Source organism: Dermacentor andersoni, chromosome 5 (assembly GCF_023375885.2).
Source record: "Dermacentor andersoni chromosome 5, qqDerAnde1_hic_scaffold, whole genome shotgun sequence".
In the NCBI taxonomy this organism is placed as follows: Eukaryota; Metazoa; Arthropoda; class Arachnida; order Ixodida; family Ixodidae; genus Dermacentor; species Dermacentor andersoni.
This window is the reverse complement of record NC_092818.1, coordinates 53,189,573-53,465,880: the sequence shown is the minus strand read 5'-3', so window position 1 is coordinate 53,465,880 and position 276,308 is coordinate 53,189,573. Positions and strand designations below refer to the sequence as shown.

Here is a 276,308-nt window from a genome sequence, read left to right as displayed (position 1 = left end):
CCTCAGGCACACGCCTACGCCCGAGCGCATGCCTACCCGGAGCCGCGAGAGGGTCACGCCGAGCAGTTCCACCCCGAGCCCATGCCATTAATCTACACGCACACCCTGCAACACTATCTCCTTTCACGAAAAACACTACCGCCGCCTCATAATTCTCTGACGTGGGACGAAACCGTCATAGGCGAATATACCGGGGGGCACTGCCCCCACTTTTGAAAGCCAGCACTTTCCGCCGCACGCCGGAAAGTCCAACAAAACTGCAGCTCAAGCCAAATTTCCGTTATACAGTGTCCAAGTGAGGGAAAACACGGGGAAGGGGGGAGATGGAAATTCAAGACGACGAGGGAATCGAGAACAAGGTTAAAACGGGAGCCAGCGTTACGACAAGGGGACTTGTGTTTTTCAAGGCCTTGAAAAAGACAAGTCCACTTGAGGTAACGTTGGCTCCCGCTGTCTCGTTTTGCTCAGTGCACGTCCAGGTAAGTAATCATTTTTCTCTACTACGCATTCCTTGCTTGGGCAGCGAGGATCGCCTTTGTTCTTCTTCGGGACGCGCTGTAGCGGACGACGTTCGGGACTCGTCATACACACTCGCACTGCGGAGAAGGCGTGGCGCTGGGGCAGTTCCCGCCCTAACAAATTTCCGCTTGCGCTCCTTCATCGTGCCCAGTTATTCTTTTTTTTTTTTTAGACCACCTAGCTGTATTTGAAAACACAAGCACCTTGCTGTTTTAATCTGCGGGCGAGGGGAGAAGTCCACATGAAGTACATTATAATCAGCCGCGCCCAAATATCGGGGGGCCTTATACGACATGAAGTCGTTCGATTATCAAACGCTAGATCTATTTAATCCCTGTCCACAGACAGCCTACATAGCGTCGCAGTCTCAGTATCTTATCGCCATCAGAAATCCAATTAAACCTCTTAGAGGTACAACTGTCGAAATTCATCGTGTAATCACGGCTTATCGTAGATATGCTCGTGAAAATGACCTTGGTCGAACGTGCAGAGCCATTTCAGTACCAAAAGAACACCGAATTGAATTTTTTCTAAAGGGATGTGTCACTTCTGACTTCGACAATTTCATTTTCAGGCTCTTGCTAAATAAGAGCTGCACTATTGTTTCTCGGCAGGAAAAAAAATTCGGCAGATGTTTCGTATTTGTGTGCTCTTAGAACAGTTACCCAATAGCCGCTTTCTCCCAATTTTTATGCGTTATGCACGACATTTAGTTGTTTTCTCCCGGTGCCTTTGGTAAAATATACGGGGCACAGTGTTTATTTCAACTACGAAGCAATGTTCTGAGTGACGAGCGATAAACGTTTATTCTGTGTAGGTTCATCAGAGTCTTTATAAAAAGTTGCTAATTGAAGCATTCCAGGGTGTCATACTGCTGCTAGTCGGAATGTTTCGCAGACTCCTAAAACAGCTGCATGATATACAGACTTGAAATTCAATGATTGTAGGAAAATTTATTAGCGCAATGCGTTGCGAAACTTTCTCTTTCCTGCTTTAAATGCGAGTGTTGTAGATAATTACTGAATTATTTTTCCGTGTGTCTTCGTGCGTCATACAATGTGCGTACTTTGTGTCCCCGGTGTCCTCGGTGAGTCAAACTGGACATCTTGTTTATATCTGGGGGATATTAGGGCATGGTATGGGCGCGACATGTGGGCAATGTTCCAAATGAGTGGGCGAAATGGGCTTTTTCCCATAGAATGCGCATGCAAGTGCATGGTCAAGAGCGTTATTAGTCCCACTTACGAGTGCTGTAAAACTTGGACGGCTGCGCTGGCACAATTAGAGTTACAATTGAGGTCAAATTTTGCGAACATAGGGGCAACAATACGCCAAGTTTATGTGCGATGGTAAATGCGTGTTGATCATAAATACATGGCAGCGTTAAAAAGGAACTGTAAGCAAGTGTTCGAAGGTATCACGCTGCTGCTATTAGCTAGGTCTCCCAATGTGAAAACTCTGCATTTCAGGTATTTTATACCTTGAAGGAGTTTAAGGAATTGAAGCAATTTTTAGTGGAATGTGTCGAGAAATTTTAATGCTTCTAATTCTTTAGAAGCGTTATCAATAATTATTCAACTTCATTTTGTTTTCATTTTTATTTTTTCCTGCGATATATATTAGGTTACCCTGGTGTCCTCACTGAACTAAAGGAGGCAGCTGCTCTACGTTTGGAGACTCTAAGGACCAGGTAGTGGGTGATGTGTATATAGGTAAAGTGCAAAATACATGAGCCATTGGGGCTTTCGCAAAAAAATTATGCATGCAAGCAGTCTGTAGTGTTATGAACCTGTCTAAGGAGCGGCGAGGAATAAAACCCACTTACCTGGCCGAACTATAAACGCCACCAAGACCAAATTTAGCGAACATTGGTGGTACGCTATGGAAACTTTCTGTGCGAATAAGTGCGGTTGGATCAAACACAGTCATCGTAAAAAAAAAAACATTTTTATTGAAGCTTTGGAGCTTGTGATATGACCGCTTTTAGCTATGCTTCCGAGTGTCCCAACATAGCTGTTGGTTACAGCAGGTTTATATTTCGTGGAAAATGGGGGGGGGGGGGGGGTCACTGCAAGTGCAATGCCCAACAAAATTTTTACGTTCCCAGTCCAGCTAGAAGCGTTCCAAATAGTTAGTGAGCTGCATAGGCTGCATAGGCGCGCGCTCACGCCACGCGAGCAAGCAATCAAAGCCGTTTCGCTTCCGTCGGGGAGAGAAAGGGCAGGAAAGGGTCCAGCGCGCCGCCGCCGGCTTGGTTTTTGTTCAGTTCAGTCTCGGGAAACGCATGGAACGGCCACGCGTTCCCTGCTGCGTTCCATCCTGCGTTCCATCATGCGTTCCCCTGAGAAAAGGGCAGCCTTCGACGAGCGGCGGCGAGAACTCACCCGTGAAAGGGCTCACCGCCGGCGCACCGATCCAGCCGTTAGAGCCGCTCGAGCCCCGGCAATCCGACAGCAACGAGAAGAAGATCTGGAGCTGAGGGAGCGGGACGCCGAAGCAATCCGGTACCGTCACCTGTGGGCTACTTAAGCGTGACGAAGGTCAGGTGCGCCAAGGACAAGCTTCGCTTACTCCCATTTTTCGGTAAGGGAAGGGTTGGCCATTTTTTTTTATACTGATTGTACAACCGGAAATACGGCCGATCATGCACACCGAACCGAAAGAATCATTAACGAAGTGTTTCTCGAAATAATCTCTAGCTCAGCAGTTAAGGTTGGTTGCTGACGTTTCGCTTCGGGGCATTGAGTGGTGCGCGGTCTCCCGTCGTCCAGACGTTGCTGCAGTTACGCACTCCTTCTGAAAGGACAATGTAGTCGAGTCTTTTCGGCACGGAGACCCCGTCACTGTGATAACTTTTCTTCAGCGAGGATCCATTTTTGTGGCGTTCTTAGCGTCCCCTTGCACGCCGCAGCGACCTTGAAGAAGTCAACTCAAGTGAAGCAAGGGGAAGCGGACCAATCGCAGACGCCGGCGCAAACCCTTCTCTCCCAGTGGTCCATTAATACCCTTATCACTTGTGCGCGCTCTACTCAGCTGTTGAGATGAGCAAAAGGGTGTCAAAGCAGACAATATTATACATGGACCCAGTGGCGTAGCAACAGGGGGGGCCGGGGGGCCGTGGGCCCCGGGTGCAAGGGACCAGTCGGGGGGGGGGGGGGGGGTGTCATACGCCTGAAGACACCCGTCTTTCTGCCGGCTTGACTGGGCACAAATGGCAAAGAATGCTCCAGTATCCAGTAGCCCGAGCTCATGTACCCGACGCGTTGAGCCGCAGAATTGTCAGCTGCAGGTCTATCAACACCCCACGAAATAATTCCACGAATGTGCGGGCTAAAAAATTTAATTCGCAAAATGGTCGCTAAACTATTAGCCTTATCGGAACGTTTCATGTGTGGTGCGCTCGTGCCGTGCGTTCATGCTGGGAGCAGGCGTCGCTAAACATACAGTGAGGCGTTATAAGGCGTTGAGGCTCTTGGGTCCCTCTTCCGTTCAGAACGCGCAGCGAAGACGAAGAAGGGCAGTAGAAAGAGGGCGTTCAACCAGCGCGCCCGGCGCTCGCGTTTACGTCGAAGCGTTCCTTCAGAGCGACGTTGCATATGTGCGGTCGTCAAAAGTCGCGAATGGGATTCTCTGCATCGTCTTCAAACTCGGTGCGGCCGAAGAGTTTGGCGGCGTATGACTGGACAGGCCGTATATAGTCGCGGGCGCCGCGATGTTCAACTTGCCTTTTACTTCCCCTCTCGCGCTCGCTCCGAGAAGCCGCTGCGAAACCTGCCGTTATCTTTCACGCTTTCCTTCCTACCCTCGAAAGTTTTAGAAAACTGTTGTTGTTGTTTGACTTCATGTCACAAGTACAGTGTCTGTGTCAGCTGCACAGAATTTTACAAAAATAAAAACGTGGATTTTGTAAGGGTATTTCCCGATACTCCAACAAGTAATATGTGTCTTTGTGATTACTAGGAACTCGGTAGCGCGAAAAATATGGCAGATAGGTAATAACCATAACCTTAATAATTCCTTAATTAGTACTTTTAGAGAAAGCACTTCAATTCCCAGAATTGAGGACTCAAAGTCATATTATTAACTCAACAAAAATTTCTTAAACATAGTCGTTTTGGGTGCTACGACCTACAGTACTTTGGCACGGCGGGTGGCGCCCAGTATGGCATTAGCGAAAGAAATATGAAATAGTGGACCAGTGGCGTTGATCCCTCAACCCTCTCCATTGCGAGTGCAGACGAACAGGTTTCGCTGGCCCGGGCGTCATGGTGACGCCAAGAATCGACGCGAAGCGTGCTCTATTCGTTTCCCAATCTTTTGGTGGTACCGCAGCTCGGATAATCACGTTTGTATGCATAGCAGCAAATAAAAACAAGGCTTTATTGATCCGAATAAAGAGAACTCGTAATTGTCATAGCATTGGCGCCCGCGCAGCAGGGAGGCAGGTGGCGTTTTCCATTTTTGTAATATGGTGGGGAGATCAGCGTCACTGAGACACAATTTAATTTTCGTTTTCGTTCAGGGCTTCCCACAGCCAGAATACTGCGGGCCATAGTACCTACGACGATTTTTGTGAAGTTTTTGCTGGGCAAGATATGAATGTCGGCCTTCAATTTTGCAAATGCATTGTTGCCGCTAAAACTGGTAATTAAAACTTCATAAAAATATTTCTTTATTTGTGACGTGAGCCGTATTTGCCACGATGCCGCATTTGTATTGGTTGCCAAGCCTTACAGTCTGACAGAATATGTGCACATGTGCTTATCACAAGTTATCAGTGCAGCACCCTATGTTATTTGGCGCAGAAAAAACAGCGTGCACTGGCCTCGAGCTGCACCACTGGAAAAGCTGGCGCCACCGTCGGCGTGACGTGCTATTAGGGATCACGTGGACTTGCGGCCGCGTCGGCTGCTTCGGGAGCGCCGAAGCGCGAGCCGGAAACGAGAGCTTAAGATCCCTCGTATGCTGCAGCCCTCATTTAGTGGCGAGATTTTCCCGCTTCGAGTGTCTCCTTTACAACGATAGAAAGCACTACAATATGTAGTGGCTGCCTTTGAAGGAGTGCAACATGGTAGGCTACTGCTCGGTGCCGGACGTACGCAACGGAGCCCAGTGTCAGCCTTATTCATACGTAGCCGCAGGACAAGAAGCTGCGTGAAGCTTGGCTCGCGAAACATAAAACCGGCAAACAGTCATCGGCTACAACTCGGGTATGCAGCAAGTACAGACGCGAGGAAGATTTCTGGGACGACACCGGGTCTGCGATGTTCGAAACACGCGCCCTGAGACGCTCTCCCGAGTCCGCTGCCCGACTAACGTCATGAAGGTTTGGTCTATGAACTTATCGATGCTATAGATACTGGCAAGTTTGCTGGAGTGGAAAGGGAGCGACATAAAAAAAAAGCATGACATATGGTCGTGTTTGTGTTATGAAATAATGCACTGGATTACAAAAAAAAGCAGCACCGGGAAATCGCACGCTGAGAACACCGATAAACATATAGTGCGATGCAACTCGAGAAATAATATTGAAACGTCCAAGAATTTAGAAAAAATAAAGATTGAATCGTCGCGACGGCACATCACAGTCCCCGTAGGCGTCGAAGTCTCTACAATGAAATAATTTTTGAACAGCTCTGATAGTGCCGACGCAACAATGCTTGCTTGTATACTGTCAAATGCTCATATTCTGCGGCCTAGAGCTCATGGCAGGGTGCGAAAACGCTCACGCGGAGAAAGCGAAACAGTGCGCGGACAAGCATGCAGACGCGCAGTCGGTCACTGCGAAGCTGTGCGATCGCTGCATTGAGGCTTCATTCTATTATGCTCAATTTAGTTGTACAAACACTATAAGAACATATTTCACATAGTTTGCTCTCAGCGTTTGCCTACCTTTCACGCAAGAAGCCGGTTCGGGAGACTCCATCGCGGCGACCGCGCACAGTGGCGTTCACTGTACGTATTCGGTAAAGAGATAGCGTCTGTAAACAATTCGGTGCTTTCAGTTAGCCCAAGATTATAATTTAGACAGTAAAAACCTTCTCTCGCTTCGAAAGTACTTACAGAAATGTCCGGGAGAGCTCGCGCGTGGTGTTTTCAGTGAGCGCTGAAAGCAAAACCTATAGGAAGCGCGCCGCGTGATCCTTCATACTACGCCAGCGAGGCGCTTCCGAGAGATGGCGACTGCCTAACTCCTCGCCGCCAATACCTGCTGCATTCGCGATCTCTGGGAAAGAAAGCGAAGGAGAGGGGGATCCAGGGGACTTGCGCGGTATCAAAGGCGGCTGTACTGGTGCTGAAACCCGGAAATTGTCGATATCCTCGCCTTCCTCGACTACAGCTGGGGCGGGGGGGGGGGGGGGGTGACAGAAGACCTATGGGCCCCGGGTGCCAGACAACCTAGCTACGCCACTGCTTGTGCTACCCTCTTTTGGAGCATGAATAAAACACACTCTGTGCGATGAAAGGCGCGATTTTGAATGACCCACTGAACGGTTCCCAGATCAATCGATGCTGAAAGATGACTCGAACCTGTACGGACTCCCAGCACAGCAGGGGAGCACGTGTCTCTGAGTAAAGAAGGGAGAAAAGAAGGCTTGCTCCTTGCTGCCACGTTAATGGCCCCGCTTACTTACCTTCTACTCTCTGAAGGGGCAAAATTGGAGGTGGGGAGGAAGCACTTAGCTCGCTTCCACAAAGCAGGCGGTTGCCTCACGTTTCGGAAAATCGCTGTAAAGAGAGGCGGAAGGAGGGGCGGGGGCATTCGTTGCTTTGGGAGTCGCTACGGCGTCGCACTGCTCAGGTCGCGGGTTCGACCCCGACCGCGGCGGTCACATTTTGATGGGGATGAAACGGAAAATCGCACGTGTACATATATATTTAGTTGTACGTTAAAAAAAACCTAGGTGGTTAAAATTATTCTGGAGTCCCCACTGCATCTGATATCCTATTGTGGTTCCGGCAAAAAAAAAACACAAACAAACCAGTAATTAAATTTTAATTAGTTAACCATTACCCTCTTCATTACGCGAAGTAGAACAATAAGAAATTCGAACCCTTGTACGTAAAGGACGTCTCATCGAAGCAAAGTCTTCTACTAACAAAGATTCCAAATCCTTAAAATGTAAGAGTACAAAAACTAAATGTGTAACATTTGCACTCCTAATCTCGTTAGAGCAAAATGCAATGAAATGTTCACACTGTGAGAAAACATATTTTGGGCCCGCTATTGGTGATATAAATTGTGGGAAGCATGAACACCGGATCGCATTGTATTGCTTTCAAACACAGCTACTTGAGAAATTTAAAAAAAAAAAAACGTGGTGGAAGTGGGTTACGCCAATTCCACAAGTATATGCAGTGCTTAAAGTCAGCGGGAGGGGGGGGGGGGGGAGGGGTCCCCCTCCTACATTAAGGAGAGGCTCGGCCCCTCCTCGGTAGGTCAACTGTAGCACTGTGACACCCATTTGACAAGCTCTTGAAGCGATTTTATTACCAGTTGTGTCAATTGTGCGAGACAATATTTATTGTTTTTCCTATATATATATATATATATATATATATATATATATATATATATGAACGAGAAGAAAAGGAACCCAGGGGCCTGATTTTTATTCAGCATATCATAAGCCAACCACAAAAAGACACCAAGGACAACATAGGGAAAATTGCTTGTACTTACTAATTGAATTAACGAAACCACACACACACACACACACACACACACACACACACACACACACATATATATATATATATATATATATATATATATATATATATATATAATGCGAGAAGAAGGGTAACCGGGGGGCTCTGTATTACAACAAAGCTGTTAGCCTCTAATCGGTCGGGATTTTTTTCGAGGCGCGTCCACACACACAAAAAAAGAGCCCTTCAGCGATAAAAAAAAAGAAATACCTTCAACGATTGAAGTGAGAAGTGCATATATTTCTTCGTAATCCCACATAAAACATACAGCGCATCGTTCGCTTTAATAAAGAACAGGCTCAAAACAAGCATCCAAGCCCCGTCATCGATGATAAGGCGCTCCTGACAACAATGCGAATCACGCAGCGCTCCGCAAAACGTTTCCCGGTAAATACTACTCTCGCGCAAGCTGCCTCGGCGACGGCAGCTTGCGCGACAGCACCCCTCCTCGACAGTTCCAGCAGTGGTTTTCAGCGGCTTCGTTGGACATCCACTTTCGCGGGGCCGGCCCGGAGGGCGAGTCAATTCTTTTTCTTTTTTTCCCCCGTTAATCACGACCATATATAAAGCCAACAGACAATGAAGCCAAAGAAAGCATCGGGAAAATCAGAGCTGTGCTTTAAATGGAAATGTAGAAAATAATAAAGAAGCGGGAAATGAAGGTGGACGGAAAGATAACCTGTCGCCGGTGGGAGCCGAACGCACCGCCTTCGCATTACGTGTGCGTTCAACTACAAAATGTGCTACGGCGACCGCTGTCAATCCGTCCACTAACTTGGGTATTTATGTTTACTAGGTCAAGCCCGGGGAATGTTAGCCAGCACCACTCAAAGCTATGGTAGGCGAATGTGGAACATCCTTGTTTTTTAGCATCAGATATGTTCCATATCAGACAGATATGAAACATCCATCGCACCGTGGCTTTGAGTGGTATGGTTCTTCGCGAAAACTACCGTGAAGTACCAGAAGTTGGTTGGAAGCAAATTTTTTTAGTCGGATGTGAAACTAAGTACGATGGCAGATTTTATATTAGAATAGTCTATTGCCGTGGCTCTTTTATGTGGCGTAATAGGTGAGCCCATTTATCAGTTTTCTGCGTTTTATTGGCTCAGTAAAAGAAAAAAGAAGAAAAAAGCGTGTGTTTTCAGAAATGTCATGCATAAAGGTCGTTAGCGTTTAAGCCACACCGTTTTCAGCTCTATTTTTTCCCGTTGTTATAATTTACGCTAAAAATAATTTACTTCCGAATTCGGCAAAACGTCAGTTTTCGGCGATGTTCATTCATAAATTAAGCATTGGCTTGCCAGATCAAAATACGTGAAATAGTTCATTATACGCACCATTCTTTCATCTCTTGATCTAGAAATATCAATTTAAGTAAATTTTGTTTCACGTGAGTAATATAGTATTGGAAGTCGACAACCAATCTCACTGGAAGGTTGTACCTTTAGTGCTAAACTCGCGCGGGCGGCAATTCAATTATTTCCGCGCTTATGAACTCTTTACGCATAAAATATGGGCGCATGCATTTTTTATGCCCAGTAGACGGCAGTAAAGTATCCGTCTACACTGAATGTTGATGCCTCCGCAGCTAAGCTTTACAATAATACACTTGTGATAAGAGCAAACCATGACTGCTTCGAGGTCCTCGTCTGCACCGGTTAGTTATACCGGTCACGAGATATTGTACACGGCGCTGATTCACTGCTTCGAAAGTACTGCAGGTCAGCAGATTACGATTTGGGCAAGAAGAACCTGAGTCATCGGCATTCCACCCCAACCGTGGCATAGAAGACATTTCAAGCTTGCAGGCTATCGTCTGCTGTGAGTGTCCGTGGGCCTGGTCAGGCGCCGGGGTTATTCCGCTGAGAAGGAGCAAAAAAGTGACCGTGTGATTATTCTGCCTCCGCGTAGGAAAGAATAAGACTAAGTTAGCCACTATCCGTTACCAAAATATTCCGCGTTTGCCAACCGACCGCCCCGAGCCCCCAAATTTAGACGGGGTGAACAGACGGACGTACGCAGTTTGCAATGTATTTATATATACTAATGTCGAGTGACACAGGATGCGGTCGTTTGGCAAATGGCCCTAATGCATATGCGTGCAAGAAATGTAGTCGGCGGCGCATACAGGTTTTGCAGTGAAGACACAGTTTGGGAATGTCTACCAGTGAAATCGGTAATGTAATCCGAACATTTTTCTCGACTCGAACAGTAAAATTTACTCGAAATAATATTTCTAGATGAAAAGGTTGGCGCGTATGATGGTCTATTTCAAGGATGTTTATATGGAGGGCCCTAATGCTTGCTTTAGGTCTGAACATATATATCGTAAAGAAAAATATGACTTTTTGCCAAATTCGGAAGTAATTTCCCGCAAAGATACTTCATTTCGTAGTCAAACATTTTCTTTAGCATAAGTTATATCAACTGAGAAAAATAGTAAAAAAGTTTTCTTGGTGAAACGCTAACAATGATTATTTTAAAAAATTCTGAAAACGCAAATTTTTGTTGCTTTTTAACTGAGCCAATTAAACGCACAAAATTAATAAATGAGCTCACCCATTACGTCACATGAAAGAACAACGGCCGTAGAATATTATAAAGTAAGCCATTGTACCCAGTTTCACACTTGATTAAAAATTACCCGAAACCAATTTTTGATTGTTCGCGGAAACTTCAAAGAGCGCTGAGGTCACCGCAATACTTTCTATGTGAAAAATACTTCGGTGAAACCTCATGCACACGATCGCCAACATGCCCCATTCTTTTTTTTTTTCGACAGAATCAGTGATGGCCACTTTTCGGGTCGAGGACGTTTCTAGCGTAATGGCACACTGCCGAATGAACTATCGCGTGGATTGCGAGTCCCTGTTCACAGGGTGAGACCTGTGCTGCTTCAATGGCTAGAGACGTACGAATCAGACGACGAGCTCATGCAAGTCGTGGTCGGTAACATGGAAAAGCAACACTCAGATACTGCCGCCTTAACATTCCGGACGTAAACCCGTGAGCAAAAGTACACGGACCAGGGATTGCCCGCTAACGCTGATTCTTACCTCTGCCTGTGAGTGCAACTTCAAATTGATTGTGAATGCAACTTGAATTGAGCACTGCAGTCCTAACTTGGCATTGCGAACTTTCCAGTGTACTCGTAAATTTAAGTTTATGCATGTTAATTACAAAGAAATTTAGTTTTTTCGGTGACCCTGTGGTCCGTATACTTTTGCTCACGGGTGTACAACACAAGCGCCTGTTCTGCAATGAAACATTTCGTGTGGGATAACACAGGTAGACCAAGCAGCCCATCTGCATCAGCCCAAACATGGCCCAATGCGGGCCGAATACGGCACCAGCACTGGAGCGACGTTGGCGCCTTGGTGATGAGCTGCCCACTTCTGTGCTGGCCCATTGCTAAAACCAGAATTGGGCGAACAGCGTGCCACTGTATCGGTCAAGATGTTGCGGTCGCAGGGCCAGTGCTGGGCCATATTGTTGCTATGGTCAATACCAGCGCTGCGCCAATGCCTGCTGTATGAAGCATACTGTAAATCCACTGGCTGGAGAGTGCGCAGCCATTACTACCCCGAACCTTTTGCCGTCACCATGTTTGATAGGAATCTTCTCCGATACTGTTACATCAGTTAATAGCTAAGAAAACGGGACCGGAATACATTCGCGCAGGAAGCAAAAGTACTGCATACATGCAAATGAAAACTCATAAGAATACTGAACGATATTTTATAACAATTTATTTACAGACATCTTCAGTGGATTCAGATGGATGACGGTGTGTTAGCCAGAGTTCCGAGAATAGGAATTGGGTAAAGTGCCGCGGGCGACAGGCTGGCCAGGGCCCTGATGACGGCGGGATGGTTAGAGCCCTGGAGGCAGAGAAGAAACAGAGAGCTGACAGTGGGGCTGGCCATAACTCCGAGGGCAAGCATCAATGGGCTGTCCGGCTGAAAAGGCTGGCGTGAAGCGTCTCTTCCTGACACCTTCCCGGCCAATAGACCCTGGCAGCTATCTTATTGTGAAATATTGAGCTCAAGTTATGTCGACACCTTTTTGTTCGCAGATGACATCTGTAAAGAATACCAAGGACACAATTTAGTCGAACTTGCGTTGCAGTAAAGCATCTGCACAGGACTACAACAGTGCAAAATGTGGACTAAGTTAGCTGTGGCTACCGAGCGTATGACTTTAAGTTTACGAATGCCCTTTCACCCTTCCTGCCGCGGAGGCTTACCTGACGAGGCTTTGGCTGCAGAGGCTGTGTTCTCGTTTTCCGCGCTGTGCTGGTTTTTGTCATCTCGCGTGAGAGCGCCCCGGTATTGAAGCTACTCTGGGATTCTACCATGAAAGTATGTCGATTTACGAACACTAGGCCTCAGGCTCACCGCAAAGCAATCTTACTCGGCTGTTGAAGTACCTGTGGGACTTTGACAATAAATGAGGCCATTTCTCACCGACATTACAGTTCTGCTCTTTTCTTAAGGCAATGTCTTCTCTCGCAATTACGCTTACTTTTCCGTATCGGGTATGTGTGCCCCTTTTGTGGGCCGATCCAGGAAATCGTGCAATCTTAAATCGTTACGGTGGTCCCGAAGATAGATCTGGTACCGGTTGTACCGGTGCTCCAGCTGATATCGGTACCAGTGGTACCGTGGTTATAAGGGGAGCATTTTCGAATTCCTCCCTCGTGAGAGCTAGCATTTTCAGGCGCCCGGCGCTGCTGCGCCTGTGGTCGAAGGCGCAGACGCTGCATGCCGTTTGAAACGCGGTGAGCCTCTCGGGCTAAATCATGCAGTCCGCGCAGCCTATTTTCACCCGCAACTCGCTCTCAGGAAGGCATTGCGCCTCATCGACGTCAACTAGAGGTTGCATCGCGTTTCAACGTTTTCGTTATTGTTCCTTTTCCCAAACAGATAAGTGCGCCACCGAACTTTGTAAAAGCTTTTCGTTTTATCGCATTTGTTGCATCAATGCTGTCGGCTGCCCTTCCTTAAAGCTAACGTTTCTCGACTTCCCTCTGTGACTCTGCGGGTACTTGCTGCCAACTGCCGCTGTAATGCCGAGTAAACAACTCGGGTTACCGGGTATATGTGACCACCGGGCATGTGCCCATTCTTGGCTATATCTCCGAAATGTGGATGTACCACTGTGACACCAGAAGCATAGATGTCCCGAAAGTATTCATATATGTGCCGTATCTATCTGTACATAGACCTCACATCAACGTTCTATTAGTGGAAAAGTGTCATACATCGCCTGGGCTCTTGCGACGTCGACAGTTAGAAGCTACAAGGGACGTCAAGGCTGCGCTCGTGTTCATCCTCTACTGCTGCTACCTTGCTAACTCAACCAAGCTTTGCGTCAATTAAATTCCGGGAATGCGTTGGACCCGCGCGGTTTCTAGGCGCACAATAGAAGAAGAAGAAGAAGATCCGGTGTTCGTTTCACGAGCTCGAGCGTGTCGCGAGGCCCTGCACCGAGAAGACGTGAGCTCCCGTTCATGGTGCGGCGGGGTTCGATCGAAGCTCTGCGCCATGTAAGTTTCCTGGCCCTAGCTCCCTTCCAGCTACTGTTGATCGCTTTCATTCCGTAGTCTGTCGTCAGTGGCCCACAGCAGGAGCTCCTGCTAAGAGCCAGCATCCCATTAGCTCTTTTATGGCGGACTAACAATGCTGATCACCAATCGCCAGTGCGTACCCTGACGCAAGGCAAACTTTTCTTTACATCGAGACTGATGAGAGCTAGATTTTTTCAACCAAGTGAGCGCATAACTTTCAAGCTGGCAGAAATGAACAGCCCGGACAAAACATTGTCAGAACTTTGTCTTATACCCTTACGGATGTCACTTCGCTCTAGGCAAATTAACCATCCGCCTTTCGAGGAGTAAAAACAAAACTTCCAAAGGGCAGCACCGCGACTTGTCTCCGCGCATACTGCAACCGATTCTCAAATTCATCGCGCGTTTTTTTTGCGTAAATTAGCGACGCCATATTTAGCCGCTTGACACTTGCCTTTTCGAGTGGGTGTGGTGGATATGAAATAAGGTCCTTCGATGGCGCCTCAACGTATTCGGCTGGTCCCACCCCTCCTATACCCCCTTCCTTTCACAAAGACACATAGCCCTTTCCTACAAAACCAGCATCCCAGCATTTCAGTGCCTGGAAAGTTGGTTCTTCGTGTTGATTTTATGGCTTCATCGTAACGATTTGTCTTTCGAGAGGCCTTTCAGATGCTTTAGTTACGCCGGCAATCTATATTGTATGGCATCTCTTAGTTGCCGGCAGGTTTCTGTCCGGTCGAGTAACTCTATTCTAATACGGCGTTGGCCAATATATGACCAAGTGAATGACAAAATTTATTAGGATATAATCGCCTACTACTTTTTTAAAAAAAGTTACGAATTAGACAAGGTTTTTAGCAACCTAAGCTCACGTAACCTTAAGAAAAAACTTCTTTGAATATGCCTACGCATCCATAAATTTACCCACAGGGATGAACTCTTGGACGAAGTTTCGGAGCCAATCATCGAATATTACTCAAAAGATTCCGGAGAAGAGTGAGTCATCGTTTCAAATTTCATTACTTCGACTTGGGCTTCGAAGATACGTTCACTTTCTGGTACCTATATGCTTGTTAATTGTTCTTCGCATTTCTCTTGCAGTGAGGAACACGACTACAGAACGGACTACCTGAAGTTCACAGTGTTCCTTATCATGGCATGTAAGTGGAAGTGATTGATCTAATCATTGTTCTACATATCGCCAGATAGGGTAGTCGGCCCGCAACCTTGAAATTCGTCTCAGCTTGAGGCAAATAAAACCTCTAAATCACCGATATTCCAAGAACAGTGACGTGCTGTAGCCGAGTGCAGCTCACGTAGTGCGGCTGCTCCTCACGCCCCCCGGCAACTAACTACAGATTCACTAAGGGCGTACAGACTTGAGCACCCCGTAGCATGCCACCTATGCTTACATGCTGTAGCTCTGTGCCAGGTCGAGTTGCATAGGTCGTTAAAAATGGCGTGAAAACTCGTCAACCGTGATCTTTGTGTATGTATGTGTGTTTTGTGTCGAATGTTTTGAAGGTAAATGTTTAGGACACAACAGCGAGAAGGGACCGTTCGACGATAATGCGCTAAATTTACGGAGCGCATTTTGCTTAGAGCAATGTTTTGTTCTACACTCTGAGCATGCGCAATTGATACTGCCTTTTTTTTAAAAAAAGCAAATATTAGAGCAATAGCTTTCTTTGGCTCTCTTGGCCGTGGTAGGTCGATGGTGCGACGGTAGGTCGGACATGGGCGAGGGAAGTCTAGGAAAGGCGCCAGGGGAGAGGACACGTGCCCTCGGGCGACACTTTCTAGATGGCATGTCTGTGCACTCTGCTTGCCTCGGGTACCCCCTTCTAGTACACTGAATCTCGGCACAAACGAGTTGCGAAGAGGGGCGAGGAGGGGAAGTGGAGGGGAGGGGGGACAACCTGTTCTTGATGGTGGGGGGGGACGCACTGCCGTTCGTTCGTCGCAGGAAGGCGACAGAGAGGGCGCGTACCCTTGGGCAAGCGAGTGGCTGCAATTTGAGGCGAATGCAGAGAGGTGCAATTCTTGAACTCTCTCATTAACGTACACATGCACACACGCATCCAGGATATATGGGGGGTGTTCTTGTGTGGATGCCTGTGTGTGTGTGTGAATGCGAGAGCGCAGAAAGTTCACCGACGATTAGGATGGCGGAAATAAGCGCCATCTGGTGGTGCTCCAAGGTGGTTTCCTCTGCTTTCCCTCCTCGCGCTCTCCTCACTACCTTCTTTCATCCCCTGCTGTGCTTTGCGTTCGCCCTTTCATTGTTCCCTGTGCTCGATCGTTCGGTTACGCCGAGGGACGCCGACCCTCAACGCAGGAGCGGACGCCTAAAGGCCCCTTTACGTGCGCGTCCGGCAGCGTCGGCGGAGGCTGGCGACGCCAGGTTCGTCACGTTACGGTGGCGCGAAAACCGACCCTCAATCGTTAAGTCCAGTGAGGGGCTTTATAGTACGCCGCGTGCGCCGTGCCGCGTAGATGCGCATGCGCGTTTTATGCGAAGCTACGAGTTTCAGGATCATGGGAAACGGCGAGCTCGCGCTGCAATGCGCAGGGGAACGTGCCGCCGCCAGCGGCGAGACGCGGGCGCGCTGCATTCTGGGCCCGGACAAAGCCTGCGCGGAACGCAGCATGTCGCATCTTGCGCAGGCTGCAGCTGGGCTACAGCCTTGCCGTGGGTGCAGCTGCGTTAACGCTACGTCGGACTACAAAGTAGCCTTAAGAGGCAAGTTCAGCTCGGTTGCTCCTATATAATGCACGTAAAAGGAGAATTCGTTTTTCTCGACAACTACTGCATCAAATTTGACAAGGTTTCTAGCATTAAAAAAAAAAACGTAAAATCTAGGGACTGCTGACTTCAAATTTTTCATTTAGGTCGTAAATGTTTTATTAAAATTGCCAAAATTGCAAAGTTTCAGTAAACAAAACTATCAGGTTTACAACTCTAACTCACCAACGAAAAATGATTCCTCAATTGTGTGAATTGCATCTAATAGTACACCTGAAGCGGACAAAATTGATATGCTGCACATGAATCTCAAAAAAATTTTGTAATATTGAGATGCAGCTTTTGCAGAAATCTTGTGCACAACGTAATCAATTGAGATAAGATATAAATTGACATATAGAACTTGCCCGCTTTGAATGGTCTGATGGATGCCGTTTACAACACCACGATATCTGGTCTCGATGCAGAGCTATTGTCAACTTCGTGCTTCTATTTTCTTTTTCGAACTTCCTAATTTTTGAAATTTTTTTAAACAAAATTCAGGCCCCAAATGGAAATTATGCTTCAACAGTCACTAGAATTTAACTTTCTCACTCAAATGCAAGAAATTTCATTGAAATTAGCCCGAGGGTTATCTCACAAAAGCGTTTCTGGGTTTTGCATGGATTTGAACAGGCCGCGTCATAGTTGGGCCCGAGCTCAAGCTTCCTCTTAAGAGCTGCGCTCTAATAGACAGTTTTAGTTACACGTACGTAGAGGCTTTGCGTACGTAGAGCTTCTACGTGTCAGCAGTGCGCATGCGTACAACGTAGCGGGCGCGCGCGCGTCTCACGGACGTACGTGAGATTCGATTCTTTGCGTGCGTTTCTTGCGCACGTAGACAGATTCGCGCGGGAGTTCCGCGAGATCACGAACAAGCGATAGCGGGCCGCGCGCGCGCAGACGGCTTCCATCGAAACACGGCGACAGGATTGAATTGGCTACCGCCGTGTTCACAATTCTCGATAGATGTAGCTACGGGGTCCCTCTTGGCGTGCGTAGCGTTCGTGTAGCTAAAAGCGTGTCAGATGGCGTGCACGTAAGGCACGTAGGCTTTTCACGTTTGCATACGTGAAGCCTCTACGTACGTGTGACTAAAACTGTCTAATATTTCGCGTAACTACTTCAATAGGAGTGGCGGGGAGGAACCGGACAGAGGAGGGGAGGCTGTCGCGGTGCTTGTTCATCGCACGTCTCGCTGGCCGCCCGGCGGTGACTGGCCGATAGTGGATGGTGCGACGGACGAGATACACCCCGGGCGACGGCTAGCGTTCCGCCTAATAGTGACGGCGATGACCCCGGCGAACCTTCACGGCGGTCACGAAGGAACTACGCGAAAGCGCCGAGGGAAAGCTGATGATGATACAAACTTTCATTACAATAGAGGAAATATCCGAAGACGGGTGGGACCCTTAGTCCAGGGCTTCAGTGCTGACCACTGCTGCCTTGGCCCACGCAACCAGTCGACGTTGGTTGCGTCGGTGCGTCGCTTCACAGTTCTCTGGAGAAGGGGAGGAAACTGGGGGCGGGGGGGGGGGGTGGTATGGGTGAGGTGCACAGACCCACGTGACATGGTATAGGAAGGGGTATTCAAAGCAATGTGGGCAGTTAGCCGGATTCATAGTGGGATAGAACTTGAGGAGGAAGGCGAGGTCTTTATAAGTGCGTGATTGTAGCTAGCGTGCGATTACGGTCTTTTCCCGCGTTAGGCTCTGGTTTGGATAGGGGAATCTATATCTCTGACCTCGTCGATGAGTGAGGATTTCTCAGTATTGATTATGTACGCGAAAAAATTTGGGAGGGCTGGTCTGATCTGTTTTTTTTTTTTTGAGGTACGGGGTTTGTGCAGGCTCGGGCTACGGCATGGGTTTGCAGGTCTACAGCTGCAGATTCATGGCCAACGACCGAGATGGGCTTCCTTTGTGGGAGCAGGGTCCGGAGACCTGTTAAGATGCGTAGAGCGCATGGTGAGATGTCGCCGGCGCGGAATCCTCGCAGGGCAACCGACGGGAAGGGCGTATCCCCTCAGGCAACCAAGTTCAGGGTGTGAGCGGCAAGGAGGGAGGAAGATGTGCGACGTTCACGTGCAACGATTTCCTTCATGACTAACGTTTGGCATACAAGCCAGGACATGCTTTTAGAACACGGTGTTATGAGATAAAGCTTGATCTGAAGCGGCCTCTGTGTGGGGGGTCCCGACAGAGCATCAGTGAAATACCTCGTTTTGAACTGGGACATAATGGTACGTACAGTCACCGTCGAACTTAATCCGAACGCCCGTTAGAAGTATTTCGTTTTTTTTTTCCTGTGTAGGGTGCTGGAGATTTCTGGTTGGAGTGCCTTGCACAGTGCTAGCTTAATACCTCTTTCTTCCAAAACCCACAGCTCCTTACAGAACGTGTTTGTTAAAGCTAAACCGCCATACACCGTCAGAGCCAACCCCAGCTTTGAAGACACACGTCTTCAAAGCTGGGGTTGGCTCTGACGGTGGCTTGTACCACGGCATCGCACGGACGACGTTTCTGGCGCAGGTTTCTTCAAGGCGTTCCAGAAGCAGCTGCGCGTGCCCTACATGAGCTGGGTGTTCCTGCTGACCACGGTCCTGCTGTGCCTGATGTCGATGACGGGCCCTCTGCGGCGAAGCAGCGGCCTGGTCACTGGGATAGGCGTGCAGGCCATCCGCGCTTTCCTGCCGGCATTCGTGGTGCACACGACGCAGGGCATCAACAACTACATCTTCCGCCGGTGCCACGTCGAGATCATGGTCTTCTCCGTCGGAGCATTCAGTACGTTTTACACTGGGGTAAGGGCCGCGATTTCGCAGGCGGCTCAGCGAAGACTGTCTTCATATAGACAGAGCCACCTTCGTAACTGTATTAGGCATTCGCAAGGCGACGGGCTTACACTGTTTCACAGCAAAGCTGTATGCCTCTACCCCCGAATGCATCTGTCGTGTCTGTGGGCAAAAATGGGGACCGATCCCGGAAGTGGTGCAATATCGGGCCGACCTACGGCGGAGGTGAAGCAGGCGGCAAGCAGTTCGCTCCTCATAATGATAGAAATAAATAACAAATGAAATAAATCTATCAGGACTCATTGCTTCAATTAGATGGGCGTACTGGAATCGTTTGTAAACAGCACACGGACTTACGAGTAGAAGGCATTGTCATACACGCAAAGGACAAAATGTACGTACAACTATACACCGTTGCCTCGTAAGAGCACAATGCTAACGACTGTTGGGATGTGTGTGCCGTACAAACGAAAGACAGAATATGTATACACTGTCTATATGTATCCAGTTACACCAGAGTGATATCGAGAAGTTCATGACCACGCACTTTGCATAGGTTAGCCGTGATGGCAGTATGCCCATGTGATCATCGTTGGAGACTTCAATCTGGGCATTTAGAAACCATTCAAGAAATTGTTTACTCAGTTTGTGCTGGAAGAGTTCAGTTTGAAGTGCCACACTAATCCAAGTCACTCAACGGTTGGGTATATATTTAACTTTGGCGAAGATTATGTCTAAGGTTGTAACCGAACCAATCGGCGGATATCACGGCAATCACAAAGCTAACGTCACTACCACTACAAAATTATGAAAATAATGAGCTTCGCTGGTACTGCGCGGATTCCAACCTTAACAGATTGGAATGGCTTCTCAGTTTCTTTTACAGCGAAGGTATTAGGCTCTAATTGGTGGGAATTTCTTGTGTCCGCATCCGTTAGCAAAAATTTGGGCCCATCCCGGTGACAGTGCAGGACCAAGAACAGTCTCGCGCCCCCGTAATGAAGAGGCTTCAAGAACTCTGCAATGTGAAGCGAAAAGTGCATACATTCTTTGGAATCACGCATACAACATACAGAACAGCATACGTTTCATTAAAGGACAAGCTCAAAACAAGCACCCGAACCACACAATTGATGATAAGCTGCTCCTGATAACAATGCGAAGCACGCAGTGCCCCCAGCATACGTTTTCCGGTAAAGATTACTCTTGCTCAAGCTGCCTGGGCGACGGCAGCTTGCGACGTGGGGAGTGACATTCCTAGCCTTCCGTATACAAGATAACCAGCCTAGCAACTGATTTCAATCTTGTTGCAGCACTGTTATGGGTGGCGGCGTGCTGTCAAACTTACCAATACTCCTATTACTACCTTTACTCTAAAGCAATAAAGCATTGCATGCTCCCTTAAGCAGTTGTGCTGGTGGTTTTCAAAAGCTTCGCTGGACATCCACTTTCCCAGGGCCGGGATGGCGGGTCAACATTTTAACCCTTTCAGATGCCACTTTATACCATTGATTGAAAAGTTGCTTCTTTCACCATATCTCTTGCCTCTTCAGAATCGTAGAAAGTGTACAGCGCTGCAGAAAATATAAAGAATTTTCAATTCTTTAGCGAATTTTGTCGAGTTTACAAAAGTTTGACTCCATGCGAAAACTCACTACAGGAACACAAAATATGAGAACATGTGCTAGTTCGTGTTTTGAAAAGCTTGAAAAGCACTTATCCAGCCACTTGAAAATTATGCCTGGTGCATGACATTGTAAAAAAAACAACGAAAGAAGTGAACCCGCTACATACAACATACTGACACAGAGTAAAAACACCCAGCCGTCTACCTTCCCACTCACTTTGCTAAAACATTCTGCACGTTATTCAAAATTGCAGCACATTTCCAATAATAAGTGTTTCAAGATGTATGGAACACATTTTAAATACCATTACTTTCATCAGTGCTTTTGCTATTGATGCACTCTCCTGCTGTGAACAATTGTGTAGACAGCATCTCAAAGGGTTAAACCAGTCCCATCATTTTGGCCAAGTAAATACGGTGTTGTACAAGGGCTAGAGGTTCGCGCAGTTATCTTAGGAATCAAGGTGCGCAGATGGAAAAATCATGCCAAATAACACCGGGGAGTTATTTTAATAAACAAGGAGAGTACACTGCAAAATAATTTACACCATTAAAAGTGAATCAGGAGCTAATTATTTTGCTGTGTGGATGACATAATGTCAAGTAACACTGCACCTCACCGCTCTATCGGTTTTAACCTGGTCTGTTTTCGTGACGCGTAAGCTCTGAAGGGCACAGCACCTAAACACGTGTGACGTGGCATTTTCTTAACACAGGAATTCATGTTATTTTCTGGTCTGCACTTGTTAATATTTTAATAAGTGTGGCGTGAAAATCTTACGGTATATAGTGGCCTTCACTCTTACCGTCCCAATTAGAGATTGCGCACTCGTTTTGATAATTCAAATATATAAGAAAGCTTTTTCGCACAAGTGCTGTCTTCTACCTGTGTCAAAAGACAAAATGCGGATATGTACAAGCGGTCAGGTAACATGCCCGTTAACTTGCGCATTTAGCGTCCTTGAGAATAGTAAGATACAATCTTCATGCAGAAGATCGCACATTATACACTCGGGGCTTCGCAGTATTCCAGAGGGGCAGCGGCACATTGCAAGAGTAGTGTCAGTAATTATAAAAAACGCGATCATGAATAATTCATTAAACAAAGCAGACCATATCTGTGCCTTGTACACATGCATCCAGTTTTGAATTGAGGGTGGTGACCGCTATGTAACGCTGGTATTCCGGACCGAAAAGGTTACTTAGGTAAGTTTTGACATTGCACAAATCAGTGAGACCGAAATACGAACACGGAAGGTCTTTCTGCGGTGACAAACAACAAAGGATCTGCACGGCGTCCAGACGGCATGCGAATTGTGGTGGCTATAGTGAGTGGGAACGAGGGTCGCGATTACGATATTGCTCCCTGTGCTCGTGAATACACGTCTCGTGAATACACGTTAAATCGAGAACATAAAAAAATGCATACTCATTCACTATACTTTGAAGACAACTCGCACAGATCGGACATGTTCGGGTGAGAAGTGTCGCATTTCCCCAACTTCAAATTCCGGTTGCGCAGCCATCACCATCGTGATGGCTTCGGTGTACGCGCTCCACAAGGTGTCTGACGGAACGTGGAGCATCAGGGACTGCGTCTTCTTCGGCCTCTTCATGTGCTCTGTCGAGCGGGTACCCTTGAGCAGCGTCATCTTCGACGAAGGTGGGTGTCACGAAGTCGAAGAAAACTTGACTTTGCAAACGCGGCTTCGTCACGAGGTGCATGGGCGATGAGATGGTGCATAGGACTGATCAGCACTAAAAAAGAAAAAAAAAAGAAAAGAAACCGAGGAGTGCCAATTTCACAGTGTTGTACTTGACGCTACCACGAAACAGCTTTCGCGTAGGCACACTGACATTTTTCAGTTTAATGAAACGCCCGAACTTTGAATGTACCTTCTAAATTTAAGATTGTTTGGGTCACCATTAGTCTTGTGCCAACTGAGAGGCAAAGGTAGCTTTAGAGTAACAGAAAACCTTCGCTGCCATTTGGATGGAGTGACAGCGGAGGGCGGCTGAAACGTCAGACGTGCAGATTATATCGAAACTGTCGTGGCGCCCATGGCATGCTCCGGCATGAGAAAAGGAAAGTTGAATACGCGAGGAATAGCTTAATTCTGAAAACAATAGCAATTTAAGATTAACGAGCAACTGTCAGGATCTCGATGATACACCTCGTAATCACACACACACACATATCTCGGGTTCACATTCCTTTAAAAATAGATCCAAATCGTGAAGATGCGTTTCACTGCATCTCCTACTCAGGTGCTGGTTATTTAAAAGAAAACGTAATCCATTGATGGGAAGCGATTTTGCCGCAACTTTGCAGCCCTCTTGGTTATTGTTTATACTAGCTCATAATATAGCAAGCATAACGAAAACCTGTTCATCGCAAGATTCTTTTTTTTTTTCTTAGGTCGCTACCCTGTAATCGCCACAATGATTCAGTCCGAGGCCCTGTTCAATACTGGCATGGCGTGGTGCGTCTTCGGCTTTCTTGGAGGAAACGTAAATCGTAAGTTAGATTTCGTCTCGTCACTTTGTCGAAGATGTGACCAACACTGGGACAACGCTGTATTTACCTCAGCCGGCAGCCAGTGTTTTTCATGAGTGGACCCATCTTCAAGCAGGCAACGACCATATTGCCCTTGCCACGGTACGTTGGCTGTGGACAGCAGTTTCGCATCGTGCAGAATGAAGCGCCTTTCCTTTCTTTAGATCACTATCAGCAGTTTCGCGCTTGGTTACCGCTGATCAGCTCGAATCCGTTACCGTGACCCAGATTTTTTCAGCGCGCAGAAATCACGAACGCAAACGAAATGACGACCACCAGTGCGACCCCCCTCCCCCCCACCCTGTCTCGCGTGAATTTTCGTTAAGTTTAACCTCAACGATTTGAACGTGCATAGGCGTTGTTTTTTAGACGCTACGAAAAAACACCACAACGACGTTTGAAGGAATAAGCGCCAGGGCAAAGTGAATTTCTGTGGGCGCAGTTATTTTACGGGCGCTGGAATTATCTGTTAATAGAGTGACGGAATGCGTTCACAGAAAGCGGCAAGTATGCAGGCACTGTTTTATGGAACCACTAAAAGTATCCGTTGAACGAGACGCATCAGATGTGCCTGGAGGTATTGCGCTACGCGGTCTTCGAAAGAGTTAGCCTCTCATTGAAGATTTGCTATTACAATTAAGCAAACGAACGCGTCCGCCGGCTTGGCTCCTAAAGCAATCTTTTCGAGGACTGAATGGTACTTCAGAAGCGATGTTTGAATAGATGGGGTGCCCCTGCCAACTTTAGCCAAGCTGCTAAAGCAAAAATTTGTCAGCCCTTCCACTCTGTGAAGAAGGACGAGCAGCGAAGTATTATTATTATTATTATTATTATTATTATTATTATTATTATTATGTCGTCTAGGTGACTGTGACGTAACCACAACACACAACGCCCACTGGTGGTAACAGTGCGTATAAGACGCAGGTGGGCATTCAACCGAGCCTCGACGTGAGCGACGATACGCGTTGACCGGGGCGCCGTCCAAATGGGTGCTCGAAACAGAATGTTTGTTTGTAATTTGCGATTAAGCGTGCTTTCTAGTTACTTAGCTGAATGAAACTTGGAAGGACTAGAGCTCTATTCTAGCGGACAAACACGGGGCTCTCTCTCTGTTTCCGTGCGGTTATACAAGCCCGTGTGTTCAGAGCAAACGGGAATTCCACAATATTCACAACTTCACTGTGAACTGCGTAGTTGCGACAAGTACATGAAACTTGGCGTTATGTTAAAGTCGTCTTAGCGGCAAATTATCATATAACTTGCTTTGGGATAGTTTCGATAAAACAATAGTTGCAGCAGTTTTCTGCAAACATACGCCCTCCGTAGACGGTCATGTTGTGACAGCATGACGGGAGTTCTGAAACGTTTACGACTTCACTGTGAACTAATTATGACGACTAAATGAAACTCGGCCTAACGATAGAGTCGCATTATCTGCCCAATTTCAGTTATTTTTTTCCGATATACCTGCGTTAGATGGAGATCTGCAGAGCATTCGCGAGAAACTTCCTTTTTCGAGAAATTCTTTTTTCGTGTCTACGCGACGCGTAGACGGACGGACATCGACCACCGCCCGCAGGATAGCTATGTACAGCTTCGCTGTAAAACATCCCACGATATACGATTATGAGACCTATGGCATTCGGTCATAGCTCCTCTTCCGAAAGAATTTTGTGTGCAAACGAACAGCAAATAATGATAATTCAGTGGGCAATTCACTACTGACTGATGAAAAAGAAAATCAAGGTGTCTTAGGACGACGAGCTGTGGCACAAGATATTCAGGTGAAGGCTATTCATGCTTATATAGCGTGTCTGAAAGCGGCAGAACTCGTTGAGCATTACTGTTCTTGTACGACGTCGTGGCGTATATATATATAGCAAAACCTGTGCAGATACTCGGACGAGATGCAGGAAAGGGGAATGGTATACAGGCGTTATAACCGAACATTTACTCGTTTTAAGAAGGTAGTTAACACTAGCATTAAGCAAGTCAGCTGTTTGGGCGCAGAAAATGCAAACGTGTGTGACCAACACAGCCTAGAACGAGAAAAAAGGGGGTTAACCGAGGGGCCCATTTTTATTAATCGTATCCTGAGAAGGCAACAAACAAAGACGCCAAGGAAAACACAGGGGGAATTACTTGTGCTTAGTGATTGAATTAAAGAAATGATAAATTAATGGCAATGAAAGTGGATAAAAAAAAAACTTGCCGCAGCTGGGGAAGAGAGAGAGAGAGTAAAAAAAGAACAACACATGCGCGAAGGTATTTGAACACAAGAGAAACATGTTTAAACGTGTATGCATATTGTCGGTAATCTCCAAGCGCACATCGTTTACTTTGCGCTTCTATCATGTCCACTCCCTGTGCCCCATTCAAACGTTTCTGCTGTTCTTTTTTTTTTTTTCAACGTTGTCGACAAACCAACTCGCCCAGCTTCCCTCCTTGCGTTCCCAACGTGTTCAAGCCGCGGTTTCGCACGCCCGCCTCCGGTTCTCGCAGAGTACTACGACGTGCTGCTCTTCCCGGTTCAGAACCAGCTGGTGGCAGTCGTCGTGGGATGCGCTCTTGGCGCGGCCACCATGAGCGTGCTGAAGATGATGACCTACGGCGACGACTCGGTCGTCGTGGTGGTGATGGGCGGCACCTACCTCACTTTCTTCCTGCTCGAGTCGGTCAACAGCTCGGGCGTCACCGGCGTCATCGCGTACACCATGGTGGTCTCGTCGGATCGACTCATCTCCTGTTCGGAGCTTGAAGGCACGCTCGGGTCGTGAGTGTCCGTTACGTGTTTGCTCGCGTATTAAAACAAAAAGAAAGTCGTTGTTTTTCCCGAAAAGCAAAGCGTCGATTGCGATTGCAAATTATTAAACAGCTATAGGAAGTAAGGCTAGTTCTATGTGGCGCGTAAACCGCTCCAAGCATTCGCTTATTAACTAAACTAACAAACGCGCTGTCACGCGCGCACAGGCAAGCACGAACATATCTTAAACGATGACTGTGGGTGTGAGAACGCTAGCGTGAAGGAATAGCGGTAGCAGCAGCGAGCGAATTGTGCTGCCTCTCGCTTCAGTGCGAACTAGACGCGCGTGAACACAGTGCACACGAAGCCATCCGCTATTTCGTGTCACGTAGGCTTCGAACCCATCGCAGATTGTCTCCAGGATAGGGCGAGGGAGCTGGAGCAGAGATGTGCGCCGCTGTTTAATTGAAAAAAAAAAAGACATTGAAAATTTCAGAAAGAAGTTTTTTGCTTTTTTCAACCAGGATAAATGTGGAAAAAAAGGAGAAAGAGAAACAGAGCTTCCCCACAGAATTATTTTGCGACAATGTGACTCCTTTCGACATATCTAAAAGTTTGGTCAAAAGAAAGAGTTTGGGAGTCTGCGAAGCACCTGGATATATCCGCGTGGTGGCCGTTGAGCCCCCTCGCCTGTCACGTACTGCAGATTCCCCCTTCTTCTTCGGCATGTGAGAGATACTGGTCCGAGTTTGGAATTGCGCACACCAAGGTACGCAACAGGCTCACAGGGGATCGCCTGCAAAAACTTGTGTAAGCGCACTCAAACCTAAATATCCGGAAGGCTTCGTCCACTGCACAACGAAATGTTGACGCGTCAAGCGGAAATGAATTGGACACAGATTGATACATATGTCCGTCCTGAAGCTTTGATGTGAAATTATAGTGCCTTGACGTGAAATAGTGCCTACCTGGAAGCACTGCTTGGACTTTTGTGATGCAAGAATGTAACAAATATATCCTTTTCAGTGTTAGATAAATGTATCCGGTTTGTCGTAGGCCCGTGTGCAATTGGCTTTTTCCCCCATGTTTCGGAATTTCAGAACAAAAGAAAACATGAAAGAAACGAGTCGTTTCCACGTCCCTCAAATTTCATGAAACATTTTATTTCTAAGAAGGAGTAGACTAGGAGATGCGCACTAACCTGCCCTCTCTCTACCCCCTTGCGTGCCTGAGAAGACCGCCCACCCTCCCGCCTTCCTCCCTTCCGCGCGCGAGAAGGCGCCGTCACATTAAGCCGCCATCATTCTTGGTTCACCCTCGCAGCCTTTCCCTCGCACCCTACAGCATACGGCGCGTGGCCGCGATATTATCGCACTTGTACTTTATACGGAACCTCACGGCGACGCCGACGCCGCCGCCGACAGAAATTCGCCTCGAGTGTGCATATAAATTGCTATCTCAATAATAAGAGGGACAGCGTTGTCATACGCCACCCTTTTTGCCAGTATTCCTATTCGCTAGACTATCAGCGCATCAAGCTAACTTTCGGCGCAGGACACGACCCCATATTCGAAATTTCACGAGCATTGGTCAACTTATTAGCCGGTAAGACGTCATCACTTACGTCGCGTTGGGGACACCATGTTGCAGAGCGAACGCGGTGATCATTTCGATCTGCTTACTTCCCGTTAGTAGTACAGCAAGAACTATATGAATAGGACAACCAAGTGGGGCCGGCCCGTGACGTCACGGGAATACTGCTTGTAACTAAATTGACGTCATATTTACTGCGCTTCGCGAGTAGTGCGGCATTTTGGAATGGCCCGCAAGCACCTGTGATTATTTTGGAATGTGCGGTGATGCGTGCACAACTAGCGGGACAAACTTCATCTGCGAGCTTAAATTCTGCGACCGACGACTGTGCTCGTTTCATTTCGAATGTTGCTCGTTCTTCTCGGCACAAGTTCACTGAATTAAGAGCTAGATTCGTATGCGGAAATTTTGGCACTGTTATGGCCTTACCGTCACTACAAACAGAAACTATAATGCTGTTTTTTGTCGATGGAAGTTGTTCAAATCATAGTAGAGGCGTGCTGTCTAGAAGGGATACTTATAGCTATAATGTCACTGTTGCGCGCTACATTCTATAAACATTGCAACTTTCCCAAAGGTACATATTTTCATTCTTATATATAGGTAAACCGTAGCTACTACTTATTCTAACCGTAAATAACGATAATAGCTGCGTGGACCTGAATTCTATGGTAAATGTTTCGCTAACTTGGTTATTTAAGTATGTCCGGGCAGTGTACCAACTTCAGCCACATGCACGTATTGTTATGCACTCCGTAACAAGACGCGTGGCGCCACAGTTATTGTCCGTCCTAGGAAAAAATTGTCTGATTTAAGTGATTAGTCTGACCAATTTAGGCATCGTATTAGACTTTCCGGGCCAATTACCCAATATTTATGGCACATTTCTATTATTTAAGCCTAAATTACGGAATTACCTTTAAAAGCGCGAAAAAGTGCGCTTTGATGAATGTTTCCGTGGTTTAGAGTGTAGGCAAACGACAGGACGATGCTTCACTGCAGCGACATTTCGGCACGGGAGTGGTGAGCTTGCTTGACTTGTTCAGCCCACGCATATGCTTGCGTGTGGGCTGCACTGTCAATGCAAAACAGATGAGTGCAGAGTACGCGCGAATCCTTTCCTCTTGCAGATGTATACGTTCGCATCGACTTTACAGCAGACAGCTTGCGGCTTGCAGCACTTACACATCTTTATGCGCCCCTATGATTTTAACACATTGATATAGCTTCAGTCAGCAGTTTCAGCTACAGCTATAGCGAAGCCAGAGCCGTACATTTTTTATGGGGGTTTTAGGCGCCAAAACCACTTTCTGATTATGAGGCACGCCGTAGTGGAGGACTCCGGAAACTTTGACCACCTGGGCTTCTTTAACATGCACCTAAATCTAAGTACACGGGTGTTTTCGCATTTTGCCCCCATCGATATATGCGGCTTGATTGTTGCGTTCATATAGGAGGTTGTGGCCAAGTACTGCACCAGGGTGGCCAATCCTGCTCTGGTGAGGGAGTGTGTTACCGGTTCTGGTCAACGGGATCAGGCCACACTCCAGGTCTGTTTATGCAATTTTATCAACACGCGGAATTTTTTTTAAAATCCGGTGGAAAATTGCGCGGCACCGGGATTCGAACCACGGACCTCTTGCACGCGAGGCGGGTGTTCTACCTCTACGCCACCGCTGCACCCGCTGCGCCCGCTGCATAGTACATGACCGCGGTTGTTGAAGTATGGGAGAGGCCTTTGCCGTGAAGTGGGCGTAACCAGGCTGATGATGATGATGATATATGCGGCCGCCGTGGCCGGGATTCGATCCTGCGACAGCCGTATATTTGTTTTCTCTTTAACATTTAGTAAAGTAATGAATGGGGCTAGTTGGTGGACATTCGTGATTATATTGCGCTTAGTGATACACTGACGAACCTACGTCCGCGTCCTGTCCTTTACGTTCGTGAGTGTATTACTAAGCGCAATATAATCAGAAATTATATTTAACAGTAGACTGCACAGTCTTCAGGTGCTGGCTATTTGATAAATATTGTGCCAGTATCGCGTTCACTCTCGCTCCCCGACCATTTTATTTAGCGGTACATTTTTGTAGAGCTTAGTGTGGTACTCCAGTTTGTAGCGATGTTTCGCTGCCAGATTTCGTCTCAACGCCCGCAGGACTGAAGCCAATATCAGAGCGATGACCCACGGGTGACCCCCGCTGCGCCATTGCGCAGGTGCTGGTCGGTGATGTTGGACTGGACCGGAACGCTGTCCACCTTCATCTGCGCCACGTTCACGGCCTACATGCTTGTCTACTACCTACGCACGTACAACTGGCAGGACATAATGCTTTGCTACATCGCCAAGATGAGCATGCGGTCAGTGCCCGCTTCAGCAACCCACATTTTTTCCACGTGCCTTATATTGCAGTCATGCGAATGTTGGCTGCGGCAGAAGGCAATGAACATGTTACCGAAAAAATGAAGAATGCACAATTGCTCTATGGGATGTTGGAGAAGTGCACTCTCATTTTCTGAAAGTTCTGAGCGTTGCAATTTAACTTTTCACCATTACTGTAGTTGGTGACAACGTAAAAGCTCAGTGAGAACACCACTGCCAAATTCAAAGATAGTATGTAAAGATGCGCCGGTCAATCACGCGAATCACCAATCGCTTGCAATGAATTCTTAGGCTGTTGCCGAATATAGGTGGTATGGATTGCAATCTGCGACAAGGTGAAGGGCTTCGAAGTCATAGAGGCGGGTTCATTGACCGTGCTACATGCCTGCGCGCAGCTCAAGACAAAGTCCTAGGGAATGCGCATCAAAATAATCTGCCGTGCGATGTCGTACTACAGTTTCGCGCGCCTTTCACCCATTTGTAACGCAGGTGCCTCGCGGTGTTGATGATATACCCGTTCATCGGCCACTTCGGCTACCGCATCACGGCCAAGCAGGCGATCGTGCTGGCCGGCATGGGCCTCAAGGGCACCTACATCGTCTCCCTCGCCACGCTCTACCACATCACGTACCAGGACATCCACGACGAAGACCTAAGGTCAGGATTCCGTTGGTGGTCACATCTTAGACGCACGTCTGCGATATATAGTCGCAGGAAAAAATCTCTGGGTGTTCGGCCTATATATGAAATGCGAGATTTTCCCCCGATTGGTATAATTGTATTGCAAGAAGGCACTTCCATCGGGATTGCCTAAATCCTTTGGGTTCATGTTCATTTTGACGGCCCGAACGCTTCATTTACGACCTCCCCGGTTTTGCGAAGATCGAAACGATAGCGTATCCGCGCAACTTGGTTTAACGACGCGGCATCACAAAAGATGGAATTGACAACACGAACGCTGCGTATATACTACACTTCCCGCCGCCTGCGTAGCGTGCTTCAGCGCCTGCTATAAACTATAATGAATCATTATGAACTTGCTCCCAGTTTTCTATAAGATATATCAAACTGTTCACCTTCGCGGCTTGCTTCGGCACTTATAGAGCTTCTGTTTTAAAAGGCCTCACTGTCTAGTGGTTAACGTTTTCAAACCGTTCCCTGGTAGCGACGTCAAAAACGACCATCCTTTCCGTTTGCAGTCGTTCATGTACGTCACTTCGGACATGGTCCTCACGCAGTTCATAAACGCCTCCCTCGTTCCGTTCCTGCTCAAGATGCTCGGTAAGCTAACGCAGTGCACCCACCAAGACGCGGAGTCGACTTCGACCTTGTCTGCATAGTGCCATGATTCGCTGTGCTTCGAGCGACTGCGCATCACGAGCATGTGCTCCCGGTGCGTTCACAGGCATCCTCGACGTGTCCGAGGTGGAGTGGAACACGATGAAGGACGCCGTGGCGTACCTGCAGGAAGCGGTGGACGTGGCGGTGCATATGAGCCGCCACAACCCGTACTTCCTGGCCGCCGACAAGACCTGGGTCCTGCGCAACACTCGCTTCCGGAACCCGCTCGACGTCGTGCCGCGATACAAGGCAAGGCTCCCACCGGTCTGGCTTTGCCACCTCTTGACGCCTACTACTTAACTACATCCCGGCCGCGACGTATAGAGAACGTTGTGGGAAGCGCGCTTCTGACCGGGTTCAAGCGCTGCGGTAATTGCTTTAGGGACCCTCGCCACCATGGACGTAAGGCCGAATCAAGATGTTATGAACTCGCGCCCTTTTCCTCGGGCCCGGACCGCAGGCCACAATTCGGTCAGCGTGCAGCGTCCGTCAAGAAGGAGGAAGTTGGCTTCCGGCCGCGCAGCGCGTGCGCAGTGCGAAAAAGAAAGATATATATATATATATATGTATATATATATATATATATATATATATGTAGAGAGAGAGAGAGAACAGTTCAAAACCCAACACTGCCGGGGGTGCTGGGTCTTCCTCGCATTGGCTCCGACATTAGCTTTGCGAGGTCAGTTTTGACGTGGATTGTGCCTTTTCCATTGGAGGAAAAACCAAAGGAGGATAGTTTGAAACAAGGTAGAAAAATGTGAGCTAATTTATTTTTGTGGGTGTGCACATCGCTCTCCAAGCGCTCAGTGGCACACGGTAGTTCTCTGTGACCACCATGAACGAGTGGAATAAAAATCGCACAACTATGCAGTTGGGAAAGTAAACGAATCGGAGAAAAAAAGCAGTGTGCGATGGGGCCCCCGTTTTCCGTTTGTGAGTACAGCAGTCAAGGTGCTATCCTGAGTAAAGCATCGCGATAAGCCTCGTTTGTCGTTTAGTTAACCGAAATATATTATGCGTTCTGAAATCCCCCTGCATGAGTAGTGCATGTCATCGTAGATGCTCAGACATGAAGATGCTATTACTGACAATAAAAGAGTGATAATGTTGCTAAAAAAATAGCTTTCGCCGACAGCATTTCTTGTCTGCCAGAACAGACTTCATCCGTCGTGCTTCAAATGACCACGTGTATTCTTACATCGTCGTCTTCAGAGCCAATTTCTTATCGCAAATGCGTTGCGTAGCAACACTTCTATCTACGCTAATATCTAGATGAACAATCACTTAGAAGAAAAAATAATCATTCAGAACATAAAAAAATATCACGCCATTGAGGGCTACTTATGACGTTATAATTAGTAGCCCTCAACCTTGCGCGAATGCCTTTTTATACTCCTTATACTAAGAATAAAAAAAATGTTTAAGGCGTTCTCAAGACTGTCCAGTGTTCGAATAAAACAATAATGTAGTTTTCGTGACACGCAAGCTTGTGTCGTAGTTTGTTTAACCACTGAAAACCGTAAAAGGTAATATGAATTATTTGTGATAGCAAAATTGGCAGCATCGCAACCCAACACTTAGCAAAACTCTTGAGTGGCAACTAGCACCAGATTTCTTCCGCGAATTCCTTTGAACACTAGGCAATCCTTGCAAGGCCAAAAAAAGGGAGAGGGGGAGGCCTCCTAATCGCGATCGACTCTAACTGCGTCTGTAGATTAAATGTAGTGACGTCTTGCAGCCACGGTGCACAGAAAGTGCCGTTATTTTCCACGTCTAATAAATATCCTCGTCGAATGCAAAGTACGAGGAAATAAACAATGCGTGGCCTCGATAACCTTGCAGGAACATGCGTTATAAACAAAAAAAAAAGAGAAAGAAAAGGCCGCGATGATTTGCGTGTCACTGTTTTACTATTAAACACGGATCAACAACGTTCAATCGTGCTATGCGTTTTATTCATACAACATCCTCCTTTTCCTCTGGTTCTTTTTTTTTTCGGCAGAGGAAGGAGAAGGCCCGCTGGCGCAGCTCCCGCAGAAGACACCACGCCGAGATTCTCGCGGTAGAGAACGTCCTCCGCATCGAATCGGTGAGTGTAGTGTTACACCAGTGCAGGCATCGTGCACGCGTCTGTTTAGTGCGCACCAAGTGCAAAGTGCATTGCATCTAGTTCGTTGCCACCCCAGTTATAGACACGATTCTGGCACTAATGCCCCCTTCAGAAGGTCGTCTTAGAGATCTCTAGACCGCTTTTGCGAGTAGCGTGGTCTTCAGCTGGCCTGAAAGAGAGCGAACGCCGTTAGTTCGCCTGGTTCTTTTCGATTCCTAGGTCTATGAAGTCCTTAGGAAAAACAAGTATCTGCGGACCAGCATGTCGTGCTTGCTTGTGGCACGCTACTCGGACGTTCTTGCATTTCGCCCCCATCGAAATGCGGTCGTCGTGGCCAGGATGCAAAAAAAAAAAATGAAATTAGTTTCCTTTGCTTTAATTTAACAAGGAGCAGTACTGCGTGGTTGTCCAACCGCAATAGATTAGAACGTTCCAAACTCCTCATAAAACTACCGCGCTAGAAAGTAAGACCGGAAGAATATTTCAAAACACCGTCCCTCGAGCGCACGCAGCGTCGCATATATGGCCTGTTAAAACTGTCGAGCGCCTCTGAAAATTAACGCGCCATTCATTTTCCGCAGGTACTTGAAAACGAGACACAGCCGCCTAACCGGTCTACAAATAAATCAGCTGTTGCGATGCCGTTCCGACCATCTTGTAATATCGTAGGGCACGGGCGCGGACTCGTTAGCTTGTCTTTTCGGGCCTCGTTGAACGTCCCGACGTTCACCCTAAGCCGCAGCCACAACATATCGTTAAAGCTTGTGTATGCTTTTCTGATCGATGTCGACGATTGACATTTTGCTTACCGATGCCGCTCCCAGAAGAAGACTTCGGCTCCAACAAAGTGCGCGATACAAACATTTAATTGGCGCCGTCACATGCTTGCCGATCGGGAGCTCAAGCACCCACTACTTTTTAGACATGCGCGTCCGTCGGAAAGGAATGAGACTTAAGGAATGAACGACTTATTTCATCCTTCGCCGCTCGATTGGTGCACTGAGACATGCAGGATATCCTGTTGCTTTTCAATTGTTTTATTTTCATGGCGTAAGTGCAAGCTGTCAAAACACCAGAAACGCGCCCGCACAAACAGAGCCATACGGAGACACTGCGGATAATCCTTGAAGCATTTTCGTTACTGGCCACGCCGCGGCGCGACCGTTTGTGTACTACTATTAGTAGTAGTACACAACTACTTGTTGTTCTACAATGAAGTCCCAGAGGGTAGAGTCCTCAGACCAGGGCCCCATTTGCTGCTGGCCCGGTCAATCGGGTATCGCTGGACGTCCAAGGCCGTGCTGGAAAGAGTGGCTTCCCACTGGGATGGGGAGGCGTTGGGTACTCTCTAGGAAGGCTGGGTGGTTTGGAGCATTCCCACGTAGAATGGTAGAGGTTGGGTTGTCCTCCACAGAACGGACATTTCTCGGGTCACTGGACAGGGTAGAAAGTGTGGCGGAAAGCAAGGCTGGGGGACGTATTAGTTTCGAGCTGGCGCCAAGCGGCTGCATCTGCGCGGTCTAGTTTCACGTGTGGCGCCGAGAATGTTCTACGGGATAATCTGTAGTGTTGTAGCATATGTGTGTATGTAAGTGGTATCTTTTGCACCTTGTCTGGGTTGGACCGTTTGTGTGCATTGAGAATAGACGTGCCCTAGACGTTTTCTAGACGTCCCTTTCCTTTTACATTTGAACTGCTGCCCGAAGAATTTCGACATCCTAAGCTCTCTGGGCCTTGTAATTTTACGAAGGAGACGCAGTGCCGTCAGGACAATGGAACACACATTATACCTGGTGCATGGCTACAACATTGCGCATCTTCCCACAGGTGAGCTACTGTCGGCAGCACAGGCAAGGAGTGGTCCAAAAGCAGACATTGATGGCCCTGCTTGCAGCGCTTCAGTACCCATACGACAAGAAAATGTGAGTCCTTAACCACGCCAGTCATCTTTTATTCGGCGTGGTTGTCAAGTGCGCACATGTTTTCTCCAACACAGTATAACATGTTTAATATTAGCGGGGTACACCTGGAAGGCAATTTAAGATCCGTTAGATTTGAGTAATAATGGCAAAACTTTGTCTTCGCCAGATACCTGGACATCGACATCATCAGCTCACTTGTCGATGTTCCACAATGGATTCTCTGGGTGGTAAGTGACTGCATTAAATCTACGTACATGTGAGTAAAAAAAAAATCAGTACGTCACAAAGCCTGTAGTGGGGATTGAGTTATCGCCTATATATCTTAGTGCTCTTTTTCTCAATGCCTCAACATATATAACAGGAGAACGATAGGATGAAAAGTCATGTGCTGGGCTTTATCGCAGGGAATTTTTGGCGTAGCTGGTAAGTCCAGAATAGCCATAGGAAATGAGCTGATCACGTTCGTTCGTTCGCAATCATGCAGCTGTTGTGGAGCATACATGCCGTATATAGTAGATGCACGTTGAGAATGGCTATTAGGAGAGTGTATATATTCCCCCGTTCCCTGACTCGTAACGCTACTGACGTGGAAGGATAAGAATCTTACTTGATCGTTCATTCTTTTTTAACATGCCATGGATATGTGCCGCCCTTCAGTTAAAAAAAAAAACATTTAATGTTTCTCCGGTGCTGGGTGAGATCGAACATGCGTGATATAAATTCAGACAATCTTGTGTGAATATACATAGATGCGCGCCTCGCGCACACTTCGTGGCGGCAACATTAGATGGCGCAACGTGTCGAGAAAGAAATGCGAGAGAGGAAACCGGCTGCATACGCACCTCACACAAGACGCGTCTCTGCGGTGACAGTGGGGTGTGCCGCTAGATTGTTTCAAGGCTAATCGTACTAACGTCGATGTTCACCGTGAGATGAATTCTGTTTGAATTATTTTTTTGCGCCTGAAATTTACCCACATATGACATGATGACTGTCCTTGTTAATGCTATGGAGACGTGGCTGGACTAACAGCTGGGACAGTGCACACGCGGCTGGAGCATTCAATGACATTTACGTTTATTTTACAACGTTCACATCGTTCTCTAAGGGACATCTCCACATTGTCATTTCGCGATTGATTTTAGGAATGGTCAAGTGCATAGCAGTACCCACCAGTAACTACTGCCAACGCTTTCAGTTTCTTTTTACTTGCCGTGAAAGTAGAAACAGCAGCATTGGGTAGGCATCTCAATGAATGAAAATAATGTTTTGTTGCCCGATTGCGGCTCCTTCTGAGTGGCCAGTTTAAGGAGATCTAAAGCACACGCTGCGAGGAAGCGGATCGGTTGCGGTTTAGGGTCGCTATGCCTAACTTTTTTACCCCATACCAACATCCTAAAAATCGTCACGAGCGAAGTCGTCGTTTTGCGCCGTGCTTGCGGTCTCGTATTTTTTATCTTTCGTCCCGTGTTCGCCTCGGAAAATTGCTTTTATACATCCCGGGCGAGAGGACCTGTCAACTATACAGGAAAGAATGTTTGAAAATATGCTATTTGACGACGCTCGCGCATGCACTCGTACATCTCGTACTCGTACCAGCGTTTTTATCCTAACAACTTCGAAATACTGCGCGCACGTAGACACGTTACGAGTGATAGCGTTCACAAACGGTCACTGAATGCGGGTGGCGCGGCCCTGCGGCGTGCTCTCAGAAGGACCGGCTGGGCGAACCGCTCCACGAGGAGACCGAGCTGGACGACGAGTCGGTGTCGCTGTCCGAGAAGGTGGCCAAGCCGCTCAACGAGCGCCTCATGGACCTGTTCGAGCACGAGTGCTACGAGGTGATCATCACCAACACCACGCTGGCCTTCGTGCTGCTCTTGGTGGGTCTGCTGCGCGCCGCCATCTACAGCAACGAGCGGTACTTCACGATCGTCATGCTCGTGGAGTTTCTGTACCAGACGGCGTTCTTCGTCGAGGTCGCCACCATGGTCAGTACCCCTGCCGCTTCGCTCACAAAACGTTATAGCGTTAACAAGCTTCAAAAGCAAATATAGCTTGCGACCTTTCCTGCGGAAAGAAAGAGCAACTGTTCAATCAAATAAGTATGCTGTCGAAACAAGAACACGTGGATGTGGGCGTTTAGCCATCCAGTTTTTTTCAAGCACAGCACCTCGTAAGCACTGACGTATCTGTCACAAGCGGAACTTTTATGAGCAGGCACGAAAATTAGCCAGCGAGTGTAAATACAAACATTGTCGCGGCAATAACCGCTATAGAGCAAGTATTGGATGTATGGTTAATACTACCGCCGCTCAGGTTAGGAATCAATTCGCACACAAATTATGTGTATAGTTAGATCAAGAGCTCAAAAAAGCTCCTCTGATTTTACTTGTAGCGCCCGCAACTGCTACGCTCATAGGTGGCGCCCACGTCTAGAACAACGAAGGAAATAAATATGTTAGCGGGGCGTGTCGGTCTTTCTTTCGCGCTAGGCAGTCGTGACGCGGACGTGATACTGAGGAGCGCGAAAGAACGAACAACCGACGCACAAGCTGAAGAATTGATCACTGCAGCCTACGCCCCGCTAACCTCTATTTATCCTTCGTTGTTCTAAGGTCACTAAATAAAAGTTTTCAAGGTAGCGTCACTCCGCCTTTCCTGCTGGTTTCCTCCTCCCCGAACTAAAGCCATTCAATAAAAAAACGAAAGTAGCGCCATCCTTTGAATATTGCCGCCGTAATTCACGCTTGTTACTTTCTTTCCACTCCGACAGCAAGAAATAGGAAATCAACCATCGCTTAGCCTCGCATCATGCTGAGGGAAGAAAATTAGGTATGATTTGTTGTTATTGAGATCAGCGCTTTGTTTTGACGCCGTTAGGCCTACACAGATGATGCCGAGGTATAAACGAGGTTTGAATTTAGCCTAGCAGATGACACCACAGCCTTGGCGCTGAGGATGCACTGACGATGCGGAACGCTTTTAACGCCTGATGGTTCATTGCATTATTATTTTCTACTCCGCTCGTGTACGGCACGCGATGCTGGCAAGGAGCAAATGCCAACTAAACGCCGAGCAGACGACACGGCGTGGGTGAGCATATTAAGAAGGACGTTTATCACTTTTATTGGCTAAGCAAACATGATTGAACTGATGACAAAAAGTGTACTGTAAATCAAACGAAGCGCGAGCATTCAAGTAAACGCGGCCTATGGTTACACCGCCGAAACATTTATTGTTGTGATGCATCATCGACGCCGGCATCGGGCTTCGTGTTCGCACCGACAACCTAGCAGCTTCGGGGTTCCAACGCGGGCCGCCGTTTCCCTCTAAAAAAATTGAGCGCCCTTCCACTTCTGTGAAGAGGGATGCAAGCGAAGCTCGAAATCCACTTCTCTTGGTTGTCGTAACGCCTCTGCTTCGCGCTCTCCCCGGTGAGGTCGGCACGTCGACGATGAGCCCTTTCTCAAGCGAGTTCCAGGTGGCGTGGTACATCAAACGCCGCCAGTTCTTCGATCGAACTCGCGATGCGCGGCCGACCCATCGCAGCTCCGATAGTGTTCTGAGGCGAGAAACACTCGTTTCTCTCACGTTACCTAGACGCACGACTCCTATTGGCGAAAAGAATGACGTCAGTAGCGTGGCGGCGCAGCAGGATTCTCCGTACAACGGGTCCATTGCTTGTTTTTTTTTTGTATAGCAATCCGTGGACGTGTGCAGTTCTGAGAGCAGCTGTTTTCTTAGCGTTACATCGCCGGCGCAGGCTAGCGTATACAAGTTTCGCAGGAAAAAAGAAAGTATTCACAGAAGTGTACTCTGTCTCATAAGCAGCGTTTAGCAGAGCCGAAAGGCTGCTCGGCATGGAGACACAGGTGCTTGCACATCATCATCATCATCATAATCATAATCCTGGTTACGCCCACTGCAGGACAAAGGCCTCTCCCATACTTCTCCAACTACCCCAGTCATGTACTAATTGTGGCCATGTTGTCCTTGCAAACTTCTTAATCTCATCCGCCCACCTAACTTTCTGCCGCCCCTTGCTACGCTTCCCTTCCCTTGGAATCCAGTCCGTAACCCTTAATGACCATCGCTTATCTTCCCTCCTCATTACATGTCCTGCCCATGCCCATTTTCTTTTCTTGATTTCAACTAAGATGTCATTAACTCGCGTTTGTTCCCTCACCGAATATGCTCTTTTCTTATCCCTTAACGTTACACCCATCATTCTTCTTTCCATAGCTCGGGGCATCGTCCTCAATTTAAGTAGAACCTCTTTCCTAAGCCTCCAGGTTACTGCCCCGTACGTGAGTACTGGTAAGACACAGCTGTTATACACTTTTCTTTTGAGGGATAATGGCAACCGGCTGTCATGATCTGAGAATGCCTGCCAAACGTTCCCCAGCCCATTCTTATTCTTCTGGTTATTTCAGTCTCATGATCCGGATCCGCGGTCACTACCTGGCCTAAGTAGATGTATTCTCTTACCACTTCCAGTGCCTGGCTACCTATCGTAAACTGCTGTTCTCTTCCGAGACTGTTAAACATTAGTTTTCTGCAGCTTAATTTTTAGACCCATTCTTCTGCTTTGGTTCTCCAGGTCAGTGAGCATGCATTGCAATTGGTCCCCCGAGTTACTAATCAATGCAATATCATCAGCGAATCGCAAGTTACTAAGGTATTCTCCATTAACTCTTATCCCCAATTCTTCCCAATCCAGGTCTCTGAATACCTCCTGTAAACACGTTGTGAATAGCATTGGAGAGATTGTATCTCCCTGCCTGACGCCTTTCTTTATTGGAATTTTGTTGCTTTCTTTATGGAGGACTACAGTGGCTGTGGAGCCCCTATAAATATCTTTCAGTATTTTTACATACGGCTCGTCTACACCCTGATTCGATAATGCCTCCATGACTGCTGATGTTTCGACTGAATCAAACGCTATCTCGTAATCAATGAAAGCTATATATAAGGTTTGGTTATGTTCCGCACATTTCTCTATCACCTGACTGATAGTGTGAATATGGTCTATTGTTGAGTAGCCTTTACGGAATCCTCCCTGGTCCTTTGGTTGACAGAAGTCTAAGGTGTTCTTGATTCTATTTGCGATTACCTTAGTAAATACTTTGTAGGCAACGGACAGTAAGCTGATCGGTCCATAATTTTTCAAGTCTTTGGCGTCCCCTTTCCTATGGATTAGGATTATGTTAGCGTTATTCCAAGATTCCGGTACGCTCGAGGTCATGAGGCATTGCATATACAGGGTGGCCAGTTTTTCTAGAACAATCTCCCCACCATCCTTCAACAAATCTACTGTTATCTGATCCTCTCCAGCTGCCTTCCCCCTTTGCCCCTTTGCATAGCTCCCAAGGCTTTCTTTACTTCTTCCGGCGTTACTTGTGGGATTTCAAATTCCTCTAAGCTATTCTCTCTTCCTTTATCTTCATGGGTGCCACTGGTACTGTATATATCTCTATAGAACTCCTCAGCCACTTCAACTATCTCATCGATATTATTAATGGTATTGCCGGCTTTGTCTCTTAACGCATACATCTGATTCTTGCCTATTCATAGTTTCTTCTTCACTGTTTTAGGCTTCCTCCGTTCCTGAGAGCACGTTCAATTCTATCCATATTATACTTCCTTATGTCAGCTGTCTTAAGCTTGTGGATTAACTTGGAAAGTTCTACCAGTTCTATTCTAGCTGTGCTTGCACAAGGTGAATATAATTCATATTTCAGCTATCACGCCCCATTTGCGTATTGTCACGCAGCGATGGACGATGCGGACACTACATGGCGTCGGTTGCAGGCGACAAAACGTGGACGAAAACACTTTGGTGATGTGTTCGCCTTTCTCGTTGTCCGAGGTGTCAGTAGCTTTGACAGAGCTGGGAGGAGCTTCTCATGCGGATTATTACTAGCGCATGCGCACTAGTTTGCAATATGTTAAATGTCACCTCTAGCCATTTAGCACATCAAGTGCAGGCAGTGCACCAATCACAGACTCGATTGAAGTAGAAAATAGAGTCAGCGCGAGAGTGAGGAAGACGGCGCAAAGAACGACGAGTGTCGCCACCTTGTAAACTTCGTTCATCTAGGGACCTTACGTTGTTCTATATGTGGGCGCCAGCTGGCGTCGTAGCAGACGCGGGTGCTACGGACTATCACGAAACAACTAGCCCAGTAGGAAGCCTTGATGAGTTCTGTATTTCGTCTCAGGCGCTGGCGGGTGTTCGTTTGCTTCTGCGAAACTGCTTTCCTTAAAGAGCGCGCTTAATGAGTCGATTCGATAATGAGGCATTTGCTTCATCACTGTAATATTGAGTACTGTTGCTCGCACTACGCGAACTGTAATTGGAAGAAACACCGTGTCTTCACATTCATGTGCCATTCTCGAGTCTCGTCTCGTTTGCGCTGCATCAGTATTCCGAGACAGCATGCAAACAAGCCTGCATTGCAGCCTTCGTGGCACGCCAAGTGGTTTTTATATTATTAGCGCAGGGGTGGCTGGCAGATGAATATAGTTTAGTAACACAAAGCTTTATAAGTTCGACCCCTGGTAAGGTTGGTTTGAACAAAACATAAATTGACGAAAAAAGAACGACCATAAAAAAGGACGCATATTTGACAATGACTAGATAGCACACTTGACTACACTTAGCATTCCCGTTTTTCGTTGATTTGTAACACGTGTATAAATTCAGCGTGGCTAGAACACAAAGCCTGAAAAGACTGACGTTGCCTGTATCCTTCCTTGCCTATATTGTCAGAGTTGAGTTTTTTTGTGACGCTTTAAGGGCTCCGTGTCGCAGAATATCCGGTGTCGGCGTTGGCGGCGTTGTCAGTATGAGAAAAATCATCCGGAATCACACAGGCCTCCTGCGTGGCGCATAGGCGTTACTGAAATAATTGAATATCTCTAAGTAAAATGCGTCAGCAAATTACTAAACTACGACTTACACACGACATATAGAAATGATAGCGTCGTAGTGTAATTTGAATATACGAGAAAACCTGATTCTGCTCCGCGGAAACTAAACACCAACCCCTTTTCCAGCTGCCGGTTGCGGTCTGTCTTTGTAGGAGCGGTGCGCCCCGCTCGGTTCCTTGCAACGCCTTCCAGATGGCGCTCGCGTCCGCGCAACCGCGGCAGTGGTGGCGCCTGCCGGGTGGGGGGGGGGGAGGGGGGAGGAGAGCAATAAAAAACCCAGAAAAGTCGCCTTCGTGCATAGCGTTCGCTGCCAACTTTCCAGCAGAACATCACCGTTACACAAGCGTGAAAAGCAGCTGCTAGTCGGAGATCCTTGAATGCTATCACGTTCCACTCTTAAAGGCGAAGCTTAAAGGGACCCTGAAACGACTTTGACGATTTTCTACAAACGTACTGAGTCGTTACAGTAGGTCCTTCTGAACAAAAATTGACGCATCTAAGTGTTCCGCGTAAAGCGCGTAATTTATTATAAGCTTCTAAAAATGTACATCACTGTCGATCGCGGCGCACTGCTTGGCGGAATTTTAAGCCGCCCCTACCCATATGAAGTAAATCGCCCATTTGACGTCAAGTGGGCGAGCTATCCGATTGGCTGCCCAGGGTGCGTCATCCATAATTTTTCCACCTTTATGGTGAACAAATGATGTTCGTAATAGTTGGAATGTTAGTTAATTTGTTTCTATAAAGAGAAAGTAACAGAAAGAGAATCCGGAAGAAAATTTCTCACTACTCTTAAGCACATCCGGCACACAGCGAGTGTCGTCTGCTTGTGTTACAACGTGTTCCACTTTGACGAGAGGTCCGCGGTCGGAGTAGGTCTCAGTCTTTTCGCGAGCACTATGATTCAACTTTGTTGCGTTGTGGACTGCAAACGTAGCGAGTGGCAATACGTCAAGGTGCGACATCGTGTCCCTCTGCAAGACAGCAGACGAGCGGACTGGCTGCAGCGCATCGAACTGCCGCTAACCGATCGGCGACAGGCCATCACTTTACACCGGAAGATTATAATGTAATAGCGTTTCGCGAGTGCGGTATTAGGGCAAACGCAAGTGCAAGGGGACAGGGCCTGGCGCAAACGTGAAGGGTCTGCACGGTGCAGCCACATGGTGGCACAGAGCTCAACCACACACAGTAGCAGTAACGAAATGTATTCTTCTTTGCTGCTGGCGTAAATTTTACGCAGGAGTGTAACCCTTAAGACGTTGTTTTTGTAAATGTTTAAAATGTTTTACAATTGGTTAGAGCAATATTAGCTCTTTGTTTGGCTGGTTAAAAACGTTTTACACCTGGTTAGAGCAATATTAGCTCTTTGTTTGGATGGTTAAGCTCTGCGCCAACGGGTGGCTGGGCCGTGGAGACCGATCAGGCAGCTCACGTACGCCTACGATAAGGTTCCTTCATGAGCTTGAGTTTATGTATTCACCGTTCCGTCGAAACGTTCTGCTAGTGTGTGATTACCGGAATACACGTTCGGCACTACGACAGAATGCTCGCAACGCACGCTGCTTCGATAGCTCTCGTTTGGGGTCGACTGCCAAGCAGCTAGCGGAGAGTTTGGAGAGGCTTCGCGCGCTCGCTCCTAGAGAACCGGAAGTCGACGACACGACGTGCCATCATGACGCAGAGCCAGTGAATGCGGAGCTAAGCCCCGATCACTCGGCGAACGAGTTGAGAAGAAAATGCATGACTATGGAGGAGGGTAACTTGTAATCGTCTGTAGCTCTCTTAATATGAGACGTTTCACACAAATTGTGGTGCGAATGATTAACTTTAGCTGCACCCTACGCGTCTACAAAGTTTGTCCGAACCATCTCAGGGGGCCTTTAAGCCTCCTCCAATTTTCTTCTTGCTGCAAGTGACCTGGTAAAAGTCTCATCACGGCAGCGATAACATGTGCTTAGGCGAACGTCGTTATATTTACCCAAAAAATCTGCCCGTGGCGTTTCGCAGCTGTCGGCGTACGGCCAGAAGGTCGTCAACTTGGATAACTACAACAAGCTGGACCTGATTCTAATGGCGTCGTGCATGGCGGTGCTCTTTGTGCATGTGCTCGTGCATGTGGTCGGTCTGGGCGTGAGGCACGAGCAGATGCTCTGCATCCTCTTCATCGTGGTCATCTCCGCCCGCTTCACACACGCCATCAAATACGTCGAGGTACGTGTGCACGGACGGAACATGGCCTCAGAGACACGCGCCACAACAACACATTGCCACATTCGGACAGGTTGCCGAGTGTGGTGGGGTTGTAATTTTGAACTACGAGGGCGAATCAGAAATTATTTGCCGCTATTTCTTTTAGCCAAATTACGGCTGTAAATGCGAAGTTAGCGTATCGATTCCCAGCGGTGGACCTTTCTTGGACCGGCCCGGCCTTATCTGTGGGTAGCTCCGCGGCACGGCTCTGCTATCCGTTGTTGAAGATGGCACTTGTGCTTGCCGCGTCCACCGCGTACAAGCAACGAAGTGTGATTCGTTTTCTGTGGAGCAAGGGACGATCGAAATTCACAGGGAAATGCAGCCCACGTATGAGGAAAGGTGTCTCGCTTTGAAAGTGTGAGGGTGGCGTTGTGAGTTCGCAAAAGGCCGAGAATACTGACGGTGGTTCCGCAGTCAGCCAGACGAATCCTACCACAGGGGCATCACAAACTTAGTGCTGCGATGGGTCAAATGTTTGAACCGGTGCAATGACTTTGTGGAAAAATGGAGTAAGGTGCGTAGAATAGTACGTATGTTTGTGTGTGCCTGTATATGCCATATTTTGGCTAATAAAGAAATAGGGCCATAGACTTTCTGATTCACCCTCGTACTTCACCACTGAAGCACGCAGTTGAAATAGCGGTCAGACACGCTTCTATACCTTGAAGCTAGAAATACACGGCGTTTTATAAGCAACAAAAAGTTATGACAAATAAAACGATTCGTTACATTGATTTCAATACCTTTAAGCTCTCTACATGGAGGTTCATATCTGCAAGTGCACGCCACACAGAGACAAGAACATGTGCGGAGCGTTTCCGTTTGCGCATTACCAGTTCTCCTAATTGATATAAAAGAAATGCCCTACAGCAACGAAATGTAAATATTGCCCGAATTGTGATTGGTAGTTCTCCTTCAAGGAACAGCGCAGAAGCTACACCATCGCATCAACTGTTCACGCTGAAAGCATCGTGGATGATTGGCGTGGCAAAAATAAAGAAAAGATAAACATAAAATTTTCCTACAATATATTGGCGGACTGTTTCTCCATAGGCTGCCAAAATAAAATAATTTCAATGTTCAGTGCACTGAACATTGAAGGATCTGCACTGAGCACCCTTTTTGAGTATGCCGCTCTTACCAGCGCAAGAACAGCTAGAGTTTCGACGATAAACCGTATTATTACCGCACATTGGTTGCTTAACCATGCACCCAAACTTAATACCCACCTACGAAGCCACTCTGAGAATTTTGGCATACGCACCCGTTGAAGCCCGTGCGTACACACACACACACACACACACGCCCACACACACAGAGAGAGAGAGAGAGAGACAGAGAGAGAGAGAGAGATTATGGGATTACAGTTACAGGTCCGTGCAGACGGCGACAAAATTTATGACGTGCTGACGAGCTGTTTCGGAAATTTCAAGGCCACCCGTCTTTCTTTTCTTTTGTTTCATCTTTTCTGGCTTACCTAGCAGCGTCTCGCTGCAAAGACGGCTTATTATTTTTTCTTTTGTATTGTAGAAGGGTAACTTATACTAACGCAGCTTAAGTAATTTTTCGTTTTAGTGTCCCATCAAAGCAAAGTGTGCTTGCAAATGCGTCGCAGCTGCTTCTGGTCCAGTGTGCGGAGCTGATCCACAGGGCGCTGGACACTGTCATCTACTCGGCGTACGAAGCGGGCCACGCCATCGTCATCGGCGAGGAGGAGGTCCAGAGGAACGTCTGGAAGTTCGTCGAGTCGGCCGACATTGCCATGGAGATCCGCGGCCGCGCCACTCTCAACCGGCTGCTCGTCCTCCAGAAGCTCGCGGAGGTGCAGGTGGGCTGTGTTACTCGCTCACAACCTGGAGCAGGGGCCGCACAAGGGCGACACTCGTGTGACGCAATTAAGGAGCACACCCGAGCAACCTAATTGCACCCCGAGGACATTTTCGCGATGTACAGCGATCAGCGATTCGAACGCAACATCCTGTGCGCGTGGCTGCCGGGATTGTTCGCACCACTGGGGGACGCTAAGGCTCACAGAACTGATGTTCCATTGTAGTATAAAGAACAGCATACGTCGCTACCAGGCTGAGCCTGCCCTTGTTAACCGACATTTGAATGAGTTGCATGAAAGTTCTCATCAGTGAAGAAGAGGCACCCGCCGTGGTTGCGGGATCGAATCCTGGCCACGGCGGCCGCATTCCGAGGGAGGCGGAATGCGAAAACACCCGTGTACTTAGATTTAGGTGTACGTTAAAGAACTCCAGGTGTTCCAAATTTCCGGAGTCCCCCGCTACGGCGTGCCTCATAATCAGAAAGTAGTTTTGGCACGTAACACCCCATACTTTTTTTTTAAGGAGAAGAGGATCCGAGGGTCTCGATTTTGTAAGTCGATCACAATCATAGATTCACTCGTTTTTTTTAATTTGTTTTCTTTTATTCCAGTGTAGAAATGTTAAGCTAAAAGGAAGTGAAAGTAAACGAAAAGGCATGCCCAAGTGGGAGCTGAACTCGCAACATTCCCATTACGCGTGCGTTGCTCCACCATTTGAGCTACGGCGGTGGTTGTTACAGCGTCTGACCCTTGGAGTGCCTTGGAGTCTTATCAGCGACACGCGTGTTCACACGAGATTCGGTTTAAACTCCTCCTGCAGTCTCGCTTCCCGGGAATAATGGTTTCGTTCCGGAGTCGCCAGGCCAGCGCCACGATCCTGAACGACCTGACCAAGCAGATCAACGAGATGCAGTGCGACGGCGTTGTCGATTCCGAAGACTACAAGCGGCTGCGCTTGGTAAGGTGACCAACGGAATCGTGTGGTTGACGCTAGCTCCCCGTGTCAAGCAACTTTCGACTAACGTGACTCGTGAGCACGGGTTTACAAAACCTTGCACCTTCTGGGAAGAGCGACAATGCTCCTGCAAGAGGCTCCCTTGGCAGCTCAATGCACTTAGTACCACACTTCCTAGTACACTCAGTGCACATACACATGCACTTAGCGCTGGAGATGTTAAGGACACACAAATAATTTAATCAAATGACTATATTCCTGCGCAAAACTCTCCTCGATTTCCCCTGTGCCTCCAACAAATTTGTGCCGGCAGTCCTGTAGGCTATGGGTTCAAACAAGGTTCTCTGCATTCTTCGTAATTGTAATGAATAACTATAAAATTAAATCCCAGTTGTAATGTGAACCCAGTTGCGTTACTGCATAGGAGGCGTGAATTTTCCATGTACGCATAAGAAGGGTTCTAATAATTAGAACAATTTCTTTAACGCGACGTTGCTGTTCGATAATGTCGACGAGACGATAACCCAGTGCTCAAGCGTTTTCCACCTCCTCCATCTTTCACGCAGGCTGTCAAGGATCGGCGCATGTACATCCTGTCCGAGGCATGTAGCTTGCCCACCAGCTACAAACCGATCGCCATGCTCCGGGTCATTCCGTGGATCAACTCGGACAGCATTCGGCAATTTCTAGCGGTAAGTAAGCGCGGCTAGGCCGTGGCGTTTGTTTTGAATAGACTCTACATCAAGAGACCGAGATCTGTCCGTTCTCAGTGCTTTCGCAATTACGCTCAACTTTCCTGTTCACAACCTTTGTCGAGATCTGTCCGTTCTCAGTGCTTTCGCAATTACGCTCAACTTTCCTGTTCGCAACCTTTGTCCTTTAGATCAAGATCAAACCGGTGTCCTTTGCTCCAACCGAAGTCATCGTGGAGAGGAAGGAAGAGAATGACATCATACTGACCTATTCAGGCATATTGAAGGTATGCATGAATGGTGAGCTGTTAACTGGTGGCACCAATTTTATATGGACAAAGGGAGATGCAGCGTCGAGAATATTTTCTTACGACAAAAAGAAAATGAACTATTGATCGGTAAACTGCGAAAAATTGGAGACGTTTCTTGCGACTTGAGCGCAGTGAAATAAAAGTGAATGTGTGCTGATACGCCTAGAAACCATGTCACAGAATGGTTGCTTGCACACGGCGCAGTTTCATGGTACTTCTGAGGGTGTACGATATGAATAATCAGTTGCTTTCTTTACAGACGCTTTTTTCCCCACAAGGGCACATGAACGCATCCCAACTATGTACGTTATGCTGCTGGAACGCATAATCTTTTCTGCCGTATACTATTGAAAAAGGGTTAAAGCACTTGCTTGAAACACCATGCAACGTGCATTACTTCCTGTTTGCATCAGACATACATTTTCTTACGTGTATCGACCGCCCTTGAGAATTTCACACTGTATTAGACGGAACACACTTCGTAACTCGCATATACAGCTGTTGCTGAGTTTTAAGAAAACCACGAGGACAGGCTCCCTGCCTGCCCGCTAGTTCCCTGATTAAACCCGTCGCGCTCTGTGGATATCATCGCGATCGTCACGATGGACGCCTATGGATCGGTGGTCTCTGCAGATAGAGGGGGAGTACGAGGAGGTTGGCGACGGGGCGCTGCCCAACTCGGCGTCGACGCTGTTCTTCTTCAACGAGGGCTACTTCGTCGACTACGTGCCCGCGCCCGCGTGCATCGGCGACCTCGGCCTCGTCACCGAAGAGCCCTCGATCACGCGAGTCGTTGCCGAGACGCAGGTCAACGTAAGCACGCGCTCTCTTCCTCTTCAATAGTTGGTTTTGTGCGTGGTGTGTACGGGGTGGTTATCTTACACGCGACTCGCTTTGAAGGTCGGAGAGGAGGAAAGGGGCAAGTGAGTGCCGCTGCAAATCGGTCCCAAACTTTCTTGGCAGCTGGACACGCCGAACGCAACTTGTGCTCTCATAGTGGAACCCAGTTCTCGCATTGTAAGCGAGCCACGACTCGAAGCTGGGCCTACACGCCACCGAGTCGAGTGCAGCGCTGCCCTTCGGCTAAAAAGGACACTGCGCTTCTCAAGAATTTCCATGGAGTGTCGGTGAAGCGTAGTAAGCACTTCTGTCGAGGGGCGGCGTCTCCGTCTGCTTCATTAGTAGTGAGAAAGTGAAAGAAACAGAGATGTCGAATTGGGTGCAATGAACGGAAAGAAAAAAGACCATGGAGATTTACAAGAATGGGAGGAAAGAAATGAAAACACACATTTAAGTATTGGTGCCAATAGAGCAGGGAAGAGATTGCTACCACCGGATCCGTTGCAGGCATAGTTAGCGGTACCAGATAGAGAGGCTTTGAGGAAGAGAAAGAAAATATTAGGGCGATGTATAAAAAAATGGCTAGTATGAAAGGTGTGTATAGCATACCTGATTAGCTCAACCAGGCTAGATGACTATTTGTTACCGCCCCCTTTCATGGCTGATGCCCATAAATCCTCCTCCTCACCAGTTGAGGCGAGACGGAGTGTTGAGGGGAGGAAAGTTCTCGTACACGGGGGTTCATCACTAGGCGTTTGGCTTGGTTGGTGTTGTACAGTGAGCTAACAGTGTAAGGGTGGGGGGCGTAAGATCCCTGGACAAAACCATGGAAGGACTCTGACAAAACTTAAAGGTAGCGACATTCCTCCTCGCCCGGCCTCTCCTTCAGCTGGCCTTCTCGCAGCTCGCTCTTTCTCTCGCGTAGCTCGCCCTCGCAGTTGGGCCGTTCTCTCGGAAGCCACCCATGGAGTTACACGAGGGGAGACATCAAAGATTATTGTGGGGTGTATGCGCATGAATTTTTACCGCAGTTAAGACTTGACTATTGTGTGCTCTGCTAGCAGCGATGATGGGACGCTATGAAACTGGCCGAAGCAGATGTCTTTTGTGCTTTCTCAGCGCGTAACTGCACGCTTTCTAGCTTCGGGTTGGCTGCCAGCTTCCAGTTAGAAGAAGGCTCTCGAGCCTAGTTTGGTGGACAAATTCCTTTTAATGTAGAGTGCTAGCACAAAAATCAGAATTCTGTCTCGCCAATAATGTATACTTAATGTACACGATGTTTATATAAATGCCAGAGCTTTGTTTGAGTGTTATGTTGTCCACTGCCATGCATTGCACTCGTAGGCAAGAACACTGTCGCGGCTTTGCACAGATCAATCCACTTCGCGAGTCATTTCTATTGCATTGATCTAATTCTTTATTTGGCTTTCTAAAGACCCTTGCCCATCGTGAAAGGGCGGTGATGAACGTTTCGCTGGTACACGCCAAAGGTACAGGTGTGCAGCACTATGTAACTACCGATCCAACGACTCGGATCCGTTTGCGCTGCTCGAAGTGCGTACGTGTGTACGTGCGTGTACCCAATCGATTGCTGTGTGTGCAGCTTGCGCAGCTTCATAATTTAATCATCTTAGTACCACGATGACCGAACGCAAGGCGCGTGACCTATGCGCCTGAATAACGCGAGCGTCATATATATAGAAACGTGCGCGATCAACGCGGAGCATCTCAGCTATTCTCGTCGGTTCGTCATGACGCTGCCATATCTTTACGGTAGTGAAACTGGTCCTACGCTTTTATGACACACTGGTGCCGTTGGCTTTCAAGCACAACCATGACAGGGGAACCCGTACTTCATTTCTAAACAAAACGTATGCAGGGACGAAAGTTACTCAGAGAAATGGTTTCCATCAATGAGCACTTCCCCCTTCACGCAGTTCCAAGTCAATATGAGCCGACAAACTGGTGCACCACTTTATCCTGCCGAGGCGGCGAAGCGGAGAAAGCCTACTCACAATAGTCAATCATTTGCGCTGGTAGTGAACAGCTTGTCCCCTCACAATATATTTGCAGAGCCTAGCAAAAGCATGGGCTGACAAAGCTACGCACAAAAACACGTGTTACGTTTCTAGCACGATATATGACAAAACACAGCCTACGTACTCCATAGCTTCTTACACCTGTTGACGATAGCGCGATCAGGAAAACAAATCTAAACGAGCACCGGGAGTAGCACCCGTGCATAAGTTTACCCATGCCTGAGCTCCGTAACCCGTCAACAAGGCAAAAAAAGCTCCGTTCGTACACGTTTGCACCTCCAGTGCTCTTAAAAGTAATCCCTAACATAAAACAAACAAAAACTGAGTTCTTCAAAACTCGACGGCCCACTGTCATGGTGGTGAGTACGCCGAGACGCGAAAATAAAGGAAAGATAGAGAAAAGGGCGCGGGAAATACCACGTGATGGCGCTCAATCAAGAGTCGCAGACCTCCTGCCTCCTCTCAGGCTCCTCGCAGCAGCGGCGGCGGCAAAATACAAGTATGTCGCTACTTCTAAGTTTTATTCAGGGACCTTAGGGAGGCGCACCTGGGAACGCCGTGATGGTGAAAGCTTGATCTACGGCGGAATAATGCAGGCATCCACATTCAGCGAGATATTTATGATGCACTATACATGGGTGGCGTGTATGGCCCTCTCTCTCCGCTCGAGCACACACGTATGCATGGTCAGCAATATCTCGCCACTTTTTCAGGCGAAGCTTGTATTGCCTCACTCGTGTCGGCGTCGGTGTCGCCGTACGGAAAAATCTAAGCCGCGAGAAAATAAAAATTGCTTGTCGGGCTGCGGAGTCGAGCCACTGACCTCGCGGTGGCGAGACCACCACGCTAACCCATTCAGCCACTGTCGGTTAGTCAAACGTCACCTTTAAAGTGGGGTTTTATACGCACGAAGAAGTAGACGCAGCGCAAGGCGCGAGCCAATCACAGGCCTCCCCTCCCTTCGGAGGAGGGAAAGGATGTTATCGCGTGTTCGCTCGCCTCGCGCCCGCCGTCTTCCGTCTATTCAGGCCCGGCAGCCAGATGGGGAGGCCGCGCTTGATTCGTTCTGCCGAAGAGCAGGCTGCGTTGAAGGAACGGGAGCGGGCACGCGTCGTGCGTTCTGCCGAAGAACAGGCGGCGCTGGATGAACGCCGCCGGGAACTCGCTGGAAAAAGGGCTCGTTGTCGACGTGCGCACCTCACCGTGAGGGAGCGCGAAGTCGAAGCGTTACGACAACGAAGAACCGCGCGTCTCGAGCTTGGCTTGCACCCCTCTTCACAGTAGTAAAAGGGCGGTCATTTTTTTTTCTAATGTGCATACCTTTTTTGTAAATTCATATTGCAGATCATAAATAGGCCATTTTGCAAAATAGATAGCACGTCGTAAAGCTTTTCTAGCATCTAACTGTGCAAGAATAACCGCCGCTTACGAGCTGTGCCTGCCACTCCATACTGAAGGATTTAGGATCACGCATTTTAGAGCAGGCAAATGTGGATTGGCTATAACACTACGTTTTGAGCCATGGGGTTGCGCTTTGAAGCAAATACAACCAGAATATAGACACTATGGAGCGAAAGAAAGATTTATCTTCGTTACCTGCCGGCATGCTATGGGTGTTAGAAAAGTATTCCCCACTTCATGGGTCATTCGTTGCACACGCCGTATCCGTATAAGCGCATCATAACTATCGATACCTCAGGAAGCGATGGGGCTATTGAGAGACTGTTGCCATATCTTATATTGCGCTCTGCCCGCGCTAAACTTAGAGATGTATACCTGCCAACCTGAGTACTTCGTTGATGGGGAGCTGAACCACGCGGAAAAAGGGGGAAGGGGGGGGGGGGGCAGGCGACGTCAAAAAAAAAAATTCTACCGTGTTTCCTGCACTGCAGCAACGTATATGAATGGCGGCCAGTACAGTTACTAGACGTCTCGGGGCTCGTACTGTGACCCGAAACGGCGCGTGCCTGCGTGTATAATTAAAGAACATGCACTATGTCGCAAAACATTGGCAGCTTGACACACTTTAATATTCGTCATCGCACAGCAACACTGTATGACGGAGAAGCTAATTTAAGAAAATCGGTCATAATGCAACACATAGACCTTTGTGTCACGCGAATTCCTTCGCACCTATCACGATCATAAGCGAATTGAAGTTAGGGCTACGCTGGCTGCACACAAAAGGCTTGGTCTTAAAGCGTACTTCGTCTAGCTATCAAGCGCGTGCTGGTATTCACGATGTGGCTGGCTGCATGACGCGTTTTGTTTTGTTTTTCTCTCGGCGGGACTGGGTCAGTATTCTGGGAGGTTTATGACCGTGTTCATACAATTGGCAGGACTGGTAAGAATTCGGGAGTCCCCGGACAAATCGGGAGAGTTGGCAGGTATGGGGACATGTCACTTGATGTCGAGACCGAAGTAAAAAAAAGAAGATATTGATTTACGACAGCAAGGAGGAAAATTACGCGCACACTAAGGTTGGAATGAGTTCGTTCTTGTCTAACGTCACCTTTGTTACTCGCCAAGTAAACTTTTTTTTATTAGTAATTTTTCTTTACTTGCGTCCGAGCAGCGTGCTTAGACTAAGCTGCGTAACTTTGCTTGATGTACCGTGTTTTGAAGTTTGTAAACGATTACATAGAAGTTTACAGAAGTTAGCTTCGTGAGAAACTTCTCTAACACAAGCAAAACGAGAAAGTGGTAAATGAGAACTGAGTAATGGGGAATGATTAGAAGGCGGGTACAGTTCACTGCAACGTCCCAGCTGGTTAATTTGCTCGGCCCAATACCATTAGGCAGCTATCAATATCCAACTACCAGGCTAGATGACATTCGCAAAGTACCAGCTTACACATTAAACAGAACAATCAGGGTTGTTTTTATTTCCAAGTACTTAACTCTGGCCTAAAAAATACAATACGAAGGGTTTTGTGCATAAGGTAATAACTAGCAACATGACATACATTACACAGCAGAATTTCAAACACACATTAGCGCTCCCCCTTTCTCTCCCTACAGAAAAAAAAAGAAAGGAAAGGAAAGAAGAACGTTCCCATTGATGCACTCATGAATCTAATAATTAGATTGCAGCTTGTAAACCTCCCTCACTCCTGTAGCGCCCTTCGTAATCTTCAGTGTCGCGAGCCCCATAAAGACAATGTTCACGAAACATCCCATAATTTTCAACACGCTCTTTTTTTCTTTATTTCAGGCCTATATGATACCAAGAGAGCGAGTGATTGAAGCTATAGGAGTCTTCACAAACGCACCGAGTTTTCTTTACGACATCTGGGCGTACATTGCGAGAAATATAGGACTCTTGGTTCTTCAAACGCATCCCAAGTACCAGGCAAGTGGGATACCGCAACATTATTATTGAGACGTATTCTTTGAAGAACAGTATTATCCGGAGTGGAATTGTGTTGTCCGGCAAAAGATATGCCCTATAACATAATACGTAGTTCTAGCGCAGCTCGATGGACCCTTGAATGAGGCCACGCACCAAAGGATTTGGGGGGTGCTGGCTGTGACTGTGGCACCCGGGCAAGCACTCTGTCCTACAAGTATACGATGTTTTCTGAGATAGAGAATCCTACATCGAAAGGGAAAATTCTCGACCACCCGAATGTAGCACTGAGCTACGAAGGAAACCCACATGGGTTTCTCAGAAAGAAAGCGTCTCAGATGAGGAAAAAATTTCGTCCTGCTCCCGGATTCTCTAGGAGAAACGCGTATCGGTTTTCTTTGTAGCTTCGTGATACATACAGGTGGGTGACCAATTTTCCACTTCCGTGACATTTCCTCCGCCTTGCGAGATTCCCAGATGATGATGATGATGATGAAAAACTTTATTGATCCCTATTTAATAGAATAGAGGGTGAGGGGAGGAACTACTTGAAGTAGGCCTCCTTTATCCTCTCAGCGCACTCCAGGACGGCCTCCTGAAGATCGGGCCTGGAGCTGCGCAAGGCAGCCTCCCATTGCTCCTCACTAGATATTAATTGCCTGAGGAAAGGGGGAAAGGGGTGCTTAGGGCACTCCCACATGATGTGGTTTAAGTCTGCTTTGGGAGAGACACAGAATTTACAAGAAGGAGAAAGGTAAATGGCGGCATGAATGCGGTGGAGGAGGTAAGGGGACGGAAAGGTGCGAGTCTGCAGCTGTCGCCACAGAACTTCACACCTACGCGGGGATTTGCCCATGAGTGGTGGAAAGGTTAAGCGGTCTAATCGGTAGTGTGTGCAGATGTCGTGGTAAGTAATAAGTCGATCCCGCGCTGTTAACGGCGCCTCGTCCGTGGCGAGGTCCGACACATCTGATGCCTGAGGCCGGACTGTAAATCCTCGGGCACTGGCATGAGCCGCCTCGTTTCCGGCAAGGCCCGCATGCGCGGGAGTCCAGATTAATGCCACAGTTTGATGGAAAGGATGGGCCAAGAGGAGAGAAAGGGCTGGCTTAGAGACCCTACCCGCTCCGAAGTTATGTATGGCTGCTTTGGAGTCACTAACGATAACTGATGAATTTGGAATCGTGAGGGCCAGGGCTATGGCCGCTTCCTCCACCTCCTCCGAGGAAGAGCCAGGAATGGAGGCGGCCGCATCGACCTGGCCGTGAGAGTTAATGACTGATATTGCGTAATGATTTCCGTTCCCATATTCGGCGGCATCAACATAGAGCACGTCTTTTGAGGTGGAGAATTGTTTTTGGAGAGCCTTTGATCGCTGCCTCCTGCGCTGTTTGTGGTGCACAGGGTGCATGTTTTTAGGAGATGGGGGGAGCAGAGGTTCTCGTGTATGTGATGTGGAATGGTGTATTTAGTCTGGATGATGGGTGCCGGAGTGATAGAAAGAGTTTGTAGAATGTGTCGACCTGTTGCGGTGTTAGAAAGTCTGCTATATTGGGATGTGAGGTGGGCTTCTGTGAGTTCAGTAAGTGTGTTGAAAGTTCCAGTAAGCATTAGCCTTTCAGTGGAGGTACGTATGGGGACCCCCAGCGCGAATTTATATATTTTGCGTAAAACAGTGTCGATCTCATCTGATTCTGATTTAAGGAAATGTAGATATGGTGTTGCGAATGTAATCTTACTGATAACGAAGGCCTGGATCAAGCGGAGAATTTCGGCCTCCTTTAGTCCGCCATGTTTATTGGAGACTCGCCCTAGAAGGCGCAGGGTGTGATCGTCTGTGGTGTGGAGTGTATGTAGGGTATATGTGTTGAGCCGGTTGCTTTAAATGTGTAAACCGAGCACCCGGAGCCTGTCCACTCTAGTAACGGGGATGTGATTTAGGATGGCCTGTATACTAGACGTGTTTTCCGGCCCCCCGGTGGGATGGCAGAAGTAGCAGCTCGGATTTTTGAGGGGAGCATGTGAGATTCATAGCCCCGGCATGAGCCACGACGGCGTCGGCTGCGGCCTGTAGAGTGTCTTGAATCTCTCCATCGGAGCCGCCAGTCGTCCAAAGAGTGATGTCATCGGCGTAGAGTGAAAACTTGAGATCGGGAATAGACCGCAATGCTTGCGCCATCGGCATCATAGAAAGATTGAAAAGAAAAGGCGACAGCACTGAGTCTTGGGGCGTGCCGTAGCTACCTAAAGCGTACGAAAGGGATTGCTCTGTGCCTATGTGTATCGTTGCGGTATGGTTAGATAAGAAGGTACATATCTAGTCATATGTCTTTCCGCGAACCCCAATGAGATCTTGAATCTCTCCATCGGAGCCGCCAGTCGTCCAAAGAGTGATGTCATCGGCGTAGAGTGAAAACTTGAGATCGGGAATAGACTGCAATGCTTGCGCCATCGGCATCATAGAAAGATTGAAAAGAAAAGGCGACAGCACTGAGTCTTGGGACGTGCCGTAGCTACCTAAAGCGTACGAAAGGGATTGCTCTGTGCCTATGTGTATCGTTGCGGTATGGTTAGATAAGAAGGTACATATCTAGTCATATGTCTTTCCGCCAACCCCAATGAGATTAAGCTCTCTGAGGATGGCGGAATGTGAAACGTTATTAAAGGCTCCGTGGAGGTCCAGACTGAGAATTGCTTGCGTATCTAGACTGCTATTGGGTGTAATGATGTCATGCTTCATTCGAAGCATGATATCTTGGCATGAGAGAGATTTTCGAAAACCTACCATTTCTGATGGATAAAGATTGTTGTCTTCCATGTATTTACTGAGCCGGTTAAGGATGACGTGTTCGAGTGCTTTACCTAGACAAGAGGTTAGTGATATAGGCCTGAGATTAGAAGTGTTGAGTGGTTTGTTTGGCTTTGGGATAAAAATTACGCTGGCACCTTTCCACGAAGTAGAGAGGGTGCCAGTGTCAAAGCAATGATTGAAGTACGCCGTGATGGCTGTGACAGAGTTTTCGTCTAGATTGCGGAGTATTTTATTGTTAGTAAGGTCGGGGCCTGGTGCTGGCATTTCGCAGAAGTGATTTGTCAGAACCTACTATAGGAGCTATGCAGTCATCGGATGCCGTCTATGCCTATCCCCCGTATAGATAATGACAGAAAGTTCAGGAGCATATAATGGATTTACAATATTGCTCGGACTGAAGCCCTACCAGCCCAGGCCAGAACATTTGCTTCCTTATTTCCAGTAGCTGTAATCGTGCCGACCAAACTTAGCAGTGCAGAATAGCACTCATGAAATGAAGGACACAGCTTCTTGTAGAATGACTGGTCGCCTTCTTTCATTGGGACTACTGCCGGTTTATCTAAGAAACCAGGATTTGTTTAAATTCCCGATTAAGCTTAAAGTGTATGTGTTATCATCATCATCATGTGTGTGACCTTAACCTTCATCACGCCTGTGCGTGCATCATCAGCGTGGACTGTGTCGAGGGTCCTTCGCCGCGTCTCTCGGGCTCAATAAAGGTCAGCCCTTACTGTGACGTCACAAGATATATATTACTATTCGGACGGCACGGTTCACACTTGAAAAACGCTTCAGAACTCGACTGTGCCTCCCGTCTCCCGGTGTTTTTATGCCATTTTATAACGATTTGAAGCAGTTGCATCACGGTTACTGCGCAGCGTAACCGTGAACATTAATACATCGGCTTGCACAGACATGGCCGCTTGAGAAAATCCAGCGCCGCTTGGACTCATTCCTGATGCCCAACCTGGAGATAGCGACCAAGTTCATACTGACGCCCGACATCCACGACGCCATTCTGATCCAGGGCGTCGCTATCGATAGCGAGACGCAGGAGTACCTGGTCGGACCCATGTACGTGCCTCGCACCACTCGCAGGCTCAGCTTCCCTGTAAGTCATTCACCGCTGTCGTGTATCTTTGCATGCACGCACACTGGACTATTCTACTGCACTACTCAACCAGCCTAACGCGTTCTTGTACGAAGATTTAAGTGTGCAGTTCTGGTGGTACCCTGGTGAATGCACTTATAGCCGTACCGAAATCATGCTGTCGGCCGGACGCTATTGCTGCTGTAAAAAAAAAAGAAAACCCTTATCAAAAAGTCCGGATGCAATCAGCAAACAGTTGACGTAAGCGCTATCACCTTTACACCTTGTTAGTTTCTACAGAGTGCAAGTGATAAAAGCGGGATAACATGAGCCACGCATGTGTCAGAATGGTCATGTACGCAAAATCGTCGCATATGTTCGCCTGCGTCCTCCAGTCGTGCGGCGGTGTCAATGGCTGTAATTTTGGAGTTGAGATAATCTAGCTGCGCCGCGGTCCCTAAAATCTTAGAGATTCCTGCAAAAATTACTACATGGGAACTCTGGCGCTAGTGTCCTAGGGAGCTGTAAGCATATGTCGCTTTAGCCTGCATAGGAATGATGGTTAGTAAACGTATTTGCACAGTCTTCGTCCTACTGGCTTCGCATGGCATTGTGGCTTTGCAACTGGGCAAGCGGATCACATCCGACAAAATATCCCATTAAAAATGCCACACCTCGCAGTGCTTATGCATGTGCGCAGAGTCAAATCGCCTTCTGCGTTTACACACACAGAAAAAGGGGGGATTGCTTCGAGATTTAGAGCAATAAAGGCCAGATAAAGCAGAGTAAACAAAGCCACATGAACGCTGGGAGCAACGCGCCCGAACATGAGACAAATTCATGTACTACGCATCATTCCCATGGTTGATGAACGATTATATTATTATTATTATTATTATTATTTATTGGCATTTTCTTTGAAACGGGACGCTGGCAAATATTCACCTAGACTGCCTAAGCTAATCAGGTATGCTATACATGCTTTTCAGTGTAGCATTTTGTCTAGGTAAAATTAATCTTTTTTTCTATTCCTTAAAGCTTGTACATCTAGCTGGTACCGTTACTTAAGCCTATAACAGATCCGGTACTATCAAATCTCTTTCCGATTTTTTTCCACCAATACTCTAAACTTCTCTTGTTTATCTCGACTGCTCACTGGCTAATGCTTCCATCTACTTTCATTCAGTGGTGCTGGAAAGTGTACATTACCTACGGGTCTCGCTGGGTGAAACCCTTCGCATTCCATTCGGATATGCTGAGTTGTCCCCCAATTTTTGCTGTAGCAGACACGTGTCTTGTAGCAGACACGTGTCTTATATTATTGCGAACGCAAGCTTCGTTAGATTTTTGTCCTTGGGCAACCAGCTAGGGCCTTTAATAACAAGACATTGTCGTTTGTGTTATCGTACGGTATGGAACTGTGTCTAAAATAACCCATTCATTTATTAATAATGTTTGCCTGTTATGTTATGTGTATCAATGCGCTTCTGAAGAAAGATGCAGTTTTGCCCGGAAGGCGATGCATCGATTACGATAGCAAATTAGCAGACAGCCATACGAAGTAAGGATAGTACTTTTATTGGCTGTATCTATTTGTAAACATTCGCTTGCTAACTAAATTAATAATAAGCATGATGTCAGCGCACACAGCGAACATGAACACATCACACTCAATGACTGCAGACATTCGCTGTCAAAACGCTGGCGTGAGGAAATGCGGCAGCAGCAGCAAGCGAAAGGACATTCACACTGTCTATTGCCTCAACGCAAAGCGATCGCCGAGGACACACAGCACGCACAAAGCTACGGGCTGCCGACATACTTCGGAATTGGAATGTCGAAAATAACGAAGAAAATGGAAATGAAGGTGGACGAAAAGATAACTTTTTGCCGGTGGTAGCCGAACCCCAGAACCTCCACATTACACGTGCCCCTTTAATTTACAGTGCCCCTTTAATTAGTGTCCAAATTTACGCCCCAGCGATGACTCTCTCTGCACCCATGGTAACAGAAGCTAATATTGAAGGCCACCTTTTATGCTTAGTGCAACCGCCGGAAGCGATGGGGGAACCGGAAAAACGTTGTATAGACGCCATGTTTTGAACACCACTTATTACAGAGTTTTAGGGGGGCCAAAAGTTTGGGGCCCCAAAGAGCTTTGCGGGTGTTAGCGTTGGTTCACCCAAGAGTGAAGATTTTTAGAATATGGCTTTGTGTTTGCGCATAGCGTCTTGCACTTGCAGCGCCACTACGGCGTTAAAGAAAAGCTATTATAAATAATAAATAAAATATACTATTTTAAGATAAGAAGGGTAATTTTGAGATTCGTGTTTCCTCGTTCAATTACAATTTATAGGTTATTCTATTAGCAGCAAGCAATTACTTGCGCTTGGTATTGAGTAACCAATTTTGCGTGCCTTCAAAGCTAAGCTAAGCCGTGTTAGGCCTACGAGCCATTAAATCGAGACTCGAATTCGGAATCAGCGGCGTCTAATGAATCAATCTTCATAACGCATGCTAGTTGAAAGCGATAACCGCAGTTACTTCTAGCTTGCGAACTTCACGCGTTACCACGAATCAAGCCCAGATTGGTGATAGGTTAGAGCCGTCGCTTCGATGGGTGCCGCCATGCTTGTTGACGCAAAGCTTTTGGGGCTCCCGATAAATCAGTGAAATAGCGTGCCAGACGCAAAACCCAAACGCAGTTTGCGTCTCGCGCAAGTGCAGTGGCTTCGACGCTATTTCTTTGGGGCCCCAAACGTTTGGGGCCCCTATTCGAAAACTCTCTGTTAACTGTGCTATGCGCACTAAACTGCGGATCGCTTTGCAGGGAATCTTTCACCACCGGGTGAGGCCAGTGGTGATAGTGATGGCCGACAAGCGCTATCGCTTGCCAGCCGAGATTGACTGGTTGCAGCCCACCGAAGGCGGTGATAAAAACTACGACGAGTACATGAACCAGGAGTTCGGACAGGAGCAGATGTACATCCAGGAGGACTACTGACCTGCTCCGGATGGCTCGCCCGTTAGAAGCCGGCGTCATCTGCGCCTTCGTGAAGCGTCTGTAAATAACGTTTAGCGAAAATGTACACCGCGGAAATTCGCGAAACGAAACGTGGGCGGTTACCCCCGAGTGCGCATTTTCTTTGTGTGTGTGCGCGCGCGATGATTTTCACAAGCCAAATGAAAGCGAGTTAGTGAACTCGCGGGCTTGAAACTTAATTCGTTTTTCATTGTTATTTCTGGTGGTCATTGCGTTTCGAATTCTATTTAATAGTATTCGACGATCGGTTATCTACATAGTGAGCAAAGCACGACGGTACGTTCATCAAGCACGCCATGAGGAACTCATTGGAGTGAGTAGTGGAACGCGTTCAGCAAAATGTATCGAAATAAAGCTGAAGTTTACCTGAAACGTTTGTTGTGCGCTTATGACGTTTTCTAAACGAACCCTGTCGGATTTGGCCGACCGCCGCCGTTAACCTGCTGGCTTGCCCAGTAGCTTACACACGGGGCAGCACTCGCGTCGGCGCTCACTTATATAGCCCCATCTGTACAGTCCCTGTAAATACCCCGCTGGCCGGCTTGCTTCTTTACGGATTGCGCAGTGAAATGACCGAAGCTACAGGTAAGTGTTCTCAGTGCAACAAATTCATGCCTTCAAGCGCATAATTCTTTAAAGTTTCTTGCCGTGGTCTCTTGGTTCTGCTCAGTCTGTCTTGCCGAGTAAACTGGGCTTATTACGGGGAGGGCTGGACGGTGGTCGAAAAGTGGACTGATCCTGCGAAGACACTGTAGTCCGAGGTCGCGTGGACCGCGTGGTTCGCGCGGTACAGGGCAGTGGGGGGCGGAAGGGGGTTTCCGCGTCTTTGCGATTTGACAGACTGGCACGTCATCGCTTCGTCGCAGAAGATGCGTTGCAGTAGATAAAAACGCGTTGCAGAAGACTAAATTTATAACATTTATTTAACCTCTTCTAAGCGCTTAGCTCGGGGCGGACTTGCAGTGGTTGCACGCGTATGTCGTCCATCAGCAAAAGTCGCAGTTTCGCTCGAAAGGCGAAGCATCGATTGCGATAGCAAACTACGAGTAAGGAACGATAGTAAACTTATCGGCCGAGTAAACTTGTAAACATTCGCTTACTATAACAATCAAAAAGCGTGGTGTCGCGCGCGCACGAGCAAACATAAACACATCTCGCTCGATGACCGCAGAAACTCGTCGTCAAAACGCTGAAGCGCGGAAGCAGCAGCGGCGAAAACGCGGCGCGCACGAAGCTTGCAGCACTCGGCGCGCACACTCTCCCATCCCAGATGGCTTTCAAAAATAGAGCGCACGCGGCCGTGCCGTACCCAGCAGCTGCCGGAGTACAACGCCCCCCCCCCCCCCTCCCCCATGCCTTGCGCGCGACGAAAGACTGCGCGCTTCCTTCCCGATTTCCTCTCTGGCGCGCCCGAGATTGAGCCGCCATCGTCGCCTCGCCCTCGCAAGTTTTCACTCGCGCAGACAACACACGGCGCGCGGTGACGATGTCATCGCCCTTGGACTTTGTACTGAACATTTTCTGCCGACCGGAGCGGCAGAAATTTGTCTGGAGTGTCCATATAATAATAAAAGATCTTTAACGGTAAAGGGACAGCGTCAAACATGTTTGCGCGTAGCGCTTGGGTCTGTTTGAATGCAGTACAATTTCTTGAAACTTGCTAACCGCACCCTTTGGCTTCCTTAGAACACAATGCAGTCCGTCTTTTTTTGATGGAAAATTAACTAGGCCTGAGCAGACGGCGTCAAAATCTATGACGTCATGGTGGGGTGGGATGGGAACTTCAAGGCAGCGCGTCCACTCCCCTCTCGTTTTCGCGTCTTTCCTGGCTTGCAAATGGTAACTGTGGTTTCTTTTTGGTATTGTGTAAAGGTGGTGTACACGTACTATTGAAGTTAAAGTAACGTTTATCTTAAGAAGTTAGAACTTCAGATATAAATAAAAGCCCGCCACCAAGCCGTTCCCATAGCCGTGGTCGCTGATGCTGATACGAACCCTATCTCTCCGTTCACATTTAGAGGTATATATACCTCTAAAATCCCACACATACTGTATCATTAAATTTTCCTTTCCTTTCAAATCTAAATCTCTATCAATTTTGTTATTTTCAAAAAAAATTATATGACACTCTGCCATTTTCTTTTATGTTTAATTTCACTTTCCTTTTCCACCTGCGATACATTAGTGGTGCTGGTCTAGGCATCTCCCGTTTAAGCCTCTCTCGCTTTCTGTCCGATTCTTCAACATTATTTTGGCTGGAAGAGGACAGCCAATTAGGGGACCCTCTTTAAACGTAAACTCAAGGAACCAGGGAGATTAGTTCCGTTTTTCGAAAGCTCCATTTACTGAGAGACATTGCAGAGAGCATTTCAAGAATACAAAACCAATTAACCGTGAGGATGGTTTTCCGTTTAAGCTGCATTTCCGTTAAAGCGATTTCTGTTTATTGAGATTCCACTGATTACTGGAGGAAATGGAAGCACCTTTTTTTTTATTAGAGCGCAGAAACCTCTGCTCCATCGCGACGAGACCGCACTGCAGGAGCGCGTCATAATTCTGACGGACTCTCAGACGGCATGCCAAAAATGTTCCAAGGCCAAAATTTCCAGGGCCGCACATCACTTTCTGACTGGGGCGCACCAGCTCCCGTCATACATACAGTATGGACTCCGGAGCTTGAGTCCTCAGGCACACGCCTACGCCTGAGCGCATGCCCACCGGAGCCGCAAGAGGGTCACGCCGAGCAGTTCCACCCCGAGCCCATGCCATTAACCTGCACGCACACCCTACGACACTATCTCCTTTCACGAAGAACACTACCGCCGCCTCATAATACTCAGACGTGAGACGAAACCGTCACAGGCGAATCTACCGGGAGGCACTGCCCCCACTTTCGAAAGCCGGCACTTTCCGCCGCACGCCGGAAAGTCCAACAAAACTACAGCTCAAGACAAATTTCCGTTATACAGCGTCCAAGTGAGGGAAAACACGGGGAAGGGGGGAGATGGAAATTCAAGACGACGAGCGAATCGAGAACAAGGTTAAAACGGGAGCCAGCGTTACGACAAGTGGACTTGTGTTTTTCAAGGCCTTGGAAAAGACAAGTCCACTTGAGGTAACGTTGGCTCCCGCTGTCTCGTTTTGCTCAGCGCACGTCCATGTAAGTAATAATTTTTCTCTACTACGCATTCCTTGCTTGGGCAGCGAGGATCGCCTTTGTTCTTCTTCGGGACGCGCTGTAGCGGACGACGTTCGGGACTCGTCATACACACTCGCACTGCGGAGAAGGCGTGGCGCTGGGGCAGTTCCCGCCCTAACAAATTTCCGCTTGCGCTCCTTCATCGTGCCCAGTTATTCTTTTTTTTTTTTTAGACCACCTAGCTGTATTTGAACGCACAAGGACCTTGCTGTTTTAATCTGCGGGCGAGGGGAGAAGTCCAGATGAAGTACATTATAATCAGCCGCGCCCAAATATCGGGGGGCCTTATACGACATGAAGTCGTTCGATTATCAAACGCTAGATCTATTTAATCCCTGTCCACAGACAGCCTACATAGCGTCGCAGTCTCAGTATCTTATCGCCATCAGAAATCCAATTAAACCTCTTAGAGGTACAACTGTCGAAATTCATCGTGTAATCACGGCTTATCGTAGATATGCTCGTGAAAATGACCTTGGTCGAACGTGCAGAGCCATTTCAGTACCAAAAGAACACCGAATTGAATTTTTTCTAAAGGGATGTGTCACTTCTGACTTCGACATTTTCATTTTCAGGCTCTTGCTAAATAAGAGCTGCACTATTGTTTCTCGGCAGGAAAAAAAAATCGGCAGATGTTTCGTATTTGTGTGCTCTTAGAACAGTTACCCAATAGCCGCTTTCTCCCAATTTTTATGCGTTATGCACGACATTTAGTTGTTTTCTCCCGGTGCCTTTGGTAAAATATACGGGGCACAGTGTTTATTTCAACTACGAAGCAATGTTCTGAGTGACGAGCGATAAACGTTTATTCTGTGTAGGTTCATCAGAGTCTTTATAAAAAGTTGCTAATTGAAGCATTCCCGGGTGTCATACTGCTGCTAGTCGGAATGTTTCGCAGACTCCTAAAACTGCTGCATAATATACAGACTTGAAATTCAGTGATAGTAGGAAAATTTATAAGCGCAATGCGTTGCGAAACTTTCTCTTTCCTGCTTTAAATGCGAGTGTTGTAGATAATTACTGAATTATTTTTCCATGCCACTTCGTGCGTCATACAATATGCGTACTTTGTGTCCCCGGTGTCCTCGGTGAGTCAAACTAGACATCTTGTTTATATCTGGGGAATATTAGGGCATGGTATGGGCGCGATATGTGGGCAATGTTCCAAATGAGTGGGCGAAATGGGCGTTTCCCCATAGAATGCGCATGCAAGTGCATGGTCAATAGCGTTATTAGTCCCACTTACGAGTGCTGTAAAACTTGGACGGCTGCGCTGGCACAATTAGAGCTACAATTGAGGTCAAATTATGCGAACATAGGGGCAACAATACGCCAAGTTTATGTGCGATGGTAAATGCGTGTTGGTCATAAATACATGGCAGCGTTAAAAAAGAACTGTAACCAAGTGTTCGAAAGTATCACGCTGCTGCTATTAGCTAGTTCGCCCAATGTGAAAACTCTGCATTTCAGGTATTTTATACCTTGAAGGAGTTTAAGAAATTGAAGCAATTTTAAGTGGAATGTGTCGAGAAATTTTAATGCTTCTAATTCTTTAGAAGCGTTACCAATAATTATTCAACTTCATTTTGTTTTCATTTTTATTTTTTCCTGCGATATATATTAGGTTAGCCTGGTGTCCTCACTGAACTAAAGGAGGCAGCTGCTCTACGTTTGGAGACTCTAAGGACCAGGTAGTGGGTTATGTGTATATAGGTAAAGTGCAAAATACATGAGCTATTGGGGCTTTCGCAAAAAAAATATGCATGCAAGCGGTCTGGAGTGTTATGAACCTGTCTAAGGAGCGGCGAGGAATAAAACCCACTTACCTGGCCGAACTATAAACGCCACCAAGACCAAATTTAGCGAACATTGGTGGTACGCTATGGAAACTTTCTGTGCGAATAAGTGCGGTTGGATCAAACACAGTCTTCGTAAAAAAAAAACATTTTTATTGAAGCTTTGGAGCTTGTGATATGACCGCTTTTAGCTATGCTTCCGAGTGTCCCAACATAGCTGTTGGTTACAGCAGGTTTATATTTCGTGGAAAATGGGGGGGGTCACAGCAAGTGCAATGCCCAACAAAATTTTTACGTTCCCAGTCCAGCTAGAAACGTTCCAAATAGTCAGTGAGCTGCATAGGCTGCATAGGCGCGCGCTCACGCCACGCGCGCAAGCAATCAAAGCCGTTTCGCTTCCGTCGGGGAGAGAAAGGGCAGGAAAGGGTCCAGCGCGCCGCCGCCGGCTTGGTTTTTGTTCAGTTCAGTCTCGGGAAACGCATGGAACGGCCACGCGTTCCCTGCTGCGTTCCATCCTGCGTTCCATCATGCGTTCCCCTGAGGAAAGGGCAGCCTTCGACGAGCGGCAGCGAGAACTCACCCGTGAAAGGGCTCACCGCCGGCGCACCGATCCAGCCGTTAGAGCCGCTCGAGCCCCGGCAATCCGACAGCAACGAGAAGAAGATCTGGAGCTGAGGGAGCGGGACGCCGAAGCAATCCGGTACCGTCACCTGTGGGCTACTTAAGCGTGACGAAGGTCAGGTGCGCGAAGGACAAGCTTCGCCTACTCCTATTTTCCGGTAAGGGAAGGGTTGGCCATTTTTCTTTATACTGATTGCACAACTGGAAATACGGCCGATCATGCACACCGAACCGAAAGAATCATTAACGAAATGTTTCTCGAAATAATCTCTAGCTCAGCAGTTAAGGTTGGTTGCTGACGTTTCGCTTCGGGGCATTGAGTGGTGCGCGGTCTCCCGTCGTCCAATCATTGCTGCAGTTACGCACTCCTTCTGAAAGGACAATGTAGTCGAGTCTTTTCGGCACGGAGACCCGGTCACTGTGATAACTTTTCTTCAGCGAGGATCCATTTTCGTGGCGTTCTTAGCGCCCCTTGCACGCCGCAGCGACCTTCAAAAAGCTAACTCAAGTGAAGCAAGGGGAAGCGGACCAATCGCAGACGCCGGCGCAAACCCTTCTCTCCCAGTGGTCCACTAATACCCTTATCACTTGTGCGCGCTCCACTTAGCTGTTGAGATGAGCAAAAGGGTGTCAAAGCAGACAATATTATACACGGACCGCCTGTAAACGAGGAGAGCCTTTGAGTGGGTTGTTGAGAAAGCGTCGCGAATCCGTGTGCACGCTTAATTGCGTTGGCGGTGACATAAATTTGACGTAAGGAGATTGCAATAAAATCAGAATGGCTTTACGTTATAGCGGCCTTAAACACAGGAAAATGTGTGAAGTATCCTATATGCTAACCGTGTTAAGAATCTGTATAAAACTAAATTATAGGGTTTTACGTGCCAAAACCACTATATGATTGTAAGGCACGCCCTAGTTGAGGACTCAGGAGATTCGAACCACCTAAGGTTTTTTAACGTGCACCTAAACCTAAGTACTCGGGTGTTTTCACATTTCCGTCCCATCGAAATGCGGCCGCCGTGGCTGGGATTCCATCCGGCGACCTCTTGCTTAGGAGCCCAACAACGAATCTGTTTAGAAAAATTCATTCTAACAAAAGACGATGCGAACACTGAGTCATAATGACGGCACAATTCGACCAAGACGATAACATATACACAGCATGCAGTATTTTCAAAGAAATGTCCGAGTCCACACTCACTAACATATAGCCACATAGGCCCACGGAAAAACACGGTTACACATAAACTAATCGTCACATTATATAAAATGATATTGAATATACTATGCAGTGTACAGAATGGTTATGTACAATAATGATGTGACAGAGGCACTTTACATAATATTGTAGTGATGCTATGAGAGTTGTATATACAAAAATCATCAAGCATAAGAGAACACACACACACACACACACACACACACACACACGCACACACACACACACACACACACATACGCACACACAGACACACACACGCGCATGCACACACACACACACACACGCACACACACGCACACGCACGCACGCAAACACACACACACACACACGCACACACACACACACACGCACGCGCACACACACACACACACACACACACACACACACAAATCGCGGGCACCTACATACTATGTACATTCGATGCATACTGTTGATGAGCTGGATACAAGAACCAGGCTGGTCGAAAATTCAGCCATGTGCGTCAATCAGCCACCGACAGGAAACGGGATGACCACTGTCGAAGGAACTCTTCATCCCCATGGAAGAACAACTCCTCTGACAGAAACGACAGTAGCTCCCCAGAAGTGGAAACAGAGCGCGGCGACGATGTCCCGCGACAACTTACTCGCACCGGTTACGCGTACCACACACAAAAGGCCCCCGCAGCAATTAAAGGTCGCGCGAAGCGGCCACGTGAGCAGCGACCAGATGTAATAAAGATGGTCTCCAAGATCACGGGAACCAGCATACACGGCACTCCAAAATACTCTAGCAACGACGCACTGCAGCAGCATATGTTCGTTGAACTCCTGAAGGGGGCAGCTAAGACACAGCGAAGATGGGACTATGCCCCACCGCTCTTGTCTGTCACGCGTTGGGAGCACGCCACGCTAGACGCCACATGAAGCCGCGTAGGGGGCCCGGCAGAAAAGACGCCGTTATCGCACCCCACTACACAATATTGGAGCGTGCGCGGCGCGCTGGGGGAATCAGAGGAAGCAGTAAGGCTGACATTGTATCCACAACACGACATTCGTGGACGTCTAGATCGGGACATACCTGTTGTAGGTGGCGATAAAGCGCCACGGCCGTAGAGTAAGATGCAGATTAATTTAACATTTGTGGCCCGCGATTTAAGTGTACGCCCGGGAACATCTAACGGACTTTTGTGCCAAGGAAATGGCAGGCGAGTTCACGTGCTCGACAATGATCACGCTGTACCAGGCGGAGCAGAAATCTCAAAGCAAGCAGGTGGAAGCGGACAGACACGGATGGGAACCCGAGCCCACTGCGAGAGCGTGCTTGCCAAGCGCCGCGCGACAGACCAGTTCTGTACTGCCCTACCAGAAGAAGGAACCAAGAAGGGGTCCTTCGTCTGGCCGCGAAATACAGACTGTGCTAAGTACCTTCTTTCTAATAGGGGTAAATCATATCCTTGAACATCTTGAATATTTCACCTTACATCTTCAAGAATAGAAAGCCACACATAGTCTGATATGTCATCATAGGTGTAATCAAGGCCTAAAATACTAATAGAATCTCTCTTTTGAAGACGGAAAAGGGGCCTTAGGCGTGTCTGTGGGGAACCAATGAACAAATAATGACATTTTAAGAATTTAGTGTGGCACCTGAAATATTTTTGTACTCAGTGAAAATGCGAAAGCTACGGGATAAGGTATCTTGGTTCCTGAGATACAATGTGATGTCCTCAGCTAACGCTGTCACCTTCACAACACCACTACCAGTCAGTGGGAGACCGCGCAGGTAAGGGTGCCTCAGTACCGAGCGCAGAAATGGCTCAAGGCTGAGCACAAAGAGTACTGGAGAGACAGGGCACCCTTGACGAACATCACTAGTAACGTTAAAAGGAGGACTTTCACTACCATAAAGAAACAACGTACTTTGAATATTTGAATAGGCGTTCCTATTAAGTTCAACTAAATTTGGCTAAAAGCCAAACGAGGTCAGTATGCTGATTAAGTGGCTATGTTCAAGCCAATTGAATGCCTTTTCCTGATCTAGTGAAACCATGAAACCACGGTCTGACGTGGTCAACGTGTACCTAATCATGTCACGCGTAATGAACGAGAGACTATGTATCTATCTGCCATGGACCGAGCATGTCTAATGGTACCCTATTAAGGAAGGTATCAGGCTTCCCAAGTGCCGAGTGACAACAGCTATGAAGTTTTTGTAGTCAACATTGAGAAGCGTGATTCGCTTCCATTCCTCTGGGTGATGATGGATCTTGCTTAGGCATCAATACAATGCCACCGTCGCGAAAACTTTTCAAACTTTTCATTTCAAAGTTCTCAAAGCAGCGCCTAATAACAGGCATGAAAGGGGCACCAATATTTTCCCAGAAGGTTAGATAAAACTCAACAGGCTACCCGTCCGGCCCTGGGGCCGAGACACGCTTAATGGGAGATAATGCCGCCTTCACCTCATCAGCTGATGGTCGTGAACAAGGATGGTCAGCGACCTCAGGTGGGAACTGACGCAGCCTATACTAAGCATTGTACGATATCGTCCAGTACCATGGTCCATTTGCATAGTCGTACGCACCATGTTTTCAAAATGCGTTACAAAACGTAAATCGCGTGCGGGAGGTGACATAACAGAAAGTGCGCTTGTGGTTGCAGGACCGAATGTATCCGGCTGTCTAAAACGCGAGTCTCTTGCAAAGCGCAGAACCTACGGCGTGCACAGTGATTACGTGTGAATCACCAACCAGCAGCTGACAAAGACGACGCTGCGATGACGCGTTGGAAACGTCTTCATAGCTCACGCTGCCATGACCATATCAGCGGGGTCAGTCGATTAACCCGAAATGCAATACGGAGCTTCGTGGCAGTATGCGCTAGTTTTTGCGATGTACGTCGTCGAAGGGCACATCCTTCAACTGAACAACGCAGGTGACACTGGACCTTGGGCATGTTCCATGACTCTGGGTCAGATCCAGAAAGAGAGGCGCGCAGGACTCTTGACAAATAAGAGCGCGAGCGCGTGTCATGTAAAATGCGAGTGTCGAGGGGCCAAGGTTTTACTGGTGAGGAAGTAGGGAAGCAAACTTCGAACATTACTGTTCTATGATCTGAAATATAAACACGCGACAAAGGTAAAGTTATCACAAAAGATTTTTAGACATACTGAGCTAAATTGCTTGGCCATAGGCCGGTCTAACCTGCTTGGCGACGCGCTGTGTCGCCATTTCCAGACAAACGAAGATCCATGAAAAAGTCAATACGCATTCGCCAATGAAAACTTCTAGACAAGACGACGCAACTCCCGTGCGTTCCAAGCATGTAGACCGGAACCCGGGCCTTGCACATCTGCTCGCGCGTCTAAAACACAATTAAAATCCCCGACAAGCAACACCTGACGACCGTCTAGGAAATACACGTCCAGGTCACCAAAAAGTTGCCTGCGCTGGTCGGTGGATGCACAATATACATAACCTAAATGAAGATAGTACACAGTCAAACGCCAATATCCGTCCTGTTCAATAACAATATAAAAAAAACATGATGATCTTTCGAGAGAACTCTATTGAACATAATGATACCGACCTCACTAAAGCGTGATGTTGCGAAAGGGAGGAAAAAAATACAATCTAGGTTGAATGTGCGTTTGAAAGAAAGAACCTGTCCAATGGTGAACATATTTGTTTTTTGCAAACACAGAATGTCGCAACTTTTAGTGTGGGCCACACTCGGCGCCTCGGGAACAAGTCCAGGGGATTTGTTGCCTGGACTTGTTCCCAGGGCGACAAGAATCTGTGCGCTTAGCGCACGTTTCAACGGAAAATTTCAACTTGGAACCGCTGCCTCCAAGTCCTTGCCACTGATAGCGACCGCCATTCTGGCGCGGCTTGTGGGACGTCAAGAAGTGTGGGCCCACCATTGTTCCATCTTCCGAAACATTTTGAAACCGTATGATTGCATGATTGCGCCTGTGAAATGTGGATGCGTTCGTTTGCTCGTATTTAAATGAAGCAAGCAAATCGTTGCTCGTTTCACTGCTAATACATCCGTTATCACCCTAGTGTTTCATGTCTTGACACTTAAACTCTTCTATATCTTCTTCTTTCTCACTACGCGCCATGGCGGAAGGAAAGATTAGGAGACACCACGGCATATAGGAAGCGAGCAAAATAGGAGAGGCCTTTGACGTCACATTTTGGAACTGAAGCATAACTGCGAGTCGGCCTAGTTGGAACAGATTCATCTTAAAGCTTTTTGTGCGCGAACAAACAGGGACGAAGAATAGGAGCAACACAAGGACGAGCGCTTTCTAACAAACGGTTTTATTTTTGAAGAACCACCTGCTTAAATGCCCACAGATCTGCGTGATCAAGTCAAGAGAGCACGTCTATAGTAGATATAACACTTGTGGTAAAAAGACGTGGACCAAAGCCACCCGGTCAACATAAAAACAGCAAGGTGCATGAAACAACTACTTACGATAAAATGCGTTAAGAGGTGATGATAGAAGCAAATTTTCTTTATCCAACAATAAAACAGAAGGATGGCTGATGGATTTTTCTTTTTGTTTTTCAATCCAGTGTGCTTCCACAATTTCCCTCGCGGTTTGATTCCTATGCCTATACAAAATGTCGATGCTATTAAAACAAGGTGCAACCAACGTGAGCAATCATGTTCTTGGCAATGCATTGCCAAACGCGTACTAGGGCGACCTTTCAGACTGGACAAGTGGTCCCTTAACCTCGTGTTAATGCATCTCGCAGTCTGCCCTACGTACACATGACCACACGTCATAGGAATCTGGTAGACTAGATCGCGCAGATCTGTGGGTATTTAAGCAGGTGGTTCTTCAAAAATAAAACCAGTTGTTAGAAAGTGCTCGTCCTTGTGTTGCTCCTATTCTTCGCCCCTGTTTGTTTGCGCACGAAAAGTTTTAACATTTTGGAAGCTGTCAGTGCAACCATGTTGGTATGCCATCTCCCTTTGCGTCTCCAATCAGCTCGCCGGAGCGAATAGGCGCGAGCTTTGAACTTGCATTGATACGAGCTGCTGAAAATGTAAGCTTCTGACGAGCGTGAGAAAAAAAGCCTACGAAACTTCTGTAGCAGCTTTAGCAATGCAGACACGCTCCTTTTTCCCGTGACACGTTGAAGAAGACGACGAAGACCCGCGCCATGTCTACGTTGCAGGCTGACACACTCACAGATACAAAACACAACTTTCAAGCTTACACGCCACATTTCAAACTCAGCTTATCTCGCGAACAGAATATGCTTCGAGAACGACACGGGCCGAAAAATCTTATCTCCATTTTCAGACGCCGAGAGCAGCAGTGAGACTTTCAGGAGCGTGGTTGCTATCAGAAGGTTAATGTTTAGCACATCAGTCCCAGAGCTCCTTTGCGAAAAGCACCACGTGACTTCCGCCACACACCCTGCCTTAAAGTTGTGTTTTGGGCATGTGAGTGTGAGTGTCAGCCAGCAACACGTAATCACGGCGCGGTTCTGCGTCGTCTTCTTCAACATGTCACGGAAAAACACAGCAGTGCGTCTGCTTCGATCAATTGCAGCTTCGCCCGTAGGGCAAAGCGTCGATTGGGATAGAAAACTATTGCACAGTTATGCGAAGTAAGGAAAGTATGTTTATCGGCCGCATAAACTTGGAATCATTCGCTTACAAAGTAAATTAACACACATTGTATCACCCGCGCACACGCAAATACGAACACTTCTCACTCGATGAACGCGGGCGCTCGCTCTCAAAACGCTGGCGTAAGGAAACGCGGCAGCAGAAGCGAGCGACTGACCTTAGTGTTACCTCACGCTTCAACGCTAACTTGGCGGCGAGAACACAGTGCTCACGAGGCTGTGAGCCCTCGGCGCAACTAGACTTTGTGCCCCGTCGCAGATCGCTTTCAACATAATGCTCGCGTGGCCGCGCGCAGTCGTGTCGTACGCAGCCGCTGCCGGAGTAGAACACCTCCCCCCATCCCCCCTCCCCCTTTCCGGTGCCTTGAGCGCTATAGAACACCGCTCGCTTTCTCCGCACCTTCCTCTCTTGCGCGCGAGATCGAGCCACTGTTCTCAGCTCACCTTCGCGCGATTTCACTCGCGCACACAGCATACGGCGTGCAGGCACGATGTTATCGCACCTGCACTTTCCACGTACGAGACATCACGGCTACGGCGCCAATGCGCCTGGAGTGTCCTTGCAATTGCTATCGCAATAAAACAAGCATCAGCACATGGTAGGTACGTATATGGACAACGTGTAACCTTCGTTGTGTTTGTTCTGCAGAAAGATCGGATGGCTGTTTATAAAATATTGATGTAAATTTTACTGTGCGTGAAAGGATGCATTTGCAGCAGCCTGAATTAGATGGCACCACCGTACAGAGAGATTGCTCGGGATGGCGTTGACTGCTCGTCTCGTCTGAATCGCATCTAGTCGTCCGTGCGTGCGCGCCGGCGCAGATCGAGTAGCAACATGGCGGCGCCCTTACGGTTGCCGTTTTCAATGCGTGGGCGCTGTGGGAAGCTTTTCTTGTAGAGTTGGTTATATTAACTCCATACCTGCTACTGTGCAATCAGCTGTCGGAAATGCAACTCGGTGTTCCTAACGCACTGTGCTCCATTCACGCCGTAGTATGTGGAACGGTAGAGGGAAAACGTGTGCAGTAGTTGGCTGCAAGAATAGTGACTGACATATTAAGGAACGCGATGAATCTGTGTGAACAAGTCTACGGACCGCTGCTACGTAAGGACTGTCTGTGTTGTCGGCCCTTCGCGATGCACGGCTTTCCTCCGAGAATAAAAATTCACGCATCCGCCATCGTTGCATCGCTAACCTGCAAAGAAAGAACTTCAACCACGGATCGTCGGCAAGAGTGAAAACCGCTCGTTGCACATTGACGAAGGAAGTAGCGCGTCGCGTCTTGGCATACTAAATTTCTCGCACGTTATTTATTTATTTAAAATACCTTACAGGCCCTATGGGGGCATTCTGTAAGGGGGGTTGCAATATCAAAGGCATAAAAAAAAAGAGTAAGCAGCCTTCTGAAGTCTGGTACAAAAGATACGTCCCAATGCAGGGCTCATCAACATTACGTGAAAGATCGAAAGGTGAAAAAGGAAAAGCTGAAGTAATAAAAGGCCACAAAGGTACACTTCAAGGAAAAAACACGAGTAAAATTTAATGTAAGACACTAATACTGGAAACTACAAGACAGGAAAAATGAACAGATCAAGGAATAGAATGCTTCAAGGGACATTTCGGGAAAAAGACGCAAAAAAAGCAACAATCTATGCAGGGCATACAAGTGAACACGTGACGCAGCATAAAATACCAATTCATAAGAGCAATATAGCAATGCATCAATAGAAATAAAAAAGATCGCAAGAAGTTCGAAGCACATTGCCAAGTGCAAGAAACAAGATAAAGTGATTTGTAGGTGCCATTATGAAAAATACTCGAGTAGGAGATGACGAAATTTTTCTTGATCTGACTCGGAAGCAATGTTATCAGGAAGATTTTTCCACAAGCGAATGGCCGTAGGGAGCGCGGAAAAGTTAAAAGCATGTGTCGTACCGTACATGCGCGCAACACTTAAGTGGTCGTTTAATCGGCGAGACGTGTTTGAGGCGATCTGGATATGCAGTGTGGATTGTGTGGCATTATACACATATTTGTGAAACAAAGTTTGAACCCAACTCACACGCAACGTATGCCAACTCTATCACCAACGTATCAAGAACAAGCTAATGGGCGCACACTTTAATCAATGCACCGAGGCATTGGTCACAGCGACTGCACCGGCAACACTCGAATGTTCGAAGCTGACCGTTTCAAGACGCTCCACAGAGTAAGCGCATGACTAGAGATAATACGTCTTTGCTACAAGCTATTACAAAGTACAGAACATCTTTCTATAACACAAATCAGAACATCAATATGTTTCGTTTTTCGTGTCGACTTCGCGCTTGCGTTTCCGCGCATCTTAATTACATGCCATGAATTGACGCTCGCTTCCATCTCCTCTCTCCATCTCCTCGTCCTTCGGGAAGGGCGCTTGTCGTGAAAGAAAGAAATACTTATATAACGAACGTAATAAACATACGTGCAATATGGCAAGTGTCACTCCGGGCGTAGCAACTCGTGACACACGGCGCGCTTTCGCTGAAAGGATGTCAATGGAAAATGAGGTCTTGCCCATGCCAAGGCCTGCTTTTTCTATCGGCGATTGACGGCATCTTCCCGTACAGCAGCGGGGTTGGGTGAGACAGGCCGCGTGCTTCACCCCCGAAGTGTTCGCTAAACGCCAGCAGTTGTGCAACAGTCGTCCAACGAGAGGCGTATCCGAGACATCACACGCAAAGGTTACGGCTGACCGTTGCTTGACTGGGTGTGTTGACAACCGAGATCACGATGCCCTGATGCGCGCTTGGCGCCATCTGGACTGGCTTGCAGGGGACGTGTGAGGGCTTTTGCTGTGCCAGGGATGTTCCAACCTTCTACGGAAGGTGTAGTGCGTATTTTATTTATTCATATTATTTAGTTATACAGATGCCGCAGCCCACAGGGCCCAAGCAGGAAGAGGAATTGCAAGCACGGTGCAGAAACTATGATATTCGTAATCATGATATCAGAAGTAAAAATGACAAATTTCTACAAGAGTGCTTGAGACATTGACATTGGCGCAGCTATTGCAAACATCTCCAGCAGCAATCACCAAATCGATTTCTTAGGCAGCGGAACAGACTGCCAGCACTGCCAGTTCAGGTTAATGCCGAGAACCAGATAAGACCCAATCTTTCTTGGATCCGATCCTTGCCCTTGGCTGCAGTCAGACTTACAGGATGACATGGAAACAGGTCACGATAAAAGGCCTCAAAGCCAAACTAGGTCTCCCGTAACTTCGTTTTGTTGATATACCAAAAACAAAAATGGTAATTCTAATTCTCATTCTGGTATCCAACCGGATACAGTGCGTCTGTATTCCCTGAAGTAAGTAGATCAACATCACCAAGTTCTTTTTCTGTTTAAGTGCTAGAGTGTAACGGTCATTCTTTGATTTCGGCTTCAACAGACTTAAACTGCTCACAACAAATCACAACTCTGGCGTCGCAATCTTGCAAGAAACCTGGCTGACTCCTGATAATTTTTTTTTATTTTATGAAGTTTAGGTCTTTTCGATTAGATCGACTTTCACTAGGAGTTCGGTTAATTACTTCTCGTGGAAATTTTGTCAGAAGGCGAACATAGCATTTAATGTCTCCAGAGTGTGAAATTTTCTCAGTGAAACTCTGCATCCCAGGATACCGTAAATTTTTAGTTATAACAGCTTATTTACCAGATGATGTGCACAATACACGGGGACAGGACCATAAATAAAAATCTCTCCTGCCTAAATATGAGACAACGTATACATTTGTCCGTGGGCATTCTCGCTAAGTGTTAAATTTGACAAAAACTTTTAAGCGCACAACCAGACGAGGACGGAGAAATAAGGCACACGAGCGTAATAACGATCCTGTTCCTTCTTTCATCGTTGTCATCTGGTTGTGCAATTAAATGTTTTTGTCACGTCTTAGCAACACGCCCAAACATGCACATTGCTGAGTTGGATTGGACATTTTTTACCACGACTATTGTCCTGACATCTTTGACTACAATTCATTTCTGTTTAAACAGTGATCATCTTCCAGTGTGCTTTGAAGTTGCATGCCCGTTAACATCGGTTGAAAGACAAGGCAGAATATTTGTTAATTGCGAAAAGTACGAAGACTGCTTGCACTCCACCACTGCGTCATTTACTAGTAGTAATAATGAATAATTTAAATGAATAATGAAGATGTCCCGAGAGAAGTCTCAGTTCGTAATTCAAGCAGCTAAACATTATTCGTTTAGTCTGCGGTAGACCACTGAGTGCAAAGAAGTTTATCGAAGAAGAAAAACAGCTTGGAAAGCGTTCTACACAATCAAAGACAAGAAAATTGGAAATATTATTAATATATTTTGGCAAATTTCAAACAAACTGCTAAACGCGCAAAATGTGAGTACGATAAAAAGGATTTCGATTATTTATTGAAATCCAAGAACAAACGTACGTGCATTCTTTAATTATTTCCGTTCTAGAAACACACTCCCAATGACCATTAATGTGCACTCAATCATCTATGCATGACTGGAAATACAGGAGTCCTTCGAACTATAGGCTACAGGAATAAAGGATTAAAAAACCGGTTCACAGCGCACCTTCAAACTTTTGTTTGTACTCTTGCATTCCCAGAATATAGATATCTATCTTCTTATGAAGTAGCACAGGTCGTTTTAAGGTTCCGGACTACAGCAGCTCGCCCGGAAGCAATAACAAATGCCATTTTCAAGAATTTGTTCCAAGGAGCCCCGAATGAGCTTCTGAAGTTCCTAACTAATCTATTAGTAAGGCAAGGATTCCACATGAATGGAAGACAACCAAAATATTTCTGTTGCTGAAAAGCAAAAGGCTGGGTATACTGTCCCGAGACAGAAGTCTGCGTCGTTAGGCCTACACCGGTTAGGAAGAGGTAAAGGTTGCTCCTCGCCATCTTGGCTACTATTACGCCTGTGCTACTAGCCTTGTAAATATTTGTAAATATACGTCTTTTTGTGCAGCATTGCAGTGCACACTGTGCACACTTGTGCACACTGCTGCTTCATCACCACCGCTCAAGCACGGAACACCGCAGCAGTTGCCGCCAATGGCCGCTGAACGACACACCACACCGGAAAGGTATCGCCTATGACGGATTCAACATTCTGCTCCTCAGGAACTGGGCTACCATGGATGCTATTGTTAAAGAGTGGCAGATATCCCAACAAGCAAAATCTCGCCGCATCACCCAGCAATTGACCAGTCTCCTCAGTACTGCCAAATCGTAATCACGCAAACACCACCGACTTTGCAACCGCTTGCTTCGGACACTTTGACACGTATCGTTAGCGGTGAAATACAAGCGATTTGACGAACCCCTCTTGTGCGCAGTGTCTCGAGTGCCAACCAGCCTATGGTTTCCTTGATTCAAGCCGTGGTTTGACAGAAGGTCGCTAATTAGGGATTCTCCTCTGTCTGCACCTTGCGCATTCGACCAGTCACACCAGTTACGCCACACCGGTTACACTAGTCGCATCGAAAAACCGGAAGCGTCGTCCTCAAGGCTATGCCCGTGCAACATCGTCGCGATTTCTACCAATTGACATGCCCTATGTGGAAACTCACACGAATGTGTATAGCAGGTCACCACCACCGCACGACCACCCATCTCGGTAGCTGCAAGTCCGCGTTTCCCTTGAACGCAAGCCCACTGTTTTCCGGCGCCTGCCTACCCTGAACGCTACGCATAGAAAAACTAACTAGTGCTTCGGCCGGAAGTGACGCTGCATTCTTGACCCGGATTCGAAATTCTCGTTTGACTGTTCCTACCGACTCTGCTTTGCTCTAAGTCCAAGTCGATTGTGTTACTGTTAGTGCCCTTTTTGACAGCGGTGCACAAACTCGCTGATGAGCACGTCTTCATGAGAGGCTCAAGAATGTCTTCACACCTGCCATGCAACTTATAGTAAGAGTTGCCGATGGTACCGCTGTTGGAACGTGTACTACCCGCGTTACTCTATCTGACCATCGACAAATGCTCTGTTTATTTTCCTTGAGCGTAACCATACGACGTGATCTTGGGCACAGACTTTTTCTCGGCACATTCAGCCCTCGTAGACTGTGGCACCGGTGTCCATCAACTTGAACTCTCTTCTGTCCCCGATACTCTTTCTGCTAAGCATATGCAACTGTGTACTCTAGAGTACGTGCGATTGCCGCCCTAATCCACTACTTATGCTCCTTTGACGCCCTCTCCTCCTGTCGTTGAGAGGATTACGTTGGATTCCATATTATTGACGTTGTCTTTGCACGCAGTGTCACCCTACTACACACGAATGTCCAAATTGTCAAGAATGTGCTCAATTATGGCTTATCCGCCCATTTTCTACCTTCCGGATCAACGCTTGCAACGTTTTCATCAATAAAAGACCACCGGATCTTCACAATAACATCTGAAACCTCTTAAAGTACCACGTGCACAGCAGGATCCATCAGATTGTCCAACAGTGAATTCGACAAAATGATAGCCGTGGACTTTACTCCTGCGCACGCTGATGAGCTTTGCCGTGTGTTAGCAACGTACTGAGGTGTTTTTGGCTTCGACAACCGCGCACTTGGCCAGACAACGGTTGTAATGCAACGAATCGACACCGGCGGCGCAAGCCCTATTCATCATTGCCTGTATCGCGCTTCTGCTGCTGAACCGGCGATCATACAAAAAGAAGTCAACAAGATGGCGGAAGAGAAATTACATAACCTTCGAGTAGCCTGTGGGCATCTCAAGTTTTGTCAAGAAAAAAGACGGCCCCTGGCGTTTCTTTGTCGATTACAGACACCTGAAAAATATTTCTAAAAAGGACGTCTAACCGTTGTACCTCATAGATGGAGCCCTCGACTGCCTCTACCAAGCAAGGTACTTTTCGTCCATCGACCTGTGGTGTGGCTATTGGCAGGTTGCGTTAGATCCTATGGACCGCGAGAAGATCGCATCTGTAACATCTGGCGGGCTATACTAATTGAACGTTATGCCCTTGAGTCTATGCAATGCTTCAGCCACAGTTTAGCGCACGATGGATTCACTCCTTCGAGGCTTCAATTTGTCGCCCTGTTTAAGTTACCTAGATGACATTATTGTTCCCTCAATTACATTTGCCAGCCATATTCAGTGCCTGTCGGTCATTCTCCAAATGTTTCCTATCGCGGGTCTTCTCCTCTATTCATCGAAGTGCGACTTTACAGTCGCCGTGAAATTAGGGTGCTCGGTCAGCTTGTTCACGGTGTCGGAAACCAACTTGACTCAGAACAAACTCGTGCCGTGAAACATTTCCCTGTACCTTCCGCAACCAAAGACTTTCGCTCCTTCAGTGGCTTACGTTCTTACTTTGGTCGCTCTGTCAGAAATTTCGCTGGCATCGCTTGTCCACTCACCGAACTTCTGAAGAAAGATGCGCCGTTCTTATGAGGCAGTAGAGAAGCTCATGCTTTTTCTGTGCTTATCCGCCTTCTTACCACTTCTCCTTTGTTGGCGCACTTCGACCCATCTGCTGCTTAGAGAGTTCGGACGGACGCCAGTGGATACAGTATCGGAGCCGTGCCTGCCCAGCGCCAGCATGGCCGTGACTGCGTCATAGCGTACGCCAGCCACCTGCTCTTTGCCCCAGAGCGCAGTTACTCACTTACCGAGCGTGAATGCCCTGCGCTTGCTTGAGCCATCTACAAATTTCGACTGTCCCTCTTTCGCCGTCCATTCACGGTAGTGTCTCTCCACCATGCGCTCTGCTGGCTTTCCTCCCTGAAAGATCCTACAGGCCGTCTTAGACGCTTGACTTTGGGCTTGCAAGAGTACTGGTTTTCCGTCGTGCACAAGTCTGGCCAATTACTTCAGGAAGCGGATTGCCTGCCCGATATCGCGTAGATCCACCCGACAGCACTAACCCTGACACAGATGCCTGTGCTCATTCTATCTCGAAGTTTCTTCATTTACGCGATGATCAACTGCGTGATCCTCCTTACGTTCCGCCATCAACCCTCTCAGCTCCGGGACTTCTGACGAGTCGCTCGGGATGTTTACTTATCGGAACTGTACCACCACAGTGTATAACCCGAAGGTCCTCCACACTTGCTGACGGTGCCTTTCCATATCCGTTGTGTTGCCGTACAGCAGCTTCACGACGAACCCACAGCAGGCCATCGTGGTGTAACGCGCACTTATGATCGCGTGAGGGGTAATTTCTCCTGGTCTGTGCTTTACCGCTCCGTACAGAAGTATGTTGGCACCTGCGAACTGCGTCAACGACACAAGAGGCCACCGACGCTTCCCGCCGGCCTTTTTCGGTCTATCGATGTCCCTGCAGATGCGTTCTTCCGCGTCGACCTCGACATGCTCGGACCTTTCCCTACATCAGCATCAGGGAACAAATTGGCTGCGGTCGCGACAGACTGCTACTCGTTACGCTAATACGCCCGCACTTCCAACCAGCTGTGCTTCCGATATTCCCCGACTTCCTTCTCCACAATGTAATTCTTCACCAAGGAGCTCCTCGTCAGCTGCTCACCGATCGCGGTTCTTACTTCCTGTCCGCTGTCATCGATGACCTCATCCGCTCATGCTCCACAAACCCAAGGCCAGCACCCCGTATCACCTTCAGACAAATGGTGTCACCGAACGATTTGATAGCACCATAACCGACTCTTCATGCACGTTTCCGCCGACTGTCGCGACTAGGATGCTGCATTACCCTTTGTTACATTCGCCTATAACACGTCACGCCACAATACTGCAGATTGTTCACCGTTTTATCTTATTTTTGGTCGTGAACGGACCCTCCCCATGGATAATTTACAACCAAATACTCCACAAGAACCATCGGAGTACCGCAAGACGCCCTCGGAAGGGCATCGCAGAAGTTGCGTTACGGTTGCCATCATAAGAATGTATATAATGCTCCAGGATCCTTAGTCTTCCTCTGGTCCACAATCCGACGAGTTGGTTCGTCAGCGAAGCTTCTACCCTGCTACAACAGTCCTTATCGCGTTCTGCGCCAAGTTACCGACGTGACTATGCGACGGTGCGATTGCACCGACGAAGCTAATAGACAGTTTAGAGTTTGCAGCCAAACGTAAACGCGTTACGTATGTAAAGAAATAGCGTTGTCATCACTGCGTAAGCTCTGGATGTTATTTGGATCCTGTGGTTTACGTGCGCTATGATAACGTACGTTATTTGGCGTGTTTAACGTTCGTAATGCCGCCAGACAGAAGTTTGCATCATTAGGCCCGCAACGATGAAAAAGAGGTAGACGTTGCTTGTCGCCATATTGGCTGCTGTTAAGTCGGTGCTACTGGCCTCGTAAATATGCGTAAATATACATTAACATCAAACAGTGAAAGTTATGAAAAGGCTGCTTCATGGGCCTATAATAGAGTTTGTTAACAAAACTCAGTTGTTGAGTCCCGCTCAAGATGAATTTAGTTATAGCTGGTTAATAATATCGCCCGCGCATGCAGACCTAAAACGTCGCATTAACATCACCCGGCAGAATAAGCAGTAGGCAGATTTAGTTAGTTTAGATATATGTAAAGAGTATCACAGTATTGAACATATAGATTTAATATATTTAATCTACTTTAATATATTTAATCTACTTTCGAAATCTGAACGCAAATACTCCATTACAGAACGGAATGCCTTGACCTTTTCTGGGCGGTTTCGCATTTCCGTCCTTAATTGTATGGTCTACATTTCCGTGTTGTCACTGGCCATCACGCCCTCTGTTAGCTTTCTTCACTGAAGGACCCTACCGGACTTCTTGGTTATTGGTCGCTGCACCTTTAGGAGTATCCTTACTAATTCGCCTTCAAGTCTGGCCGCCTCTATCTGGACGCGAAGTGATTTTCCCACTACCCGGTTGAACCACAACACGTATCGAGCCTAGCCCTGCATTATGTCTATTTCTAAGCTTTTCCAGATTGGTGACGAACAACGTCATGTTGCTTCCTTGCAATCGCTCATTCAGCGTCTCGAATCAGCACCTAACGACACGTCACCTGCGCATGTTCGTCCTCTTGAATGGCACACTTTACCGTCGTAAGCTCCAGCCAGATGACCCTGAGTTGCTTCTCGTTGTACCCGAGCATCTGCGCTTCACGGTCATGCATGAGCTTCGCGACGAGCCAACTGCTGGTCACCTTTGCGTATGGCGCACGTACGACCGCCTCCGGCGCCGCTCTCACCCGGTCTGTCCGACGTTACGTGGCCGCCTGCGATAAATGCCAAACGTCAGAAACGACCTGCCGCACTCCCCGCTGGACTGCTTCCACCGCTCTCAAACCCGACCGAACCATCCTTCCGTGTTGCGTGTTGGTTCAGACCCTCTCGGCCCTTTTGCTGAACGAAAATCCGGCAACAAGTGGCTCACCGTTGCTATATATTGTGCAACGAGGTATGCAATCACTCGAGCGCTGATGGTTTTTTTTTGTTCCATGATGTTATCCTACACCACGGCGCCCCTCGAGAATTGCTCACAGATCGAGGACATGCATTTTTGACCCACGTATTCGACAATGTTTTTCTGCTCCTCCTCGATGAACAATATGGGGCTCAACACTCCACCCAGCGGCGCACCGCGGCAGATCCAATGTTCCGAAGTTGGGCCGTCTTCGGTCTGTAAGAAAAAGCATTTCTCATGCAGTCATCATAATCATCATCATCAGCCTGGTTGCGCCCACTGCAGGGCAAAGGCCTCTCCCATACTTCTCCAACTACCCTGGTCATGTACTAATTGTGGCCATGTTGTCCCTGCAAACTTCTTAATCTCATCCGCCCACCTAACTTTCTGCCGTCCCCTGCTACGCTTCCCTTCCCTTGGAATCCAGTTCGTAACCCTTAATGACCATCGGTTATCTTCCCTCCTCATTACATGTCCTGCCCATACCCATTTCTTTTTCTTGATTTCAACTAAGATGTCGTTAACTCGCGTTTGTTCCCTCACCCAATTTGCTCTTTTCTTATCCCTTAACGTCACACCTATCATTCCTCTTTCCATAGCTCGTTGCGTCGTCCTCAGTTTAAGTAGAACCCTTTTCGTAAGCCTCCAGGTTTCTGTCCCGTACGTGAGTACTGGTAACACACATCCGGGACCGGGCGTTTGTGCAGTGTCGGGTGCCGCCGGATACAACGAACGGTTTCCGTCAACTGGGGACAATACTGTGTTCTTGCGTGCGTCGCTCAGTAGCCCCTTGTGGCCTGAGCTTGTGCGCATAGGCGTTAGACGCGACGACTGACGCGGCCCTGTGGCTCGCTAAGCTCGAACCCGCGGTGGTCGGTACTCCTGTGAGACCCGAAGAACCCACAAGTTCCGAGCGGAGTTGGTAGAGGGCCAGAGCAGCAAAGGACTTCCTTTGATGCGGAGATAGCGAAGACCCTTAACCGTTCTCCATATTTGCGAGAGCGATTTTCGGGGTCAAGCGACTGACAAAAAGTTTTCCATCGCTTTTTTTCCAATTTATCCATACGACGCTGGAATTTCTTTTGTATGCGTCGAGAAGCCCTCCGACCCAAGACGGACTTCGTGCGCCGATACCTTATCTCCGCCTGTCGACGTGCCGCACGCAGCCTCTGCAGTTCTTTGTCCAAGTGTGTTCGCCTTGCTGACCTTGTAAGCGAGCAGATGGATGTTTTCAATGCTTCAGCAATTGCATCTTCGATAGTGTGTGAAAGGCCTTTCTGGCATGCGTCATCCATATGCTTCTTAAACCTCGACCAATCGACTGTACGCAAGACAGTAGAAGAGCGTTGCTCAACTCCTCTAATCTTTATGCATGTTGGAATATGGTCGCTTCCATATGTTTCTATGTCCGTAAACCATTGGACGCTCGAGGCAAAGCTCCATGACACAAAAGTTAAGTCCAAGCAGCTACTATAGGTCGTGCCTCGCAGAAAGGTAGAGCTGCCGTCATTCACGCAGCACATATCATGTCACACCGCATGTGGACGAGACCAACAATTGGTAACCGGACACTAGGAGTAGTCTGACAGTGTGACCAGTATGGGGAAGCGATTTGTAAAAATGAATTGGCGAAAATCTGCTATACGGGTCCTTAGACCTCTGGCACTCCATGGAGTGCCCAGTTTCGTGTCCCAGTTTCGGGCTCCCAAAGAACATCCACGCTGAAGCCGTTCCTCGCGGTATTAAGGTTCCTGCGGTCTACAGGGCTTCACAATAGACTTTAAGAACGCCGCCCCCTACCACTGTGTAGTGTACGCGGCTTGTTCGTACGTGCCCGTCTCTTTTTCTATCTACCCCTTCCACTCTCTTTTTCTTTTCATCCCCCTTAACCCTTCCCCCCGTGCAGGGTAGCCAACCGAAACTACCTCAGGTTAACCTTCCTGCCTTTCTATGCATCCTTTTTTTCCTTTCTGTCTCTCTCTAGAGCGTAACCTGAGTGGAAAATGTGGCAGTCTCAAAAGCGCCGCCATGCTGCTACGGCGCATTTTAGTAACAATGGAAATATTCAAAATGTTATGCAAAGAATTAACGTCGCCCTCCGACTGCTGCGAAGGTCACTCTCCCGATCCTGACAGATTCACCATCATGACGTGGACACTGATTTATGAAAGGGGCATTGTTAAGGACTCCCGAGGAAAGACGTCGGCGGCAAGTGCAGTTTGCCATGTGGTTGCTTCGTATTGTGCATCGTTGGAGACTAGGGAGTTCGGCAAATAGGTGGAGCGTTGGGGATGAGACAGTGTGAACGACTCGGCGTTTGTGATTGGCCAGTGGATTCCCTCGACTTGTGAAAGATAGAAATAACCGGGATAAAAAGCGGATGTGGAGTTCGGTGAGCATGTCCTACGAAGCGGACATGTGCTCCGACGCGTATGTGTGCTTCTGATCACGCTCGTACTATTACTCGTACTCGTACTAGCTATAGTACGAGTAACATGTAACCTCTCAACTTGTAAAAATACAAATAAACCTTCTTCTCATTCCTTGGACATCGCCCCGGACCTCTCGATTGCCCGGCGCCTGGCACGTCACCAGCCACGACCAAATAATGACCATTAGAACATCCGAAACCCAACAACTGGTTGATAACGATGTTCTATGCTACCCTGATTCTCAGCAGCAACCAGCTCGAGCCTGAAATAGCAAGGCGCTTCCCTTTATGTTATCGTACAAATTATCCCTTCTAATTTCTTTCTTGCCATTTTAGCAAACCTGTATGATCTTTTTTTTTTTGGTTTCCATTCTTTGCATCCAATTCCCTGTCTTTGTCTCTGTTTCATCGACGCACCTGGCGCCGCCACCTGCAGTAGTTTACTTGCGTCACCAATTCACCATGTACTGTCATCAGCAGCAGTTCGTGCTGCCGCAGCGCTGTTGTTTATACCGGTCGGGCCAAGTTTCATAACTTTGATAATGACATCGTGTTGCTTGCAATGTGCAAGTGGCACAATGCTTGCGCATATTTAGACAGCTCGCAAATGAGTTGTCGCGTGAATTTTGGTCTGTTCCACTCCACCTTACCCGATGTGTAAGTGTTGAGAACCTACTCAATCGGACTGTCGCTTTTAGTTCTCACCTATTCCGTCACACTGCGCTAACGTAAATAAACTATTATTATTGTTTTAAGAACTATGTCTAACTAGCTAACGGATTTGCGCGGCAAATGACTTGAATACGCAAGAGGTGTCCAAGTCAGTGTCTGTTTATTAGCATTTGTGCTTTGTCCGTTGCAGCCACACTTTTCAGAGGATGTATTCTTTAAGTGTCCACCTGGTGGACTGTTCATTTCCGCCGCCGCTGATTGGCTGGACTTGTACGCGCGAGATGGAGACGGGCTGGGCGCACCGTCCTCCATCTCCTCCATCCAAAGGGACAACACCACAGAACGCAACCCCTAAAGCTGAGCGTTCCCTCACGGCGTCCTCTCCGTACTGGGGCAGGAGGTGGAGTCGGTGCTCGTCCACCCGACAGTGCGACCCTTGTTTTGTTGCTTGAGCCACTCGTACAGAGGCTGGAAGTACTCGAGCATGGGACCGGCGTCCATCTCGCTCGTGCGGCCCTTGGTCAGCATGGACAGCGCCTCGGGCCACGGCCGCGACTTGCCCAGGGACAGCACGTCACTGAATTAACGGATGGGTTGATTGGGGGAGGGCGTGATGGGGGAGGAGTTTGCGGTTAAGTCAAGATGCGACAGCATGGAGTATTTGCAGTGCAGAAAAGGAATATGTAAAACACAAGCGCAGTGTTTTACGTATGTGTGCGTGTGCTCTTTACTCAGCTTACTCTGGAACGATGAGCCCCTTACCAGGCTAATTTAATTTACGATATATTAAGCATAAAAATAACTTTGAGACGTGGGAGAAATAAAAATAAGCATATTGCTCGTACCTGTGCTAAATAGAGAGAGAGAAAACGAAAACTAAAACAGAAACATCGGCGTCGTTGACGTTCCTATCAACCGTCTACACAATCATGTTGAAACCGTGCATATCGCAGAACCATATCATACATGGTATGTGTAGTTTCTTTGGTTAAAGCAAGGAGTAAAACACCTGATGTAGTGGCTTAGTGGCTATGGCGTTGCGCTGCTAAGCTCAAGGCCGAGGGATGAAATCCCGGCAACGCCGGACGCATTTAGACAGGGGCGAAATGCACGAACGCCCCTGCGCCGTGCATAGGGTGCAAGTTAAAGATCCCCAGGTGGTCAAACTTTTCGGAGTACCCCGCTAACATGCCTTACAATCATACCGTGGTTTTAGCACGCGATACCCAAGAATTAAAAAGAAGGAGTAAAACACCTCACCCGTGATATACCGTACTCACCAAAGCTACACAGATCGTTAACCATCGTAATACGAGATCGAGCTGTTACACCGATTTGCAAGAAATAAGTAAAGAATTATAAATAACCTGAACAATTTTCCGGCCTCCTTCGAGCGATAAAAGTCGCAAGTGTGCAGTGGTCCGACGTGTCCGGCTTCCTCGCACAGGGCTTTGTAAAACTGGAACTGCATGACCGCGGCCGTGAAGTATCTGGAAAAAAGGGAAACCGCGCGAGAAGGGTTAGCGTACTCGCAGGTCCAACTGACACACGGCCTTCGTTGCGTACCTGATGTAGGGCACGCTCCCAGAAATGTGGAACTTCGATGGAGGGTCGAAGTCTTCCGGTGTTCTTGCTACTCCGGGACAGATGCCTTGGTACTCCAGTCTGATGAATTCAAACAGAATTATTCACGTGAGGACTGCTCTGCCACCGAAAACATGAAATACCGGTGGCGTTTGGGATTGTGTTTGTCCAGCACTTAAAATTTAAACACACACCACACAGACTGTTATGAATATACAGTATATCCATAACTGTATATTCAACTGAGATCCCTGCGTTGGTACGTCAATGTGACGTCGCGAATTTCAAAGTATATTTTCGTATATGGGTGTACGGACAACAAATCTTTTTAAAAAACTCGCTATGTTCACTCCCGCGGGTCTTAGAATATAATGTATAGTCCATCTTTGTTGATAACATCAAAAAAGAGAAACTAAGTTAAGCGTTAGTAAATTAACCATTCTTGTCACACTAGAGGAAGGTCAATTAGTCGCCGGCCTCCGAGATCGGGTGGTGAGCTCGCGACGCTGTATATCGGAGCCTATAATAAGTCATAAAAAGACGCAAAACAAAACAAAAGTGGCGACGCCTCCCTGAAGTTCCCGCACCAGTACGACGTGACGTCATGAATTTTGACGCCATCAGGTCGGGCCTAGTTTTATGGTCGCCAAATACCAGTGCGTAAAAAAAAAGGGGGGGGGGGGGGATGCGAAAGAGACATACACAGCACTGACTTCCAATTTATCTTTATTTTATAGAGACCACTTGGAAGTCATCGCTGTGTATGCCTCTTCTACGTTCATGCCTCGCCGTTTTCGCGGTGGTATTTGACGATCGTGAATAACCAACTAGCCCGAATTTAAGTTCTAGTTTTACCTTTTTGTCAGTAAGTATGGACTGCATAATATATTCTAGAAAAAGCCACAGACAGAGGTTAGCAAGATTCAAAAACTTCTACCGTGGCACGACCAATGGGCACAACGACCCAGTCACGAGAAAACACTTCGTAATTTCAGACGTCACACGACGTACCGGTGCTGGGGCTTCAGTACCTCCCCCACCTCGCACCCCCCCCCCCCCCCCCCCCAAAGAAATAAAGAATGAAAGAACGGAAGCAACGTAATTTTGGTCTTCGTTTTTTCTTATGTTAATAAGCCTTCTGCCGCGCAATTAACGAAAATAGAGCTTTGACAAAATTCCTCATCAGTACCAACTGGTTTAGCGTAATATTTAGTGTCTCTTTAATATGCGGTGCTACTACAAATTGAGGAGTCATTTTACTCAATAAAATGTACACTACAGGCGAATTTCCACCGTCGTCGTCGTCGCCGGCGTCGTCGCCGGCGTCGTCGTGAGGCTCTTCATAAGGTCCAAGTGCGATGAGATCATGCCTCGTGTGGCATGTACTGTGAGTGCGAGAAAGCGTGCAAGGGCGAGCCGAGAAGGATGGAGGTTTGAGGCGGTTCGTAATTCCGCGTGCCGAGTGATCGAGGTCACATGATCAAGCGCGCCCTTGGGTGGGGAGTGGGGCAGGTGAGCAGTCGTCTCCTCCCCTAGCCCGGCCGTGGCTGCGCGTAGCTGTCCACGCGCATTATCTTGGAACTAATCTGCGGCGGGCGCAAATGTAAAGCGATCTCAGATGCCTGGTCACTTCATCCGCGCTGTCTTCCCGCGAACCTATCGTTGTAGCAACGCCTCTAAAAAGATGCCTGCCGCGTGCGCCGAAAACCTGCTGCCCTTACCTTTCCCCTTTTCCTCCTTTCCACTCGAGGCAGTAGCTAGCGATCGTTGCGGTGGTCACTTGCAACACATGCGCGCATGCGCACATCATCGCATGGCAGCGCGGCCGGCGCGGCCGCCGCTACCGCCGCGACACCACACCGCCCCAGTCCTCTTGGCGGAGATAGGGACGTAAGTGGCGCCATCTCTTGACAACTGACCGCAACTCAAGGCGCGACGGCTACAATGGGTAAGCGAGCGACGCCGCAGGCATCTTTCGAGAGGAATCGTGATCTCAAGCGTCGCAAACGCGTTGAGGCGAGAAGCCCGAAGCGTTCGCTCCCCGGGGCCGGTGCTCATCACGCAAGCATTGCAACGCGTCCTCGCGGTCATTGAGTGAAATCTCTCCACGTTTGTCTATGCGTGCGTGACATCGTGCTTGGTAATTTAATTAAGCAAATTTTCACAGCAGTTTATGAAGCCGATAAAATTAAGAACCTTACTTCGCGTAGTTTCATGTTTTGCTACCGCTATCGACGCTTCGTCTTTCAGGCGAAACTATGACTTTATCCTTCGCTTTTTTTTTTCCTTTTTTAATCGGGGAGCTAGATAGGTTGGCTGCTATGGCATGCTTGAAACTGCACAGTTTAGAAAGAACCAGAAAGCGTCTGTGTACAATTGCACTCACAGGTGGTCCCACCAGCCCTTGTTGTACTCTTCGGGCTTGTACTTTCCCTTGAACACTTTCCACCGCCAGAGGTCGTAAATGTACAAGGACGGAAGGGCGGCCACTTTATCCAGTGCGACCATGTACAGCTGGTTGATGTGTCTCTCTGCGGTCAAATACAAATTACCTCATTAAAAGCGAATATGGTTGCAAATAAAAAATAAGAACCTTCCCCGTAACTGTCTCAAACACTTCTGCAATGACAGGGGTTAAAACGTCGCGAAAAGACTAACGCCCTTACAAAGAGAAAGAAAGAAACATACAAAGAAAGGAAGAAAGGAGCGCGCGTTGTGATATCATGGCATGAGTCTTTGACAATACTCAGACTTGGTAGAGCACATCTCATATGTCATAATTATCAGATACGAGTACATCTCCTGCACAGAACTGCTACAGTGCTTTCTTATTGACTTTATTGTCAGCCTGGTAGGCCACAGACTTCCTAAATTTCAGTTTACGAACTAGATCCACCCGCACTGTAGTGGATTAATGGCTGTATAGCGTTCTGCTGCTGAACAAAAGGTCGTTGGTTCGATTGCAGGTCTCGTCAGCCGCGCTTCAAAGGGGGTGTAAAGCAAAACAAAAAGCGGTCTCATACGTAGCAAGAATCCCACATAGTCAAAGTTAACCCATAGCTCTCCAGTATGCCGTCTCTTGTATTTCTTACCCGCCGTGGTTGCTCAGTGGCTATGGTGTTGGGATGCTGAGCACGAGGTCGCGGGATCGAATCCCGGCCACGGCGGCCGCATTTCGATGGGGGCGAAATGCGAAAACACCCCTGTACTTAGATTTAGGTGCACGTTAAAGAACCCCAGGTGGTCGAAATTTCCGGAGTCCTCCACTACGGCGTGCCTCATAATCAGAAAGTGGTTTTGGCACGTAAAACTCCATAATTAAATTAAAATTAATTGTATTTCTTGTGCTGCTTCGAATAATAAATCAATTATTGGTTCCGCCATACTTATACGTTCTCGAAGGTCTGTGTGCATTCGAGTCTGCAAGTGCTAATGATCATGAATACTTTTGTAGCGACAAATATTAGTTTTGAGCAAGACACGCGGTCCAAGGCTTTCTCGAAGTCTAAAAATAGTATATCAGTCTGGGCACTATCGCAATAACATTAAACAGGTAATTAGTAATGTGAAGTATCTGCGTCACTGTAGACATGGCCACGCTTGAGTCCGTGCTGACTTGCTGACTGTTTAAGTAAACATTTGTATTTGTAAAAATGCTGCTTAAGTGTTTGAAACGAAAATGTTCCAACACTTTATTAGCTGTGCACAACACGAACACAGGTCGATAATTAGTTCGTGCAAGCTTGTCGCCTGTTTTATGTATCGGAATAGTTTTACCGATTTTCAAGTAAACAGAAATTTCCCCTTTCTGCAAACATTCGCAAAAGGAAACGAAATACTTACCACTTCGCCTATCTAAAGTATTCAGAATTAAATCAGGTCCCGACAATTTCTCGGTGTCTAAATTCAGTGCTGAAAAAATACCTTTTTGTTTGATTAGCAGATGGGGAAGTTCATACTTAAGCACGTGGTTAACATATGTATTGTTGTCGGTATTGCGTGAAAAAAAACTAAGGTGGCCATATTCCGGCGTCCTTATCACGACGTCCTTATCACGCATCCTCAATTTCTTGACCGATTCCAGCCAAAACTTTCTTGGATCGCTGTAAAGGAAGTGCGCACCTTAACGTTAAAAAAAAGGGTATACCTAGAAGATTTTATTTTTGAGCGCAGATCTGATCGCAGTGTCGCCAGGACGCTGTTATCTTTACAACTTTTGGACGATAGGCGTTTTGCGCGCCGCTTTCGATGACGCATTTCGCGCGTTATCTAAGGGTTTCGACGTCCTTCTGTGCCTGCCCAAGGCAATGGCGCGCCGTTCATTTGAAGATCAGCGACAAAGCCGCGACGTCTGTAACATTCTTGCGGCGCTGTGAAAAGTGGTCGTAATCGCGTTCTAGAAAATCTGATATGCTCATATCGTGCGCATTGTTAAAATTATGGTAAGCGTTTGGCTTCGGATGTACAGTATTGCGCGGCAGATGGCTTTTATAAATGACAGAGAGATTGTCCGATATGCCACGTACGATATCAACAGTGTAACCTGACTGACCAATGCTGTCAGACATGAAAACGAGGTCTACAATCGAGCCTGATGCCGCAGTGCGACGCGTCGGTGTATGTACTACCGGCTGCAGATCAAAAGCGTACGCGATATCCAACAAGTAGCACACATTAAAGGGCCCCTCACCAGGGCACGTCGCAAATATTGGTTATACACTGGAAGTTGTTGCGTGCCCTCTAAGGAGTGTTCCAATGCAACAACTGTTCAAACTAGTTGAAGAATAGCAGATGTAGAAATATCTAAAGTGCCACAAACCCATGATTTCTGGAGGCGAGAGTCACCGCCAACACAGACATCCTCTCCACGTGCCCCGTCTAGCCTCCGCAAGCGCAATTCCTTTCCTGCGTTTTCCCATACCGGAACTGGAGGATCGCCTGACGAATACGTCACGGACCCCGCCTTCTTGTTTTCAATCTCGTGTTTTTCTGAGTGACGCACTTCCGGTGACGATCTCGCGCGCGAATTGCTGCGTTTGTCTCGTTTCGCGCAGCCGACGATTTTGCGCGCTCTGCCCGAGAACACCTGATTAGCGGTATCAGTCAGTGCCATAATCACAAGCACCGAGGCAGGCGCGAGAGAATCAACGAGCATGATTGCGGCGCTGGAACACGGTAGAAATGGCATAGTTTCGTTCTCTGAGCGCGCGACTGCACGACGTGTCAACAAGCGGGCGAAACGGAATTAGATCTCCCTTGCTACGGTACGAAGTAAAGCAAAACACGCAGACATTCGGTTTGTATGTTATATTATTTCTCCAAACTTTAATTCGTCTACTGAAGCGACAGATTAAAGAAATAACTGGTGTTGCGTTGAATAATTTTCGGAGTCAGGCGTCACTTACTGACGTGCGTACAGTCAACCGCAAAAGTTTACAGGACGCAGGATCTGCCAAGAGGCTGAATTCTCGCGAAGTGTGGTCACAGAGCCGCAAATGAAATGTTCCTGCATGTAGTAGCCTTCGCCACCGACACAGTGATTCATTAAATACGAAGTGTCATGCCTTAACAGCGCAGGAATTCACATTTGAAGAGGAAACCGCATCCCGTAAACTTTTGCTCTTGACTGTACGTACGTCAGTCATGTACGTAGGCGCGCTTGCGACATTGACGTCGACTTTCCGGCTGGTAACGCGGCGCCCAAGAGGAGAAGGGCAAACGGCATTGTTTGGTTTGATATTTAAGCTCTTTCCTCGGCGCGCAGGAAGGTGATACCTGGCAGACACGGAAGTTAGCATGCATTCTATGCACTGCGCTTGTCAGCTCAAATCGGCCACACCTGGTGAGGGGCCCTTTAAGCCCCAATCTATATTAGGCATGTTGAAATCGCCAATGATGGTGATGATGATGATGATGATGATGATGATGATGATGATAATAATAATAATAAAATTATATTGAACCCACTCCCTGTGGGAATCGATGTAAGCGAAGCTTACTGTGCTGTTTGCGTTGGTTGGCGATGATTGCCGGAGATGTTGACGGCGAATGTTTACGTTCTTCAGTGTTCCGTGCAATACGAGAAGGGTGACGTCATGCTAAACGTTACCTTGCGTGCATCACTTGTGTTTGTCTGCGTAGCGCAGAGAATACCAGACGTGTTTGCTTGATTGTGCGCCACTGTACATGGCCTATGAGAAGGTTAACACTGTCATTGCCTCACACGGCGCATCGCATCGTGGCAGAAGTGTTAAACTTCATTTAAGTTATGGGACCTTATGTGCTTTCATGCTTTTGTGAGGAGCTCACGGATAATTACAGCAGTCGAGAGGCCATTGTGGCGACGCAATATAAAGGTCCAAACAAGTTTCTCATGTCGCCTTTCCTCTCTTTCGCGCTCCTGCCATGTATGCACACGCAGTGAAGCACCCTCCCTCCCGCCCCCCGACGCGGCATGCCAGAAATCAGCAGCACTGGAAGAGTCGAAGGCAAAGGCAAAGAAAGCTGCACTTTAGTAATACTGTTTCTTTGACAGAATAAAGAAAGTCTGCCTCAAAGACAACCGTATACCGAGAAAGATATTGGATACAAGCAGCAGCCCGAACGCGAAGTACGAAATTGATATACGCCTGAGAAATACTTAATATCAGTATGCACGAAGCAATATATAAGGCAACTGTTTTATTGCGCCCAACACACAAATCATGGTAGCGATCACAGGCGGAGACAGAGCGACGCCTTTCCAACGGCATAATGCAGTGTGCTGTTCGTTACGTGTACTTACGCGTGGCAAGAGCCCTGCCTTCTCGCTGCTGCTCAGCTGCATGACAGTGAAGCACTTACGTGTCATTTCCACGACGATTATCTGCAGCATAGTTAAATTATGTGCATTTTTCCGGTTGCTGTGATCGTAGACTAGTTAGTACGTTTACCGTTATCGTCCGGGTCCTCCTCCAGTAGACCGATTGCGTGCAGATGCTTCGGGGTGGTGAAGGAGAGGGCTATTGTGTCTCCAACCGCCTCGTGAAAGCCTGCAGATGTATCGTGCACAACAGATGAGATATACAATATTTAACACAATATAGCGACAGTACGGGCTCTTGAATATTCAGCTAATCCAATGGAACCCCACTTTCAACTGCGATAAATGCGTTTACACGAGCACCTGGCAACGCGGGCTTGTAGTTTGTAATGTTTTGACGCCATACTACACAGCGACATCTTGCTCGCTGACTCTCTCCTCAGACAAGTGTTTCAGGTTTATTGCTCATCGCGCGAAGGTATTATGGTTGCACGCGAAAAAGAAGTCGGCTTCTCCTGTGTTGCGCATTGCCTTTCCCCGCGAAGCATTCGCGCGCGCAAAAAAAAAAAAAAAAAAAAAATGAAAGAACAAAAACAAAACAAGAAACACGCGCCTGATTTCGCTTCAACGAGCGCGCGATGAGCTGCAGAACATGTTCCCGCTATTCCGTGAAACTCAACAGAACTGCCGCAATGCAGTGACTACATATCGCCTGAATTGCATGTCAAATATTATATCCCCGTGCAGTCGTAATAGTTGGAACATGAGCACTACTTTGTTCAACAAATGGTTTACTATATAAGCAGATAAAGTGATACGTGAGTTTGTGAACACATTACGTGTCGAAATTTGGCACTGACTTTCTCTGATCGCCTGAAAATTGCTTGCCTTTTCCCGCCGGCGACCGTTTTCCACCAGATTGTCGTTGTTATCCAGTCATCGCTCGGCGCAGGGAGCACCTGCATGCTGTATTCGAAAGCTCCTGAACGTTGTCGTGGAGTAACTAGCATGCAGTGCCTTGTCTAATCAAAATGCGTGCGCGCGACGCCATTACTGGTGTGGATTCCGTAATGAGCACCAGCGATTGCTATGCAAATGCGGTACCGTTGATACGTGCATAAGCAGCCGACAAACTTGACCCGCGAGTTCAGATTTCGACGACCTGCGACCGTGGTTGCCGCTATTGTTGTGCTTTGAGTGTTTCCGCGTCTTTCGGGCCACACGTTCGACCGATAAGAAACTAGGGCCCGAGTTCAGAAGGCGTTTCATTCATAAGCGCTCTTTGGCATTGGCCGGTCATCTTTAATCATATTATGCCCAGCATCAGGATTGCTTGCAGTATTCTCTTAAGAAAAAAAATATTGTAGCATAAGGGACGTTTGTGAATACGAGCCTTGATTCTTGTATACCATCTTTGGCAGTGTCTGCTTCCACAACGTGATGCTATATTTCCTGGATATCATTTTATAAAACTTTCCATACAGGACCTCTACAGATATTCTTGCATTCTATCTATACAAACACCTTGCGTTGTAGGTACGCAAGCAGCCGGGACCCATAAATAAAACCCCAAGAAAAAGCCCCGTATTCACGCACACACACAAAAAAAAACATTTTATGCTAGAAACGTTCGTAAGAGGAAGTCGTAGCCAATCCTGATGCTGCGCATAAAAGTAGTGAAGGCGGCCGGCCAGCTAATGGCCAAGAGCACTTACGAACGAAAGGCTTTGTGAACTCTGCCCAGATATCTCCAGCGATGAGTGCGTATATGATCGTGCAAGTGGCTATCTCCATCAAAGTAGCAAATAACAAACGTCGGTAGCGTGTTTGGTGCCGTTTATCATATGCCAGTGTGTGTGTGTGTGTGTGTGTGTGTGTGTGTGTGTGTGTGTGCGTGTGCGTGTGCGTGTGCGTGTGTGTGTGTGTGTGTGTGTGTGTGTGTGTGTGTGTGTGTGTGTGTGTGTGTGTGTGTGTGTGTGTGTGTGTTGTAACTTCACCTGGGTTGGCTCCTGTTCGGAAGAATATGGGCTGGAGGGCGTACAGGAGAAAGTACTCGATGTGACCCATCTCGTGGTGTACAACACGCAGGTCGTCAGCCTTCACTTGCGTACACTGCTTGATCCTGAGGAAGGAACAGAACACACGAAGGGCGGTTATTGTGACGAAAGAGTCACGCGTGCCATTCGCGCAGCTTGGAAATTTTCTCGGGATCTTTGTTCTCGAGTTAGTCTCGTTGGAGTGGCGGGTATAATTGTTCACTTCGGATTTACAAGCAAGTTCCTCGTTTATAAAGTAATGTGCTTTCACCTGCATGTTCTTTCTCTGTTTTTTTTTTAAGTTTGTACCAAGCGTTTGAAGTGAGAGAGCTATAGTTTTACTTCACGGATGATTTTCGTTACCGTTCCGTCGCGACACAAGACACGGCGGTTGGAGTGTAGAACATTACTTCAGTCTACGTAACCAGCCGGTCATCAACAAGCTCATCAAAAGTATCAGCATTAGCCATGAAGAATAGCGTCAAAGGATCAAAAGGTGGAAAGAGAGTTGGGGGGGGGGCGAGATTGTCAAATACGACCTTGGCTGAATCAATCATATTCAGACTTCTGCTAAAGTGAATCTGTTAACGCGGTTACAGACGCGTTCGGAAACGTTATATGCCGGTTTTCACGATGTGCTGAAAGAACATCATTATTTACCAAGTTTATACTGAGAGAAAATAAAGGATACGTTATGGACTATGTGCGCAAAAATTTTTGAAGTGTGTGGGTTAATTATCGGGGCCAAATGAAAATTACTAGAACCTAGTTTTCTGCCTGTTAGAGGCATTACATAAAACGGTTATAATGTCTCCCCCGCTGCTGTGAGGGAATTAAAAGTGGCGGTAACTATATATTCGAGTAGTACTACGGCAGACAATTAGAGAAAGTTTGCACTGTGCCGATTAATTGCAGTCTTTGCAGCAAACTATTCACACAAGAGTTCCAGAGCTTTACAAGATTGGTTTATAAACAGTGTCGGGAGTTAGCCTAATCTGGTGAAAGAAGTCGACGTGCCGCAATCTTATCATTTCTAGAGAAAAGGTGATTTGTTACCGGGCCATGTGCGTGAAAAGTTTTAAGAGCGCATCAGTTCATTGCGGGCTCTGTCAAAAATCTCTCATGCAATTGCTCCTAAACGTCATTGGGACGTTATACACAATGTTTGCCACAGCGTTAGGATAGGTGTACGCGACACCAAGTTCACACTCAATAGATTTAGTTAGGGGACATGATAGAGCTGATGCATGAGGACAGATGAAGTTCTTGACTTAATTTATATAAATTAAGTTTTGTAAATAATTCAGTACTTAACCCTCGCTTCCTTACTATTCTTATTGCGATACCAATTACATATATTGACACTTCAAGCGCATTTCTGTCGTCGGCGTCGCCGTGAGGTTCCGTATAAAGTCCAAGGACCATAACATCGTCGCCGCGCACTTCGCGCTGTATGTGCGAGTGAGAGTGTGCGAGGGGAGACAACAATCGTGGTTCGATCTCGACCGCGCGAAAGGGACGGAAGCGGAGAGGAAGCGCGCCGTCTTCCGTAGCACGAAGCATCCAACGTTGCGAAGCGCCGGGCGTATAGAACGGAGGTGGGCGGAGTTTTACTCCGGCTGCAACTGCGCATGTGGCGGCTGAGCGCGGTCGCGCGGCCGTATCTTGAGAGCGACCTGCGTTGGGTTTAAAGTCTGGGTGCGTCGGCCGCTCGTAGCTTTGTGCGTGCTGCGTGTTCTCGACGCTCAATATGCGTTGGAGTGATAGGCAGCACGAAGTTCGCTTCGCTCGTTGTAGCTGACGCGTTTCCTCACGCCAGCGTTTTGACAGCGAGTGTCGGCGGTCTTAGAGTGTGGTGGGTTCATATTTGCTGTGCGTTGACACCATGCTTGTAAATTTAGTAAGCAAGCGAATGTTTACAAGTTGATACGGCTGATAAAAGCACTAATATTGCTTCGTATGGCTGTCTGCTAATTTACTATCGCAATCAATGCTTCGCCTTTCGGGCGAAACTGCGGCTTCTATGCGCTATAAAAGGTTTTGATGGTAGGTAGCAGGTGATCAAATTAGCGTATAGCTTAGTTGCACTACTCGCGACAGTTTTGCATTGTCGAAAACGTGGTGTAGTAAAAGAAGACAATAAAAACCATATTGACACGTGTACTTGTTCATCGGGTGACCGCGTTTCCTCGTCTAACAAATGTTATGGCTCAGTGCAGGACGCGCCTGCATGTATCGGAAGTTTCCGGAATGTTATCGATGGTTCTATGAGCTGTCTGTTGTCACCGAACCTTTCCTAATCTGATTGCACGTTGCACGAAGCGCATGGTATAGAACTTTCTGGAACGCGGGTATCAGCGATTACTCTGGAACCTTGGATGACTGATTATAAAAAAACCGACGCGCTTGACCCGCTGATCAGATTTTCGACAATCGCCGACTGTGTTCATCGCTGTCGTTGCTCTATGAGTACAGCCTGTTTTAGAGGGCACAGGTTCGCCCAATAATACGCTAGTTTCATCACTCGCAGTTTTGGCGCTTTCTTCACCATCACTACTGCGTCACAATATTTCACACGGAGTTACTAAACGCTCTGGCGTGAATAAGATGTTTCAGTTCTCTGTTCTCCAGCTTACACAACCGGGAACGAGACTGTAGGACTAATTTCAGGCGCGCTGTTACGCGCGGTCTGAGGAAGCTGTGCCTACCTGACGTCCCCGGTACCGCAGAAGTCCCAGGCGGAAGCATGACACACAACTTCTCGATCCTTCGGTTTCACGAGGAGCGAGTTTGCCCAGAATGATTCCGGCATGGGCGGAAGTCCGAGGGAGGTGAAGAACTCTTCAGCGAGCTTGAACATTTCCATAACGGTCATATTCTGTAAATGCAATTATGGGGAATTCATGCGGGGAAGCAGAAAGGAAGCCGGCCTATAAAAACTTTACTGAGATGTGCACAAACTAGCCTAAGTGCACATTTCGCTGAGGTAAAGAAATACTGACGTGACGGTTCCTACTATTCTTTTTTTTTTCGCCTTAAATAGGGGTCCTCGAACTTGAAACCACGGAAATCATATTTGGCAGACTCATGAGCGCCCTAGATAATTTACTATTGACACGCGTACTTATTTATCTCTTTCTTGGGGACTGTTTCATCCGCTAACAACTTAAAGTTACGGCTAAGCGCAAGGCGCGCCTGCCTGATTTGAAACTTACTCGAATGTTATCTTTGATTCTATCTGTTGTGATCTGTTCTTGCCGATCTTTCTGTAATCAGGTCGTATACGCGACACGAATTGTTTAGTACTTTCTGGAAGGCGCGCGCGCACCAGCCATCACTCTGACAACTTCGATGACTCATGTATAAAAACCGACGCGCTCGACCTGCAAATAAGACGTTCGACGATCTACGTACCACCTCGCTCGCCACTATCGTGGTGCTTGAGCGTGACGTGTTTGACTAGACAGAAGTTCACCCAATAAAGAGTTAAATTAGTAACTCACAGTTTCTACACTGCGTCCTTCTCCACTGTCACTACAACGTGACATCTAGTGGAGATGCTTATGCGCTCAAGTACTGGATGCCCCGCAAAACCGTGATCCAAGCCCGAACCGCTAAGACAGAAACATCGTCGCCAAGGACTAGCAGGCTAGCCGCAGGCTGCGAGGATTTCTACCGGAGTACGCACCTCTTTCCGAGGAGAGAAATCAAGGCAAAGTCAACAACCACAACGGCAGCCCCAGCGTCCTTCATAGTGCTGCCATAGGCCAGGGCACCACTGACATTCTGCGGCTCATCGTTTGAAGACCCGGAAAACTGGCTGGAGACATGCGGAAGGGTCACTACATTCATAAATTGCGACTCCGACGACAAGCTGCGGCATGTATACTTCTCCTTGGAAGGCGCAACCAGGACGTGGTTCGAGAACCATGAGTCCGCCGTGAAACGTGGGACCTTTTCCGCAGCACGTCCTTGAACACTTTCACGAGCGTCGTCCGCAAAGAGAGGGCTGAACCTATGCTGGAATCTCGTGCGCAGCTCCCAAACACGAATATTGCGATCTACGCGGAAGAGATGACCGGCCTGTTCCGCCACTCCGACCAGGACAAGAAAGTTCGCTTCGTCTTGCGTCGTGTGAAGCAAGAGTTTTGCGGCGGATTGATTCGCAATCCGCCTAAGACCATCGCAGAATTTTTTAACTGAAGCCACGGGCGTGGAGAAGACGCTGGAAATGCGCACTCGGCAAATAACCACCTAGTGCTTTCGCCGAAGAGCGAAATCTAAGCACTAGGCTTCGACGAGTTCCGGGAGACCATCAGAGCAATTGTAAGCGTTGTAAGCGAAGGACTGCGTAGGATGCAATCGATGCAATCGCAGGTACCTTCAGTTGCTTACATCGTCCGTGAGGAGATCCAGCAGTCACTTGGAGTCACTGAATCGCTGCATCCTCAGCAGGAAGCGGTGACCTATGCCGTTTAGGCATCCGTCACGTTCTCCCTCCGCACCCGCCCCAGGGCCCGGTAACACTGCAGTTCCGTCGTCCACCACCTCCGCCGTCAGCACGCGAACACGTCACCCATCGCGGCTACCCAGGGAAGACAGATGTATGGAGCACTCCAGACCACCACCCACTCTGTTATCGCTGCAGAGAAGCGGGCCACGTTTACCACCGGTGCCCATACCGCGAGATGAGGCTACAAGGGTTCGCCATGAACGCGTCGCGTCCACAGCTGGGCGAACGACCTTGTACGACTGTGTACTGTGTACTTAACGACTGTGTACGGTCGTGGCCGCAGCCACGACCGTACACAGTCCCAACCCTGGGCCGGCCAGCTATCCCATATCCGGAAAAGTTAAAGCAGCAACCGATGGAGGTGCGGTTGCTGTTCGTCATAATGTCAAAGATCCTCCACCGACGACGCTTCAAGAACTCTCTCGACCACGTAGCAACGACACGCCACTATCCCGACAAAGCCTCGAAGCCAAAACTACGCCACCTGCAGAAGACCTAACGAGACGTAAGGGGAAAAGGACAGTGTGAGGTAGCCGTGATGTGAAGCCGCGACTTTGCTCTAACGCAATACGAAGAACCACCTACCTCGATCGATGTGCTTCTCGACGGCCGCGCAGTCTCCACTCTTGTCGACACAGGAGCCAACTACTCCGCCCCGAGTGGATGTTTCACCGCCAAGTTAAAGAAAGTTAAGACTGCATGGGAAGGCCCCCACATTCGCACATCTGGAAGAAACGTGATAAAGCCGACTGGAATCTGCACGGCAAGGGTGACAGTGCATAACCAGACTTAACATGTGACGTTTGTTATCTTGTCACAATTTTTACGGGAAGTAATCCTCGGTAAGGACTTCCTAGGCCAACACGGAACAGTCATCGACTTAAGATCCAAGTCGATAACACTGTCCTCGAACCAAGGAATACCGCCTAATAGGAGTCTGAGTGGCCGTGCTTTGAACGACCTCGAAGATCAAGCCACTATTCCACCTCGCACCAGCATGATGATTTCTGTCGGAACAGAAAACACGAGATGCATGGAAGGAATCGCTGAGTGTAACCAACAACAGATGCTCAGAATTCAGCGTCGCAAGGGGAATTGTACAATTGCGCGGAGCAAAGAACAGGCAATGGTGAAAAATTCATTCTTAAATTCAAACACCTGAATAAGGGCACGAATAATGCATGCATGGAAGAAGTTACAGCAGCCAACGATACGTTGGTCCTCTCGGACTCAGCCGAACCAACAACGATAGTCCATGTTACGAACCACCCTTCGATATTGATCCGGTACGAGTGCTGCTTCTCGTCATCGTCAAGGATTCGAAAAATCCTTGACGATGCTGCTAAGTATCGGATAATAACCGAAGAATGCGCTCGACCACTCCACCAGAACCCTTAACGAGTTTTGATGCGAGGACGTGAAGCTATAAGACAAGTCGACAAAATGCTGCGGGACGACGTCATCCAGCGGTCGAAAAGTTCGTGGGCTTCCTCTGTAGTCTTTGTGGTGGAAAGGGAGGGAACAGGTGCGTTTCTGAGTCGATTACAGACGCCCGAGCAAAATCACAAAGAAGGACGTATACGCCATTCCACGGATAGGCGACGCGTTGGACCGGCTCTGCAATCTAAATTATTTTTCGTCGATGTACTCCAAAACGAGCTACAGGAAAATCGAAGTCGACGAGAGGGACAGACAGAAGACCGCCTTTACGGCCTCTATGAATTCTAGGTCATGCCTTTTGATCTTTTACCATGTGGTCTTTACCCAGCAGTTCCACCAGATTTCCCGTTGGACGGACGGACGGACGGACAGACAGACAGACAGACAGACAGACAGACAGACAGACAGACAGACAGACAGACAGACAGACAGACAGACAGACAGAAGAGCTTTAGTGAGGTCCTAGAAGCGCCGCACTTAGAGCAGCACCGCGGGCTGCTCCCATGTGGGGACGGGGAGGCCTAGCCTCATCGTCGCATCCTGGGCTCTCTGGACAGCATGTAGTTTTGTGAGAAGCTCGGAACTCTTGATGGCAGAGCTCCACTTCTTCTCAGTGACTTGATTGGGTCCAAGTAACGAGAGGCGCCGCCATAGCATGTTGTCTAAGCTGCTAACTGACCCGCAGTCCGGGCAGGTAGACTCGAAAGCATCCGGAGCCATAATGCTGAGGAAAGCTAAACTGGGATATGACCAGGTCTGCAACATTCTGAGTGTGATTGCCTGAGACATGGAGAGTTTACCGTGCGGAGGCGGGAAAGCCCACCTGCCCATTTGATAGTGCTTGGTGACTTCATTAAAGGTGAATAAAATGTCCTTAGATTTTCCGTACCTATCGTGCAGACCTGCGTCCTCTCCGGTGCGGAGGGTTAGAGCGCGCACCCGAGAGTGAGCAGTAGCACTGAGCTTGGTGAGGGAATCTAGATGAGAATCGAGATGTGCCAGAAAGAAAGTATTGGTGTGCGGGGATATAATCTTATTGCCGAGAATTTTAGAGGCTTCGTCGGAAATGGAGCCAGAAGCAAAGGCCCTAACTGCCGATCTAATGTTTGTGTAGATTTGCGATCTACTATCGTCCAGGAGGGCAAGAGCTATGGCCGCCGGCTCCACCCTCGAGGGAGTAGAATCTTTTAAAGATGTGGAATTGAGGATCGAACCCTTGTGATCGATGACAACGGTAGCGAACCTGGCCGAGCGGCCATACTGGGTGGCATCTACGAAGCAAATCGAGCGAGGTTCATCCCTAACGTGTCTCAGAAGCGCGACGGCCCTGACCCTGCGCCTGCCGACGTTGTGCTGTGGATGAACGCTGCAAGGAAAAGGAGAGGCCTGAATGCTGGCCCTTTAGGCGTCAGAGAGCTGATGCCGCCGCTCCGCAACGAGCGTGGGGTTGAGGCCGAGTATGGCCAAAATCTTCCTTCCGGCCGGCGTAGACAACAACCGAGCTACTTAGGCAGATTCCTGTGCATCGATGATCTCTTCCAGGGTGTTGTTAACACCTAGTTGTATGAGCCGCTTGGTGCTGGCTTGCATGGGAATGCACGGCGAAGAACAAAGTAGCGCTAACTTTTCTGGTTCTTGATGCGCCCGACTGCGCATCAAGAACCACCAAACGACGGACAGCCGACACTAGAACCTCCAACGACGCTACGTGGAATACCAGCCCGGCGACTGCGTTTGGGTTCGCACGGCAATGCGCCGACGAGAACTTGCTAAGAAACTTTTGCTACGCTGTTTCGGACACTACAAGATCAGCCGACGTATTGGCGCACTGGACTATGAGGTCGTGCCAGACGGCATTACGCGATCACAGCGGCACCGGTCGCAACCGGAAGTATAGTCCATGCCATGCGGATTAAATTCTTCTGGCAGTAATAACGAACTCGCTGAGTTTTCTTTTTTTCTTGCTATTTTTTTAACTGCGCGGGTTTTAGTTTTTAAAGCGCAGCTCCTAGGCGCGCGTTCCTGCGGCGATCGTCGGCGTAGGCGTAACCGAGCGAACGAGCGAAGGATGAAAGCGAACGCGGAGCGCAGCGGGAGATAAAAGACAGCGAGGAAAGCGGAGGAGGAGGGTGCAGCTTCCCATGAAGCGGAGAGCGGAACAGGAGGGTACGGCGAAAGCGTAGGAAAAGCGTAGGGGCGCACAAGACGGGCTTTGCGGCGACGATTGCTACGATATGGCGCCAAAGCGGCGCATGTCGTCTGTATGGAAACAAAGCGTGTTACAGCGTTCTTTTCCTCATGTAAGCCGTGTACCTATATATATAATCATGATGCAAAATGTTGACACGCGAAATGAGAACACGTATAGAGTCGCGCTAAAATTTCGCATTAGGGAGTATTATAATCGTCGTTTTTTTTTTCTGAGTGCAAGTTCGCCCAATAAAGAATTAATTCCGTGATTCACAGTTCTCGATACTATGTTCTTCACTGTCCCTACAACGTGGCAATACAATAGCTCTGCTATGAACCATTTTCAGTATCGTTTCCCAGGAGAGATGTATGGTGTCGGCACGTCACGGCGCAGTATAGGTGGTCACGTGGAAGCAAGAGATCGCAACGTTTTGACACTCACTCCCGGGAGCTCGCTTGGTGGTCCCTTATGCTGCAACATAGGGCAGCGCAATGAGTGGCACATTGCAGATGACCGAGAAAGACGGAACGAGTGCGAAACGCCGTGATGGCATCCTCCCACGTGACCGCCTACTGTGTCATGACATCGCGACAGATACACCATTCCTGGAAAAGAAAACCGAAACTGGTTCATAAAAAAAGAAGAGCGGGGGAAGGTGCTATTGTAGTAAATTATCCGGGGCACCCTGAGGCTTAGTATTTTTTTTTCTAGGGTTTCGAGGGCCGAGACATTCATTTAACACAACGAACAGAAGAGTAGAAAATATCATGTAAACACTGCTTTGATTGTTATCAAGCGAGGATCACATTTCTTTTGGTCAACTTAGTAAGATTTCAAAACTTTTCTTCCTCTAGGCTACCCCGAATATGGAGAAAATATCTTAAAATTCATGACGTCACACTTGCGTGGTACCGTTTCGAGTCTAGCGGGCAATATAAAAACAGAAGAATTTTGGCCTTGCATTTTTCCACATAGATATATCATCGCGAACCCAAACGTCGATGCGCTAACAGCTGTTACAGATTATTTATTCTTTAGCATTTTTCAACATTATGCAGACACTTCAATAGTAAAATGCTGCTCCTTAAACATATGTACGTTCAGCTTCGGCCCCGCTTACCTTTTTTCTCATAGTGTCTGTTATGTTCACCGCCTTTTTGTCCGGGAAAGGCCGGGTGATTTTGTTGAGGGCGTGCCAGTGTTGGGAGTGGATGTGACCTGTATAGGTGCCGCGAAAAACAACACTATGTGTCTGAAAGAGCTACTTCTTTCTGTACGGCAACATGCGACATCAACTCCATTGGTATTTATCCAGCGCAAAGGATGGACAAGTTTATATTCATATGAGCATGCTATCGTGGCGAATGAGTGAGGAGAAAGCAGTGCAGTGTTTTTTGCGGACGACGGTTCTTGCATCTCCGTGAATGCATCCCGTAGTACCGCGGAACACCGAAAGCAGACGTGCTCAGCGTAAAGCCCCTTAAACTTCGTAAAGTACTGCCACGCTTTGAAGAATGCCGCCTCCTCCTCGCGCGCTCTGGCCGAGGCCGATGCCACGTCGCTATTGGTCTAATATCATCACGTGGGCCCTCGCGCCGTGCATCAGCGCCATTTTTGCTCGAGAAGCGTCTACGGAGTGGCGAGGAGCGCATGTTGGCGCCGTTGCTACGCTCGAGCAGTGTAAGCGGCGCCACGATCGAGGAGGGAGCGTGAAAGAGAGGAGAAACGAGGAGTAGTGAAGGCGGAGGAGGAGTGTCACTACTTTACGATGTTTAAGGGGTTTTAGCTCAGCGACGCTGGTGGCACCAACTTGCGACGCTGTCGTCAACTATAGCGTGCAGAACTAGCATTGCGACGACCCCGTTCTACCTATTTGTTGACGCAAAATAGCTGGTTGCGATAATCGTTAGCGTATGAAATATTTCTTTTTTTTTTTACTTTCTTCACCTTTTGTGAGAACAATGACGCAACAAATGAGCGCATTATGGTTGAAGAAGATGTCACGAGATGGTACCACCAGCGCTGTTGCCGTCAATATCTTCGGCGTTCCTGTATTCTGTAAACTGTAATACTTTTTTTTTTCAGTGACCAAAAAGAAATTCTTATGCAACCAGGTTTTTAGGAGGTGAGGTTGGTGATGGCTTCTCTCTTGAAATATAGTCTTAACACCTGGGTGTGGATCGCAGTGACTTTGCATGTCACTGTTAGGAAGAGACAACACCATTTGTGGGTACCATAAGGAAAAAGAGAGTTGGGTACTATCTTCGTTCACTTAAATGCCCATAAAATAAATTTGGCCAGAGATATACGTAGTTTTGCCAATTTAACTGCATTATTGCTCATCATCTTTTTTTTGGAGTCGTGGCACATCCAAAACATGACCCGTAACATCAACCTGTCTTCGTAAAGCATCCCGACAATTTATGCACAGGTCACTGCCCGCTTGTCACCACCAGGAGCAAGCACGAAACGCTTGAAAAACACCGTTGCACCGCTCGCGATCTGACGACTGACGAAGGAGCCAGACTGGCCTCAAAACGTCGGGTTCTTGATGAATCCTGTTTGAAGTTTTATTAACTTTAATTCGATACTGTTCAATTGACTACAATCAGCGATAGTAACAGAAGCAGTAAATGCAATAAATAGGCACAAATCGCGCAAAACATTTACGATGAGCTACAAAAGAAAAAGAAAGAAGCGAAAGCGAAGAAAGAAAGTACCATGAAAATTGAGCAGAAAACAAGTACTAACTTATGGGACGAACACTTTCAGGAACGGCAGATAAGTATCGGGATGAATCTTGGGATCACGCAGTGAGTGTAGGAACATCAAGTGATAGCTGGATCTTTTAGAGACAGGAGGACAGCTGCGCGGATTTGAAAGCAAATGCGTGTAGCAGGTATTCTAGTTGAGATTAACCCGAAGAAGCTAAGCTAGGCGGCTCGTGTAATGCGAGGGAAGGTAACCAGTGGTCGAATGCAGAGTAACATAATGAAGAGCGCTGCCGTTTGTGTTAATTTCTCTCTGCCACGATATATTTCGTACTTCGAACAAGCGGAAAGGAAGACTGCGCCTTTGTGGAAAACATACCGATAGTCGTCTTTGACTTGCGGGAAGAGTGGAAGAACAAAGTAACGCTCGATTGACAGTAATAGGGACAAAGGTTTGGCAGAAAATGCAAATTCGAAAGACGCTGGCGTGTTCTGTCTGTGCCTATGTGTTATTTTAACTAAGAAAGTAATACATGTTTTTTAATCTTTTTGTTACTGTTAAACGTGTCTACGTGTAATCCTTCCGAAAGCGCTCACAACTTGCAATATCTTCGACTACAGCTTCACCTGCAGTAACAGCTGCTGTGGGAAGGTATACGCAGAAGAGGACAGTATAGTAGAGATTATGCGGTGTGATTAGATTAGTAAATTTGCAGGCGTATTACGAAGTCGGCTGCGGTGCAATACTGGGCCAATTGGAAGTCGCTGGGAGCGGCCGCCATCCTACAGCGATTAATTACGAAAAATTATAATGACGATTCTGATTAGGATGATTCGGTAGAGCCCATGCATGGCGTACATGTGTGCCGTTTGAAATTAACTTCAATATAACGCTGCATCAAATTCGCAAGAGATTTAACGATGACGCTGTTATCTGTCTGCTGTCTCGAGTAGGTACATCACCGTGCACAGTGTGCATGCGCAAGCGACAGAAAACAGGGCTTACCGAGCAGGTGTGCAGGGATCGGACCGTCGTCCTTTACCTTGTCGCCGTACACGTCGACCAACCGTGCCCTGACGTATGCGTGCAGTTCCTTGTACAGAGGCTCCAGCTGCTTCCACAGACGCGCCATGCTCTCCTCGAATCCTTCGGACTCGTACGTTTCCTGCCACATCTGGCTTGCGTCCTCGAATCCTGAGTCGAAGTCGGCACAGCCTGTATTAGCCTAGTTCAAGAGCGTGCGGTCTCGAATTTATTTTTTTACAGCACGACATCGGTGTCAGGAGCGTCTGGTCACCGCAATAAACTGTCGAGAAACGCAGATAAACATGTCTCCATTAACTTTACCAGACTTTCGACGTTACACAACGTCACAAATTTTGTGTCGGGCTGACCGAAAGAGAAGAACGCAAGCGTACGCTAAATTTATTTCATTTGAAAAGTCACGAGCAAGTTGGTTCTGTACTGTTGCGCGATTAGAAAGCCGCGCGTATTTACGCATATCTTGATACCAATTCTCTGGCTGTAGTCACGTGTAATGAACGCTCCCGAACTGGGTAAACACACGAATTAAAGGGAAGCTGAAAGGTTTTCCAGAAAAAATGAGCGAAGAGCAGTACGTCGTAGTTTTCAACCCTCTGAATTCGGATATCGCATCGAAATTGAACGAAAGAAAGCGCAAACATATTTTATTTTGACGAAAAGTGCAGCAGCAGACACGCCCAGCTCGCGCGCCTCGTTTCCGCCTGTGATTGGTAGGGCGCCTCGTGACGTCAACAATGGTGTTCGTCCGGACCGACTGCTGCCGCTACACACGAAGCACGGTGCAAGGTAGTTTGGTGCTGTTTTGCTGAGACAGTCATAGAAAATTTCGAGAGCTTGCGTTTCTCTGAGGAGGTCGGCGTTAGGTCCGAACTCCACGAGAGCGATTTTGCGCGCGACGGTGACGGGCGACGGCTTCGAACGACAAAACGGGCCGTCGCTTGAACAGATCGCTCGGCGTTGTCGCTCGATCGCTCGTTTCTAGAAATCTAGAATTCGTCGCTCGTTGCCCGGGAGTGCTATGAGCGACTAGCCAATAGTGCGAAGCCGGAACTGGATGTACATAACTCAAATACTACTGTTTGTCGCACGAAACGAGCAAACTATTGAATTTTACACGTGCAAGAATAAGAACCTAGTGCAAGATCTTCAGAAATATTTTATGCTCCTTTTTCAGTAAAACACATCAACTTAAATTGATAAAGCATGCGTCACGCTAGTTTCGGCGCGTATATTGCTGCCCTCATACCGGGAAGTCGTCGCTCAAAGCCGGCGGTCGCGTGGAGTTCGGTTCGCAGGCGACGAGTGAACGCGACAGCCATCGCCTCGCTTGTCCCGCTGTCGCTGTCGCGTGCAAGATCACGTGTAGGGGATTTATACTTTACTCCCTACATGTACGAGCCGATTGCGAAGAGCCGGCCTCTCCAAGAAGCAAAAGATGCTGGTGCAAGCACTGCTTTCCACGCGAACGAAGGCGAAGTGTTAGCATCTCCTTGTGTTGGAAATGTTCTTTGGCGAGTATGTTTTTTGCTAAGCTGCATTCAGCGTTCCAGTGAGCACGTTTCCGGGCAAACAACAGTAGTGTTATGTTCCTGCATGCCTCCTCGTAGAACGTAAGCGGTGATGCGATCTTCAGCATTTGTGCGCTGCCCCAAAGCTGTCGGCAATCTCCACAGACGGTTTAAACGCGGGAAAAGTTTACCGGCTGTTGTAGCACGTGTAGTATAGAACCTACATTAGCGCGCCATCCGCACGCTACTCGTAACCGGCGAATTCCGTCGGCTACGTGAGATGGTCGGTTTCTCTATGTGTGCGAGAGAAGGGGGAGCGCAGCGTCCCGGCGTGAGCAGGCTTTCCAACACATTCAAACTTTACGCTTGCACTGCGTTATGGTAGCAGCATGCAGGCTGTTTCACAACACACGTACGAATAGAAAATTCGCGGCGCTTGGCGATGAAGCCTGCGTCAAGGGTGGGAGATAAACATGCACCTTCCGTTCAGCGTGCTAACACGAAGGAGAACCCAAAGCACGCATTATTGATAAACTCCGGTAGCAATCGTCACGGAAGTGGTTAGGGCACAACACTGTCTTTCTTGAGCGCTTGAAGTTGTTTCGCTTCACAGCAGCCTCCCACTTAGCTGAAAGCTTCTTGTCTTGCAGGAACTAATGGAACATCGGAACATCGTCGCGGCCGCTGGTGTTCGTGCAAGTGTAGGCTGCACAGAACGCCGGCATGATCGGCCTACAAGTTCAATTGATGCTGCGCAGGTCAACTATCACTCCCATATACACACAAACAAAGGAATGTAGGGTCGAGCGAAGCAGATTAGGACGGCACGCACGCAGAAATAAGCCCGGTCAGGCACGGTCGCGGAGACTGCGAAGGAACGGAACACCAGTGCTGACGTCACTACGCCGCGGTTTCCGGTCTCCGCTCGCATCGTCAGCGTCAGCAGCAGCGCGCGGCGCTCGACGGGGGGCGGAGCTACAGCGCAATTTTAACCGACGATTGCGTCGCTCCTAAGTGAAAAATCCCGACCAAAATTTTACCTGCATGGTTTATAAGGTTCCCGCATCCGTGTATGAGCGTCTTATTGAATTCGACAGACTCTTCAGCTTCCCTTTAACTGTTCTTCGATATGACCGACTGCCTCCGGACAAAATTTCAATGAATGGGCACAATACCACAGCTGTTTTAAAGTTCAATATGTGCTATAGGAAAGTCCTTTCCGTTCCTTACTGTTGTCTTTCTTCTCAATCGTCAAGGCTATTCTCTCAGTTCTTTGCATATTGCTATGAAAAATGCGAGCACGACGGACTGCACAATTTAGAAAACGCAGACGTTCTTATTATAAGCAGGGAATCGGCAAGGCACAGAATGGAATAGAACAACACTGATTTACCGTCGTTTACGTGACTTACTTCGTAAATGCACGGAACTATGCAAATGCACTCACCGTTAAGCCTGGCCGCCTTGTTCTCCAGCTCGACGTAACGGAGGAACTTCTCCTTGACCGGCTTGCCCGACACTCTGCGCCACTCGTTCCAGACGTGCAGTAACTCGTCGTAGTTTCTAGAGTCCTCCAACGTGTCCTTTATCACTGGTTTCAAAAGTTAGTCACGTGAGCCAGTCACCATGAGTGAGGAGATAACTGGTCACGCGCGGTAAGCGTATCTGTATATATATAAGGTATCCCAATAGTACAACGCCTAAAATATGAGCAGTAGCTCAGCACTGAGTGCCCTATCGAAAAAAGAAAAGTATGCCCCATTTACCACAATCCCACATAAACTTACGAGGATCCCATTTAAAAACTGTATATAAAAGCCCGTATCTTCCCCTATATCGACTGAGGCATATTCCATATGATTACAGAAGGGTTCGAAAATTGAGCTTTTGACTTCGGAATAGCGCAAAACCGCAAGACATGAATATACAACAAAACACACAGACTAACAAGGTTTATTTGAAAGAAGATATATACGGCGTACAGATGCCCGCAAACAGTTAAAATCCAATGCAGTTCGACACCACATAGCCAACGCAACAGCCCAAGCACACAGCAAAGTCACCTCGGCAGGCGACCTTCTAGACGACTGTCTAGGTACTTTATCAGGTGGACTAAACGATGGCGCTTTGACGAAGGTGCCGCCATAGAGAAAGAAATGGTGGGGCCCCTCCTAAATCGCGTATCACGTATATGCTTCGACGATTACGCGCTTGCTTTGCACATGCGTCACCGAAGGATTTGTCACATATCCAAGACTAGAGCACAAACGCCAATACAAGTTAACTGGAGCCCGCAAGCAGCATAGTGCTTTAGCGTAATTCTAAACTTAAAGTCAATAACCCGGCCAGTCGCCAGAGGCCTTGAAGCTACAGTGCGCGCAGCTGACGGATTTCCGGGGTACCAACTGCAGTGACGGACGCAGCGTGGCGTTCAGGCTTTGGTATAACGGCGGCATCGAACACCGAGTGGTGACGTCACAAGTGGTTCTAGCTCTTACAGTGACCTTCTTATACATATTAAGAACATCCGGGAATAAATCACGTGTATTCACACGACGAGCCGGAGCCGGGGATGAGGACAGTTTCGGGCCTCTGTTATATAGCAAGTTCTTGTTTGGCGAAACTGAACGTTGAGTTCAAGTAGCGTTCTCAGTGCAGCGTTAGTGCAAGGACGACGGACAGGTACGTAAAACCAAGTAAAAATTCAAGTCTCAAACGTTGCTGTCTTATGCACTGCGATAGGGCGTGCGATTAACATTATTACTTTTTTTCTTTTTGCTTGCACAGAACGAGACGGGAAGTAGTACTGCATCTTCGTTAAGTAACGCTATGCAGCTTCTCTATAAAGACCATCACATGACGTCACAAAGCACCATACGGTTGTCCTATAAACCGCTTAAACAGCGCTACTGACGATGAGCAGGGAATTTCGTATGTGCATATCATTACACCCTGCTGGCAGTAGAATGATGTATCATGGCACTCCACTGCCGCCCCCCTCCCTTCCGTCGTCTAGAGTGTGAGCGTCTACTGGTTCTATAAATATTTTTGGAATCAATCAACGAATTAATTTATGCATGCTGCCGCCGATCTGCGTTTTTATTATATACGGCACGTTATTATACTCAAAGTTTTTGGAACATTTTCCAATAAAAGGTATGCTACGCTTTATTGCTTTAGAGTAATGGTAGTAATGATCAGTTAGAGTATGACTAGTAATGAGAGTAAGATAATTTTGACAGCACGCCGCCTCTCAGAGCGGTGTTCCAACAACACTGAAATCAGTTGCTAGGCTGGTTATCTTGTATACGAAAGGCTAGGGACGTCACCCCCACGTCGCAAGCTGCCGTCGCCGAGGCAGCTTGCGCAAGAGTAACATTTACCGGGAGACGTACGTGGGGAGCGCTACGTGCTTCGCATTGTTATCAGGGGTGCCTTATTATCGATTACGTGGTTCGCATTATTGTTTTGCCTTTGTTATTTATTGAAACGTATGCTGTTCTGTAAGTTGTACGCGTGATTACAAAGGAAATGTATGCACCGTTCACTTCACTTTGGTGACTTCTTGAAACCCCTGAAACCCTTGCACTGCCGCTGAGATCGGGCCATATCTTTGCTGTCGGGCGCGGACACGAAAAAATGCCGACCAACTAGAGGCTAACAGCTCCGCTGTAATATAGAATGCCTACTCACCTGGGTCCAGGGGTACATTACATTCGGCGGGCGATGTACAATGTCGTTTAAATGGACATATCTTGGCCGACGCATGATTTTGACTCATATCGGCGATTATTTGTACGAGCTGAAAAACGAAAGCAAAAATGAATTCATAATGCGAATTAGTCGTCAATTCCAAAACTGACGTGCTGGCGCTACCGACGTCAGAGAAATTCCTGCCGAAATCAAAAGCCCGCGGCACGCAGAAAACGCTCTCCTTAGGAAACTTCAGAACAGATTTGAATACAATTCATTGTATTTACAAGAACAATTGTAACAGCAGTGACGATGCAGAGTATATTTTGCCCTTAAGTTTCTAAGTGCTCGACAAAAGATTGATAAATTGTGCGAGTTATACAGAGTTGGAAAATTGATAACGACTAGATTTTAAAATATATATATCAAGTTTTCAGCTCCAATTGCGCAGTAAGAACATGTATTGTAACTAAATATGAGGTGGAATTTAAAAGTGAACAAGATTATGTTAATAGCTCAACATGAAACTACTGCTTTGGCTGTATACGTGAATTTTCCAATATTCTTATTGATCTATTATTTGTGCGGTGTAGGTTTACATGTATCGGGTTCCTCCATCGAAACTCTATCAGGATGACCGAATTACCAATAAAAAACACTAAAGTATCAAGGAACACACGCGTACGTTGTAAAAATCCATGGCATAACTGAGAGATGGCATGCTAACCGTCTTTATTGCGTTCCTCCTTGCCGGTCAAGTTCCCGCTTGCGCAAAAATAAACCTATTTTCTATAACCTGCCAGTCTTGTTCGAATGAGTCTTTCACTTTAGTAACGCTAGATCGATGTTGAAGCCGGGCTAGACAGCCGCCATAGGAGAGGTGCCATTTTTCATAGCTGCCCAACCGAAGACGAAATGAAAGACTGTCGCACGCGATCGCGGACTCGCAATTAACGTTTAATGATAGACAGCATTTCTAAGCATACAGTTGCTCCGCACAAGCACCTCCTAGCGACGAAAATCCGGTGCGCTGCTCCACATTTTCAGAATTCAACACACGCATTCTCGAAAGCCAGAAGGAGCAGTTAAATAAGTACTTAATATGCAGGGTGTCTTTCTTTAGGTCATACAGTTTTTCTAATAAAAAAAAGCAATGAGCGCTGCAAATGTGGCGCTTTTGCAGACGAGTTCCCATGCTAGGCGGACATACCTTGCCGCTAATAACGTGAGCTTTAGAAGACCCCTTAACAAAACTTCATTAACTTTTTTTATTAGTGCCTTGGTTGTCTAAATGGCAAATTTGGAGGCAGTCACATTTTAATGCAAGCCCACTCTTCTTTAAAATTTGGAGATCACGCCTAATTCGTGACATATCCATCACACAATTTCAAAGCTCAGTTGAGGCAATATCGACTCCGAGGGCGTTCCGCTGTGCGTCAGACAGCAACACCCCGTGAAAAGGTGCGGAGCGACGCTTGAATGATCGCACACCGCGGCAAATGCTGACCCGACACCCAGCCGCGCAAATGCTAGCGAGGCAAAGCGTGCCGTATCAGTAGCTGCCGCGAATGGCCGAGACGTTCGTTTCTGTAATTTCCTGGGGCTTGACATCACGGGGCATTCCGGTCTGACATGATAGAGGGACCGCCTTTTCGGCGCTCCCGTGGCGCTCGATTTCGATATTGCCTGGATATCGGACGTTGAAATTAGATGATAAATATATCGTATTAGGTGCGACTTTCAAGATTTTTATTTAAATGACGGTGCAGTAACATGTCACTGCATTCAAATTCACCATTTAAACATGCCCCTAGATCACTAAGAAAATTTTCAACCATTTTAATTAATCTCCGCCTCGCCTAGGAGCTCTTCTGCAAAAACTCCACCTTTCGCTACACTTATAGACTCTTTATATAGAGATATCTGTGTGGTCTAAAATATTACCCCGTAAAGAATCCCAGACAAAACAATCCAGGGAACGCATGCATTATGCAAAAGAATTTTCATACGTGCGTGGCCCGTGTCGGTGAAACCCATATGATTCACCAATGTTCATTTAACTCTAATCAGTGTTATTTGCTGTTTTGTCAGCTCCCCCTCGAAGTGAGGAGGCGTTTGTGTGGCACACTTCGCACTTATCCCCCAGCGCACTTCTTCAATAAACATTAGTAAGGGAGCCTTCACCTGCGTGTTTTTCTCATTCATTCTTTGGGCTCGCCTTCAGTTGTGTCAGTCTTAAAGAATGAATGAGTATCAACTCGCCGAAGTTTCCATTCTGCCGAAAAAAATGTCATACCTCCCGTTTTTCGTCGTCTGGAAGTATCGCGCTGCCCAGCACAGAGGTTCGCTTGAACACCGTGCGGGTTTGTTCATCGCTGAAGGTAGTCCACTTGAACTTGGTTATGTTCCTCCACACTTCCTTGTTAAGAAGACTCATCTCAAGACTCGCTTCAACCTGAAGAAACGAAACAAGAAAGAAAGGAGGGTATGAAGGGGTGATGAAACACCAGACAACATCTTGCGCTTGTTATCTTTCTCAAAGAGACATCTCCAGTGGTAACGAAGTGACAGCTTTAAAGATGTGAGGCACCAGGATAGCTCCGAGAGACAGACAGACAGACAGACAGACAGACAGACAGACAGACAGACAGACAGACAGACAGACAGACAGACAGACAGACAGACAGACAGACAGACAGACAGACAGACAGACAGACAGACAGACAGACAGACAGACAGACAGACAGACAGACAGACAGACAGACAGACAGACAGACAGACAGACAGACAGACAGACAGACAGACAGACAGACAGACAGACAGACAGACAGACAGACAGACAGACAGACAGACAGACAGACAGACAGACAGACAGACAGACAGACAGACAGACAGACAGACAGACAGACAGACAGACAGACAGACAGACAGACAGACAGACAGACAGACAGACAGACAGACAGACAGACAGACAGACAGACAGACAGACAGACAGACAGACAGACAGACAGACAGACAGACAGACAGACAGACAGACAGACAGACAGACAGACAGACAGACAGACAGACAGACAGACAGACAGACAGACAGACAGACAGACAGACAGACAGACAGACAGACAGACAGACAGACAGACAGACAGACAGACAGACAGACAGACAGACAGACAGACAGACAGACAGACAGACAGACAGACAGACAGACAGACAGACAGACAGACAGACAGACAGACAGACAGACAGACAGACAGACAGACAGACAGACAGACAGACAGACAGACAGACAGACAGACAGACAGACAGACAGACAGACAGACAGACAGACAGACAGACAGACAGACAGACAGACAGACAGACAGACAGACAGACAGACAGACAGACAGACAGACAGACAGACAGACAGACAGACAGACAGACAGACAGACAGACAGACAGACAGACAGACAGACAGACAGACAGACAGACAGACAGACAGACAGACAGACAGACAGACAGACAGACAGACAGACAGACAGACAGACAGACAGACAGACAGACAGACAGACAGACAGACAGACAGACAGACAGACAGACAGACAGACAGACAGACAGACAGACAGACAGACAGACAGACAGACAGACAGACAGACAGACAGACAGACAGACAGACAGACAGACAGACAGACAGACAGACAGACAGACAGACAGACAGATAGATAGATAGATAGATAGATAGATAGATAGATAGATAGATAGATAGATAGATAGATAGATAGATAGATAGATGTAGGCGTCTACAGAGCTTTCAGGGCGTGATTGACGTCCGGATACTATGTAGGAAGCTATGTTGATGAATCAATTATATTGCAAAGTTATGAATTCGGTTGCATCGGTTGAACTGCAGTTCCTGTGTTTAAAAATATGCTTCGTCGTACGTCTTCAATCTGAACGCAAAAGGAAGAAACGTTGAATGTCTGGAACATAAACGAAGTGCTCCCTATATTATTGGTCCGATACCTGTGACACGAGCAACACTGCTAGCATACCAATAATTACTTCCAAGGATAGCTCACAGTGGGTGACTGCAAAGTATTGCAAGAGGTTATGTGTCAGTGAGTAGACGCGCCAACGACGCAGGTATCAGTGAAGATTCCTATCTAGGGCTAGATCGTATCTTTGTATTTATGCTTTTAAAGCCGCCAACGACACATGGAGTTAACACAATTTCGTCAACAGTGCCTGAACAAAAAAAGCCACAGCCTGGATCCAGCGTTCCAACATCGGCACTCCTCGTCTTCAAGATTTAAAGAAGACACGCCCTTTAGTCGAAATGCGCCCTTGGTTGTTGGTCAATTCAACACTCCATCTTCGTTTGAACTCTTTGTGACAACTGACACAAACAATACCCAAGAAAACGCCATTTAGTGGAGGGATAAATCTAGTGCACAATAAGCGGCCAATTCTGACGAGTTGCATTAATCTTAACTACAGATTTTCGCCTAAATATACAAGCCAAATTCGTAGGGCGTTTTCGTTCGTAACAGCTGTTTCTCATATTGGCCGACGGGCTTGATGATATGTTGGCTGCCGCTATTGGCTGGTATTTGTTTTTGAATGAATGAATGAATGAATTCTCCGGTTTCACTTGCCGAAGCCACGACCTGATTATATGGCAGTGGTCGACTCCCGATTGATTTTGACCAGCAGGGATTCTTTAACGTGCACCTAACGTACGGTGCACAGACGTTACTGCATTGCGCCTCTATGGTATTGCGGCCGCCATTACCGGCCTCGAACCCGCAACCTCGTGCTTAGCAGCGCTGCGCCATAGCCACTTAGCCACCACTGCGGGTGGGTATATTTTACAGCGAAGCTGTATGTGGCTAGCCTATTCATCCGTCCGTCCATCCGTCCGTCCATCCTTCTGTCCCGTATATGCCGAAAACTCCTAGGGCGCAACCCCATGCGCACGCGCGAAAGAAAAGAAGAATAGGAAGAGACGCGCGCGAATGGCCCCGCCAGTAGTGACGTCGTTGGTCTCCGTCTCAGCCAAGCGCGCGCGCAACAGTTTCTCTCCGGCTCCGAAAAGCGTAGGCCACGCGTCGTACGTGCTCTTGAGGAGCAGGCAGCCTTCGATCAGCAACGCCGCGAGGAGAACCGGGAACGAGCTCGTCTATGTCATGCCGGTGCTGCAGCCCGGGCACAAAAACAGGCTTGTGCAGCCGAGCGCAAGCAGCAACTGCGTAACGAGGATTTGGCAGCCTACCAAGCCGTCGTTTAATGAAACGTTGGGATTAACCCAGTGATAAACACCGGAGCCGCACGTTTCAGCTTCGCTGGTTAACCACCTGTACGGAGCACTTGGGCGGTCTTTTTTTTTTCTAACGAACTGATCTGGCGTAAAGAACTGCTTTGTGAATGCGCACCGAGGTTTATCCTAGCATTTCTTCATACGTATTGTCGGAGAACATGGTTAACACTTGTTTACGCCCCGCGTGTCCTTTTATCACGTGCTTTCGATTTCTTCGCTTCCGTACACAAAACTAGGAGAACTAAAGTGAAGGAAGTCCACAAGAAAGACAAGGACCATTGGATAAAAAAGGCTTTCAGTGGCAAGGACGAACCTCTAGTATGCTCTCTTCGAGTCACTCCACTTATGACATGCTCGTCCAACTATTCTCAGCTCATCACAATAACTGTGAGTGGCCAGTATGGTTATGCACACATGAACTCGCGCGCGCACACACACATAAACACACACACACACTGGGCTCTCAGCGTGTGCGTGCGCATGTGTTCGTGCGTGTGCTTTGTGTGTGCGTTTGTTTGTGTTGAACTCTCAGCGGACATTCCAACCAGAAATTTCGCTTTGATATTTCGTCGCAACCTCTAAGCCCCTTCTGCCAACACCGACCTGCATTTCGGCATGAATTCTGTAACGTCACCAAGTGCGGGGGGGGGGGGGGGGGGGCATCTCGTGCGCAACTTGCAGTGAGGGTATTCGTGTCCACCGCTGTGTACGACTGCTCCAGAAGAGAACGTAATCGGCGAGAAAGCGCGTGAGTCGTACGTGTTGCTTCCTGAAGGGAAGCATTCGACAACTCCGAAGCCTAGTGGTTCTTGTCCCCCGTTGAGCTTCCATGCCTTACGTTTCGTGGGCTCTTTCGGACATTCGAAGAACGACGTCGGACCCGACTCACTCTGTACGCTCTGGCACGCAAAGGCACAGCAAGAGCGTCGCGTCGTTGCATTATGTCCGCAACTGTGTCAGCACAAACAAGAGAACGCCTGCGGGAAAAATTTCAGGTTGGCCTCCGAGATGCGTGGGCGCAAACTTAACTGCACGTACACCGCGTACGTCGACCCGCAGAACTCGTCTCCATTTCGACAGACGTCAGTGATGCCAAACGGTTCAGCCGCTACTGCCCCCCCACCACAAGAAAAAAGAAAACAGTACAAATTTTCGAACGCGTTGAATAGGATAACATTTTTCAAACTGGCTGTGGGACACGAACGGTTTAACGTGCAATGAATAACTCAAGCTCGAAAATTTGCTGTCGTGGCCCCTATAAACGTGTAACTGTCGTACCAGCATGTTGTAGGATAGTGGCAGTCATGCACTATGCGTGCTTTTGATGTTTCAGTTATTATAGATGTAAAGATAAGATATATCGTAGTAATGCAATCTGCTCTTGTAATCTCATCTTGTAGGTAATAGACTGCTCCAGGCGCCGGGTTATGCGCATTGCAAAACGACGTTTGACATGGCAGCTCTAGATGAATTAATTGTTGGGTTAGTTGGTATCGCATTGCTGGAGAGGAAAAGTAGCGCAACGGAAGGACAACGCCCACAGAAAGGGAAGACAAAGAAAGGCGCTCATCAGGCAAGTCATATTAAGTTACCTGCCAATTGCTCCTGCAAAATTTGTTTCGATCAATGGTACCTGGCGTCCTCAACAAACCCAATCGAAACGTCAAAATCAGTACAGGGCCGATATAATAATGTTTAAGGTACATAAGGCAGGAAGTTGCCTTTAAGCGGTGAACGTGTCGACCTCTGTCAAGGCCACCCCGTTTAAAGTGGAAAGATCTCCGCTTACGGATTTGTTCTTGTTGTACTCCGTTAGGTTGACCGAGTGGTTCCAGCGTGCGTAGGAGACCTTGAGGCAGGCCTCGGTCAGCAACCCTTCTACGTCCTTCAGGTAGGCCTTGGCCTGGTCTTCATCTTCCAGCGTCCCTTCGACGGGTACCCTGGCGGCGCGTGTCACGTGGGCCCCGAGAAAGCAGGCGGAGAGCGCCACCAGGAGTAGCCCGAAGGCCGCGGACGTGCCTTTGTTGGCGGCCATGATGCAGCCTCGTCCGCGGCGCTGTCACGGTGACTACTGCGACGACGACGCCGACACTGACGCCGGCGCAGCGGCTGATTTTGGCTTTTTAAACAGCGCGCTCGTATAGTGAGTTTGTTTCTACCAGGGCAAACCGGTTTCCGGGTTCGACAGCCTCACCTGTGTGGCGCGGCTTGGACGCTGCGTCGCGACAGCCGTCGCCGCGGCCAGATCCGGAACAGGTCACGGGCCACCAGAGACCTGGAAACCAGTGCATTATCGGCCAAACGCCCGCTCTTGCTCTGCTTTTCTTTTCCTTTTTCTTTTCGTATTTTTTTTTTTGGTCTCAAACACGACGGATATCGCTCACGGGGTGGGGCGACTTTTGCGTTGCGCTCTCTGCTTGGGTGAAATTTTGAACGTGGGCTCGATCGGGCGAGACCGGTATGGTATGGTATGGTACTCCTTATGCGATGGCGCACACCCACTGTGGGGGATTGGCCAAGATTTGGGTGAAATTAGGCTATCTTTATTAAAAGACTGAAATTGGTAAAGCTAACTGGAGAAAATGAACAAAAATAAAATGTTTAAGAATTCAAGACAATCTCTTTGTAGAGCTTATAAAATCCTCCACGGTTGAGCAAATATCCCTGTGGCACTTTCCAAGAGAGGAGGCTCCTAGGGAAAGGATATTTATAATTGAAAAGCTCAAACCAAGCTGTGTAAATCTTGATTCTAGATTTTTTCTTAAAGAAGTGAAACGGCGGCAGAATATGAAAAAATGATCTATTGTTTCATCTTCTCCACAGACTGGGCACAGAGGGGAGGGCACCAGACCAGCCCTGTGACGATAGAAGTTTAATATTGGTATTCGACAACGTAATCGGGTAAAGATGACTTCAGTTTTTCTGGTGTGAAAGGAATTTTTGGGCCAAGGGAATAGGAGGTGTCGATATTCTGAAAAATTAGCTACAGCTGGGTTCAAAAAGTCTTGAGTAATTGTGTATCTCCTGAATCTTGTAGTCGTCAGGTAAGCTATTGTAGGAAGTAATGGTAATACAGGGCCACTGAGACCGGCAATTTTTGTCTTCCTCTTCGTTCAAATAAATCTACATAAGTCGGCAGTCTCTAAACGAAAAATAAACGCCGACTGTGCAATTGTATCTCATTCAAAAAAGATTTAAGTACTGTTGCGTCGTGCTTTAGTTTCGAATATCTGAAATATTTAGTTTCGAGTATCTTGGGTGGATGTCTCATTTTCCCTTTATCATTCTTAAATAGCCCATAAAAAATCGGAACGATAGTTAAGAAATTGCGTAGAGTTCTGTATTACGAATCAATGCGCACTTTTTGAACCTGACTTCGCACTCGAACTGCTTTATGTTTCAATTTCAAGTTACACTTCTTCAAGGTACACTAGTTCATAGTACACTACTCGAAGAATTCAGTAAAGTTGTGCATTAAGAAACTTCTGTAACAATGCGCGCTTGCAGAATGTGACTCGGCACTTGAGAACCAGCTCATTTTTCGAGTAAAGCACTGTGATTAACCTTGCAGTAACTATAAGCAGAAATTAAGTACGCCTCCTGACTTTCGTTCCCAAATATTCACCTGCTATAGCACAAGTAAGCCTGAAGATGATCAACACGGCAATCCTCTATAGACTAAGAAGCATAGTGCACCTCAACGACACCAATTATAACCGCTTCCTGTAACCTATAGGAGCCACCGCGAATCCTTGAGACAGATTATCTTGCGTTGCCTATCATTCAGGTCCCCCAAGCGCTTGCATATATTTTATTTATTTATTTGTACACACTGCAGCCCCATAAAGGGGCTATTACAGGAGAGGGTAAAAACAGTGGCGAACAACAAATAAAGTGAAATCAACAATGACTCTCACAACATTTGTACCACAGTCCAAGAAGCGGAAAATTGTTTTCATCGATTCTTAAAAGCAGCGAAACAGGGAAAGGCAAACAGATAAAGTATGAACTAAACCTAATTTAAGTAGTTACACATACTGGTTTTCATAGAGAGCACTTTCGAATTCTCTTATCGGGAGTGAACGAAGGCAGCCAGGTAAGAAATTCCATCCTTCTATAGTGCGGGGAAAGAAGCGGTGCTTGAAATTATTTGTACGGGCACAGAAAGGGTTAAGATTAGTTTCGTGGAAGTTACGCGTGGAAGAAGGCTTGGTGAAAGATACGCAAGCTGTGTTCAAAGTGTGATAGCACTTGTTAATTATGTTGTGCAAAAATTTCAATGATTACACATCACGTCGTACTGAAAGTAATGTTAGTTTCAGCGTTTTGAGGGCAGACGAGGGTGAAAAATAGCGGTCGTACCGGTGAAAAATGAAACGGACGACTTTTTTCTGAACCGCTTCTAGTTTGATTATGCTATTTTGGTTATGGGGTGACCAGACTGTGGCGGCATAATCGATAACGGGGCGAACGAGAACGGGGGAACAAATCGATGCGCACAAATGCTAATTACAGATGCTTCTTCGTTTGCAAGATCTAAATAGAATTAGCGATCTCTTGTGCAGACCTTCTTTTTTTTTTTTCTTTTCGCGATTCCGCCGCGAGGCATTGACCGCACATACAAGGACGCTCGCCCTGCGTTTAGCTTTCCGTTTAGTAACTCACCGAATTATTCGCAACGTCCAACGCCGCAGAGCAGCACCCTTGGTCTGTTCTCGCCACTCCTGCGGCTGTCGGGCCTGTAAGCGAAAACACCTTTCGTCGGCAACTGTTTACCGCCAGCCGCAGCGGAAGATTTGCAATCGCTAACCCCCTTGCGCGTGACCGAGGAATTGTTGAACGAACGCCAGTGGACGTGACTCGTTAACACAATTGAATGTTCGAAGTGTCACACACCAAGATGTCTCATGATGGCGTCCATTAATGCCCGTTGATATCCTGATGTCTTCCTTTCGGAAGCTCGAAAAACAAAGCTAGCAAGCGCGGAATGCTGCGGTGACTTTTGGTGTTCTTCTTTTTTTTGGCGGCCAAAATATTGCGCGACAGCATGAATTCAGCCGATCTGTGTTTTAAAATGTCGAAGCCGAACAGCGCATGCATGTACATTTTGCGAAGCATAATTTCAGATGTAGGTTTATTAGCGAGTTTCGTCATTATATGGCTTGATCATTACGCTTGCACTTGATAGAAAGACTGATTTACGGACCTTTTCTTTACATGGTCCCACTTCATCCGTAAGCTCAGCGTTCTCCACATGTATCGCTGTTGAGAAGTTATACTAAGTATAGGCGCGAAAACGACCTGCTGTCCGTCTTGGATAAATTCTGAATGGGTCGCGAAATCATGAATGAAGGTTCGAAAGACGCTAACTGTTGAAATGCAACGTCAATCACAATTATGTGCCCTGTCGTAGTTATTAATTTGCGGGAGATTCGGAGAGTTTGCAGTAGTTCAATGAGGGCGAATGGGGGGGGGGGGGGGGGGGGGCTATCTTATTTGCAAAGAACGGATAGTTTCGAAAAATATCGGAGGCGCTGAGAACTTAGAACTGAATTTCATTGGTGTGAAGCACTGACTGTAACGCTTATACCGTAAACAAAAAAATATGGAACCATTTTAAAGAGCGGCGCTAATTGCTTCGATATAGAATTCTTATCATCAAACCGGTAATAGCATTTGCCGCATGCATTTGCACGCTATTTTAAACTTCTGCTTTGAAACATTTCCAGAGAACGAGCACCGACACAGATATCGGTAGCTCACTTATAATTTTACTAACAAAATGCACTTTTCGTCGTGATGTACTCACGTTGAATTGTTCTAAGCACCAGCCGTAATTTAGGACACGAAAGTCTGGCTTGCAACGTTTAATAATACATGTGAACGCTGAGCGTTCAGCCTGCCTCCGAGTGGAGTTTGCCGAGACAATACCGACAAGTATAACTCACCTGTAGCGCCGCACTGGGAAACCATGCGCTTCTCGCTTCGTACGATGTATGCGGCAGGGTGTTGATCCAAGGCCGGCCGGAATGGAAATGCCGGCGGGCGGGCACATCGTCGCGAGCCGACTTCCATTCGACTCCGCGGAGGTAAATAACGTCTGTCCTCGAATGAATTTCGTGCTCGTAGGCTGCGTGAGCACCGCACACCACGGCAGCAAAGGCTGCTCGTAAACTCTCCCCCGTCAGACTCACGATATGTGCGACCAGCTGTCGTGTTTCTTTTTGTATCGATCGCGGCGTCTTTGCTTTGAACACCGTGACTGTGTGTATCTGTTACGCGACATATATATTTACCTTTGATGACACCCGCTTCGGCTTCGTCTATTGTCGATTGGTCTTGGCCAAAGTCGTGAGCAGAAGGCTCGAGTCCCTATAACGATGATGCGCTCACGGAAGTGCACAGTGCACGACATCGGTAACTATGGTCGTGTGTTGACCCAGAGGCTTCTCTGTGCACCGTCGACAAACAAACAGACCTCAGTGGACCCCGAGGCAAAGCGGTGTGTCTGGCATTCAACCGCTTAAGTTGTGCTGCGTCCCCGCATGGCTCCATCACAATAATGGCTTCCAATGCCTCTTTTATGGTCGTATTATGTGGTAGCTCTAGCAAACACACCGCTTGCTTCTCTCAAAGAAAGAAAGAAATAAAGAAAGAAAGAAAGAAAGAAAGAAAGAAGGAATTGAAGAAATTAGAATGAATGAATGAATGAATGAATGAATGAATGAATGAATGAATGAATGAATGAATTAGCTTTCAAACAAAAATGTGGATGACGCTTAAGTTTCGCCGTTAAGAGTGGAACGCGATAAAATTCAAAGATCCCTGACTGCTTCTCACGCTTCCTGGCAACTTGAGCGTATGTAACCGTAATGTTTACCGGGAAACGCTCGCCACGAACGCTATGCACGAAGGCGGGCTTTCTGGTAGAAACATAGCCTTTTGCGTGGGGTGTGGTGCGACGGAGGCGAGCGCCAGCTCGAAGTATTGCAAAGAACCGGGCGCGCCGCTCCGTGGCCTCCAAGATACTCGCGCGCCGGTGCGCGCAAATGGAAGACACCGTGGCCGGTATATGTATGGTAGAAACGCTGGAAAAGGGGTTTCTTTGAGTTTTCGCGTAACAGAATTAAGTTTTCTCGTATAGTCAAATTACAGTCCTACGCTATCATGTGTGTAGGTTGTGTGTAAGTCGCACCTTACGATTTTTCTACGTATTTTAGCTTGAAAAATTCAGTTAGTTCAGTAACTTATATGCGCCACATGGAGGGCCTGGGTATGCGTGGCCTAGCCGTAACGATGTCCGACGCTGGACGCCGACGCTGGATTTTCTGCGACATGGGGTCCTTAACGCTATCACGTTAAAATATCCGACCTTATAACTGTGAGCCACACACTTTTGATAAAGCAGAGCCGATGTTTCGCTTCACCTCCATAAAAAGACATTTTCGCAAATTCTTGCGGTAATATCGGAGCACACTTCTGTAACAGTGTAGAGAACTTGATGGTTTGGTTCCGGATGTAACTTCCAACAATTCCTATATTGGCGCAAATAAATATAAAAATCATTACCTTAAATGAATCAAAGTAGTGACAGAAAATTTCAGATGACGAAGGTTGATGTCGTATTTCTGTCACTGTTTAACAGTAAATATAGAAAAAAGGTGGCAGATCTCAGCGATTTCTTCGGCTCTGAATTCATTTACTGCGACAGCAGCATTCCTGCTTCATTGATTCATTCATTCATACTTCATTCGTTCCTGCGACAGCAGTTGCCAGCTTCTTACTCAAATAATTGGGGTGACCCACTAGGGGGAGCTGGACAAGAACGTGCTGCATTATGGTGCAAATGTAGAGACATGTAATAGTATAGTGACCTAGTAAGAGTAAATGTAATTCGATCTGTTATGATGCGGTTGTGAAATGTCAAGATCACAACTGCAGCGGCTTAAACCACCCCCCATAATTTGTTCAATTTTGGCTTCCCGAAGTTTCAGACTTACAAGTACGGCATGTTTACGACTTACTTCGCGCTGTTTGTACCTAACCATGCCGGTTTCAAGGATTTCTTTTTTCAGAAAAAGATATTGCTGTTTATTATCTGCTTTAGCAGACTATGCCTTGCAGTGAGCAGTAGTCTATAGTGCAGCACGTCTACTGCTGACTGAGATCATTTCACAAGGAAGAGGAGGAGAAGTAAAAAAATGAAGGTAAGGTAGGGAGCTCAGCTCAACCAGACGCACATCCGGCTTGCTACCTACAGATGAAGGGGTTTAAGGGAAGAAAACAAAGCAGAGGGAGGGAAGAAGGTATCACACGTGCGGTTGTTCATAACTTCACGGCTATAATCGGCCAGTGAGGCCAGTCGACTTCATGAAACGTAGCGGTGCTTACGTCGCTTAATAAGCCTGGGAAGCGTGGGGCCATGGTCCGAGAATCTTAGTCTTTGAAAATGATCTGTTATCTAATCGGTTTAACACCCTCCGAAAAACGTCGCGTTCGATCTCATAGAGATTTCAAAGACAACATGCGCTCGATCGTCTCTTCACTGTGGCACGAGTCACAAATCGGTGCGTCGGACATTCCAATAAGAAATGTGTAGGCTTCCGTAAAAGCCACCCCTAACAAGAGACGGCACTGTAAAGTTGCATCACGGCGGGAGAAGTTCGATTAAATCTGCAGCTTCAATGTAGGATCCAGCCGGTGGAGACGGCAGTTGGAGAAAACCGGGGTGTTCCACAAAGTTTCAGTCTTGGTTTGTCCTTGATAAGGGTATATGAAGTGTCAGGCTATCTTTATGGGCTGACCAGACAGCATCATCAGCAAGGTCAGCAAGGAGATGTCATGTCCGTTTATGAGGGCTTGATGGCGAACCTCTCTGGTCTCAAACACCAGTTGTTCATGGGTCTTGCGTCGTAAGGCTGACTGCAGACTCTGAAGGGCTGCTTTGGAGTCACAAAAAAAAAACGGCCCACTTTCGAGTTTTGGCCTGTGCGATCCAATTAACAGCGGCCCGTAGAGCAGCAAGTTCTGTTGCCGTGGAGGTCGTTAAATGGGGCACCTTGAACTTAATTGTGACTTGTAAGGCCGGGATGATAACAGCGCCTGTGATCTGGTGGCTGAGACAGATCCATCGGTGTAAATGCGCGTTTTTTGTTCATATGCCTCGTCCAGCCATGACAGTGTGAACTGGCGTCGAGCCACTATCTTTTTTCTCTCTTTTTCTCTTTCAAAAATATCTATTTGGCACTCTGTCTGTTTCACTTATTTTTAATTCGGCTTTCCTTTTCCACGTGCGATGCATTAGTGGTGCAGGTCGAGACGTCTCTCCTTTGTGCCTCTCTCACTTTCTGTTAAATGACGGGTCTTCTTGGCGATTCCCGGAATCGTGAGGCGTACCTGTGGTGGTCATAGGCACCACAGGGGTAACAGTAGTCTTGTTGCTCGTGTAAAAGCCTACGGAAGGTAGGATTTATGTGTCGCAACAACTTTGGAAAATGTGTCTTGAGGTCTTTTTGCTGGCAAAGCAGCAATATAGTGACTGGGTACGTGACACTGATGTAGATTGTGTGCTCTAAGGTTGTCAATCGTTATATATGTTGGAACCAAGTAGTCTCTAGGAATCATGATTGTTGCGTGAGTCGAGGCGCATCGTGGTAGTCTAAGACATGTCTGCAGAGCCTGGCCTTGCAAACTTTCGAGTGTACGGATGTTTGTTTTACACGTGGTTTTGTGGGTTTCTGCTTACTGCTCCGACCGGAAACGGAATGTTCACATCGGCGGATACCTTTCATCCAGTCGTCCAGGCTTGTCATGGGCACCTCGGGCTGGTACAACTGGATGCATTGATTTGCTTAATATACAGGTTGTTTCAGAAAACGCTTTCATATTTTTAAAGGTTGCCTGTGGAAGATAGCTCAATTTTAGTTCCAGAGGTGGTATACTCGAAACGGTGGACGCTACTTGCACAACAAATCGAAATGCAAAATCGACTAATTAACAAATAAAATAATGCCTACACCTGCCGTAGAAGCGTAGAACTACATAGAACACCCAGACAGGAACACCACGTGGGAGCAATGGGAGGCACTGCTGTCCAGCTCGGCCCTCGACGACCATGCTCTAGCTGATACAAAGAGCTGAGAAGATGGCAAGAGCCAGCGGAGCCCTGGAGTAAGGGCCCCGACCATTAGCGGTTTTTCTGGTTATTCTTTTAATGAAGTTTATCTATCTATCTATCTATCTATCTATCTATCTATCTATCTATCTATCTATCTATCTATCTATCTATCTATCTATCTATCTATCTATCTATCTATCTATCTATCTATCTATCTATCAGTGGCACAGCAAGCCCTCACACGTCCCCTGCAATTCAATCCAGATGGCGCCAAGCGCGCATCAGGGCATCGTGATCTCGGTTGTCAACATACCCAGTCAAGCAACGATCAGCCGTAACCTTTGCGAGCGATGTCTCGGAGACGCCTCTCGTTGGAAGACTGTTGCACAACTGCTGGCGTTTAGCGAACACTTCGGGGGTGAATCACGCGGCCTGTCTCACCCAACCACGCAGCTGTACGGGAAGACGCCGTCAATCGCCGATAAGAAAAGCAGGCCTTGGCACGGGAAGGACCTCATTTGGCTGCGCATGGCAGGCATACTTGCCACTGACATCCTTTCAGCGAAAGCACGCCGTGTGTCACGAGTTGCTACGCGTTGAATGGTGTTTGCGATATTGCACGTAGGTGTATCACGTTCGTTATATGTGTGTTTTCTTTGTTAAACCTCCAGCGCCTTTCCCGAAGAACAGATGGAGAGGAGATGGATGCGCGCGTGAATTCACGGCTTGCAATTAAGAGGCGCGGAATTGCAAGCACGAAGTCGACTCTAAAAACGAAGCAAATTGATGTTTTAATTGACGTTATGGGTTGATGTTCTGTGCGTTGTAATACCTTCTAGCAAAGACGTGTTATTTCTAGTCATGCGCTTACTTTGTGGACCGTCTCGAAACGTTCAGCTTCGAACATTCGAGTGCTGCCGGTGCAATCGCTGTAACCAGGGCCTCGGTGCATCGATCGATGTATGCGCTTCTTCGCTTATTCTTGATATGTCGGCGATAGAGTGGGTATACGTTGTGTGTGAGATGGGTTGGATGTATGTAGATAAGGTGCGAGAAACTTACTATGCCAGGACGCGGCGCGCTACTTCTTTCGTCAATGCGCAACGAGCAGTTTTCACTCTTGCCGACGATTCGGGGCTGAAGTTCTTTCTTTGGAGGTTAGCGATGTAACGCTGGCGGATGCGTGAATTTTTATCCTCGAGGAAAGCCTTGCGATTCGAAGGGCTGACAACACAGACAGTCCTTACGTAGTAGCGGTCTGTAGACTTGTTCACACAGATTCATCATGTTCCTTAGAGGGACAATAAAGGCAAATAGTAAATCAGCGTGGACTATTTACATACCATGCCAGAAACATCGCAATGCTTGTTTCGTGCCAAGATTTAGTTTAAGAGAAAATTGCATCTGAAGGGTCGGAGGAGGCGACGACGACGAAGAAGCGATAAAAGACGACAGGGACAGACTGGTCACGTACCACGACATACTGACACACTACACGAAACAAAGAGAAGCATACCCACAACCCCACAAACAACTCGACAGGTCTTAAGAAACAGATTGGAGAAGATTGCAAACCAGAACGTTCCGAAACCCAGTACACTTAAACAGAATAAATTCAACGCAATATCCAGACGCAAGCTGCAAGCTCTGCAAACACGAACACGCAGACATGGCACACATCTTGTGGAAGTGCACACAGATCAGTTCAGTATTGTTGTAACCTCAGTGCTGACGCCCGTTATTGCAATCGCACCGCTGGCACGAGTTGTTGCAAATGGGTCGCAAGCCCCAAGGGTAGCGTTGGCCTGGCGGCCTGGGGCACAACTGGAAGCATCCGAAGGTCCCGGCAAAGCATGAGTCGACTGGTAACAGAACAACTTGTTTATTCTAACATCGCAAAAGAGCGGCCGGTCAGGTCGACCGAAGTGGAGAGACGGGAGAGCACGTAACTCAACGGAAGAAATCGGAGCCTCTCTCCTGGCGTCCGGGGGCAGCTGCTCTTATACTCTCGGAGTTGAGGGCAAGAAGGAACGTCTCGGGATGAGACCACGTGACTCTGGGCACGGACAGGCTGAGAGACATGTTGAGACGAGTGTAGTGACGCATCGCCTGGCCGGCGCCTGTCAGACCTCCTCGCTTCACACTTGGGGAGCTCCTCTCCCCGGCTGCCGCGCTTTGACAAGCGTGGGCACACACACACACACGCACACTTGAAGACACGTGTCATTGAAACATGCCTGGACGCGCTTGGCGGGGAGGCGTATCGGCGGCGCTGAACGGGCCAAAATGTCCGCCGCTTTGAACGAAGCCCCGGCGTCCGTTGCATCCGCGCCGGCTATACCGCGCGTCGTAGGCGAAACGTAACAGTATACGTAGAGGACAAGATAGAACCGGCCCTTCTCGAGGAGCGATGGCTAAGCGCTCTGAGTAGCTCAGAACTACACGAGCAATTATGGGCTATCCAACGGGCCCGGGCAGCGGTGGAAAGGCTATGCCTCACCGCACACAATGCCCGGGTGGCCTGAGCCCGGGCTGGCAACCTCGCAGGTCCTTTTTCCATTAAAGTTTTTTCCGTCCGTCCGTACAAATGCCTTTTTCGAAATTCAAATCTCCCGCCATCCAACCGGGGGAGTGGTGACGCTGCATACGCCATCACCACCCTTTGCTGCCGTCGGTGAGTAAAACAGCGCCCGAAGGCGGTACCGCGCTAAGAAAGAGCGGTGGATTCGCCGCTGCAGCTGCTTTTTGGTCAATTAACTGGCGTGGACCATTCGCGCATCCCGCGACATATCCCATGGAAGTTGTACACTCTAAATAAAGTTTGCACCCCTTGGGGTGTATATCTGCCACACAAGGATAATCGTCATCTGCCTTGATGCGTTTCCTTTCTTGAAAACGCCGTGCCCGCTACTTTCCTGTCGGGAATGCTATCATGCTGATAGCGCGCATGCCATTCGTTACTGGAAAGTACCGGACTCGCAGCGTTAAAGAAAGGAAACGCATCAAGGCAGATGGCGATTATTGTTGTGTGGCAGATATACACCCCAAGGGGTGCAAACTTTTTTTAGAGTGCAATTCTCTGCTACTTGCAGTTTGTGCGAGTTTCGCGAGCCAGCAAAACCAGCGCACCACTACACTCCTAAGCAATATTGCACCCTTTGGGTCGTATCTTGCCACACAACGATAATGGTCGTCTGTCTTGTCCGCATTTCCTTTCTTTTACGCTGCGAGCCCGGTACTTTCAAGTCACGAACGGCATGCGTGTTATGAGCATCACAGAGCATTCTCGACAGGAAAGTAGCGAACGCAGCGTTTTCAAGAAAGGAAACGCAAGCAAGACAGACGACGATTACACTCTAAAAAAACTTTACAACCTTTGGGGTGTATATCTGCCGCACAACGATAATCGTCATCTGTCTTGCCCGCGTTTCCTTTCTTTAACGCTGCGAGCCCGGTACTTCCCACACTCTAAAAACAGTTTGCACCCTTTGGGGTGTACACTCTAAGAACAGTTTACACCCTTTGGCTGCCCCTTCTGCCACACAACGATAATCGTCATCTGCCTTGATGCGTTTCCTTTCTTTAACGCTGGGAGCCCGGAACTTTCCAGTAACGAACGGCACGCGCGTTATCAGCATAGTACAATTTACACCCTTTGGAGTGCCCCTTCTGATAACGCGCGTGCCGTTCGTTACTGGAAAGTTCCGGGCTCGCAGCGTTAAAGAAAGGAAACGCATCAAGGAAGATGACGATTATCGTTGTGTGGCAGAAGGGGTAGGCCAAACGGTGTAAACTGTTCTTAGAGTGTATATTTGTCCCACAACGATAATCGTCATCTGCCTTGCTTGCGTTTCCTTTCTTGAAAACTCGGCGTTCGCTACTTTCCTGTCGAGAATGCTGCGTCACACTGATAACGCGCATGCCGTTCGTGACTGGGAAGTACCGGGCTCGCAGCGTTAAAGAAAGGAAACGCGGGCAAGTCAGATGACGATTATCGTTGTGGGACAAATATACACCCCAAAGGGTGCAACTGTTTTTAGAGTGCAGTCACGAACGGCATGCGTGTTATCAGTGTGGCGCAGCATTCTCAAAGCATATTTAGAGCCAACAAACAAGGACGGAAGGGAGACGACACCACAATGCGCTAACTTCAACCTTCGCTAACTTGCGCTAACTTCAGGTTGAAGTTAGCGCATTGTGGTGTCGTCTCCCTTCCGTCCTTGTTTGCGGGCGCTAAATACGCTTTCAGTTTACCAACACGCCCAACAAATGGCAGCATTCTCGACAGGAAAGTAGCGAGCGCCGAGTTTTCAAGAAAGGAAACGCAAGCAAGGCAGATGACGATTATCGTTGTGGGACAAATATACACCCCAAAGGGTGCAACTGTTTTAAGAGTGTACTGGGAAGTACCGGGCTCGCAGCGTTAAAGAAAGAAAATGCTTAGAAGGAGCGTGATAAGATGTCGCTACGAGAGTTATTGCTGCCGTAAACCTCTCCGGTAAGCCAGCATTAGGCAAACGTCATTCGGAATACCGGACATGCTAAATCTCTCTACTACGTCATCCAAAGACGTGGCCTCTGCCGAGCGTCCTCCCCTCCCCCCAATGAGAAGAAAGAGGAGCTAGTCAGTCCTTCGAAGTATAGAGCTAGTCACGTGTGTTAATTAGACCTAGTCACGCCTTCGAATGAGAGCTAGTCAGACGTATTAATTAGAGCTAGTCACGCCCTTGAATTAAAGCTAGTCACGCCTCATAAAAAAGCCCCTGTGTTTCTCCGGCACTACTCGATATTATTTCGTCGTTCATGGAACATACGGAAGCCATCATCGAGCCTGTAGCTTGCGCAGCGCGACGTTTTGCTGGGGGCCGAGCGCAGCAGCTTATACCCTTACACAACGCTACTCATTGCTTTGCACTCAGAAAAACTAATGCGACATACTTCTGTATTTAAGAGACAAAAGTACGGCAAGAGATAATCATAAGAAAATTTGACCGAAATTAGAGATCACTGTTTTCTTTTATTTCCAGGCCGAAAACAGCCCAACTTCCCACGTTCTGAGATTTTTCGAATTCTGCCACCAAAATTGCAAAAAGAATAATAATAATGGTACGCAAGGGATAGTTAATACACATCTCCGCGCATTTGGCACGTAGCAACCTATGCACAGAAAGAATTCTGAGAAACTCGCAATCGCGAGACATACTCAAAAAGTTTCTAAAAACATGTCTGCTTTCTGGTCTGTTCAAAAGTTGTGTATCATTTTAAAAAGTGAATACTTTTATTTTCGAACCTCGCCGGCTTTCGTGACTGTGGTTGCGGCCTGGCTGTTCTCTTGCCGAATAGGCCAACCAATCACAGCGGAGTATACGTGCACCGCAGGCGCCGCTAGCTTCCTTGCACAACCACGAGATGGCGCTCGCCTCCGCTGCAGCGGTGACGCCGGCCGCACATGGGAAATAATAAAAAAAGCAGAAAGCTAGCCTTCGCGCATCCTCAGCTCCACGGTAGTGAAGAAGTAAACCCTTCTTCTTGCCGACAGAACGGATTCGAATTGCGCAGCGTACGTATGCGCATGCTGCCTCTGAAACCATGATGCGTTCAAGGCGCCCGTCGTACTCGGTTGTAGTCAGCGACTCCGCTTAGCAAAAAGGATCGGCATAATTTGTGAGCGCCCGCAATTGTGTGTATGTGTGTGTGTCTGCCTGTGCGTGCACTCATGTTTCGACTCTTTATGCGCTCACGCAAAGCTTCGCCCTAAATTAGATTCCAACTAGTTGGACCTGCTGCATATTTATTTGTATGTGTTGTGGGTTTGTGCAAACTAGCGAATGTATTTTATGTAAATTAACAAAGTTGTGTGAACAACTTATAAAAACTATGAAAACACAAAAATGTTTACTTTTCTTTTACTTTGCGTAAGACCGAGCATCGTTTCATTCCCTAAGCCGCATTTGTTGTTATATTGAGTTTTACGTACCAGAACCACGATATGAGAGAGAGAGAGAGAGAGAGAGAGAGAGAGAGAGAGAGAGAGATTGTTTTATTGATTGATATACAGAAAGGAAGAGAGGTCTGCCTCAGCTATCACTTGCTCTGGCCTGCTACTCTACACCGGGGGAAACGGACGGGGAAGAAAAGGGCTGATGACTGATGAGGATGATCATATGAAGAAGGGTTGTGTACGTATATACAAGTTCACAGCGTTGTGGCATCTATGAGGCCATGCGCCCAGCCCAGTGGCTTGGAGAAGGGCTATAACGGCACTTGTTATCAGGGCTGCGCTGTTTGCATTAGGCCAAGGACCTAAAAGAAACTCGTCTGATCGCCGCCTCTTATCGACGTTTGCAATGAAAGAGACCAGTTGCTGCCTTTCTTGCGCGTACGCGGGATAAACGCAACATATATGATCAAGTGTTTCTGACAGTATTCACAGTTCGAGCTGGTATCACTGCAACCTATCAGATGTCTATAACGGTCGTTGAATGCGACACCGAGGCGAATCCGGTTAACCATGCTTGTTTGACTTCTTTTGAGCTTGTGAGGCATACGAAATTTCATTTCTTGGTCCCATTTATGTACTCGCTTTTGTCCTCGATCTCGTTGGATCCAGTGTTCCAAAGCACGGCTGCGTAATACGCAACGAAGTGTGGCGTTTGTGTCTGTTCGCGAGAACGGAATGCGTACTTCAGAAGCATTATTTAAAGCACTTTTCGTTTCAGAGTCTGCCTGTTCGTTCCCTATCACGCCACAGTGTGAAGGTACCCCCTGAAAGGTGACATTGGGGCCATTTCTATTTGCGTGGTCGAGATGCTCTCTAATGTCTATAGCCATTGAATAATACGGGCCCCGTCTAAGGACACAGTCAAGCGTTTGAAGAGCTGTCTTGAAATCTCAGAATATCGTCCATGCGTGAGGAGGCTCCTCGGAGATAAATCGAAGTGCGTCCCAGATAGCAACAAGTTCTGCGGCAGTTGATGCTGACATATGGTCTAGTTCAAACCGCCGAGCTATGGTCCGATGTAGGATGGCGAAGGCTGCAGTGGAGGCATATGGCGTGACAGAGCCATCTGTATACACGTGCTAGGGTGAGTTGCTTGAGGCCAATGGATGCAACGGATGACTTCTTTGCAATTCCAGAGGTCTGCGGTGTAACGAAAGGTTTAGTCAGGACCCAAGGGGGTTTTCTCGGAATGCAGGCGCGAGAAAATCTTGACGGCAGAATATTCTGATGAGTCCTTGAAAAGCTAGACCCTGTGTGGACGTGGCAAGGAGCGACGACAGACAGTGGTGTCTGTGTCGGGTCAACACGCGAAGGTGCATTCGAAGAGGCTCGCAGAGCAAGTGTACACCAATAAGACAAGCACGAGCTTCCACTATTGTTACATTGGTTGACGTGCATCGTGGGAGGCCCAAACATGTGCGCAATGCAAAACCACAATATGATTATGACGGACGTGGTATGGGTGGACCCTGGATTAATTTTGACCCCCTGGCGTTCTTTAACGCGCCCCCAATGCACGGTACACGGGCGTTTTTGCATTTCGCTCCATCGAAATGCGGCTGCCGTGGCCGGGATTCGATACCGCGCCCTCGGGCACAACGCCAAAGTCCCTACGCCGTGAAAACGCCCCCCCCCCCCCCCCCCCCTGGCGGGTAAGCCGCATTTTCCACCTTGTCTCAGTTACTATTGATTACGATGAAGCAAAGGCAGAAAAGTACGCATTTGGGCTGGCTGGTTCATGATTACGAGCAGTAAAAAGTGCTAAAGAACTGGACAAGGAGAGGGACACAGACTGTGTCCCTCTCCTTGTCCTGTTGTTTAGCGCTGTTTACTTCTCGGAAGCAAAGGCGTGCGCAGCAAAACAAATAAGCTCAGTTCCGATGTTTGGGTGGATTTTGCTACGGCATATACAAATTTCGTTGAAATAGAAAATTTGCGAAGACACCTATAAGCAGTTATCAGTTGTGGATGCGAAAGCATTAAGGTCTAATTGAAAGGCGCTGAGCAGTCCTTCAAATTTGGCGCTGCGAGCATTCTACCATAGCGGCACGTGCTGCCCGAGCCAGCAAGCAGCTGCAGCCTGCGGTGCCAACGCCACATGCCACCGGCACGGCGATGCCCTCTCACCTCGCGCAGCACCTGGCGCGCCAGCGTGGCAGCAGCTGTACCCTTCCCCCTAATGCTTCTATTTCGCCCGCTGTGCCAATGCCTCCTGGAACGCACAAGATTTGTGCCCTTCGATCCATGACGTCATGCTACCTTGCCCGACTGCCATAGAATCTAATGTGGATGCTCTAGAGTAAGTCGCGGTGGTTTTGGCGTCACCGCTTCCGTCACGGCGGACTTGACGGAGGAAATCTGGGTCCAAATAGCACGACGCCATAAAGCAGAGTGCACAGGCATGCCATCTAGGAGGCGTTGGCTCTGCTCCGTCGAGAAGCGCTCGTGCCGAGAGCGAGTGTGACGTGGCGTAACGGCGATGCCCTCTTCCCTCGCGCAACGCCTGGCGCGCTAATGCGGAAGCAGTAAAGCCCCCTAAACTTCGTAAACTAGCGCCACGCTTTGAAGAATGCCGCCTCCTCCTTGCACGCTCTGGCCGAGGCCGATGCCGCGTCGTTATTGGCCTAATAGCATCACGTGGGCCCTCGCGCCGTCCTTCAGAGCCATTTTCGCTCGAGAAGCATCTACGGAGTGGCGAGGAGCGAATGTTGGCTCCGTTCCTACGCTCGAGCAGTGTAGGCGGCGCCACGGTCGAGGAGGAAGCGTGAAAGAGAGGAGAAACGAGGATGCGTGAAGGCGGAGGAGGAGAGTGTCGCTACTTTACGAGTTTAAAGGAGCACTGACACAAAAATTTGAAGTCGAGATAACTTGTGAAATCGATTTAGTTGGCCACACACACATCGTCTATAAAATATCAGCGGCGAATATCGCTTAGAAGATATTTAAAATCAATTTTAAAGTACGTGCGCGCAGCCAACCGCAAAACAGAGCACCTCGCGACATTGACATCAACCGGGATTGTAAATAGCCAAGAAAACGCTACGTCATGTGGCTACGTCACGAATTTTCGTTGGCTGCCATGCGGCTTACAGGTGCTCTTCTCCTCTGTTGTTGCTTGTTCTAGCTGTTGTAGTGGGACGCTCTCCGTGTCGCTGCAACTACAGTTTTTGTCCTGTCCAAGCGTTGACGAAGGAGGAAGCCGCAGGATGGCGTAGACTGCAGACGGGTTCCTTTCCAAATCTTTACGTACTAAGCAGGATGTTTCCCACACAATATTGCGGCGTATGCCCGTGGTGCGGAGCAAGGCCAATACTATATCGCATCACATGGGAATGCGAGAGAAACAAGACATTCCACAAACATACAACACCAAGTGCAGAGCAATGGGAGAGCCGGCTCACCAGCTGCGAGCTAGGGGTCCAAAGGGCCCTCATAGCACACGCAAGCGAGGTGGCCCGACTCAGTGGTGCCCTGGACTAGGGGCCCACCCAAGGCTGAAGAGGACCCAAAGTTTTCAAGAATGAAGACTTCGTCCTCAACTCGCTAATATCTTAAAGAACCAATAAAGTTTTCCATTCCATTCCATTCCCACACTATCAGCTTGACTGTGCTGCCACAACGTTCAACGCCGATTTGTTGTGTCTTACCATTGATTGTGGCCGATGCGAGGGTTTTGTTGAGTTTCGTCCTTGCCATCGCCGGCCGCAATATCTGAGTCGCTAAGTGATTGGCCACGTCTAAAGCGCGAGACACATGGCGCGATTTTCCGTGCGATCTGTAGTACGGCGCGTCGTGTGCGATTCGGGACACATGGTACGAATGAGCGAGCGGCGGCCCAGAACCGGCGCCCCTGCGTGGAAGTTCGGAATGCTGCGTAACTTCGAACAGAAAGTGAAAGCAACCGTATTTGCACAGCTATCTTGTTTGAAAGAAACGATGACAATATAAACACGTCTATGCGAGCACTGTAGACGTGTTTCCGCAAGGCCGCGTTAGCAGTATCGGATCCGTTGACAGCCGCCGATGGCCAAGAGCCGGCAGGCATAGCTCGCTGGGCCATCGAATCCGACACCGGTTGCGCTTGTGACACGATCGCTTGCAGCTCGCATAACGAAGCGCCAATGTTAGTCGGCACAACGTGTACACAGTTATGTCCCGCTTAAATTGCAGCACATTTGATTTCATTGGCGCCGACAGAAGCGAACAAGCATGCCAAGCGAGCTTGCGATCGCTAGGAGACGATGTAGGCCTAGCTCGCCGGCCGTCTATCCGAGGCCGAGGGTCCTTGCGATGCGTCCGCAGCTCGTAATAAAGCGCCTATATTCGTCAGCACAATCAATGCCTGAACATTTATGTTTCTCTTAAGTAAAAATACGGTTAGTTTTCCCGGTCTCGTTAGTAGCGATGAGTAAACAGGCCAGTCAGGCGAGCAGCTTCGTGTACAGACGATTGCTGGCGCGTCTGCGTTTACCGCGTCCGAGTAGAAATCCCGCCAACGATTTACTATTTCGCACAACATTTCATAACTCGCACTCTTTCGAGGTCACTTTATTCTAGAAGTTATCTTGTGTCAGAAACAAATTGTAGCCCATTTATGTGCCGCGTCAGCGGCGAAAAGGCCCGCGTTTCGACAAGGGAGAGAGAAAAAAAAAAACAGACATCATCGGAGCGGCGAGGCGCCCGCTCGCCGGCTCCGCCCCGCCGGGTCTACCACGTGGCCATGACGTTCACGCTACCGGCGCTGCCATTGGCTGCGGTCGTCCGACCGATGCGGCAGTCGCACGACAATATTCAGCAAGTTGGTCGCGCACGCTGGCTGCGCGCCAGAGCACACGTCATGGCGTTTTGCGAACACGTGACCACTTTGTTTACATTCCCGTTTGTCCCGTCTCGTTGCTCTCTGGAACCGAAACTTCGACTGGTCGCTTCAAAAAAGTCTGCAAATAATTACCTGTCGCGCTCTGAAGTAAATGAGGTTTCGTGCCGTGATTACTGGGTCAATAACTACTTATTAAAGCAGAAAAAACCACGTGGATTTTTTTTTGTCAGTACTCCTTTAAGGGGCTTTAGGAACATGGCGTAGATAACTAACCTCTCCACCTTCGGAAAAGTACCGCCATCTCCTTTCTCTTTCGCCGTCTCCTCTCCTGTACCGCTTTTTTTTTTTTTACTTTGATGACCTGGACCACCAACGCAGTCTCCTCGCCCGGGCCAAGGAGGCAGCCCAAGCCAGAGGGTTCTTGGAATAAGGAATCCTCTCACCTAGGGTGAACCGGTTCTGACTCGGTTTACCGTTCCGGAAAATAAAAGTTTAGTTCTCTCTCTCTTGCTTGCGAAGTCAAGTCGGCGGTAGCGCCCCCTCGAAAGTCCCCGTTGAAGCTCAATCCGACTGGACAAGTGCTGTCCGTACTATCACTAGACAGCAATCGTCCAATCGGAGATACAGGAAAGAGAGAGAGAAAATTATAAATGAAAGGTAGGGAGGTTAACCAGGACTGAGCACGGTTGGCTACCCTACACTGGGGAAAGGGAAAGGGGGATGGAACGATTAGAAGAAGAGACAGTCCACTGGGGATATCAGTCGGTCACTCAGTCCTGATCACACACGCTGACTCAATCCGGTAGCTTTCAAATATCGCAACAGCGCTTTTGAGGCCTTTTGTAGCTGCGACATGCGAGGCCATGGTCCCAAGATCTTGTTCAAGGTGAACGGCTTTCCATCTAGCTGATTGAGAGTTGTGCAGAGCTCTTGCCTTTCATTTTCAAAACATGGGCAGTGGCACAGTAGGTGTCCTATGGTTTCCTCGACACCGCAGGAATTGCACTCGGCGCTATCAGCCATTCCAATCAAAAATGCATATGCATTGGTGAATGCGACGCCCAAATGTAAGCGGCACAGCACTGTTTCCTCATTTCGCGGAAGACCTGGTAACAGCCGCAAGTTGCATAGAGGGATCGAGGGAATGCAATCGATGTTGAGTTAATTCAGGTGTGTGCCACTTCTCCAATATCAAAGAGTGCGCTAGCTTGCCTAAGTGTTGGGCTGCGTCGGTCCGCGACAGGAAAGAGAGAAGTGGCCTTGTTCAAAGGATGGCGTTACTTATCCGAAGGTAGAGGGGCTATAGTGGATACCGCGGCCGCCGCGGAGTGCTGGCACGAGTCAACTGGCTAAGCGCATTGCGGCTCGCTGAGTATAACCGCGTTTGGCTGATGCAGTCGGAATTAACATCCAAATTGAGATTTGAACTGCGCGTCACGGTGACATTTAGAAGGCGAAGCGATGTGGGCACGCCCCACTGCGCCGTAGCCTTCGCAGTGCAATGCTTTCAACAAGGAACGGGAGCACAGCAGAGGTCGTTTTTGATGTTCCTTGAAAACTTTTTTTACTTATATCTCCAAATAATCACTATGAAGTTATTTGGGGTGGCGGCTGTAATATTGACCTACTTGCATTAGCCCCCTTGGGTCTTGACTTTAAGTTCTTTTTACATTCTTACGGCTTTTCATATATTGTTAACTTGGTGCCGACAAGAGTGACCGGCCACACAGCCACCTGCATTGATTTATTTATTACCAATTTCCCTGAGTGTAATACAAAAGCTGGTGTCTGTTCTTTTGTTTTGTGTGATCACATGTCAATTGTTTTCAGTGTAAACTATAAAATTAAAAGATCTTCCCCATGTGAATTTTCCACCCGGGTAATTACCCCATTGCGAATGGAGAAATATTGTGATGAACTGCGACATATTGACTGGAGTTCAATTTTTTCAGTCAAGCTGTGCTAACTTCGCGTATGAAACTTTCTTGGGCATTTTTTGTGTGCTCTACGACCGGCATTTTCCTACTCGCACTAAAACAAAGCAATCCTCAAAGATAAGAAAACCGTGGATCACGGCAGAACTATTCCAAGAAATCAAAGGAAAAAATAGGCTGTATAACAAGTTTATCGTATCCCGTGACATGGCAGATCTAAACACGTTTAAGAAATACCGTAATAAACTTTATAAGCAGCTGCGACTTGCTAAGATTAGCTATATTAGTGAATGTTTCGAGTCCTGTTCGAGCGATAGTAGGAAAGTATGGAAGAAGGTCAATTCGCTACTCGGTCGTTCATCTGATGTCCTACTTCCTGTTATTATTAAGAAAGACGCGGTTGATGTTAGCTTTGAAATCTTACCTGATGTTTTCAATGATTATTTCACCAACATTAGTATGTCACGCACTAATAGCAGTGCTTGCCGTCATATTAAAGCCGCGCCTCATGACACCGTCTGTCTCCGGCCGACTGATGAAGGTGAACTTATGTTTTTTTTTTTTTTTAATATTAACAGACAGTAGCACATGCGATATGGATAACTTGCAGATGAAACCTGTTAAATATGTTCTTGATGTAATTGCCCCAATGTTAACGTATATTTATAACCTATCACTCACTAGTGGTGTCTTTCCACGTAAAAAGCAAACTGCAAAAGTCTTAGCTTTATTCAAGAAAGGTGATAGGACAGCGATGTCTAAATACAGGCCAATATCAATACTCCCGATCTTTTCGGAAGCTTTAGAAAACATACTTTTTAGTCGTGCATCCAACATCCTTGAAACTAAAATCCTCCTCACTGACTCGCAATATGCCTTTCGCAGAAACAGATCGACTCGCACTTCTTCAGCAGAAAGAATATTGACACGTGTACTTGCTTATCTTTATCGGGCGGCCACGTTTCACCGCCTAACAAATGTTATCGCACAGCGCAGGACGGGCCTGCAGGTATCGGAAGTTTCTGGAATGTTATCGATGGTTCCGTCCGATGTCTGTCACCGAACCTTGTGCAATCTCATTGCATGCATGCACGACGCGAATAGTGTAGAACTTTGTGGAAGGCACGCGAGTCCCAGCGATGACTCTGGAACATTCGATGACTGTTCTTTAAAAGCCGATGCGCTTGACCCGCTTATCAGATTTTCGACGATCGCCGACTGTGTTCGCCGCTATCGTTGTGCTTGAAGTGTAGCCTGTTTTTGTGGACACAGGTTCGCCCAATAAAAAGCTAGTTTTGTCTTTCACAATATTGCTACTGCGTTCTTTAAGGTCACTACCACGTGACAATATATTTTACGAAATTTTGAGGACCGCCAGCTTACTTTAGGGGTATTTATTGACTTTAGTAAGGCATTCGACTCCATCAGTCATGAACTATTATTAAACAAACTTACCGACTACGGTATCCGCGGTGTCGCCTTAAAATTATTTCAGTCGTACTTGCAGCACAGTGCCAATATGTGTTCATTAACAACAAATCATCCAAAATTTCTTGGGTTACGACAGATGTTCCCCAGCGCAGTATCCTTGGACCTTTTCGGTTTATCTTTACGTCAATGATCTCGTTAATATCGATCCCGACGCCGAATTAATAATCTATGCCGACAACACTACTGTCCTGTTTTCGTCCAATAATGCTCCGGAGCTAGTATCAGTGGCTAGCTCTTGTTTGGAAAAAAAAATATATTTATGGTCTCTAGAAATTGGTCTCAAGATTAACGCTGATAAAACAAAGGCAGTTTTATTTCACGTGAAGAATAAGAATATCTGTCTTTGTAGGGATGTGGTATATAGGGCCTTCTAAAATTGAAATCATCCCGTCTGTGAAAACACTTGGGGTTTTTTTTGATGAAAATATTAGCTGGAGCGATCACATTGATTTTCTTGCAGGCAAACTCTTCCAAATTACTGGACGCGTTTTCTCTCTTCGCTATATGCCTCGGAAGATTAGAATGTTAATTTTTAATGCTTTGTTCGCGAGCCACCTTCATTATTGCCGCCCTATTTGGGGCACAACATCTGTTACAAATATTAACCGTTTCCTTGCAATATAAAAGAAAATTGTTCGCGTAATTAGTGATATGCCCTTGGCGTAATTGGCGTAATTAAAGTCAGTGATATGTCTAACTACCGCCTTGCTCTTAGATACCTAAAAGAAACCAAACAGAACTTAAGCCTTGTTTCATCTCTGGCTAGATTAGAACACAAAATCCCATGTCCCCGGAATACTGGCATGTGCCGCATGTGCGCTCAACTTATGGTAACCAGATGATTTGTTACACTCTCCCAACTTTGCTGAATAATCTCAGATCTGCGTCCATCGATGTTCTGGCAGAGAACTGTATAATTTATATTGCCCCAAGAATTGGGTTTGACCATATACCTAATCTTCATTTTTTAAGAGTTGTGTGTATCTATATATCCATATTGTTTGTTTTTCCCAAGCTGTTTGATCTGCGAAGCAAATTTGTTTAAATGAGATCTATGTGCTATATGCCCTTACTCTCTCTTTCCATTCTCTCTTTTCGTTCTTCCTCCTTCCTTTATTTTTTTCTTTTTTTTTCCTCTCTCCTAGTTTACTGCTGCCTTTTGGACCTTCTGGTTATTAGGACCAGTCAAGTTGCTTTTTTGTAGCAACTTCTTTCCTAATGCCTTGGCACTTTCTACTACTTGTTTTCATGACTAAAGGTATTATTATTATTATTATTATTATTATTATTATTATTATTATTATTATTGTTATTATTATTATTATTATTATTATTATTATAACTGCGCTTCTGCTGAACGAATTGAAGTACTTTTCGCGGCAAAGTATTTCTTAAATAGCCTATTTTTACTTCGAATGCCTTTCTCCACTTCGATAAAAAGTGGTCCAGAGCCCCTTTAAGCATCATTTATTCCTTAATATTCGTAATAGTAGAGTTCAGAGTAATGCGCTCTGAGTACTCCTTAATGTATATACATTACATCATATTAATACCACTGAACCTAAACCCACAACTTCAGCATCACGTGTGCGATGTCCAACCGTGGCCTCCGAGATTGCGCCAGCGTACCTTTCGCCCTCGCCATCTCGGAGGCGACGACCCTCTCTCAAACCGGTTACTGCTACTGTTGCACGTCGGTTCTATCACGTTTGCTCCTCCGTAGCACGCCGCTCCCGCGCAGAGATGCCGTTCGTTTCATACAACGTACGCACTCATATAAAAAAAAAAAAACAGCCGCCAGTGAGGATCGAACTCACGACCGCTGGTTTACAAGACCAGCGCTCTGCCACTGAGCTATAGCGGCGACGGTGACGGCGCGCCTTACTAGCGACGTCATTCTGGATGGATGAATGGAGGGATGCTATGAACGTCTCCTTCGGAACGAGGCGGGGGTTGCGCCACCAAGGTCTTGTTATTATATTGCCTAATGTCCTACGTATGTTAAAAAAAAAAGGAAGGCACACGCAATTTCCGCTATCCTTATTGCACTAATTTGTCAGAGTTGTGACGCACGCGTCATCTCTAAAATGCGCACGGACGGCTGCGTGGCATTTGCGGTCGTTGTTTAGCTTCGTTGGCAAAAGCGAACAAACGCTGTATTAACGCGTAGTCAAACAACCGCGATTTCGTGCGGCGCCGTAAGATGCCGCGTAGTACGTACGAGAGTCAGTTCTGGCTCTCGTACTACGTGTTGCTTCTAAGCAATAATTATTGCGTAAACAGGGGACACGCGTACAGTTAGATTTTGGTAGACAGAAATCTAAACTTTCTTCGCGACAAGTGGACGTTCGTGGCCTTCTTTGTTAGGTGTATAGGAGCACTGAAACAGCACAGTTAATAGTTCTACAGTGTATGTACATCTGTAGCTAGCTAATATATTCAGCGGCGTCTCCGAAAATGTTATTGGGGGGTAGGGGGGGGGGGGGGGGTAGGGTTGAATGGCTGGTGTGTACAACGGCTGTCATTTCGAAAAATTTTACTGGCTTATTTTCGTGTGTGGATGAAGCACATCGATCATCATCAGCCTGGTTACGCCCACTGCAGGACAAAGGCCTCTCCCATACTTCTCCAACTACCCCGGTCATGTACTAATTGTGGCCATGTTGTCCCTGCAAACTTCTAAATCTCATCCGCCACCTAACTTTCTGCCGCCCCCTGCTACGCTTCCCTTCCCTTGGAATCCAGTCCCTAACCCTTAATGACCATCGGTTATCTTCCCTCCTCATTACATGTCCTGCCCATGCCCATTTCTTTCTCTTGATTTCAACTAAGATGTCATTAAGTAGCGTTTGTTCCCTCACCCAATCGATAACACATCGATAACACTTAATAATTACAGGGTACTTTAAAGTTGGTTGTGCCTAAATAAATAAAAAAGGTGGTGTGTTAAATTTCCTGTTAAGGCAAAGAATAGAAATTTTGGCTATGACACCAATGAAGCCGAGGACTCCGCAGTCTGTGTTTGATGAAGGAAAACTAACTGCCTTTGTCTTGCCGTTACCGTGTACCGTGCCTGTACAGGGTGTCCCAGCTATTATGCACCAAGATTATGCACCGCCACGTAGCTGTACACAACCAAGGTAATATTGTTTGACATCGCTTGGATAGACACTCAGATTATCTTTTGCATTTCGCCTGAGTGCGTAATTAGTATTAATTAATTAATCATCATCTAAAATAGTATAATTAGATGAAAAGTGTCAATGAGAAGATTGTAGAGCAACACGAAAAACTCCCCATACACCGCTTTCTGTTGCCCAATGCGTGCCACATAAAAGTGTTTTTCCGAGCGTGATAAGGAAGCCCGCGAATACACGTAAAGTGCCTCGAGCGGCCAGTCGCGCGGCCGCCTCATAATCAGGTCGCGGTTTAGGCACGTAAAATCCCACAATTATTAACAAAGGTGCCGGAGATTGCGCGCGCCCTCAAGGCGAAGGTGCGACTACGACCACTCCGATTGGACGATGGTGTGCCCGCAGGTTTCCCTGGCCTTGGGATCTAGGACAAGCTGATTTAAGCGGACTTTTTTCGTCTCCTCTGGTGTGCTCTCCCAGAATATATGCAGTTCGTGGTCTCCGAGAACGATGTAGTAAAGCTGACATGTAGCTTCTGCGTGCTACGATTTACTGGGCCCCGTCCGTGCTCCTGTCAGTACGAGTGTGACCTTCCTATGCAAATAAGTTTGCCCCTCCGATGTAAATAAACCCCGTGTTTCCTTTTCTACATCCTGTCGACCTCGTAACCATCACTAAAGAAGCATCCTTCGTCAAGAAGGCTCGGACTACGGCGTGAGCCCGCTCAGCCTCCGTGTGATGCCCCGGTAGTATAGGCCAGGTATACCTGTCACGAGACACACTGGCGGCGTAGGCTGGAGATGTAGGTGCACCCTTTCACCCTAATGCCTCTATTTCGTCCGCTCTGCATGCCAACGCCTCCTAGAACGCACAAGAGCTATGCGCTTCGACGCATGACGTCATGCCACCTTGCCCAACTGCCATAGAATCTAATGGGGCTGCTCTGGAGTAAGTCGCGGTGATTTTGACGTCACCGCTTCCGTCATGCGGGCATGACAGTGGAAATATCGGTCCAAGTAGCATGACGTAGTAGTGCACAGCCATGTCATCTAGGAGGCGTTGGCTCTGCTCCGTCGAGGAGCGCTCGCGCCGAGAGCGAGTGTGACGTGACGTCACGGCGATGCCCTCTCCCCTCGCGCAACGCCTGGTGCGCGGAAGCAGGTGTTCCCTTCCAGCCACTCTGCTCAGTCAAGGCGAAGCTCGTGACGTGCGCCGCAGCCAATGGCAAAGCGAGTTTAGATTCCGTTTCGCTGCTACAGATGACAGAGGCCGGCTTTTTCGCTCAGTGGGACATTTGACACCTTCGAATAAGAAACGGTCGTGTCCACCTGTGACTGCACGTATTCATCTGAGGCATCCCAATATCAAAGGGGCCCTGAACCGCTCCTCGGGCTTGGTGAAATAACACAGTCCGCGGCTCGCATACGCTGTTGTGAACATCTCAGCCAAGTTTTGCACCTGTACGCCATGCGTGGAGCTCGCAAGCGCATCGCGAAGTCACCTTTCTCTAAAACACTCTCTTTTCAACAGAAGGCCCTGTCCTCACTCTCTTCTGGACGCTTTATTTCGTAATTCTGCGGTCGGCTACATGGCGTAGATACTAGCCTCTCTACCTTCGGAAAAGTGCCGCCATCTCATTTCTCCTTCGCCGTCTCCTCTCCTGTACCGCTTGTCTTTCTTTTTTTTTTCTTACTTTTTGCTTGCGAAATCAACTCTACGGTAGCACCCCCTCGAAAGTCCCCGTTGAAGCTCAATCCGACTGGACAATTGCTGTCCGCGCTATCACTAGACAGCAACCGTCCAATCGGAGATACATGGAAGAGAGAAGTGGCCTTGTTCGAAGAATGGCGTTACTTATCCGATGGTAGAGGGGCTGTAGTAGATACCGCGGCTGCCGCGGAGTGCCGCCACGTATAAAAAAGCTGACGGGAACGTAAAGATCGATAAAATATTTTTTAAGTGAAAACCCTATCTTCATTCTCAAGGGAAAATCGTATGTTCGCCTAAATTAAGAAGAGAACATTTTTGACAATGCGTTTTACGACTGATAGTTTCGAGCTTTCTAAAAAACTTCACATGTTCCTACACTCTTAGGCAAAGTTACACCCTTTGGCTTGCCCCTTCTGCCACACAACAATAATCGTTATCTGCCTTGATGCGTTTCCTTTCTTTAACGCTGCGAGCCCGGTACTTTCCAGTAACGAACGGCACGCGCGTTATCAGCACAGAACAGTTTACACCGTTTGGAGTGCCCCTTCTGATAACGCGCGTGCCGTTCGTTACTGGAAAGTTCCGGGCTCGCAGCGTTAAAGAAAGGAAACGCATCAAGGCAGATAACGATTATTGTTGTGTGGCAGAAGGGGCAAGCCAAAGGGTGTAACTTTGCCTTAGAGTGTAGCGGTGCTGAAAATATTTTTTGGCCTATCTTATTTCGCAAACATGTTGTACAGGAACACTTCTTGCTATAAATAGGTTGTCCTCGATTATATTGAAATAAATCCCTGATGGTCGATCGCCAAGGTTGGGACCCATATATATTAACATCCTATTAATACCACTCAACATAAAGCCACAATTTCCACATCACGTGTGCGATGTCCAACCGTGGCCTCCGAGATTGCGCCAGCGTACCTTTCGCCCTCGCCATCTCGGAGGCGACGACCCTCTCTCAAACCGGTGGACGCGCCGCCTCTGCTACTGTTGCATGTCGCGTCTATCACGTTTGCTCCTCCGTAGCACGCCGCTCCCGCACAGAGATGACGTTCGTTTCATAGAGCGCACGGAGTCATATAAGAAAAAAAAAAAAAACAACAGCCGCCAGTGAGGATCGAACTCACGACCGCTGGTTTACAAGACCAGCGCTCTGCCACTGAGCTATAGCGGCGACGGTGACGGCGCGCCTTACTAGCGACGTCATTCTGGATGGATGGATGGAGGGATGCTATGAACGTCTTTTACGGAACGAGGCGGGGGGTTGCAACACCAAGGTCTTGTTGTTATATTGCCTAATTATGTCCTACGTATCTTTAAAGAAAGAAGAAAAAAAAGGATAGGCAGACGCTATTCCCGCTATTCTTATCGCGCTAATTTGTCAGAGTTCTTACGCACGCGTCATCTCTGTAAAATGCGCACGGATGGCTGCGTGGCATTTGCGGTCGTTGTTTAGCTTCGTTGGCAAAAGCGAACAAACGCTCTATTAGCGCGTAGTCAAACAACCGCGATTTCGTGCGGCGCCGTAAGATGCCGCGTAGTACGTACGAGAGTCAGTTCTGGCTCTCGTACTACGTGTTGCTTCTAAGCAATAATTATTGCGTAAACAGGGGACACGCGTACAGTAAGATATTTGTAGACAGAAATATAATCTTTTTTCGCGACAACTGGGCGTTCGTGGCCTTCTTTGTTAGGTGTATAGGAGCACTGAAACATAGCATAGTTAATAGTTCTACAGTGTATGTACATCTGTAGCTAGCTAATATATTCAGCGGCGTCTCCAGAAATGTTATTGGGGGGTAGGGGGGGGGGGGGGGGCTTGATGGCTGATGTGTACAACGGCTGTCATTTCGAAAAAATTATACAGGCTTATTTGCGTGTGTGGATCAAGCACATCGATAAGACTTAATAATTACAGGGTACTTTAAAGTTGGTTGTGCCTAAACAATGGTCTAAATAAGTAAAAAAAAAGGTGGTGTGTTAAATTTCGGGTTGAGGCAAAGAATAGAAATTTGGACTATAACAGCGATGAAGCCGGGGACTCCGCAGTCTGTATTTGATGAAGGAGAACTAATTGCCTTTGTCTTGCCGTTACCGTGCCCCGTGCCTGTACAGGGTGTCCTAGCTATCATGCAACAAGATTTAAAAATATGCAAACGCCACGTAGGTGGACACAACCAAGGTAATATTGTTTGACATCGCTTGGATAGACACTCAGATTATCTTTTGCATTTCGCCTGAGTGCATAATTAGTATTAATTAATTAATCATCATCTAAAATAGTATAATTAGGTGAAAAGTGTCAACGAGAAAATTGTAGAGCTACACGAAACACTCCCCATACAACGCTTTCTGTTGCTCAATACGTGCCACATAAAAGTCTTTTTCAGAGCGTGATAAAGAAACCCGCGAATACACGCAAAGTGCCTCGAGCGGCCAGTCGCTCAGCCGCCTCATAATCACGTCGCGGTTTAGGCACTTAAAATCCCACAATTATTAGCAAAGGTGCCGGAATGATTGCACACGCCGAGATTGCAACTACGACCACTCCGATTGGAGGACGGTGTGCCCGTAGATTTCCCTGGCCGTGGGATCTAGGGAAGTCGGATTTAAGCGGACTTTTTTCGCCTCCTCTGGTGTGCTCTCCCAGAAAAGGTGCAGTTTGTGCTGTCCGAAAACGATGTAGTAAAGCTGACATGTAGCTTCTGTGCGCGCTACGACGTGCTGGGCCCGTCCGTTCTCCGGCCAGTGTGACCTTTCTATGTAAATAAGTTTGCCTCTCCGATGTAAATAAAGAATAAACCCCGTGTTTCCGTTTCTCCATCCTCTCGACCTCGTAACCATCACTAAAGAAGCATCCTTCGTCAAGAAGGCTCGGACTGCGGCGTTAACCCCGTGTGATGCCCCGGTAGTATAGTCCAGGTATACCTGTCACGAGACACGCCGGCGGCGTAGGCTGGAGAGCGACCCTCTGTGCGACGCCAGACTCCGAGGCCACGACCCCTGAATCCTGCAATGTGTTCTTTACATCCGCGCATCCCCGGTGGCATGCAAGAAACTGTCCTTGGAAGGCGTGTGCGTGTTAGCTGCCATATGTGGAATTGTTTGAAATGCCTCCCTCTCACCACAATCGCGGTTATCCTTCCATGTTTGCTTGGGCTTGTTTTCTCTGTTGTTGTTTCTTTTATGTGGTAGGAGCCGGGTAACGGGAAGGAGTGACATGTGTCGGCATGTTATTGTGCCCGAGCGTTCTTCACACGGACTCAAAGTCGAAAAGCGCGGTCCGCTGAGGCGGAGAACTTCTCGAGCTGCAATGGGCAGGGAAAGCATTGGGAACCAATAATTAAAGGAGCGGCCACAGGGCGGGCGACGAAAAAAGCAAAAATGAGAGGCGAAGGAACGGGAAAGTGATTTGCGAGGCTGTGCAATGGTGGCTGGGAGGGAGAAATGGAAGGCTTGAGGAAAGGAAGAAAAGTAGTATCAGGGAAATTACAGAGTATGAAAAAGGTTTTTCAACTGACGGTCGCTGTGAAGGCGTGTAAATATTTCGGCATCACCCAACAATGTGAAAGCACGAAAAGATTTCTTCTGGGGGGGGGGGGTGTCGGAAGCCCCCTAACCCCTCCCCCCCTTGTTACGGCCCTGCATACATCGTCTTCGATGTTCACTTAGAATAGAATCCAAATTTTACAGTTTATTCCTGTCATGAAAAACAGCAGCTGTAGAACAGCGGAATTCCAATCGAAACGGGCCTCGATGCCGCCGTATTAAAGAGACTCAACGCGCGGTGATATCCAAGTGGTTGCGTACGCACCTGGCCCGCTTTATCTCATAGCGTCCTTCGCATGCGTAGTTTGGAACTGCTATTTTACAGCTCATGCATGGCCTTTGCGTATATTTGTATAGTAAAAAAAACTTTGCGGTATACATATTTCTCGCAACGCACGCAGTAGGTATATCTGCTCAGAATATTTTGAAGTTTTGTGTGAACTTTTAGACCAAACAATCTCAAGGTATCCTTCGCCTTTTCTAGAATTATTTTTAGTTATAGGTGCATTGGCGGGGCCATATATGTTTCAGGCGTTGGAACCAACGTTTTGACAAGAGGACTTCCCATTGGACCACGGATCTCCAGTGAACGTTCAAAGGACATCCTAGTACAACGGATATTTTGACATACGTCGGATATCCCCGAAAGTCCCAATGATGTACTACGGATGCATCCATAGGATCGTCCAACACAAAAGAAAAGCACATCCAAAAAAACGTCCATCGTACATCAAAATCGGATATTCGGACGTCGACAGGACGTTTGAAGATAATTGCGTACGCATCCTGACGAAGACAAGTTTCCCCCTTGTCGAAAGGCATATCCCTTCCATTCGACATGTTAATATCCTGTGTACCTCAAACTTTTGTTCGATTTACAGTTAAAACGTTTTCGTTGTGACTCGGCGACATGCGGCTGTTGTGTATGTTTGTTTCGTTGCTGGACCTATAGCTATATTAATTATGAGTTAAATGTTACTGTAAACGTTTCTGTGCATGAAATGTAATGAATATTATCAAAATTTAAACAAAGCATCTCCCGTGGCTACCCGGACCCTTTTTCCTCGCCTAGTGATCAGCGAGGTTTGCAGATATGCAGATTAGGCATTAAGTGTTAGCAGATTAGTGATGGGGAGTTTAGTATGTTTTGTGTTTATTTATTGAATGAGCCCGCAAATTATATATAATCTATACAAGCACACCTATCGCCATTCGAGCGTGTTTGAAAGTTGTTTCTACATATATTCCAGTTCTTTACTCTTGGACTAAATGAAGTGCATATTATTTTAATCCTTCACATTACATAAGGCTATGTGAACACTGTGTGTTTTCGAATCGTTTAAGCTTTTCAATTGTTTCGGTAAATTATTATCTTTGGGACCCGATCGATATGCGGTACATTTACATTTCCTGCATTATGTTAGGATATATACACTAAATTATTTAATTTCCTTCTCACTCGTCTCCAGGTATTGTACGTGTGATCATCAACGCCAAGGTCCTCGATCCCTCACCCCCCGTCCCCGCCCCGAGCGAAACAAACCCACTAGAAGACTATATGCGCTATGCATGAACAATGGCCTGTATTGCTAACTGCGGTGTAATTGCATGCATTTTGCTATTAGCTTACTTCCATTGTACACATGCACATTTACGATCGACCATAGAAGTTTACAGGACACAATGTTTGGAGGAAAAAAAGAAAAGCTTAATTCTCGCGCAGCCGGGACACACGGCTTCGGATTCGAAGTTTGAATCTGTAGTATGTATACTTACTGTGACCTCCGTAGTGATCCATTAAATTAAAAGCGGAAATGCATGCTCGTATTCAAGACCGTGTCCCGTATACTATTGTGGTCGACTGTACGCACAGTGAACCGCAAAAGTTTACGGACAGCAGGATCTATGAAAAAAGCCGATTATCTCGATCCGCTGCCTCGGAACGCAGCCATGATGTTCCGATCATGTTCGGTCACATATTCTCGTGAAATTAAACATTTCCCGGAACGAACGCCTGGGATAAGAGTCTGGCTAATCTACTTTGTGTTATATTTCCTTTATGTGGTAAAACATGCAGCGACACAACAGAGGTGAAACACACGACGGAGCAATTGAGTGCAGAGCGCAGCGTACATGCGAGCCGGAAGACAGCAGCGCATTTCCATTCTCTTAAAAATCGTATAGCCTAAAGGTCATACGATTTCACTCAATCTGCAAATAGGAACGAATATGTGTAATAACAAAAAAACAAACAAACAAACAAAAATTCGTTTCGTTCAGCAAGTCCGAACTCGATAGCGGTGCACCTTCATTCGATTTCCCATAATGTTTTCGGAAGCCCATGTGCAGAATCTGTTTATCTTTAAACATATAGAGACGATTGTGAAATGAAAATTTGAGTTTTGAATCAATATCAAACAAAAGAAAGACAAGAAACGAAATGAAAAAAAAAGCAGCCGCCAGTGAGGATCGAACTCACGACCGCTGGTTTACAAGACCAGCGCTCTGCCACTGAGCTATAGCGGCTATGGGAACACGCGGGCTAGATAGCCATCTTATTCGTGAGTGCCAACATACGCGAGCGTTTTTATTGGTGTTTTATTATTTCGCTTTAAGTTCGCCCGCGCGTTCTAGCTGGTAACCAAACTACGTTACCGCAACGGTAGGACAGCGTTATTTGATCATTACGATCACTACATGTATATCCATGTCACGTACTCACGTTCGCTGAAAGCTCGCCTGCTCGACTCGGGTAGGCGGATTACCGATTTTAGCAAAATAGCTATTTCCTAACATCACGCAACATCTTCTCACCTCTCTACGCTCCATGAAGTCTGTTAGAGATACTAGGTAAGTGTGTCAACTCCTTGTACGAGTGGCGCACGTTACAATCGTGAACGTGCGCAGGAAACATACGGAACAAACTGCAAGCAAACATCCAGAAACAACTGTGTCAACACTGCGCTGCAAACTTTGCCTTAGCAGCGTTTCAGGCACCGGATGCACGTTTATACAGCTGCCAATCCACTTTGGTTCTCACATTCACGGCATGAAACCTTATGTTGAAATGTAGAAGCGATATCTACAGTCGCGGTTTTAGTTTTAATTAAGCAGTATAATGAATGCCGTTGCTTTTCGACCTAATCAAGATAAAAAAATCTAGATCAAACAGAGTGATTGCATTTCACTATAATAGAATCACCGTGATTAGAATCGTTCCACAACGCTCGGCAAAATTTATTTTTTACAATTTTACCATTACGATTGTCTATTTGCGCTTCCGTAAGCATAAGCACAATAAGCGTTTCTAATTCCTTTTTTTCGAAGCTTGCTCGCCGCAATTGAAATGCAACAGCTTATACTTGGACAGAACGAGTTTCGAAGCAGCTCGAATGTCAATGATTTGAACACTTCGAAATCGAAACCCGGGCATTTTCAATTTTCGGTTTGTTCTCTTTGACACCGGTAGGGGTTCCGAGATATCAACATGGCAGCCTAGAGGCGTGCGCGAGTGAAACGCGTGCCGCAACCGTCGTTAAGCCGTTCACGTTAATTTCAACTGTCGCTGCCGTCATATTTATCGTTGAATCGACTGACTATTTCGGGACTTTCACTAAAGTGAGGAGACATGTCGGACGACACAGAAGACGCGGGGGGCGACGAGCAGCAAAAGCCACAGAAGAAAGTCGCGAAGCACGATAGCGGAGCCGCCGACCTAGAGAAAGTAACGGACTATGCCGAAGACAAAGAAATTCGATCCCAGGACATTATGTGTGTGAGTAGGCCTCTTCATTTTTACTTCTGGCGACATTGACTACGTGCTAGTTACAACAAGAGTATCTTTACTAGTACACTATATCCTTACCAGTGCAATCTCTTCTACTGCAGCACAGTCAAGTAAGCAAACTGGTTGCCTTGGGCGATGTTTTTCCTCTCGAATTGAAACCGAGTGCAATTTTCCGTGCTGAAAGCGTCACTAGTATAACCTGTGATCCATCGGCATGTGTGCTGTTCGTGCATAGTTGTGTCAGTGGAATTACGTACATAAAAAGAGCACCCGTATTCACCAAAAGAAGCTAGAATTGTTCACAAGAAAAAAAATTGCTGCTAATTTTGATGCTCGACACATCAGCGAAAGTGGCCAGCCAGCGGCAAAGAACATATACGAATGAAAAAGCATTGTGAATTCGGCCTCAGAGCTATCGCACTCTGTTTGTTCCTCCTGCTACAATGCAGTTACCAAAGAGCACCACTGTCTAGGTAGAAAATATCGACAGCACTGGCATTGTACTAAACAAGGCACGCCCTGCAGCAATGATTTGTTTTCTCACTTTTAATGTTTTCTCACTACTTCTTGGGATGAATTTCTGATGTGAGTGTATGGTGGCGACGCGAAAAGATAATAAATATTTGCGTGCCCTTGTACATTGAGTATAGACGCATTGTGCCCGTTATTAGGTGGGTAAACGTAAATAACATACGTAGATGCCAGTTTGAAAGCAGTGTTCATATGAACAGATGGCTGAAGATAGTGCCGGACTGCACTTTAGATGTGAGTCTACGCGGGCGAATCAGTTTTCACCCCAATTTTTTTATTAGCCATAATAAGGTACACCTGTGAGAAAAAAGTATACGGACCACAGGGTTGCCGAAAAAACTGAATTTCTTTCTAATTAGCATACATAAATTGAAATTGACGAGTACACTGGAAAATTCGCAATGTCAAGTTTGGACTGCAGTCCTCAGTTTCAAGTTGCATTCACAGGTAGAGGAAAAAATCAGCTTTATCGTCCGTATACTTTTGCTCATGGGTGTACATACAGCTATTTACAAATTTCATTACTATTCCACTAACCTTACACTATTTTTCCGTAGTCCCCACACTGGTTAAGACATATGTCCCATTGCAGCACTACATTTTATGTGCCCCTGCGTCATCAGTGAGCGGTACACGCAGCCTCCCTGAACACTCATTCTCATGCAACTCTTCATGGCCTTTTGTGAACTCGCAACACCACCACCTCACACTTCTCAAAGCGAGACACCTTTCCCCATACGTGAGCTGCATTTCCCTGTGGATTTCGATTGGCGTTCGTCCCTTGCTTCCATAGAAAATGAATCACACTTCGTTGCTTGTACGCCGTGGATGTGTGAAACCAATGCCTCCTTTACTGGATGCCTGTCACATCGTTCATTTTCCCATCGGAGCGGAGGTTCCCGTAGTTCAGGTTAGTCACGGAGAGACAGCGCTCACTGCCGACCCTGCTTCGTGTTGAAGAGGAAGTGACAATTCCGATGCTGGCGCATGCTAGACCGATGGCTTGACGAGAGGTCGCGGGCCCTGCCTCCGGGATCACAACAAACGCCACTATAATCTCAGAGGCAAGGGAACATTATTCAAATTTGGAGCATAGAGTTTTACACAATAATTACTAGGGGGAACTATGGCTATAGTGTCTACGGGAACTGCAATGGTAGTGGTTGTACCAGCATGGAAACTATGGGAAGTACATGGATTTGCCTAAACTTTTTGTGACTGCAGCACCAGAGTTCCCACTAGTATATAGTAGGAAGCTCTATGGTTTCGAGCAGCTGCTGCAACTAGCACTCGCAGCCCATTCTGTTGGAAAGGAGGAAAGAGGAGAGGGGCCGAAATGAACATCTCGGCTCTTGTGGCAGGCATCCTTTAATGCAGGCATTGGTGAAGCGTAACCTCCAGTTTCAAGCTACGGGGAGTACGGGAAGTACATGGATTTGCCTAACTTATTGCGACTGCAGAACCAGAGTTCCCACTAGTATATAGTAGGAAGCTCTATGGTTTCGAGCAGCTGCTGCAACTAGCGCTCGCAGCCCATTCTGTTGGAAAGGAGGAAAGGGGAGAGGGGCCGGAACCAACATCTCCGCTCTTGTGGCAGGCATCCTTTAATGCAGGCATTGGTGAAGCGTAACCTCCAGTTTCAAGCTATGGGGAGATAAGGCTGGGCTGAAAGGACCAAAGGTCTACTGCCGGGAATGGATATGCTAGCAGCCGTCGTCATCTTCCTCGGCTGTCTTTTATACACAGTGCGCACTTCGGCGCGTGTGTCTTGTGCCCTCATGCTACGAGCTGCGAGATTAGAAGTAAAAAAAAGAATAAAACAGAGCTTCTGTTCCTGCTATTGGTCTGAGCGGTTCTCAGTTCTTTTGCTTGCTGGCTCACTCATTGTTGTAGTGGACCTAACCTCGGTCTTTGTAACGTGGTGACCTGGACATGATTGTATGGTGAGCATGACGCCATAGATAAGGCCATGAATGAGAGACCGACGACCAGTGCAGAGGGCTTCGCCATGTTGCAGATTCACCTACTGTTTTTGGCCACAATATCCTGCAGCCTGGTTTACTGAGATGAAGGCCATCTTCGACCTTTGGCGCATTACCTCGCAGCGTGAGGTTCTTCCACGCTTTCTTGGCACTCCCTACAGAGGTGGTCAAGGAGTTCCAAGATGTTGTGGAAGAACCTCGACATCACCTCCTATGACCACTTAAATGTGACGGTGCTGCAATGCAAGCCCATGTCTGTATGCAAGTTGTCTTCAGCAGCTTCTTAACGAAAAGCAACTCGGAAACTGGCGACTGGGAGAACTTCTACATCATATGCGGCAGCTCCTCAGCGACTGTAGGCTGGACGCAAACAGTCTATTGCTGCATGAGCTGTTCCTTCAGCACCTGCCACAGAATCTCGTGGTCGTCTTGGCTACCGCAGCAGAAGAAATGTCCCTCGACAACCTTGCAGAGCTGACTGACTGCGTCGCTGGTTATTCAGCAAGAGGTGCTGTGGCAACAACTGTTCCGCTGTTGCACGTTGAAGATCGGCAGTCTCGCCTTGAGCAAATGATTTTCAAACTTGCTGAGACTATTACTGTACTACAGTCATCGCCCCACTGTCCTTAGTGGAACCGTGATTGGCATTCCAGATTTCCATTTTGGCGCAGCTCCCGCTATGCCCTCATCATGGCACATATTGCTGGTATCATAACAGATTCAGTGCCAGTACACATCAGTGTCGTTCCCCTTAATCTGGCAGGGAAACATGCCACAGAGTCGCTGATCATAGCCGGTGACTCATGCCATATAACAAGCCGCCTGTTCTACGTCACTGACAGGATTGCCAGACAAGATTTCTCATGGACACTGGGGCAGTGGTCAGCGTCTGTCCTGTCACACGACTAGACTGACAGCGTGCTAAAAAGCTGTGTCCCTTCAAGCAGCCAACAGCTCTTCTAACCACAGTATGGCCAGCACTCTCTTACCATCGACTTGGGTCTCTGACGCACCTTCCGAGGGGTGTTCATTGTTACACATGTCCATATTGGGTGTGGATTTTCTGACCTGCTTCACCCTTAGTGTTGACCTCTGCACTCATTGCCTTGTGGACACAACTAGCATGTCTATACTAGGCATCCTTGTGCCTATGACTTAAAGCACTAGAACACCATCATCTGCATTCACCTCAGTTCTCTCAGACTTCCCAGCCATCACGAAACCTTGCAATCTTGAGCTGCCATTATGTCACACGCATCATGTTGTCACCACAGGCTCCGTTTCCTGCCGACCCAGACACCTCACTGGTGACCACCTTGCGATTGCAAGGAGAGAGTTCGACCACATGCTGCAACTGGGCATCATCCGGCCGTTGTCGAGCAGTTGGCCTTCAGCTATCCACATATTAGTACCAAAGCATGGCCCAGGGGTTTGGCGCCTGTGCAGCAACTACCGTGCACTCAACACGAACCGTCCCTGATCACTATCCACTCCCTCACACGTATGACTTCACAGCCAACCTAGCTGGAAGGGTAATATTCAGCAATATAGATTTAGTGAAGGCCTACCATCAAATCCCTGTTGAGCCAGTGTACATTCCAAAGACTGCTATTGCCATATTATTCAGACTTTTCGAGTACGTCGGCATGCTGTTCGGGAGAAATGCTGCTCAAACATTCCAGAGGTTTATCAATAATAATACCTAGGTGCTCCCCTTTGTATTTTCATATCTCGATGACCTCCTGGTGGCTAGTATTTCCCGTGAACAGCATAGCAACAATTTGCGCCTGCTATTTTCTTGGCTCCAGGAACACAGCCTTCTCATCAACCCTACAAAGTGTGTCTTTGGTGTCCATGACATTGAGTTCCTTGGAGACTGCATGTCTTCCGAAGCAGACTGTTGAAAAAGAAAATTCAAGCCTTGCATCAGTTCCCTTGCCCAGTGTCACTGTGAAAGCACCGCGAGTTCCTTGGGCCGCTCAATTTCCACTGCCATTTTCTTCCTAACATCACCAGAATAATTGTACCACTGACTGAGCTTCTCAAGACCACTAAAGCTTCACCCACTCTACTGTCCTGGATGTCCGACGCTGAAGATTCCTTCCAAGCTGCCAAGACACCGAGCTTTGGGACCTCCGGTCCTCTGCTTTGTCATTAGTGCTGTCCGATGTGCCCCTTCCATTTTCTTCAGGCACTATCACTTGCGACGTGTCAAGAGGTGGAACACGCTGATTCGTTCCATTCCGACTCCGCCGTCCAGTGTTTGACCAGCTACACAGCGCAAGTCATCCCGGAGTTCGTGCTACCCAGCATCTAATTACTTCCTGCTTTGTGTGACCGGGTGTATACTGTACTCTGATGTGCACCGCTGGGCTCGCGGTGCACTGTCAACGCTCCAAGACGGCACAACACACCAAGTTGCCAATTCGCTCCTTTTGTCAACCTGATGCCCAGTTAGATCACATTCACATCAACATCATTGGGCCATTGCCACCATTCTGAGGTGCTCCCTACATACTCAGTTGTGTAGACCATTATACCCGCTGGCCTGAACATTTCTTCTCACTGATATAATGGCACTTACAGATGCTTCTGTGTTTGTCAGTGGCTGGGTCTTGCGCTTCGGATGCCCCAGCATTACGACCAATTGCTGCCAACAGTTCAAATGTGATGTTTTCTGCAAACTCATGTGCTTGCTTGGTGTCTACCATATTCATGCTACCACATATTGCCTATTGGCAAGTTGAATGGTGGAATGCCTTTACCATCAACTTAAAGCCACCTTGATGGCCCGCCAGGCTTGCTCACTCTTGGGCTGAAGGCCTTCCTCTCGTCATGCTAGGCATGCACTTCTCTTTCAAGGAAGACCTCGGCTGCACAAAGCTGCGAAGCTGGTCTATAACACAACGGTACATTTGCCCAGTGAATCGTTCGCACCAGCTGCGGTTGCCACGCCCGACCCAGAAAGCTATGTTCAGCAGCTCCACTTCCCGCTTGCACACTTGCGTCCTTGACCCCAGTAGGCTTGCGTCCTCAAGTAATGTTTTTGTGACATTCCTGCAGAGAGCCATGTAATTGTACACCTCCCTATGATGTCCCTTTCAAGGTACTCAAACGAACAGAAAAAACTGTTACCATTGACCTCAACGGACACGAAGAAGTTGTGGTGATAGACAAAGTCAAACCAGCTGACCTACTGACTTTGCTGTCATTATCCGCTTTCAATGACTTTACAACTGCTGAAACGACGGATCTACCCATCACGCGGCATCAAAGGCTGTTTCTTGGGCACTGCTGCACCGCTGCTCTTCTCCTAAAAGGGGGGGGGGAGCCCTTTAGCCGCCATCGTCATCTTCCTCGGCTGCCTTTTATACATGGCGTATGCTCCGGCGCATGTATCTTGTGCCTCATGCTGTGAACTGTGAGATTAGAAGAAAAAGGGAAGAAGAATAAAAAGAGAGCTTCTTTGGCTCCTGCTATCGGTCCAAACGGTTGTCAGGTCTTTGACTTGCCGACTCGCTCATTGTTGCAGTGGACCTAACCTCGGCCCCTATATATATGTTGACTCTGCCTTTACAGCCGTAATTTGGCTAAAGAAAAATAAAAAATTTGGGGCAAGGACTTTCTGATTCTGCGTATCATTGCCTGAGAAATAGCCTGTTTTTTTTTTTTTCTTGGGGGGGGGGGAGGCACTTAATATTCTTAATCTTTCTTTGCTGGCTTTGTTTAGTTCAAAATGATATCACCGATTTAACAGATAGATAGAAATATTCAACTGAAGCCACGTGACAGCAGGCTGTCATTGGCTTAGTGTGACCTGTTGAGAGTAGTACAAGGACAAAAATATATGACAGACTACAAAGCTCTGAGATTTAAGCATTGCAACGATTCTGTAAGCATGAGGAACATTAATGGTTTGTAGGAGTAATGAATATGCACATGGCACATTTTCTTGCCAAACAAATAATCTGCATTTAAGGAAATCAGCAAAGTCGGCTGGACGAGTGCTGTGTTTGGAAGTTAGCACTGCCAGTGTCTGGCAATGTGTTTCATTCTGGAGTTGCACTGTTTTTCTCTAAAATGAGGCCTGAGGGCCATCTCATGTCTTTTGCCTGGTGCGTAGTGATCATGATCCTGTGATCAAAGTTGTTTACTTAAACGTAACACAAATTGGTGTTTCAAGAGGAAACACAAGAGTATCATTACAAAAAGCATTGTAAGGAGGTGAAAACTGCTTGCCTAATACGACGTATTCCTTGCTTTTGACTCAAGGCTATGTCCATGATTGGCGATCGGCACTCAAAAGAAACAGCAGAAAAAGCGGCACGACAGAAGGAGCTCTCCAAGGTGGTCATCAAGAAGGAAGACGTGGAGTTAATTGTGAGTACGCAAGCCTTAAAATGGGCATGTACTGAATCTTGCATAAATAGATGTGCCAGGTATATACGACTGTTCTGCCTAAACTACTGACTTGTTCATGCCCAAATTTTGCTGATAGGTGGTGTTTTGCGGTGCTGCATTTTAATACCATATTTATGCACCTTGCATGTCTATTTCATCGGCAATAAATTAAAAGTGCTGTATGCAGCAGTGCCACGCAAAAGAAAGAAATGCTTATTTTGCTGTAATGAAGTGTAATGAAGTGGCTCTATCTGTCCTTGTTAGAGCTATCATTGTTGTCTAGCATGTTATATGTCGCTGTAGTTCAAACAGATCTGCAAGCAACAGAGAAGCCTGAGAAATCAAAATTCAGCATAGAATACATTTACTGAAAAAATGCAAAAGAAAATGTCCCTAATAACATGGCCACAGTAATTGGTCAAAACCCAGTACAAATAATAAAAAAACTTCAATCCAAAGAGTAGGTTGTGGTCGCAGCGCTTCACCTACTGAATGTCACTTTGGTGTACAGTTCAAATTTGACTTTCGATGTTCACCTAGACTCCACTGTTTCCAATTTTGGAGCCTACGGTGCGCCAAAAGCGGTTGTCCTCAGTGAGGCGCAGTGTGCACAGCCAGCGGACTCGTTGCGTCACCCGCAGCAGCCGCGGTATCTACGCTACGTTGCAGACCGCAGCTACATGCAACTACGGTGCATACGTGCAGCGCTTTCTTTCTTCATGACAGGGCTTGAGTGCGCAATTGCTCTCATATGCTCCTGTCTGGCTGTGATGCATTGTGCGAACCGGCTTTGTCCTGCACCAGCTTGAATGACACATAGTAGCCACATGCAATTGCACATTTTAAAGCGCTATCAATAGCTCAATATGAAGTGAAGTCTGCTAAGGCATCTAGGCACATGCGGCCAGGGCCTGAGCGTGTGCTGGCTTGTGTACATGTGGTTTGACCTTAAGTTTAGCGTGATTCAAGGCTAGTTGAGGGTTCAGAACTAGTCGAAAGTTGAGAGACCCGACGGCTACGGCTACGATAAGCATGGCGGCAAAAGTTTAATTCCTGTTTGGGCGGCCGTCGCCAAGTGGGTGCAGATGGTAGTCGGCTTCTTCTGGAAGTATGTAATTATTATCGAAATTCAAAGGCAGATTGTCACTTACTTCAGCCTATTTATTAAACTGATTCAATAAACGTACACAGTAGCAGTAGGAGGAAATCCAGACACCCTTCTTGATTGATGTCAGCTATCGGCCAATAGCAGCCGCTTAGGGGAATCTGCTATATTACGAAATAAAGCATCCAGAAAAGAGTGAGGAACAGACTTCTGCTGAAAAGAGAGCGGTTGAGAGAAAGGTGACTGCGCTCCGCTTGCGAGATCCACACACCGCACACGACTGCAAAATTTGACTGAGATGTTCACAGCAGCATATGCTATCTGCATACTATGTTTTTTCACCAAGCACAATGGGTGGTTTATGACCCCTTAAAAGGGTCGCTGAAACAGTTCGGACAAATTTTGTAGATGCATTGGGTAAAGCTACAGTAAAACATTTGGGCGACAATTTAAGTGAAGGGTCTCGTATTAAGAGAGCTACGGACAATTGCAAGTTACCGTCTGGCCTAGCCATGATTTTTCTCTTCAACTCGTTCGCTGAGCGATTGGAGCTGAGCTCCACCTTCACTAGCACTGTGTCATGATATGACATCGTGTCGTCTACTACCGGTTGTCTTGGAGCTAGCACACTAAGCCTCTCCAACCTCACAGCTAGCCGTTTGGCCGTCAGTCTCCAGTGAGAGCTATCCGAGCAGCGTGTGTTGCGAGCATTCTGTCGCAGCACCAGATGTGTCCGGTATTCCGCTAACCACAGGCGAGCTGGACATTTTGACGGATTGGCAGAGGCGTAAACTAAAGCCCCTCCATACTACGGCTGCTTTGTTGCAGATGTAAGTGAGCCTGATTGACCTGCATGGTCTGGCTACGTAGTGGCGCAGAGATTAACCAGCCAAACACAGAGCTGATATTGCTGTGAAGAAGTATAAGACATTTTAAACGCTGAAAAAGACAATGTGTTCATGATTACACTCCTGCCAAAAATTTACGCCATCAGCAAAGTAGAATACAATTAGTTACTGCTGCGTTAGCTTTGTGTTTGGTTGAGCTCCGTACCACCAGGTGGCTGTACCGTGCAGGCAGTTCACGTTTTCGCCCCCACTCATCTCTTAAACGCACAGACCACTTGCGCTTGTGTTTACCTGAATACCGAACGCGCTAAATTCTATTGTGGTAGTAATATTTTGGTGTGAAGTGACAGCCGCAAGCACATGTAGATGCTGGTGCCGATCGGATACTGACAGTCCAATGTGCCGCAGCCACTCTGCTCGGCGGTTGCCTTGCAGAGGGACACAATGTTGCAGCTTGACATATCGTCAATCGCTGTTTACGGCCCACAATGCAACAAGGGCAAATCATGGTGCCTGTGAAAAGAAAGATCGAAACCAACATCGACCTCGCAGCTTGTGTCAACATGGAGCACACAAGCAGACGACACTTGCTGTGTGCCAGGAATGCTTGAGTGTAGTGATAAATCGTTGTAGTGTATTCTCTTTCTGTTACATCTTTTCATAGAGGGAAATTAGCCAACGCCCTAGCTATTACGAACAACATTTGTTGTTCACCATAAAGTTGGAAAAAAAATGGCTGTGGCTTAGCTAAGGTTAAGCCCAGGATGCGAAGCATACTAGCCTTTATTTTAGTTGTTGAACCACTGTTTAGCCTGGTGAACTGCTGTTGCTTGGCTATATTTGGTTCGGCTAGACGAAGAAACAACTCATGCGTTACTCTGCTTCGCCTTCAAGAGTGGAACGCGACAGCGTTCCCGTCGACCCGCCAAGGGGTGTATGACAATGGGCTACGGCGCAGCGACTACGCGCCCCGCATTGGACGCGGTGAGCGTCGAGCAACGCAGCGTTTGGCGCGGCAACGAAATGTGCGCCTGAGCAAGCGACGCACGCCTGAGCCTTAGAAACAGCTCGTTTCTAAGGCAACACCGCATTCACTAGAGGCGCTTTTGTACCGCTTTGAAGCATCGTACTCGTGGCTCAGTGGTAGCGTCTCCGTCTCACACTCCGGAGACCCTGGTTCGATTCCCACCCAGCCCATCTTGCAAGAGTTGAGCCAAAGCCACCTAGAAACAAGCGCAGCTGCTTATATACCGCCGCGACGCCGCGAGCGACGGCGCGAGTTGGAGCCCCGTTTCTCCTCTGTCGTGACGTCACGGTGTCACGTGGTCAGCCTTGAAGGCGACGCCGCGAGCGACGGCGCGAGTTGGAGCCCCGTTTCTCCTCTGTTGTGACGTCACGGTGTCACGTGGTATGGCATGGGGTCAAAGGTCATTGAAGGCGACACCGCCGCGCCTGAGGAGCTGGGTTGAGCTCTAGTAATATGCTTCGCATAAAATTATTGATGACGTGACCTGGGTAGCCAAACGGCTAGGTTGGCCTACTGATGTCAGATGGTCAACACACGTCAATTGGGGTGGGGTGGCTGAAAACTCAGGGGAGCGGCACCGCTGCAATTCGTAACAATGTACATTTTTAAAACCATCTCATAAATTATGTGCTTTACATAGAGCACTTACATGCATCACCTAATGATCAAAAGGACCTACCCTAACGACTCAGTATATTTGTACAAGATCGTCAAAATCGTTTCAGGGTCTCTTTAAAGGCATAGAAAGACGACTGGAAAACAATGAATTAGGATTTGATTTATTCTGCATGCACTTAACAGAAGGTCCCCGGACTGATGTATGCGGTTGACATAGTGCTACTAGCGGGCAATGCAAGAGATTTACATACACTCGCGAATATGTGTGGCAATGCAGCGACAAATCTAGGCTTCCAGTTTAGCATAGAGAAATGTGGAATTGCGATCTTCAATGAGGAGACGAGTATTTACGTGGTGTACGTCATTTCAGCAGCAAGTCATACCCGTAGCCAAGCAATATAAGTACCTCAGCGTATGCATAAACGAAGGGAAGATTTACTCGAGCACCGACCAAGATAATCTGAAAATAAAGGGGAAGCAGAATGCAGCAATAATGAAAGATATAGAGCACCTTGGGGCCACAATACATGTGAAGTGGGGCACCACGGAACCTGGATAGGAGTAAAGGTGCCAGCACCAACGTTCCCAAAACGCCATTCTGTGCTTCAAATCTGACATCTTGTTGGGGTCAGAAGTTAACCAAAGATAGGTAGGCCGGTTGGCTTTGGGAGGCCACAGTAAAGCGTCAAATCAGGCAGTGCGGAGGGGCATGGGTTGGGCCTTTCTTGAAGTCAGAAATGCAGAGCAAAATTAGTTTTGAAGAAAAACTCGGGAACACTGATCAAAAATAAACAGGCAGCTAAAGTGCGCTAGTACTCTACCTGAAATGCATGGACACAGAATGGAGGAAGAGGTCAAGAAAGTTGGCAACCAAGTACAGGGCAATTGAAAGTGCAGATAAACAATCAGAGGTCACCAAAAAGAAAGTGAGAAAAACAGAGACGGGGAATTGGATGCAAGGAATGGAAAGAAAAAAGACCATGGAGACTTACAAGAATGGGAAGGAAGACATTAGAAGCCAAAAATGGGTACCATAACACAAAGGGCAGTGCCTTGCTATTTGAGGCTCGAGCTGGTTGCCTAAGGACACAAAACGTACTGGAGCAAGTATTCGCAACAAGGTGAGGCATGTGTATGCTGCAGCAAAAATCCGGGGACCACTCAGCACATCCTAACGGAATGCGAGTGTATTCACCCAATGAGACCCATAGTTAACACACAGCTTCCAGAAGCACTTTGGTTTAAAGCGGAGATACGCAAGAGACGTTTAGACTGTTGGGGGAGTAAAAGCAGGCATGGGCCATTGATTTTTCAGCAAGAGTCATTTGTGCCTGGTGCACCTGTTTACACTATATTTGGTAGGCATAGCATTTCACATTATACATAAAAGAACAGGTGTTCAGCAAACACACATGCACATCCTTTGCTTCTTTCAGATGCAAGAAATGGAGATTCCTCGATCAGTGGCAGAACTCAAACTGCGGGAGCACCAAGGAAATGTGGTTGAGGCCCTGATAGAACTGACAAACTAAGCTTCGCGTGTGATTAAACGTTGTGTGCCATTTTAACTTGGTTCTCCTTTGCCTTCCTTGTGGTCTCGAGTTGCTTTCCTTGTTGGTATGGGCAGCCGTGTAGAACTGTAATTTGAAGCTGCACCGATGCAGTATCAAGGATACTAATACCAAATGTTGCATCATTTAGGCTGACATGTTTGTGGCTTCATTAGCTGAAATGCTATCACGTTCAAGCTTCTAGTTTTGCACGGGCAATATCTTGTGGTGTGCTTTGTTTACTTGAAGTATGGTTAGAAGGATCAGAAGTATGCACTATCAGTGATGATGCCGCACCAAGAGATGTAGAAGGAATAATAATACCTCCTGGCACAACGTCTTCAAACTCCCTGGAATTTCAACATGGTGGTGAGACAGACTTATTTCACTAACATGACAAGTAGTACCACAGTTCCTTCTACAGCTATTATGGTTTAGCATTGGCCACAAACAAAGTGTACACTTAATTTGTACCAAAAGCTAGAAAATAGAATACATACAAGCAAAGTACTCCGCAAAAGAACTGATGTATATTTTTGAAGCTGTCGAGGCTCCACCATACAATTCTTGAATGTAAAAGGATGACACTTACCAAGTATGAAGGTTGGAAAGCTTTTGTGAGATAGTTTAATGTAATAGTAAGTCATTTTGCAATGGGGTTGGAAGGGGGGGCTGGACTTGGAGTCAACATTGTTGTGATGTCGTGACACACAGCAAAATTTGCCATGTTGCATGGCACTAAGACTAGGTAGGTATGATTTTGTTCTTAAACTAGACATGGACAATAGTGCTGTTTGCATTTGTTGAGGCTGCTCTTGTTTCTGGCATCTGCAGCGATTACAGGAATGGAACAAGCCAGGTTATCACGATGGATTCACCTTCTGGGAACTGAAACTAAAGCTAGGTTGTAGGAACAAGTATCATAGTAAATTGTTTAGGGCTCTCTGGTGTGTACTATTCTTTTTAATGTTTACAGGGGCTTGAACTTAATTTAGCTTACGAGAAGCAGACCGTAATGAATTTTACTTTATTTTTTTTCGACAAACGGGCAAGTGTTGCATATGTGTTTGAACGCTCACTTTCTCAACGTAATTGTCCTGGAGAGCAATGTACTGGTGAGAGAGTCTTGCTAGACCCTCCTGGAACCACTTCTTTGGAGTACTGCGCACCCATGCCCGGATGGCATCTTGCAGCCCCTATGTGTTAGCAAAATGCTGGCCGCGCATGGGTCTCTTCAAGGCTCCGAGCAGATGCTAGTTGGAAGGGGCCTAGTTTGGTGAGTACGGTGGGTGCAGCAGCACACGAAAGCCCGTAATGAGGCCTTCTACCTGTGTGATGTTGGGTGCGGTCACAGTTAGTGGCCGTCCAGAAGTGGTCCCCTTCACTGTTGACGTGCAGCTCGTTTTCCAGCCATCCACCCAGTTGTAGAAGGATCGTCAGGATGCTGTCTGCTTGCCACACACTTCCGTAAATCGCCAGTGAATCTCCATAGCGCTCATGTCCTCTTCCCACAAGAAGCACGATGCCCAGCGCCGCCCTTGCCATCACTCTCCGTGCTGTCCGCTCGGCTACTGGCACACACAGGAAACATGGGTGCTGGCGACCACAAAATGGATGCCAAACTTTTGATTACTCATGACAGATGCGCCGACAGATGGGGCTGCCTATATGGTGTGGGATTCACGAATGCCATTCATGATGATATGCTCCTCGAGTGACAAGTTGAAAATGTGATGTTGGTGCTCCTTTAAAGGGCCCCTAAGAAGAAACATTTCAGGTGTATTGCCCTTTTATAATTCCAAAAAAGCCACTATTACTGTGGGAAGAAGCTTCGCAAGTCAGAAAAGGCACAAGCAAAACATGAGTGGTGATACCATGTTGAAGTTCCCGCACTAGCGTGCTGTGGCATCATGGATTTCAATAACATCTGCGCAGGCCTAATTAATATTTATCAGTAAAAATAGACTGCCTTATATTATACTAAAGGACCGAGAGACTGAACTTAGCAAGTTTCGAGAACATTTACTCAGCCACAATGGCTAAAATACAAAAGAATGCTTTGACATCTTTGACTTCATACTGACATACCGGCGCTGGGGTTCGGGCACTGGTATTTAGTGTTTCTTTTTAGTGCTCCTGTAAGAATGTGCTACAGTATATAAAACCTATAATTAAATTCTACCTCTGTGCTATAGTTAACTGCCATGATGCCACTGGTTAAAGCCATTTACAACTGGCTTTTTCAGTGGCTCAAAGTTCAACATTACTGCAGAACTGTGGATACAATGCAACTAGATTGGAGGTGAAACAATTGCTATGGGTGGGGACTGTTGAAAAAAATAGATTTGCTGTTATGTGCTGGCACATTTGCCGTCTGACGTTCGTTAATGGCATTTTACGGTGTTCACCCATTGTGGTAGCGGAGTGGCTGTCAGACTTGTACATGTTAAAGAAAAAGAGTTACCTAGTTACAGCGCAGCTGTTTATGGCTAGGGTTCCATGGATATTTCGTGTCTGTCAACAAATCTGCGTGTACAAAAACTCGGCTCTTGATATTGATGCAAAATCGCTTCATTCTATGCAAAAGCTTATACATCTCATCATTTGAATATGCATTTTTCAGTAGATTAGTTATCAACCATTTTCAATATCACTAGTATCTCAGGTAGATCAAAAGTGAAAAATGGGCTTGCTGGTATGGAAGCATGGCTACATTCAGAGAACGAACTACTAGGACACAGGCTAAGGCACAAGAAAAGACAGGACACGGCGCCGTGTCCTGTCTTTTCCCCATGTTTGTCAAACAGCCCCATGTTTGTTTGCTAGGATAGGATATCCTAGCAGACAAACAGCAGACAATGCTAGCAAACAACCAGCCCCATGTTTGTCTTCTAGGATAAAACTAGTCCTTCCAAGTTTCATAAAGCTAATTAACTAGGAAGTATATGCAATTGCAAATTACAGACAAGTGTGTTTTGTTTCCTGCACTCCTTTGGACTATGCCTTGGTCAATCATGTTTCGTTTTGCATATTCGTTTGGCTTTGCTGTCCAACCACGTTCACACCATGGAGTGTGGCCGAATTTGAGTGTGACGACAGCTTCTTTGGCATTCCTCCTTCACAGAGTGGATTAGCCCTCAATTTTTTATTATGATTGCACTTCATTGAAAAATGTAATTGTTTTTGCTGACTATTTACTGTCCCACAAAGCAATTGAGCAATTACTGAAATGTAATAGACTAATTTTATGCTATTATACAATCCAGCCTTTATTGACATAGCACAAATATAGCAAATAGAACGAGCTGACGTGGCTCTCTCAATGCGTACTTTGCAGCCATTCACGCATTTATCTTCACTAATACCCACTCCTGTGGTTTGGTGGCTGTCATGTAGTGGTGCTAAGCGCAAGATCACGGATTTGGTTTTTGGCTGCAGCAGCTGCATTTCAACAGAGTGAAATGGGAAAAATGCTTGTTTACTTAGATTTAGGTGCACGTTAAAGAACCCCAAATGGTCAAAATCCGGAGTCCTCAACTACGGCGTGCCTCATAATCAGAGTGTGGTTGTTTGTGAAACCCAAGAATTCGATTTAAAAAGCTTTCAATCTTCACTGACCTCTGCTTTTCAAAAAGTTTTGTCGGCCATCTTCCCTCGTTATCTTGTGAAGACGCCAGACCAACAGCGGCACTGAATACCCACCCAATGTGCGCACTGGGGGGTAGGGCGATGTCGTAACATAGGTATGCTGCGTACAGTATTGTGATTACTTAGCGTCTGGGCCCTGTAGGAAGCATAGCACTTCATTGTTACTGAGGATTGGAGAAGGCACTCTCGTCATGGTCCGTGAAAGGAGGAAAAAATTTTTGCAGATTTTCTGGCATTAATGTCTGAAGGCGCCATCACTATTGACCCATAGCAGCGCCAGTTGAAATTATAAGTGGAGCGTTAAGATGAGGAAATAAGTACTGGCCACCCGGTTTTGCATGTCTGAACGTGCGCATCTGTTGGGCTGCTGCACTGCCTGACCGCTGGCATTTTACTGTAGTTTCCTGCCAAGTTCAAGTGCTCAAAGCTGGGTCAACTGTTTCAACTTGTCTCGTCAATAAGGTGACTGGTTACATGTAATTATTTGCTGAAAAAAGGAATTGAATTACAGTGCATGTTACTGGGTAAAAGAAGTAATTGATAAATTATCTATCTACCAAGAAATGTAATTGATCACATGCTATTTGTTGCGTACAACTCTGGGGGCTACAGTGCCGCACAAGGTAGTGAGTTCGATCCAGGCTGTTGTAGCCACATTCTGATGATGGGAGCGGAGTTCGAAAACCGGCATGCACCATGCTTTGGGCACACAGTAAGTAACTCCATATGGTCAAATATGACCCAGAGTTCTCCCCTATAGCATACCTCGTAACCTACTATACAGTTCTGGGACGTTAAAACTCCAGAATCTTTTTTCACAACGCTTATGTAAAGTGCTGTTCTAGGAGCATATGTTGCATAGTAACTGTTGATACTAACACTTTCGCAAAGAAGTCTCGTTGAGTAAATGCCAAAATAGCTGGCCTCATTGGAAAGCATAGTGCGTTTGAAAGCAGTGTGAGAAGATATGTGTGATGACGGTGTGTGCTAACACACTGCTTAGTAATTTTGAACTTGGTTAACACGTCAACCAGTCACAGCAGCATGTGCTACATCGCAAGAGACTGATACAAGAGGGTTGTGATCCATGATTGGCGTGTATAGCTTTTATTCATGTGAACTAGTCTTCATTCATCACCTTCTGTGCACTGAGAAATGTGTGGGGCTTTATGGACCTTGAAATGCAGTCTGCAAAGAAAATTACTTAAACAGGTATCTGGGGTGTTGAGCCCCTGCTTATATGTGCTTCTTGGTGCACGGTCTCGTGGCTGTTGGGCAAGCAGTCGGGTTGTCGCTCTTCCAGCCAACGTATGTTCCCTTGTTGTACTCCTTGAGCCATTTGTAGAGTGGTTCGAAGTACTCTAACAGTGCACTCGCATCCATTTCTCTCGTTCTGCCTTTGGTTAGCATTGCCAAGACTTCTGGCCATGCTTTGGAGTATCCCAGCTCCATTACATCCCTGCACAAAAAAGGATGTGTGTTTAGAGCACAGCTTCTGCCTTGCTGCTGCGACATGACGTATGCACTTCCCGTTGGAGTTTATTAAGGCGAAAGCATTGGATGGCTCATGGGACAAGAAATCCGATGTCCGACATTATGGCACCAAAATTCATAGGGAGTTGTACCCTTGACCTTTGGTGGAAGTCGAACCCACGACTTTTGGTGTTAACTAAAGTGCAGTTAAGTCAGTCAATTATGGTAGAGTTAATTAGGGAACTCACAACCGTTGGCTCAGTTAAGGCACTTGAGCCCATGACCTTTCAATGGGAGTCGAACCCTCGACCTTTCGTGTAACCAAAATTCAGTGGCACCAAAATTGATGGTGCCGCCATTTATAATCGAACTTGATGGGAGTTGAACCCACGACCTTTGGTTTTATTTAAGGCAAAGTTAATTAAGGCACTCAAACCCTCAACCTTTGATGGGGCCAAAATTCAGTGCCACAAAAATTGATGGTGCCACCATTGATGGTCGAACTCGTGACCATTGGTGGGATTCGAATGCATGACCTTTCGTTTTAATTGAGGCACTCGAACCCACAGCCTTTGGTGGTAGAAAACAATAGGAAGTAACAGCACATTCAAATGAGAATGTCAAGTAATTTAATTAATGTCTTGTGAGTGTGCAGGCTTTTGTCTTTCTCTTTAGTGTATGCTAAAGTGACTGTCAACTTTTTGCTGTGCTCCTATATACTGCTTTCTTTTTCTTGCATTAGTCTGATGTGCTTGATCACTCATAATGTACTCACCTCTTGTAACTTGTGGACCTCTTCCACAACTCAATTAGGAATTGTAGGGCCCTGTCATTATGAAGCCTACACTGTGGATCTAATGACTAACAACAGCAAACTAATTGGTTGATAATAGAGGTACTTAGCTACTTCATACTGATATTGCCCTTTATAGATTGCTGTAAATATATTCGGAAGCAGCGACTTGTATGTTGTGATATTGTGTTCATCGAAACAATGTCGACCTATTATTGCACTGAGCGACCAAGTTCCACCTACAGTCAACGACCGATTTTCCAGACGCCTGATTTTACGAACATGCCCGATAATTTGAACGCCTTCGCGGCACCGCCGCCATACCCAAAGACGTGGTGCATAAGAACGTCTTAAATTTCGGACGCAAAATGCTTTCGCCGTCTGATTTTCCGGACTTTTTTGCCATGACCGTAGGTTTGAAACGACGTTATCGAAGCCACCACCGCCGCCACATTTATTATCTCGCCGCCTCGAGCAGGCGCACTCACACGCAGATCGGCGCAGATCCACTGGCAGCTGTAACCACCACTGCGGCAATGCTAGACCTAGCTACTTCGACGTTCGCTACCAAGCTTCTTGCTGTTCGGTGCCGTGTTTTTCATTAAAACAATTCGCCGTTGTTAGCAATGGCGCCGACTCGGCCTTTGTAATCCTCGCCAATGGCTTCGAAGCTTGGAAAGCACAACGCGTTGCATAATACCAGTTCCTGAATATCAGCTGCTTCAATACAGCAATGTTACGCGGTGAAGCATACGCAAAGTATTGCGGTGAAGCATACCAAGAGTGGGGAGGGGCAATTGTCACGGGGCACAGTATTCCTTAATTATACACGCGTGCACTCGCCGTCTCCTGTCACAGTACAGGCACCGATACGTCTAATAAGTGTACTGACAGGCCTTCAGAGCTATTTAGGACGTGCCTGTGGCGATTTGAGCCCTTGGCGGCAGTAAAAGGCATGCTTTCGTTTTTTCGGACGTTATCGCAGCCCTTAGGGAGTCCGAGATATCGGACGTTGACTGTATTAGTACTCATACCTTGTGAAGAGCGCTGCAGAGGCCAGGGCAACTTTTCACATTTTCTGCATTCATGACCAAGTAGTATTGCATTACATTTGAAATAAAAAGAATATATGAGTAGCATAATTGGGCATAACATTAATTTACATCTCATTACACATGAAGAAATTATTGCATAAAAGGTGTCGCAGATTTGACTATTCACATTAGATGAGTATGTTACTGTGACCATATTGTTTATACAGCTCCTAAACAGACTGCCTGCATCGGCTGCTCAAACTTTGTGCGTGAGATACTGTGAGCAAGAAGGTATGCAAACAATACATGATTTGTCATAACATTACTCCATACATTGTAGACTTAATATATGAAGAAGTGAGTTGTTGAGTTGAGTTGTTGTAGGCTACTGGTGGGATTAGCCTTGCAGTTGCTGCCGGCAATTGCTCCACCGTAGCGACACTTAAAATAAGTAAATCACATAATCAGACACAGACCTCACAAAATACAAATGGTCACTCCTCAGTTCACCATGTGGAGGCCAAATCTGTGTCCTGTAGGTAATTTAAAACAAGGCGAGAGACCTCCTTCCTACACAACCGGTTCCCGCGCGGGAAAACAATGTCTTGAAAAGAGCTGTGAGGAACTCCTGTCTTCTTGAGGGACCCGAATAACACCCTCCTTTCCGCGTTATACACAGTACAGCACATTAGGTAATGTTCTATGTCACCGCACACACCACACGTTGAACATAATGGTGATAACGCCAGGCCAGTCTTATACATCCACGCAGGGGTTCGAGCAGAGCCCGTGCGAATGCGGAGCAGTAAGGTGGCTTGGTTTCTTTTGAGGCCCTTGATCACACATGGCTTGTGAGGTGAGCTCCACAAAGAACTGAGGTGGCACAACACTGCTTCTCTGAAGAGTCTGTTGTCGTCTTGAGGCACTCTTCTCAATGGATTCCCAGACAGCGCTCTATGGGCGAGGCTGTCCGCCATCTCGTTGCCTATGATACCTGTGTGCGAGGGCACCCATTGGAAACGTATGGAGAAGCCTTTGATATAGAGATTGTGCACCGAGCGTAGGGAGCTAAGACATATGGCATCAGTAGGGAACCCGTGCTCTAACCTTTGAAGGGCAGATTTTGAATCTGTAAGAATAACAACAGGTTGAGGCGTACAAAACCGTAGTTTCTTTAGAGCTGCCTCAATGGCAACGCTTTCGGCCGTTGTGGAGGACACGACTGCAGTGAAGCGAACAGACCAATCATACTTCAAAGAGGGAATGTGAAAAGCAGCTGCACTAGATCCTTTGACCTTGTCCACAGAGCCATCAGTAAAGATTTGAAGATGACGTGCATATTCAGACTCAAGATGTTCCAGTACCAGCGAACGCGTTGCCGCCAGAGGAGAATTCCGCTTAGCGCGTACGTGAGGAATTGTCAACGAACAATCGAGGCTCGCGAATGACCAAGGTGGTTTCAACCTCTTAGTTCGACCTCTAGCGTCAAGACCCAGGTAACCAAGAGTATTTAGTGCCAAGTACGCTCGGGACTCAGATCTCTTTCGAAGGCGCTGTAGAAGCGCTTTTTGGGTGTCATTATTGACTACCGTCTACAGTGGCGACGAGCTGTGGACTCGGTTGTGACATCGATATCTTCGCGTCTCAATATGATCCGTAGAGTTGCAAGTGAGCAATGGGGAAATCACCCTTCCTCAATGATCAGGTTGCACGATGCACTAGTGACGAGTCGGATAATGTATCAGCTCCCTTTAATTTCCCCCTCGATATCACAGCTGGAACGACTTGAGGTTCTGCACAGAAAGGGCCTGAGAAGGGCTCTTGGCGTTCCGCAGACTGCTCCTAACAAAGCAGTACTTTGTGAATCTCTATCGAGACCTCTTAGCCTAGTCGCTTCACAAAGGTTATTAATATATGAAGAACTCATTCTGCCAAAGATATCGCATGTGAAGGGCCACATCACCATGAAATACATTATGATAAGTTTCTATGACTGCACTACTTGTATAGCTTCGGCAGAATTGCCTGCCAAGTATGAAACGGTGAGTACAGGTGTGGCATGAAAGCATCTGCAGCTGTGTAATTTTTGTAAACTTACGTGGTTCTTTTTTTTCCCCCTTTAGCAAGAACACTCGGGCAACACATTTCTAGCATGTTCTGGTTGAACACAGCATCACAAGGTGTCACTTACATCGCTGCTGCCTTCATCTACATCTTCAGTATACTACAAATGGCAATGCATATATGGACATGCTAAAATATTAGAAGGTATTTTCAAATCAAAATAGTTTTATCTGCACTGGCAAACAGAATTGCCAAAAGCAAAGAATTGATTCATGGCCAGTATATGCCGCGTATGAAGCAGAGTGAGTGTATGAGCACATGCTATAGGTATATGTACCAACTGATTGATATACTCATGATTTGTCATTGGCGCCCACTGGTGATGAAGTGCAGCTTAGACAAATTGCACTGCCTCAGGTGGTGGAGCAGAGAAACACAGCATAAGGCATTACCAATGCTAACTTTTCTTTTTAAAGCAAGGCCTTCTTTGCCTTTGTCCACTAATCACCATGAATGGAATTGTCTACCGTGAACGGGCATCGTATCCCAGATGAAAGTTTCCACATGAATCGTAGAGACATTGAGTTGAATGCGAAGTAATTGTTCACTGGGAAGTGTCCAGCCGTTCACGTATGCCACAACAGCATTGCCAAGGCAAGGTTAATTGTAAATATAGGACGCCATCGTCCGCTCTTCGCAAATGGTGAGGCACCGCTGTACCTCAGAACTGACGAACCACGACAAATGCTGTGCTTTTGCTGGATGAGCCGGCTTGAACACATTGTCCAGTTAGGTACAGGTGTGCTGAGACATCCAAAGAGTTCAGCAGTTTTAGTTTCAAGGCAGTTTCAAAGCCTGTGGGCATCTGAAAGACCTATGTCTGGCATAGGCATGGTTCATTGCACACCTCTGCATTTGGTTGTGTGTACCAGGAAGCGATGACCAATTCAGTAGGTGGTGTTCCGTCGGCAGACAGAGAATTCATAGAAGAGGGAGGGGCAGCGTGAGAACTGTTGCCAAGCCATCCACGAGCAATCTCTTAGTAGGCAAGTGGCAGTGACGGCACGAAGGGAAGAAGTAGAAGACTGGTACAGATGTGGCCCGAAACAGCTGGCCCAGGTTCGGACCAGAGACTTTGCCACAACCACTGGACTTTGGTGTAAGTATGTAAGTTCTGAAATGTCTTGCCAAATGGACACTTATATAGTGCTGTATGGCAAATCAATTCTGCAGAAGCCTGCAAGGTGCAGGAAAGTTCAGGAAATGGAAGAATTGTCATCCACCCGACTGCACATTGCATGTCTTTTTTTTTCCTTCAGCTACAAAACTGTGTAACTATTAAACTTTTCAAGCTTTGTGCTGCAGTCGGGTGGATGGTAATTGTTTCATTTCGGAGCTATGTTGACCAACAGAGCAGTGACACTGCTCTGCTGTTCTGCGTAATCAAGCAATACATCATGACCTAAAGCCTGTACGTATAATATTGGCTCAATGGAATCCTTAAATTGCACAGACCTCATAATGAAATAGCATGTGATATTGAATTGTTTCTTTGATGTCCATAACTCTTACGCTTGGCCTTAGCTAGTCTCTCGGAATGATATGTGTCATTGGGACACAAGGGGCACAGAATGCTTAAACATATTTAGTATGTGTTGTGAGGAACTGCATGGAGGTTGTATAAACTGTTTCTCCATTTTCTTCTACAACTCCTTGCTCCTCTTTGCCCCCTCCGCCCCTCCCCCCTCCAGTTGGCTTTTGCTTGCTGTCTTCTTGGAACGCTACATCCTCTGAGGCTTCTATTTGAGTCTTTTTTGCGATGGTGTGGTACATTTCCAATGAAACTTGGCACAGTCATTCTCTGAGGTACCTCTTAATAGATTGTCTTCAGTACACCCTGCCAAGCTTCATCTTCATCATATAGGGCCGATGAATGGACACTTGGAGCCATTTAGTTCGGGCTCTATCGCAGGTAGCTTTCTGTGGCGTCTACCATCAAAGTTGCTTTTCATCAGCATGTTATACTTTGTTGCTCTGCTGTTTTAGGTATTTCATTAAGAGCAACATGTACTGTGATACCAAGCTGGTTGTCAGATGGCAGCCAAAGGTTTTTCCCATGTGCAGAAAAGTACACCAGACCTTCAACATATGTGTTTTGATGTGTCACTGCGAATTCTGATGCACATTTCTACCCATCTGAAAAACTAGGCTAGACGTTTGAGTATTTCTTTATCACGTATTGGCCTTCACGATGGTGCAGTGTCGAGAACCATTTGATTTCTCTACTGTTTGCCCATTTTCTCAGCTGTTGGCTGCACAAAGCTGTACATTGTCTAATACTGTGACTTTTGTGTTTTTGAACACTTCACATTCTATTAGGCAGTATCGCAGCTGGCATCTTTTCCGCATTTCACTGGTGCCATCCTAGTGTATTCATCAATGGCAAAAAGAAAAGCCTGCGTTTTCCTGATGCTTTCTTCCTTCTTTTAAATCTCTGCAACGTCGCGGTAGATGACTGCAAAGGGCATGCTTGTATGCATTGGAACAACCATTTGTTCACCTATGGCTCATATTTAGCATTAGCAGTCTTGCACATGTGATAGGTTTGAACATAATCAAATACTTCTTTCTTCATGCCCTTCCAAATTAAGTGTTGGTTTAGCTTCTTGAATGTCTTCCCAGATCCATCATGACCACCAGATTCTGGACTGTCATTCTACAGCCACAATATCTTGGGTTGGCATGGTTCTGGCTTGTAGAACTTGGCATCCTGTAGCTTCAGAAGACTACCGGCCAAGGGGCAAGAAAGTTGCCAACTTGGGCGGGCTTCAATGTTGGCCGAGCCACCTTCCACTGTCGCCCACAAGGCAACCACGTTTGACGGCCACATAGATGAAAGAGGTACAACCGAAACATGAAGTAAAGTAGAAGATATGATGTAAAGAGTTTCTTCATTTTACACTAATTTAAAATGGTCATACTGATACTGATGTTCGTTTGTCTTTTCCAAGCCACAGCTGGAGTACAGAACTTCGCACTCATGTCTTTCCCATTACACATGTGATAGAGGTAACACATAGTGTAGTACATGTAGCAGCTCGTCTAATAAAACATTATAATGTTCCTAGCTTGAAAATTGGTCAGAATCAGCTTCAGAAAGGCAGAACTTTTTGCTGGAAAAGTTGGTTGATGCTTCAAAAAAACATTGAAGCTTCAGGAAGATAGGTGTCGTCTGCCATTTTATTCCACTCTTCATATGAACTTAGTATCCTGTCATAGCTCTGGACTTGAAAAGTTTAGTCTACAGCTGCTCTTCTTCGCCACCTATGCCCCCTCAATTGGCCTTCGCTTGTTGTCTTTTCTGTGTATACACCTCGTCAACATTCTTCCCTCGACAAGCATCATGCATAGCGAGAGACAGAGCTAACAGGTGTGGGCAACCAGACTGTTCACATTTCTTCAGTACCACTGCTATCTTGGTTACTCAAATACGCTTTGCTTGATGTAGATTGCAACATTATGTTGGATCTTTTTAGCATTGCTTTCTTAATTTGCAAAAGATCATGAAAACATGAAATCTGACCAGGGAAGCATAAAGTGGAGCACCTCTTGCAAGTAACAACTCGAGAATGCAATTTGACGTTGCTACAAATCAAGTCATGAGAAATAGTGCAGGCTCCAAGCTGACAAATCGTGCTGACATCACACAAAGTGGCAAAAGCAGAAGCAAGAAAAAAACAGTAACTTTGCCAGATAACATATGGTGTTGTTCAACACTTGAGCCGGGAATCTGTGTTCAGCCGCTGTGGCCTTTTAAAGGCAATTTTAGTGTTCTGTTTCCCATTGCTTGAGAAGGCGCCATAGGATATTTCTTGCCATAATAGGCACCTCCATAAAATGTGGGATGAACGTACCCAAATAATTTTCCTGCTTCTTTCGACCTGTAGAAGTCGCACTTGTGCAATGGCCCAGTGTGTTTGGCTTCTTCACATAGTGCCTTGTAGAATTGGAACTGTAGGGCGATGCTTGCAAAATACCTGCATTGAATAAAGCAAAAAGGACATGAGTCCACTTTTGTTACAATGTCTGTATATGGGAGCCAGTGAGGCTGTACTCATCCAGACGTAAGCTAATTAGAAAGACACTGAGATTTGATAAATATTCAATTCCTCTTTATATTATGTAACCTACTCCCCTCCATAATGCCTCAGTGCTTGAAGGTATGTCAAATAAATAAATAAAGTTGCACTCTCTCACCACTACCGTATGGTCTCCCCAGTATTAGGCCAAGTCCTCCCTCCTGAATCTCTAAAGACATCAACTGGCGTAGTCTACGGTTAGATTTCAAAATTTATGAACAAATTAAGGCTATTGTGGAATAGCTTGGCAAGTGAACAAGTGTCTGCGGTTAGCAGTTAGCCTCAAAGCTATGAAGGAGTACATTTTTCTAGACCAAGTGGTTGCAGAAGTTCTAAAATCACAGAGTGCCCTAGCTAATCAAAATACGTTGGAGGATGTCTGCCTCCCTAGTCCAAACTAAGAGCTTACTAATATATTCTTACAGGGACTTTAAAGCAAAACACTAAATCAGTGTAACTGATATGTATTGTATGAAAATTATATTGGTGTTAGTTTTATGATAATAGGTTTAGTACAAGAAAAAAATAATGCCAAAGTTCCATTTTCTTAATTTCGAACCAGAACCCCAATGCCGATACGTCAATGTGACATCACAAATTCCAAAGTATTTTTTCGCATTTGAACCGTGTTGGCTCCATAAATGTTCCCGAAACTTGCCATGCCAAGCCCATGGCTCTTTTCAAACACACTGTAGTCAATTTTAACTGATAAAAGAATTAATTGGTACTTAGAAGATGTCATCTGGTACAGGAACTTCAAGGCGGCGGCGCCAAGCATTTCCTCGTGGTAGGAGTGGTATTTTTGCTATTGTTGAAGGGTAATTTACTAACACAAGGGAGGTATTTTGCAACCGTTCACCTAGTGTAAACATCCATTTCATATGCTGCTGAAGTTCTGATTGGCTGGGCTGGGGTACGCGTGAGAAGGGGAGACCCCCAACAAATCAGCACTTCAGCAGCACACAAAATGGACCTGTCCAGCAGGTGGAGACTTACAGAATATTTCCCTCCCCCATCCCCACCACAGGTGAAATTACTTTTCTCTTCAGTGTCCCTTTAAGAAAAACACTATAACAGGTGTCTTTTTCTTTTTTTTAGACAGTACATAATTTTCGAAAATTGCCCGAGGCAGATGGCACAATTCCAGTCCTCGAGCTGGATCACTTGAAAAGGCAGACATCACTTGTACGATAAATGAAAATGCCTTATTGACTAATCAGCAATATTTCACTAACTGTCTTTAACTGATTGGTTTATGGCAAATTACAAATCATAGCCGGTGAGTTCACGAAGCATGTTCACTTAGAATAAATTCTCAGGATGACACCAATGTTTATCTCATTTTTATTGTTTTGCTGAATAGCCGTCGACTCAATAATTCCACAATGAAGCCTCATTTCCCGAGACCATAACAAATAATGAATTATGTTGCCTTCTACTGTGACCACTGCAAAATGTGTGTTAAGTGCAGTGTGAATTTGGATTCAGACGTCAACAAAGTAGACTCTTTATGTCATCTAAACCTGTTGTGGTGGTGTTGTAGTACCAGGTACCACAGGCATGTACACACACACGTACATGCTATGACCGTGCTGCCAAAAGCTCAATGCAGTCAGCACTCGACAGGACTCCAAGAGGGGAGAGCGTGTCCCTTTGTGTTTCCAAGAAAAGCAAGCAGTTGGAAGAGTCCATCCAGGAGCTTGCAGCAAGATGGTAACTGTATGGCCTTCAACCTCTGCACCACGCTGATGAGTCTTCTATTCCATGTTTGAAGCTGCTTTGTGCTTGTAACAAATTTTGAACAAGTCACATAGAAGGTGGTATAATTAATAATTTGTGGTGCTCTCGAGAAATTGAGGCTTTGTACAGGTATTATGTTGACAGCCACCTAAAAAAGCATGACAACGTTTTCGTATCGGTACTCCTTTAAGACAAAGAAGTGGAGTTTAGCAGGTCATGGATTTGCGTAGAGCAAATCATCAGTGGCCTACTAGAGTCACAGACTGACTTTCAAACAAAAGAAGGAAAATTTGGTTGAGGATGGCCACCAAATAAGCGGTGCGGTGAGATGAGTGAATTTGCAGAAATGCTATATAGTTGACTGATGCAAGACAAGTAACTTGAAACTGTTGGAAGAGGCCTTTTGTCTTGCTGTGCACAAGAGATAGGCTAATAATTATGTTGATTAAATTGAGCTTACCTTATGTATGGTACGTTGGCAGATATGTGGTATTTTGAAGGCGGGTCGAAGTCATCCGGTGCTCGTGCAACACCAGGGCAAATTCCTTGGTAATTTAGTCTGAAATACAAGTTCAGAATTTTAAGTCTCCTCTTCTAACAGAAATATGAGGCCAGCGAATATGAAAAAAGCAAAAAACACATTTTTCAAGCAACGCATATATTCGGCTATCGTACGAAACAAGTCGACTTGCTTGAGAGTATGAACATTCATGGCACACCATTTTATCATTTGCGTTTTTCATGTCGAGTGGTGTACGATATCCTCAAAGTTTCTTCCTCTAAATAGCAAGTTCAAATGTATTACTGGAAAGTAATACAGAGCAGGCACAACGAGATAGTCATAATAAAATATGAACTAGCCCAACTATCCATCCTATCGTAATATGTATTACTTGTGGTACAAAGGTAGGACTGTCTTGGTAGTATATTCTCATTCACAAAGATTCGGCAAAAGCTGGCCTTGAAAGCCACATTGGATGCTGTGTCTCGTCCATGGGCATTCGGGTTGACATTCTGAGCTCTCTTTTCACAGTGTGCAAAAGTGCACAGGATCCCAGTGTTTCTATAAATCTGTGCAGCGTTTTTCAATAGCTATGCTTCAGTTTCATCTGATGATGTCAAAGCAGGTGTACCAGCCCTTTTGTCTTAAATAAAGGAGTACTGAGATTACTTACATCTCCGACATCAAAAAAATTTTTGTTTGTTGAGTGAGTGCAGTGGACCTTGAAACGCTGCCCTAAACAATTCAATATATTAGCTTTTCTGCAGGCAAGTTCCAGTTTCATTCCTCCCAGGGATTGTGTGGGTTGTGATGTATTAGCACCTAAAGTGATCACGTGGTAGCAGGGCATTGCGATGTTTTGGCGCTTGCTCCAGCTCACTTGTGGTCGTTTGTTATGTTGCTAAGTTGGGCCGCAACAATGAGTAGCAGTATAGCATACAACCGGGTCATTCCCAAAGTGTTGCGAGATTAATTTTGGCTACTCGTGGTGCTTTAAAGATGCACCCAAAGCACATGGAACATAAGCTTTCTTGCAGTCTGCCCCCCTGCCTCATCTGAGCGCAGCTGCAGTGTCTGGGAATCCGACCTGCGACCATGTGCCCGGCTGTGGCTTGCCACAATCACCACGGCAGGTGCAGAGTGAGTGGTTGAACAAGCCTGTGTGATTTGTGCTGGGCACTGACATCAGCGGTATAAGCCCACACTTCGTGGGTATAGCTTGCTGTTTCCAGTCTGTAGCATGAAGCAGGATAGGTCAAGCACATGAGTGGCTCATACATTTTACATTCCCTGAATACCTACGGTTAGCCACACAACAACCACAGAGGTTTGTAGGCCTCATCCTTATTATAGTTGCATGTCATCGATGTGCATGTGCCAACTAAGATAGCGACAGCGACCCAAGTGCACGAGGTGTCCACGGAGCAGCACCTTATAGACAGCACTGTCCAATCACCAAATCATAAGTTCTGGCTTTGTTGCGTAGTTCAGTGTCTGTTTTGATTGTTGGGGAACAGACTGCAATGTAATGGCCTTGTGGTAGTCTTTACCATAGAGTTTGATATTCAACATTATTAGGAGATAATCTGGCACGGTAATTGTTAAGTCATCATGACAATAGTGGGCAATGTATGCATGTTTCTACTATTCGGTGCATCTACACCGAGAAAGCATGTTGCACTCATTCTTGTTTTTTGCTGTCTAGCAGCATTGCATGCTAGCCTTGCACTGTTCCTTTAGAGCGGGTAATTGTTTTGAACTTGCAGTTATTCAATTGGATAGTTTTCACCTCATAAATGAATTTTATCACCTTCAAGCATGTGTATCAAAAATCTAGAGGACATTTGGCTGGTAATGTCCACCATGTAATATTATTTTTTATATTAATTGTTTGTGTCCATAATGTTAGGAAAACCATTTAATGGCAGAAATTGAAAGGTAATTGACACCAATTATTTTCATAAGGTGAACTTCCTATAAAAAAGAAGCTTCAAGAAGTTTAATATAACAATCCACAAGGGTGCCCAGATACTGAAGGAGAAAGTTAAGGCACAAGTTGACATACAGGGACCCATGTTTTTATTTTAGCAACACTGGAAACACGAAAGAAAGATTTGGCTGTTACTGCTGTCCTGTCCTCACTCAATTTTGCAGCAGCATCAGATTTTTTTGGTTCACATCATTGAGTAAAACACTTGGCATCCTTGTTTGTCAGGCGTTTCCAGAAAAAGAAAAATAAACTCGTTGAATGTGCGCTTCGTTATCTAAGATGTGAGCAGCTGCAGAGCTCTGGACTGGTTTTGCCACTTGCAGTAACTATGAGCCTGGGGCCCGCCAAACAAGTCTGCCAAGTGTTTGAATTGAACAGAACAGAACAATTGAACAGTTTCAATTCAACAGAACCACAGACATAGAAAGGATCAACAGTAGTGGAGCAAGAGGTGTCTTTGGAGCCAACATATTTGACAAGAGCATACCTGCCAATCTTTTGAACTTTAATATTAAAAAAAAACCTGCAGACATAGCAAACCAGGAGGATAGCAGACATGCCTTGTTTTTAAAAGCTTGCCCTGAGTGCACACCTTTTGTGGGATAGATAGGCATTTCCTTAACAACACTTTTACCTTTAGACGAACCATACGAAAAGCAACAAACTTTGCACGGTAGATGCGAAAAAGTGACATATTGTTTGTAGACCGCAGTTACCTTTTCAGCGACAATGCTTCTGCCGATTTCATCAGCTTCAAGTGTCTGAGTAAGCTTGCTCGAAGCGTGCTGCCGTCTACAGCCATGAATGGGTTGCCACAGGTACGATCACAAGTTTCTTTCTTATGTGCATTTTTCTGCAAACTTGTGCCACTCAATCTTTTGAGACCGCTCAAACTTTTTTCGGGAACAGAATCTACTTTACATAAAGCTTGGCTTAACATTTGCAAGATTGTAGAACGGGCTCATATTCATAAACTTTACGAAAAATTAGGGAGAGTTGGCCGGTATGTACGAATACTTGGCATTGCATGCCAAAATGTTTGTTCTACCACAAACAATACATATGCAAAACAAAAGAGCCAATGAAGGTTAGATCAAGTGGCCATCATACATACACAGCCGAGGAACTTCCCAAAACTGTCACTGAACATTTTAACTTGACAGGTCACAATTTCGAAGATTTTTACTTTTTATTCTACGTTCAGAATTTAGTTCTCCCAGAGATAGAAAATTTAATGCATAAGTTCGGCACACTGCAACTATAATAGGCATAAATGCTCTGACGAAGACAAGTCAACAAAGACAAGCCCCCTTGTCTAGCCCCCTTGTCTAAACATATGCTCCTGCCTGAAACATCTCTTGACCTACCACTGTTGATCGTTTCCGGTCTTCACCTTCCTGTGAATATTTTGTCTTGCTTGGATGCAGAAGGGGTAAGAGAAGTGCAATTGCTAACTTTGAAGTAAGTTCTCTTACTGAGCACATGCTATTTATATGTGGAATACATATATAAAAAAGCCATATTACGTGTACACCATATCACAAATCCAATGAAGGCTAATAATCGGAAGGTGATAACAGGGCCAAATCACCTAGTGGAAAAGATACAGGTACGATGCTGGAAACTGTGCATCAGCCATAGCCTATTCATGTAACACCTAGACAAAGGTATACGTTGCTTGACATAGCATTACTATGTGATGTGTCTTCTACATATAAATAACATGTTCTCAGTAATAAAATTGGTGGTTATCACTTGTGCTTGCCTTACCCTTTCCTTGTCCATGGTCCTACCGCTAAAAATTTGATTATGGAATACCAACTACAGCCCGATCTCACATTGTTAAACAGTATGGACTAAAAAAGGCATCCTGTAAAAATTATGGAAGAACAACCAGAAATTAGTGCATAATCAATGCTGGTATGAAGTTTAAGATGGGGCATATGTGTGCTAGTCTTGTCTAATACACTGCTTGTCTTCATGGTAATTTTATAGGTATTTTCACTCAATGACATGTCGTGAACATCCTCGTTTACATAGCGTAGCAGCCATAGGCTGAGTTATGGCATTGCCTTCCCTTTCAGGCCTCCTTTCACATATGTTTGGTTTGATGCTTCAGTGAGAACAGGTAATGAAAACACAGTGCACATCTCAAGACAGTTGAAAACATTTTCTGTGCCAGATTACAAGTGATAAGGTTGATTATAAGGTAGCGAGTTTTATTTCGAAGCTGTGTTTTTGGCAGTAGTGCAAGGTAAGACTACCCATGTGCAGTGGTTTGGGTGCATGTTGAAATCTGTGGTAGTCAAAATTCATTTGGAAACCTTCGCTAAGGTGTTTCTCATAGCCCTCGCATTGTGTTACGATGGGAAATACTGTTAGTCGGGCAACAAGCTGCAAGATTCTCGATTAAGTACAAACTGACACTTACAACAGAGTCCACCAAGCCTTGTTGTAGTCTTCCGGCTTGTAGTTCCCCTTAAACACGTTCCATCTCCAGAGGTCGAAAATGTACACCGAGGGTATGATGGCCACCTTGTCCATGGCAATACTGTGCAGGTAGTTGATGTCCGTTTCTAGAATGCATTACAACAGGGCTGCAGGTTTTCTGTCACCATTTTTTTTAAAATGTGACTCCTTTGTCCTTTATTTGTTGCAATCACTTTGTTGTAATCAGTGTTGCAAATCCTTCATTTGCTGTAATCGCCTTGGGGTCTACACTGCGTGCACTCTTGGCACATGTTGCACATTGTTCAGCACTTTGTGCATGGTGGTTTTGATGTTTCGGGTTCTTTGACAGTGATAGTGTGCTAGCTCTGGAATGTGTGCAGCAATCATGCTCCTGATTTTTTCTTTGACCTTTTACAGAGCTCGACTAGGCTGGTATAAACTTCCTCAACTTGCACATGTTTAAAGTGCTTTGAGCACTCCGAGATGCTTTGTGTACGTGTGTAAGTTCTCACATGCATAAATAATCATGTTTATTCATGAAACTGCTTTACATAACAGAATTATCCAGCCTGGTCAAGCCTTGTGGCTTGTGTGTGTGTGACTGGGCAGTCGTAGCCTGGAAACGATGTAAACAAATGTAACGACAGCGAGGTGGTACAACCATGCCCTATTGGTCTGATAACAGTTCGTGCACAATTAGAATAAATCCCGTAGCACACTAATTACAAGACATACAAAGAGACACTTGGTGAGTGCAGGTGCATCGTTTTGGATGATTTCAGCCTTCATCATGACCAGCTGGAATAGCATGCCAAGCTGTAACCATGCTGACGACATCACATGCGCTTCTTCAGTCACCGATACAAAATGAGCACGTGAAAGCAGTGTTTAGGCCTGGCTTGCATTTCTACAGCAAAGATGTTAAAGGGCGCAACTGTTTTCTCGCAGCGGTGAATGCCAGCGTGCGATGGCAGGATCATTATCAGCTAGCAACGCAGTCTGTGTCATAGTGCAAAATATTGCTCCAAAATGTAATTAATAATGATTATAAAGTAAAAGCTACATTGCATATATACCTCACTTGAATGGGCAACATATTTTTGCTGTTTCTTTAGCAAGTAATCTGTAGGTTTTGTTTCTCACATTTTACTGGCTCCACGTTGGAGGTCAGCTAGGACTTTGTGTGGCTGCGGGGGTAGGAACTGCCAGTGCGATCAGTATCGAATACCAATGAAAGATCAGCCAGCAGTGCAGCCTCCGTGGGAGCCCTGAAGCAGCCACATGAGTTGGTGCGAGTACACAGGCAGTGTCTGTGATGTATCATCATAAGAACCATCAAACAGACCCTTAGGGTGTGAGAACTCGCTCATACAGCATTGCAGCTTTCTTTTTATATTTCTTTTTAATTTCAAGAAACTGCGAGGCATCAATCTGGCCCAAGCAGGAAGGACTGCAATATAAAAATGCCAGACAACTGAGAGAAGAAGTATAAAACAAGAAATACAATTTGAAGGCTATAATCACAAACAGTATCAATAACACAATGTACACATTTTCATTTAAAAGGAAGAAAGGAATTGCTCAATTGCAGCAACGAAATCACTTGATGCAACAGCAGCAGCAAGCAAGTTCCACTCCTCACTAGTTCTTGGGAAAAAGCTAAACTTATAACTGTTTGTCTTCGCAAACAGGATCAAGTGAATGCTCCCGGTTGTGATGCGTTCTTCGAGTGCTGAGGGGACGAACTCAACTTGGCAGATTGAGATAAAATTTTTCTGTCAGCATTTGTGAAGAAAAGTTGAGCGATTAATTTTCCTTAGAGTTTGTAATCCCAGTATGTGGTTTGCTTTCATAAGTAGGGAAGGTGAATCTTGTCTTTTATACTTGCCAGATATAGATCTCACTGCCTTATGGTTAATCTGCCTCAGTTGCTTAATCTCCTTCTTATAGTAAGGATCCCAGATGAATTGAGCATGCACTGGAGCATTTTTAGCTTTGTTTTGAGAAACCGCAGTTTGCGTAAAGCTAACAAGCAAATTGCAGTGATGTGTTTTGACCAATCTAATTTACTGGAGATAATGATGCCAAGATATTTATATTTATACACAACCCTCACTATATTGTTGCCAAGTGAATATGAGAACACGCTGGAAAATGTCTCTCTTGTTACTTGCATAAGCATGGTTTTCTGTACATTTAGTTCCGTACTCGTATGGTCACGCCAATTAAAAATAGTGGTAATTGCTTCCTGTAATATCATATGGTCTTCCTGTGATAAAATTTGTTTATAGATTATGCAATCATCCATACACATTTTTATGCTTACCCCTTCTGGTATAATACTCACTAAATTATTAACATATAAAAGAAATAGAAGAGGCCCAAGAACGCTATGGTGGGACCCCAGATGTCACTGTTAGTAAGTCTGATGAGTGACCATTCATTTCAACATATTGTTTTTTGTTAGTGAGATAAGTTTTGATCCTGTAAATTATGTTTTGTGGTAGTCCTATCTGCTCAAGTTTATACAGCAATCTTCTATGTGTAACTTTATCAAATGCTTTGCAAAAGTCTAAGAATAAAACATAAATTTGCCCAGAGACATCCACAATACTAGAAAAGTCATACACGACAGACAAGCTGGGTAACAGTTCACAAGCCCTTTCTAAATTGATGTTGGCAATTTTATATCATGTCAGGTTTGCACAAGAAATCATACAAAAACAAAACAACATGCTCCAACAGCTTGCAACATCAGCTTGTAATGGCGCAATAGTTCTGCGGAAACCGCAAGGTGGAAAGAAGTAAATTACTTCTCTCCACCTTGCGGCTTTTCGCAGAACTATTACGCCAAACACTTGCCTTTGCTTCTGAGTTGTTGATAAATTCGACTTCGCCTGCCATCTGCTAGCCACCTGGTTAGCTCAGATGGTAGAGCGGCTGCCCCGGAAAGGCGGTGGTCCCGGGTTCGAGTCCCGGACCAGGACAAATTTTTCTTCAACTGTGAAGCTTTTCTTTTGAGGAACCCGTATGGGTCTCCTTTGTAGCACTTGGCTTGCGTTTGGGTGCATGTCACATTTTCCCTTTATTTATCAGCTTGTAATGGATGCCGGTTGATGAATAGTCATCAGTAAAGGATCACCTTTCTTATTCACCAGAACTATGTGGACAATTCACCAATCATCAGGTATGACACCGGTATTTAAAAATAAATTGAACAAGTCAGTCAAAAAATCTGATATCAGTTCTGTGTAGTGTTGCAAATACACACTTGGAATGCCATCTGGCAATGGGGATTTTTTGGTATTGAGACCCAATAGCATTGATATAACACCTTCTTTAGAAACCACTGTGCTATGATCGGTAGACAAAGCTTCACCTTGAAATTCGTATTCAACCGGTTCACTAAAAACACTATGAAAATAGCTGTTTAATGCCTGTCCGATTTTATCTTTATCTGTAACCAGCCTTCTATAAAGCATTATCCCCGTTATTCCATGTCGTGACAGTCCTAGGTACTGCCAGAACTTTTTTGCATCATTGTTAATAAAGTTGGGTATAGTTTCTGGGAAAAACTTATTTCTGGCATGTTGAATTTTAGTTAATAGCTGATTTTTCAGTTCAGAAAGCTGGGATGGATTTGGTTTACCCTATTTTCTTAACCTTTTTATTTTGCGTTTCGTCTGAATAATGCCTCTGCTGATCCTAAGGGTGTCACGTCTAACTTTAGGTTTTATGGTTAGAACAGTGTTTAATGCAATGACATATTGGATTTTAAAAATACACCACGAATTTTCTATGATGCTTTCATCAATGGTCAGATGTGAATGATCAGAATCAATGTATCAGTTGCTCAGATCCTCATACATAGGGATTTTTGTTCCTTTCATTGTATAATTAAAATGTATCTTTATGTTACGTACTTGAGGGGTGGGGTGCGTTGCACACTTACGCATTATGCATTACGCACTTATGCATCATGGTCTGCTCATAGCAGCAAGTATGACACTTCTCTCAGCAACATTGTTTATCCGGGTCAGCCTTCCTTCCTTGTTTCAGTGGTAGTGGCGGATTTTAATTAAGTTCTTTCTTGGTTTTTCAGTGTAGTTTCTTTTTTTTTTTCAATTTGGCTACATTGTCTAATTTAATAATTGATGGTTTTCCTCTGTGCACCTTCAACATCACCCTAAGAAGAACTTCAGGATGTATGAATTTGCACCATACCTTCGTCCTCCACTCTCTCTTCCAGTAGGCCGACTGCCTTCAGGTGCTTTGGTGTGGCCACGGAGAGGGCAATGGTGTCTCCAATAGCCTCGTGGAAACCTAAGGGGGAAGAAAAAACAAAAACTCTTTTGGCAAATGCTAGGAATAGCTATAATACTGCTATATATTATATGTAGTAGTTGTAGCTTTGTCTGTATTAACTTCTCTAGGAATGACACCTCTTAAATGCGCAGCAGATAGGAATATTAAGTTAGGCGGGATTGGTAAACTTGCTTGTACGGCAAATCCGTCTTGGAGTTACTGTACTAGCTCCCTTTGACTCAACAGGTTCACCCGACCTAGTGAAAGCTTTTTCCGCTTTAGGATTAGTTAGAAATTCGTAACGTTAACTTCAATTGCAGTTTAGGTGTGAAATTCAAAATGGGCTGGCCTAGCTCTAATTCTCTCCACGAGTGATCTGCCTATTTCTGCCAGGTAAATGCACGTAGAGGCCTCGAGAGAAGATTTCACCAGTCTAAGCACATTTACTGCAGTTATTTAGTATCCCTTTAAACTGATACTAAAGAGAAATAACTTGAGCTGGTATAGTAAGTTAACATTTTACAGCACCAAGGAAAGAAAAGCCACTCTTACTATGAAAATATGCTTAGCAGATCAGAAAAGACGCAAGAACAAAAAAACTAGTGTTGTCGTTACCTTTAACGGCCAACTGCAGCGAAATTTCGCTATTGATAACTTTGTTATAAAAGAGTAATTTATATCACTGAAACAATCTTGGCATGGGTCCAGGGCTGGTAAAAGTTTAGTTTTCTTGCTAGCAGCCTTTAAGCAGCACCTAAGCAGACCACGCGCGCACCTGGCGGTTGCCGCTGTGACCCAGCATAACGCCTCCGAAAATTTTCAGCGTACCGCGCGGAGCCGCGGCCGCCGTCTTATCATGAATATCACGCCGAGGAGCCGCGCGCTGTAGGTCATGCGTCACTTCCGGCGAGCGGAAATGGCGGCGTTTATTTTATTGCTATAGATATTATATGAACATTCCCGACGCTTTTCTGCCGTCGCCGTGAGGTTCCCTATAAAGTCAAAGGGCGATGACACCGTCGCCGCGCGCCCTACGCTGTATGTGCGAGTGAAAGCGTGCGAGGGGAGCCGACGATCGCGGTTCAATCTCGCCCGTGCGAAAGGGACGAACACCGGGTGAAAGGGAGGGAGGGAGGCGGCGTTCTTTCCTGCTGCAGCTGCGCGTGGCCATATCTTGAGAGCGATCTACGTTGGGGGCACAGTCTAGGTACGTCAGCAGCTCATAGCTCTGTGCGTGCTGTGTCCTCAGTGCCCGTTTTGCGTTGAAGCGATAGACAGCACGAAAGTCATTTCGCTCGCTACTGCTGCCGCGTTTCCTCAGGCCAGCATTTTGACAGCGGGTGCCCGCAGTCGTCAAGCCCGATGTGTTCATGTTTGCTGTGTGTGCTGACACCATGCTTAATAATTTAGTTAGCAAACAAATGTTTACAGGTTGATACGGCCGGTAAAAGTACTGTCCTTAATCTGTATGGCTGTCTGCTAATTTGCTACTGCAATCGATGCTTCACCTTCCGGCTGAAACTGCTTCTTTTTTTCCCGTTTGGCATCGAAACTGCCGTATTTGCGAGCTCTTCGTGGCGCTTCCGTTCGTATTTCAAGCGTCAAATTTAACATGAAGACTTCTTTATACCTACACTATCCTAAACTAGGGTTTTTACGCGATTAAAAAATTTGTTGCAGTTAGGCTTTAAGTTCCCCTACCAGCTCGCCGTGACATTAGGAATTTTGACGGCGTCTACTGATAAATGTGTATCATACTATTATAAAAGAGCCAAAGATGTACAGTCAACCGCAAGAGTTACGGGATGCAGGATCCGCCAAGAAGCTGAATTCTCGCGAAGCGTGGTCACACAGCCTCGAATTAAATGTTCCAGCATGTAGTAGCCATCGCCACCTACACAGTGATCCATTAAATGCGAAGTGTCATGCCTTAACAGTGCAAGAATTCACATTTGAAGGGAAAGCCGCATCGCATAAACTTTTGCGGTTGACTGTACCTTAGCAAGTTTTAAGAACCTTTGCTGAGCTACGATTAGCCCAAATACAAAAAGAAAGTTTGACATTCATGCAGCGCTCTTTTCACTCGATTGCTATCGTCGTCCCTTCCTTACGTTTCGCGCTGTTACATATTGCAATGAACTAGCCGAGCAGCAACCATTCTCCTAATTAGCGATAGTCTGGGTTATTGTGAGCTAAAATAATTGGCTGGTGACCATCCTCAGGTCGAACATTTTAAGCATGGGTGACTCAGCGTGATGTGTGCCAGATTGTTGTTAAGATGATAAAATAATTGACAAAGGGGTGCTCACCAGGGTTTGCACCAGTCCTAAAGAAGACTGGCTGCTTGGCGTACTTGAGGAAGTACTCAACGTGGCCCATTTCATGGTGCACAGTGAGCAGATCATCCATCTTCACTTGTGTACATTGCTTGATCCTGTTGGCATTTCAGCATCGAATTCAAGGAGCCAGTCAATCAAGAAAAACTGATGTCATGTTATAGCCAACAAACCGAAACAGGCTACTAAAAGGTAAATTGAAAAGTAATTTCTCTTTGGCTGCATTGGTTATAAACGAGTAGTATGCGTACTATCGAAGCAATTTTGGCAAATTCACAAGTCTGGTTGTGGTGTACCTTTCTTGATACCTGGTGGTGAGCGCATATGACGCAAATCATAGAACGTGGCCTCCGATATTTCCAGTAAGCCACGGATGCCGCCTAATCTCTGAGGTCATGCCCAGGCGCTGCGCTGTTTCCCGTGATGTGGCCGTTACTAAACGATCCGGATGCTACGGCATTTCCAGCGAGTGGTTGTGCGCGCTTAATTTTTTCTGTATGTACCTTTTGGGGCTTGACCTCCAACAATAATTGCCTTAAATCTTGCATACACTTCCTTTATTCAACACTCTACGCTCGATTGCTGCTTCCGTGAAAGCTATGTCACGCTGATATCGTGTCTGACAGTGAAAGAAAATTCACGCCCTAATAAATTAACTTCTTTGGTTTCACGTGCCAAAACCACGATCCAATTATGAGGCACGCCAAGAGGGGGGGGGGGGGGGAGACTTGCAGGAGGGAGGGTGTGCGGGATTAATTTTTATCACCTGGGGTTCTTTAATGTTCGTGAAATGCACAGTACACGAACGTTTTTTCCCCCTCCATCCCGCCCCATCGGAATGCGGTTGCCGTGGCCCGGATTGCACATGAACCCGCAACCTTGAGCTCTGGAGTGCAATGCCATAGCCATTGGGCTACGTCACGGCAGCTCATGCACGCACGTTCAATGGAGGTTAATAACTGAGGGGCAGAATAAGCCCTACTGCGCGAAGCAAATTACGGTGTTGGGCTAATTTGGTTAACTGCATGTCGGATGTTTTGTGTGGTGCAAACAGGAAGTGGAAGGAAGCATTGAGATGGACGAGCGCTCTACGTACTTGGTGCTCTTTCTTGGCCGACTCTTCTTTCTTCCGCTTACTGTTTACACCGCAAACATCGATGTTCCTTAGCTACTAAGAATGTGGGCTAGTTGGGTTTGCGTTCAGCATATGGCGGACAGTGCTGATCACCGTCTTATTCGTCCGCTTGTCCCATGGTCCGCGCTGTTGGCCACATCGAAGATAGGCCTGAAGCAATGTAGATTTATTATGATGTGGTGGCTTTTCTCTCTTTCTTGTTTCTGTTCTAGCTTATGCACCAGGACGTCTATCTCTACGAGCTTTCCCCCACTTACCTCGAACATAAAATTCTGCTGAGAGAATACGCACACACTACCTGAAGCTACAGTTAAGTATCTTATGTTGTCCAAGGTCCAAGATTTTTGTGTGGTTCCGCTAAATGGCTGTTAGACAAATGACAAATGGCTTTCAATTTATCGAAAAATGGCTGATAATTTATATTCGATCTGTGAAAACTTGGTCGTTCTATAAGGGCCCGCTTACATTGATGCCCAATTTAGTGGAGCGTTTTTCTGTGATCTGTGTGACCGCTCCTTTTCTTTTTTCTTCCTTTAATAACACGGCCGCAGGAGCAATAAAATCCCAATACAGCTCATCAAAAACCTCGGTCAAGAGAGCAAGGCACTGCTGACTAATGCCAAGAGCAAGTGATTAGAACGAAGAAAATGCCGCTTGTATGGCATGAAAGCAAGATGAACCTCATTTACTAATGCAAAGGTGCTAACCTTAATAAAACAAGCTCGTACACGCCAATTACAGTAACGTCAGTGGTATGTAGAATGACAATGCAAGCTATAAAATTGGAACTGTCGAAGTGGGTGGAGAAAAGTGTTGTACTGAGGGAACTGTAGAACGGGTACAGACCAAGGAGGCGCTTAGGGAGGGTAGTACGTTCCTACTAACTCAGTGCATAGAGATTTCAGTAGCTCTGAATAGACCTCTGCGGATAGAATTTCTAAATATTAAAGCAGCCTATGACAATGTAGACATGGAATTGTTATGGGACATTCTTGAGCACAAATTTAAGACATAGATGACAATTTTGTGGAACTGTTGAGGGAGATATATAGAGACGACCTACTACAAATTTTATGGGAAGGCCGAAAATGAAATGAAGTGGTGGAAATTCATCAGTGAATGAAGCAAGGATGTCCTCTCTCTCCGTTGTTGTTCATGCTCTATGTTAAGGGCATAAAAAGACAATTGGAAAACAGTGAATTAGGGTTTGATTTATCCCACATAATGTAATGGACAAATGGTGCAGCAGAAGGTCCCTGGACGGATGTATGCAGTTGACATTACCTTACTAGCGCACAATGCAGGAGATTTACATACACTTGCGAATATGTGGGGCAACGTAGCGACAAATCTAGGCCTTCAGTTTAGCGCAGAAAAATATGGAATTATGATCTTCAATGAAGAGACGAGTATTTACGTGGTGTCGATTCAACAGCAAGTCATACCCACAGTCAAGCAATTTAAATACCTCGGCGTATACATAAGCGAAGGAAAAGATTTACTCGAGCACCCACCAAGATAATCTGAGAAGAAAGGGGAAACGGAATGCAGCAATAATGAAACAGAGAGCATTTTGGAGCCGCAATAAATGTGAAGTGGGGCACGGAATCTGGAATGGAGTAATGGTGCCAGCGCTAACATTCGCAAACGCCATTCTGTACTTAAAATCGGATTTCTTGTTGGGGTCGGAATTTAATCAAAGATCAGTGGGCCGTTTGGCTTTGAGAGCACACGGTAAATCCGCAGATTAGGCAACGGAGAGTGACATGGGGGGTTGGGCCTCTTTTAAAGTAAGAGAAGCGCAGAGCAAAATTATTTTTGAAGAAAGACTCGGAAACATGGATTAAAATAAATGGGCAGCTAAAGTGCGTAAGTCTCTGCATCTGCAAACGGAGAACGGAGGAAGAGGTCAAGATGGGAACCAAGTACAGGGTAATTGAGAGTGTAAGTAGACAACTAGGAGTCATAAGAAAAAAAGTGAGGGAAACAGATACAGCAAATTGGATGCTAAGAATGGAAACAAAAGAGGCCATGGAAATGTACAAGAATTGGATGAAAGAAATTCGAAGGGAAAGTATGTACGGTAGCATAATGGTTTATCTAATTGTCTTGCTATTTGGGGCTCGAGCTGGTTGCTTAAGGACAGAAACATACCGGACCAAATATTCGCAACAAGATGATGCATGCGTATGCTGCAGCAAAACTCTGGAGACCACTCGGCACATCCTAATGGAATGCGAAGGGATTCACTCACTGAGACCCGTAGGTGACGTACACTTTCCAGAAGCATTTGGATTTAAAGTGGGCAGAAGCATCAACCGGTCAGCAGCTGAGATAAGCAAGAGACGTTTAGAGTATTGGTGGAAAAAAAGCAGGGAATAGATTGATACGACAGAATCCGTTACATGCATAGGTAGCGGTACAAGGTAGACAGAGATGTTTGCAGGAATAGAAAAAAAGAAATACTAAGGAGACGTATACAGAAATGCTAGAATGAAAAACGTGCAGCATACCTAATTAAACCAAACAGGCTAGGTGACTATTTGTCACCGCTAAACTTCAAAAGGGATGCCAATAAATCATCATCATCGACCTAACTTCTTCGTCCCTGTCTGTGTTAGCGCTGTTGTTTGTCAAGCTTGAACGTAGACCAACTTGCCAAAGTTTCCTATGCTATTGCAGTACATATACTTGCCTTACGTCCTTGCTCACGTAGAAATCCCAAGCCGAAGCATGACATACAATCTTTCTGTCTGTAGGCTTTGTCAGCACCGACCGCTCCCAGAATGTTTTGGGCATTGGCGGTAGACCCATGGAGGTGAAAAATTCCTCGGACATCTTGAACATGTCGAGAACAGTCATGTTCTGCAAGATAGAGACACCAGGGGGTGAAACTTTTGAGCTTTCTTATACAAAAATAATACTTCGCTTTATGTGTGCACATTGTTGTTTCAAACAGTGCGATGGAGAATTTAATGCTTTGTACGAACATGTTATAGGGCCCATGACATGTATGTCGTACCATTCTCTGTTTATAGCATGTAAACGAGAGTAGTGGAGCTAAAATGCGTATTAAACTAGCTCTCAGTGGACGTTTTATCAGACAAATTCAATTTGAAATTGTAGCCTCGACGCTCCTACCACTGACAGCGACCGCCATTTTGGCGTGGTTTGTGTGACGTCAAGAAGTGCGGGGCAGTCATCTGTTCCGAAACCAGGTGGGCGCACCTTGTCGGACTCTCCTCGCTCTGCCCAAGTTCTGACCCGCTGTGGTTGCATGGACGTCAGACTCTGGAGTTTTGCAAGACGCGTAGTGCCACCTGCCGTTGCGAAGAGGCAGTAATTGAGTAGTGCGAAGCCCGACTCCCTTGCTAAGTTGCCTATGCAGCTAGCGACTGCGAAATAACGATTTAACTAGATTTTGGTCCATATTGCGAGTGTTTTGCGCATTTAACACCCAGACAGAGAGCTATGAATTTCTACGCTAGTCGTACGCGCCGCTGAACTGCCATAAAGCGCTTGCTGGCAGACTGATGGCGGAAACGACGGCAACCGCGATAGCTCCGCGCGCTACGAAGAAACGCCGCAATCGACGCTACGGTTGTGTTGTAAATTGCCATGAACGTGAAGGGCGGAATAACAACGTTCAGTTTTACCGATTTCCATCGCGATCGTATGAAGGGGAAAGGCGAGAGCGCTGGATACGGGCCGTTCAATCTGTTGTGTAATCGATTACTTGCATTCCCCACAACACAGTGGCTCGCACGAGAAAGTGCGACAATTTTGTTCTTCTGTAATTGTGTTGCGTGGCCCTGACGGAGGACCGTGGTAACCAAGCGAAAACTCAAGAATCTGCAGCCGCCACTTCGTTGGTAACAGGGAAAACAACGTTGCGAATCATCCTGCTTATGTGCCATCGATATCTCCACCTTTTAACAGGCGTCCGCCTCCGCTTGACTCAGGTGGAACGGAGATTTGGCAGGTCAGCTTAACCAAACATTTTGGTTCGTTTATGAATTCAAAATCCTGTTCTAGAGCATCGTTGTATCGCGAGCTCATTTCTACTTTCGGTATTGTTCTGCGCCGATACAACAAGCACGCTTCGCAAGGTGCTCAGCCTGCTCGACTGCGTTTTTCAAACGTGAGCAATAAATTTGCTATAGGAGCACTGGATCAGTAATTGCGAAGTAACGCACGTGTGTAAAGAAAAAAATGTCGCGTTTATTTACATATATTTGTGCCCGCTTGTTGCTCGAAGCCTCTGCGAAAACCAAATTAAGGTACTGAGCGATGCGGTAGCTCCTGCGAGAAAGAAAGATGCAGCGCGTAGGCACTGTAGGAAGCTTACTTTCGTTATGATCGCACGCTGTTTGCTGCCCTGGAAAAGGCTATGAAAGGATTTACTCTCTGTAAATAATTGCGAGACAAAAAATTACGATAAAATACAAAAAGATATAGGAGATACTTAAGTCTTGTGTTCAGGACATATTCAATATGAATCAATTTGAAATGCTTAGATTTTTATGCTGATATGCCTATAGACAAACCTGATGCTCTCTGTACTTGCGAGTTGAAGCGCGCCGAAATAACACTTGAGACTTTATTTTATATTGTACACGTACTTCGCCCTGCTGAGCTTCCTTTCGGAAGCGTGGATGGGCGGGAGAAGCTTTCCAGGTCCTTGATTTTTAGGAAACCGTGCCTCAACACAAACGAAAGAGAAGGGTCCATTGTGGCCTATGCACCTTCGCTTGCGGACCGCTCTCCTTGCACTACTCAGTTTGCGCCAAGGCTGCGATGGGGGCGCTGGTGATGGGTTTTTCCGCAGCGCCGCCTGGGCAGAGTCTGAGGTCTATAGTGGCTTTGGCGTTACGCTGCTAAGCACGAGGTCGCGGGATCAAATCCCAGCCATGGCGGCCGCATTTCAAAGGGGGCGAAATGCAAAAACGCCCGTGTACCGAGCATTGGGTGCATGGTATGGAACCTCAGGTGTTAAAAATAATCCGGAGACCCACTCTACGACCTGCCTCATAATCAGATCGTGGTTTTGACACGTAAAACCCCAGATTTTTTTAAAAGCGGAGCTGTATGTCTACCCTCCCATACATTTTTCAGTATCCGTGCCTCAAAACTCCCGCGCCCTCTATGAGGATGCAAAACAAATCAGTGAGACATGCTCTGACACCTGGCGTAGCAAGAGGAAAGCTAAGAAATCACCCGGGGGGATGGATCGATGCTATGAGCATCCCCTTTGGAATGGGGTGTTGGATTGCGTGACCAAGCTCCTGTTATTATAGTCGCTATGTTCTGCTTGTGTTAAAGAAGAAAAGGAATCAATTCCAGAATGAATTTCCATAACCAAACTTTCTGAACTCTTACTGTGAACTTTGTTTTTGCGCGCCTCCGTTGTTTGTCGTTTTCCTACTCTTTCTCCACCAATCTTCCAATCGCCTCTTACTAATCGTTATTGCAGACATGTATATTTTCCCCCTGCCCTCGCTGAACCAAAGCGATTCAAGGAAGCCTGAAGTGCCTAAATCGACCAGTGGGCAGATAACTTCCCGTTCTAATAAAACATGCTCCATCGTTTCCCTAGCTTTGCCGCAGCAAGCACGTGCTTCTTCGTCCTTGTTGTATCTCGCTTTATAAGCGTTATCCTTGTTATATTGCTTTATCTCGCTTTATATCGACAGGAAGACGGGTGCCACGAAGCGGACAATGCGATGACGCGACACAGGTACCACGCCAGTAAATTGGACGAGCACAAGTATGCGAAAATTCAGAGGGACTTTCTGGACCATAAATGTTCTGGACAGACATTTCGGATTCAATTGTGCGGTATGCGACAGACTAGTTCGAGAAAGATCTGATGGTGGTGAGTAACGTTTTAGATGTCGCGAAGCGTGAACGCAATGCGGTTTTGACAGCTACCCCAGCTCCTGCCAGCTGCTCGATTTGCCTGCGCCGAGGGAGCGCTAATGGCCGTAGCGCGCGCATCGATCATTTGCTATAACAGGTCGTTGCTAACAAGCCATCTACTGCATTTCCGCGTCTGCGGAAGGAGCCGAATGGGCAGTTAGTATGTTGCACGCGCTGGGGTGGGGATGCCGCGTGTCGTGCTTACTGCCGAAGAACAAGCCACTACGAGGCCCAGCTTCGGGACCGCAGCATTGAGCGAGAGCGGCGGGCGGCACGTACCAGCGATGAGCGGGCCGGAGAGGCTGCCCGTGAGTGGCGGGCTCGAGCGGAAAGACCTAATGCGGCGCAACGACAGAGGTACCACCATTGGTACCATGCTCGGAAGGCTGCTAGTGGTGCGCATGCGCCATTCCGACGAGACTTAATGGACAAAACGCTTGGCTTCAGTTGTCGTTACTGTGGCCGATTGTGGTTTTAAAACGAGTTATCGGTGATTGCGAACGTTTATCACCATGATGTTTACAACTCCGCTAGTCCTCCATTTTTGCAGGGCGGAATGGCCTTGAATTTTTTTCTGAACGTGTTCGGGCACCCAATGCCGCAGCAAGGGTGTCCCCGTTAAATTGTGGTCGCGATTCTTTGACGGTAAGAACAGCGCAAATTAGAGAACGCCTGCATGAACTATCTCAGGATGACCCCCGAGGCAAACATGCGAGAACGAAACGACGCGTTTACCACGAACATTGACCACGCAGAATGTTGCCAGACCGATTGTATACGGTTAAACTGCGATATAAAAAAAGTTCAGCCAGAAATTTTCTACCATACCGAATGGATCCGTACCTTGCAAGCTTCCTGTGGGACGCATAGAGTTTAAAGGGACACTAAAGATAAATATATTTCGAGCTGTATGAGTAAATTACCCTTCTACAATAACAAGAAAGCCACTCTTGCGGCAAGAAAGGAGGCTTGGAAAGCCAGGAAAATGGCATAAAGCAAAGGATAGGTGGCGACGCCGTCTTGGAAGTTCACGCGCGAGCTTGCCGTGACGTCATGAATTTTGAGGGGTGTCTGCTCGGGTCTAGGTAATATTGGTCGGTAAATATGGACTACATTGTATTCCTAAAGTGCTTAACTTAGCAAGTGTGAGGAATCTTTACTGGGCCGCAATGGCCCCAACTAGAGGATATAATTTCATTGTTTCACTTTTTAGTGTTCCCACCGGCGTACGCTGCATAATTCAAGGCTGAAAACTCTAAATGATCAACTTTGTGCGTGGTACTACAGTTTTGAGGCTGCATAAAACACTCAATAAACAGAGCGCTTTAATTTACAAAGGAAGGGCACGTGTAATTATAGCTGTTGATAATTGACTCCCTCTGGGCGTCTCCTTTACGTCGTGCCCTTCACGCCGCAGATCGCAAATAAATGCAGATGTTTTTTTTTCCTAAACGATTTGATTGATTGATTACGTTTAGTAGAGAGGGCTCGCGATTAATTTTGAGCCCCGGATGTTCAGTTATGCGTACCCAAGGCACGGTACCCGAGCGTTCTTTGTATTCCGCCACGTCGGGGCTGGTAATCGAACCTGTGGCCTCGTGCTCAAAAGTTTATCATCATAGCCATGAGCCAATGAATGCGGAGCCCTCCACCGCGGCGTATCTCATAGCCCCGGTGTTGTTGTGGAACGTTAAATGGACACTTAAGGAGAAACACCTAATCAATTTGGACTGATCAAGTATTGTTTGAGAACTCTATTGTCGGCAGTTTAGCGATAATAGGTTGATTATTATAAGAGAAAATGAAGGTCAAAGTTATATTTTCTTCTTATTTCGCGCCGGAACCTTGACACCAGCACGTCAGTATGACGTCGCTGCTTTCAAAGTATATATATATATATTTCATATCTGGGCCACGTTGGATCAGCAGAAGTTCGCAGAACTTGCAATGTTCAGTCCATGGCTCCTTTAGAACACAATGTAGTCCATGTTTACCGACAAAGAGTTAACTAGGCCCTAGCAAACGCCATCAAAATGGATCCTGTCATGGCGAGCTGGTGCGGAAACTTGAATGCGGTGTCGCCACCTGTCTCTCTTTTTGTTTCTTTTCTGGCTTACCAAGCGCCTTTGGGCGGCAGGAGTGGTTTGGTGATTTTGGTATTGTGGAAGATCGATAGTTTACTAATACAGGGAGAATAATATTCCTATTTGGTCTCAACCACATGAATGAATCAATAATTATTTTTGCTGTGAGCCAATGGTTGCTAAGCCTAAAGCCTCTCCATACTTTTCTGCCGGTAAACCGGGAACGATTAAAAATAAAATTTTAAAAAGTATGGCGACGTCACTTGGTTTAATTTCTTCGGTCCCATAGTGCGCATTTGGGCATATTGTTTTTATTACTTTTTCAGGATTAGCTCAGCTGCGATTACGTAGACTACCCAATCCCAATTTAAAGTCTGAAGCATTCGGAGCTGTGCGAAAGTAGTTTAGGCACATTACTGCTATAGCTTTTGTGAAAATTTTCACAAATTTGGCCTAGGCTGTTGTGTTGTCCCAGACGACAAAAGGCACCCATCAATTGCCTGTCAATTACTGTCAGTTGATACAAAAATAGAGGATGCAGCATCAACAAGCCAACGTACCACGCGATGTTACATCTTCATCTGTGTGTTCTGTCCAATGAAAACGGTTGTTATTACAAGAAACACAAGGAGACCGTTGCTTTTTCTTACACGCACATGCTGCTTCCAGCATCTAACTGGGCTATTTAAATGAGCAATGGTGTTTTCACGTTCATAATATACCAGTCGGTAATAAAAATCGGCTTGTAAAGTTATAATTCTGAGCGAGGTTATACTTTGACGGCGGTTTCGTTGCGGTGTATGTACCGATGCTATTCCGCCTCGCGATTTATCGGTGGTCAAAGTGACGCTCCGCCCACGCTATCAATGGAATCAACCGGCAGTGAACGATGGATGACAGAAGTGGCATACAATCGAGCGAAAGGCATAGCTACGAAATAGCGGCCTCACACTACCTCATTGCAGCAGCGCAGCTCGACAAAGAAAAAAACGGCGCACTTCGACACAAACAAAGGCTCGACTGGAATACTTTGTGCACTTTCTTCACATTAAAAATGACGAAAATACGCGTGAATACCGCAATATCCACGACACACGCCGATATCATTGGCTGCGAGGACTGGGCGCGAAAAAAAAAAAATAAATGTTACCCGTCATCTCCGCTTGTTATCAATGCTTTATTTTTATTTTTCCGCAGAAGAAATGCAGAATAATATTCTGAACTTTCCGTGTTCAAAATTCCCTTTGTATCATTGTGTCCCTTTGAGATGCAGTTATGCGTAACCCTTTCAAGTGATTTATCGTGGAATTCCCACACATATTCTGCAGTTTCTAAAGCAGGACGTATGCTTAACTTCGTCAAGAAAAAAAAAATTTAAACGTGCTTAATAACACACCAAGGGGGTTCTATATGTAGCCAATATTCGTCCTATCTGTGCTTTGGTATTTGTGTTTGCAAATTTATGTTATAAGCATTCGTGTACAGATAGGGCTTTTTGCTATCGATATTAAAATAGTCTATCACACGCGCAATATTGCTTGCAATCTTTTTGTGCATAAACGCTCAATTCCCCATACTGTATTGCCCTCTGGGTCAATGTAAGCATACTCATAAATAAATAAATAAATAAATAAATAAATAAATAAATAAATAAATACGGCGAAATATTGGTTTCTAAAAGGGTCTATTCATTGCTTTCTAAGAGCGCTTGGGGCTAACATTTTTTTAGGCGGATGGTCTGGCGATAGAGTATTCTTTTAACGACACGTACACATCGATGTGTGTTCAACAGCGCCCGCAGCCCCACCCTACGCAGCGGTTTACTTGTACGTGGAAGGCTGTCAGCCGACGACAAGTCTACGCAGGATTTAAGGTGTGCGCCCTCGGCTCACTGGGTCTAGGTGTGCCGAACCGATTTACTCAATTAAAGAAAAAAAAATATTATTCCCGCGTAAACGGTTCCAATGCTGCAATGTGGCTATGACGGCTCATTATCAGTTCAGGCCATCCGAAGTTCTTTAAAGGGACACTGAATAGCAACAGTACATCAGTTTAGACTGATAAAGCATCTTGCGGAACCGTTACCCATTCGGCGAGAAGAAAGTTCATTATTAACGGAAAAAAAAAAGTCTAGGCAAAAAATGAGCTTTCCTTCTGAATATCTCGTGGAAACCCCTGTGCCCTACGTCGGCGTGGCCTTACGGATTTATCAGAGGTTTTGTGGTAGTTTAGTTTTTCTGGCGCACGTCATGTTCTCAAATCTTCCTAGGTTAATAGGTTTGTTTGTAAGTTTGTATGTTTACAGAATACTGCGGTTATTGAAAGACCATGCAGGGAGAAGAAAGTTTTTGTTCACATAAGGAGCACGTTGCGGCACTAAATTTGAACAAGGGATACAGTGCGGTATGTACATAAATATATATATATATATATATATATATATATATATATATATATATATATATATATATATATATATATATATATATATATCATAAGAAGCCAGCAAACACGGACACAAAGGACAACATAGGAGAAATTATTTGTGCTTAATAAATGCAACAAAAAAACGATAAATTAATGGAAATGAAAGTGGATGAAAAAGCAACTTGCCGGACGCGGGGAACGATCCCACAACCTTCGCGTTTCGCCTGCGATGCTCTACCAAATGAGCTACCGCGGCGCCATTTTGCCATCCACTTTCTTGGGTATTTATGTTTCCTACCAGAACCCTGGAAGTGTTAGCCAGCGCCACCGCTCACTGACCTTGGCGGCGGATGTGGAACATCGTTTCTGCCGCAGGCGTCACGAGACCGTGATCTTTTTGGGTGAAGGCAAGTGACCAATAAGCGACCATGAACGACAATCTTATGGGCATCATTAAGCGGTGTGCAATAGAAGTCGGTGGTAACATTGTTAGACAGGATACCAGTAAGCTGTCGCAGGAGACGAAAGATCTGATTAAGGAACGCCAATTTATGAAAGCCTCTAACCCTACAGCCCACAGGCTCTAATCCCACAGGTAACGCCGGAAGAAGTAAAGAAAGCCTTGGGAGCTATGCAAAGGGGGAAGGCAGCTGGGGAGGATCAGGTAACAGCAGATTTGTTGAAGGATGGTGGGCAGATTGCTCTAGCGAAACTGGCCACCCTGTATACGCAATGCCTCATGATTTCGAGCGTACCGGAATCTTTGAAAAACGCTAACATAATCCTAATCCATAAGAAAGGGGATGCCAAAGACTTGAAAATTTATAGACCGATCAGCTTACTGTCCGTTGCCTACGAAGTGTTTACTAAGGTAATTGCAAATAGAATCAGGAACACCTTAGACTTCCGTCAACCAAAGGACCAGGCAGGATTCCGTAAAGGCTAGTCAACAATAGGCCATATTCACACTATCAATCAGGTGACAGAAAAATGTGCGGAATATAACCAACCTTTATATATAGCTTTCATTGATTACGAGAAAGCGTTTGATTCAGTCGAAACATCAGCAGTCATGGAGACATTGCGGAATCAGGGTGTAGAAGAGTCGTATGTAAAAATACTGAAAGATATCTATAGCGGCTCCACAGCCACCGTAGTCCTCCATAAAGAAAGCAACAAAATCCCAATAAAGAAAGGCGTCAGGCAGGGAGATACAATCTCTCCAATGCTATTCACAGCGTGTTTACAGGAGGTATTCAGATACCTGGATTGGGAAGAATTGGGGATAAGAGTTAATGGAGAATACCTTAGCAACTTGCGATTCGCTGATGATATTGCCTTGCTTAGTAACTCAGGGGACCAATTGCAATGCATGCTCACTGACCTGAAGAGGCAACGTATCCAGCTTTTCTGGACATGAGGGTTTAGTTCGCGTGAGTGCCACCACGTGGCGTACTAACCTTAAGCTTTTCAAACTTCCCGCGGTGACGCGTGATGACGTCAACCAAACAAAATAAAAAAAAATAAAAGCTATCCCTGCGCATTGAACTTCGCCACAATGCTTGTCCCGCCGGTGTTATCAGTGGTCTTGATCAAGCGTATTCACTCGTCGCCTAGAAATTACTCGTCATCCTAAGAGCGTTTAGTCGCGACGAGCAATGGTTGATTCTGGGCTTTTGATGCGGTTCTTTTTTTTTCTTACTTTCTTTTCCTTTTCTTTTTTTTTCATTCTACGGAGTAAAGAAGCTAGCCTAATCGTCAGAAGTACTTCGGGGCAGCCTTTCTTCAGTCGGCACACATTGTTAACGTCCGAACATCGCACAGCGTCTACTAGAGACGCCGTCGTGGACGGATTTCGATTTTCCACTATCGAATTCGTTAAGGTGCACACAGTTATTTCACTAGCGACATTGCAATGCGCACTCATGGGCTACCGCCGCAGCTGCAAATCTAGATGTGCTTAAGCATTAAGACATATACATGGATAAGTTGGTTTTTCACCTTAACACAAAAGTCACTATACAGGAGTTGAGCAAACTGTTCCTGTGTCGTCGCAGGGTGTGAGACCGGGCTAGTTGGTATTCCATGCTAAAGTGACTAGCGCAAGAGTGGACACGGGACACTAGAGGCGACAAGGATAAGCGCAAACATCCAACTGGGCGCTTGTCCTTGTAGCGTCTTTAGTGTTCCCTGTCCACTCTTGCACTAGTCACTTCAGTTTGTGTCGTCGTCCGTTAGCATGCTATAGCCGAAGCTGTTCGCAATATTACGTCTCCATTTACTGGCCACCAGGCCAGGTACACCATTGGGTACGACACATACAGTACTTGCAGTTAGTTTCCAAAGTCGTCTCCCATGGCGGTTGTCCGCGTGCGTGAAGCAAGAACGACATTTAAAATTATTGTGCAGTAACATATGCGGGATTTGTGTGTTCTCCACATTCTCTACCATGTTGCCGTTCCGCCTTTATTATATAGCCGCAATGTAGACTAGCAGCTATCGAACGCCATAAAGGCTATCCCTATACTCAAAGACCTCGCGCACAACTCCTGTCGCTTAATTGTATTCAAGAGTTGTGCGACTGCCCAGGATATCCTTAACGAATGTTACATAATACATTATGAGGTTTTACTTGCCAAAACCACGATTTCATTATGAGGCACGCCGTAGTGCAGGATTCGAGAATAATTTAGACCACTTGGATTTTTTAACGTGTGCCTAACCCTAAGTACGCGGGTTTTCGCATTTCACACCCATTGAAATACCGCTGCCATGGTTGGGATTCGACTCGAGACCTCGTGATTAGCAGCCAAACCCAATAAAAGCTAAGCAACTATGGAGGGAAGGAATGTTGGCAGTAGGAGGAAGGTAACAGCCGGAAGGTGAGACAATTTGTTCCAATCCTCATTGCGCGAAAATCGGTACCATCTGTCGAAGAATGACACCGTAGAATGCACTGTATTCAATGAGTGAAAAAATTATGCTAATCCTATGTATGTGCGAATCGATGTAAGCAACGCTTTCTGCGTTTGTTGTCATTGTCATGCGTAATCTCCACAGAGTAGACAGGCACTCTCCAATGAAATGCTGTCAATGTTTGCCTGATTACGCCTGCCATTGTGATGCAAATAAACGGGCGCCTTCAACTCTTTTTCTCAGAGATAAACGCTGAATGAAATGCTGACGTGATCCTAAACAAGATCAACAAGCGCCGTAGTGCTCGACCTTACGACGCCCATATTCGTAAGCTTATATTCGTGATTTTTTTTTTTTTTGGGGGGGGGGCGTTATGCTCTTGTACCCTAGACATGTCCCTCGGACGTCTCTGATGTGCTCGTTTTTATTGTCAAGTACGCAATGAAAACTCTCATCGCTCCAAGTTCATGATGTATTGGTGGCAGGCCACCATGGCGTGTCGCGCAAGTATAACCACGCTGATTCGTTTGGGTTGACATATACTATTTTGTGCGTCATACTTCGCCACATTCATTTTTCAAACTATGCCAGAGCTCGAAAAGGGCGGCCAACTCACTACGTCCCTTACCTCTGTTTACTTCCGCAAAATGTGTGTTTATCGCAGTGGTTACCAAATACGCCCAGCGGTACGCTACGACACAAGCCTTTATGGCGGCTGAGCAACTGAAGTCGCAGGCTTTATTCAACATGGCGTCGACGTTCAATATGGCTATCCTCAATTACTTTTCGCGGACTTCGCTCACCGCCTTCTCTCCAGTGTCATCTCTTACGCTACTCGCTCCTGCTAGACACAACACAAACACGCAACGACCTTAATGAAGTATCAATTACAGGCTAGTTGACACACTGTCGACGTATATTTCCGCTGAGCACCGGGATTGGAGCGTTGTCCTGTCTATGGTGACATTATCCGTCTACAGCCTCTCTCAACAACACCGCTCGTTACTCATCACGTTTTTTTTTTTTTGTCGGCAAGAGCATAGCGTATTTCCTCTGAATGTACTTTCGGCTTTAAGTGTGACCTTGCACGCCCGCTTATTCTGTTACGTTGACGGCGACTGTTGTCGTCAGGATGCCCCCTCATTCTGAGCTTCGCAGTCACCAGAGAGCATAGAAAGCTGTCTTCACAAACAAACCACCGAGATTCGAGCCCATCTCCCAAATGCTCCATCTTACATTTGGGAAATGGGCACGCTAACCATTACGCTACCACCTGCCTCCACCAATTTCTGTTTATCTATCTGCCTGGAGCAATTGCCGGACTTGTTCGCCAGGCTAAACCCGCCTGCTGCTACAATTCACCACCACCACCACCACCACCACCACCACCACCACCACCACGATCCCACTTCACGTTTTTGCCGCAGACGCAGGCAGAATGGATGCAGAAACGAAAAAAAAGTAAAGATTGCTTGAGCGGCCACCTGACGCATGACCTTAACTTTGGCAGGTTATTCTCATTGGAGCGCATGTAGGCTTGCGGCTGTGTGCAGATTGTGGGTCGCCTTAGCTTTATTGTAAATTTGCTTTCACCGACTCTTTTCAGCTAGAACTCAAATGCCGGAAAAAATGATACCTACCGTTGAATATTTTTTTCTTGTTTTCTTGGTTTCAACCGAAAACGCTGATTTACACAAATAGTGATCTTTTTAAGAAGTGGCATAAAGATACTACATTTCGAGGTCATGTCATTGTGTCAATACGGGCCGGCACCACGTATCGACGAAAGGGCTTCACAGTGCCGATGCACGCGGCAGGTTACTCAATGAAGAAAACAGGAAGCGACTGTTTTTCAGTTCTCGCAACATATTGTAACAGATACGAAAGGCACGGACAAGAAGAGAAGAAAGAGAGGACGAAGAAAACGAGGAGTTAGAGAGGCCGGGCTGCGCTACCATCACGCTACCACCATCGTCCAATTCTCCTGTAAATAGAACCATTTCTTCGCAACTCCTCGTAACAGTTGTGGTGGAAGGTGCTGCGTAATCGACACCCGAAGACGGAGGCTGAACCACAAGTTCTTCGACGGAGCCGTCACCTTGCTGGACTCCCACCGAATTCACCGGAGCTGAACATGTCCCACGACGCAGAAGAACAACGGCCCATTCCAACTGCTGCCCCGACAAGTTCTGTTCTGCAACTGAGAGATTCGCGTCCCTTCGCCTGAAGATCGGACGAAGACGTCGAGGAATGGCTCATCCATTATCACCGGGCGAGTGCCGCCAACAGGCGGAACAGCGCTTCTCAGCTTTCGAACGTCGTGTTCTTTCTAACGGATACTGCGTTGGTGTGGTTCGACAACCACGAGGAAACATTCACAACATGGGGAAGATTTGTTTCGGAAATCAAAGAGCGATTCGGCGACTCCGCGACGAAAAAGAAAAGGGCAGAACAGACGCTACTGCAACGTGCGCAAGTACCAGGCGAAACCTGCACGACCTACATTGAGGCAGTAATAAAACTGTGTAGGATGGTGGACTCTGGAATGTCCGAGGAAGACAAAGTCGGGCACATCCTAAAAGGAATTGCCAAGGATGTTTACAATTTCCTCATTGCAAAAGACAGCCTGGCTTCCGTCGCTGACATCATTCGGCACTGTCGCACTTTCGAGCAACTAAAGACGACGCGCATAACGCCGAAGTTTGGCAGGCTAGCCAATGTAACGACAGTTGCAAGCGTGGACAGCAACCAGCCCCTTGGTCTTGAATCAACGATCCCACAAATAGTTCGGGAAGAACTCAGCCTGCACGCGCAAGTGGCACATCCAGGCACTCATAGCTTCCGCCTACCCCTAGATTTTGAGCCAAACGTGGCATCCTCCCCGTATCCTGCGGCAAGGGGCACTGAGGATTATGAACTCACGCCCCGACACCAGTCACGTCTCTACGACAGAGGCCCTACTTATGACGCTCGGCCACAACGAGAGCAGCTGCGTTTTTACCCCCGAGGCCCTGCGGCTTCTGTCAGGCCACCCTACTACCACGACGCGACTTATGAAAGATATAACGGATTTCAGCAAGCAGCAGAGACACGTTATCCACATGACCACAAACTTTCTCGCCGCCCGCAGCCGTCTACCATTCGTTTCGAGGAAGACGCTGTGAACCGCGACCCTCCCGTGTGCTGCAACGGCGGTTCCACAGGCCATATAGCTCGGTATCGTCGCCAAGCCCGTCAATCACGTAGGACACCATCGATGTTCTCGCCACTCAGAACCCGTACTTCATATGACCTGCGGACGACCGATGTGCTTCCAAGGGATCACTTCTCACACGAGACCAGACGCAGTGATTCGCCAGCATCTGAGCGGAGTTTGACGCCACCAAATAGCCGTCCCCGTCGCTCTCCGTCCCCTCGGCGCCGTTCTTCCTCACCGCCCCCGGGAAACTAGCATCCGCGGCCAGTGGATGTGTGGTCGCCGGACAGTCTTTGCAAGAAATACCTCTGCCTGTTGTGATGTTCAAAAACACAGTGAATGTCTCGATTAACGGAATACCGACCATGGCGTTAGTTGATACTGGGGCGACTGTGTCTGTGATGAGCCTCGCTTTCAAAAACCGGCTAGGCCACAAAGTTATGTTTTCTTGGAACGACGGTATTACCTTTCGTGGAGTAGGCGGCGAGTGGCTTCATCCCCTTGGTGTTTGTGCTGTGAGTGTTTTGTTGGCTGGGAAAGTGTTTGTGTCGGAATTCCTTGTTCGTTCTCGTTGTTCGCACGACGTTATTCTTGGTATCGATTTTCTTGAACAGTGCGGCGCTTCCGTGGACTGTGGTTGTGGCGAAATCTCATTGAACAAGTTATTTATATCAGCACATTCCGAACAAAGCTTGGGTGGTGAAGACGGGGACACAGACACACTCAGTGTTCTTGGTGAAGTGATTGTACCATCGTGGTGCCTGACGCCCGTTCGTGTTTCTACAACTACTGTTGATGCTGATTGTGTTGATCTTGTATAGTTAGGCCTCTCCGCACAAACTGTGCTAAAAAAATATACTTGTGCCCTGCTCTGTCGTGTGAATGACGAAAGGAGTCGCCACATTGTGGGCGCTGAACTGTTCCGCCACGCCGGTTGTCCTTCCTCGCGGTATGAAAATCGCTCTTTTCGATGAAGCCGCATGTAGTTCAATAGCGACACTAACTACGGACGTCTCTACAGCTTGCTTTCCTTGCGATAATCGCCATTCTGAAGAGCTAATGCTTGGCATAATCAGCAAGGCTCTCGGTACATCGGAATGGCAAGCACTGGTACAAGTCCTTGCCAGGCATGAGGCCGCATTCGACTTCACGCATAGAGATGCACCCCTTCATTTACCGTCGTCCCGCGCTCGTCACAGAATAGATACCGGCTCAGCACACCCCATCTGCCAGAAGCCCTACCGAGTGTCATCGTCCGAGCGCAAAGTTATTGCAGAGCAAGTCAAGAAGATGATGAACAAAGGTGTCGTTCAAGAGTCATCTAGTCCATGGGCAGCCCCAGTAATCCTGGTCCGAAAAAAAGATGGCTCCTGGAGATTCTGCGTGGATTACAGACATCTAAACGCAGTGACGAAGGAGGATGTCTATCCACTACCGCGAATCGATGACATCATTGATTGCTTACACGCTGCTTCTTACTTCTCAACACTTGATTTGCGATCGGGGTACTGGCAAATACCTATGGACCCTGCCGACAAGGAAAAGATCGCTTTCGTGACTCCAGATGGCCTATTCGAATTTAATGTTACGCCTTTTGGCCTTTGTAATGCTCCTGCCACCTTTGAAAGATTCATGGACACAGTACTACGTGGTCTAAAGTGGGAGATATGCATGTGTTACCTCGGTGATGTTGTAATCTTTGGCCGCACGTTTGAAGAACATAACGAACGCCTCAGCCTCGTTCTCGACTGCATTGAGAAAGCTGGACTGGTCCTAAACTCAAGAAAGTGTCGGTTCGGCGAACGTCAAACACTGGTCCTGGGACACTTAGTCGACAGGGATGGCGTCAGACCCGATCCTCGTAAGATTGAAGCAGTGAGCTCCTTCAAGCCACCGCAGTCAGCACGAGAACTCCGCTCATTCATTGGCCTATGTTCGTATTTTTGTCGTTTTCTTCCCCGGTTTGCCGACATCGTTTACCCGTTGACAAGTATTTTGCGACAAAATGCATCCTTCAATTGGACACCAGAGTATGACACATCATTCTCTCAACTGAAGTTTATACTAACGTCAGCACTCCTCTTGCGTCACTTCGATCCATCTTGCCCGACTGAAGTTCACACTGATGCGAGTGGAATCGGGATAGGAGCGGTGCTTGTACAACGTCACAGTGGCGCAGAACATGTTGTCGCATATGCCAGCCGTTGTCTGAGCAAATCTGAACGCAGATATACGGTCACGGAACAGGAATGCCTGGCAGCCGTTTTCGCCGTACAAAAGTTTCGATGTTATCTTTACGGTAGACCATTCAAGATTATCGATTACCATCATTCTTTATGCTGGCTGGTCGGTTTGCATGATCCCTCTGGTCGCCTCGCACGTTGGGCGCTGCGCCTCCAGGAATACGACTTTGTGGTATCGTACAAGAGTGGCCGTCGTCACGCTGGCGCAGACTGCCTCTCTCGGATTCCTCTTGCGACTACCGACTGCGAGGCTGAGAATTTTGACGACTGTCTCGCTGCTGTTACTCCTACGTTCCCTGACGCGGCAGACTTTCAGCGAGAACAACGGGATGATGTTACCCTTGATCCGCTTTTTGTCGCCGCCCGTACTTCTAAAGGCAGCGGTCGCTTTACTGCCCGTGATAAATTGCTGTACAAAACTAATTACTCCAGGCATGGAGCGCGTTTTCTGCTTCTTGTCCCCGAGAGTTTCCGCTCCGACGTTCTACGCGCCATTCATGACGATGTGACATCCGGCCATTTCGGCTTCGTACGAACGCTGCACCGCACGCAGGAGCGCTTTTACTGGCCCAAGATGTACGAAACAACCAAGCGCTATGTCGCTAGTTGTGAAACGTGCCAACGTCACAAGCGACCGACCACCGCAGCCCCGGGTCCCCTTCGGCCATTGACACCGCCCACTACGCCGTTCGAGCAAGTAGGCATTGACCTTTTGGGTCCATTCCCGTTATCTAACAACAGGAACCACTGGATAATTGTCTGCGTAGACCATCTTACACGGTATGCAGGAACTGCAGCCATACCGTCTTCCACCGCTGCTTGCGTGGCGGCCTTCCTGCTCCGTTCCGTGGTCCTTCGTCATGGCCCACCACGTGTCATCATCAGCGACCGTGGTCGCCAGTTCACGGCTGATGCCATTGAAGAGTTACTTCGTTTGTGCACTTCACAGTTCCGTCATTCCACGCCGTATCATTCACAGACCAATGGCCTCGTTGAAAGGACAAACAGAACGCTGACTAACATGCTTGCCATGTTCGTCTCCTCCAATCATAACTGGGACAACGTGCTGCCCTTCATCACTTATGCATACAACACGGCGAAGCACGAAACCACGAACTATAGCCCATTTTATCTCCTGTATGCAAGGTTACCGCGAAGCCCTTTGGACACTTTCTTACCCTTCGTTCTGCACAGTGATGATCCTGTATCGAAGACTTTGTGTCTCGCCGAAGAAGCGCGTCGAATAGCTCGTCTTGGTACTCTGGCCTCGCAAAGTTGTTCGAAAGAGCGATACGACGACCGTCACGTACAAGTATCGCTGCGAAAAGGTGACTTATTCCTCCTTTGGACACCACAACGCAAGCGTGGATTGTGCCAAAAGTTCTTGTCAAAATATTCAGGCCCATTTGTAGTTGTGGACCGCCTGAGCGAACTCACTTACGTCAAAGCTCGCCTCCTGTGCAATGGTCGGCCATCAAGCAGAACTCAGCTGACTCATATTGCTCGCCTGAAGCCTTTCTACCTGACAACTGCGACACAAAATGGCGGACTGATATACTTCCTAAAGGGGTTTAATTTTATTTCTTCATCGCAGAACCGCAAGCACAGGTTGCGTCGCGCGTATACCGCAGCCACGTACTGTGGCCGCACTCCTTTTCCTCTAACAATGTGGACCCCGGCGGCTTCACGCGCTCCCGTAGGTGGCGGATTGGACTGTCACTCCAGAAGTTTAAATACACAACCTCTTTGCATAGAAACGACGGCATGATTGTTATCATATTGTTGGCTTGGATATGTTTGGCACGAGGCCCAAGACCCTGTCTTCTAACACGTTCTTATGTTTGCGTTCGCGTCTCTGTCTTGAGGGGACTCACACCGTGACATGCTACGATGGTGCTTGCGTTTGGCGTATGTAAGGCGAAAAACGCGGTTCTAAAATGTCTGTTCACTAACTTGTGCAGTAAACCCATGTTTATAGTATTCGCGCAGTATAGTAGTAGTACAGTAAGAGTCACGAGTATGGCATCCGTAACCGCAAGCGCCACGTTATGGTCGTAACTTGTCGGGACAGCGTAGTTGTAATCCACAGACCCTGCCACTAAGGAATACGTGGCTAGGCATGGCTGATGAATAAGTAATTGCGAAGATTGGTTTTCAGTAAAGGTTTGTTACCAAGAACGGTGGGAGCCTAGACTGCCGCAAAGGGTGGATGCTGGGCGGTGACTCCAATCATTTACTCGGCACATCACACATCTACACTGGAATTCAACTGGTTTCGCCAACTCTTGCTTATATTCTCTCGCCTCTAAGCTGCGACTTCGCCTGCCACCCAGGCCCCAGCTTTTCCTCTTTGTCCCCCGCTTCTTTCCCAGTCTACTGAGACGTGCTTCCACTGATACTTGCTCCTCCCTTTTCTCAATAAATAAAGGCATTCATCCATGCATGCCTAAGTTACTGCAGAAAATAGCGTGTCTTTATCTCCATAACCACACTTTCTCTCACCTGGACTCTCCCATCGCAAAACAAGGTTGCCGTGTTCCAAATGACTGGGCGTCACATATACAATTTTCTAGGAATGGCCAGTAGCACGGCGGACAATTCTCGGTGGGTGACGAGACATTATATAGAACACCTTCTCTGCCATAGCCACACTCAGTGCTCTGCTTCGTGAGCTACTATTAGCCGCTACGACGATGTAGGAAATGAAAGAAACCTAGCTGGGCTGGTCGCGCGCAGCTCTTTTTGGATTCGTGATGCGTCAGTTTAAAATAATATTTCTTATCTAAGCCTAAATGACAGCGATATAGGCGAGGTGAGTTACGGTAGCTAGTTGGCTTGGACTAACGACGCTCTTCACGCAGCACTTTCGTCTTATGCGTGTTTGCGAAAGGGAATGAAAGACAGGAGGGTATCACGCCTTCCTGAAATGAAACATTCAGAATAACCCTTTGTTTGGCGGTTGGACATATGTCGAGGGTGCCCAATACGAACAATCTGCAAGTCTGTATCACCTTGCAAAGGGGAACTCAGAGGAAACGTTGTCAAACGGATAGGCTTTTAATTATCGTAAGTAGATCTTTATTGAAATTCCTTACCATGAAGTGAAAGCCGACTAATAAGCATTTAAATTTTCTGTGTTATTAAAACATCCTGTTAGTAAAAGGTTGCTGTGCTTTACAGCCCCCTAAATTAAAACGTAAGTTATGGAAAATAAATTGGTGCGGTAAATGTGTAAACGCAGACGCAAGAAAAGGCCTAGTTCATTTCCCAGTATTCTCTCAATAAAGATGGAGCACCTCTATACTCTCACGTTGTAGAAATGTCAAGAACAAAACACTTCCAAAAGAGTCAGTCACGAATGTTACTCATAAGATGAGCTTGCGCTGGAAAAGAAAATAACACTCAAAGATACCGATGGCTGCGCGCAAAGTGCTTCCTCTGATTCCGATCTACGGATCAAGGCGTCGGTTCGTCAGATTGGAATGCTCGTACATCGCAGCGCAATCTCGGGTCGGCAAATGTGATGGAGAATGTACGCCAGTATTCGCTTCACGCGCGCAATCTGATAAGATAGCGCTCTTTCGCTATTGAATTCGTGCCAACATACTGGATATTAGAAACACATGCAGGCGCATCTTGAGCTAACTGATAACTTTGGAACTGTGGTTAGACGCTAAAAAAAGCCCCCCCCCCCCCCCCCCCCTTAGAAGAAAGAATAGAGTTGCTTTCAATATTAGCTGAAACATAGTGCTGGTGGTATAAAAAGGGCCCCCAACACTGCACAGCGGCGCCGATTGAGATACAGGAAATTCAAGAGTGAACCCCTTTACAATTACTGGTATTTATCAAACCAGCATATCGTGGTTTAATGTAGCCCTGTATTCCAGGGGCCAGTTCCACCACGGGTACTGTGTCGGAGCTCATATTTCATGTCAGCATTAATTGTCACAAAATCAAAGCATTTTTTCTTTAGATCTTAACATTAGACAGCCAAAATACATGCAGCGAAACCCTCACCTTAATATTTCAGTACTTTTCGTTCTAACGTAGATATCCATGCTGATCCATATCTTACAAAGTGCTGAAAATGTACCCAATGCTTTCCTCCAGGAAGCTGTTTTTATTCCGTATGATGCCAGGAAACCGAGTCTGATGCCACCAACGCTCAGAAACCTAATCGGGAGCGCGCACAGTGTTCTCGCACACCTTGTGGGATGTGCCGTAGCGCTGAGGTGCTTCTTGTATAATGTATGAGAATCGGTTGTAAAGACAGACGTGCAAGGTTGGGTCATGTGCTTAAGCTCATGAAGTTGATTTGTGCCAAGATAAGCTGTCCAAACTTTCACACTTACTTTATAAGAAGCCTATATACAGCACCATCAATATGCCGGCTGCTTTTAACTGCACGAAACAAAACTATTCGAACGATGCAAACAATGTTAACATCATTTTATCATTCAAGTGTTCAGATTGGTAACCTCTAGATGCGGAGTAAGTTGAGAAGTTGTTTGCGTAATTAACAAAGCTACGTTAATTAAATTTTCAGTAATGGTTTTTACGTGGTTAAAGAAAATGAGCAGTTTGGAGCCCGTCCTCGAGATTAAGCGGCCAAGCGAACAAATTTCGACTAAACATGCTTCTGTAAGAGCAATGCGAACAAAAATTTTCCAAGTAAACACTCTTGGAAGACGTAACTGATGCAGAAAAAGAACATCTGTAAAGTCAAAGAAAGAACAGCACTTCACGACGGTACACGCACAGGGGGAACCACACACAAACTGCGCTAACATTAGGCGCTGTTGTTTATGTGATAATGAAGCAACTAGCCCGTCAGTCATTCCTTCCAAACCTGTAAAGTCAACCTGACCACATCTAGCCTTTTGTGATGCTGTCATCAATAGTATGGCCCCGTGAACATGTTCCCCATGGTCACATACTCGCGTTCCATTTTTATTCACGCTGCTTTCTCGAAGGCAAGCATTTTAAAGTTTTAATGTCAATACGGCAGTGAACGTGTGCCGCCGAAAGATTGCTTGTTCGCAGAAGAGATGCATGACGGAATGATGGTGCAGATTTAGCGTGTCGTCGGCATCAAGACAGTGCACTGCCGCCGAGGGAAGGAAGATAACGAAAGTGAACAGCTTGGTAGCTGTTCACGGAGCCGTGCCGATGGTGGCGGTGCCATCATGACAAAATCTGAGGCGGCGATATTGACGGCTTTTTTTTTTTTTTACAACGAAGTCGTTAAGAGTATGCTTTAACTCGGGCCCAACTCCGACATGGCCTATTCACATAAATGTAAAACGCCGAAACGATTTTCTGAGATAACCCCTGGGCCGATTTTAATAAATTTTGCTGGATTCGGGAGAGAAAGGTAAATTCTAGTGACTATTGGAAGCGGAATTTCTATTTAGGGCTTGAATTCTGGTAAAAGATTTTCAAAAATTCGAAAGTGCGAAAAATACAGAAGCATGAAGTTTACAAATTAATAACTCCGCATCAAGAACTGATATCGCGGTTATGTAAGCAGAATCCTTTAGACAATTCAAAGCGGACAAATCCAATATGCCGATTTATATCTTACGTGAAGTCGTTACGTTGTGAACAAGGGTTGTGGAAAAGGTGTATTTCCACATTACTAATTTTTTTTAGATTCATGCGTAATATATCAATTTTGTCCGCTTTAGATGTGCTGTTAGATGCAATGTACAGAATTGTGATATCAGTTTTGATTGCCGAAAGACAGAGTTGTAAAGCTGGTTTCGTTTTCTGAAAATTTTTGATTTTTGCCAATTTTAAATAAACAAATGATGACCTAAATAAAACATTCTAAACCAACAGTCACTAGATTTTAAGTATTTCTTCTAAGTGCAACAAACCTTGTAAAATTTGATGCAGTGGTTGTGGAGAAAAACGAATTCTCCTTTTACATGTATTTATATAGGACCACCAGAGCTAAAGGTTCCACTTCAGGGCTACTTTCCCCACTATCGCGTCCGCGTATAGAGCAAAATCCCGAAGATAGCGTAATACCGGCCTCACCCGCAGCAGAGGTGCAGCAAGCGTTCAGCTCTCCCCATACGTGGGCTGATCCCGAATGTAACGCCATGCCAGGCCGACCAGCGGCGGAGGTGCAGTTCGCCATTAAGGGGCCCTCATACACAGCTTTGCTGGTCATCTTTCTTCACAGAGTGGGAGGGCACTGAGATTTTTTACTTAACAAACATTAGGTCATCGACGGCGAAACCAGGGACACCAAAGCCGTCCTCGGGCTCCACCTAGAAAGCGCCTTCAACAAGGTTACGCACTCTGCCATCCTGGCGCAGGTATCGCATCTAAACCTAGGCGAGAGGTCGTACGAATATTTCAAAGGCTTCCTCACCGGCAGATGGCGGAGCTCAGACCCGGCGACCTGAAGACGGACGAGAAGACATTAATTAGGGAGCCAGGGCACTTGCCAAGGCTCCGTCATCTAACCCATGCTATTTAATCTTGTTATGATTCAAGTTGCCAAAAGACTATGCCAGCTTGAAGGACTGAAGCACACGATATACGCGGACGACATTACGCTGTGGGTGGACGGGGGCAGTGATGCCCGCACAAAATCCACGCCACAGACGGCAGTCGACATGGTCGAAGAAAGCTTGGAAGGTACGGGACTGCGTTGCTCCCCAAGTAAGTTGGAGCTCCTGCTTTACCAACCGATCAAAACGCACAGAATCAAGAAGCAAAGGAAACACGAAAAGATCAAGATCCGCACCAGGGATGGTAACACAATACCGACGGTCAGCAAGATCCGAGTCCTGGGCATGACGATCGAAGCGCTCGGCAGGAACGGAGACACCATCACCCGCATCATGGGTAAGGCGTCCAATGCCAGCAGACTGCTCAAGCGCGTTACCACCAAGAAGGGAGTCATGAAGGAGGAAAACTTCATCAGGCTTATACACTCCTTCGTAGTCTGCCAGTGTACGTGGCAGCCTTCCACAAGTGGGTGAAAAGCGAAAAGAACAAGCTAGACATCCTAATCCGGAGGGCTTACAAGACACCCCTCGGTCTACCTGAAACTACCAACACGAAACGTCTCCTCCAGCTGGGCATACACAACACGTTCGACGAGATCGTCGAAGCGCAAAGAGCCGCTCAGATTGAAAGATTGTCATCAACAAAGGCCGGCAGAAAGATCCTGTGCAGTCTAGGCATCGGTTATCACGAACAGCAGGGACCAAAATGCCCCGTCCCCGACCACGTACGTACGAAGCAACGTGGAGCGAAGACCAAGAAAAACAACTACAGGCCGTCCAGCAGGTCATCGAGGCGATGGCTAGACAGGAGCCTGGCGAGCCGGCAACGGCGAGCGGGGATCCTCGCAGAGCACCCGATGTAAGAGTTGGCAGTCGTAGCTGTAGGGAGGACCTTGTGGCGACAGGAATAGGCGAGCAGGATTTATTTACCATTTTAGGCAAGATACATTGGCAGTTTAGCGCGACTCCCATATGGAGCCCGCAAGACTATCATACAGCAAACAGCTTACGAGCACACAGCTCACTAGTACATTTCTAGCATGACAACGAGCACTCACCTCCCGACGACGAGCACGCTCTAGCAGCCGGTAAACGCTGCTTATAAGCTCTCCGCTCGACGTCATAGTTCGACGTCATCGTTCGACGTCACCGTTCGATGTCCCCGTGGACCAGCCCTTCTGGCGGAGGGCTCACAAACACGTGCCGCACACACGCACAGGGGAAAAGGGTCCGGAGCCGACGTCAGAGGGCTTCGTAGAACTCTGCTTGTGGTACTCGGCGCAGCCGAGTACCACATTCCTTAGTTGACCGCGCGCCACGTGGCTGCCGGTCATCCGCAGTTCTCTGAAGTGCGCCCCGTCTGGTGGGATTGGAACACGTGCTGCGGGCTGAAAGCTGGCACGTTGCCACCCTGTACGGCCATTCCGAACACCGCCACGATGACGACGTAGGCCACGTTCGAAGCACGCCTTCGCGCTTTACTGCAGGCTCAATAAACGTTTTCCCAATCTAATCCAATTACTTATCCGCGTTTGTCCTGCATGCGTGTGCGATAGAAACCAGAAGCAGGTATGCATAGAAAATCTGAGGTGGCGGCGGCAGGTCGTAGCGCAGAAGTTAGCATGCCCAGCCCCTCCACGTACTTACATCTGCATTGACATGAGTTCGTGGTAGTGATAGCGACCACAGCTCTACTTTTTCTGCGCGCGCTAGCCATTGTGAAACTAAGGATGTAGTTAGCATGCCCAGCCACTTAATGCAAATTGCAGCAGTTACGAGTGGTGGAACCCCGCTGGGGCTGATTGTCAAGAAAGCTTCCTTTCTCTGCCCACTCTCGCGATGGTGAAGCTAAAATGAGGAGGAGGCCTGACGGACGCAACGTTGATGGCCATCATAACAGAATGGATGGACGACTTGCGGAAAGGACGAAGCACACCAAGTTTTTAGCACTTGGCCTAGAGTAAAGCGCTACAATGGCTAGTATGGCCTCACGGAGATGATAGACCGAACTGCTTCTCACTGCTAACACTGGACTGATACTAAGAAAATACTCCGTTCGCAGACACCACGCTACACTGAAATTAGCAAAACAATATCAGTTTATGAACTGATAGTGTCAATTATCTGGTGTCCTTATTGTGCGTGTGAATGGCATAAAGGTCCTAGCAATGAAATGGTAGTATCTTTGTTTTTGCTGCTGTTGCACACAAACAAAATTTGTTGAAGTGATCGGACAGCGATCTACCAGCAGAGAAGACCAACCCGCAAATTAAAAATAATTGCTGGTTTCAGATCTCCGATGTACTTTGCGCCCAGCTCCTATCTGTAATATTATTTTTTCTTTTTGTGCTCTTATGAAGAGGAAAACTCCACATTACTACAATAACAACAACAGTACACAAAATAGACTGGCTTTGAAGCTGTGACCACGCACCGCACTTTTGTACATTCAGCACATGTAGTATTGGGGCAACGCGTTTGAGCAAAATGATTAGGTCTTCGGTGAAAGCGCTGTGACAGGCGGGAAGAAATCGTTGTCATGCCCGGTCGAAATAATACTATCTGAAATCTTATTTACCTAACATATTTTTTGAGAAATCACTATAACCCTTTATACTTTTGCTTCGCATGAGTTATGTACTAGCTTGCCTCGTCAGTCTCAAAAATGTATTGTCTTTGTGGGAGAAGGCTTTCGAAAAAACGTCCCAACATAACAGTAAAACATCCAGCATGGTTTCTATTCAGATGATTGACGAAATTCTGCACTGAGAATCTGTCGAGTAGGTGCGATTGAAAGTTGAATTATGATCGTTGTAAGCTTGTGTTGCGTCTAGCACGAGCGAGTAGTGTTAGCGGTGTCATTGGCGTGAAAATGGTTAGCTCGGTCTGCGATTTGTTTTTGTGGATCTCCACATTGAACGTCGCAGTCGTTACGATGAGAGCACTCCCGTGACATCATTAGCTCAGTGGGCTGGGAAGGCTCGAGTGGTAGCTCACCTTGAGAGATATAGGTAACAATTATTGATATACGTACTTTGCGATGATGAAAAATATGCAGAAACACCACTGGTGTTGTCTAACTATTCGTAAACAGGCCCCAACTTTCAATTGGCTCATTCCAAACATTAAGTAGGCCCATCCCCAAATTTCAAGTTGGCACACCCTCAAATTTAAATTGGTCCACCCTCAAGTTTAAAGTCGGCTACGCCCGATTTTCTTTTTGCCCAGCCTTAAACTTCAAGTTGGCTCAACCCCGAATTTCAATTGGGCCACCCCTAATTTTCAAGCTGGTCCACAGACGAATTTCCATAAATCGTCCTCCAAATTTCGAGCCGACGCACCCCAATATTTAGGTTGGCCCACCCCCATATCGCCCCCAAATTCAGATTGGCCGACCCCGAGATTGCTCCCACATTTAGGTAGGACCAATCCCATATCACCCCCAAATACAGATTGGCCCGCCTCCACAACACCACCAAATTTAGGTTGGCCCACTCCAATACCACCTGCAACTCGAGGTTGGCCCACCCCCATATCCGCCCCAAACTAACGCTGGCCCACCCCTCGATCACCTCAAATTTAGGATGGCCCACCGCAAATCGCCCACCAACTAAGGTTAGTCCACCCATATATCACCCTCCACTTCAGCGTGGCCCAGCCGCGCATCACCCCCATGGTTAGGTTAGCCTGTCCCCTTGTCAGCCCCAAATTTAGGTTGGCCCACCCCCATATCATCCCCAAATCCAGGTTCGCCCACCCCCATATCAGCCCCAAACTTAGCCTAGCCCACACCTCTATCACCTCAAATTTAGGATGGCCCACCGCAAATCACTCCCACATTTAGGTTAGCCCACCCCCGTATCACCCCCGATTCAGCTTCGCCCAGCCCCATATCAGCCCCATGGTTAAGGTGGCCCACCCCCCATATCCCTCCAAAATTTAGGTTCTCCCACCCCCGTATCCTCCCCAAATCCAGGATGGCCCACCCCCCATATTCCCCCAAACTTAGGCTTACCCACCCCTATATCACCTCAAATTTAGGTTGAGCCACCCCCATATCAGCCTCAAATTCAGCTTGGCTCACTACCATTTCACCCCAAATTTATGTTGGGCCAATCCCATATCACTACCACATTCAACTTGACCAATCCCTGCATCACGGCCAAATTTATGCTGACGCCACTTCCAATTTCAAGTTGGCCACCCCACCCCTTTTTATAAAGACCTATGTATTCATATGGGAAATGCGTCAAGTTTTTTGGCGTCACAGACACGATTTCGCACGATTTTGCTACCAGATCACTGGGGCACTCACCAAAGAATGCTTCGCATTAAAAGCAACTGCACCGAACGAGCGACGCCATATGTTGATCCTAAATACTGACGGCTAGCCAAGCTAGCTTCTCTGTAGAGCGACCGGGGCAGACACAGCACGGGACATTTATTCAAATTATTTTTTTACGGCCACACCTACGGATTCATACCACTTGGCTGTAGGGAACACATTACCAGTAGCTATTAATTACACACTGCACATCTTCTCCTATTTGGTGCATTTCTTAATTGGATGAATCTTTAGAAATAATTAACGTTCGGGCAGCGACTCAGCTTAGCAGACACTTTGTTCCGCACGAATGTTGCATAGGAATGGCACTGGCCACCGGGTGGCATTGTGGCCCAGGTGGACCTCATTCGCTCGGAGTATGTGCCATTAAGGACAGGGGAAAGTCGAAGAAAACGCACCTTCCAGAAGGACGCAATAAGAATGGCCATTTTGTTCCCCCAGGTTCCACGCTACAAAGCACGAATTTTTTGTTTTTTTTTTTTGCATAGCACAATGCTTTGCGCAAGCTTCTAGTTATGATGTCCAATGAATAAAACCTTCATAAATGCGATGACTTAACAAATGAACACGACATTGCTGTGTTTTAGGAAGGAAAAATAGAAAACATAATATATCAAGAGAACGACTCGAAAACCAGAACCGAAAGCGAATCATGAGTTTTGTGTTTTTTCCATCTGGTGGGAGACTATAAAACTAAGTCCTATGCGGTTACAAAAAAAAAAACTGCGCCGCTGAAAAACCAGAACCGAAAGCAAATGCTGGGTTTTGTGTTTCTGCCATCTAGTGAGAGACTACAAAACTAGGTCCTATGCGGCTAAAAAAAAAGTCCGAAGCGAGAATCGAACCGCGGCCACCGCGAAGCGTGACTAAAGGTGCGCGCAATTCTACCGCTCGGCCACGGTTTCCGAGGGCTCGCGCAGTGGTACGAACATCCTTTTATAGATAGCACATGAATTTTCACGACAGTGTTACAAAAAACGCTTTTGGGAACAGTGTTACGCGATGTGTGGAGAGTCGAGCTAGGCATCAATCGAAAGCTGAGTCTCCGGACTACATACGCTGCACTGCGTATTACGATAGAAGCCCTAGTGTAATCACAGCCACGGTTCTTGCCTCGAAAATTGAGTACAAATTTTCGTCGTTTCCATAGGCTTCCATTGCTAAATCTTTAACCGCTGTGGGAACAAAATTCTTACGTGCCATAGAGTGATCACTGCATTTGGCTCGTGTGGATTGTCTTCCAGAACACGTCTGTCACCTGCGTTTTTTGATAATCGACCTGCAGCTTTTGTTATTCGCGAAAAACCCGCTCGTTCCATTGAAAACGCGCTAGCTTCGTGCAGGGGCCGCTTGGGGCGCTAGTTGGTACGTGTCCAGGAAAGCTGGATATGAGCAGAAGGGTGGGTCTAAAAATTAATCTGCAGAAAACTAAAGTAATGTTTAACAGACTCGGAACAGAACAGCAGTTTACGATAGGTAGCGAGGCACTGGAAGTGGTAAGGGAATACATCTACTTAGGCCAGGTAGTGAATGCGAATCCGGATCATGAGACTGAAATAATCAGAAGAATAAGAATGGGCTGGGGTGCGTTTGGCAGGCATTCTCAGATCATGAACAGCAGGTTGCCATTATCCCTCAAGAGAAAAGTTTATGACAGCTGTGTCTTACCAATACTCACGTACGGGGCAGAAACCTGGAGGCTTACGAAAAGGGTTCTACTTAAATTGAGGACGACGCAACTAGCTATGGAAAGAAGAGTGATGGGTGTAATGTTAAGGGATAAGAAAAGAGCAGATTGGGTGAGGGAAGAAACCCGAGTTAATGACAGCTTAGTTGAAATCAAGAAAATGAAATGGGCTTGGGCAGGACATGTAATAAGGAGGGAAGATAATCGAGGTTCATTAAGGGTTACGGACTGGATTCCAAGGGAAGCTTAGCAGGGGGCGCAGAAAGTTAGCTGGGCGGATGAGATTAAGAAGTTTGCAGGGACAACATGGCCACAATTAGCACATGACTGGGGTAGCTGGAGCAGTATGGGAGAGGCCTTTGCCCTGCAGTGGGTGAAACCAGGCTGGTGATGATGATGATGATGATGAATTTCCCCTATATTGTCCTTGCAGGGGGCGGCAGAAAGTTAGGTGGGCGGATGAGATTAAGAAGCTTGCAGGGACGACATGGCCACAATTAATACATGACCGGGGTTGTTGGAGAAGTATGGGAGAGGCCTTTGTCCTGCAGTGAGCGTAGCCAGGCTGATGATGATGATGTCCTTGGTGTCAGTGTTTGTTGGCTTCTTATGATATGACTAATAAAAATCGGGCCCCTCGGTTAACCCCGTTTCTTCTCGTTTTTAACATAACGAGGGTCTCGAATACAGCAACATTGATGCCTTCAGATATCATGTGTGGGTTTATTGACCAGTTGCCTTCACCCAAGAAGACCACGTTCTCGTGACGCCTGCGGCAGAAAGGATGTTCCACATCCGCCGCCAAGGTCAGTGAGTGGTGGCGCTGGCTAATAGTCCCAGGGTTCGGCTAGGAAGCATAAATACCCAAGAAAGTGGATGGGGATACGGCGCCGCGATAGCTCAATTGGTAGAGCATCGCACGCGAAATGCGAAGGTTGTAGGACCGTCCAGCAACTGCGGTTATATATATATATATATATATATATATATATATATATATATATGTATATATATAAAGGTTGATTACTTTCCAGTGGTAAAGAATTTTTAAAAATAGCCTGTTGCAGATAACATGTCCTTGAGCTGGTTTAATCAGAGCAGCGGACATTACTTGGACGAGAGATCGAAACACATATCCAAATAATTATCAGAAATGCACTAATTATCACTTGAATTAATTACCTTACACCACATATTGCAATTCACGTATTGTAGCCGGTGAGTTTGCAAGGCGTATCCACTTGGAATGAATTTACGGAATGACGCCAGTTTGGAGATACCTGCCATCAAACTTGCCGTAAAAATGCACTGCTGTTCCACTTTCTTTTTTTTTTTTACCAAAATGCTCCTTTATGCATTGAAGCACTAAAGTAACTGGAACGCCCATATATTTTGTTCCACACTATGGGAAATGATATCTCGAAACTGGTGTCGTCCTGGGTGTTCATTTCAAGCTGATACGTCTTGCAAGTTCACCGGCTACAATTCGTAAATTGCAATATGCGCCGTGAAGGAAATATTACGAAGTTAATTAGTGAAACTTCGTTAATTATTTGAATATGTGTTTCGGTTTCTCGCGCTAGTAATACCTGCCTGTTTGAATAATCCAGCTCAAGGAAAATAATTATGCTTCCTTAAGCAGGTGATTTTTAAGAATTCCATATAACTTAAAAGTGAACATTCTCTATATATAGAAAATAGACACGCCTTAAAACGTAATATTAGAATAGGTGCTCAAAATATTTAAATACGGCAATCTCGATCGGTTCATAGAAAGAATAAATAATGCCGAGAAGGAAAGCACTAGGCGAAACGTACAACTTGCACTCTCGGTACTATACTGTATATTGACACGTGTACTTATATTTAACGGGCGACCACGTTTCGCCGCCTAACAAATGTTATCGCACAGAGCGGGACGCGCCTGCATGTATCCGAAGTTTCTGGAAAGTTATCGATGCTTCTATCCGCTCTCTGTTGTTGCCGAACTTTATGTTATCTGATTTCATCGCCTGACACGAATGGTGTAGAACTTTGTGGAAGGCACGCGGGTCCGAACGATTAGTCTGGAACATTCGACGACTGCTCTATAAAAGCCGACGCGCTTGACCCGCTGATCAGATTTCCGACGATCGCCGACCGTGTTCGCCGCTATCGTTGTGCTACAAGTGTAGCCTGTTTTTGTGGGCACAGGTTCGCCCAATAAAAGCTAGTTTTGTATTCCACCGTATTGCTGCTTTTCTTCACCGTCACTACCACGTGACAATATACACATGAAAACAACTTAGTCATATATATTATGCATTGTAATAAACAACCTGGGTATTTTCCACACGTGCGTGGTTTCATGGGTTCCGCGTTAAGATCCTTTAGAACGCCATCTATTCCTTGAGTGGAACTCGCACGTCGTAGGGCTACTCGGTGTATGTGCGGTGGTTGTTCGATGCGCGCTAAACCTATCGATTTAAAGTACCTGGTCCTTCTTTATTGGTCAACAATATCCTCCATCTGGGTAGACGATGTAGGAATACGTGACATCACAAGGATCTTACCAAGCCTATGCTCATGGTAACAGTGGCCTGATCAACTACTGCAGTTTATTTTAATATTGTACTCTTTAGTGTCATTGTGACATGCAACGGAAGTTGCGCTATCCCGTTTTGCATTCCTGCGCTCTGTCGGAATGGGGATGCCTCTGTCGGGAGTCCAACCCGAAGCGTCGTATTGAGCGTCCATATATACAGTTAGATGGAGGGTACATCAGTTCTACGCATATTACTGACACAGAGGTGGGCGTGCTGTTAGAGTAGCATTACCCAACTTGCCATGCTTTGAACTACAATGCGAACATAATCATCCCATCTGTGGTAGAGAGATGCTCGAAAGCTTTCTTTCGTTTCCAAAACGGGCACGACGTAATTAGAAGTATGTATAGCTTATAATGGAGCACTTGCCCTTTGCTCCATGGCAACCGTGACGTCAACTGCCGGTTTGTTCGGGTATGGTCGGGTGATTTCGGTTATCGCAGACCAATCTTGAGAGTGGATGTGACCTGCGCAAAGAGCACACACAGCTGGTTGTTATGTCATAAATTCGTAAACTCCTCGTCCGCTTTACAGCGGGTTTCGCACCAATTCATTCGCGGTTGTGCGCCCATCAAGGACGGCATGGTTTCGTTTACCACACAGCGTTCTAGAGCTTCGGAAATCAGAAGCACAGTGTGGGGAAAAAAAAGACGGTCATATGAAATAATAAGTTACTGGTCTGTGCAAGCTGGAATTGCTAATGCATGGTAGCAATCTTTTCTATGTTTTATCAGTTCTTTTCCTGTCTAGTTTTGTGCTGAAAGCTACCATGGAGTGATATGAGTCATAGCAAGCTGGCGGATAGTGCGTGATAATAGTTCTGAGAGAACTTGAGTGTAATACAGACGTTGCCACAACTCTATTATACCGACGAACGCGGACGACATGGCCATTATTGTGCTACGTGGCTCTTCTTGACGAGAAAACGAAAGAGAGGAAGAAGGCTGTACGAAGGCTTCGTCACTGCGGAAATGATTACAGCGGAGACGGACCTGTCTCGAATGTCGATGCCACGCACGCCATAAATGAGTTAACATATCAAGTGATTGTGGCTTATCACTAGGAGCTAAAGCTCTGGACCCGTAGTCATAAAAAACCTCTTGAGCTAGAAATCGTTCTTTAGTGCAAATTCTAGCCAATCCTGCGGCTGGACACAGGGAATGCAGCCAGACAATGGCGAGGAACGTTTGTCCGAACGAAAAGCTTTGTAAATTCTGCCTCCAATGCTTGAGCGCAGGCGTGTACGTTATAAGGAAGAAAACGCAGTTTTAGTCCTGGCATGTATAAGGGACGTATTCTGGAGGCATGTCGCATGCCTCGAATTTGCGCTGTAGGCATCGGGCTGCGTAATATTATTATTATAACTTTCTTTTCTGCTCATCTTGCAATCTATTTCGAAAGTACACAACTTCCCGCGGCCGCGCCTTTGCTTTTCCAGGAGAGGAGTAAAATGCTTGTGGAATCTTATATGGCACAATTCTGGACGTTCTGGAAGGCGATGGGGATCGCATCACTGACACGTATGCTCGCTGCGTCTTCACTTTGTTCCTGTAGAATCAATTTCAAATAAAGCCGCCGTTTGAAAACGTTTGAAGATGGTGAAGTGCAAGGCACGTGTAGTGTGCTCCCAACTTCTTAAATAAATGCAGCGTGCGATATACACTGTGTGACTGTAATTGAGAGTCAGTTGAAAGCTAGTCTCTAACGGGTAGAGTCGTCAAAAGGCCGGTAGGTAGGTATTTTACTCACGCACAAAATAAAGTCTGTTGACTTCTTTGCAGCCGAGTTTTTTAAAAAGCACGTGCCGAGTTTCTTTTGAGCATATATTATGCTGATCAGGGTCAATAAAGAGTCTATACACTCCCAACTGATCCGCCACAGCAAAGTAAAGCAAAGCAATGTGCTCAAATTGAAAGTGAGAAGACAGGCCTGCACGCTAGACGCTACATGGCGTAATAGTTGAAAGCAAGTACTTTACACAAGTACACGACACCTTCTGACGTGCTTGAACAACGGAATGCGCGGCTCTAAGCATCACTGACCTGCCATTATCACAGAGTATTTACTTTTGTCAATACACCCCAGTAGACCATGTATCGACGTCCTAGAGACCTTAGACTTCTTCTGGGACCTTTATAGCCCAGCTGAGCTGCGACCTGCCGAAGCGTGGCGCATTTAACATCCACTGCAGGGTGAAGTGTAGAGTGTGCTAGAAATGTTAGCGAAGGCCTCATCCAACTATCTTCATATTACCCCCTTGCCTTGTGTCAGTCTCAATTCTGTCCCTGTTCCTTCAAATTTCCTAATCTAATTGCACCACCTAAGGTTCTGCCATCCTTGACTGCACGCCCTCAATTCCATTGGGATCCGTTCTATTACTTTACAGAACAGCGCTTATATGCTCTGCGCACTTAAATGACCTCCTCACTTTTTTTTCTGTCGTGACCTCAACTAGGATATTCTTTCAGACATATTTGTCTCCTAAATAGACTTTCTGAAATTTCGCGCATCGTTGATCGAATCCAAGGGCGTGTTGGTGGATGACGCATCTGATATGGTTGAGAACCAGCTTGTATGCTTCCATGAGCAAAAGTACACGGGCCAGAGATTTCGCGATAAAGCCGATTTTCTTCTCCGCCTAAGAATGTAGGCAACAATTGGAACTGAAGACTGCAGAAGGGTTGAAATCTGGGCCAGTTGGTACATACGTGAACGAAAAAATCAGTCAAAAACAAAAAGGACAAGAGGAGAGGTTCACCAGTCGTTGTGGTGTGAACTCTCCTCTTGTCCTTTGTGTTTTTGACTGGTTTTTTTCGTTCATGAAGACTGCAGTCGATCCAAATTACAATGATAAATTTCCAGTGCACTCGTAAATTTCAGCTTGTGCATATGCATGACAAATAAATTCGGTATTTTCTGAGATCCGGTGGTCCGCATGGCTTTGCTCGCAATTATGTATATCGCTTATGTCGGAGGAGGCGGAAATACCGAGTTCTAAAAACTGTAAGGCCGTTTTTCGGACCTCTGGTGGGCTCAGACCTACTGGCCCAGCACATTCTTGATGAGCTGCAGAAGCGGCCACCATATCATTTTTTTTTAGCGGTTACGGTGCAGTGCGTTGTCCACTCGTCCCAGCAGCCGGCACGCTTATTGGGCGGTAACTCTTAGGATTAAACTCGCTCAATTCGCACGGCCTTATTCCGCACGGGTGCGGAAGGCGTGCGGAAGACCGTGGGGGTTGATTGCGTTTGGGCCATTGCAGGATTGTGTTTCTTATAGGGCGGAGGGCAGTTTGTGCACTCCCACAAGGTGCGTGTACTTGATGCGAAGGTTTCGCATTGCCTACAGGTTGGTAAGGAAGCTTAGGTCTATGTCTGCGTAATGTATGTATTGTGACGTGGCCGTGTGTTGATGCGACCTTGCGGCAGTTTAGCATCTGTAGCCTACGCGCCATCTTTTTTTTTGCATGCACCGTGGTGCGGCCGTACCGAGCAGGTGTGCCGGGATGGGTCCGTCTTCGGGAACCTTGTCCGGGCCGTAGATGGCACGCAACTTGCTGCGCACGTACGCGTGCAGCTCCTGGTAGAGCGGCAACAGCTGCTCCCACAGCTTGGCCATGTTCCTCTCGAGACCCTCGCACTCGTACACGTCCTGCCAGAGGCCGCTCGCGTCCTCGAAGCCTGCGGCAAAGTGGAAAATTCGAAGGTGCTGCGTCACGTTCCAAGTCTTTTCTCCTGGGTGCGTTTAACAGGTTGCTTTATTTTGTAGAATACTGTGAAGACTATAGGATCAAGCAGGAAGGTCGAAAACAATACAGCATCACAGATGAGAATAGTGGCATTCAGAAAAAAGAATACACACAGTTGTGTTACAAATCAACTAGTAAATTGTCAGTGAGTTCATTCCACGCGCTTAATATTGCCGGGAAGAGGGATAATCTGGTAAGGCGTTCTGGTAAACATTGATCTGTCACTCCTAAGCTGCGGTATCCAGTTTATCTGGCTGTCAACGATATAGGTAACTAAGGAAGCAAAAGAAATTCTAGCCTAAGCTTTCTTCTGCTCTGTCGAAACTAGTCTACCCCGTTCTTTACCATTAATTCAGTGGGTGAGCCCGACATAGAATATTTATGAAAAACCAGCTTGGTAGCCGTACACTCGATGCTTTCAAGCAGGGTTTCGGAACGCAATGTCTCTCGTTTTGGTTTCAGTTTCTTTCTACTGAAAAACGTTCCGCTTCGGTTCTACTCCGCAACGAAAAAAAAATCATTCGTAACGGTCCGTAACGTTTTTGCTCTGTATGCAAAAATTTTCGACGCAAATTACCAATAAAAGCACAGTATTTATTTTTCTCAATAAGTGAATTATGAATGCTGAGGTCATGCTCGCTCCCTTGAGTCAAGGCACTGAGCATAATTTAAGAAGCAGCACGTCATCGAGTGTATTCGCCGAAATGCGAGACCGCTGATCCGATAAAACTAACTTAAACAAACATAAGCGAACGATAATACTTCAGTAACAAAGGGTTGTACCCGTACAAAACAAAACGATAAGGTCTTCAGCGTGCAAGCCCTGGGTTTTTCTGCGATGCCGATATGCTAGGGCACCGAGCAGCAGGCTTGGATTAGTGGAGCGTTCGACAGGCTATCGCTCGCGCTATCCCTGCCTGAGATACGCGCTTATGCGGAGCCCTTTGATACGCGCTCATTCTGACGTTGCCTGACGTTGGTTGTTTCGGACTGCCGACTTTCCCCATGAACCGAAAACCGATAAAAAATATTTCGGTTTCACTCGGAAACAAAACAAAATATAACGTCTCGTTTTCGTTCCGTTCAAAAATGTTGTGTTTTTTTTTCGTTTTTCGTAATTCGTTTTTGTTTCCGTTCCGACACACTGCTTTTAAGAGCTTTGCTGTCCGATTTAATGCGATATGCTGCTGTTACATGAATAAATAATTCAAGTTTGGCGCGAACTACCGAAAGGTAAGCAAGACGTTTGATGCTAGGAAATGCGTGCTTTATGGCTTATGCCTTAAAAGAAGCAATGCTGAAAAGAAAGACGAAATACTGCTAGTGTGCAAGTGCTAAGAAAAGTGTCTGGTTAATGTTACAACTAAATATATTGAACTAGGTACTTCCTTCAAAGGTAATGAATCTACGTTGTATGTGTATGTGAAAAGTGTTATTTTTTTCTTGTGGGACCGCTTGAGGTCTTTTAAAATTACAGATTCCCCCGTCCTTGCACTGATCGCACATATTATTTGAGACAGCAGCTTGCCAGGCTAATATACTTCACCGGTTTCGCCTGGGTGTCGCCTTCTCTCGACGCTACGCCCATCAGCCGTGCGTACAGCCCAAACTGTGAACATTTCCCTGTGTCTGAGACCCTGAAACATGCGTTTCGTGAGTGCCCTCTCTACGTGTCACAGCGGAAGAGGTTGGCTTCCACGCTGGCAGGCATACAAAGGCAAACATTGTCAGAAAGTACAACTTTGGCCAGAAATGTTTGACCACACAGTACCAGCAACAGCTACATGGGCTGTTATGAACTATTTGAAGAGCACCCTACTATACTGGGCACCTTAAAGGGACACTAAAGGCAAATATTAAGTTAAGCTGAGGTGATAGATTAGTGCTTATCGCGAACAGAGCCTTAATAATCGAGAAATTGAGGTAAATGCAGGACATGATTAGAGACTCCCCCGGGACATTCGAGTACTTGCCGGGTGTCGAAAGCACTGACCGCCTGACCGGCTCTTCTAATGCCACAAGAACATGCCGCCAACGATACCCCTGAATGCTTCCTAGCCTCTCGCCTCCCCAACGCGCTCCCAGGCCCCCGTCTTTCTTGAATTTTTTCTTTCTTGTTCTTTCTTTCTTTTTTTTTGGTCTTGGTGTCGCCCTGCCTTTGTTTCTTCTTTTTTTTCTCTCTGCTTCTCTTTCTTTTCTTTTCTCCCCCCGTTCCCACTCTCCCGCTCTTGTCCCCTCGTCTTGGGAACGAAGTTCACAGACGTCGGACGACAGCGCTCGTTTCCTCTGAAGTCTCTCCCTTTAAAACCAGCCGCCAGCGACAACACCCGCACGTGACGTCACTACAATAACCCTTTAAAGCTAACATGCCGAGGATGACGAGGCCGCCTTTGACGAAGACAGGTCCTCCTATCGAAACGTTGGCCAGCCTTTCTGAGGCACCTTATCCCTGTTTACAAACTTTATACCACAGCGTGCTATTCCATCTGTCAGCCCCTTTCTTGATTTTGGACTGTTCATATAATGGCACTTAGTGGTTTATAACTCTACATCTTCCTCAGTTATTCCTTCTTCGTTCCGTAGTTGTGGCGGAAAATGCAAAACATAATGCCAAATGAAGTCGGGTCCGTGTGTTTCGCACGCGCGACAGCAGCCTTTCTAAAAGAGTTTTGAAAAATCAACACGACTCGGTGATTTGATGACCGCGAGAAAGCGACAAGGCGAAGGCTTAGCGGTTAGCTGCTGCTGCTAAGAAGCAGGCGTAGCTCCCCCACTCCCCCACTTTTTTTTTTGCTTCGCTTCAGTCGTATTATTTTCGCGTAAGCCGGTGTACAATGATCTAGAAAACAGCGCAGCGCGGATGTTTGCTCATAGTTTTCTTGTGCTAGAATTTGCGGCTTGCAAGCATTTCGTTTATACAAATTTAGTGCTGTAAAATGGGTGAGTAATACATTTTGCGATGCGTGTACAAGCGTGCATAATCTTGTTTCATCACGCTGAGCGATTTGAAATAGTTGCGTCAAATTATATATTGGTGTGACTTAGATACCAATTTTTTTCTTCTTAACTCGCGAAGAGTAAGGGGTGCGCCTTATAACCTGGGAAATATGATATATTATCTCACCGTTCAGTCTGGCCGCTTCGTTCAAGAGCTCGACGTAGCGCAGGTAGTTCTGCTTCATGGGCTTCCCCGCAACCTTCCTCCACTCGTTCCATACGTGCAGGAGCTCGTAATAATTCCGGGAGTCCATGAGGATGTTTTTGATCTCTGATGGCAGATGCGTATGAAAAAGACGCTAATGTCGTCATTTGCAATCGCGGGCACACTTGAACAACCACAAGTAAATCGAGACCGTATCTTTTTTTATATAGAGAGGGTGTTGTCACCAACATTAGCCAAGCTGTTTAAAAAGAAATGTTTTTTAAAACCTGGGGTCAGACCTCTGACGAGGGAACACCGTAGGTATTATAATTGTGTCTTGGACCGCTAATATATATATATATATATATATATATATATATATATATATATATATATATATAAATATATATATATATAGTTTTTTCATCAGCTTAGCTATCGTTAGCTATCAGACACGGTACAACCAAGTTAACGCAGGTAGATCGACTGCCATACCTGGTTCTAAGGACAAGTTGCATTCATCGGGCCTGTTAGTTTGCCGCACAAAAGGACAAATTTTGCTCGAAGCGTGGTTTTCTTGCATGTCCGCAATTATGTTGACAAGCTGCAAAGAAAAAAAAAGCGCAAGAACTTCTTTTACGCCGTTACACGACATTCAGAGTCCCCGGTGCATAGAGCCCATTTAAAGTGCATCTGAAAAGCTGTCCTCACCGCAGGAAAATGTGCAAATTTTTTGTGCCTATTATACTTTATATTTTTATTTCAAGAAACATCACAAGAGGCATTACACCACCTTCTATACCCTGACTGTTAGTGTATTGAATGGAAGGAAAATAATCGTTGAAGAAGATTGCTAAAAAAAGGGTAAAAAGATATCTTGTATTTCTAAGATGCACCCACAGAAGCGTGGACAATGAGAACATGCAAGTTGCGGTTTTGCTGAAAGAATGGCCGATGGGGGCCGTGCTGCTGTATGAACGAAAACTCTGCAGGGCGAGAGGCAGCTGTTCGTAATACGCTGTGCACGCGCGCAGTTTGAGAGCGCGAATTACTATAAGCGGCACAGAATAGAACGGGATCGAAACAAAGCGCATTCCATCAGACTGGTCGGAGTAAAATCATCGTTAAAGGGACACTCAAGGTTAATATTAAGTCAACGTGAACTGTTGGAATACCACCCCAGAAGCCTCGAAACGCTTGTTTCGTGCGAAGAAGAAACTTATTTTAAGAGAAAATGCGTTCTGAAGCGTCCGCGTACCTCTAGCGCAGTTCAAATCACCCGCCCTCCGATCGAGGAGTATTGACGTCATGGTCTCATAGTGACGTTGCGCCGTCGGTGAGTAAAACGGCTCCCGCAGACGGCGCTACGGCTTTTCTGCACAAAACGCAAACGCGCGGCCAGAAACAGCCAAGACAGAGCCGACAGTAGCGCGGAAGCGTAACTATGGTGGCTAGCGGAAGGGAAAGCGCGCGACGATAAGCTGGTTCTTTATTTTATGACGCCAACTTCGACGCTCGTTGCAATGGATGACCCTGACAATGACACATTAGCTCGCGATGCTGGGCTCGAGTTCAGCTATTTAAGCACTGATGAACGTGACCTGCTGTTGAGGGCTCGCGCTGCCGGCGTCGTTGCGTACTACCACGACGACGGCCTGCTTTGAAAGGCACTTCACGCGACTTCGGTAAGTCGGCGTTGAACTCGTAATCCTCTGGACGAAAGTGCAGCGAGCACACTACGTGATTTTTCGGCTCTTTGCCAGCGCGCTGTGGCAGAGGTACGGCACTTAACCACTTCGAACGGAGAGGTTCACTCGTTGGCACACAGTGATAAGTAACGTTGGATTCGCCGCTGCAACTGCCCTTGGCCAAGTTCCGCGGACCGTTCGCGCATCCCACGACATCACATGGACGTGGCATTCTCACGGCTTGTTCCAAATGCAAGTTTCGCGAGCCAGCAGGACCACCGCAGCACGACGCGATAAAGAAACAACTGAAACTCCAAAGCGCGCACGGCGCAAAGTCGAGCGCGCAGAGTCGAGCGAAAACGAAATCTTTCGATCACCCATACTACTCAAGGGTAACATCAAAATGTTATTTTTCCTTAGAGTCGAATAGAAGTAGACTAGTAGCATTTCCTTCCATCTTATAATCGAATGAAATGATCTTTTTAATACGAGTAGTTGAGTACTAGTGACAAATTATGATGAGGAGTGCTTTCGTCATCGGGCTAGTACCGGATGTCGCTGGGGGGTCTCAAATCGTGTCATGCATTTACCTCAATTTCTCGGTTACTAAAGCTCTGTTCGCGATTATATTGACGCCTTTGACGTTCTATTTGCTTTATCACTTTAACTTGACTTTCTGGTAACCTTTAGTCTCCCTTTAAAGCAGCGCTACTCTCAAAGCCTATAAACATGGTCGACGGGCAACCTGACAGAATTTGCTGTCTCCACCGCTGCAGCCTTCAAAATCTTTTCAGCCTGAGTCAGAGAATGTCTGCATACGTGGACGAATGAAACACGAACGAGAAATTACTAAGCGTAACCCGAATACGATTTAGCGTCACCACTTATCGGGGACGACGCTGATGGTACAGTGTGCGGGCAGAAAGTATGTTGATATTGCACGTCGTTGATATCGGCGGGAGCTGGTAAGAAGTAGCGCGTTATGCTTAGCCTCAACTTGTTGGTGTTTCAATCGCCGACGAGTGTAGGTATCGCGTCGTTCGATTTGGTGAATGCGACACGCACTCGACGATACCGTGTGTCGAATTTTTGTCGTTCGATAATCAGTAGTTAGAGAAATATTGACAAATGTTACCAAAAATAACAAAAAAGTGCTGCGTGCAGTTGAACCTTTGGACGACGTTGCTCCGATAGGAATTGCGCAGTCAAAGCTTGACAGCGTGTAGAAAACTTAACGATGAACGTAAGGAAAACGACGTCGTAAGGAAATAACAACGCTGCGGACCTCTTCTTTCGCATAAATGGAAGTTAGCGTATTTGGAGCACGTGCAATTCATAAGCTGACGCAACAGAGTAAGCGCACGAAAGACAACCATTTCTTTCGGGAATCACAGCATGCAGAGCGGGTTTCATTACCTCATTTTGCTTGTCATTGCTCAGGACGGCAGTGCCCAGAACGGACAGCTTTTCGAAAATCCTTCTCGTCACCGGATCCTCGAACTTGGTCCACTTGTACTTAGTGACATTTTTCCAGACTTCCAGATCCAGTTTTTGAGCCTCGAGCGTCACTTCCACCTAAAGAGAAAACGGATAACGTGCTAAATGCGAACAGAATGCACATACACGCACGTGAGCATACACAAGTACAAGAACGTACTATGTGGTCTGCTTCGACACGCGCAAATATTATGCTTCATAGGCTTCGATACATCCGTTGGTAAAGCAAGAGACCGAGCAAAAGAAATAATAAAAAGACGGGAGAAGTTATTGTTCATTGTAAGAGTTGTCGGACGGTCCTACCGCTGTCGACCAGATGTAGGAGTCGTCGGACTATCTCGCCGCTGCCACCATTTGAAGGAGATGAAGGTCGTAGACAGGAACTCGGTGAACAGGATTTATTTACATATTAACAGTTTAAGCAAGATACATTGGCAGTCTAGCGCGACTCCCATATGGAGCCCGCAAAACTAACATACAGCAAACAGCTTACGAGCACACAGCTCACTACTACATTTCGAGCATGACAGAGCACTCAGCTCCCGACAACGAACACGACACGAGCACACTGTAGCAGCCGGCAAATGATGCTTATAAGCTCTCCGCTTGACGTCATAGTTCGACGTCATCGTTCGGCGTGGACGGAGCACGAATGGTCGGGAATGTTCGTCCAATCATTGTAAACTTGCCGCCGCCCCGCAGTATGGCTCACACACACAAAGGCACACACGTTCGAGCCTACACACACAAAGGCTGACACGTTCGAGGGCCCCGTGGACGGAAATGTTCGTGTTGCACTCACACACAGGTGAAAAGGCCGGACAGTTCTCGGTACCGCCCAGCTTTCAGTGCCGACGTCAGGGGGCTTCGTAGAACTCTGCTTTGTCCCGGATGGCTCGGCCAAGTACCAATTTCCTGAGTTGATCGCGCGCCACGTGGCTGCCGGCTCTTCGCAGTTCTCCGAAGGGCGCCCCGTCTGGTGGGCTTGGAACACGTGCAGCGGGCTGAAAGCTGGCACGTTGCCACCCCGTACGGCCATTCTTAACAGCTCCTCCATGGCCCGGAAAATCTCGCCTGGCCAGTGCTGGCAACCGCTGGGCAGGAAGAGAATGGCTGGTGAGCAAGATGATGGCTTTGCTCTCTGCAACCCCTGCGTACTTGGAATGCCTTCAACCATCTTACAACAACTGGCACAGAAGAGCCGACCCGGCAACACAATACCGCTCAGCGTTCAAACGCCCGGAATCAGCTGCTAACCCACCAGGCCTCCTATCACAATTCCAATGCAAGTCACTCAACTGGGAATCCCAAATTTTGCCCCAAAATTTCGTGCCGCCAAAGCGAGCGTTCCCGTTCCCTTTCAGTTCGACCAAACCTGACTGTCGTGCTGCACAAGAGTAAAGGTTTACGCAGAATTAAACCGAAGGCTCTCAAACACCAATACCCAAACATAACATAAGCAGCCTAACTTCACGAACAGCCTGTTCTTACCCTATCGCAGTGGTGTACTTATCTCACGTACTGTTGCCACTGAACAGTCTGGCCAACTCCACAGGTACGCAATCACAATCGCGCTAGGTTTGTGGTCCCTATTCCGAACACGTGCTTGCATCCTACAAAGTTTTCATCACGCTGACTCACATTTGTTCCTTTAGTCCACACAGGACACGTTCCTTAAACAAACAACCACACTTGCGTAACTTACGCAACACAGAGGAACCTTTGAACAAATGTGTCTTTTACTAACTAGCTCTTCGCACGCGCACCAGAGAAGTCAGAATACGGCTGCCCTCGACACACACGAGCAACCCAGTCATCAACGTTCTGCTTCCTTCCGTCCTCACAGGACACGCGCTAATGGACCTAAGAGCTCTTCTTAGTGCAAATCACGCACTTACTGAAAATCTACGCGTTTAACCTTAGAAAATTCAAAAACACTTAAAAAGAAAGAAGGTTAAATAACACACACGCGCGTTACGATAGGCCTCTCACAGATAACCTTGACACTCAGGTTACTTACACACACACAAAAAAGAAGCCTATATACTTATTAATGAACACCTCGCGAGACTACAGGTTTACTTAAAACGCGTCTTTCAAATCTCGAGCTTCTCAAACAAATCATAAACAGAGCTCATACCTTACATATTGAAAGAAATCCTAGTCTCAAATCGCGAAAATTTGCAAATGTTCAAAAATAAAACAAAACAACACGTTTTCCTACTACGGAAGCTCTCCTGGCCTCCCGTTCCCGATTGCTTACGACTGACTCATACTTTCAGCCGAACCCGAGGTGGTCGCGGTTTGAAAGCTACTCTGGCTACGGAGGAACAACAAAAGGGCTGACTCACTATCAGCTCCCCCAAGACGTTACGGTCTCCTGCCAATTTGCGTCCTCGCGCCCCGCTTTCAGCATGACCTCGACTGACCGCGTCGCTACTCCCCACCTGGTCTCGTCTTGCCACCTTGCGCTTCTTTGTACTGCACGCTGAGCTTCGAAGAGAACGACGGAACGACGAGGAATTTAACTGCCCCGTGCCCTTCGTCCGCGTCCGTGCAGAACATGCTTCTCGGTCCCCCTTTGACCGGTGGCTCGAACGTGTTTGATGCGTCAACATCGTCCGTGACGACCGCACCTGTCTTTTCTTCGCGCCCTGCCTTTTCGCGCCTGTCGCCGTCTTTGGCTTCGCTACATTAGCCACCGCATTCCGATCCTTTCGGCGCTTCTTTCTGCGGCGCTTTCTCCTCGAACTCTCTTTCATGCCGTCATCTCGCGCCTCGTGCTGGCCGTTACACATCTCGTCGGCCCGGATCGGTCTCTTACCCGCACAGTCTGAGTGATTTACATTAAAATCTACTCTCACTTTGCCTCGACTGGCGGACAGCTCAACCGACTCTGGCACAATGCAGCAGGCTTTACTCGAGTTATGCAACTCGCACCCTTGCGAACTGCCCTCTACTGCATTGCCCAGCTCACGCTGTGCATCTGCACACAGCCCGTCGGTATCGATCGCTGTCTCACACGCACAGTCCGAATGATTAACAACTGAATCATCCCTATCTAGGCTATCTAGACTGGTGGAGAGCCGCACCGATCCCTGAACAATGCAGTTGTTCTCTCGTGAGCTACGGAGCTCGCCACCCCGAGAACTATTCTCAACTGCATCGTCCAGTTCGCACTTCACTTCTGCACGCAGATCTGACTCGACATGGGTGCTCGCGTCTGTCAAGTCCGTAGTATTCTGTACCTCGCTAACGACCTCGCTACCATGAGATGCGACGCACACGCGCGGTAACTGTGCCAATTTGTTCGCAGCTGGCCTAGCTGTCTCTACAGTCCTCTGTTGGCACAGCACCTCGTCGCTCTCACTCTGGCCTTTACCGGCCTCTGCTGCCACTAAGGCTTCGTTAGCTGCTAGCACTTCGAGTTCACTTGTGAACGTGCTGCTACTCTCACAGGTACTACTACTTTCCTCGGCTTTTGAACAAAATCTGCTATTTACTTCCTGCCACTTTCGCTGCGTCCAGCCTACAGATTTCTCAAGCCGCTGTTGACTTCGCTCGATTGACTGCTCAAAACCTTGAATCTCATTGTTCAATGCATCAATGTACTGCCTCGTTACTTCTGTTAGGCCTTCTTCCTGCGAAACCCCTTTCAGTTTCTGCCTAGCTTCTTCCTGTTTTTGCCTAAATTCATCCTGTTCTTGCCTAATTGCTTCCTGTTCTCGTTTTTTACTTAGAATTCGTTTGCCCATTTGCTCTATGAATTTCAAATCATTCTCACTTTCGAGAATTGTCTTACGAATTTCTGATTCCTTCAAGTTCTCATCTACGTTTACCCCGATCTCCTCACACAACCACAACAGGTCAGCTCCCGTCAAACACATTAGGACCATGGTCGCTACTTTAAGCTTTGGCTCTGCTGTCACACAATACTTGTTGCGATACCCACGCAAATCAAAATACAAGTAACAGATCCCAGCGAATCAAATTCAAAAACACAGAGAAATTGAAGCCTGGTAAATCTTACAGCCAAAACCAAACGCTTACCCACTGAAGCAGCACCATATCACCAGTCCTTCCCCGCCGTATCCAGTCAGTTGCAAGAGGTGGTCAATCTCAAGTCGCCTCCAACTTGATCAGGATGCCGGTCGGTCACCATGTGCCAACGTCCGTCAGCTGCCGTTGCTGTCTCCCGAGTCGTAGGCCGATCTAGGAGCCGTAGTCGGATCCCTCCGCTGCCATTCAGTTGTAGATTTGGAGCGGTCGTAGTCGTAAGGATGGAGCTTGGGAGGAACTAGGATTTACTGGCAGTATTTACATTTAAAGCATGACATACATTGGCAGGCTAGCGCGACTCCCATATGGAGCCCGCAAAACTAACATACAGCAAACAGCTTACGAGCACACAGCTCACTACTACATTTCGAGCATGACAGAGCACTCAGCTCCCGACAACGAGCACGACACGAGCACACTCTAGCAGCCGGCAAACGATGCTTATAAGCTCTCCGCTTGACGTCATAGTTCGACGTCATCGTTCGGCGTGGACGGAGCACGAATGGTCGGGAATGTTCGTCCAATCATTGTAATCTTGCCGCCGCCCCGCAGTATGGCTCACACACACAAAGGCACACACGTTCGAGCCTACACACACAAAGGCTGACACGTTCGAGGGCCCCGTGGACGGAAATGTTCGTGTTGCACTCACACACAGGTGAAAAGGCCGGACAGTTCTCGGTACCGCCCAGCTTTCAGTGCCGACGTCAGAGGGCTTCGTAGAACTCTGCTTTGTCCCGGATGGCTCGGCCAAGTACCAATTTCCTGAGTTGATCGCGCGCCACGTGGCTGCCGGCTCTTCGCAGTTCTCCGAAGGGCCGGCTTGGAACACGTGCAGCGGGCTGAAAGCTGGCACGTTGCCACCCCGTACGGCCATTCTTAACATCATACACTGGAATACAGTGTACAGTTCCAGTTCAGTTCCGTTACGTCGCACTGCCATTATGGGACGCCACTGCGATCTTGAGTATTAACTAGAAATTCCTGTGATGGCGCTAGCCGTGATGTGATCCAATGTGGTCAAATAATTGGCGAACTGAATCGGTGCATCGCAGGGAAAAAATGTTGGACGAATTAAAGACAGTTGCTACTACAAGAATGCGTCTGGCACGCTTTGGGAGGTGGTTATTTGTTGCTCAAATGTTGAAATATGTGTTACGGGTAGACGCTGCTCTTACCACAGTGCTCCCGCACGCTGGACACAACCGTAAGGCCCCTAGATGCATTATCCAAACGCTATGTTGACTGCAGCTTCCTCAAGGACGAGTACGGAATCCCGGGCAGCACCTTAGATCATTTTTTGCGACTACAGGCCAGCGTCTCAACGTCAGCATCTCAAAAACGCTAGCTGCCACGAGAGAAGAATGCGAGAGCACGCCTCCTCCCCCCCCCCCCCCCCCCCCGGTGCCTATACCACCTGCACCATACCGCTGTGTTGGACTGCAGTATTTTTCTGGATCGGCCCGCTAAAGTGGTTAGACACAAGAAATTTCCGTTAGGTCTCAAAGAAAGCCACACGCTTTAAGAACAAAGCTGAAAAGTAATAGAATTTTATTGCGAGCACACTTTCATTCACTTCGCAATTGATATTAAAAAAAAACAGAAATGAATATTGGCCCCAAGAGCCATTGGCCACGTGCACTGCATGCAGGCGCGGATATAGACGCGTCTAAAATTTGTTTCCTTGCCTACATGCAAATTTGCTGCTTCTGCAAACATTATTGTATTGCAGTGGTAGTTATGCAGTCACGAAAATAATTCGTGCCGTCGGCGCCGCTGCCGCCTTCGTGCTACTCTGATGTCGACGGCGCATGCCCGGTTCGCGCCCGGAGCGCTAGAGGGACTCCGGACACGCGGTTGCGGAAACGACGAAAGCAAGCGGACGCACCTTTATCGCATCGCGGGGCAATCACGTGTAAAAATACGAGGCTATTCCTTCTGAGAGCACAGGCCGTATATGACTTTCCGGGTAATTAAGGAACCTTTAACGCTCCGATCAATCAGCTAGCGGCTTTCCGCACACTAGCCCACACACTGCAAGCACACTATCATTCATGCTGAGCAGCTGTGCGTATTCACTGGTCTCAGTAGGACGGACAGTAAACGTATAGGCAACGTTTCCAGTCTCTAGACACATTACAAGAGTACCAATGCAGGTTGACATTGATGATGGCGACACTGTGTGGTGTGAAGAAAGTATTATCCCGCCGATATGTACCGAACAAGAATTCGTTATTGACTTCAGTGAAGCCAATTTTTTTTCAGCTATTACTTTCGCAGTTTCTTCTGGATCCGCGTATACCCTTCCCTTTCATACTGACCACGTTCATCATCTGAACATGCAAGACGTTTACACATCGCTTGACGGCGTAATTAAAAAAAAAATGCTTTCAAAGTTAAAACCCAGCTGAAGAACCAGTTCCGACCTAGCTCCATGTTATCTTCCAAAAGCACGTGCAACTGCTGTTGCCAGGCATTCGGTCATAATCAACTATGCAATATCATCGTCTCTGTTACCGTTAGATTGGAAAATAGCGAATATAGTTACTGACTGACTGTATTGCACGAGACTTGAAAAAAACTTTCGACACAGTAAAGCATTCCCTCCTGCTATTTAAGCTTTCGTACCTAGGCCTAACCGAAAGCATGATTAACTAGCTGCATAATTATCTCAATGGCCTTTCCCCAAAAACTTTATTCCTTAGCTGGGAATGTGACCTTGCTGCTTTCACATGAGGTGTGCCGCACGGTCAGTGCTGGGGCCCTTGCTATTCTCAGTTTATATCAACGACATCGGCCTGAACGTCTCATCAACAATCCGACTTTATGAAGATGACTGTGCGTTGGAGAAATTAATTGTTTAGATGGTGCCACCGCCTCACAGTATGACCTCAACCTCATTCTACCCTGTTGGGATACATGGGAAATGAAATTAAATTCTTCTAAATGTAATTACACCCGATTCAGTGGCAAATGCTGTCATCAAGTTTAACTACCCCGTAAATAATGAAAACATTGCTATTCCTGAAGATGTTAGATTATTACGCGTGACCTTCGCATCAAATCTCACGTGGAAGAAACATATTGAAACTATAACCACAAAAGCCAGCCGAGTCCTTAATTTCATCAAACGGAGCTTTAAGTAGGCACTCCAAGAAGTAAAAACAGCGTTGTATACAACCAACGTGCGGGTAATAATAGGATAAGCTGTCATGATATTGGGCCCTTACACTAACGCATTAATTAACAGGTTAGAAGTGGTTAAGAGCCATGCCGCGCGTTTTGCAATTATTTCTTTCCATCGTAATGTGTGTCACCGCCATAAAAAAGAATGTGTACCTAGAAATCCACTGCAAACCTGTCGCTTTTTCAGACATTCCCCAACGAGTTAGCCCATGACAACCTAGACATCGATCGGCAAAAGTTCTGAAACATCCTAAGGATGGGACAACAGCGGGGAATACCGGAGAAAATGAGTGCCGCACCACAGTGTTCCAGTCATGTTTTCCACACAATAGGTGAGTGGAACAACCTACCTTAATACTATTGTTAGCGCGTCCAGTGAGTCGTGTACCGCCTTAACTCGGAGGACATTTGCACGAAATGCAGTCGTGATGCAGAATGGTTCCTATAAGCCCAGTCCACCTCCCCCTCCCTAATTCTTGTGTCTTTTTACTTTGACTGACACGTGTCGTGTGACTCTTACTGAACTTATAGACGGCTTTTTGTTTTGCTTTTATAGCTTTCAATGTATTACAGCGAAGCAGTATAGCTCATAGGCGGAAAGTTTTCATTTTTTCGGGGGCGGGGGGGAGGGAGCTGGGGCCCGATTTCCGAACCAAACACACACACACACACACACACACACACACACACACACACACACACACACGCACACGCACACGCACACGCGCACGCACACACGCACACGCACACGCGCACGCACACACACACACACACACACACACACACACACACACACACACACACACACACACACACACACACACACACACACACACACGCGTGAAGAAACATCACGAAATATGAAAAATACCACGTGACTGCGCTCCCACCCGCATCATAGAGCAGTGCCCTCAAAATAAGGTGATTGAAAGCAACTGCACGCCTGTCGCAAACCCGAAGAGACAGCGCATCACCTTGATAATGGTACGGAAGGAGCACTAACAGCAGGTTTCGCGTTTCGCAGCTATTCTTTCCTCTCATTTCTAGGACGCACTTATTACCCATCTCTCACGGCCGACTGATCACACTGATAACAAAAGCTCCTTGATAACGCGGCCGAAGCGCCGCACTGACTATGTAAGAAACGCGAAAAGCAATGGAATAAGCATGGAATGTTTCAAAATCCCGGCTCTTCTAGCACCGCATCGAAAGAGTACACACGCAGCTATATTTCGTGCCAAAAACTTGCTTTCGCGCCAGAAAACAAATTAAAGTGGCGGTTTTATTTTCATGAAAGTGTATGCGTGCTGCAAAAGCAGATTCGTGCCAAACAAATAAAAGCGAAACAAACAGACCGAGAAATGGCCCACATCTGGAGAAAAGGCAAAACCGATGCGTTCAAGAAAAGAAAATATGCCACTTCTAGATAAGCTGAATTGGCAATCGCGATTGCTGCATCAAAAGTAAAACAACAACAAAAAACAAACAAACATCATATTTCAGTTTGCCCTTATTAGCTATGAACTCGTAAGCCCTGTTGATCATCAGCTGCTGCCTAGAGAACGTGTTCGAATAGGTCTCCTTCTGCAGCCACACAGTACTGAGTCCGCTTTATCACATCTACAGTGGCTTTCTTGATGACCGAAGCTCGAATCCTACGGCAGGCATCCGTTATCATTGCTTTGAGCTAATCTGACGTCCGTCTTGATCATGTGAGTACTATCTTTCACGTAACCCCAAAGAAAGAAATCGAGTGGAGAGAGGTCAGCTGACCTAGCCGACCAATTTACAGGCCCGTGCATTCCAGTCTATTGCGCATATAAAGTCGCACCCAGCCGGTTGCGTGCTCGGCTACTGTTGCGTGCGGATGCCCCATCTTGCTGATGCTACAGAAGTGGAAGACGTGACAGCGGGACTTCGCAGAGAGACTCATCAATCACTTCATCAAGGGTTTAGTCCGCCTGACGCTGTTCATTCAGTGTGTGATCGAAGAAGATGGGACTGAATATAGCACCGGCGTAAATTCCGCACCACGCATTCATCGACCACTGCTACTTTTGGCCGATTGCGTTTTACCCAATGAGGATTGGATACACTTGAATAGTGTGCATTATGTAAATTTACCTGGGCGTTTCTGAGAAAATTGGCTTCATCTGTGCGCATGATGTTGCTAACAAAAAACCGGTAACGCACTCGCATTTGTGAGAAACCGATTCGAGAAATCTAGGCGATTCTACAGGTCCCTATCTTCCAAGCATAGGTGCTCTTTAAGGTGGTACGGGTGAAAGGCTGTCAATTAGGATCCTCCAAACTGATGACTTGGGAATTGGTACCTGGGCGGCAATGTCCCCTGACACGCTAGCATGAGGATTTGAGGCCATAAATGGCACGACATCCGTGCGTAGGCTATAGGTCTCAAAGATGGAATCCTCCGCCGCTGTTTCGGGATGCTTCCGCTTTGTCTTAGGTTTTCATAGTTTCTGATGATAGTCGATGCGTTTGGTCTAGCACCACACTTCTATGACCGATATATATTTGCGGCCTTCCTCTCGTTGCAATTTGCAGCTCCGAAGGCAAGGATCGTGCTTTCCTTCTGCTCATTAGAGAGACATGGCGACTGAGACGAAACAAAACGCACCTATAAACATTCGCACTCACGTTGTCAATTCGCTTTTGTGGTGACAGGTTTTTCGGCAGAAAAAAAAAAAAAGCCATCCATGCACTTTATCTACGCTAAGACAACAGCTATCACAGCTTGTTTCCAACTAACACCAAACGCGACGTGTTAATTCGGACGGGGCGCGGCAGATAAGTCACTAACTCGATCACGATGTTTTTATTTATATCCTTTATTTTGTTCTGGCTAACTCAGAGGGAGCCTGTTCGAGGGCGCTGCTATATGATGCTGTTTGGGTGTCTCAATGTAGCGCGCCGCCGTACAGGGCGGTGACACCTTTTGGCCAGCGCCGCGTCGCCATCTTGCTCTGCGGTCGCCATATTGGGGCGAGTCGCTTGCTGCGCCCGTTCCTTCCAGCGTTGGTAAAGCAGCATTGTTCGGGAGCTTGCGAAGCTGCTGTGTTGTGCGCCAGGGGCTATGCGATTGAATTGTGTTCAGTCGCAAAAGAAAAGCCAGCATGCCAGGATGTTGTGTACCGCTGTGTGCCGGCTCGACAACGAAAGGCATGTGCTGTTTTTCGCTTTCCACGGGATAGGGAACAGGGGAAAATATGGGAGGCGGAAGTGAGGTGTACAGACTGGAATGCGAATGATAACTCGAAGATCTGCGAGGTAAGCCATAACACCTATGCTGCTTCTTATAAGAGTGTTGCACCTGTCCGCTTTTAGGTACCAGCATTGTGTAGTTAGAATAATGCGACGAAGCTTGCTTTTCTTTGTTAGATCATTCTTAAAGCGGCCGGCACACCGCATTATCGGTTTTTCTGTGACGCGAGATGCGACCAGATTTATCTCGATTGATCCGAGCCACGCACGACTATGTCGGATTACAGAATTTTGTCGTTGTCTTTAACATGTTATCGCAGAGTTTCCTTACCGGCTTTTAATTGAACTCGACAGAGAGCGGCGGGTATCCTGTTCATCGATAACAGCCGAGCACGCGTGCTGCTATCGCCGCCGCGAAGTTGTGCAGCTCTTAGTAGGCGCAAGTCAGCCCAATAAAGTGTTTCTTTTAGGAGCCTCAACGTCAACTGTTTGCTGATTTGTAGCAAGATACACAATTGAAGCCTATTGAATGTTATGCACCTTATAATCTCTCATGCCCGACAGCACCGAAAGGCGTTCCTTTATAAAGCAGTCAATATAGTCATGTAATTCGTCGGTTTGAGCATCCCAGTCGGGAAACGTGGACCTAGCTGCACAGTATAGTCATTTCGTCTGAGGTCTATGCATGCAAGCACACGCTATTTTATTTCTGTGTGCAAGAAGCGCTTAGGATTGCGAGTAAATGTGCAAAACCTTTACACACCTGAATTTGCTGGCGCAAACGCATGCTAAACAAGAATATCGGCCAACGCTCGCTCCATTGCCCGCCGGATCTGCGCTCGCTCCAATATGGCGGTCACGAAGGCATGTGTCTCCACCCTCTACGGCGGCGCGCTACATCGAGGCACCCTAATGCAAGTGGGAGCGTAGTCACGTGGTATTTTTATATTTCGCAGGGTTTATTTATCAATGGTGAGAAATTAGTACGCAATTAGTACATCGCTGAAACTACTACAGTTAGATGTCCCTTGGCTGCGCCTATAAATGCCTCATTGACACTTTGATATTTAGGATAGTACGTCTCGAGATACATACTTAATTACAATGACCTAATTAAATCTCAGTATGGAAAAAGTTACTGGCAGCGACTCCGCTGCACTGGAAACAATATGCACTAGATTTTCTTCGAGTAACGCATTGCTCGTTTTTAAAATCTTGGTGAATGATATTTCATTGGGACGCCGTATATATATTTATGACCTCTGCATACAAATGGCGATGTTTTCATCCGTAATAAATGTGATAAATTATTAGAAATTGTTTTTCATGAGTCATTAGCATTGTTTACTGGAAAGAGAAGCAATACTGAGACACATATCATACACGTGCATTTTACGCGCCTTGATGAAAGACTGTGCCGAAGGGATAAGTGAAGTCTATAGGTTTCTTCCATGGTCAAAAAGGCACGCAAAGTAATTTGAAGCGGGGTGAACATACAGCAACAAATTCATTCTTTATTCATAGGCTATCCATACCTTTAGAAATAATCGTTAATTGGTTACCTCCTTCTTTTTCAAAAATATAATGAAATTTTGTCTTGTGTATATATTTAAATAGATATTGTGTATGCGCATAGTGCTTACAGTGTAAATTTAAAACAATGTCGAAGGGAGAAAATACGGATGAGGCTGCCGCCGCTAGTGCTCCAATGCGCTTGTCCTCCTATTGTCAGGATTTGCAGAAATAAAACGAAAGTGTCACTTAAGAGCCATGCGCGTCCGCGCCAACAATAATGTAGTAAGCTACTAGCCCCGGTAAAATTTTAAGTGGAAATGTCGAGTTAAGTAAAAAAAGAAAACCTCAAATGATGCGAATGAAAAAGCTCTAGTAATGACACTTTAGGTGCGTGGGGCGGGGAGGGGGGTAAGCTCCGGCGTCGCCGGAGAGGGCTCAGCACCCCCACGCCCTCGGTAAACTCCGGATGGAGCTCGGGCCCCGGAGCCACTCTGTAATCGGCGCCTATAGTATAGCTCCACCTCTTAACGGGTGTCTGTCGTGTCCGTATGCAAAAACTTGGCAGGCGCGCGCCACTGGCTTCCTTGCAGCACCAGCAGATGGTGCTCGCATCGGCGGCAGCGGCGGCGCCGGCCGTGCGGAGGAAAGAATAAAAAAGAAGCAGAAAGCTCGCCTTCGCGCATAGCTTTCGCCGCGAGACAGAGAGAGAGAAATTTATTTACAGAAAGGCAGAGAGGTCGGCCTGAACTATAACTTGCTCTGGCCTGCTACTCTACACTGGGGAAAAGGGACGGGGAGGGAAAGGGCTGATGAATGATGATGGCATAAGGAAGAGATGCGTATATACAAATTCACAGAGTTGTGGCCTCTCTAAAGCCGTGCGTCCAGCCCAGTGGCTTGGAGAAAAGCTATAGCGGCTCTTGTTACCAGGGCTGCGCTGGTTGCATTAGGCCAAGGACCTCAAAGAAACTCGTCCGATAGCGGTCTCTCATGGATCTTTGCAATGGAAGAGACAAGTTGCTGTTGTTCTTGCGCGTACGTGGGACACACGCAAAATATATGTTCAAGCGTTTACCGGTAAAGACTGCGGTTGCATAAGATGCAGTGGCCGGGAAGTGGTGAATGACGTTACTACGCCTTCGTATGTAAAAAAAGAACGTGCCTAGCTCATTTGTGTTGTGACGGTGCTATGGGAAGGCGACGTATAGTGAGGACTGCTGAAGAGCAGCGTGCATACGAAGCGCGGCGAAAGTGTGTTTAAGTGCATTTCTCTTTCTCTCCGGTCCACTCTTCGTAGGTGCACGAAGTAGCGGCGCAAGCCAAGTCGCAGGCCGTTGAAACGTCTTAGGCTAATAATTAGTTAAAGTGCTTGCGCATGTCACCATGTGAACAATTTCACAATACGTCGCAATGGGTAATCGTTCTCGTCGTTTAACAGCTTCGCTGTCATACCGCCTTCACAGCGTGGATTGGAGACCAATTAGCTTTTTCTTGTTGTTTATATTGTAATGCACCTCCGCTACAGTAATGACCTCTGGCCGCATGTATTGATGGGTTGATGGATGGAAAAAAAATTACCGACGATTACGTTACTTCCTAATGCGAAATTTGAGCGCAGCAAATAAGCTGTTTCACCTTTTCGATAGATTGAGGCAAAGAAATCGAGCAACACATGTATGCGCTATCACAGAATTTTTTTTTATTTTTCACACGTATTCCTTTAACAAAGACTCCACTAACAGTTCTTGACAGTCATGAAGGAAGCTTTGTGGTCGGAGAAATAGACTGATATATGTTCGACTTGGTACACCAATGCTTGATTCTCAAAGACGAGATCTATACAAGTGCCTCGCGAGGTTGTCACAGCCGTGGGACGCGTTACGAGCGAGAGGAACGGGATGTTCTCCCGCATAAGTGTTAGGAAATTGCTGTTTGTCTTTATGTCAACATTAAAGTCCCATCGGTCGTCTCGCTCATGGCTCAGAAAGAACTGGCCGATAATTTCGCAGTGGCGAACGGCAGCGGCAATTTCGGCTCGGGCGGTGCACATATACAGATCCGCCGCCACCGATCTGGCTCTCTGATTGCCACCGCACAGGGCGAACGGCAGCGGCAATTTCGGCTCGGGCGGTGCACATATACAGATCCGCCGCCACCGATCTGGCTCTCTGATTGCCACCGCACAGGGGTTGCATTGGAGGAGGAGCGAAGAAAGGAATTAAGTTCGAGCCGGCGCTTTGACAACCGGAGACTCGCAGGAAGAGGGGGGAGGGGGGCGGCGTGTACACCCAGCGGCAAACTATGGGGGCAGAAGCGCGCGCAGCAAGCGGACAACACGATAAAGGGAGGAGGGAAGAGATAGCAGCGACTGACTGATGCCGCTGACGCCGATAGTGAGTCAACCCCAGCTGCGGAGTTGGTTTCAGGGACAACGCCGCCGATGCCGACACAAACAATATGATACCCTCGCTTCCGCAGCGCTAAGAACCAGGTCTAGCCGTGGGAAGGTGGTCACGTATTCGTCGACGTGCCGGGGCCTACGTGAAATAACCGGCGCGTCGGCAACTGAAGAGCCCCCTATCGGCCACACAAGAACAGGGGGGGGGGGACCCTTTCCTCCTCTTTCTGCATGGCGGCGACGGTGTTCTATGCAGTCACGTTATCTTGACTCTCTAGCGGCGTCAGCGGCATCCAGCGGTATCAGTCGGTCGCTGCTAGCGCTGGGGGGATAAAAGGGGGGCGGAGCTGGTTACGAGGCCGACGACAACGCCGACGACGACGCGAAACCCAGGAACGGACGCCAAAGAGCTGCGCTCTAAAACTTTATTGAGGTTCATCGGAACGTGCACTAGCACGTAGCGGGCCGGTCCCACGCCGGAACAGAAAGGCCTAGCCTCTCCGCCAGATTGCCCGCCCGTTGCACTGCCCATAGTTGGGCTTCAAAATCGGGACTGCGTTGGGCAGCCTCCCACTTGGACGACGTAACGTCTTCCTCGCCCCGTAACATGGAGCACCGCCAGAGCATGTGATGTAAGTTGGATGTTAATAAATAAATAAATAAATAAATAAATAAATAAATAAATAAATAAATAAATAAATAAATAAATAAACGTTATCGAATATTATCTGGGCACTGAATAAGCGCAACTTCTCACCGTCCATCTTATATCAAGCACCATCGAGATCGATGGTGCACGAAATTTAGGTGAGACGCCCGCGACGCCAATGGTGGCACTAGTCAAGCCACGGTTGTGACACGGTGGTAGTTGCCAAGGCACAGCTCTATCTGATCAGCAGCAATTGTCTTGAGTGCTGCGTCGCGACAACCTGTCGCTGCAGCGTCTAGTTAGAACACCGTCCGAAGAGCCCAAGCTCAAACGTTAAATCTTCCGATGCTCGCGGGCAACTTTCTGTGGCGATGAAGGCAAGCGCTAGGGAGGCAAAGCGCGCACAAGTAAGAGCGCTCCTGAACAAAGTGCCACTTTCTCATTTGCGTCAGTTTAAGCGTCGAAAGAGTGTAGGATAGGGCAAAGTCAACCACTGGCTGTTAAATTTTACTCGTGTATCTCTGCTTTTTCTCTTCCGCATTTGGGTAATACTTTTCCCTTCACTGTCACAGGCTGTCGCGAACCTGCTATTTTTAGAGCTTCCTTAAGCCATTTCCGACAGTTAGCAGTTGGAAGGCATGTTTCTGTCGTGGCCGCTTATGTAACCTTATGGTGACCCTCTTTCTCTCTCTCTCTCTCTCCATATATATATATATATATATATATATATATATATATATATATATATATATATATATGAGAAATTACATTCCAGATGGTTGGTTTCCAACTCGGTTTCCCAAAGCGCTGAAGCCTGTCGCTCTAACGGTAGCCTTTATGCTCAAACCATAAGGTCTGATTCAAACAGCCATCAAACGCCACGGCACCGGCGCCCGCCATGAGACAGCCGCCTCTTCGTCGCTTTGTCCTCGAAACTTGCCCGCCGGTGACGTTAACAGCATCGGACAACGACGAGGGAACGATGGCGAAGACATTTCAACGAAGGAATATGTAGACGACGGAATGACGATGACTGTATAATCATGAAGGCTTCGCAACGATGGTGTGATGGCCCTAGATTGGTGACGATGGCATTATAGCGATGGAGTGGCAACGATGAATTACCGACGACGGCATAATGAGGAAAGCACAACGACGCTGTGGGGATGGTGAAGGAAAGGCGGCATAATGACGAAAGCATGAAGACCATGGATGACGGTGAAGGAGTGATGACGCTGGAGCGCGCTAGTAAACGCTACAGAAAAGCGTTACCCATTACAACAGCTCATTCAAAAGTGTAAATAAATATGAATGATTACAGGGACCAAGTACGGCCCCACGAAAGTATTGAGTAATTCCTAAAAAATAACCTATTCGTTTTACGTTCTTTTACCCCAACCTTTAAAACATTGCATCAACACAGGGAATAAAACAAGCTGGCCGGCCTCTTTCAGTACGTCTTAATTCTGCAGCGATAAACACGTTATTTATTTTCGTTAACGATTGCTCTTCAATATTGTCGCCAGTCATACATCTTCCCTAGATTTTATGGAAACACACGGGCAACAACATTGAAAACTCGCCCGACGTGCGCGCTGGAGGCAAGGGTGGTGCCTTAACGTAGAGCAGCAACTTGTAACAAAGGCCGTGATGCTCGCATCTAGTCATCTGTAAAGAACAACGGTTCATTGTTGCTGGGGCACCGAGAAGGCTCTTCCGGCAGATACCAATGAGAACCTGCAAAAAGTTGTCCGCGTGTGCGTATCTGGCATCAAATTCCGAAATGGCCATCGCCATCGAACCATAGTAGCGGCGGTTCGATTTGTGGGCGAACAACTGGTGGAGCGTTAAGCTGATGAACCCAACACCGAACTTTCGCGTTTACCTGTCTGGACGTGCACATCCTCGAGATTTTGCTGCGTGGCACATCCGCGCTCGTTCTACAGGTAGTCCCCGCCAAATTCAAGTTCTCAAAGCTGCGTCACCTGCTGCAGCTTGTCAGGCCAACAAAGTAACTGGTTACGCGTAATTGGTTACTGGAAAACGGAATTGATTCCAGAGAGCGTTACCGCGTATAATCGACCAATTCTAAAGCTAGAACTGCAATTGATTACAAGTAAATAATTACACGCAATTATGCGCAATTAATTATGCGCAATCGTTACTTATAAGTCTGCGCCAGAGTGACGACGAAGAAACGATGAAATCGGCATGGCGACAAAGCAATGACGACAGTGAAGAGAGCGCGACGAAGTGACAATGATGACGTAACAACGACGTCATGACGATGGCGGCATAATGACGAATGCATGACGGCGATAGAGCGATAATAACGCAGGGACGACGACGGAACGATGACAATGGCATGGCGATGGATGAATGACGGCAGAGAATCATGACGACGGGAACGAAGGCAGCGATACGACGACGATGGCGTGACAACAAAGGCACGTTTGTGCTAGAGCTCACGTCTATGCTCATGTAGATCACCTATCACCCAGCGCCTGCTCGCCTTGCAATACACGCAGTACTGGTTTGCACTGTACTCGAGGCCTGCCAATCGTGCAAGACAACAGCAACCAGCAGCCGGAACTCGGCAAGGGGCGAGGGGAGAGAGGCAAAGAAAGCTTCGTTTTAAAAGAAAAGATGGAGCGAGCCCTCCTTGTCTCTTAAAACGGCGTTGTGGCAACGAGGATGAAGACGTTCGCCATCTACTCATCGAGTGCCCCACACGCGCGGTGCACAGACAGGAGCTAGAACAAGAGCCACACTCCACTGATTCTCACGGACCTTTCTCACTTGAAAAATTGCTGGGCCCTTGGCCCTTTAAAGTAACAAATTGAAGACATTGAAGGATTGCAGGCACTCGAACATATTTTTCGAAGACACAGGCAGCCTTAATCAATGGTACAGATGTTGGAGTGAATAGCAGCACAATGTAACCACAACTTGGTTCCATTATTTGTATTTATGAGCATTGTATATTATGTTTGATACTCTTTTGCATTCTATGCTGAAGCTCACTTTTGATTGCCATATCTGCTCGTGTGAGTTATTTCACCAGTGTGTAACCCTCATCTATTCGTCTGTTTACACGCTCATCGCATAGTGCATCGCGCCCTCGTATGTGTGTGTGTGTGTGTATGTGGCTATTGATACGCGTACGTGTGTGAACTCAGCGTGGTGCTACTTTTATATTTATATGTTTGTGTATGCACAGAACTGTGCTGTGAATCGTTGAGCCTAGATGTTTCTTCTATGATCTTGTTTCTCTGCCTTTTCTAGATAAGTCTCTACGCTACAATAACTTTATTCACGCGTTCATGGGTACGAGAGTTGGCCTGCTTGTCAGTTGTTTGACTGCCGTTTGTCAGTTGCAGTAAGATACGCGTTGGTTACGACTGTATAAAGTCCAAGTTCACGGCAATTTGCTTAACTGGCACATATCGACAGCGTTTCGGCGCTTCTTGCAAAGAAGTTCCGAGTCCGATTAGGGCAACTTGCTGATAATGCCACTCTGAAGCTGTACACTTGCTTTGCTTCGAAGATGGCATCTTGTGGGAGAATGGAATCACGTTTTTTTTTTAAAGCGAATAACTTTATTTGGCTATTTCGCTGGTTTCCACCATGGGTGGTCGGAAGTTGGACTTACTTTCAGCGTCGATAAGCGGCGCCTATTGCAAAGGCCGCTCGCCTAACACAGTGGCAGGCATCGCTGGGCAGTATCGAAGATACGTGTATCTTAGATACCATCTTAGATACTCTTCGGGTATCTTGTATCTGTATGATGATACGTCTGGCAAGACGCGTATCAAGACGTGTATCTGTATTTCCGATACATGAAATAATTTATCGTGTATCTTGACACACAAGATACTGCTATCGCAGCGTCACCGTGGGAAACTATAAATGTTGGCTGTACGCGGGCGCTGAAGCTGATACTGCTGCCACTAAGCTACCTGAATAAAACTAAAGGCAGCAACATTCTTTTATGTTTCCGTCAGAGGCCACGAGCGAGGACAGGCGATGAGTTCTTCGCCCGTAGCATTTCCTACAATAATTACTAGAGGCAACTCTGGCGCTGAAATCGTTGGGCCACCATGGGAATGGTGGGAAGTACATGGATTCGTCTGATCTTCGTGCTTGTGAATTCAGGCGTTCTTGTGGATTCCTTTATTACGCCTTGTTCGCCTTCATTGTCGTAAATTTCGGAGCAATCTATACTTTTCTAAGTGCAGAAGACGCTGCGAACGCGCACAATCGCTACTAATCTCAGCGGTTCATCTTCTCCAGGTGGCCAAATCGGAACGCGCCAAACGTCTCAAGGCACAAAGACGTTACATGTCGCTTGTTGATGCATGCGTCCATGGCGTATTTGCGGTTCAGGGATGTCCATCGGGAACTTTAATATGTCGTGCCAGCAAAATCCTTGTTGACATGTTTTAACTTTTGTGTATTGTTTGTGTATGTCAAAGCCGGCAATAAAGAAAAAAAAGTGCGTGGCGTAATGGTTTCAACATCGGGCGTCTGTGCTACGCGTCCTGTGTTCGAATTTTGCCGTCGGACAATTTTAATAATGTGTGTTTAATTATTGATTAGACAATGCACTGTTGAAAATGACTGGTTTACAGAGTCAAGAGGCCGTTTGAAGCCAGAAAGACGACGTCTGGGCAAATCCATTCACTTCCCATAATTCCCATGCTGGCTCAACCGCTACCATTGTAGCTCCCTTAGACACTAGCGCCTCTCTTGTGGTTATCGTATGAAACTCTGAGGTGTGCACGTCCCTGTTGGTGAAGCAGAGTCACGTGGTGGAGCTCGCACCGTCACCGATAAAAACAAGCGCGCGAACGTAATCGCGCAGCCGGCCTTTTGTTTTCTTTTGTCTTTTGTTTTTAGTCGCGTCGGTGTCATGACACTCGCTCGTAGTCACCGTACTGGGCTGCGCATGTTCATGCATGCGGCGTCGTTCGCTCAAATTCTGATGCCGCTATATAGTGATTTTGTGGAGAAAAATGGAATCTAGGCGTGCCTGAAGCATACAGTAACAAAAATTCTGCTTAGGACTTAGTAAAACAGCGAAATCGAGTTCGCATTATAATAATGAAAATAAAAATGAAACGTTATAGATGTTAGGAAGAAGATTCGAGAAACATTATAATACGAAATACTCCGTTTTTTGTCTTGAACGTCCACATGAGCCGTTTAAGCTATTTTCCACAGGCACTGAATTTTCTACTGTCTGACCTTAACAGGTGAGTTGACAATACTTCATTTATAAATGTCATAGCTATTAGTGGTGCCGCCTGTATCGTGTTTCTACGTATTCACAGCGACTGTGTGATATGGAACCTCCGTTCTATTTTGCTTAGATATATTTTTTAGCTCACCCTTAAATTTTTAGCTCCTACAAATCACCAGGTAATAGGAGCTATAAGTGGCAGTAGTGCGAATATCGCCGGTATCCTGCGGCGCTTCTTGTCACTACAATACGTATGAAATGTATTTGGGCTACAGAAGTTTTCGCTTAGAAGAAAAATCGTAAGATTGCACGGTAATGAATATGTCGCTAACAAACGCTTTACGCCAACAGATAAGTAGAATGCCAAAGGTCACTGCAGCTTTGTGTGCTCTCCGTATACACAATGCTTCACAAAACATGTCGCTACCAGCGTTGTTGCTGCTGTACATCTGTCCGGTGATCCGCTGTTGCGTAAACGCTAATTTAAATTATAAGGATTTACGTTCCAAAACCACGATCCGATTAAGAGGCACGCCGTAGTGGGGAACTTCGAATGAATTCTAATCACCTGGGATTCTTTACCTTGCACACAAATCTAAGTACATGGGTGTCTTTGCATTTCGCCCCCATCGAATTGCGGCAGCCGTGGCCGGCATTCGATCCAGCGACCTCGTGCTTAGCAGCGCAACACCAAAGCCACTAAGCAGCGGCGGAGCGTTGCGTAAGCGGTAATGCGTTTACAGACAAGGTAGAACGTCACAGCGGTATTTGCGCCATCGTGCAGAGACTTCTTATTGACGTTGTTGTAGTCAAAATGGCGACCAGCTAGCTGTTCGGCAAGCAGAACAGCGACTCCCATCAATTAGAAAAGCGGCACGCAAAAACCACTGACAGCGCAGCGTATAAAGAGTTTTGTTGTTAAGCAGCTAAGGCAACCACAATAAATTGTTTCGGAATGAAAACGTTACACATTGAGCAAGAAAAAAAATTTGAGATACTAACAGGCATTTGATAAAACAAAGTTTGTCGGAGTTAAGAAATTTCTAAGCAAACATTTTTGTGCAGACGCGCTTGCTGCTTCATCATACAGATCTATAATAAGAAATTCGCGAATGTGTCGAAGTATGTTAAATGGAAAGTATTGTATCAGATACAATAATTGCGGTAGTATCTTGTACCTGTATCTCTAATACTTGTTGCCCGAGTGTCTTGTATGGTGTCATGGTTAACTGCAAAGTATCTTTGCCCAGCCCTGGTTGCAGGGCGCATTCGAAGTCAAACGGAATACGTTTTACAGCGAAGCTGTTTATGCAGACCATGTGCCGTCTTTGTCAAACTTCGCTGAAAAGGGGCCACGTGACCCAGCGGGAGAGGAAAAGAAGAGCTCCACAGGGGTAAAGGGGTTGGAGTGACCCCTTTCCCCCTGTGAGAATGCCATATTATACGCGAATCCTATAGGATTGTCACACGGCGCATTTTCGGCGATCGAGCCAGATCGGCATCGAATTTATCGACGATTGTTTCCACTTAGCCTCGATATAAACACATGTTATGCTGGAGGTTTGCGGCCAACAGTGCCCAGAGATTGAAATGCGATATTAGGAGCTCGTGAGACGTGATTTGGCGTGAGACTTGCACGCGAGAAAAAAAAAAAAAAGCACGGCAAAACACAAACAAACGACACGCGCAAGAAAGAGAGAAAAACTAGGAGAACTGAAAAAAAAAAAGCACTCTTGAAACATGCTTACCACGCAAAGCACGCAAAAGTGAGAATGAGGTGAACACATTGTGAAACAAAAGACCTACAATATAGACTGCTGGCGAAGTTTGAATTGCATGGTGTAACAATCGATGTAACTAACGCAGCTTCGATGTTAGACCATCTTCACGGACAGGAAGGGGCGGTGCATTCTTGAGACGCACCGGCTGTCCACCTATACTTCCCCTACAGATGCGCTGTTTAAAAGATATGTCCTCTGTTGACCCTTTTCTAGGAGAAGTTTGCTCTAGAGGAGCCAGATGGCGCTTTCGGCGGCGCGCCACGCTTTGCCTCATCGAAAGCGCAAGAAAACGAAATCATAACTGCTTTGACCCTGCTACTGTGCGATCAGCTGCCAGCAATGCTACTGGGTATTCGCTAACGCACTGTGCTTCAATCGCGCTGCAAAATATTGAACTATAGAGGGAAGACCTGTGCGGTAGTTGAGTGCAAAATAGTGACTGGCATATTAAGGAATTAGAATGTATCTGCGCGGCTGCAGCTGCTTAACGGCTGCCTGTCTTGCCGGCCCTTCGAGATGCAGGGCTTTCCACGAGGATAAATAAAATCCGCTTATCCGCGAGCGCTGTATCGCTAACACCCAAAGGAAGGACTTACGGCTGTGAACATAGGCAAGTAAGAGTGAGTACTGCTCGTTACAAAAGGGAGTAGTGCCATTTACTGGCATAGTAAGTTTATCGCAGGTTATCTACACATATCCACTCCTACTCACGCGCAGGCTTAGGGCCACTTTATTGCCAACGTATCAAGAATAAGGGAATGGGCGCACACTTGAACCAATGCGCCTGAACACGAGTGACGGCGACTACAACGACAGCAGACGAATGATCGAAGCTTAACGTTGCGTGTCGGTCCACAGACTAAGCGAGTGGTTAGCGATAATGCGTCTTGGCTAGAAGCTGTTGGAAACTACATTTAATCTACGTGCGAAGGGTTGTGCGCAGCAATAGCAAACCCATCGCAACTGGGCACAACTGCGAGCAATTCGGAAGAACATAAACAATCAGATAATGACCGCACTGAGGAACTTCACTGAGCCAGGAAGATGACAAGGCGCTGCTTGAATTTGTGCAATTTTTTAGCCGAATAAAGAACGAAAAGCAAAACACACTGATCTTGATTAAATTAATAAGCGGAAAGTTCGAACAACTTGGAATACAATTCCAGCGCTGCTTTAGTAGACGCACCTAATACGCTGCTCGAGTCCTTTGGACAAAGCGTAAGGAGCTCTGAAAGCGCTTACATGTCCCCAAAGCTGTGGCCACAGCTTCTTGTCGTCCGCACAGTCACCGTCTACGATATCCGTCAAAACAGAGGTTTATTGAGCCGCACCGGCGTCATGCGCGTGCATTGTAAACACGGAAGTCAAGGAGGCAGCTGAGGCAAGCAATGGACGCGTCAGCACGTGATCGAACATGGCGGCGCCCACGGTATCGCCGTGAGAAGGGTCTACAGAATTAAGCAATAAAAACAACAGTCTACATGAACAAATAATCTTTCATGAGTCGCCCATGATTCGTGAAGCATATTTCATCGCAAAATTGAACAGAACACAAAGAGAAGGCGCTGACACTACCAACGCTGGACTGCGACATTCAGTCGCAGTCTAGCGTTATTAGCGCTAGACTGCGCTAATTATTAAGCGTTATTATGCGCAAGACTACGCATAACTCATAACTTAAGACGCATCTATTTAACCTAACCTAACCTAATCTAACCTAACCGTTGCAGTTGTAGTCGAAAAATGCAAAGCAATGCAAAGCGTTATTAGTGTCAGCGCCGGCCAAGTCTGGCATGCTTGGCCTATAATTGTTTGGCCTGAGGCACCTCTTACGCTGTTAGCGCGGGTGTTAGACATGACGTGTCTTTTAGACATGTTAGACGTGTTAGTTCATGAACTCGCTGTCACGGAGAAAGGCACTGAACAGGCCTAGAACTCCTTTTCTGATTATACTTTTTTTTGTTATGTTTGATTTGGCACTGCTAACATGGGGTTGTTCTTTTTTTTTTAAACCACGCAGCGTAATTAGAAGTCGCTTGTGGCAGATAGCGTCGTTTTAGTCTTTGAACCGGGTTACTCGATTAGGTGGACGTTACACAATTTCACGAGAAATCTATATGCATGTTCAGCTAGTGAAAACAAAATTTCTAATTATGTTTTAATTAATTACCTTACGGCACATATCGTAATTAACGAATTACAGCCGGCGAGTTCGCAAAACATATCCAATTAGAGCTGATTCTGAGGACGGCTACATCAGACCGGCCTGCAGTAATACCTGCACTTTTGTTCAATTAAATTTTTTAGGCAACATGCTGTCGTATGCACTGAAGCACAAAATTAAACAGGGTGCCCATGTATTTCTGCGCACACTTTGGGAATGAATATCTCGAAGCTTTTGTCATCCTAAAAGCTTGTTGCAAGTGGATACACCTTTCGAACTCGTCGGCTGTAATTCGTAAATTGCATTATTTGCCGTACACTAAATATTGCAAAACATAATTAGTGAACTTTTGGTAATTAGTCAACTATGCATTTCTATTTCTTCTGACAATAACGACCGCTTCTTTGATCAAGCTAAAGGACTCGAATTATGCTTTCTGGCGCAGGCGGTTTCTGAAAATTCTGCATAGTCTAAAAAAGCACCCGGTATACCACGAATCCAGCAATTAACACTCCCTTCAGACTGACTTAGTTACAATGCTACATGGACTGACATGCCTGACATTCCCAAGACCCGAACCACGACACAGTGTAGAACAGTGTAAAAGTTCAGTGCAATGACAAGGGCACGGTGTGAAGCACCTCTTGCAAACTCCTGTGACACCCCTTTCCTGATATCATCAAATGACACCCTGTGTCATGATGCCCTAACATCTATCACGAAATGCTGTGGCACTGTTTACAGCGTTACAGTATTACTTGACAGTGTAGTGTGCAACGGCACAGTGTAACAGCATTAGTTACAACCCAATGACACATCATCGCCGATATTCTGTATCACGGTGCTCTAACAATAACCATGACATCCTGCGGCACAATGCATGAAATCATGCGCTCATGTAAGATCGCGCGGTCACCAAAATATTAGGATAAGGTGGTTAAGGGGGTTGGCACGACAGCATCTCCACACAGAAAAGTGGCTTCTATCTTTTGTATTAAAGGTATGCAACATAATTTAACGAAACGTGCCTAGAGGTTGTGTGTCGATGCTGTATCTTCCCGCGAAAAATAAAATAAACTTAGTACAGTATATACAGCAGTCGAATGACGGGCAGAAGGCAGCAGGTGCTCGCGGAGGGAGCTGTGTAGTGTTGAGCATAGGTTGAGTTCGGATCGTACAGAGTAGGTGTGGTGTATGAACTTATGAAGAGCCGTATTCTTGTAGCACGCAAGTGGGGCCGACCGGAAGGTTTGTTAGCACTAGGCTAGGGGAGCATAAAAGCTCGTTGACGGGGACACTACATAAACACCTCGCCATGCACTGTCAAGATTGCGGATGTGTTCCTATTTTGGAAAACACAAGGATCGCCTGCAGGCAGAGGGAAATATTAATGCGTGTAATAGCAGAGGCGTATAGAGTAATCGCTTATGGCGACATGCATTATGCGACTGCGAAGTGGCCTTTTTGAAAGGTTGATGAGGCACCTAGTGAAACAATTTTGGTTCTGAAGTTGTGCCATCTGATGAAAACCCTTGGCATCAGATATCTGAATGTAGGCTGTGTGTGCGCCGGCACGGGTTGCAAGGAACGAAGTGGCATACTTAAACTACTCTTTACGTGTAATAAATTCCGTTGACAGTCTACACATGCCCTGTGTTCTTTCGTCTGTCCGTGTCTAAAAGTGGTGCTGTAAAGCATGGACCGGTACCAATTTTCCCACTTGGATATCCTATAAACAAATGTAAGAGATTACAGTCTAATGTAACAGTGTCGTGCACGGCGGCACAGTGTAGTAGCACTAGTTAACAATTCCGCATGATATCTCATCCACGACATGCACCGTAACCTCATTCACGGCATCCTTCGGCGCAGTCTACTACGACGGGCGCACAAGGGCGAGGACACGTCTAAAACACTCACGCTCTTGTTCTTGTTGTACTCCGTGAGGTTGTTGGCGTAGTTCCAGTCGGCGACGACCACCCTGTTCCACATTTCAGTGATGAGGTAGTTCGCGTAGCAGGCGTACATCTTCGCCATGTCTTCGTCCTCGTTGTCCCCCTCCACGGGTTGCCTGGCAGCTGCGCGGGCCGTGGGCGCGGCCGCGGCGAGGACCAGGCACGCGAGCCATGGCCACATCCATCGAGGCGGTGGAGTCATCTCTCAAGGGGTCTCGGCGGCGGCGGCTGTGATTCCGCCTGTCCGAAAACCGATACAGCGCGCGCCCACTTTATAGCCCACCGAGCGCGGTCCCTTCCGGCCGGCTGCGTGGAAGGGAGCTCGACCTTCAACCGGTTCCTCCTTGGTTCATTCGCCCCCCGAGTTCGGCCTCTCTGTTCCGTTCTCCGGATGCAAAGTGTGGGTGCTGAGGAAAAAAAAGAGACAGCAGAGCAGACCGACAGGGACGGGAAGCTGTCCGGCGAATGCGCTGCTGTGTGGTTGTCCAGATGAAAAGAAAAAGAAGTTGGAAACGGCCGATAGCGGCTCTGTGCACCACGGCGTGTATTTTTGGTAGGCTGCTCGTCTCTACGGAGCAGAGGAAGGGGTCGTATCCTCTGCTTGTCCGAATGCAAGGAGACAGAGCGTTTGTCTTCATTTACTAGTATCGGTCTATGCGTTGCTATGCCCTGGTATCATACAAAATGTGGACGTGCTCAGCAAGGTGCGCTGCAGTGACCATAGGATGGTAAGAACTCGAATTAGCCTAGACCTGAGGAGGGAACGGAAGAAACTGGTACATAAGAAGCCGATCAATGTGTTAGCGGTAAGAGGGAAAATAGAGGAATTCCAGATCAAGCTACAGAACAGGTATTCGGCTTTAACTCAGGAAGAGGAACTTAGTGTTGAAGCAATGAAGGACAATCTTGTGGGCATCATTAAGGAGTGTGCAATAGAAGTGGGTGGTAACTCCGTTAGACAGGATACCAGTAAGCTATCGCAGGAGACGAAATATCTGATCAAGAAACGCCAATGTATGAAAGCCTCTAACCCTACAGCTAGAATAGAACTGGCAGAACTTTCGAAGTTAATCAACAAGCGTAAGACAGCTGACATAAGGAAGTATAATATGGATAGAATTGAACATGCTCTCAGGAACGGAGGAAGCCTAAAAACAGTGAGGAAGAAACTAGGAATTGGCAAGAATCAGATGTATGCGTTAAGAGACAAAGCCGGCAATATCATTACTAATATGGATGAGATAGTTCAAGTGGCTGAGGAGTTCTATATAGATTTATACAGTACCAGTGGCACCCACGACGATAATGGAAGAGAAAATAGTCTAGAGGAATTCGAAATCCCAAAGGTAACGCCGGAAGAAGTAAAGAAAGCCTTGGGAGATATGCAAAGGGGGAAGGCAGCTGGGGAGGATCAGGTAACAGCAGATTTGTTGAAGGATGGTGGGCAGATTGTTCTAGAGAAACTGGCCACCCTGTATACGCAATGCCTCATGACCTCGAGCGTACCGGAATCTTGGAAGAACGCTAACATAATCCTAATACATAAGAAAGGGGGCGCCAATGACTTGAAAAATTATAGACCGATCAGCTTACTTTCCGTTGCCTACAAAGTATTTACTAAGGTAATAGCAAATAGAATCAGGGGCACCTTAGACTTCCGTCAACTAAAGGACCAGGCAGGATTCCGTAAAGGCTACTCAACAACAGACCATATTCACACTATCAATCAGGTGATAGAGAAATGTGCGAAATATAACCAACCCTTATGTATAGCTTTCATTGATTACGAGAAAGCGTTTGATTCTGTCGAAACCTCAGCAGTCATGGAGGCATTGCGGAATCAGGGTATAGACGAGCCGTAGGTAAATAGACTGAAAGATATCTATAGCGGCTACACAGCCACCGTAGTCCTCCATAAAGAAAGCAACAAAATCCCAATAAAGAAAGGCGTCAGACAGGGAGATACGATCTCTCCAATGCTATTCACAGCATGTTTACAGGAGGTATTCAGAGACCTGGAGTGGGAAGAATTGGGGATAAAAGTTGATGGAGAATACCTTAGCAACTTGAGATTCGCTCATGATATTGCCTTGCTTAGTAACTCAGGAGACCAATTGCGATGCATGCTCACTGACCTGGAGAGGCAAAGCAGAAGAGTGGGTCTAAAAATTAATCTGCAGAAAACTAAAGTAATGTTTAACAGTCTCGGAAGAGAACAGCAATTTACAATAGGTAGCGAGGCACTGGAAGTGGTAAGGGAATACATCTACTTAGGGCATGTAGTGACGGCGGATCCGGATCATGAGACGGAAATAATCAGAAGAATAAGAATGGGCTGGGGTGCGTTTGGCAGGCATTCTCAGATCATGAACAGCAGGTTGCCATTATCCCTCAAGAGAAAAGTGTTTAATAGCTGTGCCTTACCAGTACTCACCTACGGGGCAGAAACCTGGAGGCTTACGAAAAGGGTTCTACTTAAGTTGAGGACGACGCAATGAGCTATGGAAAGAAGAATGATGGGTGTAACGTTAAGGGATAAGAAAAGAGCAGATTGGGTGAGGGAACAAACGCGAGTTAATGACATCTTAGTTGAAATCAAGAAAAAGAAATGGGGCATGGGCAGGACATGTAATGAGGAGGGAAGATAACCGATGGTCATGAAGGGCTACAGACTGGATTCCAAGGGAAGGGAAGCGTAGCAGGGGGCGGCAGAAAGTTAGGTGGGGTGATGAGATTAAGAAGTTTGCAGGGACGACGTGGCCACAATTAGTACATGACCGGGGTAGTTGGAGAAGTATGGGAGGGGCCTTTGCCCTGCAGTGGGCGTAACGAGGCTGATGATGATGATGATGATGATGATGATGATGCGTTGCTTGGCGACCATATGTACACGCTGTAGCTGAGGCCCATAACTTTCGTAGCGGACAAGCTCACCACAGGGACGGTGGAGCTGTAGAAACTCGGGACCAGTGGGTAGGGTGCGTCTTCTGGGCTGAAGGAGGTGCGCGGTTCGAACCATACTGCCGCACACCCACCGGTTTATAAATTGTAATACTGCTGCAGAGTTACCCGTCGGCCAGGCGCACGGCTTTCCACATGCGCGGTGCTTGAGACAGAGCTTTCGTCCAAACCGCCATGTTTTCTGTGCATGAAGCAAAACAAGCAACACAACAACACCATTCCTGCATGTCAGGGCACCTATTTAAGAGGAAACTATTAGCTCGAAAGCTCTTAGCTAAATACATGTAAAAGGAGAATTCGTTCTTCTGGGCAACCACTGCACCAAATTTGACGACGTTTGTGGCATTTAAAAGAAAATATAGTCTAGTATGTGGTGGTTCCGAATTTTCGATTTAGGTCGTCAATCTTTTATTAAATATTGGGAAAAATTGAAAATTTCTAGAAAACGGAACCATCCAGTTTACAACTCTGTAACTCAGCAACGAAAAATGATATCACAATTCTGTGAATTGAATCAAATAGTACATCTAAAGCGGACACATTTCATATGTTACACATGAATGTCAAAAAATTTAGTAATGTGGAAATACAGCTTTTGCAGAACCCTTGTAAACAATGTAAGAAATTCACTGAATATATAAATTCACATATCAAATTTGGCCGCTTTCAATGATCTAATGGATGCCGTTTACAGAACTGCGATATCTGTTCTTGATACAGAGCTATGAATTTGTAAACTTCGTGCTTCCAGTTTTCTGAAACTTTCGAATTTGTGAAAATTGTAACAAAATTCAGGCTCTAAATCGAAATTCCGCTTCCAACAGTCATTGGAATTTAACTTTCTCTCTCAAATGCAACAAATTTCATTAAACTCTGTCCATGGGTCACCTCAGAAAAGCATTTTTCCGTTTTACATGTATTTGAATAGGCCGCGTTGGAGTTGGGCCCGAGCTAAAGCTTCCTGTTAATGTGGTCAGGCTCAAAGTGCGCGTCCCTGTGTCACGCGCTAGTATGCTGCGGTGGTTATATCAACGTTTACAACCTAACTTATTTGAAGATTAGCGTTTCCATAGAACCAGCTGTTTTATTCATAACGGTTAAATAATTATCAGCACCTATTTATCCGAATATCGGGAGGCACTTCCAGACTTGTGCGATGTCTCACAGTAACAGTTAAGGTAGCTTAAGCCGACCAGCAGCGCGGTGTTACTGAAAGCTGGGTCATGTCGGCAGTGATCACCTGGTAAACGCTGTTTATATACCAATTCGAAAAGCGGTGCATTCTTAAGAGCACTTTGTTATTAGATGGCCGTATTCGCTATTTCTACTGCCTGCTACCTGTTGTTTCAAAACATTGTAGTGTATATGACCTGGTTTGTGAATACCCGTATCCTAACTTGCAAAGGTACTTATTCTATATATGTCGTTCCTCACACACCTACTTGCGTCATTCAAAGAGCACACCAGTGCTGGCGAATCATGACAACCTGCGCATCACTCGCATTGCAAGAAGCGACCTCTGACGATTTGCGTTTGGGATAATTCGCTACAACGTCCGCTTTCATGAAAGGTAAATATTGTCGTCCAACTATAGAAGTAGCATGAAGCTACAAATTTATTTCGCTCGGATTCCCCAGAAAGAAAGCTTCACAGTTGAAGAAAGATTTCTCCTGGTCCCGGGTTCAATCTTCGTACCAGGGCCGATGTATGTTGCTTAAAACGTTAATGTTCTGTCATTTCTTTATTATTAAGTTCCTTTATAGCTCGCCGAAACTTGCTAGTTTCGTGTATTCTTATATCTGACACCTGCCTTTGTATGCGGCCTTTACAACTATCTTGGTAAATTTCTTGTTCAATACGTCTATATTGTGACACTCTTACGTGCGTAGTGAGTTTACGGCTCATTACTCTACTCTACTCCGCACCTTCACCACCCTGTTACGCCCACGAAAGGCGTTTATTGTCAAGCCGGGTAGAGTTAGACGCAATGGCCTTGGCCAGCTGAGCGCCTGTCGAGATTCAGCTAGCCAGCCGCACGTGCTCTTCCTCGTTCACCTCTCTTACATGCCCCCCATACTGTTTGTGGAGGCGTAAACCCACTACCCAGGTAAGGGTGACACTATATCAATTTCTTTCTGACTAGTTTGATACTGCGTACATTTTTTTTTTATCTGCAGTTCCAGTTCCTGAAATATTTTTCTTTCGTGTTGGCCCGTTGCTTCTCAAAAGATGATGCCCGTAGTTAAAAAAAACAGAGAGAGAGAGAGAGAGCCTCGGAAAGGTACGATGAAAAAGAATCACTGTGTGAGGGTGCATGCAGCCTGAAATGATATGTTAAACCGCGTTTGGAGATACGAACAAACACGGCTACTCCAAATTGCTCGCCTGGACATCATAAGAAGGCTGTGGGATCGTTGCGCACCTGCGGCAAGTTGTTTTTGTTTTTTCATCCAGTTTCATTTCCATTGATTTATCGTTTGTTTATTTCATTTATTAAGCATAAGTAATTTCTCCTATGTTGTCCTTGGTGTCAGTTTTTGTTGGCTTCTTCTGACTAATGAAAATCGGGCCCCTCGGCTAAACACCTTTCTTCGCACCTGGACACAGGCATACAGTTTGCGAATAACTTCAGTGTTTTAGAACATAGCGACCCACGAATACACTGCTGGCGTGCAAGCATATTTATCAAAGAAGCAGTTTTTCTAGATGTATGCGGCAGCCTTCCGTTTCATGAAAATTTAGTTTTTTTACTATAACACCTTTTACTTACCATGCTTACGAGATTTTCAACAGGGGTCTTCTTTAGGATGCAAAAATCGTTAAATTCTGGCGAAAGGAAAATATTTTATTTACACGAAAGGCCGACCTGGTCTGGTGCGCTCTAGTCTGTTATGTCGTGGTTAACGCGAATGCGAAGTCAGCATACAACTACGGTCTAACGCATCTACAACAAGCGCGTCTACAGCCGAATGAGCTGTATAACTAAGGATTGATTATACCCCTGCCCCGAATTTCTATTTCTTTCGCACGTATTGTGAACGCTACAACGAATTCACCTGTACAACGAATGAATTGGGCTTCCCCGAAGGCTGATTTAGCCTCGCGGTGCCATGTACGCTACGTAGCAGTGCCGTCACTGCCCTCCCCACACATCACCGAAATGCGCTCTGCTTAACGGCAGCGCTAGCGACGCGTTTGACAAGCGTGCCGACGTCGGTGTTGTCCCGCTGCACTGCTCCGGAAATCGCTCAACTCGTGTACTGCTTGCTGTAAAGGCATCAGTGGGTGCGCCGGCTGACGTAAAGTGCGCCGTATGGTTGACGACGGCGTGATGATGCAAGCGTAACTGACTACGGACAACGTCTTCTAAGCTATCTCGGGCAGAAAGGACGCGAAAGTTAATGAAGGCAACAGGGAAATGTCCTGTAAGCGAACCAATATCCTTTTTTTGGTGACGGTAGAACAATCGCAAGCGGCATTCGACGATCCAGAGCTTTACGTTACGGAGCTTTTACGCTTCGCCCCGGAGCATGCTGTGACGCTCGCGTCAAAAAATGAGCTTGAATGCTGTCGCACATTCAGTTAGATCAAGTGTGAAGAAAACGAAAATTTACAACTCGCAAATTTTTAAATGGGAGGTAAATTTTACTGCTCTCTAAGAGGATTTTCTTCGAGTAAGTATGAGCAATCACGCGGTGTTCCTCAGGGAGATGTCACTTCGCCATGATTATTTAACATTCTGATGTATAAGCAGATAACATTGCTTTCATCGCATCAGACAGGGATATTCACTCTCTGTTATCGACTAGAGAACTACCTATAGGACATAGAAACCTGTTAAACAAGATTGCCCTTTCGCTCAAAGTTGGAAAGTATTCGATATTGGTTTTTCCTTTTAATAATCCCGTTTACGTATAGCTACGCTACCGTCTCGAGACAATACCTCAAGTGTAGTCGGTAAACTATTTGGGTGTAGTCAACGACTGTTCCCTCAGGTCGTTTGGCCATATTGTCACGTGGTAGTGACCGTGAAGAAGGCAGAAAAACTGTGAATGACGAAACTAGCGTTTTATTGGGCGAACGTGTGTCCTCAAAAGCAAGTTACACTCAAAGAACAGCGATATTGTCAATATTGAAACGTGGTCACCCGATAAAGATAAAGAAGTACACGTGTCAATATTGACGATATAGTTATAAAAGGAGTGAGAGCAGTTGACCTGCCCTACGTAAGCTATGCAATAGTCGGCCGGGTATGCGGAGGGACCCACTTCTAATGATATACAAATGTATGTGCAGTCCATTTTAGAATTTGAATCTGTATTAGTTTCTGTTCCGCCAGCTTCCAGATTACGTCCCCTTGGTCTGCTTGAGCGGGAAGCCCTGCGACTGTGCGGTGGATTACCGAAAGTTGTTGCCAATAATTTACTACATAAAGAAGTCAGGTTACCCTCAATATTGTGTAGATTTCGCTTACTGTCGGTGCAAACATTCTTAAATATGTGTGAATTCCCATATTAGAAGATTGGAAACCACTGTCATTGCCTGCATTATTCTTCGGAGTACACTGGCCTTAATTTTATACACCAGAGGTGGTCGTTGTACAGACATTGATTGATAGTCTTAAATGTACGTACCTTGAAGGTGCCACCTATTTGTGATGCGCGAGAGAGTTTACAAATCAGCTATGGCGATATCTACGTAAACAACGCAAAATTTCTGTCTGATGATATATTAAACGGACTATTACAAGATAATTGATTGAGTTTAGGTATAAATATGGTCACTGCGACAGACGCCTCACACTGTGCAGAAAAATCTGGAATGAACATTTTCGTTGCTGCTCTAGACTGGTCGTTCTCAATCAGGATTCCGGACTTATCCGTATTTCTAGCTGAATCTGTAGCTGCAGCGTTAGCCTTACGCAAACTAAATTCGTCGATATCGATGGTGGACATTATAACAAATTCTTTACCTTTGTGCTCGTTGCTCACAGCAAATAGTGAAACTAACTTTTTATGTGTGTTTAACTTTCTAGTCCCTGCCCACATAAATTTAATTAGATGTCTTTGGATGTCTTTGATTAGATGTCTTGGGATGCGTAGCGCGTCAAGTGGTCGACACCTACAATTATCCAACGGTTACCCGAGGAGCTGCAGGGAAGTGGCCCGTATAGGTCTATGCCGACGCGGTCGAAGGGCCGAGAGGCGCAGGGCAGCGCCTGTAGCTCACCAGGAGGGCGCTGTGGAATTTTACGTCGTTGGCACGGCGTGCAAGCGCGTACGTACTGGCGGACGAAGTGATACAAGCCGTGCCAGTAGGAAGACTGCCTTAGCCGAGTATACGTTTTCAGAACGCCGGCGTGGCCATTATGAGGAGCAGCATGAAAAATAAGCGCATATATCAGAACGCATGTGTCGTGGTATCACGAGGAGCCGTTTGCGACCATCAGGCAAATAATTTCTTTGGTAAAGGACGTTGTCACGTACCGCAAAGTGAGCGGCTTGGCGACGAAGTGTTCGAGAAGAGGGTGTGGCGGATGGGTCGTGGAGGAAATTCAGCATAGTTGGAAGCAGGGGATCCTTACGCTGCTCTTCCGGCATATCAGCGACGTTGAAGGCTGACATGGATGCGAAGAGCGGAGACACTGAAGCCACATCAGAAGGTAGCGCTGAACGGGAAAGCGCATCGACGTCAGAGTGCTTTGTGCCCGATCGGTAGACAACGCGGATGTCATATTCTTGTAAGCGAATTGCCCATCGGCCTAGGCTACCTGAAGGATCCTTCAACGAGGACAGCCAGCAAAGGGAATGGTGGTCGGTGACAATCTAAAAAGGGCGACCATATAGGTATGGACGAAATTTGACGAGAGCCCAAATAATGGCCAAGCGCTCCTTTTCTGTTACACAGTAGTTGGCTTCTGCCTTCTTTAAAGTGCGGCTCGCATACGCCACGACGTAATTGTCATAGCCGTCTTTCCGTTGTGCGAGGAGTGCACCAAGTCCGATGCCGCTGGCGTCCGTGTGTACCTCTGTAGGCGCTGTGGTATCGTAGTGTCAAAGAATCGGTGGCGAAGATAGTAGTCGACGTAGTTGCTTGAAGGCGTCGTCACAGGAAGTTGACCACGCTGAGAGGCTTTGGAAGCGGTAAGCAAATTGGTCAGGGTGCGATGATAGTTGCAAAACTGCGCACAATACGCCGAAAGTAAGAGCAGAGCCCTATAAAGCTGCAGAGTGCCTTAAGAGTAGTGGGCATCGGAAACTCTGCGACCTCGCGAAGCTTGGCTGGGTCAGGAAGTACACCGTCCTTCGATACAACGTG

At 46.8% G+C, this 276,308-nt stretch overlaps 6 protein-coding genes, 1 long non-coding RNA gene and 3 other non-coding genes across 10 annotated transcripts; 6 read left to right on the top strand and 4 right to left on the bottom strand.

The window, feature by feature from the left end:
- Positions 1 to 14,734: 14,734 nt before the first annotated feature.
- LOC126530340 (uncharacterized) lies at positions 14,735 to 19,571 on the top strand. The gene is made up of 3 exons (XR_011894613.1): positions 14,735 to 14,803; positions 14,909 to 14,967; positions 19,124 to 19,571. It is a non-coding gene; the product is annotated as an uncharacterized lncRNA (long non-coding RNA).
- A 6,254-nt stretch (positions 19,572 to 25,825) lies between these two features.
- On the top strand, positions 25,826 to 31,540 carry LOC129380197 (uncharacterized). Its single transcript, XM_055070246.2, has 4 exons — positions 25,826 to 26,346; positions 30,130 to 30,273; positions 30,785 to 30,952; positions 31,534 to 31,540. Exons 1-4 carry the CDS (start codon positions 25,874 to 25,876, stop codon positions 31,538 to 31,540), a joined length of 792 nt encoding a protein of 263 aa, XP_054926221.1. The 5' UTR covers positions 25,826 to 25,873.
- Positions 31,541 to 35,727: 4,187 nt separating this feature from the next.
- On the top strand, positions 35,728 to 47,658 carry LOC129384653 (uncharacterized). The gene is made up of 6 exons (XM_055070247.1): positions 35,728 to 35,744; positions 35,838 to 35,898; positions 37,384 to 37,662; positions 44,618 to 44,821; positions 46,479 to 46,691; positions 47,512 to 47,658. Exons 1-6 carry the CDS (start codon positions 35,728 to 35,730, stop codon positions 47,656 to 47,658), a joined length of 921 nt encoding a protein of 306 aa, XP_054926222.1.
- Positions 47,659 to 47,837: 179 nt separating this feature from the next.
- LOC129384654 (sperm-specific sodium:proton exchanger-like) lies at positions 47,838 to 56,296 on the top strand. The gene is made up of 5 exons (XM_055070248.2): positions 47,838 to 48,338; positions 48,530 to 48,625; positions 49,283 to 49,462; positions 54,743 to 54,880; positions 56,282 to 56,296. The coding sequence occupies exons 1-5, from the start codon at positions 48,231 to 48,233 to the stop codon at positions 56,294 to 56,296; spliced, it is 537 nt and encodes a 178-aa protein (XP_054926223.1). The 5' UTR covers positions 47,838 to 48,230.
- Positions 56,297 to 58,605: 2,309 nt separating this feature from the next.
- Positions 58,606 to 62,116, top strand: LOC126530284 (uncharacterized). The gene is made up of 2 exons (XM_050177600.3): positions 58,606 to 58,800; positions 61,610 to 62,116. Exons 1-2 carry the CDS (start codon positions 58,648 to 58,650, stop codon positions 61,781 to 61,783), a joined length of 327 nt encoding a protein of 108 aa, XP_050033557.1. The 5' UTR covers positions 58,606 to 58,647; the 3' UTR covers positions 61,784 to 62,116.
- Positions 62,117 to 87,973: 25,857 nt separating this feature from the next.
- Positions 87,974 to 267,302, bottom strand: LOC126530341 (angiotensin-converting enzyme-like). Its single transcript, XM_055070249.1, has 26 exons — positions 266,995 to 267,302; positions 240,778 to 240,936; positions 238,169 to 238,277; positions 237,656 to 237,799; positions 234,272 to 234,463; positions 231,153 to 231,250; positions 199,553 to 199,722; positions 195,696 to 195,820; positions 193,306 to 193,404; positions 189,062 to 189,206; positions 184,599 to 184,697; positions 182,174 to 182,296; positions 174,135 to 174,354; positions 122,433 to 122,699; positions 117,650 to 117,808; positions 115,354 to 115,462; positions 113,108 to 113,251; positions 110,114 to 110,302; positions 107,517 to 107,614; positions 100,961 to 101,130; positions 98,214 to 98,338; positions 96,347 to 96,445; positions 91,801 to 91,945; positions 89,397 to 89,495; positions 89,198 to 89,320; positions 87,974 to 88,407 (listed from the first exon to the last, which is right to left on the bottom strand). The coding sequence occupies exons 1-26, from the start codon at positions 267,229 to 267,231 to the stop codon at positions 88,200 to 88,202; spliced, it is 3,855 nt and encodes a 1,284-aa protein (XP_054926224.1). The 5' UTR covers positions 267,232 to 267,302; the 3' UTR covers positions 87,974 to 88,199.
- On the bottom strand, positions 146,798 to 146,869 carry TRNAT-UGU (transfer RNA threonine (anticodon UGU)). Its single transcript has one exon. It is a non-coding gene; the product is annotated as a tRNA-Thr (tRNA).
- TRNAT-UGU (transfer RNA threonine (anticodon UGU)) lies at positions 150,952 to 151,023 on the bottom strand. Its single transcript has one exon. It is a non-coding gene; the product is annotated as a tRNA-Thr (tRNA).
- TRNAT-UGU (transfer RNA threonine (anticodon UGU)) lies at positions 155,853 to 155,924 on the bottom strand. Its single transcript has one exon. It is a non-coding gene; the product is annotated as a tRNA-Thr (tRNA).
- On the top strand, positions 156,867 to 169,265 carry LOC126530283 (huntingtin-interacting protein K). The gene is made up of 3 exons (XM_050177599.3): positions 156,867 to 157,173; positions 163,971 to 164,078; positions 169,134 to 169,265. The coding sequence occupies exons 1-3, from the start codon at positions 157,027 to 157,029 to the stop codon at positions 169,227 to 169,229; spliced, it is 351 nt and encodes a 116-aa protein (XP_050033556.1). The 5' UTR covers positions 156,867 to 157,026; the 3' UTR covers positions 169,230 to 169,265.
- Positions 267,303 to 276,308: the final 9,006 nt, after the last annotated feature.

What these genes read in the sequence shown, in the direction of transcription:
- LOC129380197 (XM_055070246.2), top strand. Translation starts at nt 25,874, where the DNA reads ATGCATATTGTCGGTAATCTCCAAGCGCACATCGTTTACTTTGCGCTT. An exon ending in CTTGAAGGCACGCTCGGGTC is followed by an intron (nt 26,347 to 30,129) that starts GTGAGTGTCCGT and finishes GCCATTGCGCAG; the next exon opens with GTGCTGGTCGGTGATGTTGG. An exon ending in ATCGCCAAGATGAGCATGCG is followed by an intron (nt 30,274 to 30,784) that starts GTCAGTGCCCGC and finishes TTTGTAACGCAG; the next exon opens with GTGCCTCGCGGTGTTGATGA.
- LOC129384653 (XM_055070247.1), top strand. An exon ending in CACAATGGATTCTCTGGGTG is followed by an intron (nt 35,899 to 37,383) that starts GTAAGTGACTGC and finishes GCGTGCTCTCAG; the next exon opens with AAGGACCGGCTGGGCGAACC. An exon ending in ACGCCATCAAATACGTCGAG is followed by an intron (nt 44,822 to 46,478) that starts GTACGTGTGCAC and finishes AATGCGTCGCAG; the next exon opens with CTGCTTCTGGTCCAGTGTGC.
- LOC129384654 (XM_055070248.2), top strand. Translation starts at nt 48,231, where the DNA reads ATGTACATCCTGTCCGAGGCATGTAGCTTGCCCACCAGCTACAAACCG. An exon ending in CCTATTCAGGCATATTGAAG is followed by an intron (nt 48,626 to 49,282) that starts GTATGCATGAAT and finishes TGGTCTCTGCAG; the next exon opens with ATAGAGGGGGAGTACGAGGA. An exon ending in TTGCCGAGACGCAGGTCAAC is followed by an intron (nt 49,463 to 54,742) that starts GTAAGCACGCGC and finishes TCTTTATTTCAG; the next exon opens with GCCTATATGATACCAAGAGA.
- LOC126530284 (XM_050177600.3), top strand. Translation starts at nt 58,648, where the DNA reads ATGCCCAACCTGGAGATAGCGACCAAGTTCATACTGACGCCCGACATC. An exon ending in CTCGCAGGCTCAGCTTCCCT is followed by an intron (nt 58,801 to 61,609) that starts GTAAGTCATTCA and finishes ATCGCTTTGCAG; the next exon opens with GGAATCTTTCACCACCGGGT.
- LOC126530283 (XM_050177599.3), top strand. Translation starts at nt 157,027, where the DNA reads ATGTCGGACGACACAGAAGACGCGGGGGGCGACGAGCAGCAAAAGCCA. An exon ending in GATCCCAGGACATTATGTGT is followed by an intron (nt 157,174 to 163,970) that starts GTGAGTAGGCCT and finishes TTTTGACTCAAG; the next exon opens with GCTATGTCCATGATTGGCGA. An exon ending in AGGAAGACGTGGAGTTAATT is followed by an intron (nt 164,079 to 169,133) that starts GTGAGTACGCAA and finishes TGCTTCTTTCAG; the next exon opens with ATGCAAGAAATGGAGATTCC.
- LOC126530341 (XM_055070249.1), bottom strand. Translation starts at nt 267,231, where the DNA reads ATGACTCCACCGCCTCGATGGATGTGGCCATGGCTCGCGTGCCTGGTC. An exon ending in TGCGGTACCGGGGACGTCAG is followed by an intron (nt 98,339 to 100,960) that starts GTAGGCACAGCT and finishes TTCCTTCCTCAG; the next exon opens with GATCAAGCAGTGTACGCAAG. An exon ending in GAGGCCGGAAAATTGTTCAG is followed by an intron (nt 88,408 to 89,197) that starts GTTATTTATAAT and finishes CCGTTAATTCAG; the next exon opens with TGACGTGCTGTCCCTGGGCA.